The 238885-nt window shown below is 39.3% G+C and overlaps 7 protein-coding genes across 9 annotated transcripts; 3 read left to right on the forward strand and 4 right to left on the reverse strand.

The window, feature by feature from the left end:
• Positions 1–100229: 100229 nt before the first annotated feature.
• Positions 100230–107777, reverse strand: LOC134616602 (desmocollin 2-like protein). Its single transcript, XM_063461495.1, has 16 exons — positions 107467–107777; positions 107239–107329; positions 106922–107130; positions 106725–106829; positions 106222–106377; positions 105822–105966; positions 105581–105735; positions 105320–105454; positions 105023–105208; positions 104627–104874; positions 104384–104526; positions 103670–103885; positions 102878–103099; positions 102561–102676; positions 102107–102436; positions 100230–101708 (listed from the first exon to the last, which is right to left on the reverse strand). Exons 1-16 carry the CDS (start codon positions 107503–107505, stop codon positions 101511–101513), a joined length of 2694 nt encoding a protein of 897 aa, XP_063317565.1. The 5' UTR covers positions 107506–107777; the 3' UTR covers positions 100230–101510.
• A 5324-nt stretch (positions 107778–113101) lies between these two features.
• On the reverse strand, positions 113102–119732 carry LOC134617309 (desmocollin 2-like protein). Its single transcript, XM_063462519.1, has 9 exons — positions 119702–119732; positions 118248–118471; positions 118065–118169; positions 117613–117768; positions 114442–114586; positions 114199–114353; positions 113938–114072; positions 113605–113790; positions 113102–113359 (listed from the first exon to the last, which is right to left on the reverse strand). The coding sequence occupies exons 1-9, from the start codon at positions 119730–119732 to the stop codon at positions 113102–113104; spliced, it is 1395 nt and encodes a 464-aa protein (XP_063318589.1).
• Positions 119733–122928: 3196 nt separating this feature from the next.
• Positions 122929–130636, forward strand: LOC134617465 (desmoglein-2-like protein). The gene is made up of 14 exons (XM_063462714.1): positions 122929–123075; positions 123542–123664; positions 124298–124453; positions 124530–124671; positions 124787–124950; positions 125237–125371; positions 125504–125689; positions 125779–126059; positions 126166–126308; positions 126405–126626; positions 126890–127120; positions 127405–127532; positions 127625–127963; positions 128068–130636. The coding sequence occupies exons 1-14, from the start codon at positions 123022–123024 to the stop codon at positions 129079–129081; spliced, it is 3318 nt and encodes a 1105-aa protein (XP_063318784.1). The 5' UTR covers positions 122929–123021; the 3' UTR covers positions 129082–130636.
• A 2254-nt stretch (positions 130637–132890) lies between these two features.
• Positions 132891–137459, reverse strand: LOC134616885 (tubulin beta-2A chain-like). Its single transcript, XM_063461949.1, has 4 exons — positions 137245–137459; positions 136732–136840; positions 135503–135613; positions 132891–134273 (listed from the first exon to the last, which is right to left on the reverse strand). Exons 1-4 carry the CDS (start codon positions 137299–137301, stop codon positions 133189–133191), a joined length of 1362 nt encoding a protein of 453 aa, XP_063318019.1. The 5' UTR covers positions 137302–137459; the 3' UTR covers positions 132891–133188.
• Positions 137460–138256: 797 nt separating this feature from the next.
• On the reverse strand, positions 138257–175486 carry LOC134616484 (solute carrier family 22 member 23-like). The gene is made up of 10 exons (XM_063461308.1): positions 174657–175486; positions 166756–166859; positions 166501–166655; positions 151416–151584; positions 149632–149759; positions 147663–147765; positions 145912–146147; positions 144901–144933; positions 143555–143678; positions 138257–142819 (listed from the first exon to the last, which is right to left on the reverse strand). The coding sequence occupies exons 1-10, from the start codon at positions 175089–175091 to the stop codon at positions 141427–141429; spliced, it is 2880 nt and encodes a 959-aa protein (XP_063317378.1). The 5' UTR covers positions 175092–175486; the 3' UTR covers positions 138257–141426.
• Positions 175487–180993: 5507 nt separating this feature from the next.
• Positions 180994–196846, forward strand: LOC134616518 (desmoplakin-A-like). 2 transcript variants are annotated; one of them, XM_063461365.1, is made up of 24 exons: positions 180994–181344; positions 182426–182510; positions 182693–182811; positions 183063–183204; positions 184581–184706; positions 185094–185153; positions 185288–185455; positions 185554–185658; positions 185747–185842; positions 185934–186059; positions 186245–186397; positions 186489–186643; positions 186871–186997; positions 187123–187309; positions 187717–187955; positions 188130–188311; positions 188455–188593; positions 189357–189550; positions 189677–189839; positions 189986–190069; positions 190162–190269; positions 190574–190672; positions 190843–192657; positions 193055–196846. In XM_063461365.1, the coding sequence occupies exons 1-24, from the start codon at positions 181103–181105 to the stop codon at positions 196274–196276; spliced, it is 8136 nt and encodes a 2711-aa protein (XP_063317435.1). In that variant the 5' UTR covers positions 180994–181102; the 3' UTR covers positions 196277–196846. The 2 variants fall into 2 exon arrangements, with proteins under 2 accessions (XP_063317435.1, XP_063317436.1); XM_063461366.1 differs by having other exon boundaries at positions 190843–191340.
• Positions 196847–197621: 775 nt separating this feature from the next.
• Positions 197622–229810, forward strand: LOC134616821 (tensin-3-like). 2 transcript variants are annotated; one of them, XM_063461835.1, is made up of 27 exons: positions 197622–197987; positions 203614–203781; positions 203989–204039; positions 204204–204326; positions 206130–206194; positions 207290–207373; positions 208204–208316; positions 208818–208878; positions 209075–209150; positions 209240–209369; positions 209620–209685; positions 211121–211222; positions 215658–216845; positions 220184–220341; positions 220437–220554; positions 221016–221099; positions 222497–222626; positions 222736–223259; positions 223356–223442; positions 223521–223652; positions 225804–225899; positions 226362–226439; positions 226572–226649; positions 226872–227040; positions 227117–227185; positions 227528–227557; positions 227676–229810. In XM_063461835.1, exons 2-27 carry the CDS (start codon positions 203632–203634, stop codon positions 227818–227820), a joined length of 4107 nt encoding a protein of 1368 aa, XP_063317905.1. In that variant the 5' UTR covers positions 197622–197987; positions 203614–203631; the 3' UTR covers positions 227821–229810. The 2 variants fall into 2 exon arrangements, with proteins under 2 accessions (XP_063317905.1, XP_063317906.1); XM_063461836.1 differs by lacking the exon at positions 215658–216845.
• Positions 229811–238885: the final 9075 nt, after the last annotated feature.

The following is a 238885-nucleotide window of genomic DNA, read 5'->3' on the forward strand; positions in this document are numbered from 1 at the left end:
CACGATTACAAGACTGCTAATTGGACATTAGTGTCCTGATTCCACAGAGATCGAAAATGTAACGTCATTTCCGGGGTAAAACCGCAAAGGATTGTAGGTACGAGTGGCAAGAGGTACTAACGCACGCAGGCTTTCACAAGAAAACAGTCACACAGCCATAAATAAGAAATACAAAGAATGGCAAGAAGCTGTTGTATTATTAACTGCAATAGCCGGTCGCATTACAGCCACGGGAAGCCGACGGGTAAAGAGATCGGTTTTTATCGGATTCCGTCGTGGAAGAAAAATTGTTCAAGCCATGTTTCCGAAGTAACAAAGAGCCAACGGATGACCTGGATTGCAGCCATTCGAAGACCAAATATAACGTTTCAGAACACTCCAGCTCACGTTAGTCTGCTCCAAGCATTTCCACAAAGGTAAGTGTTTTGTTGTAGTTGTTACGTAATTTATCATAACATAATTGTTGATGTAGGTTACAAATAAGTCTTATATTGATTTGAATTGATTTCGTTGCGCTATGCTGCTTTGTTCACTGTGGCTTTGCAGGCTAATGTGCTGTGTAGGAAAACCAGCCTACAAAATGCTGGAATGCGATCCAGACTGGGCACCCTCTATCAACCTGGGTCATACCGAGTTTAAAGCTGCTACCACAGCCACATTTGATCGGTTAAGAGAGAGCGATATCAAAAGAGCCACGAAAAGTCCCGCATATATGTGCCCAAGGGTTGTATTGAAGCAATCAAGTGATGAATAACTGTTTTCCAGTATGTTGTTTTGATGTTTGTTTGTTTTTTTTGCATTGTTGATTTGTTTTTCACCGAAGCAGCTAATAAAGCACAATGGAATACAATTTTGCCTCTTTCTTGTAAGATTCTATAATAGAATGAAACAATAATGCCAGTTATAAATAAAGACTATAAATTGAATGAATTACAAAACACTTATTTTATTTCTGTTGGATCTGAAAATGTTGTGTAATACTACAACCTGAAACGACAAATAGATTGCGTTGGCCTGTACAGGAGATAAAGAAAAATTTTAACAACAGTTGTGAAATGGAATAGTCCAAATCACCAAAGTAAACTGGACCTGGGCTTGTTGCAGGGATCTGAAGTTACTAAACATTTTGTGAGTGTATGCACTCACACTTAGGACCATATAATTATAAATATGTGCGTGATGAAAGTTGGGCAGCACGCTAACGTCTTTAGTCCACTCTGTATGCTTGTATGGGTCTAACCCCTTTCACTCCTTTGATTCTTTCCTCGTACTTTTTTTTTTGTTTTGCCTTTTCGTCAACTCTGTCTTTGTACGGACCTGCCGTGTTCTCCTTCGTTTTGTACATAACTGTTTTGGGGGCAAATAAAATGCAGGTATGGATTAAAACCGCAGAATTAATGATTACCGGTGCTGGAAATGCTAGCGCTTGATGCAGTGTTTTGATTTTGCTGCCACTCGTACCTACGATGCAATGCGCGAAAGTCACGTGATCTCTCATAGAGATCGACAGACCACCACGTTTTCATATACATAGGTACTACAAAGTTTTAGTAGTGTATCAAACTAAAGACTCACACAGTTATTTAGCCGATGATTGTCACATATTTAGTGGAACATTTTGGTATTTCCTTATAGTTTCCCAGCCAAACTCTTTGGTCATCGGCCCCAGACTCCTCCGAGAAAGAAAATGCTTTTTGAATGTCATGGGCATCAGTAAACCAGTTAGCTGTCTGTCAGCTGGCATGAAAAACAGCCCAGATTTTACCGATCATTAGGTGTGACATTCAGATCACACCAGCCCTCGGATAAATATTGTTTGCCTCATGCTACATCCTAAGGATTATCATTTATCAGTGATTAGGGTGTGAATCTGCTTTGGTTATCCTTTATTGATCTCTCTCTCTCTAACACACACATACACGCATGCATATACACATATACACTGAGCACCCCATCACAGGCTAACAAGCTCATTGTTTCATAAATGGCTCACTCGCTCTGGAATTTGGAATTCTGCAGTCTATTCATCTTTCCTCGGCTTAGAATTTGCAAGTAAAGATATTTTTTTCATGTTCCACTCAAAGATACAATGAATAATTCTCTTAAATTGCCTCCTCATGTGATACAGCCTGATGAAGGTTAAGTCACCTGGGTTGTGCTGCTGACACCTAATTAACTATCATGAGATAGCTCCACGAAAGAGATCGCATCTGAGATATTTTATTTCTGTAGATGAGGGAGAGGGGAAAAAAATACTTATTCCATCTGCAAATAATAAACAAAGGCTGACTTTCGGTTCACCTCCTCCTGGGCAATCTATTGTTTTCCAAGTTATTGGCGGTTTCAGGTGCAGACACGTATGCGTGTGATGCTGCCTCCACTCCTTCTGCAAATCAAACCATCCATTCCTGAGAGTCTGTTGTAATCCTAAACAAACAGTAAGCACCATCAAATTCCCCTTACACGCAACACACATACACACACATGAGAAACAAACAATGTGTAGTTTTGTTTTTTTAAGTGCCTCCTTCTTGCAGAAAAGGGACTTAAGTCACCTCTGACTCTTGTCATTAATTAACACGTCTGATGATTAAAAGTAATTAAACCGTTCATTAATGTAAACAAAAGAAGAAGAAGAATGCACATCAAAAATGAATATAACACACACCTGTCACAGATAAACTGTTGTGGTCACGTTTCCCTTTCTTTCGCCGATTAAGGAAAGTCACAAAGTCATGTTTTTATTTACCAAAGGCAGCCACATTTCACGTGCCCTTCCTTTCTTTGCTGTGACAGAATAGGGCAAGAGATCAAACCGAATGACCTGTTGATAATTGATATCACATTTTGTACAAATTGTTACATTTATGTAATCTAATTGAGAGTGGGATCAAAATGCTCCATCTCTTTGATTAATGCAGAGGCGGTTATCTTTCATCAGTACTTGTCTAGGCAGGGACGGGAGGAGGCGTTAGTGGGAATCCAATTTGGACTTGGTGCATTCAATCAAACAATATCACATTGCATGATGCATAATACCAATCTGAGACCCCCAAGAAGTCTTCGTGCAGCACATGTTTTACCGTGGCTTCAGAATGTATGATTAGAGGAGAACATTTTTGCCATCAAGGTCACTTTGCTGTCCATGGATAATATATTCTCAGGCCTGAGCGACTCTGTGTGCAGACAGATAACTTTGTTTTGCAAGCGTGTGTGAGGCAGCTATATGATGCATGTTGGTGGTGATGCTGACACTGCTGTTGACTCTCATAAGCACAGGTGTCTGGGGGCCAGTGGCCCAGAGGAGCCCTCGATTCCACACCTTTTAGTCTGCACAATTGGATGTTGTGTGGTGTATTGCAGCACGGTGGCCTTGACCGCACTGGAAGAAAAATGGACGAGGTCAGCAGCACTTTCACATCCGCGGCACTTCTTCATGCTGACTTTGTGTTGATACAGGAATATGACACAGTTCACCCTCTGCTCGCACATAGTGTAATGCGCAGCTTAGGCATTTACTTGCGAAAGCCAAATTTACTGTATATCACAATATTCAATGACACTTGTGGGCCCAGCTTTGTATCTTGCAAATAGTAGTATTTAGCATTGAAATATATTCCCTTTGGGTATAAACACACATATTTTGACCTCCTTCAACAATTGGCTAATTACATTGTCACTGCCATTGTCCTATGCATGTCAAAGGTTGCTTTGGAACAAATTAGTGAGTGGAAAGGAGCACCTCAACGCCATTATCAATTTCAATCAAGCTTCATTGTTATGCATTCAATATAGGATCTCTAAGGACCGTCGTATTGCTCTGATTATTCTCCTCTCATTCCAAATCAGCTCATTGAGTCTTTTATTCCAGTTGAACAATAGAGCCAAAAAGAGACGTGGCGTATAGTAAGGTGTAGCTGCAACTCTGTATAGCATGTACACAGATATATGCCTGTTTTTTTCCTGCTTTTCACAATGGTTTTTAGCGAGGTTTCCGCTTCGCATCCTCCACATAGTGCGTGGCATGTTGACGAAAATATTGCACGGTTACTTGGCTGAAGTTTTGTAACCTTGAAAGGATCTGATTATATTTTATTATTTGCAAAGTGACAAACAGCAAGGGAGACATGCACGAAGATTTTTGCTGAGCATTTTCTCTCTGTAATTTCTTGTGAAAAGACATGTCAGTAAAGCAGCTTGGTGCCACCCCCTTTGTCGACAAATAAAGGCAAAATGCTGCTTTGCAAGCAGCTCTGGCAATGTCTACGGAGTCACGGGGCTTTTACAAGTGTGTGTCTGCCCCAATTTATGGATTGCAGTTTTTGCTGGAGGCCACATCTGTCTGCTGCATGCTGGTGTGCCACACAGATCTAATAGTGATTGATTGCCTGATTGAGGGAAATTGTGTTGAACTCCCGAGCAACCCAACGAGAGAAGAAAACATCTTTAATTAGTGATGCAATAAAAGTGTGGCTATTGATTTGTAATGGCACATGTGTGTGCAAAAAGACACTTATCCCAATTATTTATTGCTCAGATTTCAGCTTAGAGTGTTAGCGTGCTACATTTGCTCATTAGCACAGAACACACAGTCACCTACAGTACAAGCTAATGGGAGTGTTCTGTCATTAGGTGCTGAGACATCTTAGTCTATCCACAGACCCAACCCACAAACATGGCATAAAATATCTTCCATGCACATCCTAATGGTTATGAGAAAAGCAGCTCAACAAGTTTCCTTTACATGTCTGTGATTCTGTCACTTGAGCTTTTGGAGCAAAACTTGAAAGTTTGCTTTAATAAATAATGCTATCATATCACCATGTTATCTTATATGACAGATCAAAGTAAGGCTTCTGCAGAAAACATGCATACATATACAGACACTCGCAGCACTCAACTGCATGACCACACTGCACTGCCTAAATGATAAGCTAATGCAGGGAGACTATCAATTTCCAAATTGACACATAACATTTCTTTTTATTCTTTTAACATTCCTCCTGAGCTTTCTGAAATCTGTTGTCTCTTTTGTCTTCAGTATTTCCAGCTCAAAAATGTATTTCCCCTTATCACTATTGATCTGCAAGAAGACAAGGTCTTTGGCCGTGACAGCCCAGCCCATATGATTTAGGAGTGGACCAACAGCCTGTCTAAGCACAGGGGCATCAGTGGATTTATACGAAGGCTGGTGCTGCTGCTGATCTACCCCTTGCATCTCCCTCTACCTCACACTGGGCTTTCTTATTAGGAGCTTAATTTTGGAGGCAGTTGGGGAATAAGACACTGGGTTTTTTTCCCTGTAATCACAGAGGTAATGAGATTAGAGGTTATCCCAATAAATGCTTGATTTTTTTTTTTTTTTTTTGGTTATCTTCATGTTTTCAGCTGGGAGAGTTTAGTTTTCACATTTATTAGATTGCTTTAATGCAAATGAAGGAGAAGCCTGGTAACAAAAATGTGTTAATAATTACTGCAGGCTTAAAAAGGTGGCAAAGGTCTGGCTTGTTCTTGGAGTTTGTCAGATTGCTTAAAGCGGTACAGTGTGTTCATTACAATTACAAGGGGAAAAAAATTATAAAAAGAAAGTTTTTGAATATAAAACATCATCACAGTGTATCATTATAGATTAAACATAGAAAATTAAGATGTTTATTTTTAATATAAAACCAATCATTTTAGGGACAACCAAATTAAGATCATTATGAATTTTACTGAAGACAACATTGTTGATTTGATACATTATACTGTGCTCTAATGAGATTAAAATATGATCCTAGTTCACAGTAATTGTCATAGTACCTACTCCAACACGCTTCCCCGTGGATATTAGTATTTATTTTTTCCCCATTAGTATGAACAGGATTATTATCTGTGCATAATACTATCTTTACAGCTCATTAGCAGTCAGCAGGTTATCAAAAGTGATGTTTTTCTTTCATTAACTTTGAAAATATTGCTGCACTTTTCATCTGGAACAGATAATTGCTGAAAAATAAAGCACCTAAAAATGAGCAATATGGAGAAGGTTGTAATGCATTGTTGTTCATTCTGTGATTCTGCCTGGATTTCATCCAGCGATAGACCTGTGTTTGCCTTAAATATGTGCAACTCTCTGCCATCCAAAAAAAAAAAAACCCAAATAAAAAACGATCCACTGATGTCAATAAAAAAATGCATTTTTTTTTTTGTTGTTAAACTCATGGTAGTTTTTCATTCAGCTCTTTCCTTGTATCATAGACAATGCTTCAAACCATTAAGCAGCACACAAATTATATAGCATAGAAAGGCACTTGTAGCCAAAGCAGCAGATGTTAGTGGCAGGTTGCTCAGTGCGAAGGGTGCCTCATTTGGCTCACTCAGGAGGTGATCATGAGACATATTGCCTTTACTCTCGCCCTCCACACAGACTCATGACTGTTCCTTTCACCCGCCGGGATGCTGAGGAAGGGTCAGTAGGACACAGCAAAGACTTTGAAGTGAAGAGTTTTTAGGGTCAGTGTTTCTGGTGTTTCCTTAGTCATAGCGGTGCTTTACTATATTTGGTTAAACCAAAGAATGATTCATCAGTGTGACTCACAGAATCCACACTCCTTAAACACACAAAGCATGTCTCACACAATACTTTGGAAATCTCATGAGTCTTCACTGACGCTATCTGCAGTTCCGTTTTTTAAAAATATGATATTCTGTGCTTCAGGATGTTTTCATCCAAAAAAAAAGTCTTAAGGATCCGTTTTTGTCTCTGTTTGTGCTTTTTCTACTCAATACCCCCCTCACCTTTCTTGGTATCTAATTGGGTTTCATTGATTTACTCCATCACGATGCTAGCTTGGCCAAGTCTCTGCTGACCCTGCAGAAAAATATCAGGCAGGCTGTCTAACAGCCAGCGTTCCAGCTACCCGGACACAACCCCAGCACTCCCAGTGCAAGCAGTGAATGATTGTGTCAGTGAGCTGGAATTGAGTCAACCTGCCGCTCCTGTGGCCCTCACAGCTGAACCATAGATTAGCGTAGCACTGAAACAACACAGGGCTCAAGGGGGTGGGGTGGGGGGGGGGGGGGGGGGGTTGTTTGTACACACTGGGCAGAGACTCTGGTGCCGTTGTGAAAAGGAAGAAATGAGGGGGCCAACTGGCGGTTGTCAGGAAGCCGAGGGACACAGCCTCTCATCTGTGCCTGAGGAACTACGTGTCACCTTGAGTTCTCTCTGGAGGAGGTGTCCGGACATAAACCTGCTGGGCCAGGCGGGGTGTGAAGAAAGGATGAAGGCAAGGAGGAAGTAGAGCTGTCCAGATTTTCACATGTGACAAATGTAGCTGAGCAAAAAATCCACGCCATCACTCGTAGAACATTTGACCAGAGTGAAAATTAATTTGAAAAAAAGAGTCTCGCCTCACCTTTTCAATTCTGCATGCAGCAATAGAGAGGATAAAAGAAAAGGATATAATACTGACAGAGCTTTGATACCAACTGTGTCCTCGTTTCCTCCTCTCGACTCCTGTCCTCCTTCTGCCATGCATTATAAACGGCTGATTATGACAGTGACAGCTCCTCAGGTGTGCCGTATGCTAGATTTGTTATTCAGCTCACAGGCATTTCTGTCCCTCCCTCTTACCACCTGCACAGGCACACAATCACGCACACAGTGACACACACACACAATTGCACACACGCAGGCAGAGGTGCACACACCCACACTCACCCTCCCACTCACACACAGATCCCACATACACACACACACAAGCACAACGGATTTCTCACAGCTGCTGTGTCAGCGGGATTCTGGAACCAGAGAGAGGGGGGGTATTACATGAATCAGCCTCACACAACTGTTGTATTCGCAGTCCTATGATCTGAACGCACAAATGAAATTAAGCTTTTATTGTTTGATTTAAATTTTCAATGACCCCTGGTGCGCTCATGAGGTTGTAATTGCAAATTGTTTTTTGGTTAATGTTGTTTTTTTCATTTTAAATTAATGGACAGGATGGGCTGATTTGGATTCCTGTCGCACACTGCAAAGACAATTTACAAATCATACCGTACAGGCAAGGGTTAAAGTGGGCTTTGGCAGGTGGGGGGACCCTAAGATCAGGTGCAGCAGTGGAGCGTGGGAAAAAGAATCAGTTAGAAATAACTCACGCAATGATTTGTATTGCGAGCTTCAGTAGATTTTACTTTGTTTACAGGTTGTGATCAGCTGACCTGTGCTTCTGCTTCTGCTGCTCTTTGTGGCTTTAGCTAGCTGAGTTGAACAAGCTACAAGCAGATGTTTCATGGGCCATCGTGGGTGATTTCCAACCCCTACACAGAATGAAGCTAGTATAATATGTAGAATTTGGTCAGTAAATCTAATCAACCTCATCACCATAAATTTAAATTGATGTCTGCGACCCTTTATTTAACCTAACTGACCATGAATGCCACACCGTACTCTGCAGTTTAGTGCAGGGTTGTTCACAGTAATGCACTTTGTTGGACTGGTGCAGAGTTTTTCATGCAAGATGTTTCCCAACATGAAAATCATAACTTCAGCAACACATCAAGTAATAGTGAATTAGGATTACAGGATTACATGCAAGATTTAAAATTTCAGTTTATCAAAAGTCATGAGCTGAGCATTTCTTACCTTTGAAAAATAATCGCTTATCTTCTTCTCTTGTGTTTTTTCTTACATCTCTATATCTGCTAGACCGTTTTTCTACCCAGTTTAAACTTAGCTAATGAGATACATTGTATGACAAACAGCACAGAACAAAAGTTTTAGTTTGGTGATTTGTGATTTGTTGAGCTTTTTGAAAAGATGTATTTGAAAGTACCTGCCATTTTACTCCATTTATGTTCACTGCTCTTCAGTAGCACGAGCTAGATGCTGAAGTACCACGAGAGCAACTCTTCCATCTGCACCATTAATGTATAAAAAGCAATGACTCACTAGTTAAACTACTACTTAAATACTCATTTACTTTAGGTGTCAGAACACCATTCCACATCATTCCAGTGCACTTTAACTCCTGCTTACAGCAGTATGGATACACCCAGCACTATGTGGTCAGTTCTTTACGTCTAATATTTATTTATTTATTTTTTGAAGTTTTAGACTGCCCAGTCTCAAATTGCTCGATAACTTTATATTGATAAATGACTGGGTGCAATGTGAAAAATGAAAAACAACAAGTAACTATCTGGTTCCCTTTAATTGTGCCTAAAGTTTTAGCGTCTTCATTATGTCTACAACTTAACTGTTAAATATTACCATATTTAAAAACTGCTGCGAATGTCTAAAAGCATTTCACAAACTGCACAGAAAACACCTGATGCTTGCAACTAACTTGAATGGTGCAAAGAAATGAGGCTCTGAAAGGCACAGATTTTTCCTGGAACTGAAAACAGAATTAATTAGAGAAATTATGTTGAGTATTACTCTCAAATTATTGGTGAAGTTACTTTATCTTCACTGGATATATAAATAAACATCTGTTTTCTCACCCTAGTAATAAAAGCTACATTTGTTAATAATTTGTTTGCCTGAAAATTCTAACTTATTGATTCATTATTCCAATTCACTAACTAGACTCACTAATCTGTGCTGAGCGAAAAGAAAAATAAAATCCAAACCCCAAATGTTATTTATAATCTCTGAAGAGATATTTTTCTGGGCCTGGTGCTTGATGACGTATTACTGGCGAGTACTGGCCAGCTATAAACTATGTGAAGTGAGGTGAGGTCACCTTGAGAGTTTTCAAGAGCTGCCAGCAGTGGAAATGTTTTTCAGTGGAAATACTTCATTGAAAACATTATTGGTAAACACTGAGTCATCAACCCTTCTAAATCAGCAGGGACATCTTCAAAACCTGGTCGACCGCTGTGCTCAAATTATACCGTTAGCCATTTGGAAGTATATTTTCTTGCAATAATCAAAACCAATTTCAGAAAAAGTAGAAATTCAAAAATCAAGGTACTATTGAGTATACAGTTATCAGTCTGAGAAAGTGGGCAAAACAAAACTGTAAATGACAAGCTGTTATTATTTAAAACATCGACTGAGTGTTCAAATGTCCCAGATACCAACAACCACAACTGGATGCATTGCATATCCAATATCCAAATTATGGATTTCGTCCCTCAAAGATTTAGGTTATAATACTGGCCATCTGCCGTTGTATGCACTTCTCTTTATCCTGTTGTTTTCCCTTGGAGGACTATTTTCTTTCTTTCTTTCTTTATTTTAGGATATAAAATGATCTGCATGTGGACAAATCAGAAGGAAAAATATTGAAAAAGATCTCGTATAAAATGCAGATGGCGAGTAACTTTGACAAATGTTGTTTTTTTTAAGTATTGTCGAGTGTTTATTTTTCACGTGGCATTTCGCAAAGTGCCTGTTGTTTCAGCAGAGTCCATGGCTGAGTTCTCTAATTTGCTCCAGCTTTGGCTTCACTCTACCATGTAAATGCAATTAACTTGCTGACAAAGTATTTCTTCTGGCAGAACTGTTGTCTGACTTGTACATTAAGAAATGAAGAAATAGAGAAGTAGGAAAGTGATCCAAAAATAAAAAGATTAATCGCTTTGCCAGGCCTCGCTATAGGAAGCGGTTACTCGGAGAAGGTTACAGCCATTCGCCTTTTGAAGTCACACTGATTTCACCGAGTTGGTTCTACTGGTGTTTTTTGATTTGCACACAAGTATTTTTATCCTAATCTTACTTGACAAGGTTAATTTTGTGAGGCCCAGTATACAGTGAAACAGACTGCTGACCTTTTGACTTACAGATTCGCAGTCTACTTTTAATTAGGTTCCACGTTCAATTCATTACTTTGCTTTTCTAATACAGGCAGATTGCAAAAAGCAGATATATTAGATGTGATGTAACCTGAGTAGGTTAACCGCACATTGCTCCCCCAAGATTAAGACTGATTGCCCAGCCTTACTCTTGAAAAGGTTGCGTCAACCTTCAGTTAAAACTTTCTCCACAGTGATCATATTATGTGCTGAACAAGTAATGTAAATGTTAGTATAATGTCGGTTAGGTCAAGAGCCAGTATGTTAATGTCCGGGTGTCTAATTTGCATTGTTTCCTCAAGGGTCAGACATTACTTCTCATAAATGCATCATTACGCTTGTATTTCAGTTCTGCCTTTAGGCCCGTATCAGACAGGTGTCACCTTGATTAGAGATGGATGTTACAGCCTCATAGGCTAGTAAATGCAGCATAAATCAATGTACAATTATAAAAGTGTGTGTTGATGTATGAAATTATTTTTGAAACAGGTCTCTAAACATAGCACAATTTAAAACCTAAACTAAAAATGACTATATTAATTAGGGACAACCTAAAGACGCAGAGCAGATGTAGATATTATACTATGAATATGACCAGCTGTCAGGGCCGTGAGCACTCTGAGGATACAGTGGCGATGAACCTTGGGGACACTGTTGGAGCATCTGTTATTGAGAATGCCAGGGCTCAGACCCCCTTAAAGTAAGACTGAAATTGATACTGACAGAGAAGCTCTTATGAATGTCACGGGATCCTGAATGCGATGACAAATTGTATTGTGGGTAGAGTTTAGGATTCTGGTGACAAAGTGTCATCTTGCATTAGCTTGCTGAAGATTGGCGGATCAGGCTAAACAAGGTGGCACTGAGGTGGAGAGAGGCAGTCAGCAGATGAGTCGGTTCACTCCTGACAAGCTTACGCTGCTCATGCTCGGAGTGGAAGAGCCGGTGCAGCCAAGCATTTTTTTTCTTTCCCAGTTTCTGGGCTTTGCACTTTTCTACAGTGGCTGAGAGAGCTCAGCATACAACAACAACAACAACAAAAAACAAATTTAAAAAAAACCCCACACACATGCAGATTGAGCAGTACATATTAACCACAGCAGATGAGCATGCTTAAAACACAGATAATAATTTGTGATTTATTTTTCCAAAAATTTGCTTTTGTTGATTTTCATGCATTTTCTTCAGTTTTACTCACCAATCCACCTTTTCCACCACATTTTGGAATCCGCGATGCCACGGGCTGAAACACTTAAGAGCCATGTGTCAAAAAGAAAAAAAAATCCTTTATATCACACAGAAACAATCAGATTAAAGTTTAAAGCTCTTTTGCTTATCAAACCTTCCTATCCACAGTATAAACTTGGAACAGGTGTAACATTCAATCTCCCCACGGCACCATGTTGGAATCAGAAAAATACGGTGATAAAATAAAGAAACCAGCTGAGATTTACCTCTTTCCATTACCTGCATGTTATTTTTAGCAATTCTTTGAGCAATCCTGGATCTAGGAAAGTAACTCAAGTTGGCTGTGCTTTTATATGTACGTGCAACTTCACTTGTGGTCTATTCATTCAATTTCCACATTTATGCCCCTTAAAATCTTTCCAAGTCTTTCCACTGTTCACTGCTGTTGTTGTTGTTGTTGTTTTTAAGTGCGATATACTTTCTTTGAGTCTATTAATTACATTTATATTTTTAGCACATTTTATACTCTTGTTTATTTTATTCAATTAAAATGCTGCTCAATATCCAGCAAATCACCTTGTTAACCTGAATTATTACTTATGGGATTAAAATGAGTGATTTCAAAGGCAGGTTATTTTGGATGCTTTAATCCCCTTAATATATTTTCAAAGCTGCTTTTTTATGATTTACTGCTCATGTATGATTCCTCTTATACTGTGAGAGAAACAAATTTGTGGCTTTCTGTCATAATCATCCAGCTCCTGCCAAAGCGTTCAGCTGAAAAGCAGGACATCTTTGCTGTCCTTTCCTAACCTTCGCTGCGAGTTAGGGAAAAATAGGCCAAACATGTGGCTAAAGATTAGTGAAATCTATTGTGAAAACCCACTTTATTCTATGCCATGCCTATGTCTCTTCTGCTTCTCAAACACATCAAACATCTGAGATGTATTCGGGACTACAGCAGGATAAAAATAACAAATGGTGTGAAGCAGATTCAGAAAATTGTCCTTGCTATATTATGATATTAATTTAATTTGTGTTTGCAATTTACAATTTGAAAGGACAATGTGACATCTCCCTGCATCCAAAGTAGGAAAAAATGTGTTATCTTAAAATAGCTAATTAGATTTCTGATACAAATACTGACATGTTAAACAGGCTTCTCCTACCAGTGTCCTTCATGGACCATACCCATGTTTATGATTGTTATTAATCCTTCCAACAGAGTGGAAACATCTCGCTGTCTGTGTAGAGAGCTCATCAGTTAGATCTAAAACGATGTTAATCATATGCCCTCGAGTTATTTCTCACTAAGAATTAATTTTCTTGTCTTTAGTTTCTTGATTAGTCTGGCCTTATGCATGTATTGTAAAAAAATAAATAAAAACCTAGGGGCTATGTGTAACCCTTTAAATCTGTTAAATGGGATATGTCCGATGCTGGCATGATAACAAATTATGATTTTGCATAAAGGTTGCTGCAGCCAAAATTATTGTATCGAGTATATGAGTCATTTTCTAAAAGACCTCTATTACAGCATACCTCCATATCTCTACAACGGTATCTGCTCAGTGAGAAATGAGATATGCTAAAAAATGTTTGTTTTGGGAGGGTTTAATCTCCACTGAGAGAAACTTGCCACACTGAGACGTTTCTGGAGGGTGATGACAAATAGAAAGTTTGGTAGCTGTATGATCAGCCTATTTGAGGCGCCAAAGATGGAGCACCACTATTAACTGCACAGCAAGTTTCCGTCGTCCTGGTCGGTAGACTCGGGGGACAGCTCCGTTAAACAGCAAGTTTTTCTGCATGTAATTAATGTGGTAAACCTTTACTTCATTTCTTGTTGTTTTTTTTTTTTAATTTTCTTTTGTTTTGTTTTTGTAGGTGGAAAATTAAAATGACCCTTTTCTCTCCAGTAAACTTGAAAGATTGTGTATAGATGGAAGCGGAAATCATATAAAACACATTTGCTGCTCTGAATTTCACAAGATCCAGATGCTCACAACTGGTATCGGTTTAACATTGCCCTTTCCCTCTCAGCACTGACAGAAAGTTTGGCTTCACGTATTAAAACAAACACTGAGGTAATCTGAGATAGGCTGAGCAAATAAAATAACACATTAAATTCCTTACAGCTTGACTTTGATTTTTTTTTCGCAACTCTTAATTGCATTGCTGGCATTGCTTCAGTTTCACCCTGAGATATCTTTAATAAAGGCCTTGCACTAAGTGCCTTGACTGTGGGACAGGGACGAGGGGGGGTTGCCTTGGACTGACAGTGACATATTCTCTAACCTGGCACTAACACTGCCACATGTTCTCGGTGTACTTAGCGCAAATAAGATGAATACAGTAAGCAGTCAAAGAACAGGAGTGCAAGCCAGATCGTATTCTTCAGAAGAGAGGGAGTCTCATTTATCTATAAGGGGTTTAAAAAGTGATATTTAAAAACTTAAAATGGTTACAAAGTAGCAAGGTACATGATATGTCTCACCACGTAGAGGAAAGGCTACCAGCCTCTACTAAGGTGGAAACTAAATGTAAGAAGTCAATTAGGATTCTTAATTACTCAACACTGATGTGTAATTATTACATTGATTCATTTTAGGGAGCTAATTAATACAGCATCATTTCTGAATATTTTGGTGTCCTAGGAGATTGGATGATTGCTCTTAGCTGATTTCATGTCTGACTTTTCACTTTAAAATTTTATTAGCATTGAAATTGCTTTTAATGGTACTATTTAACACTACTACTAACTTAAAGTTAAGTTTAAGAACTCCTGCTCTGTATCATGATCACCTGTCAGTTTGTATCTTTAAATGCCTGTTATCTTTTACCAGTTTTCACCATAATTTAGAAAATGATATAGATTATTTACAAATACACACGCAATGGCCACTATAGGTTCCTGAAAATAATAAGCCCATTACATTGCAGCAACTCGGTGCATTTAACCATGTTGACAGGATCAAGATGACCTGCTGGCCAATTCAAATATGTGGTGGCATCATCAGATTGGCATCATGGATGTGTAGCGGACAAATCTGCCCCAACTGTGTGATGGTATCAGTTCACTATGGACCAAAATCTCAGAGCAATGTTTCCAGCATCCTTTTGAACTATGTCATGAAGAATTAAGACAGTTCTGAAGGCAAAAGGGTTTCCAACTCAGAACTACCAAAGTGTACTTAATAAAGTGACCAGTGAATGTGTGAGTGAATGTTTTATAATACACAGAGGGAGGAAGAATGTCAAAGTCTGACAGTGTCAATCCTTTAGAGAAATTCGGGACAGGATTTAGACTTTGACAAAATACAGCATGAACAAAACATCAGGCTGTCCTCAGTGTTGTACAGGTGTGTTGACCTGCTACAAGAAATAGACCAAAACATCCTCTTACTCACCTCATGCACTCTTGAAGCATTCTCACCACATCATCAGTGACATTATGACAGATTGAGGATGCAGCTGTTGGTCCCCATAATCTGCTTTCTTCCTTTCTAAATTCAAAGTATTTTTTCCAAGTACTGACTCACTGACTGCATCATACAAGTTGAGGACAAACTCTGTTATCCATATCCAGATTAGGGTTTATCCCCCGTATGGATTAAATTATAATATCAGCATAGAACATTGCTTCACCTACTAACCTGTTTACCCAGTTACCTGTATATTTATACATGTTATTGTTTCATGTGATTAAAAAAACCCTCGTATGTAAGAGAATTATGAGTTTGAATTATGAGTGTTTGTCAATGTCAGGCATTAGCTCCTAACAGTCATGGTTTCCCAGACCTCTCCCACCCATCTCGTCTCCATCCTTTTGCTCTCTCACTCTCTCCTCTGCCTGTGTATGCAGGTATGTGTTTGACTCCGTTTGTGTGTTCCAGAGGCGAAGCCTTACCTGGTTCTTCAACTGTCCTGCCTATTCACCTGGAGATTGTTTGATTGGTAGCGTGGTTTAGCACCTAGTTTTGGTATAGTGATGATGTCAGTGAAATCTGTCATGCTTGTGTTTGGACTTTCTGGTCTTTTCTTCTCTACACACACCTTTGGGGAAAGGTCAAGAAGGAAAGGACACATGTGGAAAAAAACCTGAGCTTGGAGGAAAACCTCTCGGATAACTTGCCCTTCCCCTAAATTATCCAAACACTGACAATATGATGAACTAAATGTTTCCACATGTTGATGTCTATGTCCAGGCAGAGAGGGATAGATACATTAGGGTTTTTTGTTTGTTTGTTTGTTTAGTGGTCTAAATAAATGAAATTCCAAGGTCTTAGAAAGACTTTGAGTAGTGAAAAACATTTCTGAGTCTATTCACACTGACCTTCACATCCCCCAGTTATTTTAATTGTAAGTCCTTTTTTAAAATTCTTTTTTTCTTCTCTTTCCTGCAGTTTAGCTACAGAAACACCTGCTTCAGGTGTTATCAGTCCATTCAATGGATGTTATTAGCTGATATCAGATCATATTCAGATCGAGGATCACTAACAGGAGTCTCACTGAATCCACCGGAAGTCAGTTAGAGTGGATATAATAGCTTTGAGATATATTTGTAGATATTATTATGTTTTAATGGCTTTATGGTGCTAGCTTAAAGTTGCCTTGTAAAGGTTAGCATATATTGCAGTAACGCAGTTACTATTTAAAGGATGTTATGACAGAATTGTTAGCTTCTGTCATGGCTATTTAAGTTGATAGTTAATTAAGTTACCAGTAAAATGATTAATCACAGCCACAGATTTGAAATAAACATCCCAATTAGCTTCAGTGCATTTATATTCAATATGTACTAGTTCCAGCGCTTTATTTAAACTGTATGAGACTCAGCCAGGGTCGATAAAATAAAATTCCACATTTCTGAACAAAGTCTGACTCCTTTAATCCTGCATGAGAAACCTCAGGATGCAGATTTATAGACCCTCTTTCCTGCTGGCACATCTGTCACACCTGAGAATCAGCTTAAAGTTTACAGTAACATTTACATTTAATGCAACAACAGCCAGACTCATGGCTGTCTTTCCACTCTGGGGAATACTGTAAATGATCAGTGACTTAAGTTAAGCTCTCTGTCTGTGTGTCTCTGCTAAACATTTATAATCAGGGTTGAGTCAGGCTGCATTGAGTGTGAAACTTTTCTCTGTTGAAAACAGGTTGAAGATGGTTCACAGAGCTTTAAAGTTGCAAATTTAGGAGCCTAATGATAAATTTATTAGTAAGTTTTATATTGTTTGTTTTTGTTTAGTACAGAGAACACAGATTTCAGAGGAAAAGCAAAGAGAAGCATTGTCGCTTCATCCTTAATACTTTTAAGGTGCATCGGCTACAGTTTGGAAACCTGTGTTTAGTGCTGCACCAATAAGCAGCATTTCTAATTATTACATCACTGTAGTTTTTTCCTGTTGCTCTTTCAGAGCCAGATTGTAAATCAAAAGGTCTAAGCTTTTTTTCTGCCCCAATCCTGAGAGCTGATGGCATACAATTTTTTAAAGTGACATTCTGAGAAACAAAGGTGAGCAACAATACTTATGTACGTTTAACATATTTCTCATTTATATACCAGTCTTGTATTCACTCGACATTTTCCAGGATGGTGTCTGGCAGTTTCTTCATCCACAGAAGTTTCATTTATCAGTGTGGGACTGCTGTGTCACCTGAAAAACTCATTTCATTCTTTCTCACACGATGTTCATTTACAGAAATGTTTTAGAGAAATGGATTTCTCTACCATAGGGTGAGCTAGTGAGTTTCCATTGTATGAATATATTATATGAATATATATATATTAAAGGAAGACAAGTGTTTGTCCTTTTTTTCCTTTAGGTACAGTGAATGATACTAAAGGCAGGCAATCAATATTAGGAGAAGACAAGAAGCAGAAGTACTTGCAGAGACAACTGCACTGAGGCACAGCCGACCCTGAATTGGAAACATTGTTTCCATTTATGTTATCTGATAGTTTAAAAACTCACAATACGTAATCAAAATGTAAGAAATGACCAATTACAAAAACAGGAAAATAGACACAAAAAGTAATTGTGTTACATACACCTTATATACGAGGACAGCTACATGTAGTCTGAAAAGTCTGAAAAAGTTTTGTCAAGTTTTGTCAAGTCTATAAGCACGAGACATTCTCACATGTATTCACACATTTTCTTCACTATGTCTTGATGCATTCTCAATCATCCAGGAAAGTAAATCTCCAAAAGTTGAATCTGTTCATCTGGACGTAGCGTTTTGTGTATATCCACTCCCACAAAACGCTACGTCCAGATGAACAGATTCAACTTTTGGAGATTTTCTTCACTAACTATCCAGTTCAGGATCACATAGGTGCTGGAGGTGGATATGTTAAATAAATAAACCTTACAACAACCTGCATCCATGTACATTGTTTCCCACAGGATGAGAAAATCAAAACGATCAAACTGTGGAACACTGTGGGGCATGTTTATGCCCTGGTGTTTCAGAGGAGGCTGGAGGCACTGAAAGGATCCCCTACCAGTTCCTGGTGAATCAAAGTAGAACAATACCGGTTGTTGGACTGCATGATGGCCTTACATGGTAGGAACCAGTTAGAAGCTGTTTTTAAAGTAGCTGAACAGATTTCATCTCAAGTAAGCAATTAACAATGGTTTGTTCATTTGTTCTGCCACTTAAAGGACATTTAAGAACATTGTTTAAATCTTTAGTTGAATATTATTCGAGTGACTCTTATCGTCCTTTGCAATGATGGACATATTCTTCACGTTCATCCTGCTATTTAGTAAATTGTATGTGGTTGTTAGACCAGATGGTTGTTATCATATTACATAAGTATTTCTTACATATCAATCAGATGCTGTACAGTACAATACTTCTCACACGGGGGAGGGATAACTGGCATTTCAATCTCATTACAAACTGAAGTTGCATGATGCAAATAAAATGACAAAATCCTGTTTTTTGTACTTTATTGTCTTCAAACCAGCCGACAAGGCCGATGGCATTCAGAAGTTGGGGAAGAAATATTTGAGGCCGTGTACTGAAAGGGTATTTTATCTTGTTATCATAAGACATCTGGAGTGACAGCTTCTACAACTCAGTTTTTGGTTGTCCTTGAATAAATCTTACAGTCTAAGAGGTGCTGTTGATATTCGACACATGGAGAAAACCTCACATGTTCGAATTTATTTATGATTACAAAAAAATTACAAAATGAAACAACTTTTACAGGTTTGATATTCTTTCAAGTGATGGGATTTCGTTTAAAAGGTTTCTATGTCCCAATGAGCCACTTATGTATCCTAGATAATTGTTTTTCTTTTTGTCACAGGAGACCCACTGCTACTACACAAGTCTGCAGTCAGTGCTAACTAGTGAGAGGTATTTCCAAACTCAAATGCAGTTGGGTAAAAAGAGCAACCAAATAACTGGCAGCCTGCACTTCCACAGATGTGCTTATGAGCTAGAAGCTCTATCCACGTTCACTTCTACCTAAAAACAACAAGTTCCTAGAGAAACTTGCTAGGCCTAACTGGGGACAGGCACTCCTGCACAAACTGACATGATATAACCCCAGATACACCCCAGCCAGAAGGTGAACTAACTCATTTAGTTAAAGACAATACGGCACCAAATGTACCTAGCACTTCTAACTAGCCTGCACAAACCTGACAAGTTAATGCATAAGTTAAATGGTTAAATGAATAGAAGTTAAATGACTACAAACATAAAAACCACTAGTTACCAAACAGGAGTTCCCTGACACAGAGTGTTACTTGTACTGAGCTGATATCAACAGATGTAAAAGACTAAGCTACCTGAGACACTGCATTGAATTGCTGTGTAAATCCTAATTACGACACCTGGGTGATTTCACCTGACATATTCTTCTTTTTCCTTTTGGTAGATCAAAGCAGCTCGTGCTGTTTCTGCTACTTTCATTTTGATGCCAAGAACAAGAACGCTTCAAACAAGTGGTGTTGATGGTCTCAGTGCACAGTGTGCCAGTCATGGTCACGCACTGCACGTGGTTTTAAAAGCAACATGTGTCTTTAGTAACTGATAAAAAACTTTGAAATATGGATTGTTGTTTGGAGATGTGTAATATTAGTGCATGCTAGGATTTTGTATTGAATATCAACAGAAAGTAAAAATATATTTTAGTACAACATTCAAGTAATGTCTTTGTGCAGTGTGTTGAGGTGGTGCACACAATCACTTCATTCACTGCAGTAAACATTGACTGCTAGCTAACACTCTCTCTGTCGCTGTGGTTACATCACATGGTACATTATTAGCTTTGTAAACAGCTTCCAAAGATACCGCCATAGCCAAGTGCGGCTGTAACAGTTTCATTGTTAGCAAATCATTTTATATTTTTGTTAGTTATGAAGGCTGAATATGTTTTAAGGTCATCCTAGGCAGTTGCTGTGGTGGTTGCAGCCACAGTTTTTTGGGCGGACTGATTCCTGTTAGTAGCTGTCTACGTAGGAGGGCTATGTCCCATTACAAAGTGATGTAGCTGCCAGTCTGCCATAACTCAAATTCAAACGCCACTTTTCATTAAGAAAATCCTTTTATAGCCGTTGATTATACACAAACACACATATAAAGCACTTTAGCACACCATGACTATGCAGCTTTACTAAAACCTTTAAAATATCTGATATAAAAAGGAAAACAAACCATCCAGAGGTTTAATGAAGGGGGGGGGGGGGGGGGGGGTGTCTGTAGTTGATGTTTTACAGTCCTGCATGGCTAGTTTAAAATGCACATTGCATTCAGCCTGCACCGTCACTGTTTAATTTTTTACTTTGTTACCTTCAAATATGTCATGAATAAGGTTTACTTGCTGGAGATTTGCTGGGTCAGGTGGACGATACAGTCAAAGACATACTTAAATATGCACAGCCATCTTTTCATTTTCATGCAAGAATCCTAGTTGGATTTTTGTTTGCATTCATATTTTTGAACCAAATATTGAATATGACTATGATAGAATGGAGACCTGGCCAGGGTGTACATTGGTTTTCACTCAAGTATCCCAGGACAGAGCCTGGGTGGATACGTGGTTAGAAATTGAAAGGACTGATAATGAATATGATTATTACATGAAAATCGAGTTATAATACTAGATATTTGTTAGATCCAGCAAGAGTAATATGGATTAATGTCTGAATTGCTAACCCTAACCCTAGCTCAACAAACAATAATGCCCTGAACTGTCAGTATTATTACACTCTGTGAGCGTAAGTAGCTTTGATCACGGTTTCAGTTATAAAAGAAAAAGGAAAACACGAACAGAAAAAAAGAAGCAAGATAGAAAAAAAAAGCATAACATTGTGAGGTCATTTTCTTCCCAGCTCACAAGACTTCGAAGAAAAATGGCATACTCTCATAGCATAGGCTCAGGCTCACTATTTATGATGACTTAGACCAATAACGCATGTTAGATTGTCAATTGTGTACTTGTTTTAGTATGAATCTGTACAGTCAGTTAAGCTGTATTATCAAAAATAAAACATCTGTATCTTCAACACATTCACAGAGGAAGAGGACACAAATGGAGGACAGAGAGGCTGTATTAAGGCCAAAAATCCAAATCTTTAGTCAAAAACATGCAGTGGTTACAAACAGAAAGACAACCAGTCCATTGAACAATCCACAGGGGTCATACATAGAGAGAATTTAAACAGTATTAAAAAAATAGCTGGACAAGCAACTGAGTATATTCACTGAATTACAATAACTTACAGAGAAAAAAACTCTTAAAGGGAGCATGCAAACTGAGCACAATACAGAAAGACCAGAGATTACAAAAAAAAAAATAAACAAAAAACAGAAAATGACTTCAACCTTACTGAGAGCAAAGCCTCTTTTACAAATCTGTCTCGTACAAAAACATGCTGTACAGATGCAATTGGTAAGAGTTAATAGTAATTCAAAAGCTGGCTCTGCCTGAACTACTTAAAGGTTTTATAAAGTCACTGAGTCAACAATCTCTAAAGTTTGTTTAGTTAATTACAGTTAAGGTGTGGCTTGTAAAGATGAAAACATACAGAATTTAAACTGTTTGAGTTTGGTAAACTTTGTTATTAACAAATAATGGTGAAAAAAATGAGAAAACACACGAACATGCTCATGATGTTCATTACTAATCAGGAGGCAGCAAAACAGTCATGGTCATGCATTTTTACAGTCTTAGTTGCGCTCATTGTCATCTTCATAACCATCATGATTAATACATGACTATGAGAGGTCCTGACGTAGGCGTTGCTGTCTCTGGTAACCAGGAAAAGCCTCTCTCATAACAATATTTCTGTCATGACATTGTTTAAATGGTAACCACTTTAGTACAATATAAGCTCACTTTTACACTGTCACTTTAAGCTAGCACTATAAAGCCAGCAAACATGTAATAATATCTACAAATGCATCTCAAAGCTGTTATATCAGCTCTCACTGAATCCACCGGAAGTCGGCGATAGTGGATTCTGGAGTCTTCCCATACTCCTGTTAGTGATCCTCCATCTGAATGGAGGATATGATGGGGCCCATATCTATGGGGCTGATATCCACTAATAATGTCCATTGAATGGACTGATAACATCCGAAGCGGATGTTTCTATAGCAAACCTGCAGAATAAAAGAGTTTTAAAAAGTACTTACAATTAAAATAACTGGGGGATGTGAAGGTCAGTGTCGATAGACTGAGAAAAATGTTCTTCACGACAAAAAGTCTTTTCAAGGCCTTGGTATTTCATTTATTTAGACCACTATACTGCATGTTTGATAAATGGCACAAGAACATGTATGAAAAGTCTTGATGCAACTTGATGTATCTATTCCTCTAGACATAGACATTAATACAATATAATATAATAATTTAGGGGATGGGCAGGTTATCCGAGAGGTTTTCTTCCAAGCTCAGGTTTTTCTTCCACATGTGTCCTTTCCTTCTTGAAACTTTCTCCAAAGGTTTCCACAAAGACAAAGGTGTGTGTAGAGAGGAAAAGACTAGTCCAAACACTAGCTTGACAGATTTCACTGACATCATCACTATACCAAAACTAGGTGCTAAGCCACGCTACCAATCCAAAAATCTCCAGGTGAATAGGCAGGACAGTTGAAGAACCAGGTAAGGCTTCGCCTCTGGAACACACAAGCGGAGTTAAACACATACCTGCATACACAGGCAGAGGAGAGAGTGAGAGAGCAAAAGGATGGAGACGAGATGGGTGGGAGAGGCCTGGGAAACCATGACCGTTAGGAGCTAATGCCTGACATTGACAAACATTCATAATTCAAGACTCATAATTCTCTTACAAATGAGGGGTTAGGGGGATTTTTCTAGCCTGTTTTTTGGTTTGTTTGTTTTTTTTGATCCCATGAAACAATAACGTTGGGTAAACAGGTAACAGGTAACTGGGTAAACAAGTTAGTAGGTGAAGCAATGTTCCATGCTGATATTATAATTTAATCCATACGGGGGATAAACCTTAATTTGGATATGGATAATAGCATTTCTCCTCAATGATGTGGTGAGAATGCTTCAAGAGTGCATGAGGGGAGTAAGAGGATGTTTTGGTCTATTTCTTGTAGCAGGTCAACACACCTGTACAACACTGAGGACAGCCTGATGTTTTGTTCATGCTGTATTGATTGACACTGTCAGACTTTGACATTCTTTCTCCCTCTGTGTATTATAAAACATTCCCTCACACATTCACTGGTCACTTTATTAAGTACACTTTGGTAGTTCTGGGTTAGAAACCCTTTTGCCTTCAGAACTGTCTTAATTGTTCGTTACATAGTTCGAAAGCATGCTGGAAACATTCCTCAGAGATTTTGGTCCGTAGTGATAGCATCACATAGTTGGGGCAGATTTGTCCGCTACACATCCATGATGCCAGTCTGATGATGCCACCACATATTTGAAGTTTGAACTTCATTAATCATTTTACCGGTAACTTAATTAACTAGCATCTTAATTAGCCATGAGAGAAGTTAACATTTCGGTCATAACATCCTTTAAATGGTAACCGCTTAAGTACAATAGATGCTAACTTTTACACTGTATCTTCAAGCTAGCATCATAAAGAGTGTAAAACAAGTAATACTATCTACAAGTGCTTCTTAAAGCTGTTATATCAGCACTCGCTGTATTACTCAACACAACCACATTAACATTTTTCAGTGCTTATTCACACTTGCTGACTTCTTATAATCACTCTATAAATGCTGTTTATTGAAATCGTCTTACCTGTTAACTCTGCCATATCCTGCTATAGGAGCTTGCTTTTGTTTGTTTTGTTGTTTCTAATAGTTTCGTCTCACTGTCTTCAGCGTTGTTCAGTAACCACCTTACTCCTTGTAATTCTCTCAACAGTTTCTCCTCTCGATGATTCATCTGTTTTTATTGAAAAGCCATCAAAATACTGAATGCTGCTATGAAATAGTTTTCAAAAATGTTAATAACATTTGTTCATGTGCAGTGATACCTTTTCATGTGCAATATATACTACTTGTTGATAATGATCTAGCATATAGCATATGGGACTTTTAAACATGTTGACTGGATGTGCGTAAAATGTGTATTTAGTGTGTGAAGTGAATGTTTTCTTAATGGAAATCACCCTTTTTGAGATCTTTTTCTTACATTGGTGAAATTCAGTTTTGTTGTATTATTTTTTACAGTGACAATAAAGGGAATCTTGAATCTGAATAGGCTGGACTACATAGTCATAGGCTAGTCATAGACATAATTTCCTTAGGAATTAATAAAGTATTCTGATTCATGCGCCCTGGAAAGGCTTCCAATCTAAAGCATATAGAGACAGACGAACATTCACAAGTGCATTAAGGCTCTTGGGATCTTGTTACAAACCTTCTTGCTACAAAGTCATTCAACATAAAATGTGGGCAGGTGATAATGGCAGTTTCATTTTTTGTTTTGTTGTTGTTGTTATTGTTTTGAAGGATTATAGAAAAGGTCTTACTTTTGTTCTTATGCTAAACATTATCCTCATAGCATTCAAAACACAACAAAACCACAAGAAGCTAATTAACAAATCTGCAGACTCTTGCATTTGATCCCGGGATTTCATTTTTAGACTGCAATGGCGATAATGATCTTTTCTTTCATTGAGCAGAGATTACATTTCAAATAATATTTCAAAAACTATTGAACGGGGTCAATAAAATGCCACAGTACTTTGAACAGATTAAATGGCCACCACTGGAGGAACACTATTATACCCCCCGCTGCTTATAACAATTATTGGGTATACGTGGCTTATTGAAAGGAACTGCAGAGAATTTTGATGCCTAAATTTAGATGGGTAAGATTGTCATCAAAGATGTTCTAGTACTGGAAACACAAACAAGCGGCTGATTGTAGAAAATGACTATTTGATAAGAAAAACAAAGCATCTTTTGGTGTCAAACTGTCACTGAACAGCAATGATTAAGGTATTACAAAAAAATTACGTTTTCAAACGAAAATGTGGATACTGCTGCTGTTGTCACATGAAATGACAGTTGGGATCTAGAGAGTGCGATCGTGAAAAGAATATTTTTGTTCACCTGACGTGGGAAATCAACTCGCCTAACAAATGACATGATTACATTTCCTGATTGCATTTTTTAAATTTCAAGAAATTAAAGGTCCCCACATTTCCAAAATAATGCAGTTTTCTGTATTGTGCTGGCTCTGTTTTGTAGCTATTTATCAGCAGGGTATAAAAAAGGATTATTTCTTTTGTATCTTGTGTGTGTGTGTGTGTGTGCTTAAACTGTTAATAACACCAAAAGAATGGTGGGCCTTTTGCCTCTTTTTTCCATGGAGGAACAGAATAGGACACAAGAGCACAAATTAGATGCTATTGTTTTGTGCTGATTGATTTAGATAAATTTGCCCTGAAATACAGCATAATTAGCTCACAAGGGCTTTGCAAATTCATTGCAGTAGTCAGGGCATTCCTCTCTGCAGGGAGACTAACTCTGCATCATTTACCACTTATTGTACCTGCATGTTAAGACCAGTGAAATCAGATATTATAATGGTACTGCTGTACAAGAGGCCAAATAGGTTTTTCAGGCTGCTGCTGTAGAATTAAGGTGGTAATTACGGAGACAAATCACTTCAGCTTATCCCAACTGTGGGAAAATTGGAAAACCAATTTCCGAACACATTAAAGGCATTTCAGTACACACATCACAAATAGGTATCCAAGCCAAATCACATGTTGTGTAAAGATATTCTCTATTATTGTAACATACAATAAACAAATCTAACGTCTATAATATTTGGTATTTTGTGACTCACTGCTAACTTTATTACTGTAATTGTGTCAGTAAGATACATATATTTATAGTGCTTAACTAATGTAGTACAAAACCCATCATACAAATGAAAAAAACTATTTTGAAATTTAGAAAAATCTGTCATAGCTTGTTTAAAACTAAAAATGATATTGTTATTTATTAGGCACGTTTTTATCTCATATTGACCTGCACACTGGATTTGTGCAGTTAGAAAAAAATCAACCAGTAAAACTATTTTTATTGTTGAGGAATACAAATAAATAACTGTAATTACGCAGCTTAATCAAAAAATAATAACAACAATAATTATATGTTAACATTAAAAATACCACTTTAATTAAAGAGCTTGCACATGCTGGTGGGTTTACCATTATATTATAGAAGCATTAAAATTGATTTTGGTGATTACCAAACGGTAATTTGGTAATTACCAATGGTGGTCTACTGAAATTATTAGACATAGACTTGATTAATCACACACCAGGGAAATCCACTGTTACAGCAGCATATGGGTCAACAAGAAAACAGGAATTAGAGATATAGTAGAAATATAAAAAATAAATAAGAGAAAAAGTTCAGACACAAAAAAGTCAAGAAACTATACAAGAATAATTTCTCTCTATATATATCAATTTATATATAGAAAATGAATATAAAGAGTTTTTCTATCATCACAGTTAGATTCAAGTACTTTCCTTCACACCATGTTCATCATCTTCAACACTTTTCTCACGTTCAGCTGTCAGCATCACATTGTTTGTCTACAGCAAGCAAGAGCCAGATAAGTTTAAAAAAAAGCATTACATCATTCACACAGCCAACAAAAACTGTTGAACACCACACTTCAGACTGATTAAATCTTTCGTTGGGGGGAAAACAAACATTAAAACAAGAGTTATGTAAACCGATACACTCAAAAATTCCTAGAAGAATGCAGAGATAGCAAAGGATACATTGGTCTTACTTATTTGTTCTTACTTCAGCATGTCCAGGAAAATGAGACTGCTTTGTAAACTGTGTAGAAGAACTCTCACACGACAAACTTGGATTTTATATTTCAGTCAGCTTCAGATCAGTCTACTATAATCTTATGATATTTCATCAACTAAAACTCCACCACACATATCCCCCCGAACACCCAGCAGAACTGTCCACTAGTCCCGAACCCGGGGTTTCAATAAACGTCCGGAACTTATCCTGGGGACAAGGCTGGCACTGGTCATAAAAAGCTGCAGACAACTTGAGCTCCGTCGGGTGGGGGGCACTCCTAGAGGAAAAAGCAAAATCTGTTAGCCTGGCGGTAGGCGGGCGAGTGCACCGGGGGGGGGGGCTTTTGGCCCGGTTGAATAACCCCGAACGGGCCTTCATACAGTGGATGCAATGAAGGTTTATGGGCATCATGCCTGACGAAAACAAACTGAGAAGAGTCCAACGACCTTGGAATAATAGTGTCGAGCAGGCAATGGTGGACCGGGCCAGGAACAGAAAATGAGTTTCTTGGGGGATGGATAGACAGCACAGAGGTATCGAAACACATGGGGGGCTCTCAGGCAGGAATTCCTGGAGGACCAGTTCAGCCGGGAAAACCCTGAGGTCTTCTTTAACTGCGCTGCGCAATCCCACAGAAGACGGTCAACCCAGTTGCCACCTAGAGAAGCCCGGAGTGCGGCCTCGAGTGACCGGTGAAACTGCTCTCACATCACGTCGGGGTCACCAATGTTGAGGTAAACACAGACGACACGAGAGCTCTCACTTCTCACTCCAGCTTTATTCTTCGCCTCTTAACAACTGACCACATCGTGCCACAAAACTCAGAAAAACACTTCCTCAACACTGGGTGTGAGTGGAGCCCTCTAGTGGCCCACCACAAACTAAAATTTGATGTCAAATACTGGTAGCAATAAAATTAAATCTAATCAGGTCTCACAAAAAATTCCATCAGAAATCAAAGAAAACCATATTCTCACTCACTAATAGTTTGTCAGGGCTTGACTCTACAGAATTACCTTTTTAGTCTTCTTAAAAATTGTCAGCATCAATCAGCTATGTAAAGAGTTTATTATTATAATTCGTCAAATCTAGTACCTTGCCTTCTCACTTGTGTAGTAAGTGCACTGATAATGAAACTGTTTTATCGCAAGAAAAAATATAACCTGATGGCTGTAAGAATTTCATTATTTTATTTTTTACTTCATTACAATAGTCTTATAGATTATTGATTATGGCATAATCAAAAGTTAAACATGCAATTAAAATTGGTGATCGCATTTTTATTTAAAGCAGAGCACTGCCATTATGAGCACGGCATCTAGAAATACAATTTAATGTTTGAAGTATGACACATGATCAGCAAATACTTCTCTGAAATTCAAATGTGGTGAAATTCAGTTATTGTTATGTGGGGATTCAGATGGAGCTGTTTGGACTTGGGGCTTTTCATTCATTTATTCACCATCGAGCTGCTCAGCTGTATTACTGAAATGATGCGCTGTGACAGTCTTAAGCTATTTTTATCTCAATTCTCCATCGTATTGAAAAATTACAGCTGCTATACAATGGAAAAGTCATGGAGTTCCAAGCGACACTGAACTGAACTTGATATAGCTCATAAAACTATCTAAGCCGAGTATTGAGTTTTGTTCCACTGTGACCTGTAGATCAAAGTAATGGACTGTTGGAGGCTGTGCACTTCAAACTAAAGAGGCTACTGAGCAGTTTAATGGTTTTGGGCAGGCTCTTAATTACCGGACAGGTTCCCCCGAGTGATTCCTCTCTTATGGCATAGCAAGGCAATTGTACATTTTCACCTGATCGATACAATGGGGATGTTGAATAAAAAGCTTCATGAATAAGCTCCGTCAAATCAATTAAGACAAAGTTATTCAGAGCAGCAGCAATACAATACATTAGCCCCTTATGCCATAAAGTTGCAATAATACATATTTCATTAACAAAACGGCTCTTTCCAGACATTACGTTTTTCAGATTTGCACCATCAATATTATCGTCACCACTTTTTCAACACTTGTCTAATGACTCGATGATTTGTTTTATATTTGCCAGAAGTTTACAGGAGAGGGTTCTTCGGGAAGTGCAGCCCGTTTGTCCACAACAAGCTGCCCTTGTTCTCTCTGTTGTTGTGGGCGTCTTGCACGAATGCTCTGATAATGGTCTGATGACTTTTTGTTCCAACAAGTTCAGCGGGTCAGACGTGTCATCCATTTTACTTTGGCGAGAGCTGGTATTGATCTCTTCTAAGTGTAGCTTCTTTTTCTCTCTTAGCAGGGATTTCTGTGGCAGTGAGAGAAAATACTTCTCTCCCTATTTGCCTGGGCCACACTCACTGTATGCATTAAATCCAAGCAACTGAATAGTGAACTCTACAGCAAATTGATTTTTTCTTTTACAGTAAAGTGAAAGTGCATTAACCACCACAGGTGCTGAACCAATTTTATTTTATTTTTTAGTACACCAAATAAAGTTCTGGAAGCAAAGGTTTAATCTAGCATAAATCTACACATCTGGTATAATGTATGAAGAATAATACACTTAGAATAATTTAAATAAAGAAAATGAGACATTACTTGTATGAAATTTAAAATGTGATATATTAACAGTGATCTAGCACTGAAATCAGGATCATTATCCAAGTGTGCCAACAACTGGAGCGCCTGTCTAACAGAAACACATCTTATTATAGCTCCGCAATGATTTTGCCAGTTTTGCTTGGTACAGCAGTTTGAGATCTAAACTTAGAACAAAATGCAGTTATGCAAAACAATATCACACAGTTATGAAATGCACCCACTCCAACTCATATCGACTGGAAGGAATTCAGAAAGATGGAACTTCTGGCGGTACACCTCAGTGTTTCAATACTTGTGTTTATTGACAACAATAGTCTATACAAAGCTTTCATGGTCACTGGCTCATGTGCTTTAACAGAAAGTGCCTAATTAATCATACTGCAAAAACTTCCTTTTACACTGCTGTTTATACACATGCAGACCTATGGATATGCAAACAACACACAGCAGCCCTGAAGACGTCACATGTAGAGTACTAACAAATAAACCAATGGACGAGCCAGAAGTAAACAAGCTGCCATTTTTGATGACATCTCCCTATAATATATTAATTAAAAAATGTTATTTCAATGTCATGCACTCCTGTCTAAGACCATGCACTTTACATCAGTTTCCTGGGTCTGCGGAAGACCAAGATATGTGTTGGGGTCAGTGATCTGTTATCAATCCAGGTAAAAATCTCATTGAGATTAAATATCTCATCTGTTAGGGCCCTAGGCAAAAATTCACAGGGCGCCCCTCTAACCAATGTTTATCACCATTAGATAATACATAACCTAAAACAAAGAAAAAATAGCAATATGTAAATTTCATAACTTGACAGTTAACTCAGTTGGACGCAGGCTTCATCAGTTAACTACAAAAAAAAGGTAGTGTCCAAATTTGTTAAATTTCGACCCCTGCAAATTTTCTACTCCGTAAAACATGCGATCAAGTTAATTGAAGCGTTAATGATAGCTTCTTTCAGCCTGCTAGCTATGCTAACAAGTCAGCAGCAGGTGTGTTTATTCCAAACTAACCTAATTCATGTGAAACCTCAAAGTAAACAAACAAATAATATAATCCTAGTGGAAGGGATGTCATTCAAGTGTGTCTCCCCTACATTTAACCCTAGACTAGCAGCATGTAGTTATTTACCATCATATTTAATCATTACTATCTGATCCACTCAGCACTGGCTTGCTTTTTTTTGCCTGTTCATCCACTTTTTCTTCTTCTTTTAATTCTCAGGAGGATAGCTTTTCCTCCTATTTGATGAATGCTTTTTGTTGTTGTTGTCATTAGTTTTGTTTAAACAGAATTATGCATAAAGTAAGTGCAGTCAGGTAGAGCCTTCTACTGTTATTGCAAATATTTCATATTGCCACTGCAGTAATGTTTGTCAGGGAGGCTAATGTGCAGTTGCTTAGCTTACTGAAACAGGTAAACTCAGCTACGATAGCTAGCTGCTTAGTGAGCTAATGTTAGTGAGCTAGGATGGAGTTGGACAGTTAATTAACATACTCTGGTGTCATAGTGAAATATAACATTAGTTGCTTTAAACAGTGACATCTAATAACCACAAAGCTAACACCGCACGCATAACATTATCATAGGATACACCTATAGTAATGATTCTATAGAAGAACACAAATCGCCTACTGAAACCTAAATAATATGCATGTATAATATTTACATGAGCATTATTATTATGTTTTCACCACTTTAGGATTGTACCAATTGATCTGTGAATTAATTCAAAGAAGTAATCAGTTACTCAGAATAAAACAATCAGTACACATACAGAAAAAAGTTTGTTTTGCTAAAACCTTTTCACAACCCAAAGATTAATAAGCTGTCAAGGACAAGCAGTTTTTGTCGTGCTATCCTTTTTTAAATGACCCATTTTCACAAGAAGAATTTAAACAAATGTGCTACATGGTAATGATCAAAAACCTCTGACTCATACTCTGATGGTATATAAAAGGGATGTTTTGAGATGAAGGGCTGCCTTTGAATATTCTGACTGGTTTAAGACATATAAAGAACACCCCCAGCTTTATTCATCTGTCCATTACTTTATATAATAATACGATATATAATAATAGAGGACTTTAGCAGGGCGTTTTTACAGTATGTGCAGTCACTCAGCTAAAATGTAAAAATACAGTATAATTATCATTATCATGCACTATAGTCATTTTAATAATATTAAATTATTATACAGTTGTTGGGGTTTTTTAACGAGTCATCCACATCTACTAAAAACTGTTCAGAAGTCACATTTTGCTTTTCAAGTGTAGTTCGTCATAAGGTCGCTGTAGTTCTCAGCAACCAGATAACTGTTCATTACCATACCTTTTTCTAAATTCCTCTTTCATCCAGCCGACTGAAATATTAGCGAGTGCCATTTGATATTCGTCTTTAATCCTGTTTGTAGAATTTCTTTGAATGTCTACATCTTTCTAAGAATGAAGAAGACACACATTTTTTTCCAAAATCAGCTGAATAATTTAGTTAAATGAGACTGCCCTGAAAATCAAAGAGTGTGCTTGTCTGTAGCGGTGAAGTACCTTAGGTATGATCATACTGCTCTTCGTCAGCTCAGTGTACTTAAAAGTCATTTTGCACGCGTTTCATCACTCATGCATAACTTTTCTTTGATGCAGATGGCCAAAGACAGTGAATAATGTTATCCTGATTTTTTTTTATGGGGGATCACTTTTTTGCCAGCTTTTAAAATGTTTTTAAAATTTGGGTTGTTTTTTAATACTATATCCTCTATATTTTCTTTCCAGGTCATATCTTTACTTGTTGACTGAGAATATTCATTAACTAATTGTAAAGATGGACATATGCCACAGTGTCTAAAACAGTTTCACCTTTCTAAATGTAATTGATATGTGATGTTAAGCAAAAACCTCACATTTCTTTCATTGCTCCTTTTCAGGAGCAATGTAAGAAACGCTGTGCTTCTGTCACTGGGCTCAGGGGTGAGCTAGTACAGACACTCAGCTCACTGCATGACTTTGAGAAGTTCTACAAGACCTCCGTTAGTCAACCCTCTGGACTAAGCTGGATGTGAATGATTTGAGGCAGACAGAGATATCATCCATCAGCCACTTCACCTGGGCCTAATGGCCTGCTGCAGACAGGCATGTTTGACTGTGTGTTTGATGTGTGCATACTACATATCCACCTACTCCTTTTATGTCAAAATATCAGCGGGCAGCAGCGTGTACGGGCTCACAAATGGATTTTTTAATCCAGTTGTTTGCTAGAAGATCTTTCAACCCCCTAGTTTTGAAGCCCAAGCCAAAAATGTACTTAAACACGAGCATTCCCTTAGACCCCTGTCTCCTTTTTACCCCGTGGCTGTCTTTGTGTGTTTTGACTGGCTGAAACATTTCCGTGGCAGAGACAAAGAGATGAAGGCAGGGAAGGAAGAGGACACCAGGAAAGCTCAAATAATGAGATGTCAAGCAGGGCAGTCCATAATTGTTAATTACATTTATTCCAGTGCTTTTGGAATACAGCCACGATGCTTTCAGGAATATAAAGTGGTGTCCTCAACATGTTCCAGGTCCAGCCTTTTAAATGAGTCTGAGTGATCACTCCTGAAATTCAATAAGTAGTAGTAGTACAGACAGGCCACACATGGACATACACAGAATAAAGACAGATGTTTAATAGCGAGATAGATAAAGTCTGAATGAAATGAATGAAACTAAATGAAATACTGGCTTTATTATAATAACTGCCACGTGCCCCCAGTCCATACAGTGGGGTCCAGAAAGACTGTTTCTTCATTAAAGAAGAGTTTATGCTATCGAAGCCACCAAGACAGGCTGCACTAGTTTGACATTGTGTACCCATCAAACATGGCTCTGTTTAATGTCAACTGGAGAACACTCCCAGGATGTTTGCTTTGACTAGGCTGCTTGCTTGTTCTTGTCTTTAACTGGCAGATTAGATGATTTTTTCCCCCCAACTTTTTTCCTCCACTTGAACTTGTGTTGCTGGAAATAGAGGTCACTTTCCTCAGCATGTGAAAGCAATTAAAAAGAAAGTCTGTTATTCCCAAGTTTCAGCCCATCCCGCCTGTGATTCTGCATCTCCTAAAGAAAACTAGAACAGGTTTTATTGTGAGAGTCGGTAAATTATTCCTACCAAACAGTACCTTATTTGACTACCAAAGAGAAACTGTCAATCTTCTCTCTTTTCTGTCACTCCAAAACAGATTGTTGTTGCAGTAAAGCTAGATAAGGCTCAGTAGTACTGCAAGCAGGTCTCTTGTTTTGCAGTCAACAACTCCTTCTTTTACATGCATGCACAAGCACATACTCTGATGCACATATACCTTCCCAGTTTTGCTTGCCACCCCCAAACCATCTGCTGTCAGACATTGGTAATTAGTTTTATGGTGTTCTTGGCAGCCAGAGAATAGCTTCACGATAATTACCCTTTTATTGTGTTGTATTCTATTGTTAATGTTGTTGTTGTTTTGTGGCTTGTCCTAATTAAAAGTTTGGAGCTTCGTGGAATTAACACGGGCTGCCCTTTTTGTCCTTCTAAATTGCTTATCCTGCAAAGCTAACATTAAAAGGATATGATGGATGGAATGAGTGACTTGAGCAGATATGGTGTCGAACACTAAAGCGTCTCAGTAATGGAACAGACTAAATCCTCCAGACTACAATACACCAGAGTTTCTTTCTCTGCTGCAATGACTATGAGGTTTCCAGGTTGCCTGCACTTCTCTCAGAGAAGAAACTATCATCACTATTTTCTCACCCAAAGGTGCTGGAAACAACCTGCCTCGTTTGTTCAGATTTCTTTGACATTTCTTTATTTCCTGCTGCTATGCAATCTCCAGGGACTAGCACGAGTCAATATCCTTCCAGCATCTCTCACCAAGCTGTTTGTTTAAATGGGTTTTAAGTTGACAGGTGGTCAGAGTTGGCTTTCTCAAGCCTCAACCGTGACGCGACGCCTGACATTCAACAACACACATTAACCTATATTAAAAGACTCGACTGATCTTATGGAAATACAGGCGTTCACTGATCGCACAGATTAAATTGATCAGAAATGGAGCGCGTGAACATCACCAGCGTTCTGGTTTGCTCAAAACAGCGAGGCTGTTCGCATGTAATATTCCCACCCTAAATCGAATTCATTTTCTGTGCCCGCAATGACAGTTTTTACTCTTAACAAGGAACATTTTTGCATTTTACATTATAGTATGCGACTGAAAAGATTGTGTCAGCTCCGTATTTTTCCCTGATTAAAAAATCAAAGTCTGCAGGCAAACGTTATCTCCTTTTTGCCGTCAGCCTTTTTTTTTTGCACAATTGCACGCAATCGGTAGTATGGTGGGAAGCAATAAGTGGTATGTGTGATACAGCTTCGATGGCTGATTGCTAGATCTTTAAGTCCCAGTTTAACTAGCAATCAAAATAGTTTTTTGAGACTGCCTCAGTCTTTTCCCGATATCTGCTCTGGAAACTTAAAAAAAAATTCTTAGATTTTAAAATAACAACTCCTACTTTGTCTCCTTCTGGTGCAAACAAACTATTAAAAACTAGCTTTGAATTTATGCATAAGGTGCAGTCACCACTAGCCATAACACTAAAACACATTAGTGCTTTTTCTTCATGAATTGGTTAAGATCCATGCTTTTTATACACTACATGATTGAAATAGTCAGCTGTCAGTAGTGGTTACATCTGTATGTCAAGGCAGCCTTGATGATCTTGTAGCCAATAAAACATTTATTGTCTTAAAACAGTGATTCGCTGAAATGTTAAAATGAGAGGCACTTTTTAAATTTGCAAGTGGTATGTACATTAATATATGATAAGCAACCACATGCGAAGATCTTCTCTTCCAGTTAACGGCCATCAATTATTATAATTAAATTGCAGTAAAGCATTTGGCAAATGAAGAAGAACATGTAGGAAACTAATAAATGATTAATGAGGCGTCACAGTGACGTTGGGAGTAACACACTGCAAAGTGATATATTGTTTTAAAGTCATATGTAAAATATCCACTTTGCTGGTGCCCTTTGTCCTCCTTGTTAGGAGAAATAATTGTTATGCCTGTATGTGAAGTTTAAGACTATGTTGTTAACTGGTACTTATCTGATAATGCCTCATGTATCTGGCTAACACAGAAGTAATGGGTTGTGTAAAATGAGTAAATAAGTAAAGTGCTGTTTTCAAATGCTGAAAGAAATGTGTCACGCTTACTTTGAAAAAAATGTAATAGCAGATATTACACATTGTAAACTTTAATGGGCATTGTGTGAAATAAATACATATCAAAACCTTGACGCAAATGTGTTCAGTTTGGAAATATTTTCTAGCTCTTCTTCTGCTAAACAATAAAACATGACATTAGTGGATCATTGTCCTTTAATTTTCCCCACATTTCCCTTTTCCCTAATTGCCCAAGTTTAACTTTACTTTAACATTACACCCTCTTCCTTAGCCTAAATGTCAGAGCATTACATATTTATGCTGGCTAATGACCTGTGCTGACAAAAGAGTGAGATATACAGAGAGTAATGATTTGCACTCAGAGGGGGCTCTGGTGAGGGCTGGACAGTCTGTGTCCTCTAATAGGGCCTGTCTCCAATGATTAGGGATTGTTGACAGGGGAAGTTGTAGTGCCTAGCACCAGATGGAGCGCTCTGTTTCTTTTTTCCTTTTATTACCATCACAATCTATGCTTACGAGTAAGTTCTAGCCCACACGCGCGCGTACGCAAACGAACACACGCACGCACACATACTTTTGCTCATTATGTCAAATATCAGATTGTGAAACAAACACTGTCAAGTCAGGGAGGAGAGCTTGGCTGTCTTTCCTCCCACGCCTTTTGAAAACTTCTGGGTCTCAGGGCCACATTGGCAATCACACTCCAGCTCTCTCATCATTACATCCTGGTTCACAGCACAGCATCAGTACTTTCTTTCCTGAACCACGCTGGAACCTAACTAATTAGGCTGTCATCTCTATTCTCTTGTCTTTGAGGCTTCTAGATTTTCTGTGATTAGCTTTCTTTATTTTTTCATTTCCATTTCTAAAATGGTCCACAGGCCACAAACTCTTTTCTGTCTAAATTAATCAACAGTATCCTCTCCCCTCCTGGTAAAAAAAAAAAAAAAAAGCCCAGACCTTGAACTAATTGTAAAGGGATGACTGTTTCAAAGTCTTTTCCTTCCAGCAGACAAAACGTCCAATTCTCTTTTCGGTATTGCAGTGCTTACTCTTTTCCAGTCTTCCCCATGCCTCTACAGATCAAACCCAGGTTCCCCCAGGGCTTACAGTTCTCAGCCACTGCAGGTTGTAATTGACCTGCACCTCTGACCTGCGCCTGTGCACAAACTGTACAATCATAATTTAGTAGACAGCGTATGCTGAATACCTATGTCTTGGGCTGGGTGCTGAGGGCTAAATTAATTTGTATGAAAGTCAAGGATAACTAATGGACAGCCTGGACAAATAATGCAGCAAGAGACCTTGTATTCCAGAGTAATTCAAACACACAAGGCTTTATTTGATTATATATTCCTTACAAATGCATACTCATCCCCATATGCAAAAGGGGACCTAATGGCATACTAATGCACAGTGTTAGCCATTATGCATGAACCGTTTGAGCCTAAGCTACCATGAAAGCCAATCAAACCATAGCCTTCCAAATTCCACAGCGTGCCTTATGTTCGGAACAGTTTATTCTCTTGAAATCAGCAATTAATTGCATAGAGTTAATTGCAGACTGAACTGCAGATGACCTCTACTGCTCTGTTGCTGCAGTATGTGTGTGTACCCTAAGAGAAAAGCATAATAGATGTACCCAGAGAGAAAGGATGCACTCAGGGGATTAGTATGGGCTCTCTTGTTGCAACTAAAGCTGGGATATGATCCTTGAAGATAATACCTGGCCGAAATATTGAAAAGCCACCGAATCATATTGTGCCCATCAGTACGGATAGAGGTTAAGGCACAGAGCCTCAACCTTCAAAGGCATTTTAAGCTCTGGAAAATTCGATCCAGCTTTGTCATTATCCATCATTTGTGACCATTAACCTATGACACATGCCATACCCTACCAATCATCTCCTGTTATAAATGACTCTGTCCTGTGAAACAATGCCATTTATATACCTTAACATGAAAGTCTACATGGGATTAAAAAGAAAAAAAAGAAGAAATTAAAGCAAGTAGTTACATTGCCTTGCTTCTTGTCACATGTGATGATGGTTGAATAGCTAGGCTGTGTTGGTCGATGGGTTTGCCCGTGTGCATGCCAGCTTTGGCCTTAATCGACTATGATTATAACTAATGGCTATATTGATGTACATTTTCTCCCCAGCAAAATTGTTCAGTGAGGATCAAGCAAATTCTGTAGCTCCTCAGGCAGTCCCCGAACCCTCCTTTTTTCCACACTGTATTTAGCCAAGATATTGCATTAGTGCACATCTGCTGTGCGAGTTTGTGTTTGTGTGTCTGTGCCAGTGCATGAGACAGAGAGAGAGAGAGAGAGAGAGAAAACAAGAACGAGTGTGTTTTTAATAGGGTTTAACTGTATAGCTGGTCACCTGCTTACCTTTAAACCGCAATCAAAACTCATATAAACCTTTTTCTCAAAACCAGCTTTGAAATGACTTCCTACATTGTGAAACCTCTAAAAATGAGTGCTATTAGGTTTGTTTACAATATTACAGGGTGATATATTCTCTCATTAGTAATGCTGTGTTATACGCAGTACTGAAATGATACCTTTCTGGTTTTTTGTTTCTCCATAAATGAAAACGCTGATGGTTTTTTAAACATTTAGCTCATACAGCCCTGGCATATTAAAATTAAGAGAGTCATGTGCAAATATGTGCTGTAAGGATTTCACCAATTTTGTTAGATGGCTGCATTATTCATCAAACAAGACTTGCCTCTGGTAAAATTCTCAACCCTGCAACTTTGAAAGTTGTTTTTGTTTGTGGAAAAACCTCTCTATCGCTTACAACCACATCCTCTCAGGCACTGCTTGCTTTGGGCCAATAACACAGTGTGTCAGATTCATAGTGTGTTTCATTGGATCAATTACAGTTCTTTGGGAAAAGAGTTGAACAAACCCGTATTGTATTAATATCAGCATGTTGCCGTTATTGGTATATTGATTTGTCCCTTAAAGGGTAATTCTTATCATATAGAAAGGGTATTTAAACTAATAAAGGTTTTTAGGGTTTACTTTCAGCTATCTCTCTTTCCCACTAGCTTCTACTCTCATAAACATATTCTCATGTACACACAGATATACACATTGTACTCATCAAATCAAGCCATGTCTCCATGGAAACTGGAGTTGAATAAAGAGATTGCCTTAATCACTTGATAAGTAGTACAAACTCTGCTCTCGTCTTGCCAAAGACATTCACTTTCCAATATAATTTCAAATTCACTGTGTGAAATATGTGGAGCCATTTCATTCTATTACCCAGAGTTATACATGGTGACATCTGGGACAGCTCTCCAATATGTTGTACTTGAGGTTAATTAAAAATGTAATGGTCAAGTCTGTATTTCTAATAGAGCTGACAGGAGCTCATAATTCATTCAGATTGATTAGATATTAAACCACTGGTCTGTATAACAGTAGTTGCAGATTAGGATATAGATATATATATATCTATATCCTAATTGTGCATTAGTATCTAGTTGTATATAACAAGATGCTTTTCAAGTAGTGCCTGCTCAGGATTTTTGCATAAACGATCACCTCCAGTTTAAACCACAAACAAAGGTACTTTGCATAAAATAGCTTCTTTGCATCTACTTTAGAAGCTACTTGATGTTGAACTTAGAGGCTAAAAACATACTGGTAAGCAATCAAGACAAATTTCTCCAAGGCCCCAGATCGCAAATTGCACTGTCAAATCTTTAGGTATAAAATAGTGGTTAATGATTTGTCACATTTCTGTTGTGCTGAGCTGATAATTGAACAGAGCTCTCCAAATTTAACTGACTGTTACAAATGCTTATTATGAGAAATGACAACCTAGGTGCTGTTGATCCTTTTATTAGAATTGTTAATGTGCAAGCGTGTCTTATGAGAAAGTAACAAACGTGATTTAAAAAAATAAATAAATAAATAAAATAAAATTAAATTAAAAAAAACACTGATTGATGTGCCAGTTTTTAAAGTCTTTCTACACATCACAAACAGAACTACACAGACTCTATCTGTGCTACCCATCCCCCTCCCCTGAGGCATTGCTCTGATGTGGATAAAGTGAAGAATTATCACTTGCCTGCTGTACCTGGGTTTCATTGCATATTTTCATTCCGCTGTGATTTATTGCATTAAAAGGAGAAAGAATGACAAGTAATGAAAAGGGAGGGCTGAATTTCTGGTTTGCACATTAACCAAATTTCGCAAATCCTTTTCAGACATAGATAACAACATTGGGGTAATCCTAAAACCAGTCTCAAAGATTTAGAAAGGCAATTCTGCAAGTGTCTTCACACTTGTTCACCATGTTTTTTTTTAACTATTATACATTTGAATATGGAGAATGCAGCAGAAGTCCGTTTTTATTTTAATTTACCTTTTATTTGTAATCAAACTGTCAAAAGCCCACAGTAGGTTTTTTTTCTCTTTTCATTCTTTATGCTTGTGAATGGTTATTGTTTATTTTGAAACCAGATTTAACACGACTTGATAAACCAAAGGATAAGATATGGGAGTTTGAAGGCTAAAATTAATTCCTCTTTGAAATGCTGTGCTTCTTTTCTTCTGAAAGGCAAAAGAGAAAATATCATTTGTTTCATGTAAACACTGCAAGACACATTTCCTTCTTCGCCACTAAGATTTAGTCATGGAAGCTTGCACTTCTGAGCAGAGTGATTTCAGGCACAAGCTCATATTTTCTTCCGCTCATGCTTTGGCAAAAGACATTATACCTGTCCAAATATAAGTAAAACAACATTTTAGGTGCATGGAAAAACTCATGAACAATAACAGGGAAAATACCTCCACTAAAATCCACTAAAACCATAAATATCAGGCCACATTTCCAAAGTGCTTATAGCATTGGAAAAATATGCCTTTTTCTTCATGCTAGTGGCAAACACTAGAATATTGTTAGCGCTTCATTAAAATACTGTCCTGAGCATAGACCATTTAAAAGATGGATGTAGCTAGTATGAGTCACTCACTGGTTTGTGAAATCCCATTTCGAAGCATTGAGATGAACGTTTTCACTGCTGCATTTTTGGTGTTTTGAAACCGTTTGTGATGAGAAGGGGAAAGCCTGAGTGTAAAGCTGCATGCTCATTGGTTAAAGATTTGTTAATCACAAGTTGTTACCCAGTGGACATACCCCGGATAGCCCTCCTTTCCAAGACACAATATGACCAAAATTTTAAAACTAGACTTTTTATGACCTGAACTGAGCAACTGAACCCACAAACTCATTATAAGTGCTTACCACATGTATCACCCACTGGAGATCATTAAAAAGAATATAGGTTTAAGGCACATTCTTCCTGATGCTGAACTTCCTGGGATTCTGATTAATAGAATTTACAGTCTTCATGTAAAGAGTGTAAGAAATGAAGGCCCGAGTAAAAGAAAAAGTAAACTAATTACTAACTAAAAGTATCATATTTGTGAAAATCAGGCTTATAGTTCATTGAAGCATACTATAAATTCACCTCTAACTTCAGTCTGTAGGCAGCACTGCAAAATTTGAGGCACATACACCAAATTTTAATGGGTTCTTTCCCTTTCTCATCTCTCCATTAACTTCCATGTAAATAAGTTCAGTACTTTTTGTGTAATCCTACTAGAAGTCAATGTGGCAAACAAATAGTAATGCAAACATAACCTCCTTGGCACAAGCAATAAAAACTCTCATTTAGTCAAAGAGTGAAATGGATCTGCAGCACTTAAGCTTAAACCCGAAGAAGACGGAAGACAAATCACATGAATAACAAGTAATATCGTAAATAACATTTGGGAATGAATGAAGCTGTCCGTCTTCACTAAAAGTTCGATGAGCATAAAAACCAAAAATCTAAGCTGACAAGCTTGAACAGGTGACACATTTTACTTATGCAAAGTGTTCATTTAGTGGAATAATAGGCAGCGCCTCCGTTCTACTTTGTCTTTCTCAGTGATCTGATCCTGTATTCAGCATGTGTCTACAACAGCCTCGCTTTGCAACCATGCAAAACATTTTTAGTTCTTCATCAATTTTTTCAAGTGTCTGCACCTCAAGCACCCCAGTGACAGCAATGGACTGAAATGAGAGGTACTATTACCTAAGTAACCTTTTTTTTTAACTGCATATACCAGTTTTCTAAAACTGAGGTACTCTGTGATCAAACCAGGTTCAAAGAAATGTTAATCTGTCTTATCAAACAACTCAGTTATCTCAAATCATATTAAAATGTTCAGTGGCATTGTCACTGTCACTGTAATTTCATTATACTTGTATATTGGCACTGCAAAGTCTTAATCATAATCTTTTTTTTGTTAGTTTTTGCCATAATTAAAATGGGCACAAATGATCTATTACCATTTGCACGCCACTGTTGTCCCCTCTTTGTTCACAAAAACAGGTCCAAGTTATCTTTTATTCCTAAAGCTAGCAAATTTTTTCCCCCTGAGCAGCACATTTGTTGCCAAATTGTTGTGGCCAAAATCATGTATAAGATGCAAGGAGAGCAAAAGTGTCTGCATGTTGTGTGCTTATCTTTTTATTTTATGTTGGTGTGATTTTGCTTAGTTGTTTTTTGCGGCATGTACGAATGTCAGGTGACTTAAGTTGCAAGCCAATTTCCCCAAGACGACAAATAACTGTAACCATCTATCTGATTTTCAGACCAAGATTAAAGAAATCTACTACTTCTTACAAGCTACACTCAAATTCAAATGCACGTATTACATAATTGACTATTTTATTTATTAATAAATCTACTCTACGTAGAGTGCACACACACATGCATTCACAGCAAAAGCTGCTAATGGTAATGACAGTAGTCTCTATATAATCATAATGTCTATTGCTGCACTGACAAGATTTGCTCTTGAGAACACTGTGTTTGGAGCACTGCTACATTATTTTCAGACTTAGGGGTGCTTTCAGATGCAAGGCAATCCCCAGTCTCCCACTCTCCTGCCCCCACCATTCATTTGAAAGACAAACAGAGTTTCCATCTGTCTAAAAGAAGCTGTCCACTCTAATCGATGTCTATGTCACACCTTCTCCCTCTTCTTAGCTTTTACTGAGCTAGGACAGTGCAGGAGCAAAGACAGGACATCTGTGAGAAAGAACAGGTGGAAGACACAGTAAATGCCCTCAGGGTGGAATCAAACTCCGGTCTCTGCATTAGCTTCATGGCATATGGCTAATGGCCACTGGTATACTTCACCCCAGTGAGCTGTACCAGTGCCCATGAATACTTAAATGTTTTGATTGATACATAATAAAGTTTTTGTCAATTAACATGCATATACCAGTTGCATATTGACTTAGTTAAAAATTAAGAGCCACTGTTCACAGTACAATATAATAAGTTGGCTCAGTATAAACATATTAGGCCATAAAACTATCCAATAACTTATTTATGCACATATTACAAAATACAGCACCTTATCATTAAGGTTCTCTTAGGGAACTAAACCCAACTGTATAAAGCTAGTCACGCTAGGCTATCCCACTAGCTAAGTTAACTAAAGTAATCAAAAGAAACAATGTGATGCTAGTGGGAGTCACATTGCTCGACCATTTGGGAGTGATGGGAAAGAGAAGAGAGCAGGGAGAGAAAGGACAAAATAGGAGAGAGACAGAACCAGATTTTCATAATTGCTAATGATTAAATACAGCACTGGTGTGTAAACACACAGGGAGTGAAAAGAGGTAATTGCTTCATGAGAAGCCCTCCCAGCAGCCTAAACCTATTGCAACATAACTAAGGTATGGTTAAGGGTCACCTGATCCAGCCCTACCTATAAGCTTTATCAAAAAGAGAAGTTTTAAGCTTAATCTCAACAGCACAGAGTGTTTGTCTCCTCAATCCAAACTGGGAGCTTGTTTCATAGTTAAGCCCCCTATAGTTGATGGCTGCTTATTGAACTTTTAAAAACTCAAGAAATCACCAGTAAGCCAGCACTCTGAGAGCGATTTGCTTTGTTTGGATTATTATAATGTACTGTGAGGTCTTTAAGATATGAAAGGGGCATTAATATTCAATCTTTTATATGTGAAGCCAAAGATATTAAATTGAAGTCTGACTGTAACAGGGAGCTAATAAAGGGAAGTTAACATGGGAGATATATGATCTCTCTTTTTAGTCTGACTTAATACTGTCAGTGTAGCATTCTGGATCAACTAAAAACTTTTCAGGGAGCTTTCAGAGAACTAACTAACTAATCTTGACTGGTTTCTCTTTTCTTGTTTTCAAATCACTGCAATCATTACAATCAATTCCTTTTGAAGGGAAACTTCTTGCAGTGGCAGTTACAAAGTTTTAATAATAAAATAAATAGCTATATTTAAACACATGGAGACAGAAACGTATATAGACACTCAGTCACACAAAGTTTCCCCTTTGTGTGAAAACATATTCCATATTACTAAAAATGTAACTAGCTCCTGTGAGCTTTTCAAGGTTTGAAGGCATTCTGAAGATTTTAGGATCATTTTTGCCTTTTTCATCAGTCTAAAATGAAATCCAAGCGCAGTCAGCTGACTTGTGCTTTCCTTTACAAATCACGCAAAGCAACTTCCAGCGTGTAGGTCACCACGCATGAGTACATCAGCAATGTACATTCTATATTTTGTCAATCACAAATGTTTAAAGTGCTTTAAAATTTGTTCAGTTTCAAACACAAATGTTTGACGTGAAGCTTCAGCATATAAATAACACCAACATAACACTCGCAGTCTGCTACACAGCAGCTGTATTAGCAACAGGACACAGCAATAAAGCTGTAAGTTTAGACAGGTCATTTATCACATGTAACACAGCATGCGCTCGTCATCTGTATGTGGCTGGTAGAGTAATGGTTAGAAAAAAATATTACAGCAATTAAGAGTTTCTTTTATGTAGCTGAAAATCACGCAAGCCTCAAGGGACGCTCACAATAAGTTCAGGTCTTCCAGTCAATTCCATGGCCACAGGTGTGAAAACCAAACATGTAGGCATGCAGACTGCTTCTACAAACATTTGCGAATGAATGGGTCGCTCTCAGGAGCTCAGTGAATTCCAGCATGGTGCTCTGATAGGATGCCACCTGTGCAACAAGTCCAGTTGTGAAATTTCCTCCCTACTAAATATTTCACAGTCAACTGTTAGTGGTATTACAACAAAGTGTAAGAGATTGGGAATCGCAGCAACTCAGCCACAACGTGGTAGGCCATGTAAATCACAGAGCGGGCTCAACGGATGCTGAGGTGCATAGTGTGCAAATTTGACCAACTTTCTGTGGCAATCCAAACTTCATGTGACCTTCACATTAGCTCAATAACAGTGTGTAGAGAAATTCATGGAATGGATTTCCATGGCTGAGCAGCTGCATCCAAGCCTTACATCACCAAGTGCAAGGATAGCGTCGACTGCAGTGGTATAAAGCACTCTGCCAAGGGACACTAGAGCAGTGGAGACATGTTCTATGGAAGGATAACTCACGCTTCTCCATCTAGTCTAATCTGATGGCCGAGTCTGGGTTTGGTGGTTGCTAGGCAATGGCACTAGTCTGACTGTATTGTGCCAAGTGTAAAGTAAGGTGAAGGGAGATTTATGGGGTTGTTTTTTTAGGGGTTGGGCCCGGCCCCTTAGATACAGTGAAAGGAACTCTTAATGCTTCAGCATACCAAGAACCGTGGACAATTTCATGGTCCCAACTTTGTGGGAATAGTTTGGGGATGGCCACTTCCTGTTCCAACATTACTGCGCACCAGTGCACAAAGTAAGATCCATAAAGACATGAATGAAAAGTTTAGTGTGGAAGAACTTGACTGGCCTGCACAGAGTCCTGATCGCAACCTGACAGAACAGCTTTGGGATGAATTAGAGCGGAGACTGAAAGTCAGGCCTTCTCGTCCAACATCAGTGTCTCACCTCACAAATGTGCTTCTGGAAGAAAGGCCTAAAATTCCCCTAAACACTCCTAAATCTTGTGGAAAGCTTTCCCAGAAAAGTTGAAGCTCTTATAGATGCAAAGCGTGGGCAGACATATTAAACCCTATGGCTTAAGAATGGAAGTTCATATACATGAAAAGGCAGACATGCATATGAACATTTTTATTTATGTAATGTTTTCTGTGGGATAGCGTTCCTGTCTGAAGTGATGGGAAAATATTTTAATAACCTGTCTGAGAAATGTGGTGGTAAAAAAAAAACCCTTAACCTGTAGTATGTGAGAAAATATCTGAGTAGCTTTATTCTGTGGAAGTTCTGCCAAATTGAGTTTTCTTATAAGCTTTGGTATCACCTGGGAAATGAGGGTTATCTGTCGACTCAACAATTGGTTGTTTTAATTGGTATTCACCCAACAGCGCTGTCAGACTCAAGGATTTAAAAGAGAATCACAAATCATAATCCTGCTTTTACAAGATTTTAAGTTGTTGAAAGCCCCGGTGATTCTTTAAACTTTCTGTACAAGCAGACACCTCAGTGGATGCGTACTATGCAGGGCCTCGAGAGCCCTCGCCACAGGGCTTCGACAGCATGCGCTTTGATGTGTGGTTAGATGCATAGACATTGAGAGAAGAAGACAGACAGAGAGAGGGAACAAGCAAGTATTAAGTTGAAGGCCATGTTAGTTTGAATCTGCACTCTCAAGCCTGAGAAAAGCCTTTCAAGTAAAGGAGAATACTGAAGAAAAGTCACTGGAGGAAAAACTGCACTATCAACAAAGTGTAATCAGGTCATTTTCATAAATACTCATTTACTGATGTTTAGCAACCAACAGACAACAAGATGAGCCTTGCATAGCCCCTAATAATGTGTATGCTCTAAATCAAATGGTTTGTATTTTATTTGAGCTGCCAGAGATTCAGTGTATTAATAAGGAAGTGTATTTTTTAACTTGCAACATTTTTATTTAAAAAAATCTATGAACAGCTAATGTCTATTCTCTATATAAAAAAAAACAAACCCTGAAAACTATTTAATAAATAAAAGTAATAAGTGAAGAAAAAAAAGCAGTAAAATATTTTGTGATTTGTAAGCAATCGAGAATCCAAACGTCTCCTCTCTTCAATATGTGGCCTGAAATATATAAATATATTGTTTTTGTTTTGCTTTTAATATATAATTTCTTAATATGCAAACATCATATGAGTTTTAAGAGATGATGCATGAGCAGCATAGCTAAGCAATGACTCCCCTAATTTGTGAGACATATGTTCCACTCAGTCACATTTATAGCAATATGTCACTGCTAGTAGGACAGGTCTTGCCAACCCTTCGAGATAAAAAATATGAGGAGGGTGATTTTATTTAACAGCTCATTTAGCATTCATGTATAGTACCTTTAGCCCAGGTTCCTAATGGCCTGTATCCCCTTGGATTTGTAAGAAGATGTATGAAAATGCAAATATATCAGCAGGAAGTGCACTCAGCTGTCTTGGCATAGAGAAAGATTTGATAGAATTGCATTAAAAACTCAGACTTCAGGGGGGAACCTTTAGCTTATTTTAAACATTTAACCACTGGGACACTTGAATTGTGTGTAATGTCAGGAGAATTGAAAATTATGACTATTCAGTACTGTTTTGATTTTATTCTAACTGATAATGTCAAATTAAAATGCAACACTCTTCTCTGACAGTTCTTTACATATCAAAAACACCTGCTATATAAGTGCACTTTTATTTGCAACAGTACCCTTTAGATAGGCATGCAATCTATAAGTATTCAAGGAGAAGCTAATGCTAACATGTGTACAATGATTGAAACAAAAATCTGGAATGGAGATGCTTGAATATGGGATCTCATTATCTAATTCCTATTTCAGGCTGTTTGCAAAGCTTCTTTGCTACATTTTTCAAATAGTCGCTGCATGGCCAAAACACACCGATTATTCCTCCTTTATCCCTTCTCAACATTTCAGTTACCTCTAAAGCACCTAGTGCACCACTACGATGTGTGCTGGGGTATTTAAAGAGAGAAATTAATTGTTTTTCTTTCATTTTGGTGAATTAATGAAGTTTGCAGGAAACAAAGAAACTCCAGAGAATTTGTGTTCACAGATTATGTTATTGGGTTGTAATCTCTTTCTGACATAGAGTTTTACAGAGACACACACATCCAAATACACTGTTCCTCCACTTTCTGTGTTTACCCAATTCAATAATGAACCTCCTGTTATATGACAGACTAAAATTGTGGGTATACTTTGCTGTGCAAAACCACTTTAACCCTTATATATTGTAAGTGATCCAAAATACACAAAAATGAAAATATGTTAAAGTTCTAGATCGCTCTGCACATAATACAATTTTTTGAACATTGAGGGTGTTTTGCTTCGTATTTCACAAGTATCCAATGATATGGATTTTTGCCCCCCCAGACAAGTGATGGTTTTTTGTGAATTTTGAAACACTGTGTCATACGTGTATTTTTTATGAGACAGTGGAGACAGAATTCAAGGATGAACTTGGCACTACCAGAAGACAGTGTTTTTGTTCCCATGACATTTGCCCAGATTCCCACAGAGACAGGCACCTGCTGATCTTTGAAGGATCTTGAAACAGTGAAACAGTAAAACAGGATAAAGGACGCTTCACATACAATGCAACAACAGTATCGCTGCACTCTGAAACCCATTATTTCCTACGGTTTGCCCCACCCATGCACAGTTTGCACTGAACAAAGCATGGAGCAGTACAAGCATGCTGCCCAGGGAGCACTCACACATTCAGCGACTGTGGCACACTGTGATGTACATTCGCATGACCAATCAAAACCAAATGTGCAGAGCCCATAAGAGCGATTATATATGGTGCATCTGCACTTAAAAGAACCTGCAATTTAACAAAATAACCTTAAAAAAAGAATTAATTTATTCTGACCTAACTGAGATTAAACCAACTGAGAGCTAATTGAGATTAAAATAGACATCAAAAGAGGGGTTAGAGGGTCATGAGAGTATAAAGGCAGCTGAGATGCCATTTCAATGAGTGTGGGAAACACACTCACTGTGTCCAAGTCCCACACACACACAGTTTCCTACCACTGCTGCTGCACAAAATAAGTGTTTCACTAAGTATTTTTTGTCCTCTAAGTGTTGATTAATGTTAAATTAATACTGATTATTACACATGATAGTTATGATGATTTTTATAATATAGCAGTTAGAACATTACTGTAACGGTCATACATGATTGTATAAAAAGGTCCAACAGCTTTAGAATTTGTTTGCCATTTTCACTTTCTTTAAAATATATTTCAGTCATTATGGCTATTATCTTTTCATGTCTTAAGTAAAACAGTACATGCATGATAATAGATGTTTTACCTCAAAAATGACAGTTCCAAAGTCTAAAAAATAGACTCTCCCTGATCACTAATGTATTTATAGATTATAAATCAATATGTAGTTTAAAATTTGGTATAGACACATGACCTGGACCTATACTGTGAAAGCATTGAACAGTACTTATCAGGGTTAACAAATGGTGCTAGTGGCTTGTTAAGGATTTATCCCAGAGTACTCTCTGGCTTCATACTGCTAATTACTCCAACCCTAACCAGAGGTAATACAGTCCCAAATGATTTCCTTTGGACAGCTGGGACCGAAAGTAGGAAACACGCTTATCAGGTGCTGTAATGTGTCTTCGGTAAGTGTTGGTTCGTGAATGTGTGGAAGTCCACTGTCTCCTTGTCAGCAGATGTCAGCTGGACGTCTGCCAAGCCGGCCCAAGCAAGCTATATTGTTTTTTCTTCTTTTTCTTTCTTTTTCCTTTTCACAGCAATCTCACTGTACAGCTATGCAGAGAGAAAAAAATGCGGTATTATTTCAACATAAGTTAACTTTCTTTATTGAAACAAAGCTACAAGGAACCGCTTTGCATATCCAGATTGACAAACTGACACGGTCAATTGTTACAGTATATGACTCATGTCAGAAACTCACATATTTAATGTTTTCTTGTGAGTGGACTTAAGTTAGCAAAGTAAGAGTGAACATACACCACAGAGAGCCTAATATTTGCTTGAAGTCTAGAGTTTCCCACGGTTTTCACAAGCTGTCTGATAAATGAGAGCACGCTGTGGGAGGCATATTAATCACTAAAGCTCAACACTGAGACACAAAATCCTCTTTTGTTTTTATACTCAGCCCACCTAGCTAGGTTTTATAGTACTAAGGGTCAGTCTTTAGTAACACCAGGCACACTGTTTTGGGGGATTTTTTTTTTATTTACAGCACTCGAAGGATGAGCATGTGTGCATATGTGTCTGTGTTTGTGTAAAGTTCAGGCCTCGGGTTTGTGAGCTTAAACCTTTTTCTTCTTGCGCACATACTGTCAGAAACTCTGGTAAGATAAACACCTTCCATGCCTGGCAGATATCACACCTTCTGCATCGCCAGTAGCGGTTTTAGATACGGGCGACACGGGCGGTTGCCCGGGGCGGCATCGTGGTGGGGGGCGGCATCACGGGCATTGGCAAAAAAAATGCTCGTACTCATGCTGCCCCGACATCATGCCAGCGCATATTGGGAATGGCATAGGCACCGATCGGTTTTCTATCGCCCATTTGCTGGGAGTAAGGGCGCCCTCCGTTTGCGAGGTGCGCCTGCTGCTTGCGGCACAGGGAGGAGAGGGCGGGGCGGCGGGGGATTCTCTGGCTGGCTGGAGCAGCGTCTAATAACCAACTCGTAAAATAAAATAAAATAAAAACATACAACAAACACGAAAACACCAGACATAATGATACAGACTTATAATTTGCACCGATGTTTTTTCGAAATTCTATACGCGAAAAGTGAGCGCGAGAGCCCTCGGTGCGCGTGCTCGCTGCTGAAGTCAAAGTAAACTTTATTGTCATCTCCGCTACATACAGTCCAGTATATAGAGAGATGAGATGACGAGGCTCCAGTTACAGCAGTGCAAGTAAACAAACAATATATATAAGAAGAGTAAGAAAATAAATATACACTTTAGGACCAGGGGTAAAGGGATCAATAACAATTTAAAATGTATATTTTATATTTTGTTGATTTAAAGTCTCACACACAACCCGTTTTTAAAGTTTAAAAAAAAGAGAAAAGAAGAGGAGTGTAGCGACTTCCACAGTCGCTAGAGGCCGGGGATTGAGCCTGCCTATTTGCCTGACGCGCTGTCAACTTCACGCAATAATGCGAGAGGTGGAATTGCTTGCTTGTTTATTAAAGTGCTTGAAAAGTTTACAGAGCAATGTGATCGGCTCGCGATTCAAACTCTTAAAACATCACAGCTCTAATGCAACAAGGGGAAACTCGTTGTGCTGCGGTCAACAAAAACTACGGCTACCCAGCCCTGCTCTCTGTCAAAATCAAACCAGTGAAAGACAGACTGACAACGCCCTCTTAATGGTCGTGTCCAAATTCATGGGCTGCCTCCTCCTGAGGACCGGGCCTTCGCAATCTAAGTGGGCCGGTGCACCGCTAGCACCCACGTGACTCCCGTTACACATCACCATAGCAACCAAACAAATGAAAACCCAGTGATAATTAAAATTCAGTACATTTAATTATGGCTCCTACAAGGAGAAACGAGCAAAAGATACAGGTAAGCAGATGTGTCATTGGATAATGGCAGGTCATGTATCCTAAAACATTAAGAATCAGAATACTTTCTTAATCCCTAAGGAAATTATGTGGGTTACAGTTCCTCCAAGAAGAAATGGTAAAAATAGTAACAGTAACAGACTAAACTCCAAACAATATATACAATAATATAATATTAATTAGTCAGTGTCAATTGTTGATTTGTCCTGTTCTCATTGTATGACGAATTATGATGTCTGTTTGGTAGCCGTTTGCATACTATGCATACTCTCTCTCTCTTCATATATAGGGTCATATATGTGTGTGTGTGTGTGTGTGTGTGTGTGTGGGGGGGGGGGGGGGGGGGGGGGGGGGGGCGCCAAACAGGCTAGGACCGCCACTGTGCATCGCATCTGCAGTTCTTAAAGTGGGAACTTGTAAGGAGAGATGAGCACTGCAATAATGTATAATAACCCATTTAACACTGGTGTAAAGGATCATTTCCTTGTATTTAATTTGCTGGAAAGCTGCACCAGATAAAAAAAGATCAGAACCAATCACCACAGGCCAATACTTTCAATTTGAGCACAACTCAGTTAGGGGCACGCTGATGTTAACTGCACAGTTTAACCTTCACCACAGATGATGATTATGAGCTGTGATTACTTATAAATCTTCAGCGGCTGATTCGAGTACTATAAACATATTTTCCAAGTTTCTCTAAAAATAACCGTGCAGTTTCTTTTTCTTCCTCTTTTCCTTCCCTTGTTTTGTCAAGTAGGAGGACCTTTACTTTCTTTTTTTTGATTGCTTGAGCATGGCCCCTGAGTTGGGAGCTTGCTCAACTTGATCCGGTTTTTTCATTCTCACTGCTTGCCAATTTTCCTGACAACTGAAGCAGAATACAGACGGAGAGAGAGAAAAGGAGGTTTGAGGCTGACGCAAAAGCTTGACAGTCTGTCTCTGCCCTTTGTGATGGCTGTGGTCACCCTTTAAGCAACACCCCCAACATCCCCTCCTTTTTTCCTCCCGCTAGCCTTACCAGAACAGGGTTTATCATCTGTGATGAAGTACCCGTGGTCTGGGAGGGATCAGCCCTGGATGTTTATTACATTAGGTCAGCATGTACTAATGGAGAAACTCCTGCAGACCATGTCATCACCACAGGGCAAAAACCGATACTAAGCAGTATTACCTCTTCCTCTTCTTACCCTTTCTGTTCTTTTCTTTTTTCTTTTCAAAAGGTTAAAAAAAGCACACACACATACACACACACATTCACATTAACACAAGAATGGTCATAAACAGAAACATTTTTTTTTAATATTACTGTATTTACTTCTGTAAATGTTTCATTATATATGAATATATATAGTCCCTTTCTCTCATATGCAGTATTGCGCAACAATTTTAATTCACTAAGTCATATTTGTTAGAATAATGATAAACAGGTTTTATTGCATTGACAGTGTGTTTTGGGTCATTCTTATACTAAAAATTAATCCTGATGCCAGTCAATTATTTTCCAGATTCTGTTGCGCAGCGGATCAAAATCTGCTCTGCATTCATCAGTTTTGATAAGATCCCCTCAAACAAGCCTCAGACCATGACAGAGCATCCACTGTGCTTTATAGATGGCTTTATAGATTCATCACTCAATCTAAATTTCCATTCTCATCAGGCTTCAGCGAACAGTAGTTCTTAAGGATATGATTTTCAGATACTGTTCATAAATAGTTCTCACTACTTCATTGGTCCTCCTTATCCAGTTTCCTTAGATTTTTTAACGACACACTGTACACCGTGCTGAGATAAGTTTTTGTTAGCTGTCTTTTTATGCTAGAATGTTTCATAGGTCAGTGTTAAGTGGCATAACAAACAGAAAACATGATCAGGTACAAGGACTAGACTGAAAATAAGATTTAAAAAGAAAAACAACTAGTCAAGACCACTTAAAAAAAAAAAGAAGAAGAAGAAGAAATTACAAGAAAGTGCTTAGAAGTAACACATAAACTCTATATGGTCTACTATAGACTGTCTATTATAATTTTTCACAATACTGTAAGATTCTAAATATTTGGCATGAAGTAATGAAAAAATCAGGTACAATATTTTAAAAATCAGTGTTTAGTATACTATTGTGTTTGTCTGCTTATGTTAAATGAGAATGCACCTTTATATAAGATATGCATGTGCTTTGCTCCAGCAGTGACTTTACTCTGACTTGTGCTGTTCAGGTGTTTGACAAAGAATAAGCTGCCAACTCACCGGAGGCCCACAATTAGTGCTGAGCAGCTGCTAAGCTTTCTGTGCCATAACAATTCACACTCTGTGGACACAGACTGTCAGCCTTGCGAGATCAGCTGTACAGAGCCATAAGCTTACTTGTCTTCTTTCCTAGTTTCAGTCTCCTCTCCTAGATTTGTGAATGTATGCAAAAAGGCAGTACACCTTCTACTTTTATGCTGAATGCTAAGTGCCAGTGATCCCTCCCGGAGCAGGCCACACATTAAAGTGACTTTCATTCATTTTCATCAGTGTGCCTTAGGATGGACACACTCCTTCAATTTCAACTGCTTGTTGACCCCCCGCAGAAACCAGGCAGAACTGGCCCATAGGTAACCCTGGCCAGAGCAACATCAATAGCCGTGGTGGCACCATTAATGAGACACGCTAGCTGTGTGTGATGTGAATCATAGAGAGGGCTGTAGGGTGCCTGCGCTGTGCTAGGCACACCATGTTTAATGAATATTAGGAAAGTCAGAAAAAGCCTGGACAGATGGTATCTCTTGAGGCATTTCCTGTTGGGAGCAACTGTCACAAGTAAAACTAGTTACCTTAAATCATCCAGTCAGATACTGTGGATCTGCACCAACATCATCATCATTATAAAAGTGCAAAGAAAGGCATATACAGTAGCCACATGAATTTTTCTCTTGCTGAATTTAGCTGTAGTCTTTATAATATCTGACATTCTTTCAAGACATTTAGAAAGCAGCACCTCAGTTAATATGTGTAGAGTCCAGCGCTGTGGCCAAGCTGTCTCCAGGGTTACAATTCTCTCTGTTAAGAGTCAAGTCAGAATAATCCTTGTCCATGTTTCAACCACTAATGCCATAAAATAAAGTAATATATTTTAATTAATAAACAGGAATGACACTGTTTCTTCTGAAAAAGATACTTATTGTAGTTTGAGATGCTTTGCAAGAAATGTTAACTAGCTTGTCCAGTCTGCTTTGGTGGATGAAAGTCTGCTCAAAAGAGCGAGCACACTGAGCAACATGTCTTTTTTTTTTAAATATGCAGTCGGCTTCCACACAATCATCTACAATAGCAGAAGCTAAGTAATCCCAAAAGCAGCTGCATGACATTTAATCGCTGGTGAAGGTACGATGCAAAACATTTGAGCTTTAAATATGCTGAAATGGATTAACAAAGACCTTATATTCAAATACTGCTTACACACACAGACATTGGAGTCTGTGACACACACCGGAATAACGTCTGGTACCAGTGAGCCCGACATCACGGAGCATGAGTTACAGTAGCAATTTATGCTCGCGCTGCCAGGTGTTACTGTATAAGCCAATGTTTACATAAGTGTGTGGTGTGGAAATACCTTCAAAGCAGAACAGATAAAGGAACGCGGAATGTGTTATGCACTGTATATTGCAGTGAAAAGTATTTCCTGGAAGCAGGGCAAGTACCTGCCTCGGCGCCTCTTATTTTCTGTGAATTTTCTCTCGAAGGTGTGAAGGTGCGTATCTGCTCAGAGAGAGAAAACATGTTGCTACTGTAGCAAAACAAACAGGATAAATCTCACCAGCAGAGGCAGTGGTGCAAAGACGAGCCTGACAACAGCCACAGGGCCCAGCGACTACTGCACTCTGCCTAATCAAGCAGTCATTTGAAAACGTTGTCACTTGTAACATGGTAAAAAGAAGAGTGTGGAAATACAGTTTTGGGTGCCCTTGCAAACAATAGAAAGATATTAAAAAAAAGAGTGAGGGCTTTGTTTGTTTCTTTGTTTTATGAGTAGCAGCAGAGCAGAGCTTAGAAAAGAGGAATACAAGCATGATTAGCAGAAAACTGGGCCTGATTCATTGCTGTGAGCATTTCAAGAAAAACAAAGTGTGCAAAGTTTTGAATGTTGTCATGTGACCACTGAATAGCAGTTTTCAGGGCAATTAACAGTGCCTCTGGCAGTTAGTGGACTTACCCTGTCTCTTTATCTACTGTAAATTCTGAGTGGCAAGGAATGAGCATCGGAATATGCCAAATGTGGATTTAGAAAAAGAAAATGTTTAAAACCTTGAAAGCTAACCTTGGTGATCAAAAATCCTCAATATGGCTCCAAAAAGTATTCTTAAATTACTTTAAGATCAAAAAAGAAGAACTTGTGATGAAGGACGGTCATTCTTTTCATTGACATGTCCTCTCTGTAGCCATGAGACGAGGTTCAACCTTTCATCTTCAACACAGAAATAATTATCTCTACCTTGGGGAGATATTTTATTTTCGCACCCAAACACATCACTGAGATGTTCATTGTAATGTTATGGGAAGATGACTGGTTCAGTCATGTGCTATTTTGTATATTATCACCGTTTAGAGACTAGCATAAATTGGAAAAAGGTCCCATTCTTGGCACAGAAATATATGATATATATACCTGGCGGTTTAAAAACAATACCACTGTTACAAGTCGCTGCTTGAATTATTCCATTTCTTTTGGTACACCTGCATTCCTGTAAAGCATTTATTCCTTCAGTGTTTTTTTTTTTTTTTTTAAGTGTTGCATGATGCAGTGAGACAGCAATAGCAAATGACCTTCTACTTTTTTTCTTTCCCCTCAGTTAAGGGTCTCATAATTACTGGCCTTTACTGCCACTGCATTTCAATGACTCTCTTTCAAGTCAAAATAACTCAAGGTTTAAGGTTAATCATTTATTCTAAATAATTTCATTAAACCCATCATGGCGAAAAGTCCACAATTACATTAAAAGGAAGGAAATTCATTGAAAGAGAAAAAAAAATAGTAAAAGCGGGAACTGTGGAAGAATGTTCAGTACAGTCCACCTTCTTTGAATCTTAAGAATAAAGCTTTAAAGTTTGTCTGCTTCATAGTTTGTTACATTCCCTATTTGCTGTAATATTGAATCTATACACTTTCATAGTCTAAGACCAAGCCAAGAATTTTCTAACTTGTGCTAAACAAAATGATAAATACAAAGAGGATAAGCTGGCTGTAAACCATTACTTAGCCAGCTGTCTAAGCCCCAGTCACACAGGCCTAGAGACCAGTCGGTGACCATCTGGTGGCCACTGGTCACGATGTTAAAAATGTTTATTCTAGTGGTTGCTAGAGGTTGCTAGCAATTGCTAGGGTAAAATTGGTCAAAAAGAGGTATATAGTGCTGCACTGAAAAACGTACAATTACTTCGGTTGCTAGCAGACAAGAAATCAACTTGTATGCAAACTGAAACTGTGAAAAGTGTGATGCAAACTAGAAACAGACAACTTCTGCTCTCAAAATAAAAGCTGAGCAACCAGCACTTTTAAAAAGACACAACTTTTATTGTGAAGGAGAGTGGTCTTTTAGCTTGTTAAGCTACTGCTCGGAGAATAAATGGCAAGCATTTTGTAGAGAAATAGGGGTCTTCCATCAGATGACCCTAAGCCACCTTTAGCTATGCTGCTATAGGCTAAGGCTGCTATGGGACTGCCCATGATGCGCAGATATTCTCCTTCAGTCACATCTTTTCACTCCCCAGGTGTTTGAATATCCCTATTGCCATTTTTTTCTTCTTTCTTGCTCCTGTTGTTTGTTTCTCCTTTATTTCGTCTCTTTCCAGTCACTCACCAAGCAGATAACTACCCCCTCACTGAGCCTAGTACTTGCTCACAGGGTTGTGCACCACTGGTGCTACATTTTAACATTTGTTATGTGAAGCACTTTGTGATAATTATCCTGAAGCCTATCAGCTAGTACGTAATCCAAAGGAAACACTTCTGTTAGAATAACAGACATTGGGAAGAAAAAAAAATCTTGCATGTGTAGATGCGTTCGCCAAAGCTGAGGACTTAATGGAAACCATGTTTATAGCTCCCAGTTCTTGTGTCTGTGGTACCAGTGTTTTCATCAAGTACGCCTCTGCGCAGAAAATCCTTCAGACTTACCAAGCTTTGTAGGGCAAATTAAACAATGTTCAAATTTAGCCTCTCCTCCCTCCAGCTGAAGAAAGCCGACTTTTGTTCTTCTCCCACCCATGAAAAACGTAGAGCAACAAACTTGCTGTGAAAATAAAAATAAGGTTCATGCGAGGAGATGAAAGAAAAACTCGGGAACATCTGGCAAGCAGACGATGGCAGGTTAAGGTAAACAGAATGTCCTTTTATGGTATTACTCCTACTCTCCTCAGAATCAGAGGTATGATGTGGAACACCTTCAAAGGAGCGAGGGGCCAGCACATCTTGTTTCAATTTTTCCTCTCACTGGCAGACATGCTCTTTGGCCATAATACACCCCCCTAAAGAGTATACTAGACATAGTCTCATACAACTGTGCACTTAATAGGGAGCCGTGCCTGCTTTTCCCCAAAACAAATGCTTTAGTCAAAATATGCATATGATACAATGCAGACATTCCCAGCCTTGCATATTTTCAGTGTGACCTTCTGAGGGACCGGAGCGGGAGTAGATTAATTAGTTCACGGCCAGCCCTGGAAACCTCATGCCAGACCTGCATGTCAGCCTGTACAACATCTGGCAGCAGGCATCTGGTGCCATACATCAAACTAGCTCCTCCACGTTCCACGCCCAACACACTGAATGCTGGCCTGATCAAACTAACTTCTAAAACTAACATTTGTTTTACAGAGGAAAAGGGGCACTGAAGGGTCCAGAGGCAGAACAAGAATCTTTTTAAAGGTCGATGCCAGTCCAAGAAATGCAAGTCTACTGCATCTGCCTGGTTTTAGGCGAAATATTGAAAAAGAGGAAATGTGTGCATAGGAATGTTTGTTCATCCAGTTTGCGTGTGTGTGTGCATGTGTAGGTGTGTATGCAACCAATTCCAAGCTAAGGCTCCCAGCCCCGATACCCCCAGCTGCTCCGTGTATCCCCCTTGCCAAAGCCTTTGATGTGACTAGCAGAAATGTCATGAACCTACAAGCACTCCAACCGCTTAGAAAGCTCTAATGAACAGAATAAAAACACAACCCCTAAATCAGTGAGCAGGCAGCAGCATCCCTGTAGCTGTCACACTGATATCAGAGCAGGTCTGCCCTCCATGCTGAAGCTGCAGGAGAAAAAAGCCTTCCCCTGTGATAATAGGTAGCAGGCTTAGGGCTGTTAAACTGGGTCATTTAGTGGCACGTGTAACAGTAGAGTTCTCCTCTCCTTTGTCTCATTTTTCTCATTTTCGCTCTTCACCCCATAGTCCTTTTATTGCTTCAGCAGAGCAACACCACCCACTATCGCCCCCAACCCCTGATAAAATTAACTACATTCCTCTCCAGTGATACCACCAAGTATTGCTGCTGGTTATAGAGAACATGTCTTACTGCCGTGTTTTTTGTCATCACGAAGCACCGTGAAAGCTCGGCGCTGAATGGAGCGGCCTGTCTGTCTCCTCGTGTGTGGTATTCCATTATCATATTCCATTGAGTTATGGCTTTCTTATTCTGTAATGGGAAAAAAAAGATTGTTACCTCTGCTGCTTTTTCCCGGTGTGCATGGTGCTATACTCAGTGGTGGAGTGTAATTGAATGATTTTGTGAGGGGATCAATGAGATTAGGGATTGTGTTTATTCCTCTGTCGCTCTGGATTAGTGGTCCTTTTATATCTGTCTTGAAGAATACTATGTACAGTACACACATTTAACACAAGCACACACACACACATATGCACAATGGTTGATAGCAATGAGGTGCTAAAGCTATACATGTGCTTATCAAAGAGCAAAGAAATTTCCCTTTAAATTACAGTAAATTATGAGTCATCTTCATGTTTATGTAAGAAACCTATACATTTTTATTTTGGTTGTATTTGCAGGTCGAGGCTTTCCGTATGCTTTGTTATTGTGCTTGTATGTACCTTGGTACACGTGTTAGCATTCTCCGGGGTATCAAAGCAGCTTTAGAGGAGAGTGTTCTGGGAATTTTTCTCATGGACTGCATTCTAAAAGACTGGGGTAGGCTCAGACGTTTATAATGTAGGGAAAGCCCCGAGGCCGGTCTATCTGGTGTTATACGGGTAAAAGGAGAGTTTGCTATTATTAACCTTGCTATGAATCACTTTCCTTCTACCAATCCACCAGTAATCCTAATAATCCAAGCTTGTGCTCCCATCCCTGTGTAATAAGTGCCAGATGCCGATAGTACAGATAAACAGCAAACCTGTGTTTCTATCCAAGAAAAATAAAGCAGAGAGGCCCACTGGAATCCACATGCTGTGATGAAAGAATGTGAAAACAATAGCACGCATAAGAGGAGAAAATCTCTCAATACTGAGAAAATAACCCTCATAATACTCATGTGGACAGATTTGTTTTTAAGTGGCACAAAATTATTTGAGAATATTTTGGTTTTTACAACCCCAGTTTCTGGGAACCAGTGATGTTAAAGATCATATCTTAGCAATAGGCATCAGCTCTTACTTAAATAGCATTCATTATGTTTAAGTAAGCAAGTTATGGCAAGTTAAGAGAGTTTAGCTGAAGTTGGACCAGCTAAACAAGGAAACCTAAAGGGAAAAAGAGAAAAAGAGGGAAAAAAGAGGGCATATTTTCACTTTAGGCAAAAAATGTGTGCATTAAGAAACATACTTACACATGATGGTGCTTAAATATTATAGTGATTTGTGTGATTCTGTACTGCAGGCACTTGAACAGCTACTCAGAATCTACAATTTAAAGAGACAGTATTAGCCACAAATGTAACTGATTATCACCTGGGTCAAAAAGTGTAGGTAATGTATTTGTGCAATTTTTGTGAATGCGGACGCTGATTTTAGGGCATGTCGATTTCCGGCTTAGCAATCACTCACCTGCTATCTCCTTTGTCCTCTCCAGGGTCTGGGGAAATGTGTCCCTGGGGGTCCAACCTTATTTAAAGATCATGGGATAAACCAAGTAGGAAGTTGGGCGGGGGGAGTTGCTTGGCATTTTTAAGTGCTGTTTGAGACTTGTAGGATTATATTATTTAAATGAAAATATAGGGTTTATGGGTGCGTTTGGGTGATTGTCTTAATTATAAATTATAATATATAAAATGGTTATATGGCTTAATTGCCTGTTTGGGAATTTTGGAAACACCCCTGGCATATTATGAACAAAATGTTGCCCATCGGCAGCAGGGTATAAAAGGCTGCCAATTACAGCTGAAATTTTTTTTTTTTTTTTTTTGCTGCTGGTATAGGGCACCAGTGCTCCACAGAGCTGTCATGTCAAGCTTTGTAAATTAAAGCTTTGATAAATAAAATAGCAAACTTGGGCTGTATTAAATCCTGTCTTTGCCTGCAGTGATTGTAGCCTGGCTGCTCAGTGGTCATTCAGTGGGTGTAACACATCCAATGCTTACTATGATCACATTTTCCAACAATGCAAAAATGCATTACTGTACTAGATTTTAGTAATCACAATACATCTACACTTATGTCACTCCTGGCAGTACAAAGATTCTTCAGTTATATGCACAGTGGGTAGATAAAATACATAAAGAAATAAAAATAAAGAAATCAAACATGCCCTTCTCTTCCTGCTAACTTTCACTGCAAACAGCTGATTTCAGCTTGTGTGCAGGGAAGAGAAAAATAGTGCAGTGTCTAAAACTTTTGAGGATGGGAGATATGGGCAATGTTTTTTTTTTTGTTTGTTTTTGTTTTTTTTTTATTGCAGGAAAAGATAAGAGCACTGGGGTTGACTGCAAAGTGCATCCAGTACAGAAAATTCAGTCGGAGCTGAGCATAAACCCATCTCAGCGCAGCACCCAGAGCCTGATCGTCATCAGGTAACAAAGGCAATAATGAACAGCTTGTGGTATTGCGGCCTCCATTTCTCCCTGTAAATGTTTCTGTGGTAGAAGCATCACTCTGAAGACTCTTTGGGCTGGATTTCAGCTTTGCTGAGTGTTGTTAGCTTTGTCTTTAAACTAAAAGAAACACTACAAAAAAAGACAGTTTTTATGTCCTCATTAGGATAGTGATTTATGTAGTTGTGTGGGACTGTAGCCTAAGGTTCATATTGTTAACTGGTAATTATGTGCGAGTGCATTTCAGCGCATGTTACAGAGTAATGCAAAAGTATTATAACAGGTAGCGTAACAAATTAACTTCTCCAGAGAGCATTTAAGTCCCATAATGCATTACTGCATAAAAATGTTATGTATTGCATTTTTTTGAATGATGACCAAAAAAAAAAAAAAAAAACCCCAAAAAAACCGACTGACTTGTGCTAGTGTCAAAACCCTGGCACCGGCACAACACCATATAATTGTCAGGGCTAAATTTGGAAAGTTGGAACCGCTGACGTCAGTAGCAACGGGAGCTGCTACTGCAATAAATTCACCCGTAGTTAACAGATGCAGCCTGCAGTTTTTGTCTACCATGATGTTCTTTCCACGGCAATTATCCCAACATCTACTCTGTATGTAACATTTGCTTCAAGAAACTCCAAGTGAGAGTCTCCTGGTTCTCAAAAGGCACCAAAGCAGAACTAGTTCTGGTATGGGCACTGAGTCAGCGCAAAATAGGTAAGACAGAGTGTAAAGCAGTGGAGCATTTTTCAGAGGTCTTTTTGGATTGCATGTACTGGAGTCCAGTGGGATAGAAGTTTAAAGAGAGGAGTACTTGGGGTGCAACAAAAAAAGAGGACTTTTCTGTTCATATAGCTCACAAACGCTCAACGAGGAATCCTGATGCACAACTTGTAAAGACAGCGCTTTAGTTCAGTGGAATTTTTTTTGGTTTACACTGAAACATTGAAACATTTCAGTGGGAAAGAAAAAACGAAATGTTGGCTACTTTTATATGGGACCTACAACTAAGTGACACTTTTCAAGTGAGCCAGTTAATTAAACTAATTCTCAGAAATGTCACTTCAGGAGCACGTCTCAATAGATGTTATTGAATTGTTTCTTTTGTCTCTTCTGACAGTGATTCATTTTGGGAGGCGAAAGAGGCGAACGAGTCCGTCTGACCCACTTAGAGGAATGCTTTGTTTCCTTTTTCCTTACAGCTGAAAAATACTTTGGCCTTGACTAATACTCCCACACAGTACCTTGCCTGTAAGGTTTTTACATGGCCCTTGCTCACACACTGTTCAGCGCTGTCTTGTGATCTGAGACACGCCAACAATGCATTTCCAACATTTTTTTTTTCATCCTTCGTGAATTCAAGGCCCACTGTGTTTAAGACGAAATATAAGAATTTTAAGCTGTAGAAAGTGCAGCACAATATGGGCAAATTAGCATAAAATATCTACTTCAAAGTGAGTTGAAGACAAGTTTGATTGCAGTGATGAAGAGGGTAATAATGACATCCAAGCACTGATGTCTATGAAGATTAAATGCAGATGTCTTAATAGTCCCACTGCTGTTTTAATTCCAAATATATCTTTTTAACACAACAGAATGCTAAGTCGCGGTCTTCAGTTTGCATTGTTTAAGCATCAACTGCGCCTTTGTTTACCACCTACCAGCCTATCAGCATCCTTCCTCCATAGACAGGAAAAACAAGAGAACGGATAGCGAGGAAGAATCGATCATAGTAATGGTTTTTCCCTGTGGCGAGTAAAGCCTGGGCAGGTGACATATCCACCCCCATCATACACATCACAGCACTCCATCACCTCTGTCAGCCACAACACCAGACTGCTCATTCTATCCAGTATATTGGCCCTTTACCTTATCTCTCCGACCAATCCTTTTTTGGTCTTTATCCCACCCCCTCAACCAATTTAAATTCTCAAGCTTCACTTTAACCAAGTCAGAAGCCCTTTATCAAACCAAGCGGTCAAATTAATAGCCGCTACCTTTACATATAACATCAGAAGGGTAAGCAAGGCAAGTGGGACAAAGGCATGCCTCCTGCTGCTGTTCTTTAATACCCTTTTGGAAACAAATTCAAGCACAGGAATCATTTGCACGGTTAAAGAAATATGTAACATTATGGTGTTTTCTTGGTGGACATAGAGTCCACATTGCACTCATTAAAGCTCTAAAGTAATTAATCTAGTTTCACATTTTCACACTTTTGCAGCACTTGTTAACGCTCAGTCATACTAATCAGCTGAAATAAATTACATTAGACTTGAAAAGAAGTTGTGCAATTAATTCAAGTCACATTTGGTCCTTTTTATCACATAAGGGAAATAATAAAAGCAACTTTCTGTCCCTTAAGACATATTTTCAAATAAAATATCAAGAGCTAAATAACTATACTCATTTATAAGATGTAACTTCTCTTTGATCTCACCATTCTGTTAAATAAAATGGCGTGAGTATGACCGAGCACCGTCTGCTTTGTTGAAAGGATGATAACGGCGATGACTTGTTCACATGGTATCTTTATGTCTGGCTAATGGTGGCCCCCATTAGTCAGAAATGTGTAATTGCATGAGTCAGAAACGCTAACAGCTTCTTCATGTCTCCCTTCTTGTCAGTCTGTGCATCACACCGACTACAGAAGAGGGCAGTCTGCCAGCTCAAACTGCAGAGTCCTGATTCTTTATCTGATCTGTGTGTGTGTTTGTGCGTGCGTGTGTGTGTGTGTGTGTATGTGTGGGGGCGCCTCTGTAATTGTGTGCATATGTGCTCATTTCATGCTCACTTCTTATTTATTGATCTTTTTGTCTCATTATTTGTATATTTGTCTTCAGTCCATTACAGCATTATTGCTAATAATTGCCCTCTGGAATAAATCATCCAGGAGGCTATAAAGTAGTCAGCCCATATACTGTACAATGAAGCATGTCTCAGATACATATTAACTAAATTGTGATGTTTATTAGCACAGTAAGGGTAATTGTATAAGCAGCTGACCAATGAGATGAAACCAAACAGGTTCAAGCAGCCTCACAAAGACTGAAAGCGTGCTGAGATTATTTCTATAAGCAGCAGTTTTAGTGACTTTTCAATGGAAAACAAATGAGCTCATTTGTACTTGAAAGCCTCTCTCCAATATTACAAATTACTGGAGTAAAAATAGCATTTATTCATTTATCCCTTGTGGAGATGCGAGATATTACATAAACCTTTCTCAAAGCACATGTAACTGGAGAAGGAGAGCTGCACTCTGTGTTTGTTTGGGTTTTTTTAGTTTAAATGTAATTTTAATCAAATGTAATCAGACATCATATAGTGAAAACAATTAGCATGAGTATAACTTTTGTATACACTCATAATATGAAATTTTGCTTTTCTAGAAAACATTACTTCATTACTGCACATTAGTCAGTCAGAAAAAGAAACTGTAAAGTTTAAAAGCTGCTCGGGTCCTTTTTGCTTGTTCAGCTTGTGAACGAGTGGCTTTCTCTCTTTTCATCTTTTCAAAGACGTTTGCAGTTTTGGTCATGTCACGTTACATGTTATTTGGCACTCAGACACAATGGCACCAGTGTCTGCTTACCTTCAAAAATACAGAGGTTGGCATCTACGCCTACTACTTCATCTTATCACTTCTTAACCCAGTGATATTGTGAATACTCCTATTACAACCATGTCAGCTACACAAGGAAGCCACATCTGACAGGAGTCCCTATGCAGTTTGAAATAAAACTGTCCCTTAGCTAAAATATTGCTGCTTATAAATAATTAATGTGATGGCATTTCCTATTTTTTTTTTCTTGTTTTTCTTCCTTTTTTTTTTTTTTTGAGACATAATTAAAATCTCAGGAGCCCTCTGACTGTGCTGGGGATTAATCTCCCATGGCAGGTCTCCATCTGCAGACTGGATCATCAGCCATCCCTCTCTGCATTAGCCCCCAACTGTGCAAATGTCTGCCCATCCCAGGCTTTAGCGTGATGCAGAGGGGCTCACTTGGGAAAGGAGTGGGAGATGAGAGAGAAGGTAATGAGAAGGCAACAGAAAGAAGGAAATGTTGATAGGGGTTGCTGTTGAACAGCAGCAATAAGTCATTATTTTTGAGCTTCATTTTCCCCCACATGACCTTCTCCACAACGATAGCTTCCTAATAGTAGATACATTTTTTAAATGCAAATAGTTGAGAGTGTGATTGTAAATTTCTCTTTCTTGTAATGTTACTCTTAGGGTGGTGAGGCTGGAAGCCTTTCAGAAAGTCCATCTGCACTTGCTATGAAGATATCAATACACCAATAGGGCAATTATTTATTTATCTTTTTTAAAATTGAAAAAAAAAAAAGATGAAATGGAGCCAATTTTGAGTAAAATGCAAACTTTATCGGTTGAGCTAATTGAGCATAGCATTAGTTCAGGCAGACCACAATCTCAGTTTTTCAGCTGATCTTCATGCTGGTGATTGGTACATTTGTGTATTTTTAGTGGCTGAGATAATATTTTTTCCCAGTCCGCTGCCAATTCCTCTGCCGGGCAAATTCGGACTCGTTTGGCATCAAAAAACACAACGACAGGTTTGCTACATTCAAAACATAGCTACACAATAGCAACAAGCTATTTGGTACATATGTGTAAGTGGAACAGAAAGCATTCCTTAAATGAGCAATGCAATATGACAGCAGTCAGTCACAGGGACCCATGGGTTTATAATTCTCCCAGGCTTTGAATTGGAAACCGTCTCTTCATCTAAATAGCCAAGTATTTGGCTGCATCACAGTCCAGGCGATTTAGCAAGCCCTGGGCTCCAGCATGCAAGATATGGTTGATCCAATTTAGGCCATGCTCAATCAACCTAATTCTACAGGGGACACAGAGGCTGGATACTGCAGTGTGTGCAAGAATGGATTGCTCAACAAAGCAGCTTTTAAAGGTCATGTTTTCGCTGCAGCCATGCCTACAAGATCCTTATAGAAGGCACATTTTGGAAACCGAGTCCTCTATGTAAATTCATTTTAAGTCTCTGTATTAACAGTGATTTATGCTGCGAGCCTAAGGGGCCTCAGTTTTGACTCAGAAAGAAAGTGTGAAATGCTGTATGACATCAGCAAGGCCCCGTTTGTGGTAGGCGCACGTCTCTCCGAATAACACTGACACTACAAGTATCCGAAGCACTTCTGAATAAATAAATAAAAGCAGCAAGCTCTTGTTTCCCTGTTTACTCTCGCTTTCTTTCTCTTGTTGACACAACGTAATTACTTGCTAATGCTGTAACTTGTCAGAAACGTATGCATGTGTGCACGTCAACAAGGTTTCCGCGTTTCTTCCTAAGATCCTCATCTTTCTCATGGGGAGAACGGTGTCATGCTTTTGCTTCTGCCATACAAGGAGCCAATTATATTATCAGCGTGGGACCTCGGCTTGACATCGCATGTCCTGATGGTATAATGAAATAAAAGAGGTTTCACATACATGCCCCCACTGCGTCCTTGACGTTTGGATATGTCTACTTTGCAGTTTCTGTAATTTGCGTGAAAGGTATGTTTTCAAAGATACCATGGAGATGAGCGTTCTCCACAGGGGAGCGGCGACCCTGGCAACCAATTCGAGGGGCAGCTTATGGATGCAGAGAATGCTATACTCCACATTTTGAAATTCGCTTTTGTGGTCCATATATTTTTTTAAAGTTGAATTGGAAAGAATATTGTAGGAATGGAAGAGCTGCATGATCAGTATTGTCCTTACCTTGGTCTGCTTATAAAGCTTAAATAGTCAGTTTAAATAACAAATGAATAAATACCTAACATGAACAACAACATATGACATATTACACTTTGTCACATAACAAATATTAAGCCAAAATGCAAAAACAGTCTTTGAAAAAACGAAGTACACTCTTACTGCTCCATAGGAATTAAGAGTGTAAATAGCAGCCAGGTACTTCTAATCAGAAGCACTTGTTTAACTGATCATCAGCAAGTGTGAGCACGTCTATAATAGCAGATGTTTTGGCAGGTCTGGAACATTCAGGTGTGTGCCAACACAATGCTAAGGTTATTACTCATTAAAGACATCAACAGTCTTAGATGGGTTATAAGCCCGTTTCCAAACAATTTCAAGTCCATCATTCTAAAATGAGAACTATTATTCACAAGTGGAAAACATTTAAGACAGATGCCGATCTTTCTAGGAGTGGATGCTCCAGCAAATTCACCCCAAGATCAGACCATAAGAAGAAAATGCAAAATATGAAAGAGCTACATATTAGACTCTATAGGTATGTTAAAATTTAAATTCTTTTAATTTCACAAAGTCTATATATTTGTGGCTTTTTTGGAAGGTTTATAAGGAGAGTTGCAGCTGAATAAAAAATTTTTTATCTGAATAAATCACAAGACTTTTGGACAAACAAGACCAATGTGCAGATGTTTTGGCACAACACTGGGTTTACAAAGAAAATAAACACTGCATCTCAACATAAACAACTCCAACACATACGATTCCAACTGTCAAGCACGGTGGAGGAGGGGTGATGATTTGGCCTTGTTTTCCAGCCACAGCTTTTGAGACGACTGTAAACCAACGTATTTTAGAGTCAAATGTGAGGCCATCTGTCCAACAGCTAAAGCTGGGCCCAAATTGAGTTCATGTTCTCAAGCGCAGTAGTAAATCCAGAACAGAACGGCTAAAAAGGAAAATAATCAAGCTCTTGCAGTTGTCCAGTCAAAGTCCAGACCTCAACATAACTGAAATGCTATGGTTTTAATCTTTAAGACAGCTTATGTGCATAAACGAAAAACTTGCAAAACTCAATGAACTGAAGCAACACCGTAAAGAAAAGTGGGCTAAAGTTCCTCCACACTGATATAATAAGACATGACTAATAAGGTCATGCAGGAAATGATTACTTCGTTTCATTACTGATAAATATGGTCTACAAACTACCAGGCTATGGGTTATACCTAGATTTCCCCAAATAACTTCAGTTTGACTTTCTTAGTTAAATAAATGCCATGGTGTAATATGTCATTTGCTCATTTGAGGTTGTATTTACCTAATTTTAAGACCTGGTAAAATACTGACTGGTACTAGTGCTATGTCTATGTATTCTACTTTTCTACTGCAGGCTTCATTCACCCAATCACACACACACAGTCCACAGTCACAGAAGTGCTTTCCTCTATGCCTAAGCACTTTTTTATCTAACATTCACACACGCGCGCACACACTCCGATGAACATATTCAGCCTTCATTTTCTTCCCCAAAGATACTTTGACATACAGACTATAGAAGTGGGGGATTGAGCCACTGATTGGTGGACGATCTGCTCTAGCTCCTGAACCACAGCTGCCCCTGAGCCAGAACCAGAACCAGATGATGTTTCATTATGTCCTGATATGGAAAATCTTATTTTTACCATGATTATAATACAGTGCTCTTAATTTTATAAGTCAGTAGGAGTTTCCCAGTTCTGTCCTGCTTTCTGATACTCACTTTTGGATGTTTCTCTTCCTGCAAATTCATCCACTTCACATAGTTTCTACATTCCTCTCAAAGGTGTCATTCCAAAATTGGTCAATCTCAGCTCTGGCCTTTTTATTTTCTGTCCTTTTTTCCCCCTTGCAGCTGGGAGTTCACCCAAGATGTTTCTTCTTTTCTAGGCCCCAGCTTTTTGTATGTATTTTTTCAGCCTATGAGCCAGAGTATGGAGTGCATTTTTGGCTGTTTCTACAACATCACTTATAAACATCTTCCTGTAGTTTGTATCCATCCTGGAACCAAGAACATGTCTGTTTTCATCCCTAGTTTATTTACAGTTTCAATTTGTCACTTGCAGAGTACTTGGCTTGCATCTTTTCACAGACAAGTTGTATCTTATAAGGTAAAGTACTGCATAGCAAATCATATTGGCAATTTGAATTTCCAATGTGAAACAAAGGTTGACATCGAAATCATCGTCTTGATGACAAGGAGAATTTTACTGACTGTTGGAAGTCATTTAGTCTAACATACAAAGTTTTACCGCAGTCAGGAATGTTTGTTGTAAATGTTCAACATGCTGCTATAAAATGTGCCAAGCAGTGCTTGATGCTGGCGCTTAAAACATGCTTGGTATAATGAGATCTCCCACCAACAAACAGATGTGGCGAACCAGCATTATGTGAAGTTAACATCTGTAGATAATTGGATGGTGTAGCTTTTTGTGGAAAACATGTTGTGGGCCCCTGTTCCTCAGTGAGAAGTCATTATCAATGTTTATGTTAATAGCTTTGCCATACCAAAGCAGCACGTGTTCTTGGACTGAAGGGGGTTTGGACGACTATTTTTGTTTTCCATTTCTTGGTCATAGATGCATTGCTGCTTGGATTTTCAAAAGTGCTGAATATCAAATTTCACTTCACCCACTAGATGGCTTGACCTCAATACTAAGCTTACATTAATTTTAAGTCTTTTTAAAACAGCTATATTAACCTATACCCAGAATGTATGAGGATAGAAAATATTTTAATGGACAGCATCACCCATCTTGTATCCTCTTTTTATGTCTTTCTCAATAAGGTTTGCACTCGACTGTAGTTTTATCACATTTGATATTTACATTCAGCTTGATGGTAAATTCAATGCATCATTTATCCATTTCAGATAATAAGTGTAACCAAGGACTAGGCATGAAACATGAATGCAGCACGATAGGCAATTGAAAATGTTTGCGGTTGAGCTTGGAATGAAGGTAATTTAACATGTCAAGCAATGAAAATGACTTGAAGTGATGAAGGCTGCAATAGGTAATCATTTGTTTTCAGTCTCCTCCTGAACACTAACAGCTCGCACATCCATCCAGTCATTTCCTTGTAAATAAACCTCAAGTATAAAGCATGCAGACAGCTGTGGCCAGTTCATTTCCTGCTTGACTAAATGTTAAGATGGGCAAGTTGTGATATACTGTAAATGATTCAAACTTGTGTTGTGTGTGTAGAGAGGTGGCCAATATGCCTCTAGCATCTTTGAATACTCTGTGACCTCAAGCACCCTTGGGGTTTTCATGCAGCAGATCTTTTTGTGAAACAGAAAAAGATGCCTGAGAGAGAAGTCCTGCAGGGCACATTTAAGCTAAACATGGGTAAATAGCTTCATACGCTGATGTTCACAGTGGCAATGTGGAGAACCCATGCCAGAGTGTTATTTTGCTTGTAGACCAAATATGCAATTTTGTTTTACTTCATTCAGTCAGTCTGGTAGTGTGTGCACATGCCATTAGCAATTTAGGAGCTTTGTTTCTACTATTAACTTTAACAGCTTTGACCTGTGTGTTGATCACAATGATATCTTGCTATACAGGTAAGATAGAAAGTCATACAACTCCTATTTCAATCAATCCAGCATTCTAAACAGAGGGAGGTAACATCGCAGATTTTACTCCTGCTAAATATAAAGTTGGGATCTGGGTGCTTCCCAATCGTGGGTGAGCTAGAAATCAATCCTCAATGCCTCCTGTGTTTATGCAGAGACTAAACTGCTGTTCTTTTGCAGACATCCTTCTCAATCTATGCTGTCTGTGCACACACCCCGCCAGCAAAACTCTTCTGACCATTCAAGGTAAACTAACTGAAAATGGGCACACCACCAAACCCATAATTGTAGGACAAATGAAAAAATAATCTAGGCTGTGATTGAGAGCAGATGCTTTAGTCTACTCTGTGTTAAATATATACAATGGAAGGATAACGCATTAAAACAGGTTTCATCCAAACAGAGTTAAAGACCATGGCAGCAACTTTTGTTTACTCCTGCCCGGCTCACAATCTGAATCCATGCCCGGAAGATTTCAGCCTGTTTTGTAGACCAATGTTGGTTTACATGTTTACCATTCGAAGTAACAGGCGAGCTAATTAAAAGTGAGAACAAGAGACTCCTGAGCTTCATTCAGTGGTTGCTGGCATACTTGAGCATGCTTAGTACTCCATACAGCTGTAAAGTGTTATTTAATATGGTTCCATGTATTTCTGATAAATGAAATCAAAACCCTAGTTTATGGATTGACAGGCAATTAGAAAGATGTGAAGGACAGATTTTTTTTTAACTAGGTTTAAAGTAAACACATTTAACACTTTTAAAAAAGAAACACTCCTATGCTCCAAATTAATTAGATGTATTAGACAATATATTCAGATCAGGTACCAGCCCATCTGGTACCAAGAACCATGCCATGTTCAAAGTCACAAATCACCTTTCTTCCCCATTCTGGTGCTCGGTTTGGACTTCAGTGGGTCATCTTCACTATGCTGACATGCATAAATGCATTGAGTTGCTGCCATGTGTTTGGCTGATTAGACATTTGCATTAACAAGCAGTTGAATAGGCGTACCTAACAAAGTGACTTGTGAGTGTGTATAAGTATACTGCACAGAGTCCGAGTGTAGCTTTAGGTTTAAGTCAGTCTTTCAACAAACTGATACAAAATGACTATATAAATAAAGCAATGAAGTCATATTTCAGTGTTTATCCCCGGTGTTTACACGTTTCATAGTAATGTCATAGAATACACTAATAAAACAGAAAATTAACAATTTAACAAAAATAATAAATAAAAAAAACATTAAGCAGTCACTCAGCACTCAGTGTTAAAGAGGGATAAGGTTTGGGGTTAAAGGGAACAGAAAAAGAAGATAGTACTGAGGTACAAAAAAAAAAGGTAGTGTTTCTACTGAAGATGTGAATATCACTGGACAAAAATCTAGATATGTTTAGCCTTTGTGTTCAAGGCAGGAATGTTTTGCCTAGCTTATATTAGTTATATACAATAAATGACTTACATTTAGTATTTCTTTATTGTAGTGAAAGATTCTCTTGGTGCCTTACAGCTCTCAACAGATTAGTTTAAAGATGATATCAAGATATACCGATCTGTTTTCATAATCAGGAATGGGTCATATAGTCATCTGCCTTGACACCTACGATGCTGTAACTTGTTCTAAACAGGCAAAGTATTAATTGTTTTCAACACAAATTATATTGACAGAAGTACCTGAAGAAATGTTTTGTAATGGCAATAGAGTGATATAGCACGTAATTATCTCCCACTGTCTTGGGCTGATAAGGAGAAAAAAAATGCCAAGTGTCAAAAATGTTAATCTGGGTATTAGACGAGAGGGAAGATGCATGTCTCAGTCTGGGAATTAATTTTCAAACACTTTCATTAGGGCTCTGCGATTGAAATAACTCCCTGACTGAAAAAAAGAAACTTTGCCACGAATTTCATTTGTTTTAATAGCAAAAAACCCCCCAAACAAACAAACTCAGCAGTGTTTGCACTGTAACTGTATAACTTTATAGTGGTAAAAACTTGTTCAGATTGCAAAGAGTGCAGAGATTGCAGTTTTTGGATGTAAACAAGCCATAACTGCTATCGTGGAATATCTGAGAAAATGTGTTGTTATCTGTTAAAGCTTTTAAGCCTTTGTCTAAAGGCAATGTTTAATGGCCAAATAAAACTGGAAGGGCAGATTTGAATGTTTTCAGAATAATGCGGTATTATTGATGTCCATAATTTGACAGTAGTTTGAAAAAATCTCAATTAGGCAACACAAAGTGCTTCTGTTAACAAAGAAAGACCACTGAACAATCTGAACAAGCATAAGAGCCTACAATTCAGCAAATGTATTCTATTTTATTCAAAATATTCTCTTCATGGTTATGACCTTTCTTTGGACTTTTCCTATAGCTAAGCAAATAAAAGTATATAGCAATATTTTCTGTGAAGGCTCACAGTTTTTTTATGCAAGCTATACAAAGCACATCTAAAAAATTCTGGCCATAAAATTTATTATCGCAATTGATATCAAAGGGCAGTCCTGGGGGAATACAATGCCAACTGGGAACAAGTATGACTTATTGCCGGCAGCGTAGACCAAGCTCTCACTACAGTTGCACGGGGACTAAATAGCCACTAACAGCATTCCCAGTACTCCATACTCCCACTTACCACAGGACAACCAGAGTGATACGATTGATGCTTTTTTCAAGACCACAAAACAGACTGGTTTAGTAAATCTATATATTCCCTCAAGTGTCCTTGAAAGGATAAAGAGTTGCTCCAGTGTTAAACTCAGAACCAGGTGATGATCAGCTGGCAGCTCACTTCCTTTCTTCACTGAGTGTCCAAGACATACAGCTACAGATGTGAAGATATGATTTCAAAATCAGTCATCAGCCTCTGACCTAGGGTGTCCTGGTGCCAACTGCACTTATGAACATCCTTATGCTCAAACATGCTGTGCAGCTATGTACAAACTATGACTAGCAGAGAAGACCAATAACAGGGTTCATATCACAAAGCACTCAAATGGGGCAATGAAGTCCTTACAAGGGGCAAGAGGTGGGAAGTAACAAAGAAGATATACTTTGTTACTGTACTTAAGTAGAAAGTAAAGCACAGATTTCATATATAAAAAAAAAAAAATTCCCCACTCGCCCCTGCGGGCGGTTAATCCTTCAAGCTCGGGTCCTCTACCAGAGGCCTGGGAGCTTGAGGGTCCTGCGCAGTATCTTAGCTGTTCCCAGGACTGCGCTCTTCTGGACAGAGATCTCCGATGTTGTTCCCGGGATCTGCTGGAGCCACTCGCCTAGCTTGGGAGTCACTGCACCTAGTGCTCCGATTACCACTGGGACCACCGTCACCTTCACCCTCCACATCTTCTCGAGCTCTTCTCTGAGCCCTTGGTATATATATATATTCACATTACATGACCAGTTTGGATTCAATAAATCTGAATTTTGTGTCACTTTTTGCAATGTGCTCAGTATTTAATGGTCTTAAGAATAAACAGAAGAACCCATTCTCTTACCAGAAGGAACAGGGAAACAAGGTTCTCATTCTCATTGGGGAGAACCCCGATGTATGGGCATCAAACTAGGAAATGCAAGGACTGCTACCTCTCACTGAGGGAACTTCAGAGTGAAATAGAGTCCAGCCCCTCTTTCAAGAGTTTGGTTCCATAACCTGTGTTGTAGATTGATGTGAGTCTGACTGTATGTATCAACCTCACGGAGAGAGCAACATAATAATAATAATGATAATAATGATAATAATGAGGATAATAATAATAATAATGATAATAATAATAATAAATACATTCAAGTTGAAGTTTTAAAGAAGTTAATTGAACAGCACCGTGGTGCAGTGATTAGCACTGTCAACTCACAGCAACAATTTCCTGGGTTTGAATCTAGCCTGGAGTCTTTCTGTGTGGAGTTTACAGGTTTTCCCCACGTCTGCGTGGATTCTCTCAGAGTACTCCAGCTTCCTCACAAAGACATGTTTTTGGTTAGGTTAACTGGTGATTCTAAATGGACTACAACTGTGAACGGTTCTCTGTGTGTTAGCCCTATGACAGACTGGTGACCCTGAAGTGGATAAGCAGAAGAAATGGATAGATGAATGGAAGAGCTTTTCATTTAAGCATTCTCTTAATATCTTTGAGCATTTCCTTTCTACGAAAGTAAACAACTGATCTATAAAGCACTCTTTAGCAAGATTCTTCAAGAGCTAATGAGCAGTTGTGAGGTACCAAATAATAGTATGGCACAGGCAAGAATTTAGACTAGTTGAACATAAATAGCAGTAATCTTATGCTGCCTTTAATTGGACTTAGACAATTTTATACCACCAGCAGTGCTAATAAGTGTTACTGTGGTAAGCGTTGATGTAGACTACATATTATCCACCTACACAGTCTTCATCAGCTCACCAGCACCTCCACCTACTGATGAAGCTGTCACAGCCACTATCAGTGTTTTTTGTTTTGCAACGGTGAAGGACCTGTGGGAACAGCTGTGCATGCTCATGTGAAAGAAGAGCAATATATATGTGTTTGTATGTGAGTGTGTGTGAATGAAAAAATCTAAAGCTCTGTGTTGGCGTGGTGAATTAGAGTTGCATGATCTTATGTTTAAGACCTTAAGAAAATCCTGTCATACAACAACGCAGTCTTTTTTTTTTAATAATCTCCACACTAAGTCATGACAGAGAGATAAAATTAGAGATCCATTATGTGCGGATGTCTCTTTTAAATACTTCTATCATACTGATGTGTACTCAGCCCACACTATCGCCCCACTCACCTCGACCCTCCACTAGCACTGCTTCTCTCTGTCTCTTTATTAGACTTAATGCTGATAAATGAGCCGGTTCTTACCCATTTCTCATTCTGAGCAGCTTCGTTGGATTTACTTCACAATATCTTTTCACTTCTTTAGTTATGTACTTGATCCTAAAAGGTTTTCTTAATTTCACCAAAGGTCATGTTTTATATGCCTAACAAGACAAAAATCTGCCTTTTTATACTAGAAGCTGGTGCAAGACAAATCAGATCATTTTTTAAAATATTTTTATTACACAATACTCTTTTTTTTCTCCTGTATGTAACCGTATGGCATGATCATCAGAAAACCTTTCAAAATGTTAAAAGGAAAAATACTGGCGCAGTTATTGCAGATTAGAAAGGAACACTACAGTTGCTAATTTTTACCTTGGAGACCTAAACTCTTTAAAGCATTCCCATTTATGTAAATGAACACTATTATTCTCCCAACAGTTTTCGAGAACATTATTATAATTACCATAATTATATACTGTAAAAAAGGGGGGGGGGGGGACTGAAGAAGTGTCTCGACTGCCTCACTGTGCAGTGTACACTTGCACAATTTTCTTCAGATACACTAACTCTTTTCAAAAACTTCTTCTGTCTCTCTGCAGCGTTTTTCTCTGTAGCTCTACAGAAGGCGCAACGGTAACAGAAAGAACTTTGTTCAAGCAAGAGAGAGGTGACGTGCTTTACTGATGTTGCTGGCTGCTGCTGTGTGATGCTGGGATGCCATAACTGGGTCAGGCCTCCCAGCCTGATTTAGGCATCATGTGAGATTCCACGGAGAGTTCTCTTTAATACTAACATGGCTGAGAAGAAGATGGATTTGTGAGAACATCTTGTTCTGCGGGTGTGGCATGGTAGATAAACACTTCCTGGTGAGATAGCTGAGCAGAGATTCATCAGCAGCTCAGTGGGTCTAAGACATTCACAGTCCAGCTGGTATTCTCTCACAGCTAGTGATGCCACAGAATTACACTTGAAATCTTACCACTTGTGTCCACCTTGGTCGGTAGTTTGTTTCTAACACAGATAAAAGGCGGCAGTCTACAACCTTCACCCACCCTACAGCGCCTTGCCCTTGGGTTACCTCTGGGTTGCAGAGCTGTTCATGTATATAGTTTAATCAAACTGGCAGGGCAGCCACTGCTGACAGGGTTGGTTATTTGAGCACACTGTGTTCTGTTGCTGGCTATTCAACTCTCTTCGTTTCTTAACACTGGACTCAACGTTTGTCTCAAAGACAGATTAGCTACACCGTCGATCACAGAGTCAAGAGTACATGCCAGGAACGTTCTCCTGGGCTTGTTGATCTAACATTTCAGGAAGGTTTCTGCTTCATTACAGTTACCATACATAGGTGATAGTATTTATATAGTGATATAAGAATTTAAACTGCGGTCGCATGCAAGAATCTTCTTTGATTAAAGCTCCTAATAGCATTTTGTCTTCTGTCACCGAGTGAGAATATTTTAGACCTCAAGCACTTTAATTTAAAATGTCACGATTCCTCTTGGTGGTACCTCGAGCTTCTCGTGCATTCAAGTGGAAGCATTTGACTGTATTTGCAAGCAGGCACAGTTTCTGCACATGATCTGAGGTGCCTGCACAGTGGGGAGTGGAAATGTGGGAGACAGCATTAACCTATCATGTGTTAGAGCTTCCTGCTGAAGCTCATTGGTAGCAGGTGAAAGGAAGCTGCTGATAACGCCACGTGTCACGTAAGTGGCACATGATCGTCTATAGCTCTGCTACAATTACTGCAGTGCACGAGAGACGGAGCACACTGAGAGTGAAACTCTGTGAAGAAAACTGTTTTATTCCTCACTTGTGGGTTGTCTGAATGCTGTAGCTTTCCATGTGTTGTTAATTGCAAAATTCTGCTTGACCTTGCCAAATAACAGATTTTGAGAGGAAAAACTATTTTAGAGGCATTGCTTTTTCCCCCCCTTTATTTCAGAAGAGAATGTGTGTGGGCCTTGATATTTATCTGAGCTTTAGAAACAGAGGTCTAAAAATAAAGCTAAATGTACTTAGAGCAGAACTGTCACGCATTAACATATAACTCAGGAAGCAAGCTAGGCCGTAGCTCAGTGTAATCATGTTTGAGGATGTGTATATACAAGCATGTCTCTCCTCTGCTCTTTGGCAAACTAGCTTTCTCAGCAAACTGCACAATAAAGGGAAGCTGCTGTTGCTAACAGTTAACACTACAGAATGAGTGGAATGCCTTTCAGTGAAGATGTAACATTTAGGACTAAAAGAATGCAGAAAACAGGTTACTTTAGCTGCCATCCTACCCAAGTAATACCAACTGAGGTCCCCAATGTCGAAAAAATAATTTACTGTAAGAAGCAATCATAATAACAAAATAATAAAAATAGGAAAATGTATTTCTTCTCAAGCAATATTTATGAAGTTAATTCCATGTAAAAAAAAAAAAAAAAAAGAGGCTACTGTTATTATTGCAAAGTTTAAATGAATTCAAATCTAGATTTTTCTGTAATAGAACAACCCACATTATTATTTTGCATTATATTTACAATTATTTCGCTCTAATATCACTTAGTTTTCAAGTAATTTCAACTAAACATTATTTATTTTGCATTTCAATGATGAAACCAATCAGGGTCATTTTGACCTCAATATAAAATGACTGAAATAAACACACAGCCAGCCCAGAGATGTGTTCTCTCCAGCATGTCCTGGGTTTGCCCCAGGGTCTCCTAGGACATGGCTGAAACCCCTCAACTAAGAAGCACCCGGGAGGCATCCTGGTCACATACTCAACCATTTCAACTGGCTCCTTTTAATATGGAAGAGTATAGTGGCTCAATTCTGCGGCCTGGAGGAAGCTGATTTCAGACGCTTGTACCTGCAATCTCCTTCTTTCAGTCACAGCTCACAGCTCGTGGCCATAGGTAGGAGTAGGATCTTTAAATCAACAGCCTCACTCTTTCTTCATCACAACTGACTGGTACAGGGTCCACGTTACTGGAGATGTTAAACCAATCCATCTGTCAATCTCCTCCTCCACTTTCTCCTCACAAGACGGAGAGACTTAACTCCTCCACTTGGGGCAGCAACTCGTTTCTGTTCCAAAGCGGCCACTCCGACTCTTTTAGTTGAGAACAGAGGTGTTCATTTTCATCCCAGCCGCTTCATACCACCCAGTGCCATCTGGAGGTCATTTATCAATGAAGCCAAGCAAACCAAATCATCTGCAAAAACCAGAGATGAGAAACCCCAATTATCTATTTGCCACCCACTGGCAGTGCCTAAAAATTCTTTCAATACATATTATGAACAGAATCTGTTACAAAGGGCAGAGACCCTCAGCGGAGTCTGACTTATTGACTTTGACTTATTGCTGGCAACGCAAACAAAGCTCTCACTATAATTGTATAGAGACTGGAATCAACTAACAGCCAAAGCTAAACACACACTACAGGCAATTATAGCACAGGATTCTCCTTATGCTATGGTCAGGCCAGACTGGCATGTGACAGGAGGAGAAAACAGTCACTACCTTCCTATCAAGAGCAAAGGTAACACATCTTTTAAGTAGGTTTTTTTTCAACCAAGCCTTAGTCACAGCCAACTCACTCCTAGGAGAGTCATTGCTGTTCAGATTGGGGTTTGCAATGTAGCCGCAGCAGCTCTCCTTTTCATATGTGGCATGACCAAGGAAAGCCCCAGCCGTCTTAGGTAGACGTCTCCAATGTCCTGATAACTTCCAAGTTCTCTATCTAGAAGGTGAAGGCAGCGATGGTATTTTTGCTTCTTTAAAATGACAACGTGCCCCTGCCATGTTTGATACAGGGTTACTTTAATTTAGAAACCAAACATCAACAACTTAATTAGTTAAAATTATTTGTGTATGTGCACTGGCTTTTCACTGGGATTCCCTGGGACTGCAAAACATTTCTATTTTTAAAAAAACATGGAAGCAGAAATATAAAACAAAGGTGATATTATTGAATATTATTGAATTTAGAATTAAATTAACTGATACTGGTATCGGAACAGAATTTGCAGGCCCTGTTATGTCTTATCTGCCTTGAAATGGCAGATTAGAGGGCCTATTAGAAATTATAAGATATTTTATTCTGCTGTATCATATAGGGCAATTATTTTCTCTATTAATTTGCAGGTTATTTAGGTAGAACTGCAAAAGTGGCTTCCTTTTTTGTAATCACACCGAGGAAAAATCTACCACGCTGTAGATGAGCTTCTGTTCATTTTTCTATTTTAAGCATACGCTCCATTGTTGTGCAAGCTGGTGATCTCTGATAAACACTTTTCTTTGGCCAGACTATTAGCTCTGCTTTGTGCTTTAAACTAGTTTTAGCTCATTTCCTGTTAAGATCATGAGTCACAAGGCCTGATCAATGAAGCCTCATACAGAGTAGTGCACAATCATTTCAATCAGAGTCAGGGCTGGTGGGTTGAGTGGACTGAAGAAAATCAGCACACTACCACCCACTATGGTCACCCTGCCTGGATAGCCTCTGGATGCTGGTAAATGGGCATGAGCGTGGACATCCACATGGTGAGTCAGCTTAATAAGCTTTGTAAGTGGGTAGGCAGCAGTTAGGTCATCTCAGCAGGGCTCTGATAAACATGCAGCAAAGTCTGAGGACATTACTCCTTTGGCTCTGTAATCTAGTACCGTTTATCTATGTGTCGGTATTGTAAGAACAGACAGTACAGTGTCATCCAAAAGTTTCATTAGGCATAATCGTGAGAGATTATAATGTCAAGCAATAAAGGCAGTTCAGAGGTGCAGAGTCTCTCTCTCTCTCTTAGACACACACTCACACAAAGAAAGGGAAATGTGCATTACAAAGGTTTCATCATCTGGTTAGCTAAAGAAAAGTTTTTGAACAGAAAGGTCAAATAAAACATCAACAGTTTGTGCCTTCACTGGATTTTCCAAATATAATACACCTCAATCAATACTCCAAACTCCTTCCTTCCTCCTCCCCTACTTCTCTTCCTCTCTCTGTATCTTCCTACATTTACCCACATTTACAGACATGCACGCATGCATGCTTGCTCATCCCTTTTCTCCAGGACTAATTACTTTAAATGAAAAAAGCTCTCCTTTGGGGCACCAATTTCACCCAGTGTCTGATGAGCAGAAATTACATGTCTAATGGAATGGAATAGTTGTTCAAATTGAAGAAATGAAACACACTTTTTTATCTTGGTGCCACCTTAAATTAGATTTTAATTTGGACCACACTCACACATAATAGAGTGCTGCAAGCCTTCTTTGGCACCTCTCCTAATTGCCCGTGGCTTTCTTATTTCTGCAGATCGCCTGCTGTATCCATTATCAACTCCACTGGCTGCCATGTTAAGCAAGATTGTGTGTGTGAGGCAGAAACGTGATGTCGAGACACTGGCTGAAGCAGAACCACTTCCTGTGTCCAAACCTTTCTTGAAAGTGGAACTGTGACTTAAACTGTAAGAGAAAAAAATCACTTGGTATGACGAACAATCTGCTGATCAGAGAGATGCAGAAATATTTCCCTGCATACGAGGCAGAATCCTTCATCGTGGAGGAAATGCTGTATGGTCCTGCTTTTTGTTGAAGGGCCTGCCTGCTGGGTTGTACCCTGCCAACCAGAGCAATTTTGGCTTGCTTTTGACTGAATCTCTAGTTTTATGGAAAAAAAAGTTCACCAACTGATAGAGGGTGATTTCTGCAATGCAGTGTGATTCTGCATGTTCAGAAGTGGATAATATGGCCATTTTATATTTCTTTATTTTTGAATAACTCTGCCAACACGTTTCACGTTCTCACGAAGCTTCTTGCTAGTGGTTTTGTTGCCCATTCAAGCCTTAAGCAGGTCTACAGTCTTGTCCGTGACCTTTCCACTGCACATGGTAGTGAAGAGGTTTGAAAAGAAGAAATTTACTCCGTGGACAGATGTGCTTTATACACATAATGAGTTGAGATAAGGAGTATTTTAAACTGATTGATTGTAATCTGCTTGTCACATAGGCACACAGCCAATCTGTGGGAGACAGAATTCCATCTAAGTGAGCAAACTTACAAATTCGGCAGGTGATCAAATAATGATTCCCCCCACTGTAAATGTTGGACTTCACTTTGACTTATTGCAGCTTAATAATAATAAAGCTGTTGACACATATCAGCATGAGGTAAAACTCGATTATTTGCTGGGTTGCAGTCGTATAATTAGGCAAATAAAATGCAATAAAATGCATGGTCTGTACAGTGCTATTATTACTTACTATATGTACTATATATTGACTCGTATATACTGCCAACGTTGATTCTTCACAGCCCAAACTCTCTTAGGCAAGCATTCTTGTAATTTCTTTAAATTATTTTCAAGAATAGTTCTGCGCGTGTCTTGAAGGACATTCACAGCTCTTCTTTCCATTCTCTGTCAAAATGATCCTACACTGCTTCAATAATATTGACACCTGGGCTCTGGGGAGGCTCATTATGACTGCTAGTATTCCACTGTGCGTAATTCTAACCAGGTATGCTTCTACTGCACAAGCATCGTGTTTGGGTTTATTGTCATGCTGAAAAATAAGATCAGATGTACAGTGGATCAAAATCTGTCTGCACTTAGAAATCATAGCGAAATATCACTTTTTTTTCAGCCAATGATTTCTACTGGATTTAACCAACAAAATTGGAATAAATTATATGCACTTAATATGATGATTTGGTAGGAAAAGGCTACTAACACAGTGCCTAAGGATACATTTTAAAACAGGTTCTTTCTTTTTTTAAACTAAGTTCTGTGTTTCATTAATTTGGTTAAGTGACTTTTTTATGCTAGAATTGAGTTAACAAGCAAAGAAATATACCTGTAATTGTGGTTATATACAACAATTGAACACAAAAATAAGAAAATTTGCTTCCGTGGAAGAAAAACATAAAGAAATGACCTATGCACAGTGCTCTATATAGAATATGTTATTAGCCACAAAGGGTGCCCGTATCTAAGATAGTAGAGCAGGTCGACTACCTATCGGAAAATCAGTGGACTGATCCCTGACTCCTCCAGTCCACATGCCGAAGTATCCTTGGACAAGACACTGAACCCTGAGTTGCCCCCGATGCATCCATCAGAGTGTGAGTGTGTGTGCAAATGTTAGAAAGTTCTAGGCATCGATGAAAGCACTGTATTAATGTGTGCATGTGATTGGGTGAATGAGGCTTGCAGTAGAAAGCGCTTTGAGTGCTCAACTAAGTAGAGGGACGCCATATAAGTACCAGTCCATTTACCATTCAGTCCATATACCAAGTTGTGAAGTCAGCCATTAGTTTGTGAAGTTTTGACTGAGAATAAATTTTAATTAGTCACTAAACTGCACAAACAACTAGCAGCAGGCATTGGTAAAACAGTTTTAAAGCCATTATCTTTTACAAGTTAGCTTTTGCACCCAGCCTCAAGCGGCCATGAAGTAAATTGCACATTTTGGCACCTTGGGGTTAAGTTTTCAGCCCCAGAGGCTCCCAATTATTCTAAAAACATTATGCAAACCACGACATGACATATAACCTGCAATGCTTAATTATAGTAGGAAAGAATAAACTTTAATTAATTATTTATTTTGTAGAGGTGGGTGTTACTGTTGAGTGCTGGTTAGTAGTCATTTTACTGGATTTACTTGATTATCAGAGGTTGTGAGCCATCTGTTGGTCGCATTACCTGACTCATGGGTCTAGTTAAGCAAAGAAGAGTGACCCACATTGTGTGAATATATTGGTAGTCTAATGCTTGGCTTGTAAATGCCTGCACTATTACCACCCGCAGCAGCACAGAGAAACACAAGGCTGTTAAATTTTAACAGGATTTCTTTTTTTCCTTGCTCTTTTGGGGGAGGAGTGGATGAAGCTGAGGAATGTTTGCTTTGCCTCCTCCATCTGAGCTTATCTGAAAACATGTCTGAGTTACAAAAAAGGGTGAAAGGAAAGACAAGATACAGCTGCCGAAGTTAAAAATAAACAGAAACTGCACTTACAGGAAGAGAGCTGGAGAGCTTTATAGAGGCAGCTTCAAGAGGCTCTGACCTAATGGCCTAGAGGTCGCACTGTGTGTGTGAGAGACAGAGACAGAAGAGAGATGATTTAGAAAGTCTGCAAATTTTGAAAGTTCTGAACAAACTTTTCCAGCACAAAAGGCTGCAACTCAGATTTCTTTCATTCTTGTATGAAAATATACAACTTCCACATTAAACACATTCAAATAGTGTATTTTATATTATATGTGTGTAAAATACAGAATATGTGCGTGTGAATAAATATCAAGTTGCATGGAATAAAAACGCAACAATACAACAACATTCATTCAGTCGAATTCTTCCCTCATTTTTAATGTTCATCTCCACTCAGGATTGTGGGTAACCAATTCCAATACCAGCACACTTTCAATAATAAATGAAAAATGTCTTTATCTAGTCTTATTAAGATTCTGCTACAACCCGCTATGGGCTGGTATATTAAAAAAAAAAAAAAAGATAGAGGGAGAAAAAAGCTTTTATGTCATACATGAGGGAATACTGGCAGCTGTCAAGATACTTCTCTGATAATGTGAGCTGGGTAGACAAGGCAGATATGTTGAAAGAATTGCAGTAACAAAAGTAAGTTATCAACAGCACTATATCCTGGCTCTTTAGCTACACCACCTAACTGAATTAATGCCCCAGTTCTCTCTTTTGTACATTTTCTAGTTGAAGAAATTTGAAAAAATCCCATACATATTGTGCAGACAAATGAAAATTGAGTTATGTATAACTTTAACTGTTTTGTGCGTGTGCATGTATGTGTGTCAAAATGTGATTACACAAGCTATTTAAAAAAGAGGTTATTTCTGCTTTTCTTCAGAAGTCATTGAGAAAATATAATGGGACTATACTGGATAAATAGATAGCATTCCTCTGACTCAAACACCTCCAGAAGCATAAGTATATATTTTCGGCTTTGAGGAAAACCTCATTGGAAGATGAATTTTCTTATTTCTGATTTGGTGGTAACATGACAGCTACATAGTGGAAAATTTGTCAACTCATTTTCATTAAAATTTATTCTGCCACTCTTTTGGTTAATTAGTCCTCTCATTCACTTGAATTGGGAAGGTATATAATAATCAGGGAATCAGATGTATTATTATTGTTATTAATATGAACAATTTATCCATACAACATATAGTCGGACTATTGTTTTTGGAACAATCCCAACAATTATCAAGACACCATTTTTATGATTACTATCATCATTATTATTTGTGTCTCATCTTCTGTATGAGGTTGGATGCTAGAAATTGTTTAGATCTTCACTGATTATTATAGTACATTTTACATAAAATTTGTGCGAATGTTAAAAGTATTTTTCAAACTCACCCATTCATAATGCAGCTGTCCACACGGACCATGTAATTTTACTGCATTAATTTTCAGTATTTATTTATTCTTTGTGGCTTCAGCTTGATTTTTCTTTTTTTTTTTTTTGCATGAGAATAAACAGATCTAACCAATCAGATGACTGCATTTGGCAAAAAGTGCGCTCAGAATTCAAAAATTGCATGGATACTAAATATACTATACTTTCGGCTCTCTACTTTTTCTTCTGCCTCCTCAGATGTGGACCGAACTCTGTCAACAAGAGCTCAAACTGCCCCACCGACATTCTGAAATGTGTATGAAAGCAGTCGTGATACAGCTTCAACTCCTTCAACCATGAAATTCTCCCTGCTCTGCTTTCTCTTGAGAATTGGGTGGATGAACCCAGAATCTCCGTTTTCTCCTATTCTTCTTTAGAAACATCCGAACCAGCTCATCATCACTCAATGTCAACTCAATGTCCATTTCTTTTTGCAGTGTGTTTTTTGAGTAGAAATTTTTTGCGTGTACGTATGTTACACAACACATTTGTAATTTCGTGTTGTTTTTTCGCAACACATTCAGTGTCCAACTGCTACACAATGCTTTTCTCTTCAGGTATCATCAGGAACAAGGCTCCTAGAAAGCAAAAGGTAGACTCCTGCTAATAACATGTTATTTAAAACTTAAATCCCAAAATAATTCACGATTGTTAGTTGTCGTATTGGAACAAATAGCTATAGGGTTGTAACCCTATAAGCTGGAATGTTATTCTCAAAATAGAAGAATTAGGCTGGTGCAATATAAGCATGGGTGGAGAAGCAAACATCTTGTTGGGGTAGGGAGAGGTAAGCCACTGAGATATTGTTTCATGTGAGTTTTAATACCTATAAATAAAGTGCACATCAGGGTTTGTTTGTTTTTTTTAAGTTTTGCTTCAGTTATGTGTTGGCTTTAACATGAGAATTTCATTTCCTTTATATCAACCGATTGTTTGCCCAGCTTACCTACACTCCTGTCTGCCTACATAATTTCCCCAGCACAGTGGAAAAACGACTGGCATTTTCAGCCATATAATGCTTGCGGGATGAATGCAGATGCTACTCTAAACTATTTGGTTGAAGGACAAAAGAAGAAATGCATTACATTTACAAATACAGCATAAAGTGTGTTGCATGGAGAATTACCTGCAATCAGTGAAAGCGCAAGCAGGAGAGGAAGAGATAAAGTGAGAGGGTAAAAATAGAGGAGTGCTCCCACCATTTGCAGATTTGTTGTGTGAAATAGCGGGCCATTATCTGGACAGCCAGGAAGGTTTAGCACAGTGTGAGGAATGCGAAGGTGAGTCCTGGCGTGTAATTAACAGATAAAACTGTTGGTTCATTAAATGCATATGCAGTGTCATGCATTTACTATGCCAGTATTGATCGTCCGGACATCTCCACGCACCTCCCTGCTCACCGGACTTCTGACACACTACATCCATCACGCCACCTACCTCCACCATATTTATAGAATTTTAATTAGCTCTGAGCTCAAGCCAACATCATTAGCTTTTCTGTCTTGTTTTTTTTTTTCAGCAAACAGCCGTGCACGGTAATAATGGTGTTCTTAAGAAGTGGGTACAAGGACACAGCATCACAGCGATATAGCACAGGAAAAAAGGTTGACAGTTTAAAATGACTATGAAAAATGGAAGCTATAGAGGTAAAAAAGAAAAAAAAAAACAGCACAACATGTGGAATGCATTCAGTAATGTCACCTTGGAATAATTTCAGTATGATTAAATGAGTAGCTCACACAATACCTGTGTGATGACAGCATCTAAAAAAAGTAAAGAAGCAGGGCACGAAATTCTTCTATCTCCACCCTAAAAGACAGGACTGTCATGTTTTGCCTTCAAACATGACCTGACTTACATAAAAAGATGTTGGAAACAAACTATATTGTACAGAATACATCTTCTAAACAATACCAGTTCTACTAGTACACGTGTTATGCATTTTAAAATCCATTTTTGCACGTGAAAAAAAAGAAGAGAGGAACACAGTCTTTGGAATAAGTCAACTTTTTTACTGTAATCACGCTCAGCTATTGAGGTAATGCAATCAGAGACGCCCAAAGAGACAATCACCAGAAATTTAAAATATAAACTTGCATGTTACAAAAAACCCCTTAGTCCTCAATGTTCTATCATATGCGCCACAAAATGATGAAAAACAGCTGTTGACTCATAACTAATTGTGTGCGTGAAAACAGTCTCATTGTGTATGCTTTCCCAAATTTGCCCTTGGCCATACAGAGAGGCACTTTTCAGCACCCCCACTGTAAATTCACTCTGATCCTGTGATTCATGGATATGACCCCGTGGTCTGTTGGGAGATAGTTTTCACACATACACATTCACTCATGGCCATTATGAACGCACACTATCACACAATGCTCACTTAAGGGTGACCTAATTAAGCCCACAGATAGGTGTAATTACTTGCAACCTTGATCTGCCCCATTTTCCATTGTTGTGGCTACTTGCTGGCTATGGACTGAGTCACTGTGTGCCATTGCAGCTTTCGCTCAGACTTATTTTTTTTTGTCGATTAGATGCACGAGTCCACAGGCACACAAATAACAGCTATAGATAAATTTAGCCCTGCTATGCTGCCTTTCATTGACTGTTTCATAGAACTCTGTATAAGACTGCATGATGGCCTCTTCACTTGATTTGATATTGAAAAAGTTCTTAAACAGTTATTCAAATAAATTAAGGTTGCCTTTTATTTGCGAGCAACTCTTTTTTTCCCTCTTCTCTGAGCATGTGCATTATGTGTGTTTGAATTTAATATGCTGATATATTGTATGCACAGATTTGAAGTAGGTATCAACCTAGAGCCTGGTATTACATACTTGCTGTTTACACACAGTGGAGCTCTTCAAAGCTACATATCTTGCTCTGGCAACAACCTTGAATTTCACATTCTAGCAATGATTCCAGAGTGTGTACATAAAATACTGATATCTGGTCAAAATAAGAGAAACTGAATATTTGACTGTCCTTAAGATGCGGAGCTAAAAGTCAAATATTCAGTGGTTCTTATACAGAGCATTTCTACACTGAGCACTCAAAACACTTTATACAACTTGCCTCATTCACCAAAGCAGTTTTTTTTTCTAAGGTTTTTGCTTTCTATGTAATATTCATACACGGATGCATCGGAGGGTTTCTATTTTACCCAAGGATATTTGGCATGCAGACAGGAGCAGCCAGAGATCAAACCACCAACCTTCTGATTAGTAGACTACCTGCTCTACCTCCTGAGCTACAGCCACCCCAGACAGACAGATGGATTTTTTAAATAATCTGCAACCGATTGCAAGTAGTTGTTGCAACCAACTGATCACCCAGATGCTGAGTGTGCAGTCCCCTTATCAACCTCTGGATGACCACTTTCAGATGCAAGGTAATTGCACAGGTCACTTGGTGGGAGGCAGCCTGATTCCAAGCAATCCCAGTCTGACATGGACTGCAGTCGTTCAGCGTCAGAGCCACTCTGTACCAATGAGAGCAACTTATCTATGATGCGCCTCTTTTCAATAGGGGACTTGACTCGATTGTTATGAGCGTACAGATGGACGGACCCGCACTGGAATGTTTTCACTGCTATCTTGGCTTACAGGTCTCTGGATTTGTTAAGAGGTGTGGACAGAAAGAGTGATTAACCCAGGGCAAGATGAACAGACAGACAGAGCAGACTGAGGCCAAGCATGTTACCTGGCTTATGTAGCAACGTGGCGATGACCGAGTCTGTGCTTCACCTTTAAATAATCTGCTTCCAGAGCCACTGATGAGTTGCAGGTGAGTTGATTACTAAATGCTTACAGGTGAGTGACTTACCGGGAGGTGGTTACAAACAGGAAGGAGCCACCTCAAAGGTAAATAACACACACCCATTAAAACACATACACACACACACACACACACACACATAGACAGAGAGAGATAGAGAGAACAAGAATGAGCAAAAAACCAAGGGCACGAGGAAAAAGAAAAAAAACAGACAGGACAACACGGGAGACCACAGGGACCATGACAACAATGGGTTGTTAGCTGGTTTCATTCGGGTTAGATTCCTGTATAAAAACAAGATCACCAAGCACCTGTGACATATAGCAGTTAATTCGCCATCCTGCAGCAACTATGTCACTATTTGCGTAACAATTTCTGAATCTAGGCTTTGAACACACGCAGTTAATGTGAATTTCTATTTGAATTAAATTTATGTGAATTTAGACAAATTTGCAGTTTACCCCAGTTTATCACAATTAGTCACTGTAGGCATGTAATTGCTGACTTGACCTCATTCAGTCACAAACTAATAGCAGCCTGATAGGAGACTGACTCCATCATTTTGTCGTTTTCACGCAGTCTTGACACACAAAAGAAGATGGCATCTGACTGCGAGCGGTCACAGGGACGGTCCTTCCCTTTGAAGCAACCATTTCAAAGGCGACAAGACTGCAAGTTCATTCCACACGATCACATTAATTTGGGTCTCCAACCGTGTGTGGCTGGAGCGTTACAATCCACATCCAAATGTCTGATAATAAAGAGAGCAGTCATTTGTTTGAAAACAATAGCTCTACTAAGAAAAGGCTAAATAAGGGTGTGTGCGATTTATGTAAATTGCGGATGGGCTGAGGGAGATTGCCAATATGAAAAGTTATCACACAAGCTGACATCTGTGGTACCTATTCGCTGTAGGCCCTGCAAGTAATTAATCACAGGCACCTGGTAATGTATTCATTCAGTGACAGTGACCCTCAAAAGGTGAAATTTCCCAAGGCGCCGGTCACTCTTTGAGATGTGTATTTGCACTATGCAATGAGTGCTCCTCACTCAGAACCACTTAATCAATATGTACATATTAAATAGGTCCCTTGCAAGACTGAAATTTAATGTGCTTAAAAGAACCTTATTAATGTACAGAAATTATTCACTGGATAACCAGCAATCTACAACATTTAAAAGAAACTATTTACTTTCTTACCAATCTGTTATTTGCTTCTTATTTTTAAGCATTAAATGTTTTATTAAAATAGTTTTTCTAGTTTTGGAAAAGAGCCACATGCAGACACATTTCACACCACTGAGTAGAATTAAAGCAAAATGCTACATTCATTCCCTACTTGTTGGAACTGCTGATAGCGATGCTTTGATTTGACCTCTTGGTGGAGAGGATGAAAGGTTAGAGAAAAGGAATGACTGCCAAATGTACTTGCATTGATTTCTCCTCCTCCATTATTCGTCTACCTGCCACTCACAGTGGATGGAGTGATTTCTGGGATGTTGGTCTGGCAATCAATGAAAGAAGAAGAAGAGGTAGTCTTGGTGTGCAGGAGAAAAGGGAAAAAAAGGAACCTTGTCCCTGTTTAAAGGGAAAGGCACAGACAGAGAGGAACAGCAGGGGAACAGGTGATCCTACATGTTAAGCAAATACAATAGGTCGAGGTTGCCTCTTTGCAGAATGAGACGTGTGTGGTGAGCAGATGTTGAAAGTGAAACATTGTGACAAAGGGTAATTACTAAGGCTGACAACAGCACTGCATTAGATTACCTTGCGACCAGTGAGATGGAGGTTAAAATGACCAACCAGTAGCAGTGCAAGATCCCCACACCAACACAAATCTGTTCAATTCTGTTTATCCATATAAAAAAACTGAAGGGGAAAAAAACGATTTGCCATTTTCAGAGAGTTATGTCACAGACTGTTTCTGAGCAACTGCCAGACATCCTGTGGAGACTCCAGGAAATTACTGCATCCAGCCAAGAAAGAGTCCAGCACACAACCCCGTGCAAAATGGCAAATTGTCGTCCGTGCACAACCATTGAGATTTAGAGAGCTGCTGGTAGACAGATTTTGTTCTCTCTGCAACATCTATACGAAAGGCATAGTGTGTGTCTTTGTGTGCTTGTATGTGGTTGTCTACGTGTGTGTATATGTGCATGACTTCATAGTGGGGGATCACTCAGAGAACTGGGCTATAGGTCACCTACATTTTGGCATCACTGTACACACAGTTTCTGTAAAGAAGTGAAGAAAATCGAGGGAAAACTGACTTAAAGCATAAAAATACACTTTTACATACATAAATCACAGATGAATTGTGAATCGTTATATACCACTCTATGCGGCTGCAAGGCTTTTAATATAGACACAGCTTTAAACAGAGCCTGAATAGCAGTTTTGCCCTATTTCTAATCTTTGTGCCAAGCCAAACGAATTGCCTGCCTTTTCTGCAGTTTACATTTACCACAGATGTGACAGCAATTTCAATCTCATCATTGAATTCTTTAGCAGAAATAATTTTATTTGTCCATTTTTTAGTCAGTTTTTGACTCTTATTATGAACAGACATCTTTTTTAAAAAGCTATGAAGCAGCGGTATGGAGGGACATGTTTGTGTACATAAATGGTTTTTGGATTCGATAAACATAGTTGTTAAAATTGATTAAAATGCACCAAACTGACCTTGCTGGAAGATGCTAAACTTTCCAGAAAAGAAGATACATCTGTTGAAGTACAGTGCAATGTTCTGATTCTTTTTTTTTTTCCAATTGATTATTCAATATAGCTACTCAGTTGAATCAGGTCTTCACGGACATCTATCACTTGGTTGTCAATCGTCTGGGAACGCAAGATGAGTGAACTCAAAGGGGCACTGCAGATTTTAGTGATGTTACTACTTTTGAGTCACTTTAATGAGATATGGGGTCAAACCCTGTGTTTTCCTCAGTAAACATCATCATTTTTCTCTATCTCTGCTCTGCTCCTTATCTGATGGCACTGCTGTTACATTAAAAGCCTTTGGATAGGAGGATGAAGGCTGACAGCAAATCAATAAATTGTATACTGTTGGAATCAGTGTTGGTGGATTCATATATATATATATATATATATATATATATATATATATACATATATATATATATATATATTAAGAAAGTCTTTAGAGCTCAGTTTCAGAACATGAAAGGGATCAACATGTAAGGAGTGTTGGTGTGCTTTAACTTCTCCAGACTTTGGTATAAAGAAACAGCAAAGTGGTCACAGGGCTTAGTAGGAGATTTGCTGCTGTGCCATAATGGATTTTTGCTACCATGGTGGATATATTTATTCAAAGATAATGAAGTTGCAAACTTATGCGTCCTTATATGCATGCTGTGTTGGCAGCTTTTACTTATTTTGTCCCACTGAGCTTGTCAATAACCTCAGAAAGGGTCAGTCCCAGTTGATGCTCATGTTTGGCATGGTATTTTCAGAATAAGTGGAAAGGGATGCGTTTGTTTGAAAACACTACACAAAAAGCAAATTCCTGAAATGGTTAATATTTTATATTTACCTCAGTAATCTTATTTTTTTTTCTTTTTTTTAATTTGAGTAGTTACTTATGGCTTAAAACTTCCTCAAGTATCCTCATCAATATGTAAATTTTTTGTTATGGCCATTGAGCTTAGAGATTTGAGGGGGCTGAGATTTGGCTGCACGCTTTTTGCTCATCCTGTTTTGACACCTACAGTGTCAAAATACTCCCCGAGTAAAACGCGCAATGCACCAATTAAATTCCACATTAAAACTGTGTGGTTATCAGGGCATAACCCCTTGGTGAGATTATGTTTTGTAGTCAGCTGAAGTCTCTTTCTGCATCCAGCTAAGAGACAGGCGGTGAGGCAAGAAGTAGCAGCTCCCGCAGAAGGTGGTCTGATCAGCCTTATAGATCTTCACTGCAGGGGTTGCACACTGAGAGCCTAGTTAGACGAGTCTTTGCACCAACTTAATGCCTAACATCAGTCCCCGAAATCAACTCACTCCCATGAAAATTGTCTCCCCTCTTCGGGTGCGTATGTCAGGCACTCTGCCTGTCTTCTTTATGCTCTTAATCTACCTGTTTATCCTCCCCTCCTCAGCCTGTCTGAACCACCTACATCTCTTTCTTTCTACTCAGGCAACTTGCTCAGTGCTGATCCTTGCATGTTCAGCTATTAAATTCTAGCAGTTCGTCAAACACGACACCAAGATTTTGCAGAGGGCTCACTTTGTTCGTGATAACTACACAAGAAAACACTTTGTCAGGTCCCCTTTTTCTCCATTTCCATCAAAGCAAATGTATCAGGGCCACTGTACTAATATGAGGCGCTTTTGACGGGCAGCGTCACACAGAGGCTTGGTTAGATGTTCCTTCTTTTTCTGGAGTCTGCCTGCACTAATAATGCCCTACTGATATTACATTTATTGTCTGTGTTTTGTGTGTGTGCGGGGGCAATCATGAAACAGATTATGACATGCTGACTTTTGAAAGACAAAAGTTGTGGAAATAATTTCAGCATCATACCAGCAAGACCAAAACAAGCTGTAAGTTTCCCTCAGAACATCGTTCAAAGCTTAACCACCTATCCCAAAGTGAGATGTGTGTATACCTCAGCTGGATGAACAGTAATGAACAGGAACCACACTTTATGATTTGTGTGTGTGTTTCCATGCCTGCTGCTGCACTCTAGCATTCGACTTATTGTACTTCTGTATTCTGTTCAACAAAGGCCAACACAAGCAGGATCCTCAACCACAAATCTAAACGGTATTCTGAGTGTGGAGCTTAAGGTATCAGTATCGGTTTGAGGCTTGTTGTTGTGATGGACACCTAAAGCAGTTTATTCTCACTATCTTATTACTCACTATATTGTTGTGTCACTAACTGTTTTGAGGGGAAAACAATTTGTCACCAAGCTTAACTAATTACTTCACCATATTCCCAATATGAGTCAATGGCGTCCTTGTGTCCACTGATTACAACAAAGCAACAACCTGCCACACTGGAAAATTAAGCCAGCATGAAAATACCAGAAACTGCATCCCCTTTGGTGGCCACTTATGTGCGGCTCCAAAAAGTGAGTCAATTCCCACAGACCGCCCAGGCAGTTCAATAAGGAGAGATCATTTGGAAGAATTGAACATGATTTACTGAGATACAGAATTCAATTAAGCTGCCTGGCTATTAGACTCCAATGACCCATCACAGCAGAACAGAATCGGCAATAGGAATTAGGACAGGACTCCTCCAGAGTCTAGAAGCTGGTGGTGGTGAAGATGAAGATGGAGGCTTGGCAATGGGGAGGAAGTGAGTTGCACAAAGGAGAGTCTAAAAGGCAGAGTTACAGAAGAGCGGTGAGATTTGAAGTACGCAGAACAGAAGCTGATTGACTCAGAGCAGGAGGGCAGGAAGATGGTTGACTAGAGCAATGATGTCAGCGCTGAATTTGAAAGCGTGGGAAAGGGGAAGTGCAGAACACCCAGGAAAGCAGGCAGGGGAGTGATTAAACTTACGCATGAGCTTCATTATTAAAGTTAAACTGAGCAACTTCCTCATTGCCATCTTGGTATTTTGAAACTGGACTTTAACCAATCAGTATGCACTTTACAATGTTCTTTACCTGAAGTTTTATTTTGTATGGCATTAAATGTAGTGTGTAAAATACAGTAAGACCATAAACTCACAAGTAAAGTGTTGATCTCACAAGATCATCTACACTCAATAGACCATAATGACAAAATCAAAACCAATTGATTAAAAATTAAAAACTAAAGTTTCCCATTCATCAAATCACCTGATCTAATGACTTGTAGAAGTCTCTATGGCAGATATTACAGCTTCGGGCCCTCTTGGGTAAGTCTCTACTAGTTTTGCAAACCTGCATTTTTGCACTTTTTCCCATCCTCCTGGAAGAACCTGTGAAGGTTCATAAGTTATGAAGTGGAGCATCTGCGAAGTGTTATCTTCAGGTCTCTTCACAGATATTCTGGAGCTTTCAAGTCTGCACTTGGCTGTGGTACTCAAAGACAGACAGTGACTTGTTCAGAAGACATTCCAGAATTGCCTTCACTGCACACTTTGGTTCACGATTGTGCACAGAACGAATCTCAGGTCAGGGAGGGGGGGTTTTCATCAAAGACTTCTCTGTTTTTGGCTGCATTTATTCTTTCTTCGGTTTTCAGTTACTCAAATTGGCTGGCCTCTCATCTGAACAGGGAAGAGCCTTGGTGGTTCAAAGCCAGTGTGCTGCTGAGAACACCCAAAACTATATAAAACAAACAAGTTTTACATCTTTGTCATGATCTAATCCTTGCCCCATTTCTATTTCAGGGGTGTAAAAAGAATTCCTTGGACTTATAATTTAATTTTTGTAGTTTTGTCATTTTGAGCTATTTAGTGTGGATTCATGAAAAAAGAATCCATATGGCACTGTTGCCTTCCACCAAGAAGATTCTGGGTTTGAATCTAGCAGCCAGTTGAGGCCTGTGTGGAGTTTGCATGTGCTCCCTGTGCCTGCGTGGGCTTTCTCCAGTTATTCTGGCTTCTTCCCATAGTCCAAAGAGATGCAGGTGTGAACGTGAACATGACTGGCGACTTGTCCATGTTGTACCCCGCCTCTCACTCTGTGACAGTTGGGATAAGCTCCAACACCCCCATGTGACCTTAAATTGCATGAGCAGTTAAAATATAGATGAATAGATGGATGGTGTTTCATACCTTAATTAACTGTGGAGAAAGTGAATGAATCTCAGTACTTTCTGAAGTAACTGTAATATTGTATTAATTACACAGCTATTAATATCAGCACAGCAAATAAAAAGTAAAATAAAATAACTGCTTTTGTCTTGCAATAAAACAAGAGAATGAATTCTGTGTAGGTACTCTGCTGTCAGTAATTACAGGTTAATTTCAATTAATTAATATAGCATTTTTACATATATTCCTTAGACTGCTTTTTTATTTGAACCCTTTTGACTAATTAAGACCAAGATATCTCACCGAGGCGTTCTGCTGCCAGGCAGAATTATCTAATTAATATGTAAGCCGCACAGTGTACTTGAGTTTCAGTGATACAGAACTCCAGGAAGAAAAACAATACCTCAAGCAAACAATGTAACAAGTGCTTTAGGGTCTATGAAAGTACAAGTTTAAATCAGCACATTCTGCTAAATTGTACTTTAAAATAAGAGTTAAGATGACAGTCAAACCCACACATAAATGTGTGGGTTATGTATGTAAAAGTGTATCTTCTCTAATTATCTTCTCTCTAGGAAAATCGATATAGTTATCAGAAATGTACATACATTAAAAAATAGCCATACACATTTTATGCCATGCCCACCATCCATACACCACTAACAGTGATAAAATGTCTGAATCAGTGAAACTATGAGCTTTAAATAGACTATAATTACTTTAGTCGGTTTCACTCACTCCATTGGCAGAGAATTTTGTTAGGTTAAGTGACACCAAATATCATTAAAGAGTGTATAACTACAGTCTGGCACATGCCACATCAGAGTATGATGAGGCTTCTGCCACAACTCCTCAAATCACTTCCCTATCGAGACCTCAAAGACTAATTGAAGTGATTTCAGGTGTTCAGTAACACATGTGACAGACAGCGAGGAGTCTTTACAAAAATCAGCCATCTTCTATAAGTAGTCCCTAAAGCTGCCTCCTCAGCTGGTGCTTTACTCACATAAAGGGAAAGTGTGACATCTAGTGTCTCTCATTGTAATAACAGCTTGGATTTATGCAGCTAAATCATACATGGTTATTCTATGTGCACTGGGATGCACATTATTTCAGTCTGGTTCTAAATGATACAATCAAATCAGTACCTCAGGAAGTCTGTTTCTTTTCTTTACTTGAGAAGCTATGCATCTTCATGTCAGGCTCATGCATTCACAACAAATAGCTAAATGTTCAGCAAAAAATGTATAGATGCCAGCCCAGAGAGCTTCACCCAAGCTTAGATGGTATGGAGGCATTTTGCATAATATGATGGACAGGCTACTTACAGTGCTCCATGTTCTCAAAGATGCTGCTAATGGGAGAAGTGGGGAAAGGTCTGTGGAGGCTTGGGGACTACATGCCCAAATTGATTTACCTTTCATTATGCTTCTAGCTACATTCCACAAACTTTTGGGCACCTCCAAGATTCTACTCAATTCCATTTAATGCAATTTTATTTATATAGCACCAGATCACAACAACAGTCGCATCAAGATGCTTAATATTGTAACGTAAAGACCCTATAATAACATAAAGAAACCCCAACAATTAGACCACACCCTATAAGGAACCACTGGTGACTGTGGAAAGGAAAAACTCCCTTTTAACAGGAAGAAACCTCCCGCAGAGTCAGGCTCTGGGAAGGATATTCATCTGCTGCAACCAGCAGGGGGCTATCTGACATACTTCAGTCACCATCACTGGATCTAGCTCTATCAAAAGCTGTTCAGCTTGTTGAAGTACTTCAGGACACATCTCAGAATTAAAAAGATGACTCAGTTTTTGATGAGTTATGGAGAGAGGTCTTAGCAGCTCACAAACACAGTATTAGTATTGGAATAGTAGGGAAAAAAAGTCATCAGATGACCAGCTCCAGACTAAAAGGCTCTTCCGGGACATCAGCTGTTGGTAAGAATGACCAATAGGACAAAGATGGTTTAAGAAATTGCATCTTCTATCCAATCCTTGACTCTTTGACTGGTGGCTTGCAGCAGCATTTCTTCAAGCCCAACTGCAATATGAGAGGTGTTCAGACACTCCATCCTAACAGTGACAGCTTTTTATAAGAATTTCTGCTTTGTTTTCTTATTTGCAGAGATATATGACTTACTTGATCTCAAACATGAGCTGCACACAAGTCAAAAGGAATTTGCAAAAACTGACCAGGATACTGAAAATACTTTGTTTCTTGAACCTTTCAAAAAGGCGTAAGTGAATCATACAAGTAATTTGATGAGATTATGTGGTCTGTAGATTTTAAAATTATGCATATCTACTGAGCATTTGTATTAATGCACAACACAACAGAGGAACTGTTAGCACTTTGAGCATTTACTCTTGCAGCCCTACACCTTTTTGAATGTACTGTGACAATACATACAAAATGTATGTACAGTGCCCCAGGAAGGCACTACTCCATATTGAACTCGGATTTAGCCAAGTGTCCTCAGACAGTCTGTTGGAAGGAGAAAACATCCTATCTGGAAAGATTGTTTTCACAGTATGACAAAAACTAATTACAAGCAATAAATTAATTTCACGCTACTGCTTTAGAATTAATTGCATCCTTACAGAAGTAACTGGAAGTGATGGTTCAAACGGGCCTGATAAGGGTGGACACACAAAATAGTCTATTGAATTTTGTGGCTTATCAGTGTTATTGCTTTGCGTAGGAAGGCATTTCATAGCAATTAAAGAAAATTATCTAAAATTCTCTTTGTTGTTATTTTAATTGCTGGTTGGGTATTTTTGTCATGCATTTCCAGCAGCACGTATTTCATTAGGGCAGTTGTGCATGCTGTTTTGTACAGCAGGCCCTTCTTATGTTTGTTATGGGGTTTTTTTGTTTTGTTTTTATATATAAAAATGTGTGAAAATAAAATCTTTGTAGTGAACTAGTAAGGCAGGATAAGGTCTTTTTAATTTTGATGAAACTGCCACGTCAATCTCTCCCACCCTGCTTCTAAGTTTAAACATGCTTGAGACATATCACAGTCATTGAGTGGTCAGCACCTATAATTAAACTGTGTCAAATGATTTTGCTTATCAGCTATCTTTCACTCCCTTGACCTCGGGGCTAAGTCATCACTGTGAGCAATTCCAGAGTCATGAGTTCATGACACCAAAAGAGTTGCTATATTAGCAAGTTTTAAACATCTAAACTGCTTTAAAAGAAAACAATCAGGGTTATGGCTTTAAAAATATTTAGGTATCTGAAACAAAGACACTTTTTATTGCAGATTTTTACAAGATCAGTCATCAACAAAAGGGTTTTACCTTAGTAGAGAACATTTCCTTTTTAAAATATGGGTAGAAGAGCTGCTATCTCTGCTTGGATCGCATTCTTCAAATATTTGGGTTAAGCTTTTTTTGTGGAGGGGGGTCATTATTTTCAGTTAGGTGACTTATGTTCAAGATCACCTAATTAGTCCTTTTGGGATTTTGAGCAAAAACCCTTCATGTTCACGTTGTTCACATCTTCCCATAATTGTGACAGTATTATTTTAATCTGTACAGATATTGTTACATTTCTAACAAGATTTCACTGTTTGATCAGGGTGACATTTTTTCCAGGAATTAATTTCACCATTTGTTCTTCTCTCTGCCATCATATTTTATACTCATCATCACAATGTGACAGATGGCCCTTTCCAGAGCCTGCGATTGCATATTTCGAGCCTCAAGTGTCCTTTGTACGTCATCATATTGATCAATTGTTTATAACTTCAATGCTTACTTACATTATCTATAAATTAATCCAAAGTGTTACGAGAACTCTGGGGAATTTCTGTTGAGGTTTCAATACATTTTTCATTGAATATTATTTATTTACAGAGGTTTTTGAATAACAAAGCAAAGTTTGTTATCTATACTATCTGACAATTTAAAACTAATTATTGATAATTGTTAAATTACACTAATTGGGCCATTACATAAATTTCCTGTAACCGGAAACTTTATGTCTAAAGAAGTCATTTACTGTTTACAAAATAGAGTTTGTTACCATGATTACAGTTACAACTTTTTAACAATAGGGTAGAACAATGTTGCCATAATAACACCAGTGCACCAACTGGATCTGCCAAAGACTGAAAGTAATTATTAGCCAAGGAGTTGAGGAGTTGGAACATTGAACTCATTGTATAACACAAGCTATCTGTGCCCCACCCTGTAAAACATTCACCAGGGTGCACACAAAGCCCGAGCACAATAAGCAACCAGGCTGCGACCTTTCTGTACAACCAGAAAAAAAGAATAAGGAAGGTTTTTTAAAAAACTAACTAAAATTTAAATAAACAGTGAAGACTATAAGCACAAACAGTAGCGCTTATAGTTGTACAGCTACATATATGCTTGTTGCATGTGTGCTGACTATGGTATTTTATAATCTTCATCTTGCACTTATCCTTTAAATGTAGAAAAAGAAAAAAACAACTGCTACTGTAGCAAAAATTAAACAACACTCTTTAATGTTAATGTCAAATTACAACTAAAACCACATAATATACATATAAGGTATACACAGTTTTTTGACTGGGTTTTTCCTGTGCGGCCAGTTATATTTAGTTTCAGGCAGTGTCAGTAACACCTTACCCCTCCGGTTCACACCCTTGTGCAGATTTTAACAGGACTACTGTTGGGAATGTTGCAATAACCTGACTGACAGCGAGCTCAAACTGCACCCGTCTGACAGTCAGGGAGTTGAAGTAAAACATGGTTACACACAATTTCTGTGGCATTAGGAAATTGTGCGGAAGTAAATCAACACTGTTTAAAATAGACCATTGACACATGAATGTGTAGTTTTACATTAATTATTGTGAAATATTAGAAAAGATTGTTATTTTGTTTCATTATTTGTTTTACTTCAAATATATCGGCAAAGCCTGAAATTCAATAAGGATAAAAAACAGCATCATGACTGAAATAGAAATGCATTCTTTTTTTACAGCAGACAACAATTAATAAACAGTTAAAAAAATACCAAAGTTCCTACAAACTGATAGAAAGATAAACGTGTTAATACTCAGTAGCCGCATTTCAACCCAAAAAACAAGAACTTCTAGTCCCAAGAGCTTTTTTTGTCTGTACTCCCACCAATGTCTTCAGACCCACAAAGCTTAAGCAGAATCGTGCAATTAAATACGAAAAAGCAACACCAGTTTTGTTGTTCTCCATCTCCCTTCACGGCTGTCTGATGTAAGTTTAAGTTAATGATTACCAACAATTTATGTGGTAAATCTTGAAGGCAGTGTGATTTTTAAGAGACGCTGCTTTCCAACCAGAAACACTGCAATCCCTGGACCAAAGGCTCCTGAAGTGTCACAAAGTGCTACCCTCCAAAAAATATAAAGATATGAAATCACTTTTCCAAGAACTTAATTTAGACCTTGGTTCCTGAGGTAAAAACCTCCAAAAGACTGCAGTCCCTGGTTTCGTGTGGTGGAAACGCGGCTATTGACATACAACATAAAGTATGCACAACCAACAGCATCTACATCATTTTCAGTGCAAATGACTTTTACATTTAAAAAAAAAAACAAAACAAAAAAATAACAACAACAAAGAAATAAAGCAACTAACAGCAATAGCATATACACACCAGCACCACCTGCCTGTTCTTTTTTTACATTCTTACCCCAGTAACAAGCCAAGCATTCAAACCCAATCTGCATCTTTTACAGCTTAAAGTAAACAATATTATCTGGAGTGTCACTTTTCATGTCTTTCTGCAGACCTCTGCAAGAGTTTTGAACTTTGGTCCGAGTGTGTTCAGAAAGTCAAGGTTATCGTTGTCATTATTATCACTGCAGCATCCGACAGAGCCAGCTACAGAGCCACGTCCCTCGAACCCGTAGGAGTGGATGATATCGTCTGCGTATCGCCCATCCTCCTCTGTTCCCATTTGGATCAATTTCTGGAAGACACAGGCAGTTTGTTATTACTCCTTGGACTAAGCCTGGATGATAGGAGCAAGCATACAACACTTTCAAAGCTGCTCAGGATATGACTGACGGACGGATATTACACATCGAGCAAACAGATCACCAACAGGTTAGAGAAATAATATCTTTCACCAAAGGCTGAGAAATATTGAGGTTTACACAGGATGCTATCACAGCTTAGAGAAGAAGATAATATTACAAATGGGAGTTAACTTATCTGTAACAGGTAACACGTTATTAAACCGCAGAAAAAGAAACTTCTGCTGCTCTCTTTTTGACTTTTTATGCAAACTTCTGCCACAAGACATATTTTTGTTGGATGTATCTAAAACAAATAAATAATATGTTTGTAATCATAAAATAACAATACCTGACGTAGATAGCGGCCATTTGTTTCCCAATTATACAGAAGAGCAGGGTCCATGTTGTGTTGTCTGTAGTCAAAGTCTACACCACTACCAACAAGCTGACCATAGGATTGACGATCTATGGTCATGTCATACTGGCCGGTATAGTAATCCTGCATATTAGCTGCAGAAATATCAGTCCTTCCATGCATCCCATTCTCATGAACACCAAGGGTTCCAATAGTGCTTCCACTCTTGTTCCCGATCCATGAAGGATTCATCATTACACCCTTAACAGAACTCTTTACTGCTTGGTCAATCTCAAAAGGGGGACCATTGATGAGACTTGCATCCTGTCAATCAAAGCAAACGTGACAATTAAATAAATGAAGCAGAAGGGGAAAAGAAAAGAAGCAAATATGGTTTCCTTGTGAGTAACGGTAAGCCAAGGCAATGCTTCCGCATTACTGTCCTTACCACTTCGTCCCCTGGGGCCTCCGTGTTGGATTTGAGTAGGATTCCTCCTGTGTCTGCTGAGTCGTCAAGTTGCAACTTCTCTCTCTTTGTTAGACAGAAAAATGCAAGGAGCAGGACTGCAACGACAAAGCAAGCGTGTTCAAAATGACAGCTCACAGAGTACTTTTATGTGCGGTAAGCGTCACAAGAATGAGCATAGCAGCATTATACACTACACTATTGTATGAAAAATTGCTTGTTGCATATTGGAAACTGAACAAACTATGAAAGAACCTCCAGCTAACCCTTACTACTTATAATTACAGTGGAAGACTCACAGAGCAGTAGGAGGAGGGCCACAGGCAACAGCAAAGTCAGTATTCCCAGCGGTCCGAGCGACACAGACCTGTCCTTGCCAGGGCAGACGCCATTCTTGCACTTGCAGACTCTCAGATTCACTGTCTGTGTTTTACCACTGCCCTGAAGATCTGTAACAGTCAGGTCAACGGTGTGCATCCCCAAATAAAGCGGTTTGAGCTGCTCCAATGTAGCTGCAGTGTCTAAGAAGGAAACACGTGATAATTATAAAGAGACCCAAGCTTAACCAAAAAAAAGCAACAAAAAAAGACTGAAGAATATTGTTTCAAGCTACATCATGTGACTTTAACATATACTTAATACTAAGATTTGTAATAAAATATTTATACTTCATAAAACAGAGTATTACTGTGTGAATGTATGTGATTTATGATTTTACTGTCCATGCAGTAAAATCCATGTCCACATTTTTAGCCCCAAACCTATACTAATCTACTTGTTTTAAAAAGTGCACAAACAAAACAAAAGATGCGTCGACAAGTTCACACAGTTCCAAGTCTTTTTCTCAACCACATGTGTTCTTCACTACATATTTACTTTTGAAAACCGAGTATTCACAGAGTTGTGAAACAAAACAGCTCCACAACACCCTCACACATTTGTTTCTTTTCTCACCACTGGAATGATACCATGTCACTTTTTGGATCATGCTGTACATAGGGTACTACAAACATTTGTAAAAAAAAATATTTTCGTTCACATTTGATTAAAAAGATACACTTTGCGGTTCGTGTAAAAAGACAGCCACTTACCATTAAGACTTTTCACAGACCATGTGCCATCATTATTTGGTAAACTGAAGGTGAATGGGGAAGAAAAGGGATTCTGATCTTTGTCTTCGGCCACCACCACCACAGAGCCGAGCACTCCATCCTTCTGACACAACGTGAGCTCACTAGGAATCGTAGGAATGTTGTCGTTTTCATCCTCCACCCAAATGACAACTGTTCCTGTTGCTGACTTGGAGCCTGAAACACAACAGCATTACTGGTTCTCACGTAGTCGTGTGGACATGTTGGCACACAGGAACAATGGAACACACCATTTTCATTACAATAACGGGGTGTCACCTAAGTGCAAGTTTTAAGTTCTGCCAAGCACTGGGATATGTGCCCAATTTCCGCATATCACTCAAAGGAACATGAGTCATTGTAAATGACTAGCCACTTGATTTTATTTCCAACAGGTTTTATCTTGTCAACAGGTGTTCTCATGAAAAATAAAGCCGTTCAGACAAACAGCTCAAGGTAGAGCTTGTACTTTTAACAACTTTCGGATTGTGTGACACACCGCAAGAAGAAATGAAGGAACGGCAATAAGGTTTATTTAGTCACACAAGGCACTACCTCAAATGATCTGGCAAATATCCTTCAGGTAATATAGAACTGAGTACAGACAGGACCACTTGTGTATTGTTGAAGATTATGTTTTCTTTATCAGTATTAAAGCGCCTACAAAAAACTTACTAGCATCAACAGCCCTCACTGTGATGTTGTAAAACCCATCGTGAACAAGCGGTGACTCTCTGTCAATTGTGTTTGCCACCCTCAGCTCTCCCGTGTCTCTGTCGACATTGATCCAGGAGCCCGGGTCTGTGACCTTGAAATACCTAAGAGACAAAAAAGTACTTGTGCATTACTCGCATATTCACTTTTGTAGTCCAAGTCACAACAACATTAAGAGTTATTGGGGCAAATTGAAGTCCTTACTTGATGCCTTTGCTGCTCTTGGTCTCAGGATCTGTAGCTGTATAAGTTCCTATCACTGTGCCATTTGGTGTGTTCTCTTTGACATTGAAGCGGATCGAAGGAGCAGAGAATTCTGGGCCTTCATCAACATCGGTGACATTGACCTTCACAGGGATGGAGTTCCAACTGGCGCTGCTGCCATTCAGCGGTGCTTGATTTTGTGCCGTGATCTGAAGCTGTACACTGTTCGTCTTCTCATAATCTAATGGCTGAAAAAAAAAAAGAAAGACATTTAAAAGTTTATGACTATAAATCAGTTTTATAAAGGCGGACTTTTCGTTAGATGTGATCCATGTAAAATGCTACTACCAACATTACTAAATGATAATAATGAATTTAATAAGAAGTCAGTCTCACCTTTGAGACGTACAGAAGCCCTTCATTTGTTTTGGGGTCAGTGACAATCCTGAAATTTCCATTCTCATTTCCTTGAGTAATGACAAACTTTGATATCCAGTTTGGTGTGTTTATCAAATCTTTATCTTGAACGGGAATCCGAAGTAGAAGTTTTTCACTTTCATTCTCTTGCACAGCGACATTATACTAAAAGAAAAAACACGTTTTTTGGGGGGAGGGGAGATTACTAAAGTATGACAAATGTAATTATTAGTTATTTAGCCAGATTACATACTGACAGTTTTTTCAAACACTTACAGATGTTTTCATGAAGGTTGGCGGGTTGTCATTGATGTCACTCAGAACAATTGTTGCTGTTGATGTAGCAAACAGACCATTTGCTGCACCATCCATATCCTGGATTTTTATAGCCACCAAATGGCTGTCTTGTGACTTAAAAAGAAATGTTGCAAAATATTATAAGGAAAACATGTTGGAAAGCACTTGTATCATCTTCTTCAAAGCTATTTTCATTTAAATAAATTTCACAGGTTTCACTGATGCAGAAGCAGTGCTCACCTCTCTGTCTAGGGTGTTGGTTTTTGTTGTGATGACACCTGTTTGTGGATGAATGGCAAACATGGCTGTTCCAGTTAGGAGTGTATACCTAATCTTCACATGGTCGGTGCCAATTTGGTCTTTGTCGGTTGTATTCACCTTTCCCACCACAGTCCCTGTTTGTAAACCACGATCATTTAGAGCAACTGCACTGAGGCCAAACACCACAGATTTATCTGTTACTGTATTTTGCTTTTCTCACCTACACTACAGTGCTCAGGAACCATATACTGTAGTGGACCTACAAACTCCGGTGGATTGTCATTTTCATCATCTACAACCACTTTCAATGGCAGATTCTCATCTGTCTCCCGATTTGTGATCTTGTCCCAAGCACGCACAACAAACTATAAAGGAAAAAGACAAACGTGTAAGCAAAGTTAAAGGCAAAAACATTATAAGACATATATAAATTGTGTCACTTCCAGGTTTGAGTGAACATAGTAAAAAGAAATGCGTAATAGAGAATCACAACTCAAAACTAACAAGTTGACAATCTGTAATTATTTTTAATTAATGATAACTCATTCTTTTTGAATGACTGCTGAACAGTAATGCAACTGATTAAAAACCTTCTAAATCATTTTCATGTTCACACTCACACTATATTCTGGGAACGCCTCACGGTCCACTGATTTGAGCAAGAACAGATCCCCTGTGTCTCTGTCCAGTCTGAACACTTCAGTTGGATACTTATCGACTCCTTCTCCTTCGATAGTGTAGTACAAATTGTATTTGGCTGAGGTATCTGACACCAGCTACAGGAAAAACCAAATAAATCACACATATTACAGAAAACAAAAACAACAAAAATTCTGTTATTCATTTATCATAAAGCAGCCTACTGTGAGCTCTTTCAGCTCATAGCGTTATTAAACAGATCAAAACTGTAGGCAGTTTCTAATCTGACATGCTGGTAATGTAACTTAAAAAAGAACATCAAAGAAAATAATCACTTTGTCAGCTGAATTTAATTAACAGGTGTGACTCCTGAAATAATCAGATAATTTGAGGGGGGAAGTGAGAAAAAAGAACAATGTGTACTGACAATAAACATTTGTATAGCACAGTGTTTATAAATGATATGAATTCTACATTTAATTACCCTCTCCATTAGTTTTGGATAGGGTCCTGCGTAATTCTCCACTACGTTGAGGTTCGGAGGTGCCCAGCGTCTTTTAGAGCGACTCAGGAAGCCTTGGCCTCGTTTCTGTGACATTCCAACAAGTCAGGATATGTTAGAAAAAAACGCACTGTGCTTTCTGAGCTGTATAAACGGCTCACAACATGCAGTTGCCTTACATGTTTTGTCGGCATTGTACTGGGGACAAGGTGAACTTCCATCTTACTTTCCGGTCCACTATTGTCCTGAGCGCACACAAAAAATGTCCGTCCTCTTTCTGCCACTGAGACAGACGTTAAAGCTACCACTGCTCCATTACTGTTTATTGTAAAACTCGGGTCCTTCACAATTAACAGCGTTGATTTGACATCACAGCCGACGGCCTCAACTGAAAACCGAGAAAGGGAAAGTTAAATAGAGCCATAAAACACAAAACAGTCGGCCTACAACACTTTTTCACAGAGACGGAGTGAAAAAAAAGTAAGCAGAGCAGCACCTTTTGCTACTTGGTATTCAGGTGGAATTGTTTCAGGTACAATTACGTAGAGAGACCTCGGGAGAGAGCACGACTCCACACAGGGCAGGATCTGAAGGTGAAAGTGAATTTCAAACTGGCTTGTCGCGTTTAAATGTTGCTATAGCAAACAGCACTGACAGAAGTAACAGACAGCAAACGCGTATTGGTGATGTAGGAGTGCTAGAAAACCAAACTAGAAGCACTTACCAGCATTAGGCAGATGGTGGAAATTAAAACTCTCCCCATCTTTGGAAGAAAAAAACAGTAAAAGGCTGACTTGGGTCCAAGTGGGGAGAGTCCGGTTAGTTTTTCAGAGAGTAATAGAAAACAAATGCGTCTAGTCTACTCGAGAGTTTCGTCTCTTGTCTGTTGCTTCACTTCTCTATCAATGCGAAAAGGCAGGCGTTTCTCAGACGGCTCTATCTGTCGCTGTTGGGTGAGTCAGCAGACACACCTTTGCTGACACACCCAAGTGAAATTTCAAACAAGAGAAGTACCTTTGGGCTGAGCTCGCTGCTGTCTGCTGAGAAAGCCAACTCCCTCAAAGTTGCTGATATTCGCGTTTTTTCCCGCCAGCAGGGGGAAACATTACTCTTTTACTGGAAGACATTAAACCGCTCTTTTATTTCCCCTTAAAGAGTTTTAGCAGGAGTATAAGAGCTAAAATACATGTAATTAAAGCTTTAAGCATTATTTGTATAAATCCATGCATATAACGTAAAAACAATAGTCGTATAACACTAGCGCATGCTGCAGGTACACTTATTTGAAGAAATACTGGTCTGTCTGCTTTTTTTTTCTTTTGTCAAGACTTGTCCCAGGTCTGCACAGAAAATTGACCCCTACGTCCTCCTCTCTCCTTTAGCTCTACTCTGTAGGAGGAGCACACTTGAGCTCCTCTCTGAACACCACAGGAATTTGAGCCGAATGAACCCTGGTGTGGGAGAGGCTGTGGTTCCCACAGCAAAACGCTCACAATCTTTATAAACTGCTGATAAAAGTGAAGAGACAAAAACGATGGACCTACGTTGTTTAAAGTATGTCCATCTGGATATACTTTAATAGTTAGATTGTTATTAAAGGAGCTTTTTGAAAGCAGGATATATGGGTCTGCAACAGGAAAGGTGAGAAAAATGTCAGGAAGACTGCCGGTGGGAGTCATGGGCGTGGACATCATGAAGACTTTAAGGCTTTAACGCTTTACCAGCAAATGCAAAACAGACACAGTAAAAGCCTATGCGATGTTATTCCCAAGATTAAAAAAAAGTAAAAGCTAACTGCTATCGTACTCAGGCTTCTGTGTGTTCACAGAATTAAAAGTCTAAACAAGCCTATGTGTAACAAACTTATCATATTTCCAGTTATTCAGCTGGTTTAATCATTACTGATGAAATATCCCCCACAGTTTCCCGGTAAGATTACTCATAACAGATGTTTTTAGATTGTACTTTTGCTTTTGCAGAGTTGTGCAGTGATGAGAAAGCCTAAATGTAACCTTTCTCTGGAAGACATTTTCTTTTTTTAGCTTCAAATGAAATTCATAAGATGTCTTGGTGTCATTGCCATATGACCTCATGCATTTTACTCCCAAACTGCAGTTTTCTGTTAGTTTAAACTCATCTGTTACGAAATGGTGTGTTTTGCCAAGACTCCACGTAAATGCTGGGGAGCTAAGACAGGATGTTGTGAGATGCAGTGTTTTAAAGGAAGTGAAAATCTTACAAAGGGAGTATAAAGGTATCTGAGCTGCCACTTCACTGGGTGTGGACAACACATGTTCAAGGCCCACACATGCAAGGTTTCCTACCACTGCTTTGAAAGCACACACTAGTATGCATTAAGCAGGTTTTGTGTTCTAAGTGCTTATTAATGTTGCATTAATACTGATAATTAGATGCTAGTTATGAGGATTCTTCAATGAAATTGAATATTTTTATTTCATTTGTTAACATTTAATCCCAAAAAATACTCTTGCCATGCAACCCTGCTTTAATTAAAGATTAATCTTGTGTTTATTAATGTCAGATAGGCTAGCTATATATTCTAAATAGTTTTATAGTTCAAAATTTGATATAAAAACTTATTATCAACAAATTATTGACTTGAGTCAAGTTTGATCCTGAACATACTGCGAGGACATGAAATATGAACAGTACACAAGGGTTAATTCAGCGGCTCGGTTTATGACTGTGACACACGTGCTTGACGTTACAAAGTTTCTGGATCCACCCAAAGCAGCTACAACACCCAGCTTTCTCCACCCTTTGCATGAGTGTCAAATAAAGTACTCGCGTCATCACGTATAGGAGAGTAGTATTCTAGCGAAACCATTTGAGGATTAATTCACTGATGCCAAAGTCATTATTACTAATACCTTTGTGATTTATAGCGTGTACTCTGTAATCTAGACTGGTCAATCTGAAACGTGAAATGATTTCCTCAAAGATTTTCCTCTAGAGCAGTCACGTGTGTCTACATAGACATGTTGAATTAGTCTTTGTTCATAAGGACTAATACATCAACCAGTTATTTGATCAGTGCATAAGCAAATATCCTTCTTTATGTATTCCTGAATGTGTACTGCACTCAAATCGGCCAAAGAGGTTTCAGTGTTGTTGTTTTTCTCAGAGTTTCAGTGTTGTCAGCTTACTTCTGCTGCATTTCAAAACTCAGTTTTAGTTTGGCACCGCATAATTTAAGAGCCTCGTTTTTTTCTGTCTCCTGCTTTTCATGATCTGTTATAAATGATCTGTCATAAATCATGTGACACCATCAAAACCACTCTCTGTGTTTTTAAATACTAAGAAAGCCATGGAATGAATGATTGATTGCTTATAAAAAAATAAAAAATAAAAACAGCAATTGCATAATTCCCCCATATTATGTGATATATTGCCTCCGTGGTGCTCCCTACCACCCAAAAGTCATTGGGAATTCTTGGTAACAGCCAATGGTTTTTCAGTCTGCTGCTACAGATCTATCAGCATTCAGAGTTGTGGCCAACCAGCACTTGTATCACCACCAAGATTTCACTTAGACTTATAATTTCCAAATCTATTCACTAACTAAGACATTTAAAAAAAAAAAAAAAGTCAGTTATAGTATTTCTCATTGCAAATAATACCAGCATAAGCTATGTTTGCTACTTGTGATACCATATATCACAACCTATTTTATAGCTTGTTGCGAAAAATATGCATATATGGCACAAAACATCAGGATCGACATAACAAGGTGGTCATGACTAGATATAAATGGTGATAATATAATATACACAGGTGGCTCAAGCCAAATTCTTGGAATTTTCCTTTTTTTTCTGGCATTTCTTTCTCACCATTATGGTTGTGAATCTTACTTCATGGGATAGGTAGTCTAAATCGAAATCAAGCAAGGTTAGAGAGAGCAATGAAGGAACGCCATGGCCATAATCCACGATGCCAGAGAGAACCCCGAATAGCATAAAAATGTGTGAAAATGAAAAGAAGAAGACCACAGATTCATGCATATAGTGTAGTGAAGGAGGACATGCAGAGGGCTTGTGTGAGAGAGAAGGATAACAGGGATAATGTGAGATGGAGGCAGATGATCCATAGTGGCGACCCTTAAGGGGAGCAGTCAAAAAAGAAGATTATTATTTCAACCTGAGATTCCTTGCCTTTGGCCCATTTTGTGTGAAGAACATATAAAATGTTTCCAGTGGCTTCAAACTTTAACCAACCCACCCAGCCCTCACATGTTCGAGTCCACTGAACTGAGGGGTCATACAAGGCGAGAAGCACTTTGCCCTTTCACCCTGTCCTCCTCCTAGATCACCTGCTATTAGTATTTCTGTGTAAATTTGGTCAGTGTGTGTGTGTGTGTGTGTGTGTTTATTGTTCTAAAGTGAATCTAGCTTCACATCTCACCTACTATTGTTAAGTTGTTGCCATGGATTAACTGTTGTAAATTTTAAGATGGTAAACAATACTGAGATATATAATCACAATCCTAAATACACTCCATTTACTTTAGATGCAAACTAGTGTGGCTTCAGGGCAGTAACCAGCTAAAATAAACAAAACAGCAGTGAACCAGTTACTGTGCAATCCTACGACTAACTCCTTATCAAAGTGAAACTGGAAAAACGACAAAACAAACAAAGTCTACACAATCTCTTAGGGCAGCAGATCAGCACGTCCCTGTAAAAAAAAATAAAAAATAAAAAAATTGCTGTATGGCAGTTGTAAACCTGAGTTAAGACTTGTATTGATAATAGCAATAACAAATTGAAATTTGGGTAACTGTCAATATTAGAGATATTTTTACCCAGAATCCATTTTGCAGAATATCGACTGCTGGATCTTTATTCGTGTTCTCGATCTTTATTGTCACAGTGTTAATGCCTTTGTAGATGTTTGGTTCTCCAAGCTCACCACTTTTACACTCTTTAAGAATTTAATGGGCAGTTTCTCAAAACATATTACCTGGAACCCTCCAAACCTCTTCGTTTTGCACTGTCTTGGTTTTTAATAAAATGCTGACTGGACTCATAGGATTCTCCACCAGAAGGATGACAGTTCCTGTTGTTGTCATGGAGCCTGCAATACAACAGTAATGTAGAAAATGTGTACATGTTGGCACACAGGAACAATTGCAATTACTAAGTGTCACCTACAGTGCCTCCTTCCTGATTCCTTATTTTTTGCACACTTGTCACAATTCCATGTTTCAGATCATCAATGTAGATTTAATGTTTGACAAAGATAATCTGAGTAAATACAATATCCTGTATTTTTTTGTTTTGTCTTGTATGTTGTTTTTCATTTATTAAGTGAAACATGTTATCCAAACCTGTCTGGCCCTGTGTGAAAAGGTAATTGCTCCTAAACAAAATAATTGGTTGGGGCAGTTACCTTAGCACCAAGAACTGCATGCAGTCAAGCAACTGGAATAACTGGGATTGAGTCTTTCGCATCACTGCGGAGAAATTTTGTCCCACTGTTCTTTGCAAAATTGTTTTGATTCAACCACATTCGAGGGTTTTCAAGCATGAATGGCCAATTTCAGTTGAGAAAGCTAAGACTTTGACTAGGCCACTGCAGTCAGAGATGGACTTGTTGATGCGTTTCAGATCATTGTCGTGCTACATCATACAAATGCACTTGAATTTCATGCAACAAAGTGACAACCGGACATTCTCCTTCAGGATTTTCTAGTACAAAGCAGAATTCATGGTTCCATCAATTACGAGAAGGCATCCGGGTCCTGAAGCAGCAAAGGAGCCCCAGACCATCACAGCATGGTCTCACCATATTTGACTGCTGGTATCATGGTTTTTCTGTTTTTTCTTAATTGTGTGTTTGATGCTAGATGTAAAAGAACTTAAACCTTCCAAAAGATACTTTTGTCTTGTCAGTCCATGGAATATTTTCCCCGATGTCTTGTCTTTCCAGAAGATGTTTTTGGAAAATATGAGATGAGCCTTTGTGATCTTTTGGTCAGCACTGATTTTACCTTGGAACTTTCTCATGGATGCCATTTTTACTCAGTCTCTTTCTTATTGTTGACTCATGAACTCTGACCTTAACTGAGGCAAGTGAGGCCTTCGGTTCTTTAATGTTGTTCTGGGTTCTTTTGGGACCTCCTGGATGAGTAGTCGATGGACTCTTGGAGTAATTTTGGTCGGCCAGCAATTCCTGGGAAGGTTCACCACTGTTCCAGGATTTCTCCAATTGTGAATAACGACTCTCACCGTGGTTCACTGGAGTCCCAAAGCCATAGAAATGGCATTGTAAGACTTGCGGCTTCGTTAGGTGCTGAAACAATGTGTAGATTTCTGAGGTTTTTAGCATGCTTTACTTTGTCAGAGAGGGTTCCATTTAAGGGATTTGCTGCTCTTGGTCTCAGGGTCTGTAGCTGTATAAGTTCCTATCACTGTGCCATTTGGTGTGTTCTCTTTGACACTGAAGCGGATTGAAGGAGCAGAGAATTCTGGGCCTTCATTGGTGACACTGACATTCACAGGGATGGATTGCCAACTGGCACTGCTGCCATTCAGCGGTGCTTGATTTTGTGCCGTGATCTGAAGCTGCACATTGTTGGTCTTCTCATAATCTAATGGCTGAAAAAAAGAAAGACATTTAAAAGTTTATGAATATAAATTAGTTTTATAAAGGCGGACTTTCCGTTAAATGTGATCCATGTAAAATGCTACTACCAACATTACGACAATTCAATTCAATTCAATTTTATTTATGTAGCGCCAAATCACAACAACAGTCGCCCCAAGGCGCTTTATATTGTACCGTACAATAATATAAGATCGTTATAATGATAATAACAAATTTAATAAGAAGTCAGTCTCACCTTTGAGACGTACAGAAGCCCTTCATTTGTTTCGTGGTCAGTAACAATCCTGAAATTTCCATTCTCATTTCCTTGAGTAATGACAAACTTTGATATCCAGTTTGGTGTGTTTATCAAATCTTTATCTTGAACTGGAATTCGAAGTAGAAGTTTTTCACTTTCATTCTCTGGCACAGTGACATCATACTAAAAGAATGGGGATGTTATGTTATCAGACAACCAATGTTCATGGAAAATTAAGTACAAAAATGTCCTTAAAACAATTATTGTTCAACAAATATGATTTCACTTATTCAGCCAGATTACATACTGACAGTTTTTTCAAGCACTTACAGATGTTTTCATGAAGGTTGGTGGGTTGTCATTGATGTCATTTAGAACAATTGTTGCTGTTGATGTGGCAACCAGACCATTTGCTGCACCATTCATATCCTGAATTTTTACAGCCACCAAATGGTTGTCTGTTAACTTAAAAAGAAATGTTACAAAATATTATAAGGAGAACATGTTGGAAAGCACTTGTATCATCTACTTCAATGCTATTTTCATTTAAATAAAGTTCACAGGTTTCACTGATGCAGAAGCAGTGCTCACCTCTCTGTCTAGGGTGTTGATTGTTGTTGAGATGACACCTGTTTCCGGATGAATGGCAAACATGGCTGTTCCAGTTAGGAGTGTATACCTAATCTTCACATGGTCAGTGCCATTTTGGTCTCTGTCCATTGTATTCACCTTTCCCACCGCAGTCCCTGTATTGGAAACCATGATCATTTAGAGCAACTGCACTGAAAGTCAAACACCACAGAATTATCTGTTACTCTATTTTGCTTTTGTCACCTGCACTACAGTGCTCAGGAACTGTAAACTGTAGTGGACCTACAAACTCCGGTGGATTGTCATTGACATCATTTACAACCACTTTTATGGGCAAATCCTCATCTGTCTGCATCCATGTTGTTTTGTGATAAGCACGCACCACAATCTATATGGGAAATATATACACTATCAGTCAAACGTTTTAGAACACAACAATTTTTTCAGTTATTTATTGCAATTCAAATAGTTCAAATCCAATGAATGGCTTGAAATGGTACAAAAATAAGTGGTGAACTGCCAGAGGTTAAAAAAAAAAAGGTAAGGTTATAAAAAAACTAAAACATAATGTACATTTCAGAATTATACAAAAAGGCCTTATTCAGGGAACACAAAATGGGTTAACAATTTAGAGCTGTTCTGCAGCAAGTTGATCAAGCCTTGAACGATGGTGCTACTAATTCCTACAGGTGTTCCAATTTTTCTGGATTATTTACAACCCCCTCTGCCTCCATAAAAGCAGTGTTGGAACACACTGTGGTACCATACCATCATGAGAATCAGTTGAACAGTATTGTACTGCAGAAAGTAGTGTGTTGCTACAAAAATGGCGAGAAAAAGGAGATGAACAGTGTAAGAGAGACCATCATAGCATTAAAAATGTAGGTCTTTTCTACAGAGAAATTGCAAACAAAGCCAAGGTGTCAGTGTGTCCTGTTCCTTCACCATCAAAATTCACTCAGAAACTGGGGAAAACTCTGACAGGAAGAGGTCTGGCAGACCCAAAGCCACAACTGCATCACAGGACAAGTTTCTGAGAGTTAACAGCTTGCGTGATAGGTGGCTCACAGGACAACAGCTTCAAGCACAGATTAATAGTGGTCATAGTAAGCAAGCCTCACTTTTAACTGTGAAGAGAAGACTTTGAGCAGCAGGTTTGACAGTCACAACAAGAAAGCCATTGATAACACACCAGGACGAGACAAAGAGGCTTGACTGGGCCATGAAACAACGCCATTGGACTAGTGAAGACTTGAAGAAGGTATTATCAACTGATGAATCAAAATTTGAAATCTTTGGTTCATAGGATCTTTGTACGCTGTCGAGTAGGCGAAAGGATGGTTCCATAGTGTGGGGCATCAACTGTCAAACATGGATGAGGAAGTGTGATGGTCTGAGGTTGTTTTGCTGAATCCAGGGTCGGTGACTTGTACAGAGTGAGAGGCACCCTGAACCAAAACGGCGACCATAGCATTGTACAGTGCAATGCAATACCCTCTGGTATGCACCTATTTGGTCAGGGTTCATCCTACAGCAAGATAATGACCCAAAACATCCAGTCCAATCTATGCCAGAACTACCTCAGGAAAAAAGAACAAGATACTAAGCTTGAAAACATGGAGTGTTAAACCGCATCAAGCTGGTTTAGGATGACCTGGACAGAAGAGTGAAAGCAAACCAACCTACACGTGTCACTCTCTAAAAGTTAATTCTGTTCATCTGGACGTAGCGTTTTCAGTGGGAGAAACGTTTCGTCACTCATCCAAGTGACTTCTTCAGTCTCAGCTGACTGCAGGTTTCCCCAATCTTATAAACAGTACATTTGCACAATTACTGAAACTAGCACCACTGAAGGAACAATGGGCTGGGAGGTCAGTTCCTTGATCAGATTCTCATGACAATTGATCAACAACTACTGATCAAATTCCACTGATCAAAGACCACTGATCAATGGCCATGAGTCCCATTCACAAAGAGTTGGGGAATGGCTGCAGTCACAGCATTGTAAGATGGTGAAAGATGTACCCTTAGGCCCCCTCCTCAATTCAGAGATGTTCTTTCCCTTTTCACGTAAATGGCCTCCTTGACTCTGCGCTCAAACCAGCGTTCCTCCCTGTCCAAGATGTGTACATCCTCATCCTTGAAAGAGTGTCCACTGGCCTGTAGGTGTAAATAGACCGCAGAGTCCTGGCCTGACGAGGTAGCTCTTCTGTGTTGAGCCATCCGCTTCGCCAGAGGTTGTTTGGTTTCCCCGATGTATAAATCCTGGCAATCCTCCTGGCACTTAACAGCGTACACTATGTTACTCTGTTTGTGTCGGGGGACCCGATCCTTGGGGTGGACCAATTTTTGGCACAGCGTGTTTTGGGGTTTAAAAGCCACAGAGACCCGGTGTTTAGAAAAAATGCGTCTCAACTGCTCCGATACTCCTGACACATATGGGATCACTACAGGTTTTTGCTTGGGCAGCGGTTGTCCTTCTCTCCTGGATCAGCTGGAGCTTTCTTTAGGTGCCTTTCCAGCTTTGACAAAAGTCCAGCTGGGATAACCACATTTACTCAGGGCCTTCTTGATGTGCTGTTCTTCTGACTCCCTGGCCGCTGTGTCAGTGGGGATGGTGTTCGCTCTGTGTTGTAGCGTCCTAATGACACCCAGTTTGTGCTCCAGTGGATGATGAGAGTCAAACCTTAAATACTGATCAGTATGTGTAGGTTTACGGTACACGTCAGCTTTTAAATGTCCCCCATTACTGATGGAAATCTCACAGTCTAAGAAGGCTAACCTGCCTTGGTTTCATTCATTATGCAAATGTACTGTTTATAAGATTTGGGGAAACCTGCAGTCAGCTGAGACTGAAGAAGTCACTTGGATGAGTGACGAAACGTTTCTCCCACAAAACGCTACGTCCAGATGAACAGAATTAACTTTTGGAGATTTACTTTCCTGGATGATTGAGAATGCATCAAGACGTTTTAATACACGTGTCACTCATTTATGGGAACTTCAACAACAGATATGGGAAGAACTTTCTGAAAAATATTTGATTTCTATTGTAGAAAGAATGCCACAGGTGTGTTCAGCTGTTATATCTTTCAAAGGTGGCTACTTTGATGAGTCAAAAGTTTAGAATACAGTTTGGTCTATCAGTTGATTCCATTTTGTGTGTGTATACAAGTACAAGTACAAAACGCAAGATAAGACAAGTACAAAATAATATATCCATTCTGCCTCCTCCCAGTACATCCTTACATCCTTAAACAAACATTAATAAATATGCTTAGTAGAGAAACAAGCTCAAAAATTACCTGTTGAAAATCTGTATATGAATCAGTGTTTACTCATTCTTTTTGAATGACTGCTGAACATTACTGGAACCAATTACAAACCTTCTAAATTGTTTTCTTAATCACTCACATTGTATTCTGGGAACTCCTCACGATCCACTGCTTTGAGCAAGAACAGCTCCCCTGTGTTTCTGTCCAGTCTGAACACTCCAGTTGGATACGTAGTGACTCCTTCTCCTTCGATAGTGTAGTACACATCCCGGTAGGCAGATGAATCTGACACCAGCTGCAGCAAAAACGAAATAAAACAATAAATATTAAGGAAAACAAAACAAAAAAAGAAGGATTCTGTTATTCATAAACAAATTAAAACTCTGGGGAGATTCTAATCTGGCATGCTGGTAATGTGTCTTTATTTTCTTTGATTTTCTTTTTTAATCACTTTGTCAGGTGAATGTAATTTAATTAACAGGTGTGACTCCTGAGTGAATTGGATTGATTTGAGGGGAAGTGAGAAAAGAGAACAATGTGTACTGATAATGAACATTTGCATAAATTATATAAATTATACATTCAATTCACCTTTTCCATTAGTTTTGGATAGGGTCCTTCATAATTCTCCACTACGTTGAAGTTCGGAGGTTCCCAGCGTCTTTTAGAGCGACTCAGGAATCCTTGGCCTCGTTTCTGTGACATTCCAACAAGTCAGGATATGTTAGGAAAAAAACGCACTGTGCTTTCTGAGCTGTATAAACGGCTCACAACATGCAGTTGCCTTACATGTTTTTTCAGCATTGTACTGGGGACAAGGTGAACTTCCATCTTACTTTCCGGTCCACTATTATCCTGAGCGCACAAAGAAAATGTCCGTCCTCTTTCTGCCACTGAGACAGACGTTAAAGCTACCACTGCTCCATTACTGTTTATTGTAAAACTCGGGTCCTTCACAATTAACTGCATTGATTTGGCATCACAGCTGACGGCCTCAACTGAAAACCCATAAAGGGAAAGTTAAAAAGAGCCATAAAACACAAAACAGTCGGCCTACAACACTTTTTCACAGAGACGGAGTGAAAAAAAAGTAAGCAGAGCAGCACCTTTTGCTACTTGGTATTCAGGTGGAATTGTTTCAGGTACAATTACGTAGAGAGACCTCGGGAGAGAGCATGACTCCACACAGGACAGGATCTGAAGGTGAAAGTGAGTTTCAAACTGGCTTGTCGCGTTTAAATGTTGTTAATGCTTTTGGGCATTAACATTTTTGCTATAGCAAACAGCACTGACAGAAGTGACAGACAGCAAGCATTAAGAGAAATGTATTGTAGGCGAGACTGAGGATGACTGCAGCCCTTTGTGTATCTGCAATTACAGCTCACAGAATATTTGTGCTGGGATTGTTACATATTGACATTAAAAACAGCCTTGTGTATCAACTACAAATTGACAATATTTTTAATCCAGCTATATCACAAAATTAATTAATTGATGACAAACACAAGGAGTTCATCTGGCTCATTACTGGTGCTAAGTCCTGAAATAACGTGGGGTGCGTTGTAACAAAAAAACTGAAGAATTGAGTGAGACCACATCAGAAAATACGCATCTTAATCATTTTATTGTACGCAGATTAACTCTTCAAAATCTGCATTTAGGTCAAAAAGCACTCGCCTCTCATTTTTAAATCATCCCAGTATATCACAATTATAATTCAGTTCATTTCCCTCTCACAGCGATAATCACCGACTGTCTTGAAAAGCTGAAAATGAGTAGTACAGGGAAAATGTAGTTATTTGTTATCCGTAGGATAGTTTTAACACTTTTTAATAAGATTTTACAATCCTCCCTACCCCAGTCATGCATACTTAAAACTAGTTGTAGCAGTATAGTGGTTTAAAGTTAGCATAGATGGAATGCCTTAAATTTTACCTAAGACATGGCTCTTTAAAAAAATACAGGTTGCACGACTTAACAAGTATCAGTACTAATCAAAGTAGACAAGTGATGAAATAAAATACTGGAAATCATCGATTTTACTGTAAACTCTGAATTCTTCTTCACACAGCTTTGCAATTTCACTTGCAAGGTCAGAGTGAGTTTTCATACATGGAACTAATTACATGTTAGGTAATCCCTACTTATTTAGCTTTTGCATTCAACCCTTTGTTATAATACCCCTGGTCATCCCTAACAGTGGAATAAAGAAAACTAGAAACACTTACCAACATTAGGCAGGTGCTGGAAATAAAACATTTTGCCATTTTTGAATAAAAAAGAAGCTTTGTCACTTGTCTGTGCCCCCACTTCTGTCTTAATGAAAACATGTGGTCATTTATCAGCTGCAGTATCTGTTGCAACAAGTGAAATTTCAAACAAGCACAGTACCTTTGGACTGTGCTCCTCATTGCCAACTGTGAAAAACAACTCCCCCCAAAAGTTCCAAATATATATATATATATATATATATATATATACACATACATACATATATATATACATATATATATATATACATATATTTTTTTCCCTCCAGCAGGGGGAAACATTACTCTTTTTCTGCAATACACAACTAAAAATGTAATTTTCCCTTGCTACAAATACACGTGAGGCATGTTGCATTTACAAAAGTGACCAGGTCCCAAAAAAAGTAAATGTGAGCCAAACACTGTATTTGTGTCTGTCAATGAGGGACATGTTAGTAATGACAGGAGGTGGTCTGACAGTTTGGTGTCCAAATTAAAAAATAAAAAGGATACATAAAAATGTGCAGGTTACCAGATTTGTATTTAGCATGTAACAGTCAAATAAATGATGGTCAACTCCTTTGCTAAGTAAGGGTAAAGTGAACTTGTTCTTGTGGTCTCATTTGATGCTCTTTATATACCCCTCTATTTTTTTTTTCCTAGCTGCTTTCCTGTCTGGGAACCATCATTGGACTTCAATATGCATCCATAGACTATCAGTTTACTTCTTTTCTTGGTCTCATCCTCCCCACATGCTGTTTAAACCAGTGTTCCGTGTTTCCCCTTTAATTTCCCAGTTTGGTGTCTTTGGCTCCAGCCCAGCTCTTTTTCATATTTTCTGTAAGCTCCAGCAGTAAAGCTGTGTTTTTTTAGTTTAGTTCTGCTTCTGAGTCCTGCATTTGGATCCACATTCTACAAAGCAGGACACTGTTGACAATGCAGTCCCACATAAAGAGTTACATCAGATCACCCTATGCATTTTGCATATGAATGCATCAGTACAAAGCAATAGTAATAGTCTTGTAACACTATGGCATGCTACAAGTATAGGCGCTTGAAGAAATACTGGTCTGTCTGCTTGTTTGTTGAGCCTTATCTCAGGTCTACACAGAGACTGACCCCTGCTTGCTCCTCCTCTCTTGACTGCAGCTCTACTGTGTAGGAGGAACAAACTTGAGCTCCACTCTGAACACCACAGGAATTTGATCTGAATGAAGCCTGGTGTGGGGGAGACTGTGTAACCACAGCGAAACACTCATTATCTCTATAAACTGTTGATAAAAGTGAAGCAGCAGAAACACTGGCCCTACATCATTTAAAATACGTCCAGTTCGGAAATACTCTACTGGCTTGACCTTGTTTATGAAAGCATTTTGAAAGCAGGATATATGGGCCTGCAACAGGAAAGGTGAGAAAAATGTCAGGAAGACTTATGGTGGGAGTCATGGGCGTGGACATAATGAAAGTGCTTACAGCTTTAACGCTTTACCAGCAAATGCAAAACAGACACAGCAAAATACCATGTGATTTTATTCCCGATATAAAAAAAAAGTTAATTATTGTTGTGCTCAGGCTTCTGTGTGTTTACAGAATTTAGAATCTAAGCGAGCCTGTGTGGAAAACACCTATTGTACTTCTGGTTATTCAGCCGGTCTCCCTATTTCTGACTACTTTTTCCCTACAGTATCCTAGTAAGATTAGTCATAACAGATGTTTTCACATTCTAGAAATAACAAAATTTTGCTTTTGCTGAGTTGTGCAGTTTGGAGAAAGCCAAAATGTGAACTTTCTCTGAAATATTTTCAAGCCATTTTTTCACTTCCGATTAAATTCACCCAGTGTCTTTTGTGTCATTAAAACATGACTTCATCCAGTAAGCTCTTCTAGTCTGAACACATAAGTTGCGAAATGATGACGAAGAAATCTCCTTGTTTGTTTGCCAGGATTCCACCCAAATGCTGCAGGGCTCAGACCAAATGTTTTGAGACGCAAAGTTTTAAAGGTACTGAGTGTTAGCACTAATTGAACTGCTCACTTTGCGACAGTGACACACATGTCCCTGAGGTAAGAAAGTTCTTCAATCCACCTAAAACACCTACCACACCCAGCTTTCACCACCCTTTGGATGAGTGCCAAATGAGGCATTCACGTCATGTGTAGGAGAGAAGTGTTCAGGTGAAACAAGGTGCTTAAGAGGATTGACTCACTAATACTAGTGTATTATTACTAACAACTACGTGTTTGGGAGTGGGTCCTGGACAAACTGAAGAATGTGAAGTGTCATAATCAAAAATGTTCCTCAAAAACTGTCACATGTGTCTGCTTAAAACTGGCCTTTGTTCATAAGGACTAGTACATTAAACAGTTATTTGGTCATTATCTAAGATAATACCTTTATTAGCAGGTATTAGCACCCTCAGACTTTTTATGATGTTTTTTGTCATAAATCATATGACACAATTGAAACCATCCACCTCTGTGTTGTGTTTTTAAATGCTCATCAAGAAAGGTATTACATAAATTTTAGTCTTAATTTAAAAAAAGAAAGAAAGAAAGAAAGAAAGAAAGAAAGAAAGAAAGAAAGAAAGATTGCCGGTTGTGTAATTCCAGTATTATCAGAAACATGTCTAATTTATTCGTTAATGCAAAATAAGTAATCAGATTAAATTCCCATTGTACTGTCGCAACACACCTTGACCATTCAGGATAAACCTTGCGTGTAGCCTGGCAACCAAACTGTGAGTGTGCCAACAGCTAGTGAGCTGGGAACCTAGAAACTAGCGGTGCACTCTTTAGGAATTTCACGGGCACTGGTAAAGTTTTTCAGATAAGTGGGAAAGCACGTTGGCCAAAAGGACTGTGATACATTTTTAGGTGCACAAAAAAGGAAAGAAAAGAAAAGAAAGAATGTAGTGTGGAAGTGGAAATGTAAAATTGCAGTTTTAGATGGTCAAATAGTCTATAGTTTGGATTCACGCGGTCCATTTTGGAGTCTTTCCCTCTTGTTTCGGTCTAGTTCATATTGTTTTTCATAACAAACAATGGGCTGCTCGGAGATATTACAGGCCAGAACAAAATGGACATAGGACTCCACCTTTCTCCGCCCGCTATCAGCAGTCATGAGTAACCAGACTAGGGGGGAGGAGGGGGGGAAGAACCGCCCAGCGCTGTAAAACTTCTTCCTACCCCTCTGGACGGTCAAAGTGTAAACGCAGTTAACAATAGGCTACAGATGCAGTCAAACTGAAGCCGAACTCTTACTCGAGGATTGACAACATTTTGTTTTATTTCTAGACGCGATGGGATCACTACTGAAAAGCAGCATTATTATTCTCCTGGCGTTCTTTCAAGCTGTAAGTAACACATTCAGTACGTGCAATGTATTGCTACGCATTTAGTGTCGAATGGAGAAAAGCGGATCTATACAGGTGTGGCTCTGGCTTGTGGTGTCTATGTGAGCGCTAAAGATGCCAAAGATGATATGTGCTTAATCTTCCTGTTAAAAAAGAGAAAGAAAAAAAGAGAAGCGTTTTCACCTCTTTTACTCGAAGGTCACAGGACAGTTCATTTGGTTTATTTCGCCATACGGGACGTGGGAGGAAAGTTTCGGGGAACAAAGTCTTAATCAGGTCCACTTGTAAGGCAGACGTAATTATTAGATATTCTGCTACATCATAACACAGTGGGAATAATGTGCAGATTGTATTGTGGGTGGACTTCACATTAGATAGATAGATAGATAGATAGATAGATAGATAGATAGATAGATAGATAGATGTATAATAATGTACCTTTTCCTCGCTTTTTGTTCATTTGCAGCTTGTTTCGGTGGGAGCAGAAGGAAATGGACGACTGCTGCACAGGCAGAAGAGACACTGGATCGCACCGCCCCGAAAGCTAATTGAGAACCATGATTACACCGGCCTTAATTGCTTTGCTAAAGTGTGTATTTATTTTCTGAAGAATTCCATTGTAAAATTAATGTTTTTCATCTTACAAATATAAATATACATATTTATAGGTATATTATTTTCCACAGTCATACAAATATTTTTTATGCTGGCAAAGCAACAGTTTAATGCGTTTTAATGTATTTTACTGTGTGAAACAAATCATTTTCAAGAGCTGCATGTCCTTCAGCCACCTTTGCTTTTCACTTACTTGCCTTTAACAAGAATATGTGAGAGTTGCTTCAGAGGCAGACACTGGCAGACTGCCATATTCATAATGAGTCAGTTCAGACACAGAGACAAATGACAGATACTGCTTTGTGCGCTTTTTTTTTTTTTTACACAACCCTGTTTATTGTTCTAAAGTGTATTAATCTTCATAACTCACCTACTAATGTTAAGTAACTGATGTATGCACAGATGGTCTCAAAGCAGTCTGAATGACAATCTGCAATATTTGTCATGCTTATATTTATCAGAAATATATTCTACTATAATTATGATTTTAAAAATACAACTTTTTAAATCTATGGTACAATATGTTCAGTAAATGTTTTCTTACGTTGTTAACTGAAGGTTTTGGCCTTCCATATGGATTCATTCTGTTTGTGTATCTGAATTTCAGATTCGCTCTGATAAGGAGGAGTATGCGAAGATGCTCTACTATATAACAGGGCCTGGTGCTGACCAGGACCCTGTTGGTAGATTTCGTATTGACCATAACACCGGCTGTTTGAGAGTCTATTCCATTTTGGATCGAGAGGAGATCGCCTTCTATCGTGTAAGAGTCAAATCCTCTTTATAAAGAGCCATGAGTTACAAAGTGAATCAGTTTTTAATACAGTTGTGCTTTATAGTTAAGAGGTGTGGCAAGATACACCAATGGGACCCAGGCTGAAAACTACATTGACCTTAATATCACCGTTGAGGATGAGAATGACAACGCGCCAGTCATTCAATTACAGCAAGTTGGATATGTCAATGAATCTAGTCGATCAGGTATGTTAAGATTTGTTTGTGTCTTTTTTTATTTGATGGATCACAAAAACAATCCTGTCCTCAACTGAATTCATTTACCAGAGTTGGTATTTTTCATGTACCTTCGATTTCCTAGGTGTTGTTATCATGAAAATAATAGCTACTGATGCCGATGATGAGAGAACAGAGAACGCCCAGCTCTCATACAGCATTGTTGAGCAGGCTAACACAGCTGGGTTGTTCTGGATGAACTCTCAAACTGGAGAGCTCATGGTTCAAAGTACCTCACTGGATCGGGAGGTGAGCCCATTTACTGACCTTTTAGGTATTGTGAAAATCTTCTTGCGCCTCTACAATTATTTAATGGAAAAGCTTGCAACTCACAAGACTAGTCAAATCAGTATCAGTCAGTAGATTTTGTCACAGCCCCCAAGTTCATCGTTATAGTACGACCTCATATTATAAACATAATTTGTAAGAAATTAGTCAAATTTAATTCACCACACTGCATGTACATATTCCAACATATTCATCTGTGAAATTAAAACCTAAAACCCAATAATCATTTCTAACTTTTGTTTTTTAGAAACAAGATACATATAAGTTAATGATTAAAGTCTGTGATTTAAATGGACGCCCAGGAGGACGAACGTCAACTGGAGAAGTCGAGATCCGACTTCTTGACATAAATGACAACATTCCAACGCTGGAAAAAGAAACAGTAGGTCTTCCACGTTTACCACATCCAGCCCTTCTTTTCTTGTGTTAAGTTTTTCTTGTTTTTTGTTTTCATAGTGGTCAACAGTAAGCTTTTTTCAAAAACAGTTGTTGTTCATGTGCACTTTATTTGCAGTATGAAGGACGTATTGAAGAGAACACTGTCGGTGTGGAAGTTATGAGGATAAAAGCCATTGATATGGACCTAATTCACACAGACAACTGGCTGGCTGCTTTCCAAATCGTTTCAGGGAATGAGGGAGGTTATTTCGATATCACTACAGATCAAGAAACCAATGAGGGAATTATCATGGTTCGGAAGGTAAAGAGTGCTGTGTAAATTATAAGTAAAAGGAAAAATGTGTTTCGACCAGCAGAGTCAAAATTCATGCATTACCCTTTTATCTACAGGCTCTCGACTATGAGGAACTGAAGGTGATGAACTTGCGTGTCATGGTTTCCAACAAAGCAGCGTATAATTTTGGCAGCAGTCAGTCTGTGACAGGGGCAACAGGTATCAAAACCTACCCAGTCACAATTAACGTGGTCAATCAGAAGGAGGGACCTCGTTTCCAACCAAGTGTAAAAGTGGTGACTGTCTCAGAGGAGTACACATCCACCTCCCTCAGCAAAGTCATAACTAATTACGCTGCTATTGACACTGACACACAAAAGATTGCCACCAACGTGAGGTACAGTTAAACCGAAAGTGTCACCTGCGCATATATCAACCGATTCTTACACTGAATATGAAAAGTTTATTTTTGTTCTTACATTAATTTACATGTGTACTTCAAGGTATGCCAAACACCGTGACATTGACAACTGGTTGATTATCGATGAAAAGACAGCAGATATCAGGCTGAGTAAACTCCCTGACCGAGAGTCCGTGCACTTGATCAATGGAACATATTACGCAGAAATTATATGCATCAGCAATGGTGAGTTCTGTTAACACGGCAGCAAACATCAGTCTAATCAGGAGTAATATCGTACCCAACAGATTAATATTGATCTTACATTCCACTGGCTTTCAGATCTGCCCTCAAAAACTGCTACGGGGACCATAGCTATTCAGGTGGAGGACTTCAATGATCACTGCCCAAGACTGACCTCTAAAACTCAGACCATGTGCCTTCAGGATAGTGTGATCTATGTCACAGCTGTAGATGAAGATCACTTCCCCAATTCATCACCATTTGAATTTACTGTGGTTGAAGAGGGCACCACAGGGAAGTGGAGAGTGGAGCATTTTAATGGTAATGCCATGTAAACAATCACTGTACGGCAAAGTCCAGCAAAAGCTTGTTAGATCAACCGTCTGAGCTTCCTTTGACAGTAAAGGCATTTATGGACAAATTGTATATTGTGTTTTAGAAAAAAAATTTTCTTGCTATTTTTTTAAGCATTTATTTTGAGTGTGTTATCCATGTGCACTTCCTTACACGTTGAAAGACAAAAAGAAAAAAAGTAAACACTTTGTGCAGTATTTTTTATTTAATTTACTCATTTCTTTCTTCAGAAACTACAGTCATTCTGCGAGAAGAAAACTATTTGTGGCCTGGCGTCCACAAAGTGACACTGAACATCGCAGACCAGCAGGGAAAGTCATGTGCTGATGCTCAGATAATAGATTTAACTGTATGTACCTGCAATAAAAACACCAAATCCTGTGTGTCACGCTCTACGTCGACTGCAACTTTTGGAGCTGCGGGTATTCTGCTGCTGTTGCTGGGACTGCTGCTGCTGCTTTGTGAGTAGAGCCCTTGTTTGAGGATTTTACTCTTCCTAGTTTATGGGGGAGTTCTCCATACCTTCACTTAAAAGGTTGCCTAATCGTACATGTTGTAGCAGGCCTAGAGAGACTGACTAATCTGAATAGTTGTGTCACACACAGATGCCGGTTATTTCATAAATACATTCTGTTTCCTGTTAAATCTGTTTATTCAGTTAAAGTAATTCATTGATTATTGGACTTAATTTGACCTAATCAGTCGAGCCTATTTTGATCTAGTGGAAAATGTGCCTGTTTTTCAGTGCTGCCTCTCCTGTTGCTCTTCTGCCTGTGTGGGAGTACAGCGGCTATCGGCGATTTCAAATCTATTCCATACGACACAAAGCAACAGCTGATCTCATATCACACCGAGGGACAGGGAGAAGACAAGGTATTACTGTAGTTTTGATGTGTGCAGGCACCTTCAACTCTGAATGTTTGATAATCAAATTTATCTGACTGGATCCCACCCTTCTCTTGCAGGAGGTTCCTCTTATGCATGTCCCAGTGGAGGTTGATGGTGGTGCAGTGACTAAGGATGTCAACATGTTTGAGGGACAGGGATACCTTGGAGGGCTGGGAGAGTTAGGAGGAGCAGCAGGTGGAAGAGGGCCCTATAAAGGCAGCGCTATATACACATCCAATATGACAGCTGACAACATGAACCTGTACAACCAGTACAAATACTCCAGTGGACAGAATATGGACTTCCTGAATACAGGAACGATGGCCAGACAAGATATGAATTTCTCTCAATACAGAGGTGGGGCATGGGATGGCATGGCTCTATCTGAGGAATTTCTATGGGACTACTATGCAAGAGTAAGTGATCCCTAAGTTAAGTTGAAATTGCAGTCTTTCAGGTCAGATAAAGACATTATGTCTGGAGCTGTAATATATTCTTTTTCTTCCCCACTTCTTTGCAGAAATCCGATCATGCTGCACAGCAACCTCAGGTGAAGGACAGTATGCTGATCTACAACTATGAGGGTCAAGAGTCGCTGGCAGGTTCTGTAGGCTGCTGCAGTCTCCTTGAAAATGATGATGATCTTGCATTCCTTAATGACCTCGGGCCTAAATTCAAAACTCTGGCTGAGATTTGCCAGGGATCAACCATGGTCACTGAATCTGTAGATGTGGCAGTTTCTTCCACTCCAGTCAGACCCATCTCTCCTTTGAGGCCTTCCACCTCAACACACACACATGTCCGTAGTCACACAGAAACCATCAGGGACAGGGATCGCGTCAATATTAACACCCTAAATACCTCCAATGTATCATCCGGATCTTCTACCGTTATCCAAGAGGAACGTATCACTGGGAGAGCACAGAGTTCAGCAACTCTTCCCAATGTACACGTCCAGGACAACATAGTGATTCCCAGTCAGACACTGCTCATACAGCAACCTGCTATGTACTATGCTGCTACGCCCATGTATGTAGTCGAGTCCAAGCCCCAAGTAATGCTTGTGGCAGGAGGCACGCAGCAGGCAGTGGGTTCAGTAGGCCAAGCTGGGCTAAGTCATGGGCTGGTGCAAGTCAGTGGCCTCCAAAGTTCCCAGGGTGTGGTACTTGTCGATAGACAGGGGGGAATAAGTGAAGCAACAGGGCAGGCAGCACAAGGACTTTCACAAGGAACCATGTCCAGGTCTAGACAACTATTAGTGGTGGAGAATGGATCGTCAGGAGGAGAGCAAGGTGTGCATTTAGCGCAGGGCTTTGTGCAGACTGGACAAAGGTCTGCAGAGCAGGGCTTTGAAGTCCGAAGTGTGCCAGTGAAAGCTCAGGGTTTTTCAGTGGGTTCGCACAGTTCTCTAGGGTCAAATGAGGAAGCTAAGCTGACAGTCACACCCAAGTCACATGGGACCAAGAGAGTGGTTGTGCAGCAGAAAAAGGTCTTGGTGACAGAGAGAAATTTGGAGTCTAGTTCAAGAGCTTAGAGCAACCATTTTCTGTAGCCTCACTACAAATATTACTCTTGTTTTGACATGTAATGATATACTGACTGGACTGGAATGTACTACAGTACATCAACATGCTGTATTTCTATTAATGCAGATTATTAATTGTGGTATAAACTGGAGTTTGGTCTGCTTATACTGTAGGTTCTCATCCACCGACTTGAGAAGTTAGTATGTAATACAGACTGTAAGGTGCGCTTAGCCAGCAGAGGCTGGATTTTCAAACTGACACTAGTTAAAATAACATCTCCCCTTTTTCTATACCAAGCTTGTATTTGTTTTGAATGATATGTCAAAATTCAGTTCTGTCAACAGCAGGGGAATACAATACAGTGTTGACTATAGAGAGGAAAAAAAGTATAAAATTTCTACACGGTCTTACATGACTTCTGTTATTAGAACCCAGTCGAGGGAAAAAACAAAACATTGAGTGCACTTAACAGACCTATATGTGCTACGTTTTTTTAGGTACAAAACTAATATGGCTTCAGGGCAGTAAAACAACTAGTCCTAAACCAGTTTTACGTAAACTTTGTGTCCTTTAAAAAGAGAAAGTAAAGTAAAAACATGTCTACACCCTTACCTTGGGCAGCAATAGCTGTCAGATCATTGCATCTCCTGTCTATCATAGCTTCCAGCCTGCCAAGCTGCTGTATGAGCGGGGACTGCTGCACTGTTTTTGAGTGGTCCCTGAAGGCTACGGTACTGAATTAATCAATAGCCAGAAATCACATGCATGAACTTGATATTCAATTAAAGCTCAACAGATAGGTCTAAACAAATACATCCACACTCCAAGAAAAACACAACGTGAGCGCTATAAATCTTAGTAAAGACTTTTTGCAATGAAAATTCCCACACAGGATTATTCTCTGCTTAGCGATAATTTTTTAACATATAATGTATATATAATTAGTCTTCAAACGAACACGGTTTTTGGCAGAGGTAGAGGCTGTAGATTTTTCATTTATCTTTAAAGGCTGTCAATATTAGATTTATTGCATAGACTGATGTATTATTTTAGTGTGTTGTGATTTTTAAGGTGCTTTATTTGTACATTGGTATATTTGTTTAGCCATGACTAAAGCTGTCATGCTAACTGTTAGATCGTTCGCCTACTTCATAATGTGTTCAGAAGCTGTACAGAAACTAGATAAATACTGAGTGTGCTCAAATAACGCATCCTCTATTTGAATTGTTGCACTATTTTTATATTTTTCCTGAAAGTATGCATTTTTTATATATATAAGTATTAATTCCATGAGATTTAAGTGCCAAAGCTGAAGAAATGTATTTTGTGCGATCATTACCAGATTGATTTTGTGTGTGCGTGTGTGTGTGGCTGTGTGTGTGTGTAATGGGATGGGATGAGCTTGCCAGTTTAATGCTGCTGTTCTTGCTACTGACCTGTATTTTTAAACCTGCTTTCTAAAATGCTGTAAGAATATAGCAGTGCAGTGCTAATCCACGGGGATAATGAAGATGTGTTTATTTTAAGGGGTTTTTCAACTTGTATCACAATAAATTCAAACAGAAAAGAATCTGCTTGACACGTTTTATTTTCTGATTTCACACATGACACGATTTATCGTACATCTTTGAGTTAAAAAAAGTTAAGAACTATGTTTCAGAAATTACTTGCATATCACCCTAACTGTTCTTTTTACAACATTATAAGCTTTTGGATGTCATGTGATATGCAATATTATGCAAATTGCTATCCAGAGGACTGTTTTGCAAAATATCAAACATTATACTACTATACTATTTGCCAGATAGAATGAAAATGAGCATTAATTGGTATTTAATTGTTATTGTTAAGTTATTTATATAAACATATTTGTAATATATTTTATTATATATTTTATATATAAACAATTTAGTTTCAGATTCTTTGGTTACATTTGAAAAAGTTTATACAATAGTAAACATATATGGAAAAAATAGTCCTTATTTGAATCTGACCTAAGCTGATATAATAGTTCTACATAGTTTGTTAATTGAAAGAGACAGTGTATGTAAAGCAATTCTTCAAAGTTAAAAACTTTTTTTTCCAATAATGTGTTTTAAGCATGTGGCTTGGTGATCACCAACAAATTAACTGCATATTTGCATGTCAACTAAAACATGCCGCAGGTAGAGATGTTAAAATGTAAGCATTAGCTTCAGGGTTTTCCAGCCCGACAGGAGTGTTTCTGCATAGAAGGGATACAACAGGTTTCTCTGTAGTTGACTGACAAAGGTTCATTCATGCTTCACATAAACAGAGGAGAAAGTGAAGTAGAAACTCAGGTTTCAGTTACTGATAATGCAGGAACAGCGCTTTCCTTTTTTGTGTCTTTTTTTCCCTTTGAGAAACAAAGTAAGCATTATATGCTCGCTATCTATGAAGTGCACAAAGTAAGAGGGTGTTCTGCCTCTAGCTCAAATTTCAGATAGCAGTCTGTCCGCATAGGGTGTCTGGGTGGTAATGCTGGACCGACTGAGCTAATGTGTGGTATGGAAACAAACAAACAAAAAAAAAGTAGTTACAACTTCAAATGTATCATTAAATGTCAGGAATAGTAATCAAATTAAGAAAACAGTACTGTTCAATAACTTCAAGTGCTAGAGAATACATTAGTATCACAGAGGCTGCTCAGCTGCACAGGGGACAGATCACAGCCTGTCAAGTATGTGTATTTGAGAAGCCGAGGCTCAGTTTATCCATATTGAATGTGGGGAAGCATTGTTTCGAGCTCTCAGAGGGTTCTTGACGTATGGTCTTTTTGATGTGGAAGAAGGCAGCTCTTGTTCAGCCACTGAAATCCAAAATTGGCATTAACATTATAATCATTAAACATGTTTTTTAAAATTATCGGGGGGGTTGTTTTGTTTAATTCCCAAAATAAAATGTAGTTGTGATACATAGTTTAATCAACAGTTCCAACTGTCTTTTTTAAACCCATTTAATGTTTTGTTGCGACAATGTACTGCTTTGTTTCTTTGCTCCTCTGTGGACAGAAGTGGATCACTTGCAAAGTTTTTCTTTTCAAACCTCAGTCTAAGCTGTCAACACACAAAGCATTAAAGTAGACACAGCTCTGAGCAATTTTGCTAATGAACTTTTCTTCTTTTGTGACATACAAGAAAAAGGTAGGTTAATTTATGACCTAAAATTTGTAATTCGGCCCCATGTAAGGTAATCTGACTAAAAGCTTGTAACGAGCCAGATCTGTTTCTCAGTCATAAAAACAACGTCCTTGTTTTCTTTCCTTTAGGATAACTGGTTCAGAAGTAGTATTCTGTGTTGTTCCCTGGATGATTTACCCAAAATAAAGTTTTTATTTATTGACATTCTGTCTGTCTCCTTTTTTTCTTTCTCTCTCCAATGGAAAACTTTGGATTCACAGTTCAGCCTTGGGTGTGTCAAGAAGCATAAAATATTTCTCGTTTAAACCACTTTTCACGCACTTTGAAAGGTGCGTGTGAAAGTCACAACCCTGCCATGTTCCTTTTATATTACGCATTACAGTGTGAGATTATCAGCAATCACTGTGTGCTTTGAAATTCTTTTTTAACTTTTCCTTTGTACGCTGTACAGGCTGTTTATTTGCTGTTGCTGGGAACCTTCCTACTTGGGTTGGGCTTCTTTGTCGTTGATTGGATGGGTGACAATCTGATACCTGCTTGAAAAACAATGCAATAGATCAAGATGTCACGAGCTATGTAGGTTGTACATATTTCGACGTAGCTTTTGCACATTATGTACCTTTGAAAAAAGAAACCTGACAAGAAGTACAGACTGGATCTTTTATTAGAGACATGAGGAAAAGAATGCACGTTTGCGTTATTGTTACAAAACTGTACTTGCTTGTTGACACTGACATAGCATAACTCGGATAACTTCAGATTCTAACACCATTCACTGTCGTTGTCAGTAAAGGCTATATTTATATTCAGCGCAATATAGGCTAAACAACTATAGTTGACCATTATCTGCACACCACAACATTTATTGAAATCAGCATCCCTAGCGTACATCTTGTGGTCTCATTGCACTCCAACAGCTGTTATTATTAGGAACTGGCTCGTTGTGTTTTAGAATCAGTGGTGAGCATCATGGCGGACTTCTTCGTCATCCTCCATTTCATCTTCTTCGTATTCACCCATTTCATCAGCGGTGGCATCCTGGTACTGCTGATACTCAGACACAAGGTCATTCATGTTGCTCTCGGCCTCAGTGAACTCCATCTCATCCATTCCCTCCCCTGTGTACCAGTGGAGGAAAGCCTTGCGGCGGAACATGGCGGTGAACTGCTCTGAGATCCTCCTGAACAGCTCCTGGATGGCGGTGCTGTTGCCAATGAAGGTGGCGGACATCTTGAGGCCACGGGGCGGAATGTCGCAAACAGCAGTCTTGACATTATTTGGAATCCATTCCACAAAGTAGCTGCTGTTTTTGTTTTGCACGCTCAGCATCTGCTCATCCACTTCTTTCATTGACATACGGCCACGGAAGATGGCTGCCACGGTGAGGTAGCGTCCGTGACGGGGGTCACACGCTGCCATCATGTTCTTGGCATCGAACATTTGCTGTGTGAGCTCTGGCACAGAGAGGGCACGATACTGCTGACTGCCCCTGCTTGTCAGAGGTGCAAAGCCCGGCATGAAGAAATGCAAGCGGGGGAAGGGCACCATGTTGACAGCTAGCTTACGGAGGTCAGCGTTGAGCTGTCCAGGGAAGCGGAGACACGTTGTCACACCACTCATGGTGGCTGATACCAGGTGGTTAAGATCTCCATAGGTGGGTGTGGTTAGCTTTAAAGTGCGGAAGCAGATATCATACAAAGCTTCGTTATCAATGCTAAAGGTCTCATCTGTATTTTCCACTAGCTGGTGTACAGAGAGAGTGGCATTGTAGGGCTCCACCACAGTGTCAGACACTTTCGGGGAAGGCATGACACTGAAGGTGTTCATAATGCGATCAGGATACTCCTCACGGATTTTGCTGATGAGCAGTGTGCCCATTCCTGAACCTGTGCCTCCACCCAGGGAGTGGGTGAGCTGAAAGCCCTGAAGGCAGTCGCAGTTTTCGGACTCCTTTCTCACCACATCTAGCACAGAGTCCACCAGCTCAGCTCCTTCGGTGTAGTGACCTTTAGCCCAGTTATTTCCTGCTCCACTTTGACCTGCATGAAATGATTTTTAAAGACAATTGATGTTGAAGAAATATTGTTTTAGTTAACACATCTATACACATAAAGGTTTTACATTTGTGACCAAAGAATGAATTGACTGACACGAAATCTTGCACAGACAATAGTGATACACAATGGATCATAATAAATTAGTGATTATTTGACTTTTTATCTGGCATCAAGATGAAATTGATAGTTTTGATATGTCTTGTCAGTTGTTGGATACAAAATATGTTACAGTTATTCATAATTATAGCCCAACAATTTATCGATACGTTGATACTATCAGCTGATATTTGCTATTTGCCAATCTATCAGTATCAGCATTAATAATTCATAAGTTAAAAATGAGACAGGAGAAACACCCTTCAACCATGTTATGAGTGTTGTGGCTGCATAGTTTGTCCACCAGAGGGCACTCTGCAACTTTCCTGTAGTAGATATCCAGTAGATATTCGCAGCACTACAAAGATCATAGAATATCGGTATCTATATTGGTCTTGAAAATCATCGACTGGATGGTTCGCCATGAAATTAAGACCAGTGGTCAACACTTATTATGCCATAATTGAATTGAAACTGGCAAGATAAAAAAATTTCCCACTTGTCTGATATGTATCGACAAGCTAAGCAAAACAGCAGCTGTTGTGAAATTTTAGATCTTCTAAATAACAATATCAACATTGCCATCTTAATAATATTTCCATGCGTGCACTACCAGTTCAGTCAAAACAAAAGTGTGCCTTGGTCTAGTTTTACAAAACTTCTTAGAAAGCTGATTAAAACTTGGCAACCAATTTGTAATTCAAATTAACTTATTTCTCTGGAAAGCATCAGTAAGTGATTTATCTGCCATCTTCAACTTGTTAGCACTTGTTATCCAGTGACAAAATAGATTTTCATCTTGGGGTAAATGTTTTTGGCCCTCATATTCTTATTTGCTTTCTGTTCTGCTGCAGAATCTCCACATAGACTGTATTTTTGCTAAGTCACCACAAGAGCCGTCTCAGTCGACACATGGGCAATGCATCACTGAGGGACTGCAGGAGCTGTGTGCTCAGAATATATAGTACTAGTACTGTGCAGTGCAGTGGAAACGAAGTGCAGCTTCATTGTCTGTGACAGTAGGTCAGACACATGCTGGACACATGCACGGATGACTCACACATGTGGAGTCGGTTCAGGATGAATGGTCTGATCCTGATTTATTGTCAACTCACCGAAAACAAAGTTGTCAGGCCTGAATAGCTGCCCAAATGGACCAGAGCGAACTGAATCCATGGTTCCTGGTTCCAGGTCCACCAGAATGGCTCGGGGCACAAATTTGCTGCCTTTGAATACGAGGACAGGGAGGGATGTGGAGGGGTAATGGATGGAAGGGTGGAGTAAAATATCAACAGTCTCAGTAACCTCAGCAACACCGGCAGTAAACCATGAAGAAAAACCTCAGCATATTTCAAAAGATTCGCAAGTAGCATTTCCTTAAAGATACAAGCCTGTCAATTAAGCTGGGAATTCTAAGCGTCTTCTGTTCTTTTCTTGCTTTTTGCCTTGCCCCACCCTTTCTGTCTGTCACCCTTCTTGCAAAACTGCTGCAGCGTGCTGCACAGCTTAATCTAGACCAGTGGGGCTTTCAAAGTGCTGAGTCTTGCAGGATGTATTCAGACACAGAAGCAGTCTTCCTTGACTCTGCCTCGTTTCACTTTCTTGCTCAGTGCTGAAGTTTTAATGTTCCTTATGAATCTGCACTTTTTATTTTAAGGAGAATTTGTTTTGTTCAGTCTGCATTCAGTAGTTACCCCGCTGGTGACACTGAAGCCGGCATGCAACGTGGAAACAAAGAATCAATAATGCATGCTGCTGGGAAATAGGATATGGGTAGATTGTTGTCCTTTATTGCCAATGCAGATGAGTAAAGGGTTTGATATCAACCCTGGGTGCATGTGGATTGAGATGTTGACCGAAAACATGAGGCCTAATGATGAAACACAAATACTAATTCTTTATTATCCCTGCACCTTTATTTACCAGGCACTGATTGGCTGCTTGATGTACGGCAGCTGTGAGCAACAAAGCAGGTTGTATTTAGAAGGACCTGCAACACAGGCACCAGTAAAATCAGATACTGAGCATGAGTTCAGCTATACTGAGACTGCAGATACCTGTTTTCCCTATAGAGAGACAGAGGGGGAGGGGTGAAACAAGGACACAGAAAGAGAGATTTTTAGCAGGTGCACTGTCCTCATTTGTGTCCCTTCACTCATAGCAGAACCTAGTTTCCACTGCAGCTAAATTAGTGACATGAGCAAACTGTGACAGTTAAATGAGGTCTGTGTAGCATAAGGCCATGCAAGAATAATGATCAGTGGTTAAAAAAGCTGCTTTGTGTATAGTGGAAAATTCAGATGGAAGCATGTGGTTTATTTTAAAGCAACCTTTTCTTTCTCACCTGATGCCTCATTGTAGTAGACATTTATCCTCTCCAACTGCAGCTCACTGTCACCTTGGTAACTACCGGTTGGATCGATGCCATGTTCGTCACTTATCACCTCCCAGAACTAAGACAAGACAAACGCATTACTATTCATTAGCATTAAAAATTAATTAATTTATTTATTTTTTAGAGTAACACAGTAAAAACGAAAACATGAAGCAAGTTTGAAGTGTGTGCGTCAGGCCTTGTTTTAGTTTTTGCACATCTGGTGGCACAATGACGCGCAGCAGCGCAGGCCACATCACCTGAAAACTCAACCAGACTGAACCGCTCCCTATAGGTATGTTAATCCGTGATTGATCGATATTAAACTCATAGAGACAGATTTGTAATCACTTCGATTTAATTGTGCCAAACTAACCGCGCTTTGTAAACTATTAAGGCACACAAACGCGGTGACGTTCCGCATTTAAATGAAAATTACTCCTTTAGATCCCTTCTTCAGAGATTAAATGAAGACATTTATACCTTGGCCCCAATCTGATTTCCGCACTGGCCAGCCTGGATGTGAACGATTTCCCTCATGATGAACTGCGGGTGCGTGCAGACAGCGTCCTTTCTCGACTTTAACTGGCGTCCGCTCTTCAGTGTCCTGCCGCGGTGTTTCTCAAAATCAGGACTTGCCTCATTTCTCGGGTGAGTGTTGAGCCGGCGAGATAGATAAACGTGCTGCTGGTCAGATGACGTTATACACAACGCAGCATCCTCAGCATCCCTGTTAGCCAATGGGAGCGCCCCGGTTTGATGCAGTGGACCAGCGGATCATGCCGCATCATGGCCCTGACATCACCCTGTCCCATACAGGCAAGCATAAAAAAAAAGAAAAAAAAAGGTTGGCTTTCTCACTCGAGTGAGAATGTTTTAAAAGATCCACATAATTAATTTCGCTATTTGAAGATGTCAGACTTTACCAGTTTAATGCTCCAGACTGCAGCTGCTGATTCATCCCAGTCGTCTTTTAAGCAGCTACCTGTAGAAACGAGCCCAGTTTTTAAGGCTTATGTGGGTTTTAAGGCTTAGCTAAGGCTAGTAGCGCACCTTTCCTTAGAAGGCACAGATTTTCCAGCTAGTTGTGCCACTGTATGTTACCTAAATGTATTAAATAACTGACTCTATGTAAGACTGGTCCTCAAGAGATAAGAGGTAAAAGTCATCCCTAGGGCACTTTACATGTGACTGTACCTCCATTACTTTGATGCAGGCTAAAAAGGAAAATATCTTAACATTCAGGAAACGTGAGAAGTTATAAATCCTACTATCTGATGCCATTGATTGCGAAATGTCTCAGCTTGTCTATAACGACGTGAAGCCTAAGGACTTCGAGTCATAATAGACTGCATTCAAGTTCACCTATTTCCCCCTTCTTCATCTTCTTTGAATGCCATTATTAGAATACTTGAATAGACTTTTACTTTAAAAATGATTTTTTAAAAAGACGCAGAGAAGTCATAAATGTCATAAAAAACATCAATTTCAACAGTTGATCAATAAATAGTGGTTTATTTTAACAACAGGTATGGCTTATGTACAAGTGCATGATGACTGTTAAACTGAAAACAATATGAAACCAAACAACTGGAATTTATAAATGGTACAATCCATGTTTTTTTTTTTTTTTTGTTATTATTTTATTTATTTATTTTACATTCATTTAAATCTCCCCTTTAAAGAGATCTTAAGTCGCATGGTTAAGAGAAGCAACACCTGAAATGTGTATACTGGGGCCGTCCTATGTGAGACTTTCATCTGCCGGGTTCAAAACAAGTCCTTGCTAAGATCCAGGATCCTTCATCTTATTTAAGCTCGATGTTTCCATACATTTACTGTATTTACAAAAGACATAATCTTCTTCTTCCTCCTCTTTTTTGCTTGCGTTTCCAACAATTAAAAAATCCTATTCTATCGCTGGTGCTAACATTGCTTTGGATTACTTTCACTAAACTTTCATTTTGCTTCAAATAGTGTAAAATAAAAGGATTATTAACAAAAAGTGTAGTTACTCCCATCTGCACGGGAGAAAAGTGAGGAAGCAACATATCTCAGAAGACACTGGTTGCATCGTGCTGCGTCATTAACGTTACAGATGTTGCGTGGGATTTAGCTGATACACACTTCAATTTCTGCAATACACACTGAGATAGAGAGAGATCAACATTCACCGAGGAGGATTCCGAGTAAAATGAAGCTACTGACCACTGCAGTCCACCCACTCTCAACTGCAGATTCCAAGATTTCCTTATTAAATCTAGTGTCAACACCCTTTTCAACATTGTAGACCGCATGCTGATCTATTGCAAAAAAAAAAAAAATTAAAATAAAATCATTTCTGTATACCATTCTTAAAACCCTGCTCCACTTTCCCTTTTTTTTGTTGTCAACCCCAACAAAATCTGACATCACATGATTGCAGGTCATTGTGCTTTCACGTGTAGCAGCACAGCATACACAGGTTTAAATGATCTCAAGAAATATTTCAACAATATTAATGACTAGATGGTCTTCGTTCACAGCCACCCAAGATCAATCAAAAAGTGGAGCCATCGTGGTGTGATTTAAGCTGCATTTGAGTAAAACAACCACAGGTAGGCTTGCGCAATCATTCAAATAAATATCAAAGGATATGCAGGCTTTAGTCAGTGCAAAGTTGAGTTTGATAAAAGCAAAACTTAATTCTAGTGACTGAAGTAGCTGTAAGGTTTACGGAAAATCTTCCGTCAAGTCGGCTGTTGCGTTTGACTCCTGAATGACACCTTAATAGAACTCCAAATACTCCCTGGATATAAGTAATTATGATACACTGTGATCATTTTAGCACATTTGAAATGACAACACATCACTCAGTTGGCTCTAAAGTTTTACAGTACAGTGTAATTATTATTATTATTATTATTATTATTATTATTAATGATCATTATTACGAGGATTGTTGTAAACAGTGGATTATCTGTAATCACACATCCTTCCTTAGACAAATATTACAACCTCCAAAGCACAAAGTACTACAACAACTGTCAAGTTTCACACACATTTAAGTCAAGTATAATGTTGTCCGCAGACGGACATGGGCTTTGGAAGGAAAAGTGCCTCCTCAAGCAAAAGTCTATCAATTTAAGAATATCAGTCGGTTAATCTGACTGAACGGTTGTGACCTGTATTTTTAAAATGTCGTTTTGACAAATGTAAGAAGTATTGCATTTTTTTTCCTTCTTTTAAGGTAAACTTAGTTGTGCATGTGAAAGTATGAACACCCCGACGTTAATAAACTCTTAATGTCGGACCACGATTCAGAAAACACAAGGTTAGTGGTGCTGCGACATTTGGCAATCACGTCAAACATTTTCGGGTTTCGGTTCAAAAATAAATTTTTTTAGGATTTGATATTTTTTTTTCTTCTTCTTTTTTTTAAGCTTTTTTGTTTGTTGCCGACACATTCACAATAAATTTTCATGCTTAGTCCCCACTTCGAAAGATAAAGTGCCACCACACCGAGGTGCCACAAATACTGTAAGAATGAAGTATAGCTCTGTACAATAAGGGCACGCCATGAGAGATTATTCAAAACAATACTTTGAATTAAAAAAAACAAAACAAAAAAACAATCAAGCTTAACAAGTAATTATCAATATACTTACATTAACACATTTACAAAAAAAAAACAAAAAAAACATTTGCATACCATAAATTTCATTGGCTTGAATGATTGGAAAAATAAAAGTTTCTTCTGACCGACAAAATGTGGGTCATTCTTTTTCACCAATATCACTGCTCATATGCATCACAGATATGCTTTCTGTCAATTTTAATTCATCAAGTGGTGATAAATTGTTCATTCTTCTTCTTTACTTCTTAATTTTGGAATAGGTATCCACATATAGCCTATAGCAGGGGAGAGCACTTAACAGTATTCTCCCAAACAGGCAAATACTATATCACTATATTATGGATACTATATTTTGGCACTATTTCTACACTTTATTTTGGTCAGGGTAGTTTTTTGGCATTTTCTTTTTAAGAAAAAAAACTACTCCAATTCTGATTGCTTAACTCTATAGCAACAAAAAGCACTTTGTAACATTCAGATTTACTTGTCCATACATATAAAGCAACTTTTTTTGTACAAATATCTTGACATTACCTTTGAAAACAAGTACCAGTGATTTTTGTTTGTTTGTTTGCTATTAGTACCATTGCATTTCTTCCCCAGTGCTGATGACACGTCTCAGTAATTATGGGAATTGCTTTAAGTCTCTTAAAAATGACAGTGATTTTGTCCCCGTTCATTTACGTCAGAGTAGTTAAAACGCTGGTGATTTCCAGTGACATTCAACGAAGAGCAGAAGTTACTGTCACATTGTCACATACCAGCCTGTGGCATTCTCCCGCTTGCATGGTCTCATTAGGTGGCTAAATGCACAAAAGGGTGCAGCAGCACTGAAAAAACAAAATACAAAAAAAACAAAACCCCAAAACAAAACCAAAAAAAACAGAAACTTTGCAAACATGTCAACTCAACTCCAGGTGGGGAACAGTCTTCATTTAGTGCCTGCAGTCTAAGCAGGCCAGTTCCTGTTCCCATCGATGCAATGTTCATGTGGGTGGCTGCCTCCTGGTGAGACACTTAAAGCTTCAATTCCTGGCTGAAGAAGTGGATCACGATGATGCCATGCCGTTGACAGTGCTGTTTTCTGTGCTGGCACTGTCCCTGTCCCTGATCGAGACAACACCCGAGTCTATGGGGGAGGACACCGTCCAGTCCATTAGAGAGGAGGGAGTTGCGTCTGTGGAGGCTGAATCTGTGATGGAAGATGGTACTGAATCTAAGACGAGGCGAGCGGCTGATCGTGGTTCAGTGTCTGTGACAGTCAGAGTGGTTGATTCCAGAGTGGAGGTACGCGCAATGTCTGTGACAGGGAGAATGGAAGGAGACTGTGCTGCATTGTTGACTGTATTTATGACAGCGCGAGTGGAAGAGTCCTCTGAGTCAATGGATGGAGGAGGTGTGTTTGGAGGTAAAACGGATTTTTCTTCAACGTAGGGAGAGGTAGAATCTAACTGAGGTGGCCGGGAGTCTATGAGAAGGAGGGTGGGTTGATCTCTTACGGAAGGAGGAGATAAATCCTCATCTCCTCCATCCATAGGAGAAGGAGGACTGTCTCTTATGGAAGGAGGAGAAGGAGAACCCACTGAAGTGGCGTGAGTATCCTTGAGCAAGGGCGGGTCAGATGTTGTGCTTATATTTTCGATGTCATTATCCAGCGGGTTCGGAGATTTTAAAGTGGAGCTCGGTGGGGGCTCGATGATGGGCGTGGTGCAGATCAGTAAAGAGGAGGGTACAGTTTGAGGGACGGGGGGAGTGGAAGAATCCAATGAAGTAGCAGGTGTAATTTCTGCTTCTCTTGTTGGGGATTCACCACTGTCATTCATTTCAGGTAGGGTTGAATCTAAGAGTGGTTCCACAGACTCCAGGACGATTGCAGGAGGTTCTTCTGCAGCAGCTAAAAGTGGGTCTGTGACACACGGGGCTTTGTGTAAAGGAGTGGAAGACAGCAGGTGCTCTTTACTGCCCTGTGTGATGGCGTCTTTACCCAGTGTCATCATGTTGCCCGTAGATGAAGATGAAACCGAGTGACCGTTGGGATCTTTAGGGCCAACCACACAAGAGTGCATCTCGATTAACTGCATACCTCCAGTCAAATCAATAGCTGAAGAGGCAGTAGAGTCCATGATGATGATGGGCGCTTCATGAAGCGGTGTGTCACGCACTCTTGTGTAGTCCCTGGTGCTGTCAGACGTGTGCAGCAATCCAGGTTTCCTCGGGGGAAGCAGGGGCGGACGGGTGTAGTTCTCGACATCAGCCAGGGTCTCGGGGAGTGGCTGATTGCGCGTTTCAGGCAACAGGAGAATGCAGATGATACAGATGAGAGTGCAGCAGGCAAAAATTATGTGATGAAGGAAATAGCCCTTCTGATTGTGGAGTTCCATGATGGGTTCAGTAAGCATGCCAAAGCCAGCGCTGGCCAGGACCAAGCCTAAACCACCACCCCTATGGGAAGACAGAATATTTATTAGCTTGTAATATCAATAGAGAATTGGGATGATCTCACAAACCTTTAAAACCTCTCACAAATATTGAAATTACTGCAAATTTAAGTGAATCACAACCTGCACGTTGTTCTGGAAAGCTAAATCTTGTATTTAAAAGCAGTTTTGTTTTACCCTCCTCTTCTTTTCTGCCTTTTTCCCGAGGAGCAGCAGAGAGTGCTGCAGTACCGTCTAACACCCTCTACTCTATGTTGGAAATTCGCTTTCCTGTCATTGCCAAAGTTAGCCACTAGATGGTGCACTTCACACATTGTTAGCAGAGCAATGCTTTTTTAAAAAAAAAAAAAAAAAACTATATTTTTATACATCAAGTGCTGTGTCACACATTCTCAAAAGGCTGGATAATTTGTGCAAGTTGTGGATTACATGTGATACGGAGTTGTGAGTCCGTCTTTTCTAGCAGTTCAGGAATTTCATACCGATATTAAACAGGAGGAGGAGCAGTGAATCCATGTGCAGAATGGATGGCCACGATTAAAATCAAAAACAACAGCTACACTAAAAATGAATTATAAGTTCTCCAGAACAATGAAACAGATTTTTAAAACAAAGATTTTGAATTGTGCAACACTTGTCAGCCTGAATATTGTTTTACTCCTCTGCAAAATAAGAACACACTTTCCACATTATCTCCCCCTCCTCTGGTGGTACAGTCTTGCTCTTGCAGTGAGTTTACCTGATCACAGTGGGAGTGATCTCAGCACAGAAGAAGATGCTCAGGGCGCTGACTGCGTGGGAGGAGAACATACCGATAGCGGAGAAGCCAATGGTGAAATGCGTATTCATTGTACTTGTGGTATCTGCAGAAGAATCAGGAGACACAAACATGGAGATTTTTCACTCAGTACCCTGTGTAATCAGTGAAAGGACAACAGTGGTGTATATGTAAAAACGTGTTAAATTTACTTTTGAAAGAAAATGATTGCAAGTATTTGCCAAAATTATTATTTTCAAAAATTATAATGTTACAACAATTCTGATAAATTCAATCGAGTTAGATCAGGCAATGCAATGACAACAAAGGCTAATATTTTAGCTTTTATTTTGGTGTAAGTTCAACAAAAAGAGATATAGAATGAGGAGCTGTTGAGAAATGAATCTGCAAACAATGAGCCAATTTAGCCCAAAGACGGTTTAAATAGGGTGTTTTACGAATAAGACATACTAAAGATGGCATAAAGAGGTTTAGAGGAGAACTACCCTGAAATCAGCTCTCGCTTACCACAGGGGGATTAGTGTGGAGAGACTACAGCGATGGATAAACAGAAGAGAAAAGTAAAGGAAGGCTGGTGGTGAGTTCATAGTTCTGTAACAAAGAGGCTCGCCCTCTTCAACATAAGGGGATAAATAAATAAAAAGCGAGCCTAGAACTTCATCATGAGACTCCACAAGGCTTGCATAGGCCTGACAAAATGCTGCAGGGTACACATACATATACATATATACATACATATATATACATATATACATATACATATATATACATATACATACATATACATATACATATACATATACATACATATATACACATATATACATACATATATACACATACATATATACACATATACATATATATATACATATATACATACACACACACACACACACACACACACACACACGTATATATACACACACACACGTATACACACACACACGTATACACACACACACACACACACGTGTATATACACACATATATATACACACATACATATATACATACACACACACATGTATGTATGTATGTATATGTGTATGTATATATATATATATATATATATATATATATATATATATATATATATATATATATATATATATATATATATATATATATATATATATATATATATATATATATATATATATATACATATATATATACATATATATATATATATATCACTTACTTTACAAAAAAATAAGCTAAGAAACATAAGCTAATATTTTTACAAAATGGAACACTTATGAATATATATGAATATATGACTATATTTGAACAGATAGACTTACTTATTTTCAGGTGTTCACTGTATTTTCCCAACACTAGAAAAATATTGAAAATATGAGGAATTATTAGAAAAGAGTGACAAATAGTGAGAATTAACACATGTTGAGCTAAGCCTTTCAGCACAGCGTAACAAAGGGAAAATAGAACATGAGCATAACCTTGATGTGTTGACTCAGGTTAAACATTAAGTGTAACTCGTTTGTAACTGAATAAACTGTTGTTGGCTGTTTTGATCATCTGAGGGACTTCTGGTACTCACTGACAATGTAATCACGTTCAGGGACTGAATGGGGACAAAACAACTAAAGGTAGCAAATCTCATAACAACCATCATGTTTAATGTGTTTATGAATAGCAAAAATGTAGGACTTTTTTTTTTTTTTTTTTTAGACGGATGCACTTGTAAGCATGTGTCATTTACACAACATTTGTAAAAATGTTAGAATTGGGAGAAGTAATAGCTCAGTATTTGGTAGCATGACAGAATTATATTCATTACTCACAGTTGTTCTTTAAAAAAAATCTGTGAAGTATATATATTTCTATGGGTTCTTTTTTTGTTGCTGTTGTTACTTTTGCTTTGTTTATATCGAGTAAATTACCTTATAGTTACCACTTTAGTTACTGATACAAGCATAACAATGTGCTCTTCATGTGGCCTTTTTTCATTTACACACCCAGGCTGGCTGGTTGCCCTTGCTTTTTGCTAAGTTAAACTATTCCCCTGCTGAGTTGAGACTTCATTTTAACCAACAGACCTCAGATTTTGCTGATTTTGATCTAACTTTATTTCCCACAATGTTAAACTATTGCTTCGATTAATGTGACTAAGAGTTCTTGAATAATTGGGGGATTTTGCAATCTGTAGTTGTAGTTTAATAGTTTGTTTGTTTTGGGGTTTTTTATATTGTGGACTTTAGACCACAGTCAGTCTCAATAAACTGGATGAGAGTGGCCTCCTCAAGAACCGCTAGAGCTTTTTCATGTTATAGGAGTTCCTATGTAATACTCACAGTTAAGTAGACCCAACTGCAGCAGAGATGCGAGGGCAGTGATGATCATAAACAGAAGAAGGCCACCACGACGGCCCATCAGGCCGACCGCTGGACATAGTGCAATGCATGATGCAACCGCGATGCCTGCCATTGTGTAATAGTGTGTATAGAAGTCAGGGAATATGGTGGTTCCCTGAGCTTCAGGATCCATCATGCTGCGGGCAAAGCAGTGGTGGATCCCATAACCAGTTAACCTGAATAAAAAACATACAGGACAAAGGAAAGTCAAAAAAAGAGACATCTCAAACAACACAGCGGCTACATCAGGAGATACTGAACTACATCTTTCGTAAGGGTACTATGTAAACTGTGTAAAGCAGTGAAGAGCCGCTTTATTTCATGCTTTCTCTAATCTCAGTGTATTTTGAAAAAACACCACAAAACCTCACATGTGTAAACATGGATTTATTGGCACACAGAAACACACCCTATGTGCACACACACACACACACACACACACACACACACACACAAAACAAAAAAAAACAAAAGCAAGCCCTCACACCCTCCTTCCGAGTTGTCTAATGTTTCATAAGGACAAAGCTCATGTAAAATTTATGCAAACAGGGAATCAGGGACACTGTGCACTAAAGCAGAGGTAGAGCTCGGTCTGCCAGGCAAGAGATGAGGTCTCAGATCGAAGGAAGAGTCCATTGGAGATGAAAAAAGAGAGCAGCACAAATATGGAAGGACAAAAGAAGAAACAGCTAAAGATCAATCCTCTATCCACCCTGCAGGTTAATAGTGGCATCTTGACTCCACAAAATGGCAGGTCTGAGTGCCATTGCACTCCAAGTACCTGTATTATATACATCTTTTCAAATCCTGACACACTCACAAACACACACACACCCTCGTTAGCACACTGACACATATAACCCTGTTTTCAAAAAGACAGAATACACTGTAAAAAACAAAAAACAGACCCTTTATTGGATCCTATGTTGGACTGAAAATGAACTTTATGTATATTAGACTACATATGTTAGAAACAGGAAATGATGTTTCTGTGTGTCTTGGGTTTAAGAGGAGGGTGATTGGCTTGTTACCAGTATACAGGTCTATGTTATTGTTGTTTTTTAAATCAATCATCTATTGCGCCAAACTTCAAAAGCAATTATCTAAAAGGCTTTAAGAGGGCATTAGTGCACTTGGCATGGAAAACATACACATCTGCAAAGGCACTGTTAGCGCTGTATATTATTACAGTACATGGGTTTTGGAGAGATGATTGCCCCATTCACATGTTTTTTTAGGGAAATACTTGCTCATTACACAGTACACATGTATTACAACTGCATGAGTCTGCAGTACAAGAGTCCAGAGGCTAAACCAGTGTGCCTGTAGTCGAGTACTGTGACTGACTGAAAAATGTGAATCATTACATTATAAAACTAAAAATATGACAGAAAAGAGTCTGCAAACTGCAGCAGAAAATCCTATATCAAGGAAGAAAAGCATTATGCTTTCATAACCACACACTTGGCTTCATGCTTACAGAGTGTTAAAATGTATTAAAATAAGAACTCTCTTTTTAAATGATCCTAGCAAATTCAAGGTGAACACTTATCAGAAAAAGTTAGAGACATAAATAAAGATACAGCTTCTTGATTTATGTCATTGATCTACCATTTCAAATAATTACATGATTTAAATGATTTGCATTCTTTAACACAGAATTATTTTTACATTTTAAGACAGCCACTTACGAGGTGACACAGAGCACAACGATATTCTTCCAAAGGGTCCTCGTCCCAACCATTTTCACAATGCATGTTTTTTTGGGCCTCTGTTGAAGAGATCTTTGTAGTTCTGGAAACAGGAAAATGCAGATATTGTTAAAGCTCTGCCAAAAATTTAAAAAATAATAATAAAAATTATAGAACTCACATTTGTTTCTTTTTTTCCCCCTATTTACTGTTTCACATATACAACTAAAAGTATATGCTGATGGACGTTAAGGTGGTCTTTTAACACAATGGTAAATGGGCTGGTTCTTATTTCCCCACTGAGGGACATTAAATAGAGGATACTTCTATTCTATTCTATTCTATTCTATTATAACACTTTTCTACTCCTCCTGAGCGCTCAAAGCACTTTATACAAGTTGCCTCATTCACCCATTTATACAAGCACTTTTTTCTTTGTGTTTTCCATGTAAGTGCTTCCTATCTAACATTAGAGAAATGAACAAACTATTATTTATTTAATAAATAAACTGAAAAAGGAATGTAAACAAATACAAAATAAGCAGCTCATGAAAGTGGTAGAATATTTCTTTTTTTGTCTGGCATTTCGATTGACAAGTCAACATCCATCTGTAGTTGCACTGCAGTACAGTAGTACACAAACCTGAATAATGAACTAAGTAGAATTACCTTAAAGTGTAGGCAAAAATCAAATGTTTAAAACCCTTCTAAAAGAATAGGGTTCTGGAAAATTTTGTATTTGAATGATACTACTGTAAATATAATGAGTAAAAGTTGGACAGTTATCTGGGTTTGAAACCACAGAAACTCCATGTTTTAGTGAGCTCATTCATTCCACACAGGTACCATCCCACAGCTTTGTCAAACAGGTATGGTAACACTAACAGGAGAGCAGCTACCAGCGGGCAACACCCCTGAGCTGCTCGTGATACATGACATAACACACTTAATGTTTTGGTATCAGTCTGCAGGTTGCCACAGTAACACACCTCTGCCTCATGCTAGTCCATTTTTCACATTGACTCAGGCATGCGAAGGTTATCTCTGGCTAACCACTTAGGTTTTCCAGTGATCCCCTGAGTAAGATCAACTGTGCTCAGAGCTATGCAAATCATTCCACTTTTTCAAAGGGGATCAAGTAAGTTGTTCTACATGAATAAGACATGCTTCAGTCTGCTTCTATAGCATAATTTAGTGCTGAGCAATTGAAAGTAGAAAAATAGCTAATGCTTCTCTACCGTATGGGGAAGTTTATACATAAAAAAAAGAAAAAAGATAAATCTGTGTCTATGGTAATGCACTTATTTCCCAAAATGCTCAGAGTCAGCACAGAGACTCCGACTTCTAAAAATATGCAGTCAATTTCACACTGTGGCTCCTCTTAAAGCCTTTTATCTCATAGTGGCACTTCCCTTCCCTCATTTTTCAAAAAGGAGTGATAACTACGCAATGGCAGGACAAAAACAGGGAAAAAAGTATATATAATAAACAAACACTTATACAAATCTGCTATTGATTTTCACTACAACACAATCCAAACTGCTTTGTTCTGGCTGGTCTGAGTACAGTTAACACGGGGTCAAATGCCTGACCTACAACCATCTGCCATCTGCCCACTATTGTGTCAGCTCATGTCCACCCATCCAAGCTATAATGATATTAATGAACATTTGAGAGTGCCATAATCCAATGTTCAACACCCAATGCTACCTTTGTAGTGGATTATTTCTATGTTAGCAAGATGGGAAATGTATATAACCTTGTCAATCTGTCTCATTTGGATAAGCGAAGCTGGGAATAACAATGCAGACCACACCACTCAAAATAAAGGCCTAGCAGACACCTTTGCAGGGAAGCCAGAACATGAAACCTCATACGTTAATAACAGTATGTTGCGCAAAACATATCAAAATGTAAAATGCAGACATTGAGTCTGATATCTTTAAATTACTGTTGAAGGGTTCATTACCTGCGAGGATGTTCTCTGGGTCAAGCTCCACGTTCACTTGATTTTTCTCTACTATGTGTCCCATGATCCACTTGGAGCGACCGTACTGCTGAGTGGCGAGCAGCCAACGCAGTGACTCAGGGAAGATCCTGTCAAAAAGATGGGGGATGTCCTTGTTAATATGACATGAAAAATGAGTCAGGGGAAAAAAGAAAAAAAAGAGTTCTCCTTTTATTAGGTTGTATGTAATCTAACTTTGTTAGGGCTCGCAGTGCTAAATCTTGTTTTTGTCTGTCAATGCACCATTTCAACGCAGTTTGGATATGAGGCAGAGAAGAAAAGTGCAATGTTAAGCTAAAGCTATACACCAGATCCCAAACAGGCGATGGGTCGGCTGCGGTGTGACACACACAACACAATTTACAGTGGTACTGTCTCACAGCCAATGTCACCCCCGGTGCCGCTCTATTATTTGTATCTATCATTTTCCATAATGTTGCATAAACTTCTCAAAGAGGTTAGGTATCAGCTTGCAGAAAGAGTACATGTGTATATGAAGACAGTCAATAACATAACGACTAGTGCTGCATTTGGATGAACCTCTTTCTACAAAGTAGATGTGCAGGTTTCATCATTTTCCACATGTGTGGTTTGCAACTATCCCTCCCCCCACACTCACCCAACCTAATTAGATCACCTGCAGCGTTTAAATTTTCAACCTAATCAGCTGTATTCCAGATGTTTGCAGAGTCAGCCACTTGAACAGTTAATCAGGAAAGTTAACACAGCTTTGGAAATTACCTCAAAGGCTCTTGCCAACTTTTGTGTGCTAAAAAAATGTGTGCTGTGTGACAGAGCCATCACACTTTAATGACACAGTATCACATGCCAGATTGTTAGATTGCTGGATTGATAATAAAAGTTTACAGAGAACCTCTCAGGCTGAGTTCACTGTGCAATGTCCAAACTTGTGGTACCAACAGAAGTTCCACAAGTTTCACAACCTGCTTCATGTCCTTGAATTGTGTAGTCTTTAGCAAACAAAGCCATGATTGCGTCACAGCATACAACTGTTGCAAATCCCATTCAACAGCTGAGCCGCCAAACTGCTGAGTGATAATGAATGCTGTTTTTTTTTTTTTTTTTTATGATCGGAACAATGGAACTGAGGACATATCAACATTTTCTTATTTACCAAATCACAATGACTAACCTGACATGTGCCCGAGGTGTATTTCCATCCCTTCTCCACACTGTGTCTTATGCTAATTAAAGTATATTGCATGACAAAGACTGATGTTTGACAAGATGTTTGCTTTGGATTACTTCTGACTGTTACTGAACAGAACCCCCCTTTGTTCTGCAGGGACATCAAAGATACCAAGGCCTTTGAAACTCTGGCAAAATCTATATTCCTGCCATCTTTGTAGACATCAGCACTATTACAGAACTGTGTTCAGTGAGGTAGAATAAATGGTGTATTTATTGCTTATGCTTTGGAAAAAGTCAGAGCAGAGGTTTAAGTGTAAAAGATACCTCAGCTTGGACTTGTACTATTTTTTAAGCTTGTAAAAATAATAATAATAAGAAAAACCTCTGCAAATGTATCTTTTGTTAAACAGTGCTTAATTTACTGAAAGGAAAATCAATAAATCAAGTCACACCTGATCGCCGTGGATGCATCTATGTGGTTTTTTTAAACTGTTGTGTAACTGAAAAAAATATTTTAAGTTTAACAGAATATCAAAATCAAGATAAGATAACCCGGTACCAAAGTGCAGCGAATGCTAAGGTCTTTTCCTTACCAAATGTAGGACAGCATAAGCAGCAGGGGACAGATGATGACAGCTTGAAGTACCTGCCAGTTGCGACAGAGGTACGCCACTCCAGGCATCAAGAGCCGACCACCCAAAACCACAAAGCTGGCCACCATGGTCATGGAAAATCGCCATCCTGGCAGGCACAGCTCGATCCCTGGCAAAGAGAACAACGAAAAGGGAAAAAAATACAATGTGCTTTTTTCTAGTCGAGACATATTTAGAAAAATGATATAAAATGAGTGGAAATACCAGAATTTCAAAGTTTCTTGGGAATATGACACATGGCACTGGCGCTAGTTTTTATATGTTCAAACTAGCTATAATCTTTGGAAATTTTGGACCACAAAATAAAATGAAGTTGCTTCAAATAAAAGGGTTCCCATAAATTAGTTGTTCTGAGATGTTTGTACCCATTCATATGCAGTTGAATTACCTGGCAAATGTAACATTATCCTGATGATATTTACCTTTTTGCAATGAAGAAAAATATTTTCAATCACTTTAGAGAAAAACTGAGAACAACATAATGCGCTCATTGACTTTTGGGGGAATGAAATGTGCAATCTAGAGCAAAGTTGATGAGTAAACGGACAAAAACAGAGCAACAACTCTGACTAGGCGAGGCAGGCAGGTCAGAACAGGGATCCTGGCACTGTCATCAGCAAATGAGGTGTGTTGTTTCAATGCAACACATCCTAAAATCCGGAAATTACTGCTGTTGCGGCGTGGCTTTACACCGAGTAAAACTAAGTTGACACCAAAAACACTCACACACCAGAGAAAATTGTTATCGTTTTAATAAGTCTGGAATATTCCTAGTTTCTCACAACAGGAGGATGGATTATGGATTTTAAACTATTGTGCTAATCTTAGTTTTTGAGATTTAATTAATGAAACGCTTAACTCATCAGTCAGAAAATTATATGACTCCAGTAAGTCCCTGTGTACAGTTTTTTTTATTCTGAGACAGTACAGAGATGAAGACAGTAGGCTGCTGAACAAACTAGAAAGGGGTTCCTTGTGCTCCTTTCCCCTCGATCAGAATGGCACTGATTCATTCACTCAGTCATTAGCATGCACACCCCACTGGCAGCCAGCAACCACAGACAGTTCAGCCCTTTAGTTACTGCAGTACAGAGGAGAAGTTCACACCACACCATAGAAAGCCAATGCTGCTGTAATGCCGCTGCTCTCATACAACCAGAATCTTTTGTCTTGCTTCATTGGTCCCTTTTGTTATACATCACTTTTCTTCTACCCAGGAATTTTAACCGTCTCCAGTGGGCCTTTCAAGGTGACAGGCCCAGCATAATACAGTGGATGTCGGCTGCTTCACTTCATTCCAGTGGAAAAGACTGGAATTTCAATTAGGACTTGCCCCCCTCTGAGGACATGAATAATGCTCTCTGTTCACAGACACTATCGCAGCTGGTATGACAAAGCCAATGAGTGGAGAGCAGGGCGATGGGTGCAAGACCTGCTGAGTTTGAACCAGCTAACCTCAAGACTCCTTCACTGTGTGCCTGTGGGAGAATAGCACCGGCTCACTGGTTAAGGACCGCATGGGATTTGAATTCTTTGGTTTTGTATTTATGTACGCAAGGCATCATATGCACTGAGACTCATGCACTCTGACCGGAAAAGTACATCCCGTGGTGAGGTGTGGAAAAGCGTTAGGCAAAGCGGCACAAACTTCATTAAGATTTCAATTATGACAATAAGGATATTTAATTAAACTAAATGCAGAATAAGAAGCAGAAGCTGTGGAAAAGAGGCCTGAGCTTCTTACTCATGTTGACCCTAATCCTCCACAACCTGCTAGATCAGCATTCCCATAATGCTCTGCGACAGAGTCTGTCCTACTGACATAAATCTACCAAATACTAATCTAATGTTACATATAAGAAATTGACTAAACTTGGAAACCAAAGGCCTCCCGAGGGTGGCGGAAAAGTGACACATAAAAGATAATAGGAAAAAAAAAACATTTAAAATGTATTTGTACCACTCCCAATAGTAAAAATAGAAATTACATCATCAATGATTAGGCTAAAAATCCAATTAATGACAATGATAATCCCCAAAGAAGATTTGGCTGGTTTGCTGACTTTGGCAATGTGAGAATGTGAATCACACTCTAGCACAAAGTGCAGCAGCTCACCAGTAGCTCATGAGTCCCTCTTTGTAACAGGGATTTAAATGCGTCTTCTGAGAGCTGGTCACAACTCAGACTGCAGAATGAGCGAGAACGCAACCAAGATACATTGAGGATACATTAAGATGTGACCACTCAGAACACCTCAGAGTGGTCCAGGCCACATATGGCTTTATCCTTTTAGCGGCACGCGTGCATGTTTCCTGTGCCACATTACAGTACAATACTACATGTGTGTGTGTGCCACTGCTGAAAAACAATAGATTTGGCAGTCTTGCACCACGTCGAATACCCTCAGCTGTTATTTCACAACTGCCTTGCATAAAGCTGCCAGCTAATTGCATAAATAAAAGTAAAACCCTTTAAGATGATTGACTGTGTAGCCTGTGTGTTTAATCATCTATCAGCTCATCGAAGTTATTAATGGGGTGAAGCAGATCCGGCATTTGTCTTTCAGCCCTCTTGCAGGCATCACAAGGCTGCCATTGATCAATTACGCCCTTCTTCTCATCACGTTTCCCACACTTTGCTCTGAATACCTACGCTTCAGCGTCAATATATTTTGATTTTGAATCACCAAGCAGTTCTCGGATTCACTCAGCAATTAAAACACATCTCGCGTCTGCTCATTAAATATCATTTCCCCCGAATGAAGAAACAATGAATCAATTACAGCGCTCCTGGGTTAAAAAGGGAAGAAAAAAAAACGTCATATTCTTGTAAAGCAAGCTATAGTCACATTCAGCAGTGAAAGAAAATATTCACAGTGAAATCAGGAATGGGATCAACACAGCTGTACATCTGTCACACAGCTGAAATCTGCATATTTCTTTGCTAATTGTTTTAAAAGAAGGCACCAAAGAAATTGTCGCCACAGCTTCCGCATCAAGTGAAAAGGAAATAGGCAGGATGTGCATATCCTTTTGCTACTAATTCCTTACTAAACAGAAATAACACCCCACACAGAAATGAGTTAAAATGAACAGACTGTGTCAGTGCCCCCTGTTACACAGTGTAAAATCCAGCAGTTCCAATCAATCCTGGACTGTAACGTTTGTAGCTTGCAGATTCTAACCAATATCCTGAAGGAATCTCTTCACACTTTAGTTAAACAGTATTTCCAAATGGAATTCCTTCAGTATGTGTTGTGATAATGGTTGGAGCACACTCTCTGGAGATTGTGGTATGCTTAAAGTGGTTTACAGAGTGCATTGTCTGACTACATTGTAAGGCAAAAAAAAAAAAAAAGGTTACAGATTGTCTGAGTGACCACACTCAAAGGTAAGGTGAGAAACCTACAATAAACATTAGATACTTTGTCTTTAACAGCATTTATGGTGTTCCCTGAGTTTAAAAAAAAATCTAAATTAAAAAGCACAGCATGGTTGGGCCTGGTACGCACTCAGAAGTGAGAACACCTGGAGATACCAGGTGCCGTATTTAGGGCCAGATTCCCCGGCTACAACATTCCAAGCAAGCATATGATTCACATTATTTAAATTTTTTAAGAAATTCAGATGTATCAAGTCAGGGAACCGCCCGTGCACTGAATGAAATAATTTGCATACAGCAGCATTTCACAGCTAACTTATTCAGGCCTTTAATTTCTCACAAGTTTCTTAATGGTTCAAAATCTAATTAAACATACTAATACAATAAACTCACAAGCCAAGTTTATGCTCATCTTATTTTATATATATATATATATATATATATATATATATATATATATATATATATATATATATATATATATATATATATATATATATATATATATATATATATATATATATATATATATATATATATATATATATATATATATATATATATATATATCCATCCATCCTTTGAACTTTAATACACCATTAAAGTTCAAAGGATGGATGGTCACAGATGGAAATGCCTAGTGAGGCTAAACTCAAATCAGGCATGTGCAAAGTTTCTGATGAACGTCTGAAGCATTTCTTCTGAGTGGCAGACCAGTGAAGCATTGTCAGCAAACAGCATTACCCTGATTAGGGTCAGAGTGAACTTTGGTCTTTGGCTGGCATTACTATAGATCAAATAAGGTTTTTTTTCCCCCTATAGGGGCAAACTCTATCCTTTGTGGAGGACATCTAGAAGAAATAAAATATTACTGGCATAGACGTACAACGCTGTTTGCCGTGTTAGCCATGAAAGTCTGTGAGAAAAAAGGAATGTCGCTCTTAAGATATCCTTCAAATTTTAGTACAACATAATCACCTAAGAAGACATGGCAGAAAGCCAGTTCTCTAACAGAGCATGAAAACATTTATCCTGACAAGGTTTAAGGCCTCAGGTCAATTAAAGGGCAAAGTAAAACTATCTTCTCTCTCTCTCTTCTGTGGCCTTTCTTTAGAATCAGTGCAGTTAGACAATTGTACTAATTGTACTACCGTAATTCTGGGTATAAATGACCAAGAGCAAACTGATAAGTCATTCTGGTAAATAACCTTGATACTTTATTTTTTCTGCCCGCTGTGTATTTTTATACAAACAAAAATGTTGATGTCTCCTCTCTCCCTTTTTTCAAGCTCCAAATAGGGGCTATTGACTAAGAATAAGGTCATGCTTATTGATTAGTCTCAGGAGCCGAGCAGAATGTCAAACAATTCCAGCAATCCACAAGCCCTTTCCTTTGATTCATGTGCTCAAATTCTCAGTAATCAGGACAGTAAATCCCCACCTGGAGAGTATATTCTTGTGTTAGTGTGCTGTGTTGGCGCACAGCATATTCCGAAACCACTCCATTAATCTTACACAAAGAAAGATCAACACAAAACAACCTACTGGCTATCCAGAATACACTATATGTGAACTGAGTGACTGAGCTTACATTTGTCACAGTCCTAGATTTGCTTAACTAAACACAACTTCAGCCTAACTAAAGAAGAACTGAAACTGCATTGATTTTTTTTCTTCCACTCATCAAAAGAAAGTGCAAAGGTTGCCAGTAAAGATTTTACCAGTTACTGGACTTCACTCAGGAATTTGTGGTTTGAGATAGTTTGAGGTTATGTCACGCAACAAAGGTTAAAAATTATTTCCACTCTGGGCCAATTAGATCATGACCCTTAGGTCAGTACTACTGCTTTAAAAATTAAAAATATATGCAGCCTAATGTTTTAGCAAAGTGCATTTGCTGAGCCACCAAAAATGTAATCTTAGCACAAAAGGGAACTTTAACCCTGCTCAGAGTTGAACCCTCCACTCATTTATCAGGAGACAGCTAGAGTGGATCATGAGGAAGACTGTGGTCAGTGTTTCATCAGCAACAATTGTTTTCTGTTTGTTTTTTGAGTGAAAGAATTTTCACTCAATACCAGGACTGCCTCTTTAGGGTATTTCACCGTTCAGTTTCTTTAATTCATTCTAAGCATACAGAATGAAAAGACAGTTGAATTAGCATGGTCTGCCGAATGTTGGTAAACAATATTAGCAGGGGTGTGAGGCAGACCTAGCTGTGATTTTAGGGACACATAGCTACTTGGTGCTTAATGAAAAAATTCTGTTTTTAATAGTCCAGATCTTGCCCACACTGAGCAATAATTACATGAACAGTAAGGAGAACAAGCAGACCAACAAAGAACACCGTCTGTTAAAGCAGGAATTCGCCCCAGACACAAAGGAAATCACTGAGGATAAATGAATTTGCAGAGACCTGGTTTTTTGTTTTATTTTTTTGTGCCTTGAGTATCTTTATGAGTGAAAGAGAGATAAATGGTTGCTGTAAATGGAGGGTGCCACTGACAGGAAGCACCTTATTGCAGCTAACAGAGGAGAGAGATGAGAAAAAGGTTAGCCTGGCCTGGCTAAACTGACAAAAGGCAGCAGAGCACTGCAGCAGGAAGCGTAAAAGACCGATCATCCTGCCTGACCAGAAGAGCATTGCCACTCTGTAGAAAGAAGGAAAAAATCCCAGCAGAGAACTAAATGGACACTGTGCTACATCAAATTTCACAATGGCATGATGTAAAAATATCAACCAATTTTTTTGCTCTGGGCATTTAAAAAAAAAAAAATTCCTCTGACACCCTATTTCTTAAGTTTCCACACCGTATGACCTTTAAAAAAATGTGCTGAAGAGTGCTATGATACAATTTATTATCATGCAGTTTGTGCTTTCCCTTTCTGTCCATCTAGATCAGCGGTCCTCCAACCCCCGGGCCTCGGACCGGTACCGGTCCGTGAGTCGTTTGGTACCGGGCCGCGAGAGTTGAGGCTCAGGTGTGAAATGTATGGTTTTCAGGGTTTTTATCGGTTTTCAGCGTTATTTTGTTATCGTTTTTATCGTTAACTCGGTTTTCCTGGGTCTTTTCACGTGTGTTATGAATAAATCTTCTTTTTTTCGGTACCGGTACTAGTTTTATTTTGTTGTATTTATCCGCGACACCTTAAAGGCCGGTCCGTGAAAATATTGTCGGGCATAAACCGGTCCGTGGCGCAAAAAAGGTTGGGGACCGCTGATCTAGATAATTTCCAGTTGCACCTGTGTACTTACCAGCTACACATACAAGCCCAGTGCATATACCAAAGATGTGACAGTAAAAACAATATCCACACAGCGAGTCTCTCGGCATGTCAACAGCAATATTGCCACACTGATGCAAATAAAAACAATACCCCTTTTCCCCAAAGTAACCACTGCTGCTGAAATTAATAGCTAACCAAAAGCCAAGTCTTTTTGGGACAACACAATGTGTGCAGTGTGCATTTTATCTAAGAGCAAATATGGAAAAAACATACTCTTTCAGTGCAGGACTTAATAATATTTTTCTCTGTCAAAGTCCCACTTTAACATAAGATATACTACTTAGCCAAGCAAAGTGTGTGTATTGTTTTTTTTTTTCTTTTTTTTGACATAATCTGGTGAGGTTGTAACCAGTAATTTATTTTTTAAATGGTAGCAACCATTTTCATACACTAGACTTTGGAGGTGCCAGATCCCAGCTGAAGTGAACATGAGTGAACAGTGATTTCAGGATTGATGTGTTTGACAGTACTCGCCATCAAAATGAGGGGATATCTTTTTCTGGAGCAATGGTTTTCCACTCTTCTGATAGAGACTCAATGCTGTAGTGCATTTGTAGATTTATTCTGGCAGCGTATGGTGGCTCAAACCCTTACAGACACTTTGTGCTGGTTTTTAGTTCGCAAATCTGTAAATATACAAAAAGGTGGACTAGCACATCAAGCTAACAAACAATGCGCTAAAAACTAGTTAGCTGCGCTAGCTAACAACTGTGAGTTCTCCATTATCCCCAAACCACACAAGTCATGAAGACTATAACATATTCAGATGGGCTCTACGTGGAAAACAGATAAACGTCTGTCTTTTTTTTTCTCCGTCAATTTTCATTTCTCTCTCTGTTTAGGTATCTAGGCTCTTATACACACACCCATGGCATGAATAGGCATGCAAATGATTCAGAAAGTGAGCAAGCACTCTTCTTCAAGGTAAGCTTAAGGCAAACTAGTCCTTCCTCCATAACAGTAAGATGAAAAACATTGAGCTAGTGTGCACAGTTATACATACAAATACATTTAATCTGGCAGTGTTTTGTAACAGAGAGAAACTTTACTTTCACTCATAAATGTTTCACACAGTCATAAGGGCTGTGGACTACTGCCCTAGATCAGAATCACTGTGCCCTCAACCTGATCACAAAATTCCCCAGCAGCCTGTGCAGTCTGCTACCATGACTCAGCTAGCTGAAGCGTGTTTGTAAGTGGGGGGCGGGGGTTGGAAACTGTGTGGCAGGGGTAAGGGAGGGGTTTGATGTTTACTGTAAAAATGCATTAGTGAGCAGCACCGCAAAGCTATAAGCACAATGAGGCCTGTGGCGTGATGCTAAAAAGACTAGCTTACACTGATGGAGCACTGGAGTATAAATAGCAGCGCTGCATCAGATGACTTTCTATAGCCATTGGCCTTTCTTTTGTGCTCTTATACTTCGGATCAGTGAAGTAGAGAGATGCATCAACTTGGTTGATATATGAAAGAGGCTAATGTTAATATACAAAACACTTCACTTGTGGTGTTGCTGTAATTGCATCACACTATCTCTTAGTCAAGCACTCTTCAGATGTGAAAAATGCTACTCTAGCAGCTGTGCAACTTCCACAAATCTCTCAATCTTCTTGATCGGTTTATTTTATTTTAGCCTAATCAACCTTTCCCACAACCTGTCTTATTCCACACAACCAGAAAATCCTCCTTTTAAATTTATTGTGTCTCTTTTGTAAGAGTCATATAGCTGTCACTCTGCATCTGCTATGTTGGACCATGCAGTGGGACGGAGTTTGACTGGGAACCCTAGCACTACAGATAAGATATGTATCAGTCGCTCCACAGTCTTACAAAAGTCAAAGACTAATGGATTTCCTGAATGATGCCTCAAAGGCACAAGGAAATAATATACACGGGTGGGTGGGAAGGAGCTGTATTCTATTAACTCCATCAGCATATACTAGCTAAATAAAGATGATTAAAACTTTCAGTCAAATTAAACAGAAAGATTGCAATCATCATAAGATTTTCTAGATCAAAATTATTGCACATGTTTCCCACTCTCCATGGTGCATATAATGAAACTAGCACATGGATGGATGAGAAATGGGGGATTAGTGTAATGTCTCCAGTGCAAACACAGCTGAACTTGGGATTTGACTCTGGCTTCCTGTTGAAAGCAGGATAAAACAAAGCAAGCCACAAACGAAGGTCATGTGGTTTACAATGCTGCATGTGATATGACTGAGTGTCAAGACTACAATGTTTCCTAAACTTTTAAATATGTGACACACTTTCTTGCGAAGGCAATGCATGTTTTCCACAAAATAAAATGATCGATTCTCTCTAACAACATGTTGCTGCGTGACTGTGTTCCTACTCTTCGAGCAGCTGTAGAGCAGTTTTGTCAATACAGAGTGGCTGCAGGGAAAATATCACGTGACAGGGGCCGAACATTATTAGAAATAAGGGCGGCAGTATGGCAACACAAAACCTGCACAAAGATCAAACATACAGCTGTCCAGCTAATCCCTGCTCAACCTGAGTATATTACTTCTTACACTGCAGCAGGACTACAAAGATCTGTAGTATAAAAGGATAATCATAACGATGTTAGAAAGATACAAATCCTACTGAAACTGATTTGTTGTTTTTTGCTAAGGAATGTGTTTTTAATAAGTATGGAATGAAATGGGAAACCCTGCACCATCATGGAAGGATTATTATATAATACTGTAAGACTGCTGTTTGGGTTTAACTGCCTCATTTTTATATGTAAATGAGGAACTAGTAATCTTTATTCTAATGACAGCCTGAAGCAAGTTAACTGAGAAGATTCTCTGTTTACAGTTAATGCAAATGGATCAACATCAACGGTTGGGTTATCCACCTCCAGTCCTGGCCCTGGGGATTTATGATGAACCCAACTACCTCTAGGGTTAGTTTTCTATAAAGCTATAAAGACTCTAAATATAATGTTTGATATATTATTGGCAAACACTAGACCTCCCAGAAAGGAGAAGGAACACATCAAATTACAGCATGTTTATGACAACTTTATTCACTTTACTACCATTTAGATTGCAATAAAGTTAAGCCAAAGTTAAGTTATATTAGATCAAATACGAAAAAGTATTGAATGCGAATAAAGTGGAAAACATCTAACAGTAATCTGTGTGCATATTTTACGCTGTGGGTTATTTAGAATGTGCGCTACGTCTTATAGCGTCTCTGCAAAAAACAAAAATTTCCTCTCTCGATCAGAACAGCTACTTCAACGAGGAAGTGTATAACTAATTTTTATGCACTTCTGTGTTCACTGGAACCAGGGGAACAAATGTTATCTTGGTCTCTGACTAGAGACGATTCATTAAAATGGTTCTGGAATGTTGCAATGAAGCTTTTGAGATGATCCCATTTCTATTTACAATTGACTAGCTCAACTATTCAATAATTACTGTTCTTGTTTTGTTTGACTCTCCGTTTTGCAGTCTGTTTAATGATGACAAACATAACACAAAAAAAATTTAAAAAAGAAAAGAGAGAGAGAGGGAAAAAAAACATAAAAAAATAAATATGATGACTCCAAAACTCTCCCTCTTACCGGGCTCCAACCACTCTGCTGAGGATGATTAAACCACAAACTTGTTGAAAACAATGACTAAATGTCAGGTTAATTTAAATTTGATGGGTTCAAGTCCACCCCTTTGCCTCTTTCCATCTCACCCCTTTGTAGTGGGAGCAGTCCCACCATTCTGGGTGTGCTGTAAAGCTTTTCAAGGTATGCAGCGTGGATTAAATTAGAATGACAAGGACGCTGAGGGCCCCGTCCTTCATCATCTCGTCCTTGCTCCCTCTCTCTCATTTGTCCTTTTTCCCTTGCCTCTGCACTGGTCAATTACTGCAGCCAAAGAGGCTCTTAAGGATCCACCGCTGAGCTGAGAACGTTCATCAACTGCATCGCCAATTACTAGGATGCAGCACAGCACAACATATTCACAAACTATTACTTTACCGTTCAGATAGAAGGTCACATTAAGAGAGATGATTCATCTCCAGAAATATTACAGTGTCTACAGACTCTTCCTGCAGTGATGGGAAAGTGTAGTGAAGACAACCACTTTTGCCCTTATTAGATTATTGATTAGAAGTAACAAAGATTAAAGGGGGAAAAAAATGGTGGTTCACGTAAATGAAAATGAAAGAGTTCAATTTAGAGCTAAGCAGGTTGGTAGTTTGTAAGTAATGAGAATTTACGCCCGCATAGGCATTCAGTTTGATAAATGTTAATAGGTTAGTGCAACATAATTACTCTTCTTTCAGCTGATCACTATCCTCAGCTACAGGCGAGTATTAAAGTGGAATACCTTCAATTCAATTCAATTTTATTTATATAGCGCCAAACCACAACAACAGTTGCCTCAAGGCGCTTTATATTGTACAGTAGATCCTACAATAATAGATACGTAGAGAAAAACCCAACAATCATATGACCCCCTATGAGCAAGCACTTTGGCGACAGTGGGAAGGAAAAACTCCCTTTTAACAGGAAGATACCACCGGCAAATCTGCTGCGACCGATTGGGATGAGAGAAGGAAAACAGGATAAAGACATAATGTGGAAGAGAGAAAGAGATTTATAACAGATATGATTCAATGCAGAGAGGTCTATTAACACATAGTGAGTGAGAAAGGTGTCTGGAAAGGAAAAACTCAATGCATCATGGGAATCCCCCGGCAGCCTACGTCTATTGCAGCATAACTAAGGGAGACTCAGGGTCACCTGGTCCAGCCCTAACTATATGCTTTAGCAAAAAGGAAAGTTTGAAGCCTAATCTTAAAAGTAGAGATAGTGTTTGTCTCCCGAATCCAAACTGGAAGCTGGTTCCATAGAAGAGGGGCCTGAAAACGGAAGGCTCTGCCTCCCATTCTACTTTTAAATACTCTAGGAACAACAAGTAAGCCTGCAGTGCGAGAGCGAAGTGCTCTAATAGGGTGGTATGGTACTATAAGGTCATTAAGATAAGATGGGGCCTGATTATTTAAGACCTTGTATGTGAGGAGCAGGATTTTGAATTCAATTCTGGATTTAACAGGAAGCCAATGAAGGGAAGCCAATACAGGAGAAATATGCTCTCTCTTTCAGGTCCCTGTCAGTACTCTTGCTGAAGCATTTTGGATTAACTGAAGGCTTTTCAGGGAATAACTTTTTTTTTTGGGGGGGGGGGACAACCATGTAAGCTTGTTAGTAAAAACAGTGACAGTGTTGCACTTTACAAAATAAAGAGGGAACAGATAGACAGAGACACAGAAGCAAACACGTATTTGTATGACGTATATAGACTAATACACCTGATTCGCACAGTATCAACAAGGAACTCTGATCGTGATGTGTAAACAAACTGGCTCTTACTTCCTCTGCAAGCAGCCAAACCGAAAACAAACCAGTTTAACTAAACCACCAAGACCAACAAGTAGCCAATATATTATTTAGGAATGAACAGTGGAATGAAAGGGAAGATTTTGATTTGTTAACAAGCAGTTCTTGCATTGGACTCTGTGAATAACTGTTAAGTGGTCTACTGCTTTTTTACATGAATGTTTTTAGTTTATCATTATTAAAAGACAAAAACAAAGCAATTACTATGAATACACTGGTTTTCATATGCAGTAAGCATTAGCATGAGCAGTTAAGTAACTTGGCACCTAGTAAAAGTTCAAATCCAGGTACACACTGTAAAAAAAATTATCTTTGTAGCACATTTAATTAAGTATGGTGATGGCACTGGGTCGTGCCCTTAACATGATTTACAGAAGTTTAATTCCAGTCCAGTCAAAAAGCACTTTTAATCAGCAGACTCTTTTCAAAGCAACACTCTTATAAAATTACGAGCTCTTTCAGAAAGCTGTTAGCTTAAACCTATTTCCATTAACATTACTTAGCTACAGTCACATGAAAAAGAAAGTACTCCAGAAAGGACTACACAGTCATGTGAAAAAATCAAGTACACCCTTACTGCTTCCATAGGAATTAAGAGGGTACGCAGCAAGCAGCCAGATGCTGCTAATCAAGCCCACTTGATTAGCAGCATTAATAAGTGTGACCACTTCAATGAAAGCTCAGGTTTGGGCAATTCACTGGTATGGGGTATTCAGATAAGTGTTAACACAATGCCACAGTCTTCCCTGGAATTGTACCCGAAGACTGTGCACTGCTCAGAAAACTTGCAAAAGGTCTGTGGAACCTGAGCTACATACCAGATTATACAGACTTGTTGCATCTGAACGAACCATAAAATGTCTGGAATAATGTCCTTTGGACAGATGAGACTAAAGACGCCAGTGTTTGGCCATGACGCACACCGCCATGTTTGGTGAAAAGCAAACAAAAGATATCAGACCTCAAGACCTCATACTGACTGTCAAGCACGGTGGTGGAGGGGTGATGAATTGGCATTTTTTTGCAGCCATAGGACCTGTGCACCCTGCAGTCATTAGGCTGACCATGAACTCTTCTGTTTACCAAAGTAATCTAGAGTCAAATGCCTGACATCTAAACCTTGACCAAAACTGAGTAACGCAACAGGACAACGCTCCTCATTTACCAATATGTGTGTGGAAACATTCTTACCCTTAGCCAAAAATACGTGCGTACAAAATAAATTACTGTCAGATTTATGAAGCATGCGCACCAACCTATTTTCTTTCTTACCACTGTGTGTATGTTAGTAAATCAGAATCACTCCAGACCAACAGCCTGGTGCAATCTGCATACCAACTGCCACACTCAAATTTCTCTATAAGGAAGGTGTTTAGGAAGGCAGAAAAGGCACAGCGTTCCAGAGAGTCATCACTCCCATGGAAAAAAAGTGAGCCTCAGGCTTAAATAACGGACTTTGAAATGACTTTTGGCCTAAGACATTCAATGTGGCCTAAGTGGGGAAAAAAAGTTGGGGCATCAAATAAGAAAAAAAATAAATAAATCAGCAGTCACTTGGTTAGCCTTGACTACCTGATGACATCCAACAATGGTAGAAGTCATTGTTGATAAGATGATATAGGAAAATAATGTAATATATTTAAATCAAAGGGTTAAACCCTGTTTTTTTAAAATGGTGGATTCCAAGTATTTTGTGGCTTATGGTGTTTTTGAAAATTATAAATAATGACCATAAGGTAGCAATCATATTATTATTAGTAGCATTAATAGTAGTAACAATAGTAGCAGTAGTAGTAATAGTATTCAGCCTGAATTTGTTCTAATTTACCTACTACTAGTACTAACAAATAAACTTGGGTAAGAAAATTCTGGTAAATCACAGATTTTTGTGTGACACTTCTGTACCTGCAAATTATGCACAGATTTTTGTGTAAATACTTTTAGCAAATGAGGGCCTAAGGTCCCAAACACAGCCTAAAATCTGCAGATTTTCTACAAACAAACAAAAAAAGAATTAAGGTGTTGCAATCAATGGCCCACTCAAGTCCAGGCCTCATCCTGCAAGAAATGTTGTGGCAGAACATCAGGAGAGCTGTGCATAATTGAATGCCTACAAACCTCAAAGAAATGAAGCAATACAGTGAGACAAAATTCCTCCACAAGCAAGTGAGAGACTGATTAAGTCATGCAGAAATCAATTACTTCAAGTTATTGCTCCTAAAGGTGGCCGTACAAGATACTGATTCATGATGTGTACTTAGTTCTTTATGACTGTGTATAACCATCATATGAATATTTAAACAGCTGTATGAAGTTGAATTTGTGAAAAAGAGCAACTTGGAGGTTGAAATTTTCAAATAACACAGCAGAGTGTAACTTAGCCAACTAACAAGCTACCTACAGGTAAGATTTTCTAACAATGTGTTTATATATCAGTCTACATTTAATCATAGATTATTATTAATGTCTGGCTCTCTTTCACAGTGTGCCTTTTGTCCTGTCTTTGTTCCTTCACCTCCAACTGGCAGGCAGCTGAGTGCATCTCCCTAACCCTGTTTCTGCAGGGAGAGATTTCTCTCCTGAGATTTCTTTCCACTAAAAGAGTTTCTCCTTCCCACTGTCGGCAAAAGCGCTTGCTGATAGGGGGTCATCTGATTGTTGGGGTTTCTCTGCTCTCTCTGTATTATTGTAGGGTCTTTACTTGACACTGTAAAGCTTGGGGTGACTTTTGTTGTGATTTTGTGCTATATAAATAAAACCGAATTGAATTGAAAAGCTGCCGTTTCATGTAACAAAACTGTTATTGTGTTTTTCTAGGAAACCTTCCATTGTTTTCTTTCATATAATGAACAAACAACCTTAGCAACTACCTGAGGATATAAGGTGTTTGACAAAGGAACCCTTGGGACTTTTAGTAGGGAGTGACTGAATTACTTACTAAGGACGTAGAGAGAAAGGGTGATTCCTGCCAGGCAGAAGCCCTCAAAGAAACGCAAGGTGCTGAACATGGGGACGTTCCTAGAAAAGGCCACAGTAAAACCAAACACCAACATGAACAGTACTGATATGATCAGCACTGGGTGGCGGCCAAACCTACAGAATAAGGTAAGAGCAAAAATGACACTTGTAATAAGCATAAAACACCTTTAAGGTTTGCATGATCTTTCAATTAAGGATGGTGCGAAAGTCTTACCAGTCAGCTAATATTCCAAACACCAGATATCCAAAGATGGATCCAACCAACAGAGAAAACTTTGCAATATGGACTTTCCATGCTGAGTCACCCATCAGACTCCACTGTAGAGACAAATAAACAGGTATTAGTTTCAAGAAAATGATGCTGTGTAGATAATGTGGAGGACAAAGATCAATATTATCTTTTGAGTATGCTGCATTTTTATCTCTTGATTAACATTCACCTCCAAGTTTGTCTAATTCATTGACAAATATCATCACTCATAATTTGATATGTAAGAAGGATATACCCTGCAACAGAAGAGCTTCTTGGTATTTAGTCTATAGCAACACTGACACAATATCAATATCTTTTTTCTGTTATTTAATCCCGACAAGACACCAATACTCCAAAACAGAGCACTTTGCCAAACGTGATATTTCGCTATAGTTCACTTATGATTACTTATTTAAGCACAAATTCTTCAATTACATTCTGCCTGGTTCAAAAGCAATGCAATATATATGTTATAAATTACACATTAGGCGTTTTCCTTCATTAGTTGGAGAACCTTAATTAAGTCGATAATCAAGGTTAACTCCACATAAGCAAACACTTTCTTATTACATCATTTATTTTTGTTTCTATGTAGGCTGTCAAGATGGTGTCCTATAATACAGTAACTCTACTTTTACTTTGTGACTGAATCCCTGCTAAAAAAAAAAAAGTGATTCCTAGAATACGACAACGATGTGGTGTAGACTTGTCTCTGCATGTAGGTACACCCTGTTTTTTTCTCTCCAGCAAGAGTGCTAGGTTGTGACAAGCAGACTCAACACACACATCTTAGATTTGAACTTACAGCTTTGACTACCACTGGCATTGTAATAATTATGCATCTGAGGAAGGGGTAAAAGTTGACACATTTACAAAAAAGGTACTAATGTGTGTGCAAACATACGTGGAAATGCGGTATATAAAGGCAAAAACTGAATTTGTATAATCTATGAAAAGTTATTATTTAGTCTGCCCATCTTTATTCTTTAACAGCGTTTATTCAAAAGCCTGAACTCTCTTAAGTGTGATTTAGAGATCCACACAAAAAAAATCTACATTGTAACTTATGTTGTAACCAGAAACCCCTTTTAACCCTACACCTTAACCTTCCAAGCCATTCAGTCATTGTGGCCTGTGTCATCCCGACGTGTAGTTATACTTTTCAGGAGCTGCATGTCAGGTCACATGGAAGGTTAGGTTGTAGGGTTAAAAGGAGTTTCCAGTTACCTTATAAGTTATGATGTAGCTTTCCCACTGAAGTCTAAATCATGTCTTAGGCATGCTTTCTTGTAAATTCTTTTAAGCAGTCTTCAGGAGTAGTCCCCCAGGCTGCTTGAAGTACATTCAAATGGATGTGGGCTGCCTTTTGTTTCATTTTCTGTGATGATAATTTGCAACCGCTTCAATAATGTTGAGGTTCTGGGGAGGCCAATCCATGAGTGGTAGTGTTACATTGTATGTTTTTCTGTACAAGTTTTGACAAGATCCCCAACACCACTGGCTGAAATACAGCCCCACTTCTTGTGTAATTTGGCATATCACAGCCTTTTTCCCCAGTTTCGCTTCTTTAAGAATGGCTTCTTCATAGCCACTGCAGCCACTGAGACCATTTATGATAAAGCATTAGTGAAGAGTATACGGCCCAGCTGAAGGATTAGATGCATCTCCCAGGTCCTGTGTCAGGTCTTAGCAGTTTTTTCTATTTTTTAGATTTCTGAAGGACATTACTTTCAGATCATCTGCTGTAGCAGTAGTAGTTTTGATGGGGGGAGGGGCTTCTTTTTTTCAAATTTACATAAAGGTTGGCTCAAGCAAGTCTATGTATGTAGCAAGTCTACCATACGCTCAAGTACAAAGTGAAATTAGCAAAAGGCTCTTTGTTTCTTTTACTTTTGTATTTGGGTTGTTTCTGAAGGGTCATAACCTATCGTAAACTCTACCATAGTGACGTGCTCAAAATGGAATGCCCCAGGAATTACACAGAGCCACCAAGCAGTCACATGACTCACACATGCCACTCATGCATGGTTTCAGTATCGATGTCAGACACAGAAAGACGCAGAGGAGAAAACAAGTTTCTTTTGCGCAACCACAAGACAGCAAAGACTATAAAAAACAGAAACTGGAAGCTGGAGAGACTACCAAAATAAAACTCACATTTCAATCTACAGTAAAACACACTATGACGACATGTATCAGCAGAGCTGGAAGACTGGTGACTGAGCAGAACTGACATATGTAGGCGACCACAGACAGATGACCAGTGTTATAAAACACGAACATCAGCATTCCCCAAGTCACACGTCACAGACAAAGCAGCAATGTCTTACGAGTGTTAAAAGCAGTTAAACTGTCTGTGGTGCATTTTGATTGCTCGGTATCATTAATGTGCTTTATTTCAAAGCCTTCATTAACTTTAACGGTAATTAAAAGTTTTGGAAAAGAGAATCCTACAAACTACAAAAAGCGGGGTTACATACTTTGCTCTATGCTTTTAATATACCATGCTGTTTTATGCAACCTTTATAAAAGTGATCAACCCAGTCTAGAATATGAATGTTAGTTAAAAAAATAAAAAAAATTATAAAAAATGGAATTTACAAAAAGAATATAACTTACTAGTCAGGAAATGGACTGACTAATAAATAAGCTCACCCTGCTATCTGCTCATATTTTTACTTTAACCATTGCCTTTATTCGGACAAAGTCAGCCTAAAAATGAATCAGGGATCATTTTAAAGGTTGGTAATAGAGCAGCACTCAACATGAGGAAGTAACCACTGCAGACAGAGTTACACAACAACCACTTGGATCATTTCAATATAACAAATTATCTTTATTTATACAGCATTTTTCTAAAGACTCACTGCAAGTACTTCACACAAGGCAACAAATTTATAGGCGCATATAAAAACATTCATAATGTATCTGTAGATTTATTGTAAAGAAAAAAAATTCAACAGTTCACACACTGTGGAGTTCCTATTTTGCCCATTTATTTTGCATGTGAATTAAAAAAAAACTGCTGAATGTCAAAAATATCTGCATTTTAACACGCTATAGCAGAAGCAGGAAAACACGGGTGTAATTTGCATGATGGCTTCTGTCACTTATCAGTTGTATTACATGCTTGTTCCCAGGGAGAGTCAGCTAACACGTCTCTTTGAATTGTTGGACCGTATTATCTGCCTTCCTTTCATAAAGTATGTGTCACTGTATCCTGTGTTCATAAAGGACCTTTCTACAGTAGAAGGCTTGACCAGCTGTTATTAAGGTTACTTCTAGATCATTTAACTCTGTTTCAAACTTTGACTAAAACCTGGTTTTTTATCTGTGCAACAGCCATTACTGGGCATACGGTTTTTAGAAAAGACAGGGAGACATGGAATGACAAATATTTAAGCCATAACAGAAAAACAGCATCTCTAAAATTTAGATTCATCATCACCTTGAGTCAGATCCATGCTTTTTGTCAGGTTTGATTTGTCACTTGTTTCCTTGCTATTGTCTTGCTCATTTTGTGAGTAATGAATAGAGGTCAGTGACAGAGACTGCTTAGGTACACACGAATCACTTAGCTGAGATAAGATGCAAACCATGAAAGGGCTAAGATCAAATCAGTCAAAATCTCAAGGAAATCTGTTGATCTCTTTCAAAAGAACGACCACCAGTGATCAGTCTAGACCATCGAGTCCATTGAGATGAAGATGCTCAACCACAGCTGCACATTTTTGCACTCGCTGAACTACACAGTGGTGGGTGGGGGTTTCAAAGGAGAGGGAGCAGGCCACAAGGGAGGGAGGTAGGGAGAGAGATGAAGGCAAGCACAGGGGGAAGGAGGCATAATTGTACAATGTAACCACAGAACATACAAAGATATGGAGGGAGAAGCAAAAAAATAAAGCAGGGAACACATTTATGCAAAAGATAACTAGATAGAAAGAGACAGAGAGAGAGAGACAGAGAGAGGGAAAGAAATGCTCAAAAGCAGTTGTGAGGAGACAGCAGAAAACACAGGGAGAGACTGCTGCATAGTTACTGCCTAGCAACAGACCATCACTGAGGTTATCTGACTCTGTCTGCTTCCAAGTGCAAGTTTTACCACCGCTGGAGGGGTGAAACCCTATATTGTGATGGTAGCTGGGTGAGGATATAACAAACTATTGTATAAGGAGGGTGAATTCTTGGAAAAACATAGACCTATAGTATGCGTCCCATAACACACTGAAAATATGGGGTAAAAGAAGTCAAAAAAGGGAACATTACACATGTGATGCTGGATCTGCAGCCTTAGGGACTGAATCTGATGTCAAATTATCAGTGTGACCATGTTTCAGATGCAGGCTATGCTAAACATTACATAAGATACTGTACCATGTTTGACAAGTTGGCTGATGGCAGTGTTATTTTACTGTGATCAACAGTGACAGCTTGTGAAACAACAAACCTTTGCCTGTCCATGTATTATTCATGCCCTCCTGTTGTTGATAGTTAGCACAACTACATATATCTGTCAACAGTCAGACTTCATATGTATTGAAAAGCCATTACTCCTATTACCCAAATTCCATCACACCATCCTTAGAAAACACAAACTTAAACCATAGCAAAGGGTCACAGCTTTCACCCCTCCCTGTTCCAAAACAGCACTTATCAGAAAAGAGCGGCACAGCACACATTCTTGTCACACACACAGCGCCTCAGCAGAGTTTTATCATCTGGTCACACAAGCATCTTTCCTCCCAGCTGACACTGTGAGAGGTTGTCATTGTGTGCTGACTGGGTATCTGCAGTGGGGTCGTCGCCTTTCGACAGCTGAGGCTATTTCAAAGTGTCCCGCACTGATCCAGAGTCTGTGGAAGGAGCCAACCAGCTGGGTAAACAGCATGAAGGGACACAGAGCAGAGGGGCCTGCATGGGTGTTCAGCTACAGTATCATCTTTCAGATCTATGGGTGTGCAGCCTCGAGCTAGAGATACCATGTCTGGGTGTACCCACCAAGGCTTTTAAAACATATCGTCCTTATCACATAAGAACCTAACCTAGACTACCAGAAGAACAACATGAAGATGGCACAGTTGTATGAGTGCAGTACGGGCACAGCTAAACAGTTGTTTGATTGGTTAATCAATCCGTCTGCTCCTAACAGTTATTCCAATGTTCTCAATTATATTTCTCAATTATTAAATAAAGCGCGGGGCTCCAATTAACTAACTGATTAACTGGCTAACCATTTCAGCTCAGCAATTAGCAGTTCTTTATTTAATCATTTAGGTCATTTATTATTTAAAAATGCCATTTCTTGTTGATTTCAGTGCGAGGAATACACAACTGGTTTACAATGCAATGCAGTGCAATTTAGAGACACATCAGGAGATACTTCATCTTTTTTTTTGTTTTGTTTTATCTTTTTGACAACGAAAAAGTAATTCTTTTTTAAAGTGTCATGATAGTCCAATTCCCAAGAGGAGAATCCATCATGTAAATATTACATCATCAACAGTCCTTTACTGCTCGGTGCATCCGATTATCATACAACAACCAAATTGATAAAGCATGAGTTAGAGAGGTTAATCTGTCATTTGAAGAGGTTCTCAGGCCACTATTTCAGGCAGTATGTGCAGCTGCTGCCCATCCCAAAGCAAGATGAGTAGGGTAGGTTGCACAGAGACTGTGTCTGAGTAATGGTATATTCTGATTTCAAAGGCTCAGTTCAATTAAGAAGGACCCTGAGGAGAGCTTTGACTCAATTAGGATGGGTCTCCACATTAACCACTTTGGATCTTTCACCGCTGCCTTCTTTCTGTGTCACCCTGAGAAAGCACTGTGTGAGCAGTGGCACCTCATCACGTGTCAAATTCGGAAAAATGGCACAGAGTTAGAATATCTACAAGTATTTAAGTGCTGACCTCGTGCAGAGCAGTGTGGGGTTAGATTGTCTTCAGACAGTGTGTAAGAGACACTAAGGCATTTCGTCAGAATTGGCACTCTGCTCTGCTTTTTAGGGATAGTGTGTCATGGATAGCTGAGACCCAGGCATGTGCAGTTTTTCTGTGGCAATCCAAACACAGGAATAAAAGCCAAGTCATCACTTCCTATTCGAGTGCCACATTCTATAGTTTGTGTTCTATGGTAGGGGAGCAAAAAAGGAGGCTTGGAAGACTGAGGGACAGTGTCAAAATAGAAAAAGAAAATGACAAGTACAAGTACAAGAGATATTTTTGCTTTAATTTCGGATTTTGACAGCGTGCCATTCGATTCAGCTTCTCCTCACCGTGACCTTGTCTGAATGTGGACAGCCAGGAGTTAGAGAAGACGAGCATTGCCAGACACTTTTAGCAACTGTCCAGGCCCGTTACTGATCTGCAGAGGTGGTAGTGTCAACATGAAATATCTCAGTATGTGTTCAAAGGCAACACAAATCTTAGCATGTACAAAGTTACAACAGCAGCGTGAGCAGAGAGCAATGACTGTTTTCAAATCATCAGCCTTCATATGGGAAACCTGTTTTCAGCTTTAGCCACAGGGAAACTGAAATGTTCTGATTATTAGTAATTTGCATCCACCCAGTCAAATTCTTTCACGTATGACTTTATATTCAGCTGCACTTGTGAGAATCCCCTAGTGCATGAGAACAGTTTATCACGCTGGCCTTTTATGCAGCCCCGGCCCTCAAATTACCCTGTGGACAGCAAATGAAATCAAGATTTCAACTGCCCCAGCTCCCACAGCTAAATTAAAATGCCACAGCTGCATTTTATTTGCTTTATTTTAATAAGGGACATTATCAGTGATAAGCAGACACCACAATGGAGGCGAGCAGTGAAGCTTCCAAGCTCATCCTTTTTTAAAAACCCTTCAAAAGGTACAGCAGCTGCCGGCTAGAATGTGAATTGCTGTGCTCTTCAACTGAGTGTGTGTGTGACAGCAAGAGTGGATATTAAAGGTTTTAAACAAACTGATTATACAACATTTAGATTATTTCTAAGATTTAATTGCACCTTGTTCTAAGAATTAATAAGTATTATTTTTGCATATTTCCAATAATGTCAGGTCTGCTCTTCTTTTTTCTTGTACAAAAATAAAAATGTTTGTATCCTCATATGCACATGCAGCATCTGCAGCTGGAGACAAGCGGACTGGCAAAAGGAGATATAAAAGTGTTCCTCCTGCAGCTCACAGTCCAACTACAAAGACTGCAGGCACAGATACTGGAATGCAAAGGCCTCAATCCTGAGTCACAAACAACCTGGAAGTGTCCAATATGAGAGCCATAAGATTATCTTACTGCTGTTTGGTTAGGACAGCGATGGGCCGGGTGATGTTTGATCAGGGATGGGGTTGCATTATTCCAGAGAGTACAGTAATGACCTTTGCTCCAAATCAAATGCTCCCTGTCTATTATATCCATTACGACAACCGGCAAATTCCACTAGCCCTGGCAGTTTGCCCCATGTGCCAATGGTGGCTTGTTTCTGTGACAGGTCACCTATTGTGTCAGATGGTGCGATGACTCACTGTCAGCATCATGCATGCCCTCACCTGAATCCTACTACTTTTAGGTCCAACGTGAGCCAATTCGTGGCTGTGTAAATCCGCACTGGAGATGACGGTGCTAGACGCCCCAAAGTGGAGAGAAGACTGCAACAATGGAGGCATAACCACAACCACTACCGAGGTGCTTTCAGAACACAATCAGACGGAATTTTAACGTGGCCGTTTAAGGCGAACTGTTTTGTTTTTTCACTGTAACTGCAGTGTTAATACGCGCATCTTACTAATGTAATATCGACCCTATTATTAGGATGCATAACAAATTATACAAAGGACTCCCCACCCTATCCTCAAGATGGATAGCTTACCTTAGTAACCACATTTTCCTTAAGTCCTGTGTGCAGCTCGAATGTCCACTCATTGTTGTTACACGACATGCTGGTCGTGATGTTGTTTGTGGAACTTCCATTGACATAAATTGGATCCGGTCGCTCACTGATGTTTTTTGGGCTGCCTAACAGCGAGGAATGAGCTGTACTATGGTTAGTCAGATTTGCCAAAGACTGGATACATGTGCTGTTTGGCTGGGCGAGGAGGAAATTATCAGAGAACTGACTGAATCCAATAAATAACGCCGGAATCCATGTCAGCACAATCAGCTGTTTCTGGTACTTCCCAAATCCACCTAGAAATGGCAGAACAGAGCTGTCGATGCGTGTCAGCAGATCCGGCGACGTGGTTTCGGGTGACACGAAGCCGTTCTCAGGTTGATGGTCCCCCGTTTCGAGCTGCACCACGGCCATCGCGGTTTCCCCTACAGATGCCTCCGTTGTGTAGCGAAGCCGGGGTTGCAGTGCTACCCCCTGTCGACTCCACAATGCGTCAATACCTCCAGTTCCGGCGGTGAAAGCCGTGCGCAGTCAATCACTGGAATGGAAATAAGACGCACCTCCTTATTATCAGGAAGCACTTCCCTCCGTCTGACACCAAAACCCGTGCGGGACTGACTGCAGACACGCGTCCTGAAACAAAAGGCGGATTGCGATGAATTGAGAAACGACGACATAAACTATCCCACGCTCTTTTCTGTCGGCTGATTCTGTTTGTGTAGGTGAGCTGTAGCACCAGAGCGAAAGAATTGCTTCCTGGGGAATCCACAGGTAACGCACCTGCCCATGGAGGATGTGGCTAATCACTTTAACCTAACGTGGCCACTTGTAACCAATGGTAACTACCACTTTCTCTTGCAGTCAGACAATGAACAGTAATGTAATCACATAGGTTAAAATAGGCCCTGCATAAAGAAAAAAAAGGAATTAGTACAAAGTTTGTCTGAGTGATGCTATATATTTTTGATAAATGGTCACATTGCTGTCTCGGTGTTCTTTGTAGCCTATTTATATATTTCTATAATTTAAGGATTGAGTATAATAAAGTAGTCTAAGCGTAAACCATAGATAAAAACCACATATTCTCAGATTTAAAACATCAACAACAGGTAAGATTATGTTCTGTAATGGGAAGGGGGAGGGACTGTAGTGTTGTCCCCGCCTATATTTCCAGCAAACAAAACAACTGTGCCTGCCAGCAATTTGAGCAAACAATATTACGCGCAATAAGAAGTCGTAGTGCTTCAGCTGTGCACAAAAATGACCAATTAGTGGGCTGATTTTTAACTGATGACTCAGGACAATTAAGTGAGTGGGAGCAGGTTTTAATTTGCTTTCAAACTGAAAGTAAACGGAGTTCGTTTTCTCCTATTTAACTGTAGCCTGACTCCAAGAGAGACGGGGGAATCAATAATTTACCTTGTCTAAGACTGAACTGTAGCCCATAATAAAGTTTATTTAGAAGCTTGGGACGATGACCACAAACTGCTGTCTTATTGTAATTAAAAACTCACATAGGTTTTCTTCTAAACACAGGCAGCCCCTGATTCCCTGTGTGGTATGTTTATAACGAAGATATAAATTGGTCTGTTCAAGTGTACTTAAAAAATGCTCATATGGTACTGATAAAAGATTTTGATTTTTTTCTTCTTAAAGTAGTGAAAGTAATTATAGATTTTTCACCACCAGATTTGAGGTTATTAAATTGTATAAATGATTTGGCCACCTCCAGCAGCTCAGGATTGTGTTCCAGATTTTTTTTAGCGCCGTATATCAACCTAACATCACCCCAGAACCCCAGATGGATGATTACTTTGCTTTTAAGATGTTTAATCAAAACATGGACTACAGCTTAGAAACGTTTTTGCAGTAATCACTAGTAAGCATCACCACATTAAATAGCAACCATTTTACTCAGTGAAATCTTGAGTAAATCCAATTTTTTTACCTTTAAGACATGTTTATAACTCACTATGATAATTATAATCAGGGCCAACAGTCACAAAATTAAAGACTACATTTACTGGGTCACTTAGTTTCTCCCCCCCTCCCAAATATACAAATTCAACATCACAGACATGTTGAATAAATAACTTAACTTTTTTCTCGGTTAATTATCGGGGAGGTTCGATTCATATCTTCATAACCTATATTTATCTGACCATGTGATGGCAGACTCCTTATCTACACCACATGTGCATTTGGCAATGCCTCACCCTCCTGGCCGTTATGTGCTAGTGCATGTGTATTTTTATTTATTTATTTTTGTCTCTCTTTTTTTATCTTTTTAAAACTTTTTTAATAGTATTTTTCTTCGTTTCTCAAATAAGGCATTTATTACTTAGTTAGTTAGTTTGGTTTTAATATTATTTCAGGTGTGTACAGTTCCTAACGATTATTAATAAAGCAATTATAATAAATACATTTAGGTAAACCTTGATGTCATGCCAACATCTTTTATATATGACCCATATTGTACATTATACATTATACCGTGGGTTGGAAGCATGACCATTTTTTGGAGGGCAATGGAAGGACGATTAAGGGTGCAAATGGGCTGCGGTGTCTTGTTGTCTTTTGTTGCACACTGATGTCCCCTGGCGGCAGATTGAAACGACAGCACTGCTGTTTTCTCATTGTAGTGTATGCAGACCATTTTTAAACCACGCAACATCCAAAGCAAAAATGTATTTATTTTTTTATTGTTTTTACAGAAAAGTCAGTGCTGGTGAAATATGAATATGTTCATAATGTTTGTGGTGTCATCTGACTGTTACATACAGATGTAAAATTCTCCCAAAATACAGGAAAATATATTTCTCATGATTAAAGGCCTGTTATTAATTATCATTGTATTGCGCAACATCTAATGAGTGAATTAGAAATCTCCATTATCTGGACCTTTCCTCTTTTGTCTGTTTATGTACTCTACTATGTCTACCAGGTAACAAAAAAATAAATCATTAATCACAGGGTTTATTTTCTGTATCCTATCCAAATGTTCCATTCACACAATGCTTTTGATTGTAATCCAGCATGCTTGTGAGTCAACAGAAACCAGTCAACCGTTGTACCATCACATCATTGCTGCGGTGCCGTTTGTTATCATTCAAGCTTGCTTACACTCCCTAGCAACTCATACAGGTGTGTCCAGGATCCGCCCCTTATGATGATATGAGTCAGCTCAAGTCTGCGTGTGTGTGTCTGCATGAACAGGTGTGATGCTGTTCTGTCTGTCGGTGTCTGTACCATAAACCAACCAGTGACACATGAGCTGCAAAATGTTATCACTGCAGTTTCACTGCACTCAGTATTCCAGAACTAAGTAATCTCACGGAGGCCACATTTAATGTGCTCAAATACTGCAATCCAATAAGATAGCATATCCTGATCAAAACCATAGCGTAACCTTTCACAGAAACAAAAAGAACCATCATGATAGTGTTTTAGTGCAGTTTGGATTCAAAGTCTAACACAGAGTAAATGTTTGATTTATTCTGTAGGGGTTATCGTCAAAGTAAGTAAAGTAATAAAACCATAGACAATGAGAATGATTGTGGACACTATCACTGCAAAATGATAAACACACATCATGACATTAAAGCATCTTGGTTTTAAAATTCTTTCAAATATTATTGAAGAAAAGAAATGACAAAAAAGGGAAGCTCATTATGAAATAGCCTTTCTTGGGAACTGACAACTGAGGCATGGTCATTATGCTGTTTCTGGCTAAGGTCATGTCCTCTGTTATAGTGTCAGGAATGTGGGGGAGTTTAATGACCTACTAAAGGATTGGCCTTTTCAAGGCTAATTATGTTTATTTTATTTTTTTTATTCCAAACAAAACCATCAAAAAGTGAGCAGAGTTTCTGTTTTTCTGTTGCTGGGTTAACAAGCATGACAATCCCAGATCCCTGACTCATGTACTACAGCATTTTGTTTTTTGTTTGTCTTGTAAGTTATCTTGAGGAAATGTCTCTTTTACAGTATTGTTCTGCACACTGGAAAGTCTGAAGAACCATCTGTGTGGACAACAGGTTAATGGGTGACACAGTGTCACTTGCCTGCAGTTAAATATACCAGATGTCAGGGTTCATTTTTCCTGTTTACTCAGCGCATGATGTCAGTATCAGTGTCTGGAAATGATATCAAATGTGTGAGGTTACAGCATTAGCTGGTATCAGGGTAAGTGTGACTTATTAGACATAATGTTGGAACGTATTTGGATTAACCTGGTCTAAACTTCAACTGGTTGAGTGAACTCCTTTAATGCTCTTTTAAAGTGTATATTTTTATTCAGCTTTTGCAGCCTTGTTGTAGCATTTGATTTAGTGACCTTCACATCTGTTCTAGCAAAGCCCATGATGGATTTGAGAACTGGAAACAAACAATAGGTTAAATATTTACTATAAGCTGAACTAAAGAGAAAGTCAACAGCCTGCTTGCTTTCACCAGCGTCTCTTCCATGTATATCTGAATGAATCATGCAGACGGAAAGAATAAAGGGTGGCTTCTCCACTGCACGATGACAGATGAGCATTACCAAATCTGACTTAATGAACCATGTCTGCAATAGTTGCAACACCTTGACTTATCTGATGCAACAGAAAGATTCCAAAGGGATTATCCTGCAGGGTAAAATGTAAGATTATCTAATGACAGAGTACAGAAAGTTCACCATCCCAGCTTTCATTTTATTGCTTTTAAAACAAAAGCTGTTACTAGACTGGTTTTAGAAAAGCTCTACAAGTTCAGTCTCGCAGTGTCTTTTGTTTAGGTATCATGTATTACACACACACAGAACCAACCCACCTGAGCTTCGATGTAGGGTGTGTCTTTCCAGAGTGGGACTCTGGACTTTCGAGAAATATTTATTATCACATATTCATTTTGTGTTGCTTTGCGTTTAGAAATGAAACCATATCTCGGTGAAACATTTGCACTACTGCTGAAAATATTTTGCATAGGCAAGCTATGCCAAGTTTGTCAAGCGCAATCAAAAAGTTTGACGTGGGAAACTAAGTGACTGAAAATGGTATGAAAATTCCAGTTTAGGGCGTTGGCTCCTTAAAGTCACCGGCTCAGTATTGAATGGGCGTCCATGCCTCCCTCTATTCCCAACTATCTCCTCCTCCCTGTTATCGCATGTCTGCGGGTACGTCGAGGAGTAAGTATGTGTCCGTTGGCTATAGGTCAGGGTTAAAACGCCAGAGGGCACACTCGATCAGCAAAGTGAGCGATTGTTACTTTCTTCTGCTGAAAAGATCATTGCAGGCACTTTACGGGATATTTTGTCCTCATCGGATCTATCCATCTATATTTACTTTTATCACCTATCAGCAAAATAAGATAAAATCACGTTCCAAGAAGTGATTGTATCTACAATCTGCAGCAACATCTTTAAAAAAACAAAAACAAAAAAAACCCCAGTTGCCTCACACGGGCACTGTAGGTGTGTACCCCTCCCTACTATGCCCCTTTGTGTTTCTCACACCCTTTCACTCTTCAGAGCTCAGACACTCCTTCCTTTGCGCAGAAAATAGTCAACAGAACCAAAAGAAGATACAAGAACAAAATGGACTACTACCCCCCCCCCCCCCCAAAAAAAAGAGTGACAAATTAAAGTGTCTTCTTGAGCACTTCTGCAAAACTATGAACTCAAATGAATTCCATTCTGACCTCAAGAATGTTGAACTCAGGATGACAAATTCTTCATGTAACCACAAACTCAATGCACTCCGCTGGGGATTCAGTGAGCTGATTGCATTGCGTCTTAATTACTGTCAGCACTTGTCAGGCTTTCATTTAAATTGATTTTTGTTCTGTATAAAAGAGGCAAGGAGCAAACAGGACGACACAAGGAGCTATTAATTGTGGGAAGAAAAAGAGTTACAGTTAGCCCTAAAGATCAATAAAGCAACAGGGAGATTTCACAAGGACACAGAAAAAAACATTTTTTAATCAGTTTCATGGAAAATGTGAATTGAGCGACACCACACAGGATAAACGGAATAGCAAAATATATAATGTAAGCCTATGTGATTATTGGAGTCAGGTTAGTCCCCCCGCCCTCCCCAGCTCTACTGCGTAAAGTTGGACGTCTACTGTACTTTATAATTCTATCAAGTGGTATTACAACATAAAATACGCACTTTCTGCAGAGTGAAAGGACATGCCCAGGACTTATCTTCCCACACAGGACTGTGTTCGCTTGTTTCGTAAACACACCAAGGTGTGGTTTCTTTAGTCCAAAAGCAACCAGCTTCCGTCTATTCTCAACACACCATTATCTGCGCAACAGGAGACGGGGCGGGGAGAGGCGCAAGGTCTGTCCGCTGTCCGGACAGCAGAGAAGAAAGACAACGAAAAAGTTATTATTTTAAAATTTTAAATATAGAGAGCTACCCAAAACAAACTCATAAACAATGAGTCTGTACGGATCCCAGTCAAAACTGCCCATGAGCGGCATGAGCAGAAGTACTTCACGACCGGAGTTGTCGAATTACAGAAACGACGTGTTCGGTGGAAACGGCTTCCAAGGGGAATACCAAGCAGGGGACGGCGGATTCACCTACACCACCAGCTTCTCCAGGCACTCCGTGCACGGCGGAGGTGTCGGAGGGCAGAACATGCAAGTTAGCATGGGTGGGGGCGGCGGTGCTATCAGGTAAGTGCCCTGAAATCACCTGTTGCTTTTGAGAGGCTTCAGTAGTGGGAAAATTGTCGGTCTATTTGTAATTGTGAAGTGTAAAATGCATAGGAATATACGACGGAGAAAAGTAGCCGGGGTCTTAGTTGACGCACAAAAAAAAGGTGACTGAGAATGGAATTAGCTGGGAGAAAACGAAACTAATTTACATACTATGCAAGGTTTTGTCAACTGATTACTGGCAAGTTGGGATCATTTATTTATTTATTTATTTATTTTTGATGAAGTAGTTCTTAAATTATATAACTGAAAATGTAATCAAGCAGATAACTCGGGGGGATTACTGGAAGCCCACCTTTGATTAGAACAGGCACACATAAAATGGAAACTGCACAGCACAGTGCAGTTGTGAAGTTGGCCTGCATTAGTGGTTAAAACTAGTCTTTCATCAGTCAAAATGCGCAGCCTCGATCTCCTCACCAGAGTCGTCATTTTCTCATTTCCCCCAGGAATACGTACCCAAGTAATCCTGACATGTTGCGCAATTTTCCGAGTCACATCACACCCTTGAAACATCCTCCCACTACTGTAATTCATGATGATGTCAGCACCTAAGACTGTCGAGCTATCTCACTTTCAGTGATGTGGTGAAATAAAAAAAAAAAAATAGAAATAAATACTACGTGGTGGAGCTGAAAAAACACAGCATCTGTTTTTCCCTTTTGCACTAATCGCTCTTTTATCATCTCCATAACTACTTTGGACGGGAATAAAATGCAGACTAGTCATTTTTAAGTCCTTTTTATTTCAAGAAAGTTAGATCTGCGTCTGTTCACCTCAGTTTCCGTGAAATTCAACTATCATTTAAGAAGAACAACAACAACTCAGCAATTCACAGCATCTGTCTTTGAAACTTTGTGTACTCAAAGCATTAAAAATCCCCAGAACCTAGCATTCCTTTTCTTCATTTTTACCTCTTCTGCTTATGTTGTTACGCAAGTCGTTTACAATAATGCTAAACAAATTTTCTCTGTGTACGTAAAGAAATAAATACTGCTTCATTGTTCTCTGAATAATAATCCTTTCCCCCCATGTGCAGTGCAAATGCTATTCAGCAAAAAGCCGCATTCTTGCAACAACAGTGTCATGATCAGCTGGAAAGAGCCAAAGTGATTCTCCGGACTGTAAGTATTTTTGGCATATTACGCTGAACCCAACAGATTTGACTTGTTTTTTTAACCTTTGGTTATAGGAAAAATATCATATAGAATACTAAAAAAAAGTCTTCTTAATTTAGGTGTGACATTAGCTTAACACAATTTTGCAGCATGTAAGATATCAGTGTGTGTTTTATGTGATTTTATAGGGGGGTTCCATGAAGGATGCTGAGAGGTTTTTACTTCTTGCTGAAGAATCCATCGAGCAGCTGAGGAACTGTGGCCAAACCATGAATCAATTGCGTATACCAAATGGTATTTTCAGAAGGTAAAACAGGATGCAGTATGTTTGTGTTTGCAAAGTGCAGGTGTACACTCGTGTGAGTGAGTCTGTGTACTGTCTTGGTTTGCATTTGCATGCATTAATTCATTACTGTGTAGCAGTATGAGTAATCCTGAATACACTTTTGTATATGTATGTGGGTTTAGAGATTATATGCACTTATAATCAGCTTGTGTATTAGTATTTATTTTAAAATATTCAAAGTATTTCTTTCTTTCTTTTGTAAAACTCTGCAGCATCGAACAGTTCCAGCACATGCATACCACTATTGCTCAGCAGCTTGTGGGCAGCATGACTATAAGACGAAATAGAGGCAGTGGAAGCTTTGAGGGGGGGAAGTTGTTTAACGATGCTATGGCCTGGATTTCCCAACAAAAGGTGAGCCCCGCATGTTCAGAGACAATAAACACAACAAATATATGCTGCATGGTTAAACTCAGCCATGGGATAGGCTCGTGATCTCTGCAGAGTAACCCTGCCTCCCTTTCAAGGATCTTTGTACCACTTTAAAACATGCAAAAACTTTAGAAATCATTTGTCACAATTACAGTTTTTGCACACCAATTCCTTCTTACTAGCATCCGAATCCACGTCTGACGCTTTTAGGGTCTTCATGCGAGTTGAGCTGTTTGTTCTGGCTGAATAATTGTAACTCTTTGTGTATGCATGCCTACGTGGGTGTACTAGTGTGCATCATTTTTTATGCAAAAGGAGGACGGCAAGGTTGTGCTCTTTTTCTATCAGGCTTTCTGACCACTCGTAACTGAAACCATCTGGACAAAACCTGCCAAAACCTGATCCGTGAGTGAAAGAAGCCGAGAGGGGTGTAGGAGGATTGAAACAAAGCAGGGGAGAGAGTGCCAATGATAGACAGGGAGAGAGAGCAAGAGAAAGAGAGAGGTAGAAATAAATAGAGCAGGAAAAGAGAGAGTGAAAAAGCTGTGGCAGCAAAAAGTAAGGGAGTGTGATATATGACACCCTTCACTGAGTCAGTTGCTATTGGACAGGGCAGTTTAGCCTATCTCTTAACATGCTCGTGGGAAAATGGCCTCCCCAGACCTCTCACCTCACCAGAAACACACCCTATTATTCATTCAGCTTGTCCAGCCTCACCCTTCTGTGTGTCATAATTCATTCACCTGCTGTCAAAACATATTTTCTGTATCAGTTTATGCATGCTGGGCATTGCTTTTCTTAAATGGCTACAAAGCTAGAGACAGATCACCTAATGTGGCCTTGTGCTGCTAGTTAGGCTTTCAGCTAATGTGCTGACATTCCAGTACATGCCTTTGTTGACCTTTTCCTGTTAGACTTTAAACCATGCTGGTTAATGTCAGACCCTTTGTCTGTAGCTTCAGTTAAGTTTTCATAAAAGCAAAAGGGAGTGGCAAGAGAACAAAAGCCTTAAGAGGGAGGCGAGAGAGAGAGAGAAAAAAAAACATTCAAGTAAAGAACAGAGACTGACTTGAGTTGGTTTGCTGGCAGAGCTCCTATCAAAGCTAAGTGCTTTCAACATGGGGGGAATAGTTGGAATAGCTGCTTAACAATGCACTTAATGATTTTATACTGACACCTAGAGGACCTACAGGGTAGGTAAATAAGTCGAGACATGAATTTTACCGTATTATTTCCAGCATTTAATACTTAATAAACCTTCATAGGGCCAAGCATTTGGGTATTCCATATAACACTTTATTTTCCAGTTCAGTGTGTAGTTTAGCATGTTAGATAAACTGTTATTCTTCATCTTATAGCGCATGGTTGAGACTGCTCCATGGGGAGATGACTCCGCTGCCATAGAAAAGCAAATCCTAAGTCACAACAGCTTCCACAGCTCCATTCAAAGGAGCTCAGAAGTGGAACGTGCCAGAGATGAACTGGTAAGTTTTCATCCTCTGACTTACCCACGCTATGAAGTTTCTCATAAAGCTTATGTTTTAGCTCAAAGGTTATTCTTTAAAACATAAAAATAAGGAGATTGCATCGACCATGCCAGTCTATGCATCAGGGGTGCATTAATGGTGCAGAAGAAGAAAATCGGGGGAGGGAGCCAATCTGAGAGTTAACTGAATAATAGAAAAATAGAACTGAACACCATAATGCATTCTTCTTGAGTTACTTAATGTTTTGTTATTAAGTGTTGCATTTGTAGCGTAATGTGATATTATTGTATTGTAAGTTACCCCTTGTTTTCTATGCCCACTGTGCATTAAGTATTTTTGTGGGCATTTTCAAAACGGAGCTAAATTAAACATCTCTTTCTTTAGAGTGCAAATGGTGAAAAGTACCACCTCTCCCTACTGGACCAAGAATGGGAAAGCCTGATGGTAAAAAACAATAATAACAATACTAATAAAACCTAAATAAATAAATAACCTCTTAGAAACATGTTTTAGTTTGTTGGAGTCTTTAGTTTTCACATTATTATCTTTATTACAATTTGAAATTTGCTTTGTTTCAGAAAATGTCCCACAGCCGTCTGAATCAGCTGCGTGACCTTCAGAACATCATCGAGGAGATCTCCCAGGCCATCATTTGGGTGAACGAGAGAGAGGAGGAAGAACTAATCTTTGACTGGGGAGACAAGAACATCGACTATTACATCCCCAAGAAGCAAGAGAGCTACTCTGTGAGAATCGCCTTTTCTTTTTTCCTTATGTCTTGTGTGTTTTGGCTCTCTGGGCATTGTGGAGTCCTTACTTTCTGTTTTGTTTCATTTTTTGACAGAGGCTGATGAGAGACCTGGAGGTGAAGGAGAAAGAGTTAAACAAGCTGAAGGTGAAATCAGACAGCCTTCTGGCCAACAACCATCCTGCCTCTGATAAGATTGACGTAAGGTGTTCTGGTTTCATTTTCATTTTAATTTCAAACAGTGCATTATTCTGCAGTTTTGTTCTGAGATGTCCATTTGTGCCCACAGGCCTACATGGACACCTTACAGACCCAGTGGAGCTGGCTTCTGCAGATCACTAAATGCATCCATGTTCATTTGAAAGAGAATTCTGCTTACAGCCAAGTAAATGCTCATATCTACCTCTGGTTTGATTAAAAAAGGTATATAGCCTTGTATGTTTTTATGTAACTAATAACAAACCTTTATTCCTCAGTTTTTCAAGGAGGCCAATGAGACCTATATGAAGCTACAGAAGCAGCACGAGACAATTCGAAGCAAATTCACTTGTGACAAGAACACACCCCTGGACAAACTCACTGAACTCCTGAAAAACCTGGAGGTATCATTTTGTAGTACTTGGTTACAATACCACGGGAAACGCCTAAATGGATTTTCCTGTACATGCTAAACTCAAACTTTTCCTCTTAAGTGACATGGAAATCATTAAGGCCAGTTTTTTAAAGACTACATAAAAGTATCTAACTTTTATAGCTCAGTTAAGAACTTCGATTTGCTCTCACACAGACAGAGAAAGCACGCATCATGGAGAATAAGAGGCAGGTCCAAAGTCTGGTCAGCAAGTCCAAGTCTATTGTCAGGCTGAAGCCTCGCAACCCCGAGGAAAAGAGCAGCGGCCCGATCATGGTCCAGGCCTTATGTGACTTTAAACAAGACCAGGTAAGATACATTTTTTACCCCCACACACATATGAATAGAATAGAAGAGTTCAATCTTGCAGGTATAATTCAGTATGATCTCTGTGTTTCAGAAAGGTATTATGAAAGGAAATGAGGGCATCCTGAAGGACAACTCACAGCGCAGCAAGTGGCTTGTGACGGGGCCAGGAGGTCTCGACATGATGATTCCCTCGGTGTGCCTGCTCATCCCCCCGCCAAACCCGCTCAGCATCGGAATCGCCACCAAGTAAGAAACATTCAGTCACACATTGATTTAGCCTGCTGAAGCTCATCTTATTCTTCTGTTCTATAGAATGTGATGCTTTGCTTTATATCAATACTGGATGCATTGTGGGGCATTTTGTTCTGCAGTTTTGCTTTATCCAGTTCTTCCTTGTGATGACTTTGTCCTAATTTTTTCGACATTTGCAGTTTCTTTTAAAAAAGTGACTGTTTGCTTGTACCGTTCCCCAGAAATGAGCAGTATTATGAAGCCATCATGAGCATCTGGAATCAACTCTTCATCAACATCAAGAGTCTCATTTCCTGGCAGTATTGCCTGAAAGACATCGATTACATCAACTCTCTCACCCTCACCATGGTGAGATCACAAATAACATTAAAATGAAATATTACATTCATACTAAGCAAAGTTTGTGTTTGCTCCTGTTTCCATTGTTTCATTGTGCCTGGTGCTGTGTCTAACCCTTCTCAATTGTCCTGCAGCTATCAAAGATGCGTCCTGAGGAGTACCGCAACGTCATCAAAGGACTGGAGACTCATTACCAGGAGTTCATGCGTACCAGTCAAGGTTCTGAAATGTTTGGGGAAGAGGAAAAGAAATTAATCCAGGGCAACTTTGACAAGGCCCAGGCCCACTATGATACACTGATCATCCAGCTGCCTGCATACAGTGAGTTTAAATACGAGTGTAACGGTTTGTTACTTTGGATTGTCATGACCTTTTTCTGTTTAGTAATTTACTGTCACTTTAATTCTCATTACAATTGTCTACTTTACCATGCTAGCAGAGCTGGCTTTAAGCAGCAGGATTTAACTATGAATAAAAATTACTTATATTCATTTATATTAATCTTAATCAGTATTTTATAATCAGTTTATATTCTGGAGTTTAGCAGTTGTATTAGTCATTATGAGCCATTGTTAAAAGTGTAAAACAAAAATCCAAAACCAAAGACCGGGGTGTATCCTTCACCCATGAATGTTGTATAAGGGCAAACCAGCGCAATTCTTTGAAGTTGATTTTTTAAGAAAGTAGTGCTTTTATGTCAATAAATTCATCTTTGTCATTCAATAAAGGGGAGAAAGAGACGGAATCCCAAAAAGTGGAAAAGGTCAAGGTGACCAAAACCTCTGCCCCAAAACCCAATAACCAGACTCCACCACCGAGCTCCTCCTTAAGCCTCACACTGCTCACTAGTCTGCATGAGCTTCGACGCAGGCTGGAGTTGGCCGAATCCGGTCTTACCAGTCATCTCCACATTCCTCTGGGGGATAACAGTGTGTATGAGTGCTCAGTGCATATTCAGAAGCTTCAGGTAATTTATTATTATAAAGTATAAATAAAATATAGACAATACTCAAATTGTATTATATAAGATCCTTTACAGTCAATTAGTGATGATAGCTTCATGAAACTCTCATTTTGAAAGGAAAAAAAATGAAATTTTAAGATTTGATTTAACTGAATATCAGATAATATTAATTTCTAGGCTATGCACCAAGACCTGGACTCAATTTACGATGAGTACTTGCGCCTCCGAGAGTTGATTACAAAGCAGCTGGAAGGGATTCCTGCGGACTCGGAGCAAGCCAAGTTCCTTCGCTCTGAATTAGATGTAATCAGTCAAAAACTTGCAGGGCTGCAGGACCTCCAGTCAACCTACCTTCAGAGGTACGTTATATCCATTCTGTCATGGTTGAGTAAATGCTGTTTAAAAAAAGTGATAAAGTGTAGGAACAGAAGTTGTAGTTGTTCTTACAAGTTCAATATCCTTAACATTATTTTTTAATGTCTTGACTACATTTTTGCAACAGACTGTCAGCGCTTAAGGCCTTGCTTCAGAGCCTTATCCAGGTCGAGGATATCATTAAAGTTCACGAAGCCCGACTGACCGAGAAGGAGACCAGCTCTCTGGATCTTCGGGAGCTGGAAAACCAGCGGCTGACACTAAAGGTTTGATGCACATTTTATATTTTCACAAGTATTGTCTCTTGCTTTGCTGGAATGTAATCCTTCTCTGAGCTCCTATCTGTATCTTAGAATTGTATCATCTAGGCGGGCGAGAACAAAAAATACATGAATAAATAAATAATATCAGCCTATATTCCAGTATCAGTATGTCTGTGGTAGAGTAATATAGGCTACTAATATGGGTTGAATGATGTAAAAATAGTGTATTATTAAATAGCTTTTAAGCTTTCTTTGAAAGCAAGTTGCTCTAAAGGTTATAATTCAGAGCCAGTATTAAATGGCTCATCAGGCTATAAAATGTGTTATAACAATGTTATAATATTGGTCATTTTTCTGCGTCATGAGTTGCTGCCATTTCTTTATGACACATTTTAAATGGCACACTTAAATTTTTTATAGGAGTGTTTTGACATTGCAGCTGCTTTTATGCAAGTAGGGATCGAAATCTACAATCATTTTGCTTGGCTCCTTTTTACTAGCAGTGATCAAATAATAACCAGTTCATTTTGGTGAGATTTTACTTTGACTCAACACTATTAAGAGTTTACTCTTTTGATACTTGAAATAACCAGATGCCAATGTCTGCTTTTGTCTCGAGTTAGTTTTTTTTTTTTTTTTTTTTTTAATATATTAAAATCATGACATACATTGTCCAAGTGTGCAGTACCAGTTTTAAAAATGTAATGTGGTTTAGATAAATGGTTCTAAGTATTCTTTTTTTTGCGTCTGTTATTCTGTATTGTAGCAAATGAAGAGTGATTTGGAACAGAAAAGAGACCTGCTGACATCTATGGAGTCTGAGCTTTCTACAGCAGTGCACTTGAATGGTCAAATTTCTGACTCCTTCCACAAATGCGACATAGATTTATCCAAATACTCAGACTTGGTGGGTCAGTTGACTGACCGCTGGCGCCGCATCCAGTCACAGATAGATAGCAGGTATGGTAGAATTATTCGTCCATGTTCACATTGGTCCAATACTTATTTTTCTGTGTTGCCCATTCACCATTGCTGGTAACAACACTAAAAATATTCTTTCATTCCTTCCACTTCCTTTTCCTTCAGAGTGTGGGACCTGGAGAAGCAGGAGAATCAGTTAAAGCATTATCAGCAGGGCAGCACTTCCCTGGAACAGTGGATAGACAATGCCAGGAAGCGCCAGGACACCCTTCAGACCATTAAGATCAGTGACATCCAGATCCTAATGGACCACCTCAATCAGCAGAAGGTATGTCTTTCTCTGTTTACATCATGTTTATTGTTTTGTATTGTTTTGAACTGGCCTGATCTGATTTTGACTTGGAAATATCTACTATTTACTGCTATGTGTTTCATGGATTTTGTAGCAACAACTGTGTTTTTTTTAATGTACAGGCACTTCACAATGAAATCAAAGGAAAGAAAGAGAAAGTAGAGGATGTACAGAAAAATGCAAATACATGTGCTGCCTCTATAAAGGTCAGTAGTTGAATTTAAAATGCAGTTATACATCTAAAAGTGTGCTAGACTAGACAGCAAAATGAAGTTTATGTTACGTTGTATGTTTTCAGGACTATGAGCTGCAGCTGGCTTCCTACAGTTCAGGCCTGGAAACTCTTCTTAATGTTCCCATCAAGAGAACTATGCTGCAGTCCCCTGCTTCTGCTGTCAGACAAGAGGTATGGACGTTGGCCTTCAAACACTTTGCTCTAATCACCTTTTCATATGCATATTTATTAATATTTTAACTTTATGTTTACTGTGAGCATTGACATTGTTATTATTGCACATTTGAAAACCAAATTAGCCATTGTATATTTTTGGAGTTATTGGTTAATTGCCATTTGTTTGTTGAATTGAACAGTGGATACTTTCTTTATAGGTTTTTATAATATAATTAAAGCTACTCCCTTATTTCTTTGTGTCCTTTAAAAATGTAATCATTACCAAATTACTCATCATCTGTTAATTTTGTTTCATCAGGCAGGTGACCTACAGACTCATTATATAGAGCTACTTACCCGCTCTAGTGACTACTACAAGTTCTTAGGGGAGTTGCTGAAGAACATGGAAGAGCTGAAGGTGGTTACTGAGTTTGCATATTGTTGTTTAAAAACTAGTATTTCTGTTAATTAATGATATTTTAATAATATATTGAAAAAGAATGAATTATAAATTTAAAAACAGGTTTATGTGAGAGTATGACAGGATGTAACTGATGTGCTTTCTGTTTTCGCCCTTTCTTTCCTCAGATGAGGAACACCAAGATTGAGATGCTTGAGGAGGAACTGAGGCGTCTGAAGGAGGACCTCAATGATCGTAACCAGAAAAACAAGTCTCTGGAGGATGCTATGGCCCAGTATAAGATGGAGCTTAGTCAGTTACAAGATCAAGTCATTTGTACTGAGGAAGTGAAGAGAACCTCAGTATTACAGGTTAATGCTGCCAAGGAGAGCCTGGACACCACACAGAGCAAGCTTCATGCGCTTAATGATGAGCTGACGCGTATTAAATACCAACTTGATGAAGAAAAACGGAAAAGGAGGCTGGCAGAGGAGCGCTACAACAGCCAACAAGAGGAGTATGAAGGGGCTGTTCGCCGCAGACAGAAAGAACTGGAAGAACTCAGCTGGACTAAGATTGACTTAGAAAAGGCAGTGAAAGACAAGGAACGTGAGGTTGAGAGGATGAAGATGCAGCTGGAGGAGGAGGCGGCACGTCGACGAAATGCTGAATCTGAAATGTCAAAGGTAAGAACACAGTGCACCCAGGAGATTAATCAACTTAAGCAGACATACGAGACAGAGATCCACGTTACCAAGACCACAATCCTGAAAGCCTCACAGCAGAAAGAAGAAGACGCAACAGAGCTGAGGCTGCAACTTGAAAGACTCGCTGCTGAGAAGAGAGATGTAGAGGAGGAGCTGAGGAGACTGAGGCAGGCGATTGCTATTACAGAGGAGCAGAAAAGCAGGGCAGAGCAGGAGGTCAACCAGCAGAGGGCCTCAGTGGCACAAGAGACTAGGGTGCGCAGTGAGCTGGAGGTGCAGCTGATAACGCTCAAGCAGCAGAGAGAAGAGAATGAACTCAAATTGAAGGAATCCACCAGAAACAATCAGGAAAAGTCCAGGCAAATCAGCGTGCTAACATTTAACCTGGAGGAAGAAGGGAAGAAGCGGAGAGCTCTGGAGTTGGAAATAAATCACCTGAAACAAGCTGAGGCAGAGCTGAAGGCTAAGAACACTTCGTATCAGGAGACAATTAACAAACTGAAAGTGTCTGAGCAGGAGATCCGTATCACTCGAGTGGAGCTGGAAAAGCAGGCCAGTGAGAAAACTAAGGCTGAGCAGAATTATGCCAGGCTGCAGAGCCGTGTCAGGGAACTTCAAAGCTCTCTGGATGGGAAAGAAGCTGAGCTGGCAAAGCAGAAGCAGGCAACTCAGGAGGAGTTTACTCGTAGAAAGCGAATGGAGGCTGAGTTGGAGAGGATGACACATACTTGCAGAGAGCATACCACCACAATTAGCTCGCTAAAATCAATTCAGATAGAGGCTTCCACCTCTGGGAGAAAGTATGAGCAGGATCTCAAGGCTCTTCAGGAGGCTCTGGATAAGAGTCTGAGGGATCATAAAGCCACCAAGGAGGAACTGGCAAGTGTAACAGCTGAGCTGAAGATACAGAAACAGAAGCTCCAGCAGGAATTGACCCGTATTCATGAACTAAACCTGCGTAATGAAAGCCTTTATAAGACTATTGAGGAGAAGAGCCGCCAACTTAATGAGTGCACCACAGAGATTGAGAAGCTAAAGACTCTGACACAGAACCTCACAAAGGAGAGATTGAAATTGGAGGAGGAGCTGAGAACCGTTAGACAAGAGAGAGATGAGATGAAGCTCAGCAAAGATGCTATTGATGGAGAAAGTGCTACTCAAATTTCAGCCTTGCATGTCCAGCTCCAGAGTAGCATCAAGAGGACGTCAGAGCTCCAGGGTCTCATCAATGACCTAACCAACGAGAGAGAAAAGCTTAAATCGGAAATAAACAAATTCCAAAAGCAGTCAATTGAGGTATTTTTGATTGTACTGACGGATCATTACCATATAATCATCACATCTAATTTATATCGCTTCTTGCATGACTTGGTATACATGCAATAAAAGTGAGCCTGATATCAGAGTAGTCGTCTATAATTTGTGATTTGTCTCTTTTAGCTTAGCATTTTTGCATGTTTTTACTTACTTTCAAAATAGCTATGCATTTCATTTACCCATTCACTTATGGCACTTATGAACTTCATTCATACCATTAAACAGTTTAACACTAACATGCTGGTATGCACACATGTACTTTAGTTCAGACAGGTCTAACAAATGAAGGACATGTAATTTAATTTAAATTGTTTGTATTCTATATGTGGGAAAATGTCTTCTATATATGACAATATACTTTCTTATCTCTTCACAGACTTCGCTTGTGGTGCAAGAATCCCAAAGCAAATACAGTGAGCTGCTGCTGGAGAAGGATAGTTTTCTGTCCAGGATTAAACTGTTGGAGCAGGACAAGAATCGTCAGCTGCGGTTAGAAGAGGAGCTCAATCGCATCAAAGTCACACTAGAGTCCGAGCGTCGAAACAAACAGCAGCTGCAGGAGGAGAAAAATTCAATTTTCAAGGAGCTAAGCACTATAAAGAGCCAGTATGAGCTGAAAAGTTCTCAGATTAGGCAGTGCGAGTCAGACAGAGATAGGGCCGATCGAGAGAGGCTTTCCCTCAAGAGCGAGATCGAGAGGCTCATGAGGGAGCTAACGAGTATTGAAGAAAGGTACAAGAGCCGTCTGTTGAGCTCAGAGAAAGAGGCAAAAGAGCTGGCTCTCAAGAAGGAGTCCCTGGAAAGAGAAATACGCAGACTGCAGCAGAGGCCCAACACTCTGAATATGCAGACCCAGACAGATGAGAAGGTCCAAACCATTGATCCTTCAAAGCTTCTGTTTGACGGCGTGCGCCGCAAAGTTACAGCCCATCAGCTTTGCGACTGTGGTATCATTAGTAAAGCTACTCTAGATGAGCTCCTAAAGGGAAGAAGGACAGTGAGCGAGGTAGCTGCAGACATCCAGGTTAACCTTAAGGGCAGTGGCATCATTGCTGGTATGACATCTACTTCTCAAAGGAAAATCCCATTCACTGAAGCCAAAAACAAGAATATGCTCAGCCCAGAGAGTGCCCTTAAGCTTCTGGAAGCTCAGGCAGCAACAGGCTACATAGTGGATCCTGCATTTAATGAAAAGATGCCTGTGGATACCGCCTGTTCAAGAGGGATTGTAGACACAGAAGACAGAGATGCCTTGTTGAAAGCTGAAGCTGCTAGCACAGGTTTCAAAGATCCATACTCTGGCAAAGTGTTATCTGTGGGTCAGGCTTGCAGACAAGGCCACATAGACAAAGAGACAACCATCCGCTTGCTCCAGGCTCAAGAGTCTGTTGGGGGTATACTGGATCCTGTTTTGGGTGTCTTCCTACCAAAAGATCTGGCCTTGGACCGCAATCTTATTGACGAGGACCTCTACAGGGCTCTGACTAAAAAACCAACCTGCTATCTTGATCCGACAACTGGACAGAAGACAACTTACAATGACCTTCGGATGAAGTGTACAGTGGAACCTGTTTCTGGCTTGCTTCTGATCTCTGGTCCAGAAAAACCCTTGACAGTGAAAGGTCTCCGTGGTGAAGTCTCTGTCTCGGAACTCGTCAAATCTGAACTTCTGGATGAAACTGACTTGCAGAAGCTCAGTCAGGGCAAACTCACTAGCAGAGATATTGAAGACAAGCTAAAGACCTATCTCCATGGCTCTACCTGTATTGCCGGGATCTATGATGAAGCCAATGACAGAATACTACCTTTTTATCAGGCAATGAAGGAGGGTCTGCTTATGAGAGGCACCACGTTGGAGCTTCTTGAGGCCCAGGCTGCTTCTGGCTTCATAGTTGATCCAGTCAACAATGTTTTCTTGACAGTGGAAGACGCCAGCAAGAGGGGTCTGATAGGGAAGGAGTTTAAGGGCAAGCTGTTGTCTGCAGAGAAGGCAGTAATAGGATACAGAGACCCAAACACAGGAAAAACTATATCCCTCTTCCAAGCTATTGAGAAAGATCTTATTGAGAAGGGTCATGGAATCCGACTGCTCGAGGCTCAGATTGCCAGTGGTGGGATTATTGACCCCAAAGAGAGCCATCGTATTGATGTTGCTGTTGCCTATAAGAGAGGATACTTTGATGAGGAGATGAATGAAATCTTATCTTATGAAGGGGATGACACAAAAGGATTCTTTGATCCTAATACCAAGGAGAACCTGACATATCTTCAGCTGAAGGAAAGGTGCATCAAAGATGAAAAAACAGGTCTAATACTGCTGCCACTAAGAGACAAGAGAAAGCCCCAGAAGACGCAGGAAAGCCGCACAAATATCCTACGCAAGAGGCGGGTTGTAATTGTCGATCCAGACACTGGGCTTGAAATGTCAGTGAGGGAGGCCTACCACCGTGAGCTGATTGACTACGATACTTTCCTGGACTTGTCAGAGCAGGAGTGTGAGTGGGAGGAAATAACTATCACAGGGTCAGATGGCTCTGCACGCTTGGTTATAGTAGATAGAAAAACTGGAATCCAACATGATATTCAGGACTGCCTAGAGCGTGGTGTCATTAACCAGAGCACTTTGGATAAGTATCGTGCTGGAACAATGACCTTGACCCAATTTGCTGACGAAATTGCCAGCAGAAGCAGCAGCCTTGAAATGACCATTGCAGCCAGCAATGTTGATGACATGATCACCTGCAGCAGCCCCACCCACACAACACCATCTTCTCCTACTGTCCGTAAACGCTTCAACAGTATATCTATTACAGTCTCTCCCCCTGAGATGTTTGATGACCACAGCCCCGTGGGGGCTATATTTGACACAGAGACCTTGGAGAAAATAACTGTTAGTGAAGCGCTTAGAAGAGGCATAGTTGACACTCTTACAGCACAGAGGTTGCTGGAGGCCCAGGCATGCACAGGTGGTATCATCAACCCTGCTACTGGTGAGAGACTGTCACTGCAAGATGCTGTCCATCAGAGCATCATTGATGAAAGCATGGCCAGTAAACTGAAACCTGCCCAGAAAGCTTATGCTGGCTTTGAGGATGTGAAGACTAAAAGAAGGATGTCTGCGGCAGAGGCAGTCAAGGAGACATGGCTGCCTTATGAGGCTGGCCAGAGATTTTTGGAGTTTCAGTACCTGACAGGGGGCCTGATTGAACCTGGCACTGGACGTCGCGTCAGTATTGAAGAGGCTATCCGCAGAAAATGGCTAGATGGTCAGGGGGCCCAGAAGCTTCAAGACACTCGGAACCACCAGAAGAACCTGACCTGTCCCAAGACTAAACTGAAAATATCCTACAAAGAAGCCATGGACAGCTGCATGGTGGAGGAAAGCAATGGCATGAAGATGCTGCAAGCCTCGTCTGTGTCTACCAAGGGAATCAGCAGCCCTTACAATGTCTCTAACCCAGGATCTCGCTCTGGCTCAAGGGCTGGGTCTCGTACCGGCTCGAGGAGTGGATCGCGTAGAGGCAGTGTGGATTACACCTCTACTATGACCTTTACATCCACCAGCAGTACCGTTTATAGTTCTAACACACACTTTTAATTCACTCCACAGAATGATAATAATTAATCACATAAGAGTAGCATGTCCTTTGCAGTTTGCTTGTTTGTTTTTTTTATAACCATTTGCTTTAAAAAAAAAAAAAAAAAAGAAATATTGTACTTAAAAGATTGGGGAGGTGTTTTGTTTTTGTTTGGGGTTTTTTTTTAGACCTTTTTTTGTTTGCAGGTTGTAATGATTGAAAGTTTCAATATTAGATGCTGAGTGCTATTTACACCTTTATCATTATGGATTTTTAGTAGATATAACCTTATTTCAGTTCATTTTACTACATGATGACTTTTTATAACAATATATAATAAATGCCTGTTGATTTTGTCTTTAACGTGACCTCGGAATAAATTTGCTTTTGTTGTGTTGTGTGGAAATGACAGGTTAATTCATGCATTATTGAGAGAACATTTTTGTTGTTGTTAATTGCAAATCCTGAGGCTTAGCTTACAATATATGTTATACATTGCAATACAACATATTTTACATTGTAACTGTAGAAAATTGTTGCTACTAAAATGCTGTTGCCCGCTATCAAAATAAAGTTGTCACAGAATTTTACATGCCTTTTTGTCCTGGTTCATTTAAATTAGCTGTTGCATGTATGAGGAGAAGCTAGCTAGACAGCATTGTTTATAAGGATGACTCTGATTGTAATGCTAAAGTTGATCTTGGATCCCTGTTTAAATGCAACTCACTATATTACCCTTGATCTTACACAGATTGAGAGTGAAGTTTTACTCTTCAGTTGATTGATGGTAGCTTGAAATATCTGTTAATAAACTACATAAATAAATAAAAACAGTGCATAAGATATAATGAAAGACCCAAGATTTACCTTCTGAGGGAGGCTGATTTGGACCACTGGGGATCCTTATAATATGTGTAATTTGAACTCGGTCTATGTTAAAGTAATAAAGTGACTATTCTTAAAAAAAAAACCCCAAAAAAAACCTGACGGTTTGAATATTTGTAATACACCCATGAACTACTGAGGAAATAAAATGTACATTTATGAAACATTAAAAAGTTGTAGCCTAATTTAAACTTACTTATATATTAAAGGTTTTAAACGGTAGGTTATAATTTCTTGTAATTATATATTTCATTATGTCATGAATATGTATTTACTTGTACAGCAGCCATATGAAAGGTGATTATGTGGGTGTGGGGTGGCAGGAAGTTAAAGTCTGTGTATGAGTAGTGAGGGTGAGAACAAACAAATGGAAGGGGGCAGAGGGAGGAGGCCAAAGCGAGGGGAGGTAGGTTGAACGGGGAGGGAAGAAGGCAGACACCCACGGCGGAGCGGTAGGAGGACTATCCCATGCCAGGACTTGTGGCGGCTGCAGCGGTATCCTGGACTAGAGGAAGTGTTTTGGAGGCATAGGAGAAATAGCAGCAGCAGCTTTTCCCTTTTTTTTTTCAGGATACGAGCAAGATTTTATTTTATTACCAGCAGTGACAGAAAGGAGCGAAAAGAGCCCCTGGGTCCAAGCAAACTCCGAATAGCCAGAGAGCGCATTCCAGCAGAGGAAAATGAGCCTCCCAGCCCGCAGTAAGCCTGTTTGACGGCTGAGGGCTCTTTGAGACTCCGGACTTTATCATATTCCTTTTCTTTCAACAGCTTAAACTTACTTAAAAAAAGGAGGAAAAGAAGAGTCCCCCCCGAAAAAAAACAAGTCGTCGCTTTCACTTTAAAAAGGTAAGGCATGTTGCCCGAAACAGTTCGCCAGAAGAAGACAAGAGTTTTAACTGGGGCTGGTCAGCGCTTTAAAAAGCGGGATGAGACTTCCACTCTGTGGAGAACTTTTCAACAGTCACACTGCAGTGAGGTTGTCCAGAGAGTAAAACAGGGCAATGCTTTGTATTTACTTTGGCTAGAAACAGGGTGTGCGTGCGTGTGTGCGCGCGCTCTGGTGTAAAAATTCTGAAAACAGGCAAGCGAGTCATTCATTCTGATCTGATTTTTTTTAATGTCTTTATTTTTACATCATGTTTTTAAATAGAACTACTTAAATGCCTTTTACTGAAACTCCATAAAGTCAGGCTTAGTAGTCCTTTTAGCTTTTAAACGTTTCTCCTAGTGAATTGTATTCTGCAGTAGCTATAATTTGGGGTTCCTTGCTGTTGTGGGCTATGGTCTACTGAAGACCTTTTATAATGTGAAACATATGGGACTATTCTTGTGGAGGACTTGCGTCCAGTAGTCCAGAAAGCTTCAACAGAGATAGGGCCTACCTTTCTGTTTGGGGTGTTGTACTCGTGAACAAGTATTCGAGAGACACGACTGATTAAGAAAGTTTGTCTTTTTTCTTTCTGTCTGTCTTTTGAGCTAGAGCTGCTGCATGGTATGTGCAGCCTTAAGGCTATGATTCTCAGGCAGCCATTGTTGATGACATGCACAAGTGTCCTTACATGATGGCAGGTACAGCTCCTCTTCACCTGAATATTGCTTTCCTCCTTTCCCTCCAGTGAAGAGTCTACATCTTCCTGCATTTACACCCTCTTGCAACTAGTTTGTGAGTTGTTGTGAGCATTTTACAGGCTGAACTCTTCCAAGATTTGGTTTAATTTAGAGTTGCATGACTAATATCTAGCCCTCCAGGCGAAAAGAAATGAGTCAGAAACACAAAGAGTTATTATTATTATTATTTTGCATGACTGGTAACAGGAGGCACTTAGAAAGGGCTGGCAGAGCAACACATGAATGGGGATCCCGATAGTGTAGTTTGGACAGGTGGGTTGGCAGAGGGTTGGGACTGTGTACTGTAAGCAGAACACTGTGATCCCAGCATGAGACAGAGCAGTGGGGCATTTCATTTTGTCACAGCACCACTCTGTACATGTGCAAGTCATTAAACAGAGAGGAGACCTGGAGTATGAAAGCAATAAAGTGGCAAAAATTGTTTTAAAGAAAAAGAGAGGGGGTGCGGGGATAGAAAAAGGGAGAGTGCTAACGTAATCCATTCTGGAGCACATTCCACGCTGACCCTGGGATTGAAAATGGTAATTAGGGACTGCTTTAGGAGCCTTCTGGGTGCACAGATTTGCTCAGAGCCAGGGCTGTCATTTTTATTTCCTTCAAAATGCCTCGTGAAAATGTGAGACAAATACATGCTAGAGTTCCAGAGTTACAAAATAAACGTACTAAAAATACTCTGCATCCACGTCTGTGGCTTTTTTCAATAGTTCTCAGGGCTTGTTTATTTCAGTCCTTCAGCAGTGAATGGGTGTCAAAGCCACAGCATAAACATACAGAGCCCCTGACAGGAAAAGGCCAGAACAAACTGTGGCCTTGTCCTTCTCTGGGCTCTTAAAGCCTGTCATGTCTCTGTGAGCATGTTATTCCACAGCATGGTGCCAAACTCACGCCAAGTATGAATACATGGCGGTTTTCGAATGGTGAAGCTGATGGTATCAGAGTTATTAGAAGGCTGTTAGATGTAATCGCTAAATATTATCAGGGGACTCCAGCCACACGACAGAGGGAGAAAAAAACAAATGGGTTCTGCTTGCTGGAGAGGGCATGAAAAAGTCTTTTGTACGGGACAAAGAAAGAATTAAAGCTAAATGCAGTGTAGGAAAACATTTTTGTCCGGCAGCAGCCTGCAGGCAGCCAGACTTCCTGAAGCATTTTATGGCACTTTAGGTGTTACTCAGGTTTGCAGACAACAGCTTCGAAGGCTGTTAATCTTTCCAAATTCTCCCAAAGAGACAGCAGTGTTATGCATGTGTACCTGCTTTTTCCATAGGTATTTAGTAGAGGACTTCTGCGTGCTGGGAAGTTTTGAGGTTTATCACCTCAACTTTGGCTGAGGCTGCGCTCACTCCGTACCAGATAAAGCAAGCTTGATTTTTTTTTTTTCATTTCAGTCCCATCATTTCAGTTTAATTGACCTGTGAAAATATTCGAGCTGTTTCAAAAATGGAGGCTGTTGCCGCAGCATGTCAATCACAGGACTGAAGTTTGAGCCAACAGAACCAATTTGGGAGTGCGAATGGGGGAAGGGATGCCCTGATTGCTTTCATATGTGCGCTGTTTTTTTTTGTTTCGCTCCGTCTCATCTTGTTTCTTAGTGATTTGCAAGCTATCTGCTTGATTATGCTTTGGGTAATTTAGTTAGGTAATACCGATTTGTTTTGGATTCTAAGAATGGCTTGTAATACAAATTTGTCATATTTTCAATTGGCTTTTACAAGCAAGATAATACATCCAAAATTAAAATAATGCATTGATTTGCTCAGAAAATCACATGTCCTGCACAAATTTTAAAGCTTAGGGTTTATTTGTCATTGTAGCAGTGATGTTTTCAGAAAAAAATAATATGCAGCATTCACCCTAAACTTGAAAATTACATTTTTCTTTCTTTAATCTCAACAAGCCTATTTCTTCTGCTAGTTTGTGCACATATTACGTTACATATTAAATTCACTAATGGAAAATCCAGTTAGGGATGCTTCAGACAGCTTAATCACAAAGTTGCACATAAATCAGTTTAGTTGCTGAGGCTCTGCAGAGTCTTATTATTTGTGAGTGACAAGCATGTAAAGTTTTTGCCAACCCTTGTTACCACAATAGACTTTAAAATAAACAGCCATGAGGTCATTGCTCACATGATCAGGCTGTGATTTAACCCACAGGGCTTGCCCATGTCTGGATACAAAGACGGTCCTCATTGGTTTTTATGCCATATTCCACGATGCCGCTTCTTTTATCTCATGGTTCACCTGCTCGTGCAGAGTGGAAGATTCCATGTGGTGGCCAGGTGACGGGTGTGGCCCATTAAAGAGGCCTTCATCCCAGCACGCTTCACCGTACTCTCCTCAACATTTCATTACTCATAAAGGAATGTTTGATTAATTCATTTTCAGCAAGGTTCCAGGTAAGAAAGGCATTTGGAATGAGTCCTAAGTGATGGTCATGCGTGTGTTAACGTGGCTGACAGCAGCAATGCAGCCTAGTCAAGCACCTACCTGCAAGGGTTGGAGCTTGGGGAGCCAGACACACCCTAATCCCCCAACATCCTGACCTTAGTAAACCTGTTGCAGCTTGTTCACCGTAAAACCTGGCAACCTCGAATCTCTCTCCGTCTCCCGCACTCCTCTACCAGCCTTGCTCTCACAGTGCCATGGGTGGGCTCTGGATTTGAGTTCCTTGGTACTGCTTATTCTGTCTTTGTGAGCTAATGCTGTGCCTCAAACCAGGAACAAAAGCAGTCAGTGCAAATTAAAGACCAATTATCTTTAGTGCGTGCTGGGGCAAGCTGCTCTCGGTGGACTGAGTGAAGGGTGGGAGAATTGAGAGGAAAATGCTGATTACTGCAGTGCCGCTGCACATGAATGTTTCATATGAAAAATCGAATACTACTTAGAAGTTCTGTCACGTGTTATGTAATTTTTTTGATACTGGCTACATTTGCACATCTTTAGAGATGGGTTCCGCCCATTTGAACTGGGTGGAAACCTTTCCTTTTTCACTCTGTTTAGTCTTATTCAATTTGGTGGTATAATTAAAAATTTATTAGTTTTTTGTTGGAAAATGTGCAGATTCTTTTTTTTTTTTTTTACGTTTGAACAAAGCCAGACTAAAGCTTCATTTTTTTACTTTATGAACTTAAAAGTTATGTCTCTAAAGAAGAAGGGAACACGTTAGAGTTATGCTTTAAAATACAATTATACTACTTCTTGCAGAAAATGGAGCCAGTATCATTCTTTGGTTAAGTTGATACCTTTTCCACACAGTTAGCACAGTACTTTGACACTTTCAAAATATTACGGTGCCTTCTTCCCATTGCCATGCGCTTGACGCAGAGCCTAAGTCCTGGCCTTTCTGTTCATTAATTTCCCATTAGTCAACAGTTTTTCCTTAAAGTCACTAGGGAAATAAACTAACCCGGTCATTAGCTTCAACGACCTGAGGACCTGAGCGCCTCCTCCACCAACACACACACACTCACAAAAACACAGCACAGTCCCTACCAGTGATGACCTCTTCACATGGCCTCTTTCATTCTGCTCTGAGGGTTCATTTAAGCCATGGCTACACTGTCCCTGATTTATGGCTCCCTCACTGTGCCCCTTCAAAGTGATGGGCTGTAGCCTGCAGTCGTCTCAGAGTTAATTAATGGACGCATTCTCGACAGGATCGTTTAATCACAACAAACAATCGGGTTCAGTCAAGAAGAGCGATGATGATATCTTTGGCAGCTTTAGCAATGTGCTTCTGTTTTTGTGAGTGTGCTTGTGAAAAATTTAATATTTGGAAAAAAAAAAAGATTCAGATTCTGTTGAACAGTCTCTTACAAATGCAAGACAGGAGGAGTATAAATCATTTCTTAACCCGGGATTTGGTTTCATTTACAGACAGTTTTCTGTTTATAAAATTTAACATAACACAGTTTTCCAAAAAGAAAAAAAATCTAGATCTCAAATCTTAGTTAATTAACTCTTCACTGATAGGAAATTAAATTGAAAGACAGACCAGTACTGGCTTTAATTTAGAATGTAAGAGCACATGAAGAACGAAAGAAACAAAGCTTAAGAATTGAAGACTTTAATTCATCAAAAATGTAATTTTTGGAACGATTTTACTCCCTTTTAATTTGAAAATTTCTTGTCACAAGCAGGAGACAGAATTCCGTAACCAAGCTGGACTTCAGTCTATAAAGACTTAGGTTTTCCACACTAACTTATGACTATGAGGTCAATTGGCAACAACTTGCTACTCTCTTGCTGCCAAGCCGTACAGAGTGACAAAGTGGACGTACTAAGATACCGAGATAAGAGAGCAAGAGAACAGTCTGTGGGATGTGTTGAGTAGCAGTGGGAGACTGGCTCTTCCTAGACCACCATAGCAGGAAGTTCATGGCCATGAGGTCACAGGGACACGCCGTCACTCAGGGATTTACAGAAACTGGTTTCAACCGGAGTTCTTTGAAAGTTTTCTTTGTCTTTGTCATTGTTGCTGTGGATCACTGACTGCGGTTCCTAGATTGCTCATGTCCAGTCTTCTCCTGTGTGTCTTTTTGCAGTCCAGAGAAGTTAATTATCTGTCATGCTCAAAAGGTTAAAAAGATTGTGATATGTTGTATTGTCTAAGAGAGTATAGTATCTGTGGCACACACTGCTGACCGTTGCTGTGTAAACACAGTATGCTGTGTCATACAATCTGGCATTGAAGTCATTCCCTAAAGTTATCTATGAGAACATGTACACAATGACAAAAACTGAGGACTTTGACCGTCAAATATTGACTTGAGTCATCTGCAGTGCTGTGAGACTGAAGGGCTTTTTCCTCTTGTGTCTCTGCTTGGATATTTTTTTAACAGGAAAGCCAAAGATTCATAATGGAGGAGGGATATGAACTCGACCTTACGTATATCACAGAGCGTATCATAGCTGTGTCCTTCCCCCGGGGGTGCTCCGAGGAGATCTACTCACACAACCTGAAGGATGTCACGCGTATGCTCAAGTCCAAGCATGCAGACAATTACCTGGTCAGTGCCGGTCCATTTGCTGCTCTCCCCTGGAAATGTGCTGTAACTGTGTTAAAAATGTGTTGAAAGGTGGTGGGCTTTCATGTAATGTTGACTTGATCCCAGAGTGATTTCATGCATTTGTAAGAACTTTTGTTAAGGAAGAATGCAGAAATCTTAGAGACAACATTTTAAGACGTGTGCTTTGTTGTGTTATGTTTTCTTTAGATCATCAACCTGTCAGAGAAAAGACAAGATCTCTCTAGAATGAACCCAAAGGTAAGGCATCTGGCATTTACTTCAAATAGCGCAACTGTACACCTCTGTCAGTCTACTTGATTAACTCAGATATTATTGATTTGTAAAGCATAGGGACAAAGGATGAGTCTTGTGGTTGTGAGAGATAGTGTGTGTGTGTGTGTGTCTAATGGTGTTGTTTTTAGACCCTGGATACAGGTTGGCCTGACCTGCATGCTCCACCTTTGGATAAGATCTGCACCATTTGTAAGGCCATGGAGAGCTGGCTCAATGCTGATCCGCTACATGTGGTTGTTATACACTGCAGGGTGAGCACCTACAGAACCTTTATACAAACATAATATTGTAAAACATAAACAACAACAACAACAGTTTAAGACTAAGTGTGATTTGATCAGATTTGGTTAACATCTACTGAACAGTCCACCAGCTGTCATGAGAATGTGGTTTTACATGTTTGCTGAATCTGGGTAAGTGCAAACCAGTGAAACGAGAAAGAAAAACACAAAATAAGCAGAAAACAGTTATGTGAAATAAACAATGTGGTTCTGCAGTGTGGTTCAAAAGTCTCAAGGCACCTGTTCATTTTTATGTTTTGCTAGGGAAATGGGAAATAGGTACAGTGATTTATTGGAATATGTGCAAAAATGCTTGGAAATACAATATATAGACAAACAAATAAACAAAAAACAGAGTTTGTGCAGTTCTTACAAACTTGAATGTCAGCCTATTGCTATGACCACCTTTATTCTTTAACATAGCCAGAATTCGATTGGGGAAAATTTCTTCTAATTTCTATAACTGGTCCTCAGAAATAGTTCTACAGGCATCTTGAAGGACATTCAAAGTTCATTTTTGGATGTTCTCTATCAAGATGATCCCAAACTGTTTCAGTAATATTGAGGTCGGGGCTCTGGGGAGGTGACTCCATGACTGATAGTGTTCCATGTTGTATTTTTCTATCCAGGTTTGCTTTTACTGCATTTACAGTTCTGTAAAGCATAATCGGATGCTTTCCAGATGGTATTAGATAATTGATGAAAATCTGATGAATCAAAATCTGATGGTATTTGTCTGCAGTCATAATTTCATCAATTTTGATAAGATCCCCAACACTATTGGCTGAAATGGAGCCTCATACCCTGAAAATACCTCCACCGTGCCTCACAGATTGCTGTAAACACTCACTCTACAGCAGTTTGGCCACCTCCGTATAACAGATGACACTAAAAATCTCAAATTTGCCCCTCATTTTCTGTTAGGTTGTTGTGCAATTTGGCACACCTCAGCCTTTTTTCTCTGTTTGCCTTAAGGGCTTCTTGACTGCCACCTTTCATCCACAGAGACCATTTCTGATGAGGATTTGGCAAACAATAGATGGATCAACTAAAGGGCAGATGTTCTGCTGGGGATAGTTGTTTTGTTGTTTTGGGGTTTTTTTTTTTAGTCTATTCTATTTGTCCTCCACTTGTCTAGTTTCTGTATTTCGGCTATGAGCTCTTTGGAAAGTTTCTTATTTGTGTAAACACTATTAATTTATATATAACTGTGTTATCTCTGGCAGTTTGCTAATAATAAAGTATCTAAAGGTAAAGATCTTTGCTAAGTTGTTTGATATGTGTAGACACTACACTGGTTCACCCCTTAAGTTGGTACATTTTTACGCTTGAATGATTCTTAGGTCAGTGTTAAATGTGTTGGCAAACAAACACAAAAACATTCATATGAAATAGCTAAGTACACGGACTGGATGACTGGATTGAAATGAATAAGCAGCAAATAGCCAAAGGAAAGCTTTGAAAGACCTCCAGAAAGCCTGGAGAAATGTTACTCAAGACTACCTTAAAACATTTTATCTTAAAAACAACATTTAATCTTTACAAAAAAAAAGTCTGGCTCAGTGGAAGCAAAATATAAAAGAAATGAGAGGTGACTCATGACTTTTGGACAATACTGTTCGTTTGGCTGGAACTTGTGTTTATGAAGACTGTGGGGGGCCTTTTGGCTTTGGTTTCATTTTTAGTAAGACTGCTGGTGCTGCGTGTGTAGTGAATCATCTCCTGTTTTTTTTTTTTTTGTGTGTGTGGGTTTTTTTTGTTTTGTTTTTTTAGGGTGGCAAGGGTCGAATTGGCGTTGTCATCTCATCGTTTGTGCATTTCACTGACGTGTCAGCCAGGTAACCAACACACTTCTCATGTTTTGTTACTATAAATGATGTTTTTTTCTTTTTGCTCTGAAGTCATGATTCATCATGCTATGTGCGACCACTCACTTCTGGTGGTGAAGCAGTATGAACAACAAACCACAACAGTTCACGAAGACTTGATATGTTGTGTTTTTGTAGACGATAAGCAATGTCAAACCAACCACGAGGGGTTTATTCACCTCCTTTAATTTTGGGTTAAGGTGAATCAGAAAGTGAGTCAAAAGAAAAGTCACTTCTCTCCGATTCAAAGAAAAGCCACATAATTTAAGCAATGAATCACCCCGTATTGAATTGCGTGAATCAACTTAGAAACATGTTAGTTACTTAAATGCCTTCTAGCCACAGTGTCAGTTTCAATGTATTTTTTTATCATGAAGAAAACTGATTATAATTTTCTGACCAAGCAAGCAAATTCGGAAGTGCCGAAGGTTTAAGTAAGGGCTGATATTGACACGGCCTGCTGATATGGCATTGCATAGATTCTTTCTGCACACAGCAGACAGTGTGGCATGGCCATATATTGGCTCTTAATTCAGACAGTCTGTGCTTTTCTTAGCACTTACTTCCCACTGAGGAATACCATTGCAGTAAGGTGAATGTGAAAGACAGGGGGCAAAAGAGAGGTGGAGAAAGAGATAGGAAAACACAATGGGACAGATTTACAAAGGAATAGATTCCGGGGTGGGGGGGAGGAGATGAGCGAGATGGCCGATGACAGTAACAGAGCTTTGGTGAAAGGGCTCCAGAGCCTGTTGGTTTTAGGTCTGTCTGAATAGCCAAGCTGCGCACACACTCTGGCCTCTCTGTGTCCTCCTCTCCCCCTCTGTGTTTACTTAAAGCTGGCATTCCCTTCCTCTCTGTTGGAATCCTCTGTTTCTCTGGTTACTTTCCCTCTTGTCTATGCATGTATGCATGCATGTGTGTGTGTGTGTGTCTCTGTGTATGTATGCATTGCCTTAATTGGATGTTACAGTCCACACTATTCAATTATAGAGGAGAGTATAATCTTTCTCTTGAGTCATAATTACCTAAAGCGTTTTACGTGTCTCTCTCTTTCTGTCAAAGTGCTGACCAGGCGTTGGACCGCTTCGCCATGAGGAAATACTACGATGATAAGGTCTCAGCTCTGATGACACCTTCACAGAAGCGGTAAGACCCAAAACATAAGCACGCCCTTCTGTTTGGTAATAAAGCTCTAGCAGTGTGTTTGGTTCCTCATTGACCCACGTCTCCATCCAAACAATCAGATCCCAGACCCAGCTGATACCATACAATTCATTCAGTCCCCATGCTGTTTGTTTACTTTTTGAGCTGACAGCTAGTCATTGTTTATCATTTTAATAGGATCCCATGGTAACCTGATGTAATCTTAAACCTACATATCTCGCTCACACTCATGGCTCTTGGGCAAAACTGGTTTATCATTTCTGTCTAGTCTCTGTGCTTATCAGTGATAAACAATAATGACGACAGTTACTGTTTTCTAGAGACACTAGACAGCAGATTCTGATTTATTTCAACAGAGTTGTGCTGGCTGTTTTCTTTTTTTTTTCCACATATTTAGCATAAGCAAAGCTGATGTGCCATTCTCACCTTGCAAAAAAGCAAATAAGCCTGTTTTTCTAAAATGCTGAAGTGCTGTCAGGTTTGGAAAAAATATCTTAGCGATGTCACTTTACCTGTGAAAAATACATCTTTTTTTACAGAAAGGTCTGTAATAGAATCAGGGGTATTTACCAGGCAAGGTCAATATAATGAAAAGATATTATCAAGTTGCATTATGGGAGTTGAATGAGCCAGCATTTGGAGACTGACTGTAGTGGCTAAACGACAGGATATCTTGGCTTCAATGAACAATGACATTGTTCTTTTTATATCTCACTTTTCAGTCCCCCTTCGCACTGAATATGTAATACTAAATCACTGAAGCAATACAAAGTCTTGTGTAATGTTGATATCCACCTCCGCTTTCCTCTCAGGTATGTTTGGATCCTCAACAGCCTGCTAAGCGGATCCATGAAGATCAATGCCTCCCCCTTGTTCATGCACTGCGTCATCCTTCATGGGATTCCAGATTTCAACTCCGCAAGAGGTTAAACACATATTGTTTATCACTGTATATAGTTTCAAAGAAAATACCATCACTTCTAGCATGGCACACAGAAAGGAATTCAGAGACAGCCACATCAGAGTTCGAGGGGTAAACAAAAGTGGAGTCTGATTGGAACCGTGTCTCTCTTTTTCCAACTCTCACAAGCATGCTCAAACAGATAGAGGTTGTTTACATAAACAGAACTGAAGAAATGAACTTCCCAGTTCCCAGTGAAACCATGGGAACACACACATGCGCATTTTCGTGTGTACACGTAAATTGCTGTTTTCACTAATTTTACTGAAACAACAAAAAGGTTTTCATCACATCGTGGAGCTCAAATCCCTTTCTCACAGCAGCGGCTTATCACACTTCAGCTGTGAGCAAAACAAGCCAGGAAGCGTCTCCTGAATATTTTAGCTAACTGGCTTCTCGAGGTCTTGATAAGAAGGAACCTGTGACTAACATTTTGAAAACACTTTGTCCTTTTTTTATATATAGTATGCTGTCCTTACATCAAGGTCTACCAGGGAATGCAAGCAGTGTATTCATCTGGAGTCTAGTAAGTAGCTTACACATGTGGTACAGTAATTTGAACATTATAGTTTACTTCAAAGTATGTTGGAAGGCTTTAAAGCAGTTTTCTGTTTTAGTTAGTTTAATGTTAATTTGAATTAGTTACTGCTTTCTGTAAATATCTGTAATTGCTTCCACACTCTGGCTCCATGCGACAGACTTCTCTGTTGTTTTTGTTTAAGTCACATTGGTCCAGGCCACAGAGACCGTGTATGCATCATGCTGGAGCCTGCGCAGCTCCTAAAAGGGGACATCATGGTAGGGAAAAAAACAAACTGCGTTTTCAGACGTTGCGAAATCTGTGCTTTTGTAGTCATCGTGACATTTGTTTGTTTTGTCTCTTGTAGATTAAATGCTATCATAAAAGTGAGGTGACTTCAGAGCGTGAGGTTATTTTCCGGGTGCAGTTTCACACGGGAGCAGTACAGGGTTACAACCTGATGTTTGAAAAAGAGGACATGGAGACTGCCAACAAAGGTAGACCTAGAAAAAAAATCCCATGAACAGATCTCATCACCCCGCTGATAGTAAACAGCAACTCCTCTACTCTACACAGCATCTGCGAGGTTCAGCTTGAACTTAATTTAGACATGCTGCTTTTAGACCAATAATTTGGTTTCCCCAAACATGTTACAATTACCGAGAGAGCTGCAAACTAACAGCAACTTTCATCTTACTGGTTCTGGCTCTCATTTATGCACTTCTCTCCTTTGTGCTGTCAATTCAGATCCCAGATTTCCAGATTATGGTAAAGTGGAGCTGGTTTTCTCCGAGGGACCAGAGAAGATCCCAGGTAGACTTCTAACCCTTTATCTTTATTTAAAATTACTATAGGGAGTAGTAGGAAAATTTGAAAACCAGATACAATGTTCTCTTCTACTTTTCCGTGCTGTCCTGTGCTCTGGTCTTCTCCCTCTGCCCCCTGATGAGAAGGGAAATGTAGTGTGAAGTGTGTGCTGACAGAGAGGCAAAGAAGCACAGCATGTGCTGCAACAGAGGCCCCACAAACTATGTGGGGCCTCTGTGCAGGTCTGATATACAACGAAATGTATATATTTCTATTGTCTGCTCTGTTTCTGATTAAGTCTTTTGGTCATCAGCCATATTGTGGTGGCACTTTCTATTACAGCTTGGTAATAATGTGGTTCCTGAGGGGTAATCAGAAGGTAATAATATGGAAATAGCAAGTTATTAACACTTAAATACCAAGTATACCTAGTAATAACTAGGTAATATGTTCTGTCAACAGTGGTTATACTTGAGTAATATTAAACCTAATTATGTAAATCATAATTAGGAAAGAAGTGTGGAAACAAACTGTGCATTGGTTGACAGCACTACTTAGTAATAAAATAGGGCTATAAGTTATATAATTACAATATAATCACCTTCTAGCAATAACATAGTAACATCTGAGCATGTGAATTTTTATATACTGAAATATACTGAATACTAATATTAGTTGATTTTGCTTTGTTTCTCCTCTAAGGTAGCAGTTTAAATATTGTTTTTGCTGCTGTGGCTAATGACGTGGACAAAGAGCAGTAGTTTATGTGTAATAACCAGCAATCATGAGTGTAAAATACAAAACTTCACATTTCTAGTAATATTTCCCGCATTTAAACCTAGGACTCCAAAAATATGTCAGTATTTGCTAAATGTAAATAAATAATAATGACTCAAGCGTGAATTTATGCTATGCAGTGTAGCATTGTTGCTACACTAATAGAATACAGGCCATGATTCTGACAAGATTTGGGCAAATGCAAGAAAAAAATGAGCACACTTTAACATCCTGACCATATGACAGCTCAGCTTAGCTGCCTTTTAATAATAAAACAATTTCTCTGAATATGAATTTGCGTTTTCATTCGTAATAGCATTCAGCATGTTTGAAGTTACATATGCTACCAAGGTTACCAAGCTGTAATAGAAAGAGCTACCAATAATATTTTTGCTGATGATTTGCGGTCTTAAATAAAAACCTTAAATTTATTTTATCTTAGTTTGTAGTCATCCCACAAATTAAATAAAATTGTTTCTTTAAAAATTTTCAATAAAAATGTTCAGAAATGACATGGCTTTCCTGCTATCAGATTAATGAGAAGGGTCAGTGCTACTTTCCAGTCACTTTACAATATATATGACACTACAGCCATCTAGCTTAACATAGCATACAAACTGGACAGTAATGTTTTTTTTGTTTGTGTTTTTTTTTTTTATTCCAGGTGCTGACAAGTGGAAAAATGGAGGAGATGTTATTGTGGACTACAACACAGCAGATCCTCTAACTCGCTGGGACTCGTACCAGAACATCTGTGATGGCGAAGGTACTGTTGTGGTCTTTACGTGACTCACGAGACTAGTATTCATCCAACTTTATTTCCTTATCATTTTCCCAGCTTTCAGTGCGTTCTTTCTCTTTTACATTTACATCAACACATGCACCCTTTTTTTTTCTCTCTTGGTTATTAACCCCCCCTTGACAGGGCCTGTTGTGCATGTTAGTGAGTGGCTACAGCGTGGTCGCAATAACATCCACGCACAGTCATCGCTACATGTTATTGGTGTTTCTATAGGAGTGGGACAAGTTATGACATTTTCAAAGCTAAACTTTCCTTTTAGACTCCAGGGTGATGGAAATGGCATGGAGTGTATCTGTGTGAGGGAGAGGGAGGATTGTTGTTGTACGCAGGAAATGCTGGGTTCAAAGGAAGAGCAGTCAGTTCTCAGGAGATTTCTGTTTTGTTGTTTCATGAAATGAAAGGCATGCTTTAACCCACTCACACATACACACTCTCACTACCGCCCACACACATTCACACACAGACACACGCACATATATATATACATTCACACACACACACACACAGAGCCACCCTGTCGGGGCGTCCCGTCCTAGCTGTGGTTGTTGCTCTCCACTCGACCACAGAATTCACAACAACCTCCCAGAATAGAGCAACGTGGTAGTGGCATTAAAACACAGATCCACCCTGTTCCAGAATTCATTGAGTGTTTTTATAAGCTAAGTTCAGCATGCCTTTTTTTTTTTTTGTTGTTGCTTTTTTTTGCTTTCATTTGAAATACTCCAATAGATTTCTTCATGCTCACTTCTGGGAATGCAATAAAAACACAACCACTCAAATTTAAGAATTCATCAAAGCACAGCAATGACAACAACAAAGAAGCATTTTTTTCTATTGCCTCGATTCCCGAGCATTCATGTGGGATATTTACAGCCTTATTTTTCTCATGTAAACGCTAAATTTGAGAAGCAAGACTAGGAGCTTTGTTGGAATTCTACATCCACTTACCACCCCGTCTTCTGGCAGGACTAGTTTACCTCCGCAAGGCTGTCACTCGGAGCTTCTTCAGGAGGAGGAAGTCTAGGAAACGTTTGCCACTTTAGTGCTAATCTTTTGAAAAGAAAACCTCATTTACTTCAGTGGCGTTTCTTCAATCGTCAGTGTGTGTTTATCCCCTTGTGTGAATTGATGGCTAACAAATTGTTAATTCATGAAAGGTTGTTGACTTTTTTTTTTTTAATGTATGTGGCTGGCAGTGTTGATTTTTTTTTTTTTTTTTTTTTTTAAATAGAGAGGGGGATACCCATGGAAATGTCTCCTCTTTGCTGTAAATAATCCAGTGTTATCAGCATTTTTCATTGGACCTTTTCCGTATTTAAATGCAGCTCTGTAAAATCTGGTCACAGCAACCAATATATAATGTCCTAATTATAACATAGAATACAAATAGTTCAAAAATGTTAGTCCACATTAAATGAAAGGAGATCCTGTTGTTGATTAAATGGTTTTGAAAAGGTTTTGAATGATACTCTGAATCAATGAGGCTTTGATACTTGAAATCCTCTGACAAATTAACTAAAAAAAATGGATAGATGTCTTTTTTAAAATTTCTTTTTAAATCATAGATGGTTACATTTTGTTTTTGTTTTTCTTTTGAAGTGATGATTTGGACTTGAGGGTGAAGTGTCAAATTAACTATGGAGAAAGCTGTGTTATTTGCCAAATTACATTCACTTTATTTTAAAAATAAGCTACAAAATGCACAAATCCTATAAAAATGTTTAAAAGGTCAAGTTCAGTGACATATTAGTTGAGTGTCTAGTGTTTCTTTCCTCTGTAAAGTTGAGCATCTTAACATGAGATGGGAGATTGACTCATATTTGGAAGAAGCCTCAAGTGGCCATCGCATGAACTTTAATTTTCAACACTTGTGCATTGGTTTTATAAAGCGTGGAGAATCTCAATTTAACTAAGTATATTGAATTTTAGGAAAGACTAGCATCAGATATACACCTATAAAATGAAACCTTTGACTTAAGCCACTGAAAGACTGTATCTCTTCTGTTTCTGATTACTGTGTTGACCATGTCAACTCCAAAACTAAGAAAATAAAACTTTCCTCATGGTGAGATACTGCTAGGGTTCAGTATTGTTCAATAATAGTCATTATTTGTTCATCTCTTTGTACAGTGGAATTTAAAGTGATTCCCTGTGTGCAGCAGTATACAGATCGTAGGCACATGCAGAAGGCTTGGTGGAAGCAAATGAGGATGCTCATCATCATTATGTGTTTGACTCACATTTTTGGCATTCGTGGGGTGCAGGATGGTAGTAACTGAGAAGGAATGGAAAGGGTTGGGTAATTGCATAGGCATACACAACCAGACCTCCTCCTGTGATACAAAAGCAGCTGGAAGAGCAGTCCTGGTTTCGCTGCTTTCGTGCACTGTAATTGGTAGATTATTCAGAGACTGACCATACCACAACAGCCAAAATGATGAATGCTTGATGTAAATGGTTTGACTGATTTTCTTAGGTTTGCTACCTAAAAACACGTTTGGTGAACCATCTATGGCTTTCTTAATGTCAAGATTGGTAAAACTGTTTTGAAAACAATGCGTGAACCCCGTAATTGGGTTTGAGGCACATCTGTTTCTTGCCTGCATTGTACATGAGGGAATCGGGCGTGTAATTTCACGACACACAAGAGTAAAAGAAAAACAAACTTGGCTGCCACTTTTCGTGAAATTTGCCCCGAGGTCCCTGCAGACGCTAATGAAAAGTGTCTTTTTGAGGAGCGAAAATTTCTTGAAGTACAAGAATGTTGTTTTCATTCTTTGATCTTCTCTGGCCTGCCCTCTCTCTTTTCTTTCATTCCCTGATTTTTTTTTCTTCCCCCTCTTCTCTCCCCTATGGGGTAGTCCCCTAAAACAGGGCAAGAGGTTGAGGCGGGCTGGTTTCCTCCAGCCCGCCTCAGCTCCTTAGTCCCGCCTCACTTGTTTACATTCCTCTGCCCTTATTTGGAGAACTCAAGGTCCCCCCTCGCCACCACCCCAGCCCTCCCTCTTCCCTTGTATAGAGTGCAAACACCTTCCTGGCAGTGAAAGAAAGCAGGGCCAACTTACTCGAAGTCTCTGAATTTGCCCCTTACGATTACCTGCGTGTTAAAAGCAATGTCTGCTCCTCTGTGCATTCATCGCCTGTTCAGCTCTTCAAGTTTTATTTCACCGGAGGCTGGGATTGTCTTGTTTGCTTACCTGGCAGGGACAGTGAAGGTAAGAGATTTTATTCTGCAGCCAAATGGGTGGCCATGAAGGAGGAGGCAAGGTGTGGCGGGGTGGTGATGATGAGAGGGATTGATGAAGAAAGATGGCTAGTATTCAGATTTAGAGGTTCAAACCCGCTTAAACCTTAGTAGAAGGAATTTCCACTAAGAGTGGGGGGAAAAATCCCAGCAGCACATGCCTGAAAGCAGTTTTAAAAAGTGCATTTTGTGTGATGGGGGGGGGAGAAGCCATGCAGAGAGAGGGAGGGGGGCTTTTATCATGCATGTCTGGCATTCAAATCCTCTGGTTGTGGATTGACTGAAAAGCAAGTACTTTAAAGCAGTAGGCTAAGGAAGAATTGTAGGAGTCATGTTCCCTGCTCTCTTTTGTTGTAGCAGAGGGAGAGTGACAGTGAGACGGTAGTTCTGCTTACTTGGCAACATTGTTCCCTCACCCTTGGAATTCAACTCCAGAACTCATTTTGCAAGATGTCTAGCATGGCTGAAACCAGATTTTTCTATTGTCGTGCATGCCGTGATTTAGCTCGGCCTTTCAAAATGACTGACCTCTTGAGATTTATCTGTTACTTCTGAGGATTAAGGAGCTTGTTTGGACATATGCTGAGGGTCAAGGGGCAAGAGCGAGGGAGTTGGGTGGCTTCATCACAGCTGGGTGAGGAATGCAGGGGTCAAAGAAGATCCATAGCTATCTGACCGTTGCAGCAGCAGACAGAGGACTTCACATCTCGTATATAATTTATATAATGAAGAACACCTTTTGCCTGTTATACACGCTACTCTACTACTGCTACTACTAAACAAACACTCTAACAGTTGGCCTATTGGGAATGGATGAGTGGAATATCTTTAGTTGAAGTAAGTTTAGATTACAGAAAAAATATGTGGTTGAGCCTACATAACATTACACTTTTTTCCACACATCTAATTTAATGACTTGTCTCAGTTCAGTATTATAAGTCACATCTCTCTCTTCTCGTACTCTGTGTTGTAGACTCTGTTGTCATGGTCATGTGAGGCGTGAGTGTTTGGCGTCTGTAGTGAGTCTTCTCGTTAACAGAGTCTTCTCTTGTCTGTGGTTTCTTGTCCCATTTGTGAGTCTCTGCTGTTTGTGCGTCTCTGTGTGTGCCCATACCAGCTGACTGTATGAAGCGCCGCATCTCTTCTGTTTTGCAGCACCACGATCTCAAGGCCTAACACAGGACAGGACGGCAAACAAGAGGAGCCCCACCAGAGGAGACGTCGCGCTGGCCCAAGGGCCGCGCACAACCTCCGCAACCTCTAGCCCTGACCACAGTGACCACGCTCTCTCTGTCAGCAGTGACTCAGGCTTATCTAGCACTTCCCTGTGGGCGGACAAACCCACACCTGTCGCCAGCGCTACCACCACCACCTCCGTCAAAGCTAACCAGGGACCAAGTCAGCAGGAAAAGGTCCAGCTAAAGCGCCTCCTGAGTGGTTTTGGCCTTGAGGATTCATCACTGGAGGAGATGACTGACGAAGGCTCTAGAGTGGGCGTCCAGCAGGTAGTCCCAGCGCAGGTGCACATCAATGGAGACCCACAAACCCGAGAGAGGGAAACAGACATTCTTGATGATGAAGTCATTACAGGTCATGATCTGCACAGTGTGGACAGCTTAGGAACCTTGTCGTCATCGTGCCACAAGAGCAGCCAGAACTCCCTGCTGTCAGATGGCTTTGGGAGTCCCGGAGGAGAGGAGCAGCAAAGCCAAAGCCAGCACCACATCCACCATGTCGCACCTCCTCCTATCGAGGACTATGAGAGATCCTATGCTGAGGCTAGAAGGGGTTTTCTGAGCTGCAGGAGCAACTCTATAGCCTCCTCTAATCCCAGCAATGCCCCTGTGCCCCAGCAGCATGTCTACAGACAGGGAAGCTATTCCACACAGTCCTGGGTTCGGCAGCAGCAAATGGTTGCAGCGCAACACTTTACCTATATGCCAGAGGATGGAAACGATGCAGATCGATTCCATGGGAACAAGCAGGGTGGTAGTCTACCTAAAGCAGGCCTGCCCGCTGAACCACAGGGCCTTACCAGGGACTCAGCAGCAGATCTTATTAGAAACGCAGCACCCCACAAAGAACAGACATCGATAAACAACAACAATAACAACAAACGGGATGAGGAGTTCAAATCTCTCACGAAGGACATCGACAACTCCATCGACCAGCTCAATCAGCTGATCATGGACCTGGATCCCACGTTTGTGCCGAGCCACGGCAGCTCCATTAAGAGAAAAGGTGGAACACCGGTTAACGGCTCAGTCGGCAAATGTTCAAACGGCATCAACCTCAGATTCAGCGATAATAACTCAGCAGACCTGAAAAGCACACAGCAGACAGGTAAGATAGTCAGTCTGGGTGTGGTGGTGGTGGTGATGATGGTGTTGATGTGGTGTTGTCCTGGAAAAAATGTGTGACTAACCTCAGACAGGGAAGTTGTTTGCCTTGATACAGCAAATAAACACAGAAAAAATATATATAAGCAGCAAGACCTATTTTATCCTAAGTTGTTTTTCTCCAGCACCATCAGCTTTTCTTCCACTTCACTCAAGAGCGAACATAACAAAGCACACCTTCTCTCCCCTTCCCACCTGGCGTGTTTTAGTGGCAGAAATAGCAGGGTTGTTGCCAGGTTTTCAGATGTTTTCAGATATTTTCTGAGGAAAGAGTGCTGTCCTGACTTGTTTTTAGCTGTGTGTTTAGCTATCTGAGGGCGGGATCAGTGTGGTACATGAAGACAGACAGAGCAGCTATCGTCCTCTCTTCTGAACCTTACCGTCTCAGTGTTTGTTAATAGAGATTTCATCGTGTGCACACAGATATGTCCACAATCAGTGACTATCGTGCACTGAAAGCTCATTGTTGTGTATAGATGTTCAAAGCACCACATTTGAAATGTGCACTTCATTCCTTCATTTAACATTAATCATCTTTATTGCGTGCCGGTTGTAGTCAGCATCACGCTTCCATCTTTTCTTTTGAGTTCTTATCCATGATTCTGAGATGCTGAAACATCTGCTTTGATTGTTGTTAGACTTGCTGAGCAAACACGGGTTATGCAACACGATGGCTATAGTATCTACAACGATAAAGTTATTTCCTCTTTCTTCAAGTTGAAACTGATTCCTGGAGTCATGCTGAGGTTCTTGAAAAGCTGCAAAAGGATTCACATTATCTCCTTCCGTACCTCTCTGCTTCTGTCTACATCTGTAAATTTTAATAGAGCCTAACATTTCTGATAAATATATTCAGAAACCAGAAAAAAAAACACAGAATTTTTTAAATTAAAATGCAACATTTTTATTCATTTAGTGCAATTTTAGTAAAAACTAGTAATGCAGAGGTAATTCAGAAAGCTATCTACGTGGATAAATCACAGCATGTATGCGTGGTTGTAGGAGGGAGGCGCAAATAGGGAGGCCTGAGGAATTTCCAGAAGAGAAACAAGTCAGCCCGCAGGCGATGTTTCTTTCCGTTTGATTCAACAGGCATACCTGTCTGCACATATCCACTACATGGGTGCACCATTCCAAGTTTTAAAAAAAAATGCCAAAGGCGCTAACTTTTCTAATTTGCAAATAACCTGTGGGAAGCATAAGAGTGTTTGTTTATAAAAGTTCTTCACGATATAGGATGTCTGTTTAAAGTTCATGCTTTGGGCCTTGTTTTTTGCACTTTCGAAGTTGCATCTAGGATCTATGCAGCTAGACCAATCGCGTCTTTTTTGCTTGTGTTCATCATGTTATTGCTTGTAGCTTCCATGCTGTTATTCTTTTAAGCATAACACTACCTGTTGCGCCTTTTAACTTCGTTAAAAGGTGTAAAAAGAACATTAGGGCTATGGAGAGAAGTTATGTTTTTTCATTTTGTGAATGGAACTGAATAGGACATGCAGATTCCTTGCTTTTATTTTTGTTAATTATTTTTTGCTTGCTTATAGTGTTAACTAAAAATGATCATCTGAAATTCATTATTAGCCTGTTCAAGTGACAAGCAACATGAGAAGGCATTCATAAACATAATTCCAACATGGCACAAACGACCTTACCGGTAATTGTCTAGGTATCCCTCCACAATACTGTAGATAATGTATTATACTTCCCATCCCATCCTTACTCTTGAAGCCATGATACATTACAGAAATAATGGTCGACATAGTACATTTTTCCACCAACACGATCGGACTGTTTTTTGTTTGGTCATTAGCAGAGAGTGCTTGCTAGCGCTGTCCTTAGACGTTAAACGTGACGAAACTATTGAGGAAAAAACGCCGCGTATATATTGTTTATCATGACTCTGGTTTTACGTGGCCTATCAACACAATTTAAAAACTGGTATATATCACCTTGTTGCTTTGTCATCTTAAAGTGGTCATTTGATTGGCTTACCACGACTACTTTATTCTTCCTCAGTCAAACAGCAGCACTCATGCGATTGTTTTGCCCCCTAGCTCCAGGTGTTTTGCCAAAAAGTGATCATCTGCCAGAAAGTGATTGCTGTCCGCGGGAGCGCGCGCAGCTGCTTAAAGCTGTAGCGCCCAGATTACTTACATAGTAAGCTACTTTCTCGTTAGTAACGGTAACGGCGCTGTAACGATAGGAATAGTAATTAGTTAGATTACTGGTTACTGAAAAAAGTAACGCCGTTATTTGTAACGCTGTTATTCCCATCACTGTGTTGGTTTAACAGTGGTTTAACAAGCAGAAAAAATAATCTGAAAATGATCAGCTACAAGGACTAGAACATAAAGGGGGGGAGCAGCCAATGTCCAAAGAAAAGCTTTAAAAGACCTTCAGAAAGCCTGGAGAACTATTCAAGACCATATTAGAAATTTGGCGGCCTAGAAGGAAAAATATAAAGAAATAAGGGGTGGGTCAAGAGTTTTACAAAGTACTCTACATAGACCTGCAGTAAGAAGAAATAATGCGATCTATGAATACAGCTCTGTCTGTGTCATCTGTAGATCAGACAAAGTGATTAATGAGGCCAGGCATTAGCATTCTTCAGGCCTGAGAGGTCAGAACTCACTGGGAGGGCTCAAATTAACACCCTGGTGCTGAGTAGCCACACTCTTCAGAGCAGTCACAACACTGAACACCCTTCACCCCGAATACACACTGAACACCATCTAGCTAGACCTCCGGCATTCCACAGCTGTCCACTCAAAACATTACACAAGTGGCAAACCTTTTCACTTTTGTGCATGCCCAAATTCAGATGTAACACATTCCCAAACTGTTCCACATAAAGCCAAATTATATTATGATCAACGCAATTGTGTTATCATAATATATAGTTATTCCTGTGCTATACTGTGTCTGATTCAATGAGTCTAAGTAAGATGTAATTAAAAACTAACAACATGAAGACTGGAGGTTCCATTAAACTGCTTTGATATTGAAGAAATTTGCCATTTGATTCATTGTAATCAGAAAAAAAGTGTTAGAAATACTGTGATTACTCTTTGTAACCATACTGCTTCAAAAAGTTTTTTAGGAATTCAGTTTAGACAAACCCTGTCTGCACTGTGCGTACTTTCCTCAAAGGTACCAAAGGTCAAAGCACCACTGTTTCTCATTGGTGTCTTTAAGGCACTTCACTTCCTTGAAAGCAGTGATGCATGTAAATCTGTTAACATTTAATGACCTTCTTGCTGCTGTCTACCTGTGTGTATGCAGCTGTCCAATCCAGTGAAGGACGAGTGGGCATAACACGGACTCTGAGTTGCCAAGGAAGGGACGTCATAGATCATTCAGGCTTCTGTAACTCAAGATGGGGTGAAACAGAGGAGTACAGAGGCCAGCGGAGATGTCCCCCCTGTGTGCCACAGTCCCAGGTAGATACAGCACATGTGTGCAGTATATTTAAATTACCTCTTTCCCTCTTAACTTTCAGTTCTGGTTATACATACGTGTGTAATGTTTGTTTCAGCATTCCATATTGTATCGAAGTGACAGTGCGGATTACAGATCCAACGGCCCAGATGTAGATAATAGTGACATACCTCCACCCACTCCTGCATTCCCCATCTCTCCACCAACACCTTATGGTGAGTACACTGCAGTTCAGTTTTCATACATGCTCTAAAGGCCTTAGGGAGATGTGTGCAATAATCTAGATGCCTACCACCATAGACGAATTCGAATAAGGATCAATCAACCCTCTGATACAAATGCAGTTTGGCACCCATGTGATTTCCACCTGTGTCTGCTTGTGCACTGTGAGAATAACATAATATTCACAGCAAGCAAGTTATAGTCTGTTCCCTGCCTGCTGGACACTTTACTCAGATGCACCCCTCACCCAATCCATTACTTCCAGGATTGAGAATGTGACTGATTTGTGTCATGTGTTCCATGTGAATACAGGCAGCGGTGGGCGATGATCCTACCAGCGTGGGGAAACAGCTTATTTTTCTCTGTAACTGTCTACCTATTTCTCAGTGCAGTTGATAATGTGTGTTTGCGACCTTCATTAAATGTCCCATGCTCATGTGCTTTGGGTTTTCAGTGAAAAACTTCTCAGAAGTGACTCACAACAGGAATACTCCATCTCCCAGCATGCAATCTTTTGGAGGCTACAGAACCGACCACGGTGGGTTCTTCAAAGTTCTTCAAACTGAGCTTGTTTTTTTTTTTTTTTTGTTCATTTTCTGAGAAATTAAAATGAAATGACAGAAAAACAACACAACCATGCAAACAATAATAATATATATGTATGTTTTTTAGCATGTTTTCATTACAAAAGAGACAGGACAGGCATTTTGGATTTTTTCTGTGTTACATTATAATAATGCTTGCATTGTTTTCTGTGCAATATCAGCAGTTTTGAGACAGATGGTAAAAGTTGTCTCGAAAGCAGGGAGATTCCTAACCATTGTCTGCCCTTCATGGTTGGTTTTTAAAGAATGTCTGCATGGTCACAACCTGCACAGAAAACCCCTTTTTTGGGACATAACTGTGTTGTTTTTTTATATTAAAATCTTTTTTTTTCTTCATGTTTTTCTTGTTTTTCTTTGGTCTTTATCCAGTGCAGAAAAAAAACCCAGACTGTGAGATTGTTTTTAGAGACGGATGGATGGAGTTTAAGAAAGAGTGCATTTATAGCACTTTGTTGCTACAGGCCTGGTGGACTTTCCAGAATTCTTAAATGTTACCTTTTTTTATATTTACTCTTTGTCATAGAGCTCTCTCAAACCTATGAAACTGATTTAAACGTCAATCTAAAGTGTGGTGTTTGATCCAATACAGAGATAAAATCCCTCTATAGATCAAACCCGTTTGTTTCCATAGAGATCTACAGTATGTCTAAAGGTTGTAGGTCCTGGGAGCAGATCTGTGCCCCTGCTGTGCCTCTTACTACCTCAGATATTCAGGCGAGAATCGCTGCATTCAGCCCTGCCACATCTCCATGGTTACTGTGGGTCAGGAAGCATGGCACAAGAAAAACAACTTCTCCTCCCCATGAAAGTGTCTCTGTGTACACAAGGGGAAATGGGGACAAGAAGAAACCAGTTACTCTTTCAGCTTTGCACCTCTTGTTTCCATAAACCCAGAGAAAACCTGCCTGCAAAGACACAGTTTGAGTTTTTGGGGATGTCAGTGTGCCCAGACTGACTGAAATAAAGCTTTAGGTAATTGTTGGTGTAGGCGTTTAATTTGTAGCTACCGTTAAGTCTTATTTGCTGAACACCTGGGTGGGTATAAGGCCATACGAACAGTTCTGGTTACATTTCAAGTACAATTGTAAGTATTTGTTACTTGAATGAACACCAACCTTTTTCCCTGTGATTTATTTCACGTGTTGCAGAAATTTTCTTTTAAACTTTTCAGAGCTGCTTTTTTTTGTTTTTGTTTTTTTTGCAGCTTTTGCAGCTTTTCTCTCCATACTTATCCCTGCTTATGTTTATGTTCTTTTAAAATTATAAAATGCATACCTTGACTCAGACTCAGAAATGTGCTTTCTAACATTCTGTATTTTGTCTTACACAGAACCCAGGGAATATTCAGAGATCAACCATTTCGGAGTGGAGAGTTTGCCAGACCCCTCCATTAACTGCCACAGGACACAAAGTTCCTCATACTCTGCCTCTATTGTTGGGAGCCTTCAGCAGACAGACAGGTAGAGCTCTGACTTACACAAAACCTCCAAGCACCCTTTTTTTTGTTTTTAGATCCTGTTAACACCAGCAGTAATAAAATGCTCCCTTAATCTGTTTTTGTTTTCCCAGTTCAAACAAGAACCAGCACTGGCCAGAGCATCCTGTCCTGAGCCACCACTCCTCTTTGAGTAGCTACCCCTCTGCAAGACAACCTCTGCCGCACTCCGTGTCACTGGACTATGGCCACCACTCTCCTCCCCTTAACCACCCCCACATCCACCCTGCCCCGAATGCTCACAGCTCTCCTCGAAGCAACCAGCGAAGCCGTATGGCTAACTATGCTCTCAACCGTAGTCCTGCTCAAAGCTTTGAGGAACAGGATGACTCATGTCTCAGCTATGGCGCAGACTGTCCAAACCTGGACAGGGATCTTTTACCCTCAATGGATGGGCAGAATCAGTTAGCACAAATGCAGCCTCCACTTCTGCCTGAAAAGAAGAGGACGTCAGATGGGGAGCATTCGCTGGGAACAGCCTCTCCAGCCCTCAGTGGATTCTCAAGTCCCCACAGTGGTAGCTCCCTGAGTATTCCTTTCCCTAACATCTTGCCTGACTTGTCAGCTCAGACGCCAGGCACAGCCTCACCTCTGCCAGGTAAGCTATGGTCTGCTAAAGAAACTGAAAGCCTGGTGGGTGTCATACGGCTTGTTGAGTGATTTTTGTTGTTTTCTTTGTCTATGTATTTTCCAGATGTGCTAGCCAACAAGCAGGTTACTGTAAAATTTGTGCAGGATACATCAAAATTCTGGTACAAGCCAGACATCTCAAGGGATCAAGGTAGGTGCCAAATGTAAACACTTTTTTTGTTAAGAAAATTCTCGAGCTACTTCAATCATTGTTACTCTCTCTCTTCAGCTATTTCAGTCTTGAAAGACAAGGAGCCAGGCTGCTTTATTGTGCGGGACAGCCACTCCTTCAGGGGGGCCTACGGTCTGGCTATGAAGGTGGCTACACCCCCTCCCTCAGTTCTTCAGCAGAACAAAAAAGGTATGGTACATGTGGGTGATTAAAAGACCGCATGACCACTTCAACATTTGGGACAGACATATTTGCTGGCTTTTTATGTCTGTGTGTTAAATATTGAATATTGAGTTAAAATAACTTTGCATAAGACACTGGAAGTGGGTGGAAGTGATTCTAATACAGAAATCCCAACAAGCAAAGCAATCCAACACTTAATTTTATTAAATTCAGTTCTGTTCAGTTCAGTTTTATTTATATAGCGCCAAATAACAACAACAGTCGCTTTAAGGTAAACACTTGGCAACAGTGGAAAGGAAAAACTCCCTTTAAACAAGAAGAAACCTCTGGCAGAAACAGGCTCAGGAAGGGGCGGCCATCTGCTGCGACCACTTTGAATAATCGTGCAAAGATAACCTAAAGCTCCCTTGGAATATGCAATATACTTTAAGTAGATCATTCGGGTCAGTTTGTATTTGTATTGTACATAACACATACACAACATACATAAATATCTCGGGGAAATAAACAGACATCACAGTATTACAGAATTTCATTGATAGTTAAGATATCAGAGATTGGCCCAGTGGTCTGGACAATCCTGGGAATGGTGCATAAGCACAGACAAAGCCATCTTCAGTTACAGCCCACTGTGCGCACCATCACAGTGGAACCTAAGAGTCCCTCTCTCCCTCTGCTTGTGAGTGAACTCCTGTCTTTCTGTTTCTCTCTCCTGGGCATCATCATCACGATGCCAAAGGGACCCCTATTGCCTGATACTCTTAGATGTACAGCTAACGTTTCACTCATTAACAAAAGATGTGCTGGGTCTGTAAGCCTGCTATAATCCCAGTGTCTTCTTGTGCAAGTGCACTTTCCCACATACTGTAACTCTCTTTCTGAGAAGTCTGTCAGTCCCACAACTGAAGTCAAAACAAGATTTTTGTTTGGTCATCGACTTCCTGGTTTGTTGGTTTAGCATATTTAGAAAATAGGCTAAAGTGTTTTTTTTTCTTTGTTTGTTACCAAAAAAACAAAGAAACAAACACGCAGTCTCTAGAGGACTCTGGTCAAACATTCTCTGGATTGTTTCCACATGTAAGGAAATACTGACCGAGTTACAATACAGACCCAATTTTCTTATTTGGAAAAGGAAAGGAAAGAACACTAAACCCCACACACTGTGTCAGGAAAAAGTCTGCTTATTCTGAGGGGCACAAAGGATGCCCTTATGCCCTGTGTGCAGTCCTTTCATGTGCCCCTCTCCCCGATTCACACCTGCCCTTTTGTTTGATTTCACCCTTCTTCAATCCAACAGCACCTGTGGTGACATCATGACACAAACCATCTCCAGACTTTGAGCTTTGGGTATTGTGACTGCTTATAAGTGTGAAACCCAACCCACTTTGTGGAGCAGGCTTTTCTCCAAGCTTTTGTATCAAGACATTCCTCACATACGCTCATCCAGCCCCTTCAGAAGAGCTTCTGTTGAATCATAATCCACCTAATCTCTCTAGAGAATGAATGTAGCAATTTAATGTGTTTGACGCAACACTTAAAGGCTGGGAAATTATGTGTGGTACTGAGATAACTGCTATGAGATGTTATGCAAGTCAGAGTAAGTGTAGAGCAGAGGTTAATTTGTTGGTTTGCATGCCACATAGAGCCCAATTTGATGTGAAGTGGGTCGGAAAAACCTTTCACTATAACTCATATGTGTATGTTCTTTTTGCTTTTTGTGTAAAGACGTTTCTGGAAAATGTTTGCATTTCTTGAACTGTCCCTTTACAAAAATGATGATGAACAGCCCAAGTTTAAATTTTAAAAAGCGCAGTTTTAACAATATGTTTCATTAGCTATGAGTTACTAATGAAAGATCACAACAGATTTCCATCATCTTTGACTATTTTGGAACTAGTAATTTACTTCTCTGTAATGCAAACAACGAGGAATAGCAGTGCAGACGAGTATTTTTTATTCAGAAAGAAAGAAAAAGGGATAATTAATGACTTCCCTGCAGTTTTCAAACTTGCCATAGGCCAGACAGGAGCCTTTGGCAGGCTTCAGGGGCGCCAAGTTTTACACCCCCAATTCTAGAAATCAAATACAAGAAAGTTTGCTGAAAAGAAAGTATACTATTCTAGCTAGTTACGTATTTCTTCTTTCTTTTTCTAACAGGAGGAGATTTGTCCAATGAATTAGTGCGCCACTTTCTGATTGAGTGCACACAGAAAGGAGTGCGGCTGAAGGGTTGCCCCAATGAGCCATATTTTGGTAAGACTTTTACACGGTTAGCAAACATCAGTGACACCATCTGGATTTTTGGCTACACTACAGAAATTGCATTGTACCACCACCAGTAGAGGGCAGGAGAATTTCATGAATGCCAAATAATGATAGATCATAGACTGGAATTTACCCATACAGTGTTTCATGGTTTATGTCTGATTTCTGTGGCATTTTTTTGTGTCCCACTTTCTTCAAATATAGCAACTATTGAATATATATAATCAAATTAAGTGTTCCACTGATGAGAATTTTATTTTATCGTGCTGATAGAAGTTTTTCTCTGTTGTGTTTTTTCTCCTTCTTTTTCTTTTTTTCTGACAGTTTGCATATTAAGCTTTTGTACTTTTGCATTAAATCTTGCATTTTTTTAAAAAAATAAATAAACATGTCATTAACCAAAACAGATATATAACTATAATTCTAATTTAATATGCTATTGTTTTACAGGAAGCTTAACCGCATTGGTCTACCAACATTCAATCACTCCTCTGGCCCTGCCCTGTAAACTTATCATACCTGACAAAGGTAGTATTCAAGTTGTGGCTACCAACATCTGCCTCTCTATGTTTAACTGTCTGCCAGCTTAGTGTTTTCATCTGCTGATGTAACTGTTGAGGTTTTTTTTGCTGGATAATCTCATTGTTTTCTTGTTCGCAGATCCTCTTGAAGATGTCGTTGAGAACACCTCGCAATCAGTAACAAACTCTGCCGCTGAGCTGCTAAAACAGGGAGCAGGTAATCAGGTTTCTTATATCAGTTGCTATGAAAAGACACTGTCACAAACAGGTGGCGTGACTTTATACGAACGCTGACGCAATCTCTGTGTGCTGTTCTGTTGTAGAAATGAGCCATTTTCCTTGTCCTGTTATTATGCCGTGTGTCACCGAATGCACTCGCTTTGCCGTTATTTGCGCTTTGCAAATCCAAGTGTAATTTTGAACTTGTCTGCTGCTGCAGCCTGTAATGTTTGGTTCCTGGGCTCTGTGGAAATGGAGTCACTAACGGGTGTCCAGGCAGTGCAGAAGGCCACCACTATGGTCCTGAACTCTAACGCTCCACCAAGCTCCACTGTGGTCCACTTCAAAGTTTCTTCTCAGGGAATCACCCTCACTGACAACCAGAGAAAGTGAGTAAACACAGTTTTTGCACTCTTCATATATGCATAGCTTAGCAATTTCTTACCATAATTTTGCTTCTTTTAGGCTCTTTTTCAGGAGGCATTACAATGCCAATACAGTAATATACTGTGCTCTGGACCCTCAAGATAGAAAGTAAGTATTGTTGATTTAATGTCAAAACACATGCCCACTTGCTATTTGTGTTTCACTACTTCAGGAGAAGTATGTCAGTTGCATGTGGTGAATGGGTGATGGGTATGTATTTATTTAATATGGTTTTCATTTTTTGACCACTTGCATCCCTTTTACACTACAAGTCACATTGACTGGCCTTTATTCTCGAAAGTATCTAGGAAAATCCAAAATATGGCAAAAGATTAAATTAAATAACTTCATATAAATCTAATTGACACTTTTGAATGTAAGTATTTAGGTGGAAAGTACGATTCAATGTAGCAAAAATGACACTATTATCCTTTTTTTTACTTCCAATAGGTGGAAAAAAGATGGCTGCCCATCAGCAAGGTAAGTAGATAATTATATTTTTGCTCAGAGACAATGAAAGCAGTTCTTTTTAAAGGTGCACTGCCTGTTTGAGGCAGATGACAGTAATACTACTAACTACACTGCTCCACCTCTGCAGAATCTTCGGCTTTGTGGCGAGGAAAACTGGCACTTCGACGGGCAATGTATGCCATCTGTTTGCTGAGCATGACCCCGAGCAGCCAGCAAGTGCTATTGTCAACTTTGTGTCAAAGGTGATGATTGGTTCACATAAGAGTAAGTAGAGGACAAAGCAGATCACTTGGACAGACGTTAGCAACGTCTAGAACAACGAATGAAAGACTGAGAGGCTGAAGAAAGGACTAAATATAATGACTCGAGATGGTGATGATCTGAATTTGAACTGAAAAACGTGCAAATGTAAAGTGAGCACTTGTATGAGGACATTCAGTGACACCTTTAATCGAAAAGTATAAATAACTTTCTTTTTAAAATTTTGTTCCTTTTAGTGTATGAACTGTAAATTAGCTACATAACAAATAACAAAATCATTATCATTTTCACATTGTTTACAACTGTAATGTCTTACACAGTAATACAATCATTATTAACATATTTTAAGTTCCTCATACTAAAGCTGCTTTTCTTAGTCATTCATAGCATTTTATGGACCAACCAAGAAAACCCTACATTGTTGTATGTTTCTCTCATATTTAACCAAAAAAGAAAGAAAAAAAAAACTTCATGCAAGCATTCATTAAGATTTCTTTAGTTGTATCTGATGTAGAAACACCTCATCTAACCAAGCAGGCAGGATTTCTCTGTTGATTTAAAAACATGCAAAAGCAGTGTTGCAAATGTGTATGATTTGGACTTTGTGCCTACCTTCATCACATGCATGATTATTTTATCTATGCAATGTAAATGTTGTTTTTGCTTTGCTTTTAACGTGTCTTTTTGTAAAATGTGTTGCATGTAAGTGGCTTTTTTTGAATGTGTTAAATCAATTTTGTCATAAGATGTATTGGAGTATGACCACTTTTAAAGCTGTCAACATTTTAATGAAAGTGTGAGCGTGCGTGTGGGTGCGTGTAAGAGTGTTTGAATGAGAGAAATTGTAGAAAGATATTTTAATGAAACCATAATATATATATATATATATATATATATACATATATATTCTGCTTTGACAGTAACTGATTAAAAACACATCAGTACTTTTGTAGATGGTACAAAAGACTAAGAACGTAGGGTTACCTTGTAACCTCGGTTCTCTGAGTAAAGAGTTGATCGTCCCAATTCTAGGGCTGCTTGGAGATCAAATTATCAGTGATTTCACACCAGCACAGGTGCTCTATAAGCGAGCCAGAGTGTCTGTTCCACACGCCCTGAATAGCATTGGGATTATCCTTGTACATATCAAATATGTAACAAATTGAAGATTGAGATCAACACTGCAATCTTTCAGTGTCAAAAATAAAGCAGTATACACATACCCCCACCCCCACCCCCCTTTTTTTAAACATTTATACTAAATGTGTAAAAACACACATCCACACACAGGCTGCTATGTTACAAGAACAAATGCTGTTATTAAAAAGAAAACAAAGAAGAAAGAAAGAGGTCAGTGTTGGAATTTGCACAAATAGGTTTAGTGTTTAGCACACTCAACTAGTCATCTGTCAATGATACACATTTGCTCCTGGAAAAATCTGTTTGTACTCCAGCTGATTGTTCACATTGTATAAACGACGATGACCATAGAAATGGATTTGTGTTGGGTGACCATTTTATCCAGAGAGGGATCGACAACCACACTAACAGCTGGTGTTATTCTTGCATCAAGTGCACGCTTATTATCACTTTCCATGACCTATTATGTGTACCTCATCCTTATCTCATTCAATAATGTGCCTCAGTGTAAAACATGCTACATGTGAACGGTTTATTTGTATATGGGCATTTCCATGTTTTTGTTGAGTTTGTAAATAATAAACATAATGAAACATTTATTTAATCTTGATCCACTAGATTCAGCAACTAGTGGGAGTATTAGCCTTGTACCCAGAGCTGTAAATATCAGGCTGTTTGTTGGTTTTTGCATGAACTGTAGCGGTGGTAGATTGGGTAATTGTTTCCCTTTTATTAGAAAAAGGTTAGCTCTGTCTTGTGTCCTTGTATCTCTGTGCTAAGCTATGCTGTGCAGCTTTATGTAAGTATAGAGACACCAGGATGGTAATATCTACCAGCAAAGGAGCAAATAAATGAAATTTGAATACACTGCTGTTGGTTGGCTTCAATCCATGAAACAAATACATAAATAAATAGCTTAATAATAATAATAATAATAACTTTATTTATAAAGCGCTTTCAAACAAAGTGCTGTACAACTATTTGAAACTAAAAAGATAAGTAAAATAAAAGTGATACATAGCAATACAGGTAAAAGACACAATACAAGTTAAAAACAGTAAAAATTTAAAAACTAAAAGCAATAGAATTAAGACATGTAAGATAGGGTGAACAAATGTGTCTTCAGCTTAGTTTTAAAAACCTCCACAGAGCATGCCTGCCGAATATCTTGAGGGAGGTTGTTCCACAGAAGCTTAGGATTATTAGGAGTAACTTTGTAAATTTAATGGTATTGGTATTGTGACATTTGAAATATATTGAATACATTTGAATATTATGAGTTTGTCATAACTGCAGGGAGGCTGCAGATGAATGCTGCTAAACCAAAGACTCTAAGCACAATTCCAGCTTTTCAGGTCTTAGCAACATCAGCTGAACTGATAGCTAAGGCATTTTAGCTTTAGGCTTCTATATAAACATTTCACTGTATTTGGTATCTGGCTACTTTCTCAGAAAATAAATGATAAGTAAAAAAAAGCTATGGACCTAGTAAATTTATTTTATCAGTGGAAATAAATGACATACAATCAGAGATCAGTGTATTAGGTACACTGTGTTGGATCCCCTTAAATTTCAGAGCTGCTTTAATTCTTATTAACATGTCCATGCTGACATGATAGTGTCACACATGTACTATGTGACGCTACATTGTGCATTTGATAATGTACATTGTTAAATGCACATCCGTGATTTAAATCTCCTGTTTCAGCACATTCCAAACTTGCTCTATTTGATTGAGGTCTGGTGACTGTAGGCCAGTACATCAGTTTGAGATGAGATGAGCTTAGTGACATAGTGTGTTATCCTGCTGAAAGCAGCCATCAGATGATGGGTACAGTGCAGTTATAAAGAGAAATGGACATGGTCAGCAACAATACACATGTTGTCATATTCTGGGGTGGCAGACTGTGTGGCGATGGTTGATGAGTGAACCCAAAAGCAGACGTGTGGAAACCAAAGCTTAACTTAAACCAAGAGTGAGCCGTTTATTTAGGCTGAGTGATACAAAAGAAAAGGCAGGAGGACACTAAGGCAAAACTAACCGGACTACACTGGGAAAACTAAATACTGGAACATGGAACACTGAAACATGAATACCTGAACATGACACATGAAAAAACAGCAGAATAGTGAACAGATGACATGACCAAAAATGAATGACAACTCACAAAATACACAAGAGCGTGACGAGTAAAGAGGAAACACACGGGGAACACAGCTGGGGCAAATAAACATAATGACACAGGAGGAAGCAAAACTAAACACACAAGACGTGATACTATCAAAATAAAATGGGAAACACGCAGACATAGACACACAGACCTGACACTGGAACCGGGGAAGAAACAGACACAGGAACACGGAAGCAGAAACGGGAGACGAAAATACTGACATGACTGGATGCGGAGAACAAGGAGTGAGAGTGACGAGAGAGAGCGAGGGACACGGAAGGAAATGGAGAGGGACATGATGGGCTTGGGGATAACATACATCAACGCACATGACAGACAGGGGAGACATGGAACGAGACACGAGGAGGGGAACAAGTAAACAGAAAAGGGAGACAAGACATAAGGACAAACGACATCTAAAAGAAATGCTCAGTTGATACTAAGAAGTCCAAAGTGTGCCAAGGAAACAACCCCTACACCATTACACCACCAGTGCCTGAACCATTGATACAGTTGATTCATGTTTTCATGTAGCTTACACTGAATTCTAGTCCCATCATCTGAATGTTAAAGCAGAAATTGAGACTCAGACCAGGCTCCATTTTTCCAATCTTCTGTTGTGAGCCTGTTCAAATTGTAGCCTTTTCTGTTTTTAGCTGAAAGAAGTGGCGCCCGGTATGGCCCTATGCTGCTGTAGTCCATCTGCTTAGAGTTGGTGTGAGTTGAGAGATGGTCTTCTCCATACCTTGGTTGTAATGAGTAATTATTATGTGGCTGACCTCTGGCATCAACAAGATATTTTGGCCTAGAGAACTGCTGCTAACTAGATATGTTGTGTTATTTGGACCGTTTTCTATGATGGTCCACCAGCGATGATTGTTCAAGAAATTTCTAGTATATTGGTTGTTTCTGAAGCAACCAGCCAGCCTGTCTGGCACCAACAATTGTGCCACGTTCAAAATCACCTTTTTTCCATTTTCGGATGCTCATTTTGAATTTCAGCAGGTTGTCTTCCCCGAGTCTACATGACTACATTGGACAGTTGAACCTATTAAAGTGGACACACTGTGTATGATGCATGTCAATCTGTGGCCAGCAGAGGACACTAGCGACACAAAACCTTTGTGACTGTGAAAGGCCCATGTGAACATCACCTTTGTTGTTTTAGAGCAAAACAGGCTGGCAGTTATTACACACTGAAGTGTAACACCACATCTTTTGATGCGTCTGACACACAAATGTCTGTAGAGTGTGAATGCACCTTTCTTACCTGTTGCGTGTGCTCATATCCAATGCACATGTCCACCCTCATTTACAAAGTGCACTAAAAGAGTTTCTTCCCTCCAGGCAAGCCTGGGCAGGTTGCTCTTAAGGTGCAGAGAGGGAATAAATTTGCAGAGATAAGAAGGAGGAAAGGTGTGCAGTGAAGGACCCCTCCACCCACATTACTGTGTGTCTGCAGGTGGTGAAAGTGAAGAATTCCCGGGGAGGGCAGGAAGGAAGTGAAGGCCCAGTTGTGGCGACTGCATAGAGCCCATCTTCCTCTGTTATTTAGTGTGGAGTGGTCTTGAAATAAAAGGAGCAGGGGAAAGTCCAGAGAAGCAACCAACATTATCAGATTACAAAGGAAACTGTCAGGAGAAACACCATTTCACATGGGAAATATAAGTGTGTGTTAGCATGTAAGATATGTAGGTCTAATGCAGCAATAATTTCCCATTAAGATTAATTACATCTTTACATTTACTATTCCCAGGCTATGTTTTATTATATAAGAATGGCTAAAACCAGACAATACATGTGGGTTTCTTTGTCAACTTTCTGAAGCTATAAGAACTACTTGACCTTATGGGGAAAAAAACAACTATAAGAAACAATGATGAAGATTAAGTCACATAGATTATCCTTCTCCCAGCAAATACCAGCTTTGCAATAACCCCTTACAGATTTACACCAGCCTCTCCAAATTTAATTTTGCAGATAATTTGGAGGCGAAAGGCCTTGTTTACCCGGCTAACAGAACTAGTTCTCATTCCTCGATCACCCCAGTTCTGCAGCCTTTTTACAGCCACTTAATTGGTGGGGCAGGGCCCATCTCTTTCCTCTGAACCAGAACAAAGGTTTGTGGACAGAAATAGAAACTGGATTCTGGGATGGCTGCACAATTTGAGGCCCATGCTTGGCTTTCAGCAGAGGCCAAAACCTGGAAAGGCACCGTGAGAAAACTGTAGGCTTTCATAACGCTTGTTAAATTGAGATAAGTCCAGGTCACACTGAGATGACAAACAAGTAGATCACTTCATCATAACTTGTAATGTTACTAATGTAATATTGGTAGTAGTCTGAGTCTGTGGCATCACAGCGCTCATACATGCATGGTGAAACTGGGAATACTCCAAGGTCATTGATTGAGACTGTGGAGGGGTTTCAGTTAGGTCATGGTCTCCGAACAAGAAACAAAAAACTGTGGGATAAAGAGCTTCCTTCGTGGTGTAAATTTGCATTTACAACAGGGTTTTAGAATTTGTGCTAATTGGATGATTGTGGTTTCCAACATAGACTCATCTACCCAAACTACCTCAAAACCAAAAGCACATTTGTTTGTAGATTAATGCATGATTTCTACTACTTTGCAATTTTAATTTTAATGACACATGTCCAAGTCACATTTGAATATCTGTTTCTTGTCATATAACAGTAGTGAGAAAAAAAAGAGAGGTATTTTACACATGTGGGAAAATGTGCCTAAGTTGTATGAATACATGTTCAACTATCCTCATAAGTCTAGGTGAGACAGAGACATAGGAAGTGTAACTGTCTCGGGGGGGGGGGGGGGGGACTTGGGGTCTAAAGTGAGTGGCGCCACTCACAGCCCACTTCCGACTACTCTGTAATCCGTCAGGGTGAGTGCTGAGAGTTCCTCTCTCTTTCTCTGTGTCCTTCACTTTGCTTAGGCCTAATTACAGCTTTGGACTGCCTCAGGGGCCAAGCCTCCAGAAACAGGGACCATGATAGACCACTCCAACAAAAAAAGAAAGAAAGAAAATGATTAACTGGCCTTGGAATTAGATGAAAGCTGACCTCTAGTTTGTTCACCATTCAACCAACATCCAATGATCACATAATAGCTGAAGCTATGTATGGGTCCAGGTCAGAGCAGAATCAAAGAGAAACAATTATCATATTAATCGCTATAGAGACTCCAATTTATCTGTGATCTTAGTCGGCTCAAAAAGCTCTCAGACGGGAGCAATTACATGACAGACAGTCATGAGACCATTCAGGGAAAAGAATAACTTTAAATGTACCAGACTTGTCATGTGATCTGCAACAGCCTCATTCCTCTCCTACTCCAGCACACCTCCACACACTCTCTCCACAAGCACAGACGCACTGGACCCTGACAAGCAAAAATAGGGAAAGGGTTGTTTTGTGTTTGAGAGTGAGGGACATGGACCTACACACACACACACACACACACACACACACACACACACACACACACACACACACACACACGCTTACATTGTTCTTCTGGGCTAACTCAGGCATGTTTTGCAGATATCCATCTGATTACAGTACGTGATTTATTTATCTATGAATGTTGGTACTGCACATTCCTTTGCTTTTACTTCCTTACATCCTTTAAGCTACTAAAAGAGCTGCTGTGTTAAAATGCCAAATACAATACTAGAGATAATCACGAGAAGAATTATGAAAATAGCTGTGGAGAAAATTTTGTTATAACTTATGTAAAGGTTTTAAAGTGAAATATACCTACTTGTTTTACTATAGATTATATTTACCTGTGGGAAGTGGTGCATTATGGCTAATGTGAGCTACAGTCTGGTTGCTGGAGCCAGTGCAGCCCAGTCTGAGGTCTTCAAGCAAGTGTATCTGATTTGTCCAAATCGTCTTAAAACAGTGGAAAATTGCTCCATAGTACCATTTGACAAGCTGTTGCGGTTGGCCATAGTTGCCTCTGACAGCAGGTTATGTTAAACACATGTACAGTAATATCCTGTGTGTGCAAACATACATTCTCCACACTCCCTCTTTATTGAGAGGCTGCTCTGCGAGATGACATTCCTCCAGTACATTACTCTTAGTCTCCTCTGCTATGCTGAATATGCACAGGTGGCTGAGAGACCCCCTTTCAAAGAGCTATGAGTAGAGGAAAGGGCAGAAAATCAGCAAGCTTTTTCTTTTTTTAGCATATGAACCAAATGTTTTGCATTCCAGAGAGCACTGCTCTGCTGTAGACCTGTCTGTTAACAAATGGCAGGGCTGGTTGGCAATGGATTTGACACTGACTTCTCAGAAATGTAAAAAATACAAAAAAACCCCCAGAACTGTACACCTCAACTCTGCTGCTGTTATTCTGTTGAGGTATTTTGGACAATTTCTGCTATGGTATTTGCTCTCTCATCTGTAACCAATAGTGGACCTAAAAACACCACAGATGTAATTACTCAGGAATTTTCTCACTTACATGTGTGGTATGCGTCCTTATTTTAAGGACTGCTTTGTAGTGGAGACAAATGACCGGGACAGAACCAGCTATGTCGCCCATACAAACAAGTCAAGAAACAAATACATGGCTGTACGTGTGAGGAGCAGGTACACAAGGTACACTTTTTGCATGACACAATAACACCGAATAGCAGATGGGATCCTTAATTATATTTATGGAATGTTTTACTTCATGCGTACTTGTGTAGACCTATTTTGTGGCTGAATAATATTTTAACTTTCATCTGGCCAACAACTTGGATCTTCAGTAGTGTATCATTATTAAATATTATTATAATAAGTTTTGTGAACCCATATTTTGCATGATGTAGGGTGTAGTAACACATAGAAGCAAAACAACAAGTTAAACAAAAATGATAGGTTTACTGTTATTCATAACATTTCTAAAGATGATGTATAGTGTAGGGAAAGCACTATGGTGCAGTGTTTGGCACTAGTGGCTCACAGAAGAAAGGTTCTGGATTTGAACATGAGGACTTCTTCAGGCCTTTGCTGTACCCAAAATCCAGTGGAACAGCCATGGACACGCAACTCTACTGATAAGTGAATGAAATCAGTGGATGTGAATTATTATGCATTATCTGCACAAGGAAATTCATCATTGAGAAGTATTTGATAAATGAATATGGTCAATGTGCAGCTAATGCACACAGCATATACATCTAGTCTGTGTAGGCTGTGAAGTATAAAACGAAATTACAAACAGAGAGACACATATATATATATATATATATATATATATATATATATATATATATATATATATATATATTAGGGGTGCAACGATACACAAAATTCACGGTTCGGTTCGGTTCGATACTTTGGTGTCACGGTTCGATATTTTTTCGATACAAAAAAATGTTCATGCTTTTTTAATTTGTCATTTATTAAAATTATAAATATATATTTTAACTCAAAAGTACAGTTTTTAAATTTAATGTTGCTGAAACGACAAAGTAATAAAAAAATAAATATCTCATGGAGAAATCCCTCATCTTTGGAAAAGAGAGTTTATTACAGAGAAATGGCTCTTTCCAAAATAAAAGCTATACTATACGCTTCTTCTGGGGTATACTCTAAGCAGCATATTAAACATATCAGGTCCCCATAAGGAGAATCATGTGCTAACGGCTGTCTAAATGACTCGGGTAAAGTTTGTAGCATGCGTGCTTGTTGTTTTTGTCTGCTTCCACTTGTCTTTGCACTAGGATGATGTCGGAGTAAATGTGCAGTCATATTCATTGTGTTCCCACTAGTGCTGTCAGCGTTAATCTGAAATGACATTAACACCACAACAAGGCAAATCTCCGTTAACGAGCTACCGCGGATCGCCCCGTGCGTGGGGCTGGACAGCGTCAACACGTTAACGAGCAAACTGCGCTAACGCAGTAGTTCCCACCCATGTAATTGAGCATTGCGTGGCACATCCGACATGCTGTTTTACTTTTGTCCATGACGCGCTTACCTTCAGGGTCATACTTCACATGAAGACCAAAATAGTTCCAAAGGCCAGATCTGAATGAGGGTGGGGGAGGTTCAATTTGCCATGCTGCAATGAGCTAAGCTTCTGTCTTGCTAGCTTGCGCTGCGCTCAGTGGATCTGCGCTCGACAGTGCAGCCTAGGCGGAGTAGTCGAACGCAGATCCACAGCATCGTCAGAAGAAAAGTTGATAAAATAAATTAAAAATTTTGTATTGTTCGATACACATGCGTACCGAACCGAAAGCACTGTATCGAACGGTTCAATATCGATACGAGTATCGTTGCACCCCTAATATATATATATATATATATATATATATATATATATATATATATATATATATATATATATATATATATATATGTGTGTGTGTGTGTGTGTGTGTGTGTGTGTGTATGCCACCAGAGGTGGGACCAAGTCATTGTTTTGCAAGTCTCAAGTAAGTCTCAAGTCTTTATCCTCAAGTCACAAGTCAAGTCTCAAGTCACTGGTGTAAAAGTCCGAGTAAAGTCACAAGTCTGAAACTTTGAATTTGAAGTCCTTTCGAATCTTTAAAAAAAAAAGAAAAAAAAAGAATGTTGCAGTTATATGCTAAATGTAAATATTAGACCATGTGATTTTTAAATCTCTGTTTTTCTCAACACATGATGAAATAGTGAACTTAGAAAATATACACAAATTGTGAAATTGCACCTCTATAAAATGCAGCTCAATTAAACTTAGCTCCAAGAATAATTTTCACCGACAATTCTGAGATAACCTGCATGTTATTCTTGGATACGCTTGTAGGACCGGCTTTAAAATAGCATGACAAAAATATCATACACATTAAAGTTAGTTGACATCACAAAGTTAGATGAAGTCAGCTATCTCATCGTAGCAAAAGAGAAGCACCACCTACCGTTCTTTATGCAACTTCAACTGTCGGACAAAGTTGGAAGTTGTTCCATCTCTGTCTGTAATTCTCTTCTTGCATGTTTTGCATATTGCATTTCGTTTTTTTTGTTGACTACTTCATAGTTTATGTACCTGAAAAAATAACTCCTTGCAGCATTTTTGAGCGGTTTTTTTTTCTTCTTAAAAAAAAAAATCTGGTTAATTTGATTGGCTGTGCTCCAGCTCACGCACACATACGTACGGAGTGTGGTTTGATTAAATGAATGAATGAATTGAATTAATTGTGCACACTTTCTATATAATATGCGTGTTAAATTTTAGATTTGGGGTGAAATATCAAGTCTTTTCAAGTAAACCGGTTCAAGTCCAATTCAAGTCCCAGGTCATTGGTGTAAAAGTCCAAGTCAAGTCACAAGTCTTAGAACATTTTTTCAAGTCAAGTCTAAAGTCATAAAATTAATGACTCGAGTCTGACTAGAGTCCAAGTCATGTGACTCGAGTCCACACCTCTGTATGCCACCACTGATTTTGGTTATTCTTTAATATTTTAGACCTCAGGGTGTACTGTTTGCATAAATAAAAATAATAAATAATAATATATCAAATAATATACTCAAATTTGTAACTGTTTGATTGTTTATAATGTAGGCCTTTAAATTATTTACAAAGCATTTGGATCACCCTATTGGACACCTTTGGATGTACAGCTCTACTGGAACAAAACGTTATGTGCAGCTATGTGACCTTTTACCACGTAAAAGAACGGAAAGAAACAAATGATTTTGACTTTTCAGTGTTAAATAGCGTTTAGTATTAAGTGTCGATGAATTACTGTAAAAGTCGAAGAGGCTC

This window comes from Pelmatolapia mariae, linkage group LG18, assembly GCF_036321145.2.
Source record: "Pelmatolapia mariae isolate MD_Pm_ZW linkage group LG18, Pm_UMD_F_2, whole genome shotgun sequence".
NCBI classification, from domain to species: domain Eukaryota; kingdom Metazoa; phylum Chordata; class Actinopteri; order Cichliformes; family Cichlidae; genus Pelmatolapia; species Pelmatolapia mariae.

What these genes read in the sequence shown, in the direction of transcription:
- LOC134616602 (XM_063461495.1), bottom strand. Translation starts at nt 107,505, where the DNA reads ATGGGGAGAGTTTTAATTTCCACCATCTGCCTAATGCTG. An exon ending in CAACCTTCATGAAAACATCT is followed by an intron (nt 105,209 to 105,319) that starts GTAAGTGTTTGA and finishes TTTTTCTTTTAG; the next exon opens with TATAATGTCGCTGTGCAAGA. An exon ending in GGCTTCTGTACGTCTCAAAG is followed by an intron (nt 104,875 to 105,022) that starts GTGAGACTGACT and finishes TTTTTTTTTCAG; the next exon opens with CCATTAGATTATGAGAAGAC.
- LOC134617309 (XM_063462519.1), bottom strand. Translation starts at nt 119,732, where the DNA reads ATGTTTTATTTCCAGCACCTGCCTAATGTTG. An exon ending in ATCCAAAACTAATGGAAAAG is followed by an intron (nt 117,769 to 118,064) that starts GTGAATTGAATG and finishes TTTTTGCTGCAG; the next exon opens with CTGGTGTCAGATTCATCTGC. An exon ending in TCCTGAGCACTGTAGTGCAG is followed by an intron (nt 114,354 to 114,441) that starts GTGACAAAAGCA and finishes TTTCCAATACAG; the next exon opens with GGACTGCGGTGGGAAAGGTG.
- LOC134617465 (XM_063462714.1), top strand. Translation starts at nt 123,022, where the DNA reads ATGGGATCACTACTGAAAAGCAGCATTATTATTCTCCTGGCGTTCTTT. An exon ending in AGGAGATCGCCTTCTATCGT is followed by an intron (nt 124,454 to 124,529) that starts GTAAGAGTCAAA and finishes TGTGCTTTATAG; the next exon opens with TTAAGAGGTGTGGCAAGATA. An exon ending in CAATGAATCTAGTCGATCAG is followed by an intron (nt 124,672 to 124,786) that starts GTATGTTAAGAT and finishes TCGATTTCCTAG; the next exon opens with GTGTTGTTATCATGAAAATA.
- LOC134616885 (XM_063461949.1), bottom strand. Translation starts at nt 137,301, where the DNA reads ATGAGGGAAATCGTTCACATCCAGGCTGGCCAGTGCGGAAATCAGATT. An exon ending in GAAATCAGATTGGGGCCAAG is followed by an intron (nt 136,841 to 137,244) that starts GTATAAATGTCT and finishes GTCTTGTCTTAG; the next exon opens with TTCTGGGAGGTGATAAGTGA. An exon ending in CTACTACAATGAGGCATCAG is followed by an intron (nt 135,614 to 136,731) that starts GTGAGAAAGAAA and finishes TCGTATTCAAAG; the next exon opens with GCAGCAAATTTGTGCCCCGA.
- LOC134616484 (XM_063461308.1), bottom strand. Translation starts at nt 175,091, where the DNA reads ATGGCCGTGGTGCAGCTCGAAACGGGGGACCATCAACCTGAGAACGGC. An exon ending in CCTTTCTCTCTACGTCCTTA is followed by an intron (nt 151,585 to 166,500) that starts GTAAGTAATTCA and finishes TCTCTTTGCCAG; the next exon opens with GGATCGAGCTGTGCCTGCCA. An exon ending in GCAGTTGGGTCTACTTAACT is followed by an intron (nt 144,934 to 145,911) that starts GTGAGTATTACA and finishes ATATTTTTCTAG; the next exon opens with TGTTGGGAAAATACAGTGAA.
- LOC134616518 (XM_063461365.1), top strand. Translation starts at nt 181,103, where the DNA reads ATGAGTCTGTACGGATCCCAGTCAAAACTGCCCATGAGCGGCATGAGC. An exon ending in AGAAGCAAGAGAGCTACTCT is followed by an intron (nt 185,456 to 185,553) that starts GTGAGAATCGCC and finishes ATTTTTTGACAG; the next exon opens with AGGCTGATGAGAGACCTGGA. An exon ending in CTTCTGCTGTCAGACAAGAG is followed by an intron (nt 190,270 to 190,573) that starts GTATGGACGTTG and finishes TTGTTTCATCAG; the next exon opens with GCAGGTGACCTACAGACTCA.
- LOC134616821 (XM_063461835.1), top strand. Translation starts at nt 203,632, where the DNA reads ATGGAGGAGGGATATGAACTCGACCTTACGTATATCACAGAGCGTATC. An exon ending in TCTCTAGAATGAACCCAAAG is followed by an intron (nt 204,040 to 204,203) that starts GTAAGGCATCTG and finishes TGTTGTTTTTAG; the next exon opens with ACCCTGGATACAGGTTGGCC. An exon ending in CTCACTGACAACCAGAGAAA is followed by an intron (nt 227,041 to 227,116) that starts GTGAGTAAACAC and finishes TGCTTCTTTTAG; the next exon opens with GCTCTTTTTCAGGAGGCATT.